The sequence below is a fragment of the Pavona decussata genome, unplaced genomic scaffold, assembly GCF_977016875.1.
Source record: "Pavona decussata unplaced genomic scaffold, jaPavDecu1.1 SCAFFOLD_155, whole genome shotgun sequence".
NCBI classification, from domain to species: Eukaryota; Metazoa; Cnidaria; class Anthozoa; order Scleractinia; family Agariciidae; genus Pavona; species Pavona decussata.
Window position 1 is genome coordinate 2,207,132 of NW_028145567.1, and position 265,369 is coordinate 2,472,500.

The following is a 265,369-nucleotide window of genomic DNA, read 5'->3' on the forward strand; positions in this document are numbered from 1 at the left end:
TTTGACGCAGCCCACTTTCCGATCTGGAACACTGGACTGGAAAAGTGTATCAGGGGTTTCAAATTAAGGGCCAGATAAAGGGCAAATGGAACGTCTTCCCACCCAAACTTGCCAGGCTGGTGTTATCATCTTGACAAACATTATCTACATGTAAGTAAACTATCCTAAACGGTGAATGGAAAGTTCGAAGCAAGGTGATGTGGGACACTTGAAAATGTATATCTGATTGGACTGATATAAAAAATATTGTCTAAATATTCTCCCATACTGAAGAAGGGTTATATACCCAAAACATCTGTGTTCTTTAAACCATTACTGACACTTTTTGATTTATGTTGATATCGATCCAATCAGTTAAATATCCTGCCCAGGGACCCCCAGCCTCTCATCAGCCTGTTCAAAATCTTAACGAATCCAAACCCCTGGTGTATGCTGCGAATACCACCTTCTGCATCACGACCAAAAATTCACATTCACACTGATATTCATTATACACTTATGTGTATACATGTTTGTTAAAATTCTTTAATAAAACCCTAATTTGTTTACTTAAAGGCCCACATTCACCCAAGATGTATTGCACACCGAGGAACAGTTTTCATATATGAACACCCCCGCCCCCCCCCCCCCCCACATTTTATTTGAGCGAGAGTCGAGTGAGAAGGCAATAAGCGATCACGAACATTCTTTCCCTCCAGCACGAGTCATACAGGAAACCCGCATGAACCACTTGAATTTGTACAGCCAATAAGATCACGTGTTTGGACAATACAGCATTTCAAAACAAAAACAAACGACCGCAATGACTCTGGGGTGAAGGTGGGCCTTTAATGGCAACAAAATAAGGTAAACTGGAATGTTACGACCAAAGAACAGAATTATTGATACACATACAGAAATCCCTTTGGGATTGAAACCCCTTCTGCACCTCAACCAAACATTTCAAGGTGTCCCCCTCCACCCCGTCCCAACTTGAACTCCTCCCCCCACCACCCCCGATCGACACAAGAACTAACTGCTTCTGATCTGCCCCAAATGAACAACATTCCCGCTGATATTCATTGTGCACTTATGTGTTAAAACCCTAATTTGTTTACTTAATCGAAACAAAAGAAGGTAAACTGAAGTATCGTGACCGAAGGACAGAATTGTTGATACAAATACAGAAATCCGAGCTGTTCGTTTCTTCCCAACTACTTTCAGCACATGCACTTTCGGTAGACTTTCGGTTTTTACCTTCGGATAATCAACTATTTGTTACTAGAAATAAATGTTCACCTGGACTCTCTTCGAGGATTTGAACAGTCTCTCCAAGCTGGAGTTCCAGTTGATACATGCCTTTTCCATGGAAGTTATAGATGACTAAATAAACGAGAACGAGACGAAGCAAAAATCGAGTAACACCAGGCTACGTGACAAGATGCATGAAGATTGCCGATTATTTCAACGAAAATCGCGAATTGTACATACCTACTCCAAGCTGTGGAGTCTTGAGTGCTTTCCAAACTGTCATTTCTAATTCTATTTGTTCATAGCCTGCTTTTTACTGAGGTAAGAAGATCAAAACAACACCATTCACTCAAAGAAGCCCGTCCCTTCCTTGTCCACATGATGGCCCTTGGAATTTCCGGGTGGTATACCGCTGACAACACAGACAGAAATGTTGGCAAGCAATGCGTGCAAACCCAGTGATGAGGATGATATTCAACACAATCACAAATAATTAATAAAGCTTTACTATAATCAATAGCGTTTATCGCATCATCGTTTACATTTAAGGAACTTTATTAAAAATTAACAATACCGGTCTTTATAAAGTTAACTCGTTTTTCGGTCAGGAATATTGCACGCGTTACCGACTAATTAATTAACAATTATTGGACGAGGTTGAATATCGTGATTTGTCAGTGGCGAGCAGATCAAGGCAAATAATTGATCTGCGAGACACTGACAAATCACGATATTTTGCGATAACCGAGTTCAATAATTGTTTTATCATTCGATCACGGAGTTTGTTTTCCATAATTATTTTCTCTAACAGTACAGGGAAGCGATCTGCAATTTTCACACAAGAGCGTAGTTTCAGTTACGCATGAGCAGAATATTATTTGCAGCACAGTGACAGCACAGTTGGACAGTATTGCGCATGAGCAGACCATTATTTGTAGGCAGTTATTTGCAAGTCACGTGGATTGCTCTCGGCCAATGATAAGGAAGATAAAATGCATCGAATGATAAACTGCATTTATTTGACCCGCTGAAATTGAACCCTCTCGAAAATTAAGGAAGCAGGATAATACCTCTCTTAGTAATACTCATGCATGCATAACAAACCTTTTTTTTATATATAAAGTTCCCAATCTCGTACGCTGTTAGGTATCTTAGTCACACCTTGCCTGACCTTGGGGTCTCAACAAAATATTTAAATTAAAGTAAAAGCCACGGTGTGCGGTGGATATGGGTTAGTGATTCGACTTCCGTCAGGGACAAGGTGAATATTTCATGCTTTCTATACACACCATTCATTATATCTCTCGTTCTTTACCACCAAACGGGTATGCAGCCCTATGCAGTGTGATTCGTCACCAGTCTCCCAGCAGCTCAGAATCGCTCAATCTGTTGTAGAATGCAGCTAAATTGGGGGGTTTTTGCCCTCGTTTTGATATAAAAAATGTGTGCAGCTTCCTCGTATATTTTTTGTAAATATTAGCGTAATTTCAGCTCTGATGCTACCAGGCTGATTAAGCGTGTCCATCTATCTACTTCTAATGAGCGTTCACTGATTTGACTGGTTGCACTTGGAGATAAATTTTCTCCACACACTCAAACGCATTGCAGCCCCTTGATTCAATATAAGGGTGCAACATCCATTCGGCAGGTAACATGGCACACTCCAAAAAAGTTTGCAAGAAATGTTGTACGTAATGTTACAGCGAGTCGCGATTTGAAGATCAGTTTGCGTGCGACGGTTGCACTGAGGCAACGATGTTGCATGGCGTGTCCGCACCTTAATTCAAGGCCCAGAACAAAGCCGAAGAGAGTCATAACCTAGTAAAATGATCAGCCCAATAACTGAACAAACGAAAAGAAATGGCTGCACTGAATCTTGAGACGCGAATGGGCTAAAGGCCCGTTTACATTACGTTAGTACGTATACAAAACGTAATATCCATCAAATTGAACTGGTCCAGCCTGATAGAGCAGCGATGTTTGTTTTCAGTGCGAGATCAGCTTTAGCCATGTTACTTCTACGATAAACCAGCTGTGCTGAGACACTCGTGAACAACGCAGAGAGTGCTACTGTACAACACCGTTTGGTATGAAGTCTATACATCAATTTCACCTACACGTTATCGGATATGTAGTACACTTTTGCTACCAAAGTACTACCTAGTATTCAGTAGAAAAAAATATATTTTCTCTACGCCATGGCCGGGACTCAAACTCCCAAATGTTTTCACTGAGCGACAACCGGATGTAAGTGACTTACACGACAATAAAAACGGCATTAATTTTACGAATCGGCCGTCACAATACTGCGTGACGGCCGCTTAATCACCCAGTTTCTCAGAAAACTATCCTCCGAAACTAATTCAAGGAATTTCCGGGAATCTCTGACAGTTCGTAGAAAGGCTCTGTCCACTCTTGTTCAGTGTCTTGTTCGCATTTCCACGACAGCCAATACATTCTTTTCTGGGTGAAGTGGAAAAACGTATTTAGATCTTAGAAGCCTTCGATCCAGCTTAGAAAGGTAAGTAATATTTGCAGGCAACAATTTATTGTCTTTGTTTCCAGTTGTAAACAGGGTTTCTGCCATTCGGCTCAAGGTTAAATTGCGTTTACTCGAAGTTTACGATAAATTATAGCCATTGAAAGCGAACGGTACTGGTAGTTCGAGACCGCCAATCGCATCAGTTCTCGAATCGAGTCAAGCTCGAGTCAGGTTTTGTTTCTTCATTTCTATTATTTTCTTTTTCCTTTTGTTTCGTTTTTGTCTTGATATCTTTGATTGTAAGTCTTGCTTTCATAACTACAACTATTCGAAATATTAAACATAAACGTGGCTTAGGGGCTGTTTACATGGAGGGAGGAAGATCCTAGCACCAGGAATATCCGAGAAGGCGGAAAAACTTTTCGTTCTCTTTACATGCAGAAATTTCGGCCGAAGTGGTAACCAAGTGGAGAAGGAAAAGAAGAATAACTGTCGGCCTTGAGCAGCTGAACGCCCGGCTGCCGCCATGTTTGTTCTCTTTGTCCTTAGTACTAAGATCTTCCGAGCGAAAGTAGTTTACATGGTGCTAGGATCTTCCTCCCTCCGTGTAAACAGCTGTCGACGCGGTCGCGAGAGTTCATTTTCGGTAGCACTGGTTTTTTAAACGAAATTAACGCCATTCCTAATTCATTCTCGCCATATATAATTTTGCTGAAAGGGTTTGTCCAGTGTTGCTAGTTCTTCTATTCCTAGGAAATTCATAAAATTTCAGCTTAAAAGTTCTTATAGCACCTTATACGTACTTTAATACAGCGTGCAGACTTTTTTGTCGACCTTATTATAGCCAGAAGTGTATTCACTCACAGCAAAGGCCCAACACAGAACAAAACTACTTCCAGGACCTTTGAAATATTTTTTTTCCTCAAAAGCCCGGAAAAGGAGAAAATTGAGGTGGCTATCTCGCCGTGTTTGAAAGGGAAAAAACATGGCCGTCAACATTTTGCGCGCGAAGGGCATAAGTTCTGTTATCTGTGTGTCCTGTGGATGCAACAAGATGGCGCTTGAGTGGCAGGTGATATACCCTTCACCACTGATCATTTTTTTCAGTCGCTTAAATGGGATCTCTGCTTCAGGTGTATGTAGATAGAGCTCTTAATCTTCTTAGAAAATTTATGAATACTGAGGGATGTCGTATATCACAGCGGTATTATAAATGCATGGCTCTAGCGAGCGATAATGAAAAATATTGCAAACAGACAGCTAATTCCTCTGTTTACTAACGGCACATCATTTTGTAAGCGAGACTGATAACAACCAGGAGGAGCATTAAAAAGAAGAAGAAAAATCGAAAAGTAAAAGTTGGATCCTGAGTCGAACTGGGCTCGTGACTTGTTCTTGATTCGGGCTCGAACTTGATCAAGGTGTTCCTTGAAAATATCACATTATTGAGAAAAGGCTTCGATGGCAGTAGAAACTGTGGTTAGAAATATGAATTTAAAAGCTGAAGTTCTCGTTTATTTTTATCGTTTGATGTTAATGTAGTGTGGAGTACAGCGATTGAAAATGCTTTTTCTTTGCTTTGTCATGTCATTAAAAATCGGTTCTGGATTAAATGTCAGCCTGTTTGACTGAGTATAAAGTTTAGCATCAAAGAAGTGCAACGGACCGCGCTCTTTCTCGTGGACCGGTCATAGGAGTAAATCGAAGTAAACGAAATTCTAAACACAGTAAACAGAATAATGAGTGCATTGCAAACTCTCGGAGGCTCCAAGCTAAAGAAAGAAGCGTAGAAACGGGTTGAGCTATGGAAAAATTGATGTCAGGAATGCTGTATTATAAAACATGGAGTTCAGCTCATCGTTTGTTTTGTCTAAACTATTCAATGCAGCTCAGTTTGTTTTCTATATGAATCAACAGCTGCAACTGAAATGGCTCGGAACAAGTTTGGTCTGTTTGATTAATCCACTTTTAAAGATTTCAACGTTATTTTGCGAAGTTGTAGTTGAATAAGAGAAAAATCTTTAAACTTTTCTGGAGGAATGGGAGGCAGTATATCCCGAGATCCTGCCGGCGGGGGAAGTTTATTACTCAAGTATAGTCTAGCATACATTTTTATCATCTTGTCACCCGGCACTCGAACACATTTTTTTAGCGACGAAATTTCTATTCTGATCGGTAACAACAGATCATTTACCAGAGCTAACAATCCTTCACAAGTCACTGAAATGATTCTTAGAAATTTGCATTGTGTGAAATTTCCGGGAAATGTTTGTGTTTTAGATGCTATATGAACCAGGGTACAAAGATCAATTCTAATATTTGCAGCATAAATTTGAGACTTAAAACGGTTTCAGGGATACCATAAGGATTAACATAGACCCTTATATTCTACTTTGAAAACCTGTCTTTTCCAATACATCTTTAATGTCGCTGAACAGCTACAAGGTCGAAAACTACCACCAAATTAAACGAAATGTCCTCACGCACGCATGAAAAGTTTGGTCTCTCTTATTGTCCCTATAAATAGCATTATGCTTTTAAACAGATTGTGTTAGTCGCCAATTGTTCTGGTGTAAAGAAAAGCAACTTTATTTCCACATTTTAAGGCATATCATCAAGCATCACATCATTTCAAAACTTAATAGACAGTAGTATAAAATGAATGTTGTTTTGCAATACATAATAATTATAGCTAGTCCGAAGGACTGAAGTCCGCACTGAAGAGGGTTAGGAACTGACTCCCGAAAGTTCCGGTTACTATATTCTGAGAAACTGGCTGAGAAGTTGGCAGGGTCAGGATCTGCCGAAAGCTCGAAAAACCGAAATAAAAATCGCGTTTTTACGTTTCTACGTGTGGCGTTCATTAAAGATTCCTTATTTACAACAGTATTGAATTCCAAGACGGTCGATTGCATCAGCCCAGTTTAGTACATGTTGTCCTGATAACTTTCATTCTTGATATGGCAGATCTCGTTTGGTTCAGAACCGCATCTGAAACTATGTCATCCATGCTATGAATACACTGAGACTTTGGAGCACAGAAGCTAGATAAAGGAATGGTTTCATTTCAGTTGTTGAGTGAAAATAGTTCTGGTGAAAACAACAGAAACTAATTGAATATTGATATTCAAGTCTTGAACCACTGAGGCTTGTACGCAACTGTCTGAGTTCTTTTGGGGGAATGTATCTGTGAGTTTTTTCAATTCTTGTCAGGAAATTTCGAGTTTAAACTGAAACTGATAAATGCGTATAGTTTTCTTCTTCTGTGAAATGTCGCCTCAGTTTTTTAATCAGGGAAAACTGATTTACACAGTTTGGACCGATTTGCCGCATAGTTTATAAATAATTGTTTTCGACTCCAAAATTTACCATCATAAATTGGAATGAGATCAGGTTGTGTTTTAAGCTTTACACAAAAATCCTAGCTGGCTCTTAAAAAAGGCTTAAAGATTATCTTGAGAAATGGAAATGCTGAGAATTCATTTACTCTTGACAGTTATTGCTGAAGATATAAATGTGTGTATTTTGAGTTAGCTTTCAGCTTAATCAGGCGATGATTTTGGTATTTCAGATGACTTAATTGCGAGAGCGAAACGAAGTCAAGGGAATTGAAGTCGCCATTGCGGTGCAAATGGGTATGTATGAAACTACAACCTTCTTTAAACTTGTTTGACTTGGGTGTGGCAGTGCTGCAGCATATATCATCTACTACAGGCGACGCGTTTAGAACTTCAGTTCGCGTGAAGGAAGGAAGGCGCACGCGAAGAACACTAGGAAAAAAATTGGCATCTCAGATGTAATATGGCACTCCTTAACAAATAATATTTACATGTGTAACAGCAAAATGCTAGTCATTTTTTTGGTTATTTATTTATTTATTTATTTATTTATTCATTTTGTCGTTTTTAGACTCATCGTATCAATCACCGTCACTTCTCCGTTTCGCGTCCTTAAGCAGTGCCATCAAACTGACCACATTCTTTGTAAAATATTTGAATGGAACACCATATTTAAACTGATGGCTTTCCTGAATTTTACTCACTGTTTGAGGCACCCCTATCCCCCAGATTTTGGCTGTTTTCCACCAAAAAACTTCCAAGAAAACACACACAAACAGCCAGTTCAAAACAAGCAGTAAGCAAACGTAAGCAACACCACAAAAAATACATCGTAATATTATGATTGCCTTCTATCACTCGCCCTATATCTAAATATAAAAGGGACGTTCACCACTCCAGACGAAGAGAACGACCATTCTATAGCTGTCGCCTTGGATAATGCAGGGAAAGCACAAGCAGTAATGTTATTCGGCGACTTGTTCCTTTTATCTCGCAGCGGAAAGAGGTGGTCGACGTTTTGGCCTGATCCAACCGACGCTTATACAGCAGCTAAAGAAAATCTTAGATGAGTATCCGGATGATGGGCAGATACTTAAGGTAAACAAACCTCAATAGCTGTTTAATTATGATTATAAACTCACCATATCACGTGAACCTGGTGGTTCCTTCGTTAGCTTTGTCTTAATCTCCAGATGAAATGAGCGAGCTGTAAGTTTCCGATAAGTCCTATATACGAGTTTATCCCAAGAAAACTTTATTGGTCATCGCGCATATTTGTTACCTGTATAATTACCGTTGCGCAATTTTCCTTGATCGTGTTATTGCAGTTTGTAACATGAGCGTCAACAACATTTTGCAAGCCTCGCGTTCGACAACCAGTATAACTATACCCATTGTCCGTAGCTTCAGACTTAAACATTTACAAGAGGCGATGAGTTTTGTGACGCTCTAAGTGTTCTAGCTACTTGTACGTGATCTTTGTTCGTGCCCCTTTGGTTCAACAGGAACTTATTCAAAATGCCGAGGATGCAGGCGCCTCTCAAGTTAAGTTTCTGCACGATGAACACAGCCATGGAACATCTAACCTTTATCACGATGGCCTTAAAGAGTTTCAGGTAGAGTTTCGTGGTTTTCAGTGCCGAGTTATGTCAGATAAGAAATTATCTTATTCTTTTTCCTCACCCTTGAAACAAAACACAGAGAAACAAAACGTTTTTCAGTTTAATCCGATCCAATCTATAGTCGTATTCATGTTTCTCATGCTTCTGTTGTTATTGCTGTTATTGTTGTTGCTACTTTTGTGGCCGTTAATGTCCTTTTGGTGCCGTAAGGGTTTTGGATCTAATTGTAACAGCAACTTCGAACACAAGGCTGTTGAGAAAAAAGAGCTCTACCGTATGGTATATCTCCATTGAGTCTAGCCATGCAAATTTCAATTTTGCTCTTTTCTTTCTTTCAATAGGGCCCGGCACTTTATGCTTACAACGACGCACAGTTTACCACAGAAGACTGGACGGGGATTCAGCTGCTTGGTGATAGCAAGAAACTTGAAAACCCCATGAAAGTCGGAAGGTTTGGTTTGGGATTCAAGTCCGTGTTTCACATAACAGGTAGGCGAAATTTAAAGAAAACAGATATTATTTAAGATCTGGGTAATTGTTGTGAGTTCCTTGAAATTACTTATTGCTTGCTCCAGAGACTTTACCCTGGAGCCGGGGTATTTTACATTTTTGTAACAGGAAATTCAAATGTTGTATTCAGGTAAAAGTAAAAGTGCCGGAGACCGGAAGGTTGCAAAAGCAGATTATGAACCTGAAAATTAGTTATCTAAAAAACTATGCATCTAAAGCGAAAAAAGGCACAAGTTTCCAGTTTAACAGTTCTAAAGTGACCATTGTTGGCCCAAGGTTTTGTATATTGCGCATGCGAAAGAGGTGCCATTTCGGTAAAGGTGGATATCTTAAAAGCTGAGGGTTGGATTTCAAGACGGAGCCTCCCTGTATGGAATTTTATTGAGAAACCCCCTTTCCTTCACTTGTTCGGGGCATTATATGACTATTGCTATTACTTAATTCATTTTTTTGGGGTCAATGATTCTCCTCAGATTTACCAAGCTTGCTGAGCGATTGTCAGATTGGGTTCATCGATCCTCATGGCGTTCACTTTCCTGACACAGGAAAACTGTGGCATCTTCAAGAAGACCGCGTAGCAATGGACAAAATGTCTGGTCAGTTCAGCCCCTACAAAGGTATATTTGACTGCACCGATGAGGTTTTCTCCCGAGGATTCTATGATGGAACTCTGTTCCGTTTTCCATTAAGAAGCACACCCTCCAAGCTATCGGAGACAGTTTACTCTGCCGACAAAGTGGAAACGTTGTTTAAAAGTTTTAAAGCCGATGCCCACTTAATGCTCCTCTTCCTGCATCATCTGGAAGACATTGAGCTCTATGTTAGAGATAAATTAGAGCCCGTACCTCGAAGAGTCTTCCAAGTGAAGATTGCAGAGAAAAGTCTTCAAACAGTTCGTGCGAAGAGGAAGGAGTTTCACCAGAAGATTGCGCCTGGTGAAGTGATGCCTGCACCTGTAGCAGTGACGTACCCTATCACCATTGAGACAGTAAACTTCGATTTCCAAGGGGCTGGTAATGCAAAGCAACATTTATTCCTTGTTACAAGCTACTTTTGTTGTGGAAAGGTCTCATCGACGTTCCAAAATCTTATTTCGGACAAAGTTCTAAGCTATCTGCCTTCAGTAGGAGTAGCTATGCCCTTGCCCACGGGTCCGAAATCGCACGCAGCTGACGTTCAAGGTCATGTGTTTTGCTCCTTGCCACTACCAGTACAAAAGACCAGCTTGACGGGATTACCAGTGCATGTAAATGGTTTCTTTGCCTTGAGTCAGAACAGACGCTACATTAAGTTGCCAAGTGCAGAGCAGGAGACTGGTGGGCGCCTGACTGACAAATCCCTGATGTGGAACATTTGCCTGCTTGAGGAAGCCATCCCCAGAGCGTATGCCACAATGATTTTGGAGGCCATTACTGAAAACTCTGTGGTTCTCCTGCCTAAGACAACCATTTACAAGTAGGTGATAAGGACCCTTATTTCAATGTAAAACTCCTGTGAAAATGTCTTACACTGCACTTACACTAATTCTCTCTTTCACCCCACCGTTATACTCACGTTATCTCTACAAAACACTTTACTGTTCCCGAGAGAAATAGTTAATTTTGGTTTCCGAGACTCTCGATGTTTCACGCTGAAATTCGAGGCAAACACAATTCAAACTGGACCCTGTGGCGTCATATTTTTGGCCATGTCACCTGGCGTTTTGAGGGAAACAGTTACATTGTTAGATGTCATGTGACCATGAACTGCCAAATGACCGCAGACTCTGTAGCGGGAAAAACTCAAGCTATGTAACGATGTGAGCTGTTGGCGCGTTTCCATGTAGTTTTAGAGAAGTGTTCTTTAGGACTATTTAATTCAGCAAGTTTATTTTGAGAAAAACGTAAACCTCAGCGTTTCGTGTCTTTTTTTTTTTTGGTTGGAATGTGGCGCGACTGCTGGAGGGAGGAGGTGAGCGGCCAAGCCAATCGGTCACCACTTTAAATTAAACAATAGCAGCAATCTTTGAGACAAGCTAAACAAAAGTCCAAAACATTTTTATCTGAACGTTCTCATTTTCTCTCCTACAGAGCGTGGCCAGATGTTAAACGAATCAGGCAACATTGGGATCGAATTGCGGAGCCTTTGCTTCAGATCCTCTTGAAGAAGGAAATCGTCTTCACTGAGGCCGGTGGTGGGAAATGGCTGACTGTCAAACAAGCCTTGTTTGACTTGCTACCCGAAAGTGAAACCAAAACTCTACTTCAGTGCGTAATGCTTGCAGCCAGGTCTCCAGTTGTCTCTGTGCCCACCCACATAACAGAAGCCATCGCCGAATATTTGAGTTTCACAGAAATAACAGCCCACCTTACAAGAGAAGTATTAAGACGCGCTCCCACTTGTTACAAGGAACTTGAACGAGGTGAAAAGATACTTCTCCTTCAGTTTTGCCTCACAGACTGCAGATTTGATGCGCTTCATGGGTTGGAGCTCTTACCCCTCTCCAATGGCACATTCACAACATTTTCGAACCAAACAGATCCTATTTATATCAGCTCGCCTGATCATCCAAAAGAGCTGCTGCCTGGTTTAAGCCACCGCTTTTTAGATGAAGCAGCGAGTGCAGACATCTTTCAGAAGCTGAAAGTCGCGGCCAAACAAGGTATAAACCTTGCTCTGCTATTTAACTAGACATTTTGTCTTTGACCTCATTTTAGGGGCTACAATGCAGGACATATTTTGTTGGGACGCTTTCAGGTCAACCTAGTCTTTTCACTCCCGTCTTCTCCTCGACCCTTTCAATGTTGTTTCTAACAATTCTGCTTACACATTTTGCCAGCATTGAGAGGAAAACGAGACAAGGTGTGTTCCAAGAACTATGTCTGAGACTGTAGATCACACCTCTTTTGTTTTTCTTTCCTTTTTGTTTAGTATCTTAGTTGCATTATTTAATTTGAAACATGATTGCGTTTATGCTAATGCAGGCCGGCTATACCTCCATGAAATAAATGTGCAAACAAAGGAAGTTTATTTAAGCAAAAGTTATGAATTGACCCAAAAACGCTGCACGATTCAATTCTGTTTTGAATGTATTGAACTTCAAATTGCTGCTGCTTTTCTCTACATCTTTAACGCAATTGTCCACCTCGTTTTCGCAGAGCAACTATTCTTGAGTTTAGTTCATGTTGTTTGATTAACCAGAATATTTTGCGGTACTAGTTTGTCACTCCGGCCTAATAATTTTTAAAAATAGATTTCCGAGGACTACTAACAAAAAAGGAAATGAAATTTATTTACCATCCAAGTTCGGCTAATGCTGAAGAAAAGATTTTGTCCTTGTTCGGGTTAGTTGCATACTTATTTAAAAAAACAATTTCACTTTAATACAGAATGGCCAGCACGTCGCAAAATCGCCTTCATTACTGTAAAAAAATTCGTACCTATTAAAATTGCTTTTATTTCAAGGTTTGGAAAGATTCACATTGTGCATAGTTGTTGTTGTTTAGCGATTACTAGATTATTTGTTGTTTTTGTCTTATAGAGTGTACTCAATTGCGAATTCTTTGTAAAGACGATGTACCAGGTCTTCTTCACAAAGCCTTGCCTTTTGAATGGAGCCATAGGGAAACAGTCCAGTGGTACCCCAATGAAAAAAACCAGAATCACCCTCCAGAAAGCTGGATTCGATTGTTGTGGAGGTACCTAAGGGAGAATTTCCAAACTGCAAAGAAACTTCACCGCTTCAGTAACTTACCCTTGATTCCACTAAGTCTGGCTCAAACACCAGTCACCTTGACGCAACTTTGCTACCCGTCAAGAGTGGTTGTGAAATGCTTGTATGACGATACCATTGATGACGGTTTGGCGAATGTGTTAAAGAAGTTAGGTCTAATTGTCCTCACTGATTGCCCGACCTTCGTAATTCACCACCCTGCTGTTATTGGCAGTTTTGTACATCCACCTTCCGCTGCAGGGGTTTTGAAGGCGTTGGAGGTTTCCTTTTCAAAGATGGCGGGTGGAATGTTTACCGAGATCATAAAGAAGAGATTTTCTACCAAAGAAAAGCGCCTTTTAAGATCATTTCTGGCCAGTGTTCGCCAAGGGGACCTCACGAAAGAAGAACGCGTAGTCTTACAATCTCTCCCACTTTTTGAGACTCTATCCAAGAAGTTTGTGTCGAGGAAAGACGGTTTGTATGCAGCGCCTTTACAACCTCTCCCGATTCCTGCCCTACAAGATCTCATTGACATCTCTCAAGACGATTCAAGAGATCTGGCAATTCTTTTGCAAGTCAGGATTCTGAAGCCCTCAGAAATGCTTTGTGAAATGATTTTTCCCGACATCCAAAAAGGGAAATACTCCGGAGAACAGATTGACAAGCTGATGCCATTTGTTTTTAAACAATTTGACGACGTTATTCGTTCAGATGCTACCTTCAAGCGTAACATACAGGAGTTACCCTTTGTCCCGACGAAAAGGCAACGAGTGACAGCATCGAAAGTATTCGACCCCAGAAATGAGACCCTGCGGAGAATATTTGCCCACGAGGATGTATTTCCCGCCGGCGAGGTGTACAACCGCCCAGCCGCTCTTGAAATGTTGGAAGAACTTGGAATGAAAAAGGAGCGTAGCATTACTGCAATAGAGCTCTTGGAAAGTGCTCGATTGGTAACGAAGCTGCCACAGCCTTCGACGGCCAAGCAAAAATCAAAAGCAATTTTACAGTACCTAAACAACAACCCTGGAAAACTACTGGAGCCTATTAAAAGACAGCAGTTGAGATTTTTGCTGAAGGATGTTTGCTGGGTGACAAGATTGCAACAGAGAACCCAACAATTCCCCCCGTCGCTTCCGTGGTGGACCTCCGCTCAAGAAGGTAAAAAAAGATTCCTTTTCAAGCCAACTGAGCTCAAGAGCTACCACTTTGCTAGTCTCATTGGAACAGTCATACCTGTTGTAGATTCAGAGTCATCAAGTAAAGTTTCCAGCTATTTTGGATGGGGCGAAAACCCAGATGTAACCACAGTCGTGAGCCATTTGCAAAATGTAATAGGTTTCTACTCTAAAGAGGAAAAACCGTACTACATCTTTGTTGTAGATAAAATCTACTCCTTTCTGGCTGGAGAACACCACGATACTGTTAAACAGGCCTTTCAAGCGGCGGAGGTTTCCGAGTGGGTGTGGAATGGAGATGGTTTTTCCTGCCCTGATCATGTGCTTTCTTCCAAGCCATCCATTGACCTCACACCTTACATACGTCCTCTGCCCTCGGAAATGAAGAATCACTCTCGGTTATTTTTCAGTTTTGGCATGAGGAATGAAAGTGATCCAAGTGTTTTACTCCAAGTCCTAAGCATGATGAAGGAGAAGTACGATTTTGCAAGTTTCGAGCAAAGTCCCTCAGAAGTGAAACACGATCTCCAGTTGTCCGTTGACATCGTGAATGAGGTGGCAAGTGCTGATTTATCCCAAGAGCTAAAGGCGAAGATTCTTCTTCCTACTCACGTCAAAGACAACTCCAATGTCCGGCTTCAACCAGTTGAGAACTGTATGTATTGCGAGCTCGATGAGTGGCTAAAAAGAGAAGAAGATAGCGATGATATGGAGTATTTCTATGTTCATCCCAACATTCCTAACAACACTGCTCAGTTACTCGGTGTTCCATCCCTAACCTATCGCATGCTTAATCCTGTTGAACTGTTTTTAGGGGAGGAGTTTGGACAAGAGGAAAGACTCACCACGCGACTAAATCGTCTATTAGAAGACTACACAGATGGGTTTGCGGTAATGAAAGAGCTCATTCAAAATGCAGACGATGCTGGTGCCACTGAAGTCAAATTCTTGTACGACCAAAGAACCAATGACGATGCATTGACATGTTTGATTGACGAGAACATGAGAGGCTGCCAGGGTCCTGCTTTGTGGGTGTACAACGACGCAACATTCAATGATCAAGACTTTGTAAACTTAACCAGGCTAAATGAAGCAACTAAAGTTCATGACACTGAAAAGATTGGACGATTTGGACTTGGCTTCAATGCAGTTTACAATCTGACTGATGTGCCCATGTTTGTCAGCAGGAATTACTTTGTGGTATTTGATCCCCACACTTCGTACCTTGGAAACGCCATCAAGAACCAAAGGAAGCCAGGGATAAGGGTTGATCTTAACAGAGACGTCAAGAGACTGTACAGGTTTAAAAATCAGTTCAAACCGTTTAATGGCATCTTCGGCTGTGATCTTCACCTGGACAAAGAAGACAACTCGTTTGATGGCACACTTTTCCGCTTTCCTTTGAGGACGAGAGAACAGGCGGCAAGGAGCGAAATCAAGAAACTGTTTTACAGTGACCAAGAAATGAGGAAGCTTCTACAAATGTTTCATGACAGAGCCAAGTCCTTACTTATTTTTACTCAGAACGTTCTGCATTTGGAATTATACAGGACGTCAGGATCGTCGCGTCAAGGTCTACCACCCGAACTAATGTTTCAGGTCACCAAGTCAATGCTAAAAGGAGGAATAATGAGGAAATTATCTGTTTCGGTCACACTTCCTGCCACTGCAATGAAACTAGACGCAGAACAACAGAATTTGCTTAAGCAGTGCAACTTCCTTCAGGCATCGTCGAAGGTTGCAAAGAAAGCAAAACGTAATACAGTTGAACCATTCGAATTTCCTGAATCTTCCTTGAGAGTCAACGTTGAATGCAGTGTCACTGAATCTGGTTTGAAATTCTTTAAACTTGGCGAACATTTCGGCAAACAGTGCGAGACTTGGCTTGTTGTTTCCTCAATGGGCAACGGTCAGGCACTACATTTTTCTAAAAACGACCCCAGTCTTCTTCCATCCGCCGGAGTAGCCATTCAGTTGGAGCCAAGGGAATCGGACAGTTTTGTACCCCTATCTATTGTTAAGAATGTTTCGGGTCTAGATCCCAATGGCACAATTTTCTGTTATCTTCCCCTCCCAATCCATAGCGGTCTACCTGTACACATAAATGGACCATTTGCTGTGACTTCTAACAGACGCCATTTACAGAAGAAACTTGAAGACGACAAGACGTGCTATGGAGTAGAGTGGAATAATGTTCTCCTCCAAGATTCGGTAGTTTCTGCCTTTTTGAAGCTTCTTGAGGATGTGAAGCAAATAAGTCCCGGTGGTTCATATGCGTACCATTCTTTGTGGCCAAGGGCTTGCAATGTATGCCAAGATTGTTGGCCATTTCTGGTGTCATTCTACGAACAAATCATCAGTGGTGGTCATCATTTGTTCTCAGACGGACATAGATGGGTGGACATCTCTCAAGTCGTCTTCCTTGATCCTAATCTCCGTATGGATCCCGAGATAGGCACCGTTTCGTTTGCAGTCCTACAGCAGTTAGCAGGCGCGAACAACGTGGTCATTGATTTGCCATCTGAGGTGTTCCAGTCAATGCTTCATTGTCGCTTGGGAGATAAAATAAAAGGCAAAATGTACAATAAGACCCGCTTTTTCCGCGATCTCTTCTTTCCAAACATTTTGAAAGTTCCCGCAAATGTGAGAGATGAACTAGTTTTATACGCCTTGACACGCAACAGCAAAGATTTTGATGAGCTAGTTAAGAGGCATGCATGCGTTCCAGCATCACCAAGTGCGAATGTGCTGAAGTGCCCAAGTCAACTAGTAAACCCTCGAAAAGAAGCTTCCTTTCTATTTTGCCGTGACGATGGAAGGTTTCCTTGTGGTAACGAAAATACGTTCCTCAACCCGCAAGTACTTACAAAACTTGAGACACTAGGGATGAAGTCCAGTGATCTTCCTTGGGAAGACATTGCGGAAAGAGCAGAGAGTGTCCACAGGCTCAATGCAGTGAACAGCAAGGCAGCAATCAAGCGTACGAAAGTGCTCTTAGATTTCGTAGAGAAAAAACTGAAGCGCGAGGGGAAAGACCCGACAGACCCCGTTCTGGCCGGCCTTCTTAAAGCACAGTTTCTTCCGGTTAAGCAAAAACCTGAGTCCTTCCCTCTTCCTTGGAAAGGCGACGAATTTCTAAGCGGAACCGCGAGGTTGCTAGTCGCACCAAAGAACGTTTATCTTAAGGAGAAGATGTACCTTGTTTGCTGCACTGAACCGGTTGTTGATCTCGACGTCCCCAAAAAGGTGCGGAAACTGTTAAAGCTAGAGGACAAAAGAGTCACTGCAGAGCACGTGTTAAAGCAACTTGAAGGGGCCGTCTCTACAGATGTTAACACACTAGATCGAAATGGCTATCAAGAAGTAGCCCGCATTTGCACAGAAGCGTATTCGTATCTACAAGACAACATGGATGGCCTCGTGCCTTCTGCAAAGCAGTTCCTGCTCGAAAGAAAGTTCATTCTGGTGGAGAAAGACAAAATGTTTGCCTCTGCAGCCCGTGTGGCTTTTGAGATAAGCCCTGATTGCTCACCATACCTCTTCAAACTTCCAGAGGATTTTTCCGATCGCTTTTCAAAGATCATGAAATTTTCTGGTGTGAGGAATCAATTCGAGGCAACAGATTATATTTCAAGTCTTGTCGTAATTAAGCAACAGTTTAATGAGAAACAGCTTGATGAGACTACCTTACAAGTGGTTGTCAATATGGCCAATCAGCTCGCCGCCACTTTGGTCAGATCTTGTGTTGATGCATGTGAGTTGCGGAACAAACTGGGCTGTGTTTACCTTCCAGATGCTAGGAAAGTAATGCGTGACGTTGAGGAACTTTGCTTCAAGGAATGTCCATGGATGCCTGATGATCCAGGAGAGCTTTTTGTCCATGAAAAAATTCCTTGGTCAACCTGTGAAGTACTGGCCGTGAAAACACGGAGGGATGAAGTCTTGCAACAGTATGACATTGGATTACCGTTTGGACAAAAAGAGAAACTAACAAATCGATTGAAGCGCATTCTAACAGGTTATCAGGGCGAGAAGGAAATCTTAAAAGAGCTTCTTCAAAACGCCGATGATGCTCAAGCAACTGAGATCTGTTTCATCAAAGATCCCAGACACCACCCTGATAAAAGAGTGTTTAAAGATAGTTGGAAACCTTTGCAAGGGCCTGCATTGTGTGTATACAACAACAAGCCATTTACGACTGCTGATATTGAAGGGATATGTAACCTTGGTGAGGGCAGCAAAGGCGAAGATCCAAACAAGACTGGCCAGTACGGCGTCGGCTTCAATGCTGTCTACCAACTAACTGATGTGCCGTCCTTCATATCAAAGAGCGATGAAATTGGGGATGTCCTCTGTATTTTCGACCCACACTGCAAGTATATTCCCCACTCGAGTGAATCAAAACCTGGCAGAATGTTCAAGGACGTTGACATGTTGAAGCAAAAGTTTCCAGATGTTTTCCCATGCTATCTCGAGGAACATTTTCCCGTACAGAATGCAACCATGTTTAGGTTTCCCTTAAAATCCGAGGAAATGGCTCGAGAATCACAGATTTGTCGGACCTCAGTCACTGTGCAGAAGTTAGATGCGATGATGGAAGATCTGAAGAAAGAGTTGTTTGAAGTCCTACTTTTTGTAAACAATGTTAAGAAAATCAGCATTACTGCTGTAGACAAAGCTGGGAGGCTGATAGAGAACTACTCCGTTCAAGTGGTGATGTCCCAAGACGATGCCAGGAAGAGGGAAGAATTTTCCTGCTATGTAAAAGAGATCGGTAAGCAAGTAAAGGAAAAGAAGATTCTTCCTATGAACATAAAGGTGCAAAAGCGAACCTACACTTTGCAGCTCCACGATAACCGTGGGATGAGCGAGAAGTGGCTTGTTGTCCAACAAATTGGCTTCGAAAAGCCAGTACCAGAAAGTGTTACTGACGGCTTTCAAGGAGATCGGTTGGGGATGCTTCCACGTGGTGGTGTTGCCTGTCTTTTGGAAAGCACATCCCAGCTTCAACGAGAAAAGAAAGCGTACTGTTTTCTACCACTTCCACTGAGAACCAACCTTCCAGTTCATATCAACGGACACTTTGCATTAAACCATGAGACCAGACGGAATCTGTGGAGAGACAGTGGTTGTCAGAGTGATTGGAACAGTGCTTTGTTGTGTGATGTCATTGCGTCTTGTTATCTCACCCTTCTGGACAAAGTACGTGAGTTCATTCAGTTGCCAGTAAGTCACGATTCGACGTGTTTTGTTTTACCTTGCAGTAAAACTACAATCCTCGGAAGAATAAGTAGTTACGAACTACTTTTTCCCAGCTATCCTTTCGATGATTCAGTTTGGAAGACCCTGGCTGATGCAGTCTACCAAGAAATGAACAGGAAGAACATGCGCTTGATTCCGTTGGTGAGAAGCTTAGAGGCAGGATGTCGTGGTCGTTCTAAGGATTTGCAGCCATCTGTAAGTGTCGAATTATCATGGTTTCCACCGACTGGTACTGGCAGAGACCAAACGTACTTCAACGACCTTGAAATCAAAGGTTATTTTGCTCCATTGCCGCCAAGACGCGATGAAAAAGAAGAGGATCGAGACAAAAGAGAAAAGTTCAGAATAAAAAAGAAAGATGCATTTGAAGAAACCCTACAGGAAACTGGATTTAATCTGGTTGCATTTTCTTTGAACACGTTTCATTCGCTAAGAGAGGCAGGAGTAGAAGTGTGCTGTGTTTCACCTTCCGCGGTTGTAGACTTCTACAAGTCTTTCAATGATAACGATCCCCTTTGTCGAATTGGAGCAGTTCCCTGTCATGTTACCAGGACGCCTTTCAAAGACCACGAAGGCGTGGTCCGTGTGCTTAAGTATTGCAAAGATGACGAGCATTTTATGGAGAATCTCTCTGGACTTCCGTTACTACTTACACAAGACAGCTGCTTACAACCTTTCAGTGAGACACAACCCAGATGTTTGAGTACATATATTGATATTTTACCACGTTCAGAGCATCTTTTTGTGCACAGTAGAGTTCACATGGACGTTTTTGGCGGTGTTGATTCTAGAAAGGTCGCTGTGTTTCGTCCTTTAGATGTTGAAACTTTTGCATCTCAGTTGCATCTGACCTTACCTCCCTGTTATCGCAGCGAAGATGAATACGTCAAGTGGTATCCTGGTGACAAGGCTGCCTCCTTGCCAAGTCTACGGTGGATTTACAGAGTTTGGGACTTTTTGCAAGATTTTGCCTGCGCAGCCACAAAGGAAACGGATGTGAAGGAAGAAAGTATATCTGCATTTATTCGTGACCTTCTCTCCCCACTTTCGAACTGGAGTCTTCTGCCATCCACTGAGAAGTCTTGTTTGCGCGACAAGCAGTCAGTCGCAACTCACTTCTTGGTACCCTTGAACAGGGCAAAAGCTGTTTTGGATTTCAAAGATTGCGGCACATCTGGCCAGAAGTTGGTAGACGCTCTCAGAAATTTGGGCTTACCTGAACTAAACACGGTTGCGTTAACAACCCAGAGCTTTGGTTCAGTATCGTACAGTAAACGGGATTCTTATGAGTTGGCACGCAATCTAGTTGCCACTGTCAGTTCTCCCCACTCCCTTCTTTTTGCGCTTAATCAGAAACTTCAGTGGGATCCCTCTTCCCTTGATAACAAGTTGAAGTTATCAGATGCGATTATCGTTCTCGATTACTTCAGCCACAACATCGAAAGTCTGACTGATGCCGACAGAGCAATTTTGAGGAAGCTTCCGTTTTATCCAAGTGCAAATGGCGCCCTCCGAAGTCTTGAAGAAAAAAAGGCCTTTGTCATACCTTGTGAAATTCCTGCGAAGGAGATCTGTGTTGTTGAAGCCAGGTTGGGCTGCTTGCTTTTGAGATTTCGCCAAGACCTATCAAACCTATTCAATTTCTTACAGCTGAAGAGCGCATCGGCTGTTGAAGTTTATATAGATTTCGTCCTGAAATGTTTTCAACATCTTAGCCTCGAAGGAAGGTTAACACATCTTCGATTTATTCGCGACTACATTTCCTTGACGGGTGGAAGTGAGAACGTGTCTGAAATAACAGAAAGAGAGAGGCTTTTTGACTATTTGAAGATGGTGGAACTCATTCCTTTCACAGACGGCACATGGAAGACAGTGTCCAGTTTCTATGACCCTGACAATGACGTTTTCGTTTCCATGTTGCCCAAAGACAGCTTTCCGCCAGAACCTTTTAACTCCTTGGAATGGCTACCGTTTCTGAGGAAGATTGGTCTTGTACAAGATGTTTCACACCACGATTTTCTGAGGTTTGCCAAGCAAGTTGAGCGTGAAGCTAAAACAGCGCGAACTGATGACACTTACAAAAAATCCGAGGTCTTGGTTTATCATCTCTTCTCTCGACCCAGTGTACTTGGTGAAGGTCTCTTACCGCTTGTCAGTGATATTGCCTTTGTGGCAGCAGATCCCGTTGACGAGCGACTTCAGGCCATCTTCCCACCGTTTGGAGGAACAAACAAAGGTGAAGGTCCATTCATTGCATTTAGTGGAGCCGTTTTCAACGATCATGACAAGATAGCTTGGACAGAAGCGCACTTGCTTCCAAGGTGGGCGAATCCAAGGTATCACAATCTTCGCTGTCGTCATCGAGACTTTGATCAGTATCTTAACAGCCTTCTTTATCAGCTAGAGGTTATAACGAAGCCACCCGTCGATCTGGTCGTCAGCCACTGCCAGAAAGTCTGTTACCACCTTGCAGGTAACGAATCAGGGGGAGAAAACGTTTCTAGCGAGAAGTTGTCAACAATAATGGAGGTCATGCGAAGCATTTACTTTTTTCTACAGGAAAATGCCATAACAGAATGTGAAGCAAAACGAAAACTTCAGAAGACACCCTGTATTATGGTTGATCAAGGAACGAAGCTGATTTTTCCAAGACAAGCCATCTTGGAATTGTACGAACATCTTGAGATCAAGCCTTTTCTCTACAGAGTACCTCCAGAATTTGGAATATTTCATGCACTGTTTGAGTTCCTAGGCTGTTCCAAAAGTGTAACACCTATTCATTACGCCATGGTCTTAGAGATGTTGCAGAAGAGTACCCAGGGTGCAACTTTGCATCCAAATGAGGTCCGCATTTGCTCCAAAGCAGTGGAAGGGTTCTTCGAGAGTTTGCAGGAGAAGGCAGCAGATGTTTCTACCCTCGCTATGATGTACCTGCCAGCAATGCCTTCAAGAAGCCTCATCAAGAATCCGCCAATCAACACCATCCCTATTTCTCTACAGGAATCAAGGAAACTTGTATTTGATGATGCTCCTACCTATGGCACTCGGATTCAGGGACTTGATCAACCCTTCGTCCTTGAACTTAGCTTGATGAACGTGAGGTGCAAAGCTGCTGAGGACAACTATGAAGACCTAATTATGAAATTGCCTGAACCTTTACAGCCCACAATGCTATCCTCAGTGGTCAAGGAGAAACTAACTGATCCAGAGAATACTGTCATAGTGACTAAAGAGGTGGTAAACGCAATGAAACAGCAGCTCTCGTCGGTTCATTTTGGTCTTGGAATTGCCCGAATCATAAGACACGCCAACTCTCGGGAGGGAGAGATCGACAAAGGAGTAACAGCGGGCATTGATAAGGGTCTCCAAACCATCGAGCTCTTTGCAGTTGAGAGGCTAAGGACGTCCCTTTTCCACAATGACGTTTTAATCTCTGGAAGTGAAGATGAAGTACCCTACTTCAAAGAGAAATTGGAGGTGTCTGATAGGAACATATGGAGGGTGTATGTCAATGCAACCACTACAAAAGATGACAAAATTTCGTTGTCAACTTTGGTGGCTAAGGTTATTGACGAAATTTATGGAGAACATCTTGGAAGGAACGCTTTTGTGATTCCTGAGATGCTGCTGTGCCCTCCTGAGAGGATTCAGTCTCTGCTGGATAGCTATCGTATTCGGAAAGACGACAGCAGCAATGTAGTGGAAATGACTATTTACCCAGAGCCTGGCACCTTGATTCCAATTGAGAACCACCATTTGCTGAACGACGCCTTTGAAGAATTTGAACCTGGAGACTACGTAGGCTTTCAGATACATGATCCAAGTCTAGACCGAATGGAGGGCACTGCGACCTACATCTACGCAATAATTATCGAACAGATAACCGATGAAGATGCTAGCCGTTTGACAAAGGTTTACAGAATCAACATTGGAAACGACAAAGAACCAGTTTTGGTGAAGGCCACAAATTTGTTTAAATTCTGCCGCCTAAAAACGATTTTTGACGTACATTCAGGATGCCATAGAAGTAAGCAAGAAGTCTTTGACGAAATCTCCACCATGTTGAAAGAGGCGTGGGGACCTACTGTATCAGAGGAAGAAAGACTGCAAATCATCAAGCGTTTGCGCCTGCGATGGCATCCAAAGAAAAATGCAGGTAATGAAGAATTCTACAGATCAGTTTATCAGCACATAGCAAATGAAGTTGCTGGACTTGGTGGCTCATATGACGAATACTTTGCTTCCTGGGAAGAACGTGCGAGAGAACATGTCTATCAACGTGAAGAATACAGACAGAGATTCTACCAACAGTATGGCTCTTGGGAAACTTCATCGAGTCAAAGATCGTGGCGGGATTTCCCTCCAAGTTTCTGCACCAGAAATCCTCAACCAGAAGAGGCCAAGCGCTGGCTTAGGCAAGCTAAGGCTGACCTCGAAGCTGGTTCAAAAGAGTATTCCTACAGCACATCTTCTTTTGAGTGGATGTGTTTTAAATTCCATCAGGTAAATTCAATTTTTCTTACCAGCTACAGAGACTATAGTCCACTTGAAGACACAAAGACAATACACGCACACATAGGCAGAATAAAAGAGTTTCACCGAACGATAAACTCCCAGCAGAAGGATCCAAAGGAAACGATGCCAACATGTGAATTTGTAGAAAATGATAAAGAAAAGTTGGTGGGGGCAAACATCTTACTGGCTCTGACAATGTTTAATAACGTTTCGACCGTTCGGCCTTCATCAGATTTAAAATTTAAAACTAAAAACTATGAACAATGGTTGTGAATCACGCAATTAGTGGCTTATATAAGCTAAACAAAAAATGGAAGCAAAACAAAACAAAATGGAAGCTGACAAATAACAATCGTATACAGGAAGTAGATGTAGCCATTTCAACGTAACTAACGCTCTATCGAGGACCCCTGAAGAGTCATAAAGGCTACCGTCATAACAAATTCCCCGCGCAGGGTCCTTAAGCAATAATAATAAATTCCCTTATCAGGAGCTCGAATAACAGATCCAAAGGGAAAATAACAGGATCCTCTACAGAGCTGATGAAAGCAAAAACAGCCACATTAACAATTGACACTAACAATGGTACTTAAAACAGTTGGCAGGTGAATTCCATTTACAAACAAGACATGTCAAACGGTCAAATATGTTTTTTTAATACGGTGTTTGTATAGGTAATCACATGATTCCGAGTGCAATTTGGAATAAATAAGCACGAGTAAAATTTTAAAATGCTAACAAAATTGCACGAGCCCGCAGGGCGAGTGCAATTTGTGGTCTTTTAAAATTTTACAAGTGCTTATTTATTCCAAATTGCACGAGAAAAATCATGTGATTACTAGTTAATAATATACATACAAAAATTTCAAATGAGCTTTTGTTTATTTCTTGTCCGTCAGCTCATGCTCCGCCTACATGTCTTTGATTGGTTTCAAAAATGACAAGCTTGATTGACATGCATGTTCATACGTACGGAAAACATGCTAAAAATACCATCACTCTAAAAAGAGCAAGTTTTCAAATCACAAAGCATAATTTTAAGTCAATGTTGAAAGAAGTCTAAGGTCAATCACCGTCCTCGGCATGTTTTCGAACTGACTGGATTTCAGGAGCCGGGGCTTTGCAGACAGTCCAGACTGGCGTGTTTTAATCTGGTTCTCAATGAATTCAACGTTTGTTTTCGTCCAAGCCGACATGGAAATCTTCAACATGATGCTCTACGCCAAAATATTGAGTCAGGAGCTACCAAACCGTTTGTACCAGGACTTGTGCTTCAAAGCGTTTTGCTTTTCCACAACTCGTTTAATTCAGTGTTTGTCAGTCTTCCAAGACTTGTTCGGCCGCTTGACTTGTTCAAGACTTCTTCGGCCGCTAACCTTGTTGTCGCAGTAGTCGAGCGTCAAGAACTTGCTTCAAACCTTTTTACTCTCGGTTTATAATTGTGGAGTATTTGTAACTTTACCTTCTTAGGTAACGTTCAATTGCAGTGCTATACTGCCATGCTCGTATAGTCTTTCCCGTCTTCTTTACGCACTGTTGCGTGGAAATCCTCGAGAATTTTGTTGACTGCCTCCGGTTCATAGTTTTCAATATTTTGGTCGTAGCCATTTTGTGCTGTCCAAGACCTCCAAACTTTTAGCCTGTTGTTTGTGCTTTGTTGAATTTCTTTGCATTTTCCTTTAAACTTCGAATTAAAATGCTGTTACTCTCTTCAAACCTGTTCGCCATTTTGTTTCGAGACAGCCGATTTTGCAAATTGGCGTAACTGTCAATCATTTTAATTTCACCTTTGTTGCACTAATTTCAACTTTCTGAACTCAATGTCACATTTCTGCACTACATTTAGGATAAATTGAGCCGCTCTCCACCAATCAGATTGCAGAAACTTTTGTATGTATATTATTAGGAACAAAATTCGCGACCATGTGGATTCAGTGTGAACAATTGTGTGGTCCAGTAGGCCTCCCTAATGAGTAACAACTGGTCTGAATGAAAAAGATTTTAAAATGCTAAAATTTGTTTAGTCTGAAATGTCAGCCGTCTCCTCCCCATAACCCGCAGGGGGCGCGGGGTTAGGGTTTGGGTTAGGGTTAGGTTAGGGGGAGGAGACGGCTGACATTTCAGACTAAAATTTGTTCAATGACAAAAAACTTATTTGAGAAATGTCATGTTCAGGAATATTGTAATGTACCGTCAATTCGCATGTTCTCCTCAGTTATTGAGTATACTTGACTTCTGCTTGCAGAATCTAACTTTAAATATGGTAGAAGTAGAACCAGTTGGAAGTTCGCCCCACTGTCTCCTCTTTAATCACACTTTGGTAGCTTTAAATTTACAGCCCTGCTTTCATGAGACAATACGTTTCTAGCCAATTCATTGCTTTTGTTCTTTTTTTATGCCAACTGAACAAAAAGTATCAAGGGAGAAAAATTAATTAGGGAGCATTGTTCTCGAAACAACCACACTTCACTATGGAACGTACTATAAGCGTCACTAGAATAAGGATACGAGTTGTTTGTTGTCTTTGCAGGCCGCTGAAAAGGCGTTAAAAGCTGCGCGTTATAACAGAGACGCAGACAGGACGAACGTCCACAATTTGGTTCAGAATTGTTACGGTTTGGATGACCCAGAATTAGTCGGGTTAGCGAGACAACTGGAGAGTCTTGTTGGTGATTCCACACGTATGCGTTATCCAGACAGAATGTCTTACCCTCAAATTCCGAATGACGTCTACTCACACGACATGGCAAAGACCGCCAGGGAGATAGCCGAGAAAATTGTAGAGCGAGTGAAAGAAAGACTGTCCTGAGGTAAGTTGTGACAGAAATAATAATGATGATGATGATGATGATGATGATGATGATGATGATGATGATGATGATGATGGCCCATTCATAACGAGAATAAACTGTTTTTCCTTCTCTCTGTTTCTCTTTTTCAGATCCTGAATGAATCAAGCTGAACTTTATTTCAATGCCTACTCAGAACGTTAAAGAAGACTAATAATTTCAGCAGGCAATTTTTTTTCTTGGGAAAGCATTGTCATCTTGATTTTAACTAACAGCAAAAATCTTTTATCTAATGGGATGCACCATTTACATCTAGAGAGTGAAAAGTTGAAAACTGGTTAAAATGTTTGATTCTGGGCGCGTTCAGTAAGATGTCCAGGAATTCAACATTTTGAACCACCTTATACATACTAAACAATGAAACGGTATTGCAGGAAATGACTATTTAAAAAATGTAGCTTTCATTAAGTGATCACTTTTTCGGAGTTTATTTACAGGTTAATCTTGTACAACATTGCCCAGTTGTGAGAGTAATAACCATACCCAGTTACTGTTGTTTGCCGAAGTTCCCTGCCCAAGCTTCGTTTTTAGCCATTGCTTTCAAAATTTTAGGCTGACTTATTAGCTTTATCATTGAGTTATTCTGAGTCATTTCAGGCCTTTTTCCAGTAGTTATAGTAACCAAATGATAATTGTTCCCTTTTTTTCGTATACAATTTTTTTAAATCTGTTGTTGTAGTAGTAGTAGTAATAGTAGTAGTAGTAGTAGTAGTAGTAGTAGCAGCAGCAGCAGCAGCAGCAGTAGCAGTAGCAGTAGCAGTAGCAGTAGTAGTAGTATTAGTCTGGCAGACTTGGTGATAAGCCAACAGAAAATCGAGTTTTTTGAACTGCCTGTATCCTACAGGTATCATTATTATCATCAGCTTGCCATCCAGGAAGTTTTTTGAACTGCCTGTATCCTACAGGTATCATTATTATCATCAGCTTGCCATCCAGGAAGGTAAAGGAATGAAAAATTCATAGAGATCTTGCCTTTTGCAAATAAGTAGTAAGTAGTCGCTATAGACATACACCTATCGGCTGTCAGTACCATGGCACGGGTATTGTGGTGTTTTATTCTATTTCTAGATTTTTGTACTTCATTTTGCCTTAGATATGAGAAGTAAAGTGTTACAACCTATGCAGCTGCGTTTACTTCAAGAACACTTCTTTAAGAATTTTGAAGGCGTGGTCAGCGCTACTTACCTTTATGAAGTGCCCTTTGATGATGATGTGATTTCACAAGTCCCCAGAAAGAAAACCGACAAATCAACTGTAAAATCCATCGGCGATCAGGACAGTCCGACTTAAGAACCAGCCCCCGGGGGGGGGGGGGGGGCACTTGACCCATGTTTGGGTGTAGGGGTGCCGCTGGGGGTTTGAAACCCTGACCCTGTTTAGGACGAAAATAACCTTAAATACCTACCCTGTGTAGGACAATGTCCTCAATTTTAAGACCCTATTTAGGACAGAGGACACATCTAGCTCTTGTGTTACACAAGTGTTTATTGGTGATAGTAATAACATTTAAAGGCCCACTGTCACTTACCGGACGTGATATTCCACGCATTGAAACGCGAATACCAATTACAACAGATAAAATAACACACTTCCTAGAAGTGATGGTGAAAAATACCAAAATTTCGCATTAACAGCGGTTAACCTTAAGTGGAAACTCAATTGACGTGAAGCATTGTCCACTAAAATAAATGCAGACTAACGTCTCTTATTTCGGATTGCCAAATACTCGACGACAGTTTTGCAATCATACCCTGTCTAGGACGGGTCCGGGACAGACTCGCTTGAAATTATATACCCTGTTCAGGACAGAGGGGCCAAAAACCATACTCTATCCAGCGGCACGTCCCCGATAGCCCATATAGGGGAGTACCCCCCCCCCCCGGGGAACCAGCACAGCTCTTAACTGCATAGTGGCACTATGCAGTAAAGAGTTGTGCTGGTTCTTAAGTTGCTCGCACGCCATGACTGCGTAAGGACTGGTTTTGCCTCCAACAACCAAAACAAAAACAATAACAAAAAAGCTAGTTCAAAATGGCAAAATCTTAACACAATCTCGTTGTAATCGATCCCAAAAACGTAGCGAACTCCCTGGGAGTTCATGCAGTATCTAGCGTGGTTGTCTTCCAGGTGGCCCATTTAATCCCTTGTTGGGAACAAATAAAACTCTGAACAAACAAATCACACCTTAACTCCGGATAAAAAAAACAAAAAAGGCTGAAAGAATTGGGAATATAAAGACGTGCCAACTTTGCGCATATAGAGGATGGCCAGCTTGACTTAGTATTTTCTAGTATTTTGAAGCAAATGTGGATATAAACGTATGGCAGGAAAATCCTTTAAATTACTATAAACAGCTTAATACATACATGGAAAGTGGCAGGTAAAGCCTGGCATACTTACCAGTTCGGGTTCCGACATTTTGAAAAAAGAGCGGAGCGTGGAGACGAGAATGATTTCATTTCGGTACAATGCATTTCCCCATACATAACGTATCTCATTGCCGATAAAACCGCTGGCTTACATGTAAGTATAACATGCATCTCGGCCCACTAACATAGACCCCTGTCCAAAAACAGACACGAGACCGAAAAGATACAGCTACTCAAGAAGCATACAAGTACATCCCACGAACGTGTGCCAAAAACATGACCAAAATTTAAATCGCAAATGTAGAGCCGGATTGTTTTTTGCTTATTAAACCTATTGTTTTGCGGCGTTGTCGTTGCCGTCGCCGTCGTCGTTGCTAAGTTCGTTATTTGTTTGGACGGTTGAATGGTGTGTCCGCGTCTTTATTCCAGCCCCAGAAAAACCGGAAAAAGTCACAATTCAGCCCACCGAACCAAACAAACGACAAGAAATACCACACTGAATCTTGGGAAGCGAATGGGCTAAAGGCCCGTTTACACACGATTTTTTTTATGCAATGGTGCCTCCTTTTGCTACTCATCCGGGAATAGTCCGAGAAACTTTGTTTACGTGAGGACGGTGGCTACTAATTCGAAGGAATTTTTGCGCGATTTATGACTATGCGCGAAAAGAAGTTTTAAGTAAGTGTTATTAAGAAGGGAATAAGAATAAGAATAGATACTTTATTCAGACATTGCAGCCATAGGCTGAATTACATCTTGACTAACAATCATAAAAGTGAATAAAATAGAATTAAAAATATATCTCAAGGTTAAAAATTAACTGAAATGTTCATAAACTGTATGCTAAGCTCCTAGCAAAACTCTTCTTACAACGAACGGTCTTACAAAGGGGGCTAACGAACTGCCTCGACTTCCTGAGCGAGTTTATGGGCTGTCCAAAATTTAAATCGCAAATGTAGAGCGATTGTTTTTGCTCATCAAACCTATTGTTTTGCTGTGTTGTCTAGAAAGAAAGGCTCCGTTCAGACTAGGTGCCCGTTCCCAGTTCTCGGGCACGGGCACTAGTCTGAACAGAGCTTTTTGTCGGTGCCCGAGCAAAAATCTGGGCATCGTGCCAGGGCACGGTCACTACCTCCAAAGGTAGTACTCGGGCACCGTTCCTGGGCACGGGCACTGGTGTGAACAAGATTTTGTCAGTTCCCATATTTTTCCTCATGCCTCCTAACGATACAGCAAACAAAATGGCGGGCGCTAAATTGACGAAGGAGAACACGATTGCTCCTTGGGCACCAAGGAGTCTGAACAACGTCCTTTTTAGTGCCCGGGCACAGAGCTCTGGCACTGGCACCATGTCTGCACAGGGCCAAAATCTAGAAAGAAAATTGGGATAAACAGGCATTTCTTAGAGATAATTAAGCTTCAATTTCGAAAACAATTCCCCGTTTTTTAAATCCAAGGCCACGCTTTGTAAATAGCCAACTTGTTTGCCTACCACCAGTTGGTATTTTTAACGAATGTTTTGCTCACTTTGTATAAAATATTCGCCGATTTATAGTGTCCCTAATAAGCGCTACAGTGCTAAATAATCCGACACTTAAATAAAGTCATTTATTTTATTAAATTGTTTAGTGAAAAATGTGCGGTAACCCCCAATTTTCTCTTTCGGTTTAAAAATTTCTTGCTAAGATTATGCTTTTCCAGCATAGTAGTCATAAACTAAACTGCGCAAAAACACATCTGTTCTCAGGGAGGCACCGTCCTTTAGTGCATTTTTTTGTCGCGCAGGGCTGCGACTAGCCTCCCAAGGAGTTGTCCTTAGGGGTTCGTCACGCGTTTCGTGACGAACCCCTAAGGACGTCTGCGTGGGAGGCTAGGCTGCGACTGTCAAGTCGCACGTGTAAACAGGTGTAAAACAGCTGCCATCTCAGTGGGATGTCGCTGTATGTTTTGTAAGAAATCCTACAAATTTGCATTAAGTTTCTCTCCGATGTCAGTGACGGCGATAAATCGCACTTCAATTGCCGCTCGCGCTAGCGTACATACGCGATGTAAGCTCGAGAAAAATTGAAAGTTGAATTAAAAAAGGCGGCAACCATCGTATACTGAGGTTTCATTCGGCAAAAGCCAAATTCCGGACGCAGTTTTCAATACAAGTCTCACAGCCTCACTCAAGGTTATAATAATAATAAATAAATAAACAATAATTAATAATAATAAATTTTAATAATAAAGCAGTGAAGGAGCCGGTGTGATGGCCGCTATATATAGACCACCAATCAATTTAATTTTACCTTAGGTCCAAAAAGTCGTGTTTTTGTTCTGTTATAAAAAGTATAATGAACGCCTGCTGCTTCGTCAACACTGGAATGAACTAAAAATACGTACTACGGGTTTTACGGGTGACCGTGAGCACGTGTCTCTTTTATTAACGTTTTGTAGCTAACCTGAAAACCATGAAATGGCAGTCATGCAGGGAAAAAGCAATTGTCAAAAGTTTTAAACTCAGCGTTTTGTCTGCGTGTTGATCAATCTCCAGGAGAAAAGCTATTTTCTCAGTGACCACAACTGAAGGTCCGTCATAGCCGGGCACAGCAAGGGAACTGGGGAACTTCACTTAGGAAGAAAGCTATCGATCAGTTTATGAAAGATTGTTTTTCTTTTTTGATAGCAATGACCTCCTTCGTGGTTCAAGATAAATCAAACACAGCTACTTAGCCTGACACTTTAATGATATCCTGTGCCGACCTGACAATTTGTCTCCAAGATGTCATGTTTTACAAACAAGCGCAAACGTTTGTTGAAAAATGACAAGTTTTTACATTTCATCACTACAAGGATTAAGTAAATAGAATTTTAAAGTAATTAAGCGTCTTTTCTAATCAAGTAATAGAGTTTTCTTTTTATATAAGACGCATGTAATAAATAACGCACCGGTGGTTTCAAAAAAGGCATTGCGGTCGCACAAAGGCCGGTGACAATGCAAGCACCAGATGACCTGTTTATCTGACCACGTTTTGGACCTAAGTGTCGAATTGGGGAAGATATATATTTGATTAGAGTGGCAGCAAATAGTTAAAGCTTCCGTATGGCTTATTGATCTAGAATTGTATGAAAAGTAAATTTGCAAAGTCCCAGCAAGATTGTTCTCAACTGGAGCACAGAGGTGAAACAGCAGCTGACATAAAGGCAACGAAAGGCAACGTGAGGCGATCATTATGTAAAACTGAACAGATTCCTTGCTATAGAACTTTCTGTGATTAATTTTCAGCTGGTAAATCTGACTCCTTTGAAAAACGTTTTATTAATTACAACTCGATCCTTCAAGCTCATATCTGCGGTGGAGGCGGACATTTATGATCATTTGCATCACATCAGCTGGAAATATATACTGGTATGTGAAAGCAGTTCGAACAATTGGCACACTATTACTTACATTCTAATGTTCCTAAATTCGCAAAAAATACAAAACAGTTTGGCTTAAACGCCGGAAAAGTGGATTAATTACGTCTGGGTGTGTGTTTTTTCCCCGACGTTTGTCGACCACACCTGTCACTTACTCTTATCATTAGTAATGGTTAGTATAATGCCAGCTGCCGTATATGAAAATGAAGCAACGAACGCCGCAACTTCCGCGTAAGATCGAAGGTAAGCTATTTACAGTAAGGTTACTGAGGAAAGATAGTGAGGGAACATTAGTACCTTTCTGAGCACCCTTTCTTTTTTGTCAAATACAATCAAACGAAGTTGGTTTCCAAATGCGTGCAAGTGTGATGTCAGGCGCGCGGTGTATTGCCTCCCGCGTCAAGCGCCGGCCATATAAGCTTTCCTTCAGGCACTGCTAATTCTCTTGAGAAAAGCGAAATAATATTTATACTTGTTACAGACGCTATGTAAAAGATACCGTGCTATGAACATGATGAGCTTTAAACGTTAAGACACTAAGTTTGACTGGCACTGATAACCAAACGCATCAATTTAATGAGATCCCGTATCGACTGATGACCGAGTGGCGTCGCAAAAAGACGCATATCAGTTACTTCTTCTTGATACTCTGTTTGTCCATTTCTTGCATGTAAAGGCAGCAATATATCAGCGATCACTTGGCAATTGCTTTGACATCAGAAGCTCAATTGAACTGCTCGCAAGCCAGAGTAATCTTAAGGTGCATGGTAGCAGTTTAACAATCAAAGCTAGTTTTTGTTTATGTTTGTTTTCAATTCTTGTTTTCAGCTGGAGGTCTAACTCGAGTTTGTTTTTGTGCCTGTAAATTCGCCTGCATTAAAATAGGAACAAGAAGCATGCGCATGAATTTGCCTCCAGGCATGTACGGTTTCTGGTGTTCATCCATATTGTGAGGAGCTGAGTAAAGATCGGGTGCCCTGCGAGCAGTAAGTTTCTCTCTCCCTTTTCGCCACAGGAAAATCAACTGCTCCTAGGTTAAATATCGGGCAGTGCGCAACAAATAGCGAGCATAACGAGAGCGTCCCTGTTCCATAATGCCCTCTAGTTCATTTCAAACTCACAACGTAAACTATCAAGGTCAGTTTTTCGAGAGCGCGAACTGAAAATCGGTCTTGCTACCATCATTCGACTATGGCCTAAAATTCACGTACTTGTTATCCCATTTTTATGGGTGGTGCGGGGTTTCAGCTGACCAAATGTTTCGGTACAAAATCAGTTCATAAACTTTTACCTAAAAATGTTATTTACTTTTTTATTTTGCGGCGAATAAGTGTCAAAGGAATTCAGTATAGAGACGGAAGGCAAAGCAAAACGAAATGATCGAACGGAGAACTGCAGGGGTTAAAGATTAGAATGGAGCGTGCGTACATACAAGAAAGAAGCGGCGTGTCATTGAGAAAGAAAAAAAACAGATATTTGACTCAGTACGTAAATAATGCGGAAATAAACAGGTCTTGACTGACTGCCAAATTCAATATGGCGGCTGCCAGTTTTGAGTAGTCGTCAGCTCGCTTCTAGGTCAGTGAAAGTATAACGGTTACACAGATTTTCACTTCTACAGATAACGTTCGAATGAGTCGGCGCCAATACATGTACTTCCAAATGAAGCTTTTTGTATTTGTTCAGACAGAATTGCATTCAGCTGCCGTGGATCCTGTAATTATATTAATCCGTAGAATGTGATTTGCTCTGTTTTGATAACACAGCGCGATTTATCAATTCAAATGGTCTGTGGGTGTCTGTGAAAATCGTATCAATTGTTTCAGTTCCATCTATATGTCAACACAAGTTATTAAGGTCGTGTTGTTTTGAGACTCTGTCTTTGAAAACGAGCAGAATATTAGACAGTGTTAGACCGGAAACAGAAAAAATTGACAATTTTTTATCGCCTCAATGCAAAATACAGTTATGCCACACCTTTTTCTATACTGCCAATCGAAAATATTGCTAATAAATTGAATAAAAGTTTTAATGGCTTTCTTAGTTTCTTCCAATAAAATAATCCGAGTAATATTCTTTACTTAGGCTTTATACTGAATCCGACGACGACGATCGAGGAAACAGGAACTTGTTTGTTGCCTGAATAAACCAGACGTTGCTCCTCATCTGCAGTGCGGCTTCACGACAACTTAATCCATTTCCTTGGACTACATGCCGTATTCCGTCAATTCTGAGCTACAAAATACTCCGTTTACAGGTGAGAAAATTTACAAATGTTAGTGTACTGTTCTTGTTCAAAGATATCATATCTTTTTTCCTCAATTGTGAGCAAAAATGTTTCCGCGCTAAAGTGATTCTGGTTTATGTAGCAGGTTGCCGAGGTTGGTGTACAAAACAAAATGCACTCGGGCCTTCGGTCTAAATGGATTTCACGGTTTTGATGAAGTCCTTTTTTCTTATTTAATTTAATTTAATTTAATTTATTGTTTGCCAGTACAGTGGATGTTTGAAGTTTATTTTGTATCGTTTCAATCCATACATTCAATCGACTCTTTCGCTCTGAGGTACAAAGGGCTGTTTGCCATGGAATAAGTCAGTCTTCCTGTAGTCCACAGATATAAATGTATTGCATTTACAGCTCCTGCAATCAATGTGAAAAGAAAATAGTCGACAGAACCGCCTCATAAATTCGGACTACATTGCGATGAAAAACTGGAATCTTCGGCAAAATGTCGCTTCAAACTTTCACATCACTAGAAATCTTATTCCTCGCTGAGTTTTTCTCGGAGGGACGAAAAAATTCCGTTTAAAGTACAGCATAACATAGCAACCATAGTATTTTCGGAAAACCAACAACAGTTTTTAAGACTCTCCATGAGTTAAACTGAATCCTGGTCAAGAAATCAAAATGTGCCAGCCAGTGAACAAATGTGCCTTTACTTAAAGAAAACTCCGACACCAACACGGGAACATAGGAATTTAAACATTAACATTTTAAAAATTATTTTGCGTAAAAGGTCTGGTTGGGTGCTACTTGTTTTGAGATAGCTGTCGTCTAGTCTCTATACAATGTAAACAAACTGAACAAAACTCGCGGTCAAGGTTATCGTGCAAGCATTCAGATTTTGTCTTCAGTTTTGACAGTACGTGATGGGATGAGTGATCATGCTACGTCATCGGTGTGGCAACCGCGGGAAAATGGGCGTGCGGCTCGCGTGATCCAATTGAACAATCTGTTTCATCTATGTTATGGTTGGTTGAAAAGACAGCATCCTTGCTCTGACTGGCTGAAGCATTTGCACGAATTGAACGAGTTTTTGAGCCTGAAGGTGATGTTACCTGAAAAGTTGTTATCGTGTAACAGCGCGCGTATTTCTTGCGGCAACACACTGCAAGTTTTTGAACTGTCTTCAACTGTCTTTGAACTGTCTTCTGCGCAATGCGTTACCGCAACAAAATGTTGCGTTAAAAGTTGTCCGGCGAAATGTTGGGTTAAAAACAGTCTTAAAAAGTCAGGTCTCGTATAACATTACCTAAATGTAAAGTTTAATGGCAAAGAAAACCAGCATTCGTTAGCTGAAAAAGACAAACCCGTTGTTCTGTTTGTAAAGTTGAAATCTTCAAAAGCATGAGTTTCTCCCACGTAAAACTAAAACTCTCCGCAGCCCCTGATCTTGCGACGTTAAGGATATGTTGCGATCACTAAATTGGCTCTCCAAGCTTTGCATATGCGGTGATTAATGAAAAAGTTAAGCGCAAAGATGGAGTTTTGGTGGTGTTAATCGCGGGCACTGACTGAAATTTGGATTTAGTCCGTAACGAAAATCTAAAGTTTTCTTCGGCGAAATGTCAACTCAAAATTTCTTAACGTAACATTGGAAAATAACTTAAGTCCTTTCGTTTCCGAGGGGGTAAATATGTTGCTAAAAATGCGAAAAAAAGGTCAGCTAGCATTTTGTAAGACCCGTGACAACAGCTAGTAAATTCGGGGATTAAACTGATTCCGTTATCCTAAACATTTCTACAAACAGTTAAGCATGCGAACAGACCATTCTGTTTTAGCTTATACAACTATGTCTATGCATAAAACGATCTGGCAGCACAGGAGACAAAATTTGAAGTATTTTTTTTTTGAATATTCTCGTCGCAGGGTGTCCGCGATTGGAACCCGCGACCCTGCGGGCAATGCTGCAAAGCTTGTCATCGACTGAACAATCGAAACAGCGGGAGCCGGTTTCTTCCGAGTCCGTGATTATAATCCTGTTGAAGCTTCAGGTTTAGTTTGTAAGTTGTTCTATTTACTGTCACGGTGTTGCAGTCAAACGTTTACCTGCTACAGGCATTATATTACGTTTTACTGAATTACCTTAGGAAAATAAACTTTAATTTCAAATAATTCATGGCAGCCGAATGGCTTGTTCCGGGAAGACCAACAAAGCTAAAAGACCCGTAAAATATTAAGGGTCTGTTGGATTTTCAAAGTCAGTTCTAAACTGAATCGAAATAAAAGACAAGTGAATATCCTGTTACTTCCATAAACTTAAATTTCTTTTAAGCAGCCTAAAACAAAACATGTAACACAGTACATATGTAAATCTATTTTTCCCTGCCTTAAATCGCCCGCAGCCCAAGTTGATGGGGACGGCGCATCTCCCGGAAATACCCACTTTCCAGTTGATTTCGCTCGCTATAAATTAATTTTTCCGCTCTTTGCATCCTTTCTCTTCTTACTCAACGATTAGCATGATCATCTGCGGTTTTATAAGGTGCGCTTTGATCTTGAATTTAACTTCAATCAGAATGCTAAAGAACCAATAGGAAGAGGCGTGGTTATTGCCAAACAATTAAAGGTAGTCAAAATATACAGACAACGAGGCATCAAAAGCTCTTACAAATGAATTTTTCTGTCACAACATCAGACCGTTTAGATCGTCCAGCTAATGGCTCCCGGCAAGTGCGGATCGTATGTATATCGCATTGAACTTTTGCTGAAAGTTGTTTTTCAGTGTTCACAAAGTTGAAGCGACAAAACAAACTTGTAAACACTACCATTTAATTTCGACGAACTGAATTTGCAAAACTGCACAATAACGCCACAGGGAAGTTCGGCTGGACAACCGTGTTCACAGATTAATTCAATGGCCACACTTTGAAGAAATATACATGCTGCAGAACCGTATTACCGATTACGAGAAGTGTGAGTCGAAGAGATCTAACGAACAACGGGAGGGAAACGAAGACATGACTACACGAACACGAACAGTTTTCCAAAGAGAAGCTCGTCGTCGTTGAAGGCAGTGGGTATGTGGCTTCCTTATTTATAACTACAACCAACCTTCTCTTTTCTGTTCATTAATCATGTTGTCTCATCGAACTACTGAGCTAAAACGGTTACCGCGAAAGCTTTTTAAAATACCTACCTGTGCAATTGATAAATGTTTTCGCCAAGAGCTAGATATTGAAGGGTGTTAAGGAGCAATGTAAATTTTAATTAATTTCAAACCGTTCCCTTGCTCACAAAAAAGAATATCCTTAATGACATGCTAAATTAGTGATAGAATATTCAGCGAGTTGAGAATAACGATGAAAAGCAGCACAGCAAAGTTGATAGAAATGAATTTTACGGAGCACAACGATTTTGAATTGTAATGTTTTTATACCGTGACGGTGAGAGCAATTAAGCAGCCAATTTGGTTTATCTTGCTTCACCGTTTTTTCGTAATTTCTCAGTTTGTTTTTGCCCGCAAGGGGATCAACATAGTGGTTTTAGAGAGTTTTCGTTAGAGCTTCTGGTGTGAAAATGAGTGGAAGTAATTCACCACGCCATCTGCCTGATACAGAGAGAGTGAATTGTAGGTTTGGTCAGTAAAGCGATTCTTCATTCACTCCTCTTTCTTAAGTATACCCAACTTAAAAACCGGGAAAAACAAAGAAATCGTGCACTTTTGAGAAGTACAGTCGACCCCCGATAACTCGAACCAATTTTCTTTTCCCTTCAGGTCATTTTCTATAAAATTATATTTTACCCTCGATAACTCAAACTCCCTTTTACTCGAACTTTTTTCAATTTCCCTTGAAGGTTCGAGTTATCGGTAGTCGAATGTATACTGACTGAAAAACTTACCCTAGAGGTTTTTTAAAAGACCCGACCCATACATGATAAAAAGTTTGAACTACGCAAAAAAGCAGAAGACACAAATGTGTGAATTCAATCTGAGCGCCGTGGGGCTTTGTATTTGTCATTATATGAATCACGTGCAATAGAACAGAGAATAGTGGATGTGAACCTCATCATGAAAGCGAGACTAAGTGCAAAGCTTTTGATAGGAAAATTAGTTTTGCTTGCATATGAATGAAAATTAATTTTAATTATAAAAACTTTGCACTTAGCCTCGCTTTCATAATGAGGATCAAAGCAACTCGAAAATGTAACACAAACTGCAAGGCTGATACTACGTGAAAGAGTTGACTTTGCGAGACACTGCGGACAACCCGACAGAAACCGACAAAACAGGGCTGCAACCGTGGACAGCTGTTTCGTTCTTATTGGAACTCGTCAGCACGGTGTAGCATTATCGTTCGCGGTCCTTTGCAGTTTTCACGTTTAACTCGAAAATGGCCTATTAGGGTAAACTGGGCGCCTAAATTAAAAGCAAGGACACTGTCATTTTCAGAGCCCTCGTTACTGTTATCCAGCGAAATACTTTTCCGTTCGATTGGAGTAATCGTCGAGGTTTACCGGAGAGGTGTAGGAACGAGATTGGACCTATACATGAGACGTTAAAGACGCATGGAAATTGTAAATCAATTTGCTTTCTTTAATTTTCTTCTGATTTCTTTTTCCTTTTCGGCGTGCTCATTGCGCTTTTCTTCAACCTTGCATGCTCGCATTCTCGTTAACATGTGCTCAATTGCTCGAAATTTCGTTAATCCTCCTTTGTAGTTTTTTTTTATACATATATAAACGATAAATCAGTCATGATTTGGTTAAAGCAAAAAGGTTGAAACATCCTTACCTCTGGCTTCAGTCTTTCTTCAACTGAGTTCAGCCTGTAACTATTGTTCTGTTTTGGAGGTGTCAGCCAGATTATTAGCTATTACTTGGCGCAAAACTCGCTGCTCGCCATCTGTCAGTTTTTTAAAGTGCTCGCTGCTCGCAAGAAAAAATTGACAACTGCTCGTGCTCGCAAAAATAAACACACTGCTCGCATGCTCGCAAAGACCATTCGATACAAAGAAATTAACCATTTCAAAAGCGATATCTTAGCTATGGCTTTTTAAGCGAAGTTAAAACGCTCAAAAATATGACTGCTGAGCTTTGTTGACTGAAACTTGAGAGGGTAGTTCTACAAACTTGAATTAAGGATCATGACGAATGGCTCACTCAGATTTACAGAAAGAAAACAAGCGTAAGAAAGCCATAGAATTCAATCGTACTCGTTTTAATTGTTGTACTATCGTGAATTCTTTGTTTCTTTGTTCTATGGTGTCGTGACTTCCTAGAACTGATAGGAAACGGTAAATAAAACAAAACGTCTTCGAGATAAGTTTTTTCACGGTTGGAATTAACACCGGGGCCGGAATTAAGCCATGTATGAAACACAACAACCAAAAATTAATACACGCACGCATACTCTGCGCGTCTTTAATTGATTTTCCCGTCATATCCTTTATTTGAAGTTTCAATATTTTATTTGGCAAACTTCTACGACTTCTATTTCCCTCCCGAACTTTGAACCGGCGCTTTAAATGAATACTGCATTATTTTGTTTCAGCAAGCACGTACTGGCTGTCCTTAAATTTAAATTCACGGCTAATTATGTGAAGTTAGACACCTGTCGAACGTAATTGACAATTTGTACACATACTCCCAGGTTTGTTATCAAAACGCTGCCCTAAAAGCCCCTCAGTTGACATGAAAAGTTGTTTTAAATAACCGCCTCTACGTAATAGCTTTCAACCACAATTCAGGGTTTTGCGTCAACATCCTCCTATGTTGGAACTCATTGTATTTATTATCCTTCAGTTTATTAAATAGCATTTTGAGGATGAACGGGTAGGTACTTAAGTTTTCGCTGAATTAAGACAACACTTTGAAAATTATTAGAACTGACCCAGCTTTTCCTCAGTTCATTGCTACCCGATTATTCCGCTAATATGGAGAGAAAACAAATGGTAGTCGTCGAAAGCTTGATCTACTGATGTCGCATTATTCAGGTTTACGCCGTGCAGAGAAAAAAAATCCTCGGACAAAGGTAAACCGAATTTTCACTACTTCCCCATTATCCGGTAATTTTTTTTATCGTCGAGATTTGCAGATCGGAAACTAGGCCGTTAAATCTTCCGTTCGGTGTGTCGTTCAAGACGTACGGATGAAGATAGTTCGTCCAGACGACGCATGATGCGTCTTGTACCCGTCTTTACACTAGAGACGCATAACCAGACTAACAACAAATGTTCGCCCAAGTTCGTCCAGAAGGATAATGTGTCCTATAGTATAAAAACGACCAACTGAATCAGTTGTCCAACCGAGAAAATATTTTTTTGTGATTTCTATCCGCTGAAAGAAATTCAAGCGAACACTGTTTTTTAAGACTGATAGCTGTCCCTTTCTAAATCAAAGTCGAGCGAGTGCAGTACCAAGGAGGAAAAGTTCTTCTTCTTCTGCTTTTTTCCTTTAGTCTCCACGAGCTTCGCCTGGGTACAAAAGTTTCATTTTTCGCGCGCATGAGCTAGGAACATGATCGACCGTTTTGAACGAAAACTGAACTCCTCCACTTTCCAAAGCGCATATATTAGATGGTTGCATTTAAAATGTAATTAATACAAATGCTGAATGACTGTTCCTTTAATTGAATAGTCGACTTTTATTAAAATTTTAATGTTTGCGCTGCAGTTGTCAAAGAGGAGGCCCGCAATTTTGTTGCCCGCTTTGGAACGAGTAATAATTCTGTCAGGTCCACATTTTTTCTCTTCACGACTTCAGCTTCACTTTTTCCAAGGTTGTGAGGGTATGCGTTTTTCTAGTAATTTATCTGGCAATTTAGTGGCAGAAAAAGTAGTGCAGGCTTTGGTAAACTTTCAAACTGAGTCGCAGCTTGTTGTTTCGTTTGTGCCATTAATTGACTTCTGGACGGCCGTCAAGTCAAACCGCAGTGTGCGTGTAATTTCCTGTTTGAATAGTAGGAAAATTGGCGAATGGCGTACGGTAAATACTGGCTAGCGACCGAAATTTTAATAAACGCTCTGGCTATTAATTTCATAGAAAAAATATCACGTAACACGAGTAGCTATGCGCGGGTAGATTAATCTGGAGTTTCTGGTCCTTAATACCACTTTGACACAGTACAATTTTTCTTTGGGTAGTATTAATAGACCTTATAATCGCCTTTGTTTATAGCCTGCCAATTTTACAGCAAGCTTTGTTTTTCTACTCCACCTAAGTAAAACGGTTGAATACACTTGTTTCTTTCATCGACAAAAACAGGTAAACAGTTGCGCTGAAAGGTGACTAAAACGTAATCTTCGAGACATCAAAAGTTGACAGTCCATTGAAAGATTTTTTACGGGGATAAGAACTGGCTCGTGATATTTCCAGCCTCGATGACGCATCTCTAATTTCAGATAGCTGGAGCGCACTGTGATGTGATACAAAATGTCCTGAATCATGAAGCTGTCACTTCGATACATGTACATGTTCTTTTTGATCGACTTACGTGAGTCTCAATAATGCTTTTCTTTACTCTGCTCCGTTTTTCATCAAATGTTGTTGATTATTACCCAGCAGGGATTAACTATTTATTATCATTAACTAGGTTATTCTTCATTCAAACAGGCAAAGTCTCGGACCCAGTTTGGATGGAGTTTTAATCATTCTAAAGTGGAGGTCACTCAGCGATGAGTCTCACGAATGGAACAGAAAACTCGACCGCAAATGGAACAGAAAACTCGACCGATGCAAGTGTCGGTTGCACCAACCTACCGCTCGATGCTTCGCTCTGGGCTGAATTAATATTCTTGTTCCTACTCGCCTTGCTCGCGATCTTCGGGAACGGGCTTGTATGTGCGGCGTTCGCAACAAACAAACGCCTGCGGATTTTGACCAACTATTACGTCGTATCTCTAGCGGTTTCCGATATTTTGGTTGGTAGTATCAACATCCCGCTCTGGATGTACATTAGGAGTTCAGAGTAAGTTAAAATTCATTGCTATATAATATTATCATGGCTCCCCGAAGCTAAAATCAATTAACCGGCGCAGCAAAACAATGTCTTGCGCCCGCTCGTAACCAATTTAAATCAAACCTCAATCCAAAATCGTTTTAAATGTCCCCTTGGGACTTAGATGATTAGCGAAGGAGGTAGAGAAACGGGTTGGAGTTTTATCTGGCGTTTTGGCCGAAAAAAGATAAATCTTCGAACTCCTTTTACAAATACGTCGCCGGATGAACGCAAATTGATTTTTATCGATGTGTGCGTGAGCAACCAACGCTAAAAACAACAACATTTCAGTCACGTCAGAGCCAAAAACGAGATTTTTCTTTCTGATGTTTTTCGCGACGATTTTTATTTTTCCTTCTCTGAAAATATTGAAATCATGACATGAATTAATTAAATCCTAATGTCATGTTTCACACCTCCATCGCACCTCATCGAACCAGGCATTGTAATTAACTCCTGTTCGCTTCGCTGAAATTCGGCCGAAGGTGGCAAATAATTACCAGTGCATTATCTAAGCACAGTTAGATTGGTCGAGTGCACTAATTAGGGCATTGTGACGAACAAATTCTGATCAAGATCAGAAGAAAACGCTAACTATGCGACACACGATCCCAAAACACGAGTAACTTTATCACCCTGCTATTTTTTGTTTACATGTCTCTATTTCCAAGCACGTTCTTAGTCCTCTCAAGCAATGAAAACACACCGTTTACAGAATTTCGTGGAGGTTTCGATATATACCTGGAATACAAACTAAAGAAAACGTGCGGTCGTTGTTAAATCTGACAGCAAAAACTTGTAAATAAGCGAATATGTAGTATAATTAAGTGTTTTTTTGTAGAGAAAGTCCACTCCCGCAATACAAACAGCGTCTGTTGTTTGTGTGTTCCCTCGCACATATTTCGTCTCCGCGCGACAGGAGATGCTTTTCTTTCACGAAATCGCCCAGTATTACCACAAGTGCAAGATAACAAAAGAAGAATTCTGGAGATTGTAGTTTAGATAAAAACAGCAGTCATTTTCAAGCTAAAGGTCTCAACATTCACTTCCGGTCCCAGAGTGCCAAAGGGTTTTCTGTTTTTTCTTCGCGATGATCATATGAGCGGCCGTGCAGCGTAAATGTGCGGATCAGCTGTGGTGACGCGATTTTATTTTTCGCTCGCCAGAACGGCTCCACGGTCGTGGCTTGGTTTCGGGGCAGCGGCTGACGCCAATACTCTCAGGGTAAGGGAAACGCCGATGAACGCAAATTGTCTTTTATCGATGTGTGCGTGAGCAACCTACGCTTAAAACAACAACATTTCAGTCACGTCAGAGCCAAAAACGAGATTTTTCTTTTTGATGTTTTTCGCGTGGTGACGCGATTTTATTTTTCGCTCGCCAGAACGACTCCTCGGTTTGGTTTCGGGGCAGCGGCTGACGCCAATACTCTCAGGGTAAGAGAAACGCCGTCCTGAAGGAAGCGAGGTGTCTGAAAATGCCAGAACCTTGGGCCTGTATATCACACAGCTCTGTTTTTTTTTTTTTATCAGCCGGGCAAAGGTCCTTTCTGTTGTTTGTCTGAAAATCGAGCGCCAAGCGTTTCCCCTCGCCCCAGGCTTCCCCGCCTGTAAAAGCAGCCGAACCTTATGTATTTGCAGGCTATCGGGCGCATATCGTGAAGATTGTCTCCGGAATAATCAAACAAGAAGCCAGCTCGCCTAACAGCTGAGTGATGTGAATCCTTGCGTTGTCCATTTTTATTCCCTGTCGCCCAGAGAGAAAGGGAAGATTTAAAAGTCATAACAAAAAACGCGATTTCAGTCTTCTTGGAATTGACTCGGGAATTTAACTAGATCAGTTCGGAAACTAACAAAAAAGACTGAAAATACTGAAAACCCATTTTGCAAAACACACTGCAAGTAAACAGAGTTCCACTGAAATCATTACTCAATGACCTTTTTTCGTAGAATTTTCTCCTACAGTTGTAGCCTGTTAACAGGCTCCCCAGTGGGGAGAAAGAGCTCTTATCCTTTCTTTCTCTATTCAAAGCAAAAGTTCACCAAATTTGATACTAATTAAGATCACATTTGCAAAGGACCCAAAACCGTTTGAGAAAAACCCTCTTTTGGCTTGATATTTAACTCAGCCTGACGCGTCATGCCCTGTGTATTTCTTCTTTTCTTTTCTGTTTTTGGAAATTTAGTAATTTTTATTTTTCATTGAGAATGTTCCAGCCGCTTACAATCTACAAAACACTACTTTACAGCAATTACAAAATACCTAAACAATAGTAAATCGTGAGCCATCTACGTAGCTAACTTGCGTTAAAAATTTAAACTGAAAACAATTGCAAATCAAGTAACACTACACTTAGTCTATAACCTCTACTGAAGGACGGTGCTTCTTTTTCCTACTGCGCACCCGTTCTGCGCATTTTGGGATCACTCTCGACCCCAGAGCCCCTCGGCTTTGACTGCGTCAAACCGGCAGCCATGCGCAATAGGGATGAGCTCTGGAGTCAAGAATGATTTTGAGATGAACCTTCTAAAACAAAATTTTTTTTGCGTGGCTTATGACTTTGCATAAAAAGCAGATCTTAGTAAGTGTTATTGGAATTCCACTAGCTCTTGCTAAGTTCTGCTATTTCCGCATAGGCACAGACCTCATAAAAGTCATCAACCTCCTTTCTATTAATAGGAACCGTCTTAAATTTATTCCACCTATCCTAATCCATCTTTTCCTGAGAAACAATGGAGAAACAAATGTTATAATGCTCTGTACCCTTCGCTTCCTTGATTACGTAAACGAGTCCTCATTGTGACGTTTATGCTTTTTATAGCTGGTGCAGGAAAAACCGGAATTTGTATGACGCTTACGTCATCTTCGACATCTTGTGTGGAACAGCCTCGATTTGGAACATGACTGCTATTAGTATCGACAGGTAAGATCACAGGGGTCCCACACAAACTGTGAGTGTGTGACCGTGGGAATACCGAAAGTCCGAGTGTTATTAACAGTGAATATTGCATGGTATGTTAGCAGTTAAGTTAACAATTAACGTAAACTAACCTGAGTAATCTTGGTGTGCCTTTGAACGAGAAATAGCGATTATCAAAAATTGTCTTATGGTTGTTCTTACAAAGCGAAATATCGCTTGTTTAGAACGGTTATTTTTAATACTGTTGGTGTGTTTCTGCATGTATAGTATAAACCCAATAGCATCCAATTCATTGTGCGCCAACTGTCACCCAAGAGGGTTCGCTCTTATTATATAACTCTTCAAAAAAAAATTGCATGGGAAATAAACCCCCAAGGAAACCTTTTAAGAACTTTCGGGTGGTAATATTACAGTGATTGGCGCTCCACTTTCTCGAAACCACCCACGTTCAAAAAATACCATTCGTTTTTTTTTTCTATACAGGTTCGCAGCAGTAGTCTACCCGACAGTTTATAAACATCGAATGAAGAACACAAAAGTGGCTGGTTGGACGGTGCTAGCCGTATGGACTTTCTCCGCCTTCGTTGCCGGACTTCGACTTGAATATCAAAAATTCAACTACGCCATGTTCGTTGTGACTCTCAGTTTTTTTATACCTCTGCTAATAATTCTCTTCTCTTATGGAAACATTTACCGCGTGGTCAGATACCGTGCAAAGTGGACTGGGTCCGTGTTGATCGAGATCAAACTGGCGCGAACTCTGTCGATTGTGATTGGTGCGTTCATCCTCTGCTGGGGGCCGTTCTTCATCCTCAACGTTGTGTCTTATTACTGCAGGGATAGCTGTGACTATACTATGGCCATACTACTGATCAAATGGATGCAGTACGCAAGCGCGTGCATTAACCCGGTCATATACACTATACGAAATCGCGAATTTCGTTTCGCATTTCATAAGCTGATTTTTCGATGTAGCTACAGAAATGGCAAGTACGTGTTTAACCCTCACACAAAGCGTACTACGTGGTGTGGCTGTTGTCAGCTCGGGGGGCCATTGGATGAAGAATATGGCGAGGGTCGGTCTCGATATCCCACGTATACTGAAGAATCAGTGGTGCAAAACTCTCACGTTCGGCATCCTTCGACGCCTTCTAAGAAACAAACAACGTCCCGGCTAGCTTTTGAGAATCTGTCTTCGTCAAAACGTTAATCCCTTTTCTTTGGCGAAGGGTTGAAATAAAACTGAAAAAAAAAATCTCTGAAATAGCTAGGCTCAATAGCAGGGGAAACGAGCCCGCGCTCCTCCCGGAAAGAAAGTCCTGGACCCCAGAGAGCGGCGGAAATCGAGCGCACAAAACACTGCAAAACAACTTCCGGTATCACTTGAAGGTACTGTTCACAAAGAGCACTTCACAATAGCTTTCATTTGAACGCTCACACCTTAAAATTCTATCGACACACTCAAAAGTTATAAGATCCACAAGAGTTTGATACCAGAAATATCCGCGATATGCTAATCTCTTCACGCGATATGAAAAACAGAGACAGACAAAAGAAAAACTGAAAGAGGTGTGCTTGATGATAACATGGTCTTCGCTACCTTCTGCGAACAAGGGTTCCTTGGTTACCTTGTGAGCCGGTGGGCGAATAAGCAACCTGCAAACATCCGATCGATTTTCTATCGTGCGTGCGCGAGTTACGTCACAATACGTCATGTGAATCATCACTTCCAGTCTTGCATTTTAGTGCGCCACTTCAACAACTCTCCTCCAAAGTTTCAAAGGAAGTTCTCGCCAAAACGTAATCTAGCTATCTGCTCGCGCGCGAAAATGTTTTGCGTAACAAAATCCCATTGGCTCCTATTTCCCGGCCAATTCCTGGGCGAGCTTGTGCAAGCCAGTTTAACCAGTTGACAGCTGGTTAGAAACCAGAATTTTTAATTGACTCGTCCAGGTTTGTGGACGGTGGCGGGTCAAATAGTTACACAGATGTGTACAGGGTTTACGTATTCACATGCCGGCACACAGGGTAACCAAGGGACCTCTGTTCGCAGGGGCAGTCTTTACTGAAGCCATACAAAAATTGAGAGAAATATGACTATGTAAAATAGCCAGAAAGAAGAAATACTTATAGCAGAATATTTACTACATAAAAAGCAATGTCAGATCCTCATTTTACCAGAAAACTGAGGAAGTTAATTAAGTCTTTGAATGAGCCCGCGAGTTTTGTTTCCTAAAAATCATAAAGGACCTCGTTCGCGGCGCTCAAAATGGCGACGTAATCAGCTTCATATTGGATGCTTACTTTTTAGTCGTCGGATAACCGTCGTTTAGTGTTCCTACTTTGTGTAAGTTGGACAGAAGGAGTCGGAGACTCTGAGAATATTTTTCCTTCCCTTGGGCTAATAATCATTCAAAGGATATTTTCAGGAGCTTATTTTCGGGGAGTAAGGCGTTTGGGGGACTCATCAGGGAAATATCGCTTAGGTTTGACAATAAAGACAGATTGTTTCAAGGAAGGTGCGTGCTAATACCGAAGTATTTTTACGCAGCTTATGACTATGCGGAGAAAGCAGATCTTAGCAAGGGCTATTGAAATCCAAAAAGAAAACTGCGGGTAACCACGCATTTTTCAGAGATAATTAAGGGACAATTGTTCTAAAAAGCAGTAAAAGACAAAGCTATATATGGCGTTTATTTCCAAATTGAAGCTTTATTATCTCTGAAAAATGCATGGTAACCCCCAATTTTCTTTTTGGATACCAAAAGCACTTGCTAAGTTCTGCTTTTTCTTCATAGTTTCAAACCGCGCGAAAATATCCCTGTATTAGTAGGCACCACCCATAGGAAACCCGAGTATTTCGAGATGCGCAGAACGTATGCGCAGTAACAAAAGTAGGCACCGTCCTTTTAAAAGATGAAAGCTTGAAACAGCTGAGTTGGACAGTCCAGGGCTTATAGTCCGAACGAAAGATTTAAGCACCTGAGATTAGGGGGACGGAGGAGGTGGAATTCTTCGGTCCTTGTTGACGACCATAAATCCCTGTACGGCTCGCTTTTTCTGCCGGTCTACTACCTCCCACAAGGGACATTGATTGTAAATAGACTTCGTGTTAAACTTTCAAACAAGCAATTCGTTATATGTATATTACAGAGCCGAATTCCGCTATTGTTTGTCTCCAAGAGACTATTGTCTAAAATCGAATGATTATATTTGTTGTCGTATAGAGAGACTATAGATATACTGCAGTACATATACAATAAAACAGATAGAAGAGCGATAGAGGGCTAGACAGCTTGATTAATGTTGCTGTAAGAAATAAGAGCATATTATTAAACGAAGTTTAAAATGTATTAAAGAAATCTGTGGTCTAAATGTGTTTGTCCAGAGTGTCTTTTTTTTTGGGGGGGGGGGGGGTGGGGAGGGAGGGAGAGGCTTGGGAAACGACTTAAATATAATTTTTTTCCTCTCTCTCTCTCTCTCTCTCTCTCTCTCTCTCTCTCTCTCTCTCTCTCTCTCTCTCTCTCTCTCTCTCTCTCTCTCTCTCTCTCTCTTCTCTCTCTGATTTAATTTTTTAATCAGTTGGAGTAATTGTCTCATGAAAAGCCGGCCCTTTTTTCCGTGAGAAAAGAGAGACCTTTCCAGCATCCATATGAGGGACTTTAAGATTTGACTACAAGTTCGAGATTGAGCACGAGTATGACTTTTCAAATCTAGTTTTCGTGGCTTAGATAATCTCTTGTCACATCAGTCTTTCTTCTGGAGTCTGCAATCTAGTGATAAACAATGGGAAGGAGCGAGAGTTCTGGGGACGTAATCGGTTTGAAATTCAAAGGACTTCGTACTCGATTTTATACTCGTATTCCGATTTGAAGGTCCCTCCTAATGCGCCATTAAAGCGAAACTGATTGGTTGGTCAACTCCAGGCCATAAAAGTGGTTTTAAAATGCTCGTTGACTCCCTTTGCAGACGTTTTTAGTGGCCATCAATTCGACCTCAAAGGTGGGACTAAGCGCCGACTCTTAAAAAATGTCTGGGTAGAAAGGACGTTTTTTATGATAAGTTTCACGGCCGTGAACTTCTATCAGTGCATCCTCGTTTCGTACAGAAGGCACATGACGCAAATAAATTTATTTAAGCAAAAGTATAATAACTTGGGTAACATTACATTATTTTCATTATCATGACTGAACAACAGAGCCGTACAACCAAACCGAAGTAATTACTCTATCCAATCACAACAGAAGTAAGCAAAAATATGAACCAATCAGAATTCGAAGTAAATACAAGTAGCCGGCATAAAGTGCGGGAAAAGGCGTGCGAGCAAGGCACGATTGGTTTCGATTTTGCTTCTCATTGGCTGAGAAAGTGACTCGAGTTTTGCTAAACAATCACAGAGCGTTAAACGTACTAGAGTAAAAACAAAGCAAATTACGCAAAATTACTCTCGACACAAGATTGAAAACTACTCTGTAATATAGCAATAATTATTTTAAAGAGACGGAAAACATATATAATTTGATACAAAGTTGAAAATAATAAATTAGCTTTTCTTTCTATTGATCATGACGGACACAGATAAAATTCACTAGAATTAATCCAACTCGTACGTTTTATAGAGTGATTTTACTTCACCCGTGAAATAGGTAGTAGGACAATACGCGCTATTATGCACTAATTCCATTGTCTTCTTTTGTTTATTCGTAGCTATTTGGTACTAGTTGTTATTCTCTGTTTCACGGGTCAAGTAAAATCACTCTAGCCTTAGTTATATAATGCCAAAAGACAGCAAGAAAGTAATTATCTTCTTTTGTTATGCGGAAAATTTCACTAGTTTCTAGAAACAAATTTGCAAGTGTCCTTTTGTAAACAGTGCAACGCATGCGCCTTGACATTGGCTATGAATCGAGTTATTTACAGCCCATGTTCGTGTACGCGCATATGTCGATTCAGATTCCCGGACTGGGAGAACTTCAGGTGGCATATCTTGCACTTGTAAGGCTTTTCCCCCGTGTGTGTCCGCAGGTGTTTAGTCAGCGTAGAGCTGTCGGCAAATCCGCGGGAACACATTTTGCAGCGGTATGGCCTCTCACCTGTATGCGTACGCATGTGAGTGGTCACTGAAGAGGACTGAGCAAACCTAGAAGTTGCAAAAGAAGAAAATGTTTTGTTTTCTTTATTAGTTTGCTTAATAAATTTCAATTGCATGGTTACATCTTGCATTTTTATGCATAGACTTCTAAGGCAGAAACACCGTGTTCAGCAAAACAACTCTATGGGTACACACTAGTAAATGAATTTTCTTTGAACAGGTCGCACTCAAACATATTTCAGCCACAGACTAGAAAGGCAAAAACGGTTAAATCTTCTATATTCCAGCGTATACCCCAGTAATTTAATTTACCTGCGATCGCAAACCAAACATTTGAATGGTTTTTCGCCCGAGTGGATTCGCAGATGAGCGGTTAGATTGGCATCTTGAGAGAATGACTTCAGACAGATGTGGCATTGGTATGGCTTCTCTCCAGAGTGAGTGCGCATGTGTGTACGCAAGGTTGATGGGCGCGCGTACACTTTGTCGCACAGACGGCATTTGTTCGACTTGTTGGTCCCTGATTCGTTGGAGCTGTTGCCGTGGGCTGGAATAGTCTCCTCCTGATTGACTATTTCTGAGTAAAAGTCTTGGGGAGATTCTGAATCACTCGCGCTAGGCAATGCACCGGCGAGAAACGCTGTGGGATCATGTGGAGAAGAAAATCCGTTGACTGGTAAATGGTTGGCCTGGTGAGAGGAAGAAAATGAGATGGAATGGATGGAAGAGCGAATAATGATTAATTGATTGATTGATTGATTGATTGATTGATTGATTGATTGGTTGGTTGGATGGTTAGATGGTTGATTGAGTGATTGATTGATTGATTGATTGATTGATTGATTGATTGATTGATTGATTGATTGATTGATTGATTGATTGATTGATTGATTGGTTGGTTGATTGGTTGGTTGGTTGGTCGGTTGGAAGTTAAATGGTTGATTGCTTGATTGCTTGGTTGATTGATTAATTAAAGGAATGAACGAAATAATGGAAAGACGGACGGATCGACGGAAAATAATAAGAATAAGGAGTACCTACACTACTGTATTTGCAGTTTGGTAATTATTCTGTCAGAGTCATTTTATTGTCCTTTTAATAATTTGTACTTAGGCGTAATTTCGAAACAAGTACTGAACCGAAGGAGAACGGCAAACTTGATCACAAATACTTGGGTTAATTTACATAAGCAGACCTTCCAAACCTGTAACTGTGCAATAGAAGGATCATTCCCAGATGGGGCCCACTGCAGCACATCCATGGGGTTTCCCATCCTGGCGCTCCTCTCAGCGGCAGCGTGTTTGAGGGACAACAGGATCCCAGCTGCGTTAAACCAAGCATCTGCGGGATCATCTGAGGAGGATGACTGCTCTTGAGATAGAGGTCTGGGAAAAGAGAGAGGAAAGGGGATCAAAGCAATTCTTCTCCTTAGATGGCTCTTAAAGACGACTTAATCGGTTTCAAAGCCGGTGGGCCCTTGGAACTAGGACCACCAGCTAAGACAAACGAATGTCTCCTGGGGTCCGTTTCTCGAAGGTCCCGAGACGGTACTAGGCCAGTTAGGTAATCGGGAATTCGAGAAACGGGCCCCTAGAACGAGAATTAGATTAATAAAGAAAGAAATGGTATTTTTTAGGAGCGGCCTTGAAATGAAAGACTGAAAGATGTAGTATTCAACATTGAACGAGCATGGGACAAAAATGTGAGGTTTTTTTCTCGTTTCACAAAGTGAACTTGGGTTTTTGTTACAACCACTTGTTGTGTTTGAACTCTGCGATTTTACACTGAATTTTAGACAGAGATTTCCCCATTCAAGTGTTTGGAAATAGGATGAAACAACCTTTTGCGTGTTTGATATAGCTTCTCAAACCATGGACTATTCTATGCGAAAATCAAGGCAAAATTTCACCAAATTTTATGATAACACTTCGAAACCTTCTTTATTCACGGTAGTGATTTCCTTTTTCTATGTTCTTAAATTGTTAATAAGTTTGAGAAGTAACATGAAAAGCATCGAGGTTTGTATCAAAACAAAATCAACCCCAGCCTCGCTTCAAAAATGCCAGGTCCCTAAGCACACAAAGAGGAGAACAGACCCTTATCACTCGTCGGCCATATTGAGTCCTGGGGGAGTAAAAAGCTTTGTTTTTGCACGGCAAGCCTCGGCCACACGCGTATTCAGTGCGAGGCTTGCCGTACAAAAACAAAGCTTTTTATTCCCCCAGGACTCAACATGGCCCCCGAGTGATAAGGGTCTATTGGAAAGGAGTCGCCAAGAAACCTGGAGTATGTGCACCTTCGTTGTACTTGATACTGGGAAAGGGGACCCAGTTAATATACAGTTTTATTTTGTCAGCCATTCTGCGGAGCATGGAAAGCACACTCTCGAGTTTCCTTCGGACATTTTATTGTGTACGCTAGGAACTCTCGTTGCACGCCAAACTGAAATTTTTGTTTTAACTTAAGGCCGAACGTGTAATTTCGAGAAGTGGTTTGTATGCAGCAATTTACTAGGTATTATTGTTCGTTAAAGGGGCAGCCTTAGCCTTCTTTAGTAATGCTTTGAGAGTGCAAAGTTCGCTTTTTCACCAATGGCAGCAAAAACTGAATATTGGCCAATTTTTCTTTTGAAACGGCTGTTTTAGCGTTTGTAAGCCATTAATAAATGTTTTTGTCCAGGGATGGCCAAGACAGAAATGCAACACACTCGAAAAATAGCCTCTGTATGTGACGTGCAAGATGTGTTCAAATTCCGCCATTTGGAAAGTTCGACGCCGGCAACGAAAGCGTCATTTGAAAATATCAATTAAATACAAATTCAGATATCAGACTTCATGTTATTTGAGCTACTTCGCGTTTATTCAATCTATAACTCATTCAACTTGTATAATGGTTGGCAACTAAATTGACCAGGGAACTAAATTGAAAGACACTGCACTCCGAGTAATGAAGGTGAATTAATAATTCACTGTCTTGAGCTCACGTTCTCTACCATAAAAGCTTAAATTGAAGTGGATCATTTCACTTCGCTGTTTTTGTAGAGGACGGCAAAGAAATATACCTAAATATATAACCCACGGGCAGAGCCAGTGTTTTTGCTCAATAAACAGAATAAACCTATTTGTTTTGTGGCGTTCTCGTCCGTCGCCTTCTCTACAAAGAGTGACGGAATAGTAAAAAGTCGGAGACTATTCTGATTATTCAAACAAGAGCCTCTGTAAAGTTTTGCCAAAATGGATGAGATTTATACTATGGAATGCAAAGTGGACACGATAGAAAAAAAAAGAAAGAAAAGAAGAAGAAAATATTCTTTCCTTTTTGTCGTCTCTTGGAGCGCTCTCTCGCTTCTATAAGAGCCTCGAGACGAACATGGTGTAACTGTCATCTTGTATTTCTTTTCCTTGTGTTTATGAAACCCAGTTTGAAATCAAAACGAAAAACGTTACCAATAAAACCAAAATGCGCTAAAGATGTTTAAGTTCGTTTGCCTGCAAGAGCCGACGCCTTTTTGCGGCTTTTGTTTCACACCACCGTTCATTAATTGTTTTTTATTTTCGATTTATTTAGCTATTGCATGAGCATTCCATGATCTTTCATCCCGTAGTTATTGAACCTTAATTCCTTCACCTTCCTAGCTCCTAAAAATGAGCTGCTTGGTCAAAGTCGGAGAAAAATGAAATAATTCGAGGAGTGGAAATTTGGAACACAACTTTGCCATGCTGTGGGGCCGGAAAGCCGATAATGAAATTAAATCAAAAGATTTTAGAGTTATCGAGGTCGCTGTTTTTTAATGTTTCTGATATGATACTGGTAAGAGTTTCTTGGTTAGCCGACGTACTTTGGTCTGCGAGAGCAGACTCCTTTTTCAGCTGTTGTTTTTAGGGTTCGGGTTGGATAATTAACCTGATTAACTCCCCTAGAAAAACTTTGAATGCATGGCGCAATACGTCACTGTCGTGTGCTCACGTTCCCCACCATGAAAGCTTAAATTTGGTCATTTCGTTTGGTTTTTTTTAGATCGGAACGGCAAAGAAATGTACTGAAATATATAACTAAGGCCACGAGCGGAGCCAGTGCACCTATTGTTTTGTGGCGTTTTCGTTGCCGTCGCCGTCTCTGATAAATTCAAGGCAACGAGCAAACACTGAGGAAATGTCATTTGCATTTCGGCAATTTCTTTCCCTTCCTGGTATTTTCGCATTTCAGCCTACTAACCGGCAGTTTATTTATCCGCCTAAGCGTCCCAAAATTGACCGCGGAGTGGTTTGAAAACCGTTTCTAGTTTATCAGTCAGCAAGCTTGTCCAAAATTTGATCGGGTAGACTACCCTTTTGCGACAGCGAAAAAAATTCTGTTTGGCATGAAAATAACTGTACTGCTGCCATGCAGGCTCTCGGGGAAAGGAAAATCATAGTCGACCGTTATTTGAAGCCATCGATATGTAGCTGAGGCCATGTAAGGTTGGACCGTGAATTCTTAACAGTCGAGCAACAAACAGAATGAATTGCGAAAATTTGCAAGCAAAAATTATAAAAAAGAAAACCTAAATACGCTCATTACAGATTAAAAATGATGAATTTTTCTCCAGAAATTTTCGATTGTGTTCCAATTTTTTTGTTCCTCCGAATATGCGTTTGATTAGTCTCTTTCTCGAGGAACATTTCTTCTTGGATCGGAGGAAGATTTGCTAAAATTGACATGGGTCGATCAGTTAATTTGCAACTGCTGTGGGTCTAGTTAAAATGTAATATAGCATTGAAACAACAGTACAACAACTTACAGTTTGTTTTTCAGTTTTTCAGCAAGACAATCTGCTCGAAAGAAAAACGGCACCCTAGCTTGATCTTGCCTTACATCGGTACCGAACGAAACAGGCAGTTATGAAACAATACTGGAGAGCAATCGATTAAAAAGTTAAATATGATCATTAGTACAATTAAAATTTAATTTCAAGGACGAGAAAAGGAAATGTTTTAAAATTTTTGAAAAGCCAGTGAGTTGGCAAAATAATGCCAGCCTTTTACTGATTTCATAAATTGGAGTTTCCTAGCTGTATTTTTCGCGAGTGCAAGCCCAAATGAAAAATGTGTTTTTGTTTTAGATTTACAATTTTGTTAGGTTATAATGGCATTGAAAAGTTATCCGGAGTATTCAGTTTTGTCTGTTGAAAATCACGTCCATAAATTCAAAATTCTCTCAAAACCTGAACATTCACAATTCAATTTTCCTATTTTAGTTTAAGATTTTTTCCTGATAAGAAAACAAAATGACCTCGACAACGGGAAGGCTGGTTCAGTGTGGAATAGAATAGAATGGAATGCAGGGGCGCTTTTCGTGAGCAAAAACAATTCCTTTTCTTACCTGGCGTTTCCATTTTCGTCTCGATTCAGTTGACTTTCTGTGCGTTGTAGTGTTTGTTGAGGACTACATTCCCCCTCGTTAATCATGGAACTTCCCCAAATCGAGACACAAGGAGCCGGACTAAAGGTCGCTCTGTGTAGAAGGCCGTTATTTGAAGCCATCGATATGTAACTGAGGCCATGTAAGGTTGTGCCATCCATGCTGTAACAGTGCCCCAACGCACGGGAAAAAGAACTGTGATTCTTATATATCAAAAAAAGAGAGAGCGTCTCGTCAAGAACAAAACCCACCTTCTGACAAGAAAAGGCTGTGACTGGGATTTAGTTCTGTCTCCGAGCAGGTTGGGCAAGAGAGTGAAATATTGAATTCAAATGCAAATACTTGACAGCGGCGGTATCTTTGATGTGCTTCTGGGAGAATAAACTAGCACGCTGATTGGCTGATTTCAAGAGACAAACTGGCCGATTGCATAGCGGACCAACTAAAGCATGCATGGACATTTACATTGAACATCAAACTGAACACTTTGAAATTTGTTTCGATTTTCCATCTATGCCCTTTCAGCTTCCACGGACAAACTGAAAGATGGGAATAAATGTGATTAGCTCAAATGTAATTAAATGTAATTAACCCACGTTGGCTGAAGAAAGAATTATTTCATATAATCATTTCATTAATATTATCAAAATGGTCCGAAAAAATTGACTTAAACCATGGATCGATAGAAAATTTTAACTTGATCGGAATGTTAAGGATGAATTTTAATAATGTGGCCTCTAATATTAACTGCCCAGAAATTATTTACCGAGGTAATCAGTCAAATTGTTAATTTTCAAAGCTTTGTTTTCAAACGCCGGAAATGCAAATGTTATTTTCTGTCTCTCTCCGTCCTTAAACGTTAAGAAGGGTGTTAGCGCTCCGCTCCAAAACGTATTTTTATTGGTCATCTTGGAAATGCCAGTTGAATAGATTTGTCGGAAGGGGACTTTCGCGGTTAAAGTTGATTGGTTCTTAAATATTATTTTCAGGCGGCTAGGTTAGATAAAAGAACAAACAAGCCGAACCTATCTTCAGCTAAAGTGCAGTACATGTGACTGGCTAAGAATGTTTAACCAATCAGATGAGATGTTGAAAATGGTTATCAGAGTCAACTACATACGTCATTTCTTTGTCGCAATGCAAATTCAACCGGTTAACTTCATTTTGAAGGATCGAGTCGTAACTAAACTTTTTCTCCTACCTTTTGCTCAGAGAGTTTTTTCATTCAGTATAAGTTCAAGAGTTTGCGATTATCTCAGTCCTCAGTGGTGACACACTTCTCAGTGCTTAGCGACATGCTTCGACGTTTACCGATTGGTCCTTGGAAGTTCTTCGGGTTCGGCTCGTCGTCGGAAAATCGTATTAATTTTTTTTTCCAGTGAATTAACGAAAGAGTCTGGATGGATCTGGAGGGAGCTGGTCTAGTTTATAATACATTCAACATACTGATCAAAAAGTTTGGGAGAATCGAGCATTTTCATGATGCATTTAATTTCGTCTTTGGTTGCTACATTACGTGACGTCCCACACCCAATTTTTAAAATTTATTTTGATGTAATATATTAAAAAAGCGGAAGTGTTTCATCTGATTTCGAAACACTGAGAAGTAGGTCGCAGCTGACCTTCAATTATTTGCTTCAGCTTCTCAAACCATTTATAATTCTTGGAGAAATTGAAAGGAAAACTTCACCAAATTTTATGTTTATTAAGATCACATTATCTTTCACGGTCGTGATTTCCTTCGTTGTCTCTCATGAATTAATGAGTTTGAGAAAATCACCACCGTGATTAGCAAAGTAAATTCCTATTCAGATTGGCTCGTGTCACCTTAAAACACGTCCAGTCAACTAAACGGAGGATTTTGGAATTTATTTACTTACTGTAAACGTAAACTGAATTTTCGATTAGGAGAGAGACTGGGACTAGATGAAAACAACAGTTGCGCAACATTTAAAGAACAAAAAGCGTTTAAACGTACCTCTGTACGATGAAAAAGATCAAGGTGGAAAGGACGATGGTTTTGACGTATTCTGGAATCCGAATATTAGAAATTCTGCATGAAATACAGTGTGGTTTATTATGTGACCACAGCGAAACAAAGTGAATCATTTGGATTGGATGCGGTGTTACGACACTCACTCAAAATCCGCTCAATTGTTCGTAAACATTTTGCGTGCCACATGAGGATTTTCTATGCTTATTTACTCGACTAAACAGGGAAGGGGACAGTGCCCAGCCTTGTATATCGTGCTTTCTTTCCTTTTTCCAAAATACGAAGGGAAAAAAATTCCCAAATCATGAAAATCACTGCCTCGTTCCCAGTCTCTCGCTCGGAACTCTCCCATAATCCCCCGATTCGCGCTCCGCCAGCTCGCATTTGCACTCGTTCTCCTTGTAAAGAAGAAAGGAGACTGTGGAGGAGGCATTGAAAATCATGTTGTTCTCTTGGTAATTTGTTTGTATTTACATATGAAAAGCAGTGCGATTTGTATGAAAACAAATTAACTCCAACCTCGTTTCCACTCAAAGGCCAAGTCACTGAGCACACAACTGTGAGGTGGGTAATTCGCTAAGGAGAAAATTCTCACAAGCAAAGCCGCTAACATGCTCACACTAGAGAATACAGTCGTCAAGTGCCATTATCACCTTTTATTTCTAGCATACAGTTCAAACTGTCCTTCAAAATTGAGCTTTAGCAAAGGGTGTCTTCTCTTTATTTGTAAGCATAATAACATGACATCGTAGTCATTGTAGATTCTTAACAATCGAGGAACAAATATCCAGTGTATATCACTATAATGCCATTCAGTTACATTGACTAACACTTAAGCAACCTGAGCTGGTAATGCAAAATGTTGTCCTGCAGCCTGTATCAAATCTTTTGGACAAGTGCTCCTATATTCAAATACTTTGAAAAACTGAAAAACGAACTTCACGATTCCGGCCCCGGTTATCAACCGGACCAAAACTGTTTACGTTACAATTGCGTACGACAGATTTGATACAACAAGCATGTTATATGCTTGGAAGAACGTTTGAACCAAGCCAGCCTTAAATAGCCTACCTAATTTTGCAAATTTCGTTCACGAACAATCGACTTTCTTAGTCTTAAATACATTTACGCAGCGCAATTAAATTAAAATTAAATTAAATTATTTTAAAGTGACCTTAAGGGGCAGCACAAATATAATACTACAAATGAAATATTTTAAAATCGCTCATGGAAAGCCTTGGTTTTTAGGGCCACTGTTACAAGTAACGAATTAATGCAGTTAAAAAAAAAATGACCCGAGTCACTAGTCAATAAAATAAAACTTGAATGATGGTGAATCCATTTAGAGCAGTCTTTCGATGACCTTGAAAGTAGAATCAAGATAAGTCTTTAAGTCCTTCCTCCTCTAACTTGAAACAAAAGCAGTTAAGAGCGGTTTTTGGCTGTGTCGATACTAAATTTGTGTTTGCTTTCTCTTCGCTTTTTCAACAGTCAAAGCCCAGATGTTTAAAACACCACGAAACTAATATAACCCACGGGTCGTGTGAACGTTTTTTCTAGTCAGACGTCAAAAACGAGTTCAGTTGTGTTTTCCCGCCTGTTTGAGTTATCGTTACTAGTACTGAACTATATTTGTTTCAAATAACCTGTTTGACTGGTTAAAACATCACACAGTGTCCCAGGACCAATCGAGAATTAGCCAATCAGATGCAATGGTTATTTGCATCTCGTGATTTTTCCCGCGCTTGGCAGCCGCTACATGCAGCTTTCGCTCTGTGACAGCTTTGGTTTCGCGACAGCCATTGGCAAACTGCTCCAAAGGAATTTCACATTGACATTCCCAGCTACATCGACTATCAACAAAGGACCTAAAGTGATTTCTGAGCAAGGCAATACGCAAAGTTGGCGTTCTAATAATGCTTTGACTCTATAAAATGGTATCTCCGTAAAACACAGCAAAATCTACACAAATCTACAATCATAGACATTTACTTCTGTGATGCCTTTGAATTTCGCGAGGGCTTTTAATTTCGCTACTTTCGCGCGCCTTTTCAATTCACTGAAATTCAATCCAACTGGAACTAAACCACAAAAAAAAAAATAACAGGCGATTTCTTTGGTTGTGGCTTTACAACACTTAATAGAAAACGCTCTGTTAACAAAACTATGATTTTTGAACTGGACGCTTTGTTTGTCCTTCAGTTTTGGCTTGCGACCGCGGAATATTTACCGGACATGCGCGCTTTTTGCGAATTCTAAACCCCACGAATGTTAGGCATCTGAGTAACAAATAAAATTCAATTTTTCTAAGCGACACCGCGGAAAGATTGTAAAAATTTCCACTACGGGAAGAACAAATGAAATCAAAGTTAAAATAGCCGTAAACATGTTTCCTTCGCAGTCTAGACTAGGCTTTCTGTAAACGCGTGGCTGAACGCAGACAACGAAAGCCGAGTACTATCAAATTCAACCTGGTTTTACAAGATCAGTTCGAGCTAAGCCGTATGCACCCTGCTAAAATTTTTTTTAAAAAGCCATGAAAACTAGTATCTACCATTAGTAGAAATAAGTGAAAATTACTTAAGTTAAAATGAAAACAAAGCATCGCAGCTAAGAACGAAGAGAAAAATGTCAAGAGTACAATTAAAAATTACTTAAACAATGTTCTACGGGCTTAAAATTGTTGGCGTGTGCTATTGTGGTAATTTTGAAACGAATAAACGCGTGACAGGTCAGCGAGTTGGAGTAGTTCACTCGGGTAATGGTGTCCCTTACAACCGTTACTTTTGTTGTCACGCAACGTAATACCTGCGGTTGTGTGACTCGCAGCTAAAAGCTACAAGGTGTGATACGTACTTGGTGAATGCACATTGTCAACAAATGGACATAAGTGCATGGAACGAATCGGTGTGTTGCAGTAAGTTTGTCTACGAGTGGCAAAATGGAGGGTACATTTACTATGCATGTATTTTAGAGGTGGTATTACATTATAAGTTAGTAGAAAATGTCTATCATGGTCAAAACTATAAAATTCCCCTTACCCCAAGAAAATGGCAAGAATCATCTGCCAGCATGGCTCTTTATAAATTTAACGAAAAAAGCAACGTGATCAATTTGCTACTGTGAATACAAGAACTTTTTATATCGCGGTCTGTTGATGAAGGCGCGGGTAAAGAAAAAGAAGGAATTGAGTTATGGACATGCGCGTGATAGCCATCTCTAGCATCACAGTATCTATTAGTCCAGTGTCTGTGCAAAATCTAATAACCATGATTGGTTAAAATTATCAGCACACAGACAAGAGATTCAGTCATTCCCCGGCTATGTTCAAACTGCGTGTTAAGAACTAGGGTTTAAAAATTGTGAGCCTAAAATGATTCAGAAAAATGAACGAGAGCGGAAAAAGATCAGATATTAAATTTTACTTTTTCTATTGTCCGCTGCTCAACCTCTTGGAAAACTTCTCCCTGAAGCTTCGCCGCTTCTTCACTTTGTTCCCAGACTTCCTCCGGACAAGACCGACCGGCTGTCGCACCAGCTCCCCGGTCACAGGGTCACCACTAGCGTCCAGGCTATCCTGAGAGTCATCAAGGAGCAACTGAAGGTCCTGTGCGGCAAACTGCTTCTTCTCAGCATGCACAAACGTCACCATTTCCTCTGCTACTTGGCCCTTGTCGTCATCTGGAGGTGCAGACTGGTTGACCGAAACGACTTTTGAGGTAATGAACACCTGTGAAAAAAAATAAATAAATAAATAAACGTTAGTTACTTCGGATTTCAAGCCAGCTGCTCTTCGGTGAAAAGGCGCACATGTTTAATAAACATGTATACTTCTAGTTCTAGTAAGGTGTCTCAACAATCTTCCAGTTGCCATTGTATAACTGAATGAATTATAGAGACACAATCAGAGCAGATAATCTTTCACAAAAACACAAAGCTCAGGATGTCAGTGCTTGCAGAAGCAAGGTATTCTACTGAAATCTTGAGACTGCCCCACTTACATGAAACGTGCACTGTTCACACATGACAAAAAGTGATTTACACCTCTATTACTTCAGATACACGAACATCAGGCCCTGGTTGTTCAAAGAGTGGATAACTTTATCCAGTGGATAAGTCACTATCCCGGCAGCCGATAAATGTATTAGTTGGAGTACATTTTATGCTCTTTGAACAACTGGGCCCTGGCCTGAAAACGGATATGATTTTTAAAGCAACAGGCTGGAAATGGTCCTACACTGTAGTTCTAGAATGATACATTTTCAGAAGACTTTCAAAGGCTGAGAGTCAAGGAAGAATTTTGTGGGGCCAGTAGGTGTGGTTCTCTCCATTTTGGGTCAGCAAATCACCTTTCTCAGGTTCTGAACCTGAGATCCCTCTCCTATCTGGAACACTTAACAAATCGACGGTAGTATTCTATGGTCTGTACTCCAACAGATCATAGAATTATGTCATGAAATGTTCAAAACTCAAGTGGTGTCATTTTATGGTCTATAAGAGTACGGACTATAGAAAACTGCAGTCGACTGTTTTTTTTTTTTTTTTTCACAATAATATGGAAAACGTACAAGTGGAATTGACTTTATTTTCCCTTAAGAAAGTGTGCTCGTTACTTCTGACGACATTTTTTATTGTCTGTACTCTTATATACAATAGCTACGAGCCAATTAGCACGTGGGAATTTTGACAGTGCATTTTAGTCTGAAAGAGAGTGAGCAAGGGGAAGAGGAATTCCCAATGAAGAATCCTCCACATGGAGAAAAATAGTAATGCATTACGTACATGTGGGTAGTGCTTTGCATGCGCTGCAGACCTGTTTGTTTACTCACTCACTCACTCACTCACTCACTCACTCACTCACTCACTCACTCACTCACTCACTCACTCACTCACTCACTCACTCAAGTGCTCACTCACTCACTCACTCACTCACTCACTCACTCACTCACTCACTCACTCACTCAAGTGCTCACTCACTCACTCACTCACTCACTCCCTTACTCAAATGATTGAAAAAAAAAATGTTTTAAGTCCTTCAAGAAATGGGCAATATCAAACAAACAAATCCACTAGTGCAGAGCTTTGTTACATAGTTGTGACTTCATAAAGTCACAATGTTTGTCTTTAACAACATTTTGTTGGAGCCTAACATTAAACAGAGTTTAAGTAAAAAAATAAATAATAATAATAATAATGATGATGATGATGATGATGATGATGATGATGATGATGATGATGATGATGATGATGATGATGATGATGATGATGATGATGATGATGATGATGATGATGATGATGATGATGATGATGATGATGATGATGATGATGATGATGATGATGATGATGATGATGATGATGATGATGATGATGATGATGATGATGATGATGATGATGATGATGATGATGATGATGATGATGATGATGATGATGATGATGATGATGATGATGATGATGATGATGATGATGATGATGATGATGATGATGATGATGATGATGATGATGATGATGATGATGATGATGATGATGATAATAATAATAATAATAATAATAATAATAGTGGGTAAAGCACTCCATACAGTGCACTACCCACAAAACCTGTCAGAGCAAGGATGACCCATCCCTCCCAAAACCATGTCCATACTCAGTTGATTACCTCATCATCTTTATTCTCCTTTTCTGGTTTCATGTCCTTTATCAGTACAGGTTCAGAATCGTACAGTTCAGGCTCACGCTTGTACTCAGTGGCTTTGACTGGTGAATTAAGCCACTTAAGCCGACTCCTGCATCGAAACAAAACAAAATTTGCTCATTCGAAACTCTGGAATTTCTCAGTAAAATTCAGGCCCCGGTTGTCAGCAGCAGATAAAATGTATTGGTTGGAGTACATTTTTCCGGTGGATAGCGATTTATCCACTGGATAGAGTTATCTGCTCTTTGAACAACTGATGACTGTAGTAAAGTCCTGGGTTCATACTAATTCAAGACTTAAAGGGACAGTATCATGGGAGATCGGTGGGAGATATCATGATTTTTGGCCAAAATTCACTAACTTTAAACTTTGAACACTGTGTTACTTAATTTCTCAATCGCTAATTTAAAGAAATATTAATTAATAGTGATTCTTAGATGAAAGGTTGAACCAAAATATAGTACAACCAGTGATTTTTAGTGCGTTACAACAGCGAAATTTGAAAACGTCTGCCAGACGTTTTCAAATTTGAACCCCTTTCTATCTTGGTCATCTGCCGGCAAAATATTCTTGGATAGTTTCTTTGCATTCTGATAGTCTTTTAATGGAATTTTGTCATTATATCTTGGCTGCTATCAACCGAATAGCGTCTTTCCGATTTTCAATGTGTTACTAAAAATAGCGTGATACTGTCCCTTTAATTAATTTTCGTGGAGGACTTGTTTTGAGGGAGGTTCAATCTTGAACCCAGAAGTCCTCAGGCTTTTTGGCCAGCAGTTGGTTGCCAGGAGAGATTCCAGTTTCCCAGAGTCTCTCCTGGCAACCAACCACTGGCCAAAGAGCCCAAGGAGTCTGGGTGGGTGATTGGGAGAAGGTGAATGTTGGAGGGAATTGTGCATTTCAAAAATAGTTGGGCTTCACAATAAAAACAGCTCGAAACTCTAAGCTAGTATCCTAAAACAGGGAACCCTTACAGTCTATTAACTTATACCTGGGATAGACTATTACTTAAAGGATTTTAGTGTCCGAGACTTGGAGGCATTTATGTATAATAATTATTCAGAATTTTAAAGTACAGTTTTCTCAATACTGTTGAAGGAAAGACTACCCAGAGCGTTTTGTACATGTATGTGTCAGTCAGACTGGTACTTATTTCTACACTTGAGCTAAGAAGAGAAAGTCTCTTGTCAGGGGAAATGTTCAACATGATGGGAGAGGTGGAACTCAAACCACCAACCTTCTGAGAGAAAGGCTGACATGCTAACCAGTAGACACACCATTACCCCTCCCCTCCCCCCTCCTCAACTGCTCAGAAAACTAGCATTGACAATCATAAAAAAAGAACATTCAATAGACCCTAGATGCAAAAAATGGTTGATATCTTAATATTCTTTTGTCTGCATTCAAATTAGCCCTACTATCCTCGTTCTTGAGTGCAGAATCAAAATAATACCTTACCTTGACGAGGTTAGTAAGGCTAATTTGAATGCAGACAAAGGAACATTAAAATGTCAGCCATTTTTGCATATAAGATCTATAAAGAAATCACAGTAACACCAGAGAAACATCATCAGGAATCCTTCCCATGAATATGTCTTAGGGCTGTGTACCTGTAGGTGTTCCCACGTCCCAAGGATACACTGCGCCGCACAGGACGTCCTTCTGCATTGCGGTAGATGAGGAGCTCTGTGCGTGCAGTAGAAGTCTTGGCTGGTGCAGTCTCACGTGACTTGGGTTCCTTCTCCTCTGATTTGAAGATCTCAGGGTTGCGGTAGTTGTAACCTGTCTTGCAGCCCTAAATGCAGTGAAGGAAATAGGAGAACTTATAGTACTCGAAATAAACACATTCAAATGAATGTACTGTAGTTGTAACCTTAGCCTATTCATCTTCCTTGGGTATAGTACAATCTCACAAATTAACCAGCTCCCAATAATTGGCATGATAGCTCAGTTGGTACATGTAGAGCACTTCATCCTCATAGCGATATTCAAGTGTTTTTATAATAAGTGTACATATAAGGAGGCATAATAGTTTGTTACTCGGAGAAAAAAACCTGTGCCTATGAGAAGCTTTTGAAGCATACACTGTAACACCTGTTCCCATAATGCAAACATTACACTGCGAACACTCATTATTTTATCTCTGGGCTAGTTTACAAAGCCTGGAATGCAAGAAGTGAGAAATGGTGCAACTTTATGAGTGGCAAGGCTGTGCCCTACAAGTGACAAGGGGAATTAAGGGAATTTTTACCTCCAACGTTCGTGATATGGGAAATTTAAGTCCTAGTGTTTTTGGATAGATAAAAATGTTGTTTCGGATACCAAAAAAGGTCAGCTAAGATTTTCGGAAAGGAAATAAGACCTAAGGTTTTCGGGAAATGGACAAAAATACCTAGTAATTTCAAAAAGACTCAAGTTCCCTTAGAATGACTGAACAGATAAATATATTATAGGGCAGCCTGAAATGAACCTACACGGCTCTAGAGGCACTCCGGATAGCCTAAAATTGCGTTTCAAAGGATTTGAGAGAAAACTGCCGTTGGGTGCCCCTGATATCAATGCTTATTCAACCTTTGAGGTCATGAGAATTGAGGACACGATGACCCAAGATGAATTTTCTTGATACACTGTATCACAGTCATAACTTCTCCCCAGTACTTTTACATGTATAAGAGAAGTAAGGGGATAAAAAAGGAGAATTTGTTCTTTGATATTAGGGGTTAAAGGGTTAAAGCAAAGACTACCAACTATGAAGAAAGGTGTATGTACATGTAACTACATTGTATTCCCTAATGACTAAAGAAACATGAGTCTTGAAAGAGCTTTACCTTGCCATCAAGCTGTCGCATCCAGGCTTCAAAGTGTATCTCAGCTAACTTCTGTTGGTTTTCATTGGCATCCAGTCCACCATGAAGAGCATTAATCATCTGCTCCTTGTCATCATCATCAATCTTTAACAATTCATCTAATCCAGCATGCATTGAAGACAGCTATAGCAAAGGGAAAGTTTAACCAAAACAAGTCAATCAACAAGCACAATACAAAACAAGTATCTTTTTACCCAAAAATTCTGTTCAAAATCAGGTGTGTGGCTTATCTGCAAGAACATCTAACAACAATTTTGTAAATTTCCACAAATCACCCCTTTTGAGACAGATGTGAAGTTCATTAAATTTAGCTTCACAATAATAAACACTGCATGAAGCCATAAGAGGACAATACATATTATGTAATTTTCTTATTTCATATTAAAAAAATTTCCTAAGTCATTAGCAAGACTGGCAAATAGTACCTGGACTCCACAAGCAGTGACAAGTAGATGAGCAAGGTAAGTGGTCTCTTCAACTGTCTCTCCAACACAAATGGCACCAAAGTTCCTTAAGATTAAAACCTGAAATATGGAGCAAATAAATGTCTTCTTTCATTACTGTACACTACATGTACTATTAAAAATGCTTATAGGAGTCACTAGGCAGCATTAAAAAAAGAGGTCTTCTGCCAGTGTAGGACAGATAGCATACAGTTCTTCAGAACCTCTCACTTTGTTGGATCTGCACATACATGTATAATTTATCCCGCAGCCCTCTTGCTTTAAAGCTGGGGTTCATTGTTTCTGCTGTTTGTTTATTGCTTCCCTATTGCTTTGTCAGTCAATCCTATGACCCATTCTAAGAGCTGCATGGTGGCCCCAAAAATCCACTATGAAGTACAGCACTGCTCAAAAAGTAAGGTACCACCCTTTCCCGAGACGCGATTCTCATTTCTCGAGACGAGAGTCACGTCTTCCTGAGACGAGACACTCATCTCACGAGAGGCTGAAAAAACTGTAAGTACAGTTGAACCTCTTTATTATGGACACCAAGGGGACAGGAATAAGTGTCCGTATTATAGAGGTGTCTGTTTTAGAGAGGTAGGCTTTATATTATAGATTTCGGTCTCTCAGGGACCACGTGAACTGTCCGTAATAGAGAGGTGTCCGTATTATAGAGGTGTCCGAAAGGAGAGGTTCGACTGTACATGTACTAAGGCTTGACTTTTTTGCAAGTTGAGTGTCAGTGTTGTTGATAGAGCAGGACACCCTTGTCACACAGCAAGCTGAATTTATGGAGTCACTATGAAGTACATGTAAGCAGCAAAACACTTCCCTGTTGATAGCAAAATTGTCAGAATGTTTTAAAGGGGCTGACAGAAGAATCAAACACATAAAACCCAGTTCATACTCTGCTTCCAGAACCAAAGCTGTTGATCAAGGAATCCTTGGTTTCTTCATCTAACTTGATTCCAGGGAAATCATGATAGGAGACTTCTCCAACCTGACATAACAAGATAACACATGTTTGAGTTATTTAATTTTTTTGGTGGAAAACAGCATTATTCCAACCAATACCTTGTCAGTCTCTCTAAAACAACTCCTGACCAATTATACTTACAGCTACTCCTTCTGGGGAGAGGGGCACAAGTCCTTGCTTTATTGCAGAAACCTGAGGCAAAGCAGAAATGTCACATATTACTTTATTTTTGGTATGTGTATATGAAGAGGGGCTCACCAAATTCTATCCAACAAATTTAACCCTGCTAAGCCCACAAACCCCAATCCCCTTGCTCTTTAAGATGTTACACTCCAAATTAAAAAAATAGGCTTCTTTTGTCACTACTGCCAATTGCTTTAATGACCTGACTGCTTTACTGTGAGTACTTTATACATGCCCACCACCACCACCCTGAAACCATACTTTTTTACATTGTTTGTTCCTTTGATTTCACTGCAGTCCATGCACCATTACTACACCCCAAGTTGGAATACTGTGGTAGTGTTTGGGACCCTCATAAAGGCGTGGAAAACAATGGTTCCCATAACTTGGAAATGGTGCAGTGACGAGCCACCAGATGGGCACTGGGGAGATACCAGCAATTAGCAAGCATGACAGAGATGCTTAAAGAGCTCAACTGGCAAACCCTAGAGCAGAGAAGAGTTGATGCATTCCTGAACATGCTGTATAAGATCACTAACAACTTTGTTGCAGTGAACCCAGGTGACAATTTGAGTTCACCAACCCGCAGGAGACATGTCCATGATTTAAGGAAGAAAATAAACTGGTTTGAGAAAATTAAATGGGTTTGGAAAAAATAAACTGGTTAGAAAAAATTCAAACCACAGTTAAAATTAAACCATAACATAGAGACAATGTGGAGCAAAGTTTCTTGTCAAAGGAAACAGCACAGCAGTGAAGCGACCAACCTAGCCTTGAACCAACCACCTTCAAATCTTTCAATAATATTGTCAAATTGGAAGTCCAAAGCCCTATCCACTACACCACCATGCCTTCGACTCATGGTAAAGGTTATGCCAGGAGGAAAATACTCACCACATTGACAGAGTCAGCCATCACAAACAAGACACACTTTGCATCCTTTCTTGCTGAGTGTATGGTTTCATGTAGGTCAAACAGAGACTTAGACACGCCCAAGTTTGAGCTGCCCTGCTCAATAACACTCCCCTTGTGATCCACTTTTAAAATTGATGCTGCCGTCACCTCGCTGAACAGTAGTCCAGTAGGAGCAACAAAATACCGCTTTTCTTCATTGTCATCTCCAGTTGTGCAGACCTGCCAGGAAATTTGGCTTGTCAGGGTTTGTGAATTGCTAGCACAGTTGAACCTGTATTAAGCAATCACCCTTGGGGAATGGCCAAGTGACAGCTTAATACAGGTTGCACAGAATACATGTCCAACAGCTTGTACACAAAAGTGTTCAGACAATCACTTACTTGGTTAAGAAATTGCAGCAATAAAAATGGTATGGCAAAGGTGAACGTGGTATAAAAACGGAGTAATAGTTTAAACATTAATGCTAAGATCCTACATGTACAGTCAGTGTGACAGGTGGCTAGAAATTCAAATTTTGTCTAGCACGCTATTTGTTACCATATTTGAGTGGTTTCTTTTACAAAGTGACCATTTAAAACAGGTCAAAACAATAGAAACAGCTCGTTGGGTCATACATTTAGCAAAGGGTGCCCGACCATTTAATAGAGGTCAAAATTACGGTAAATAGGGAATTTAATTTTCAGGACTTTCATAACTGACCACTTGACACAGGTTTGACTGTATTTAGATCTTGCTGCAGTTTCTAACACCACTATACAAGATATGCAAATTATCACTCAAAATTAAAAGACTTGGCCAACATTTGAGTCTAAGAATGTTTCTCAGGGAGCTACATGTAGGATTAAAAGCAAATGAGTGTGAATTTCTTGGGAGGAGTGACCAGTAATGGTAGATCCAGACCTTCGGGAAAGCGCGGGGTCCTGTTCTCAAATGCTCGACTTGTTTTTCTCTGCGAAACTAAATATCCCAGCACCTCGGCCCTACAGGCCTTGGTCTTTTCTAGAGCTGCCACTATACAAGACCAGAATTACAAACAGTGAAAGAACTTTGAGAAAGTCTTTCAAAATTACTTAATTTGTTTGTATGGGATTCCAGTGTGAAATAAATTCCACAGTTAACTGCTCAAACAAGAGTTACCAGTCTGTCTTGTTTTGCACGCCATGCAATTTGCATAGCATGCAACGCGAATTTGAATGAGAAATTTGAATTGAAAACTTAACTAGCTTGGCAAAGATTCAACTGGAAAATTTTCATGGAAGAATTAGTTCAGCTAGAAAGCATGTCCAGTGAATCATTTTATTTTTTAATACATTTGTCTGTAAACATTTCTGCAGACTTAAAGCTGACAGTTCAAAGTCTGTAGGAAATTAATTTGAGTTTCTTTGCATACTTTTTTCTCAAAACTGAAGTTCAAACCAGCGAAAAAAAAAAATTACTAGGACAATAAAAATTATTTGTCATGCCAAAATATGTCTGTGTGCCAAAAATTAGCTTGATTCTGCAAAAAAAGAAATAAATAAATAAAAAAAATCCACCAAAAGTGACTACTGTGGAAAGCCCATCAATATTATTTTGTAGATTGATATTTTTATCCTATCTTATTTGTGTTATATGCACACTACCCTGGAAGAACATTTTATTAAATAATTTATGAGAAAGAATTCGGTGTCTAAATAAATTATATGTAAGGGCAATGATAATAAATCAATCTACGTTTTGTGGTTGCACTATAAGACAAAGTGCAATGGGGTGGAAGAAAATATCATAAACATTATTTTGATTATGTTTTCTTTGCTATTCAGTGGGAAGGGCAAGAAGCTTCGAATAACATGGTTAACTTTATAATTAATTGTTTGGGGCTTTGCAAGCCTTTGCATAGCATAGCTGGCATTTACAAACCAGTAAGAGAAATTGGGGTGTGCATGTAGGGAGGCGAGGGGGAGGGGGTGCTTTGGGTTGGAAAAAGCGAGCCTACCCCGATCTCTATAAATGTTTCACCTTCCCTCTGCTGCCAGAGGAAAATATGCTGAAACTCAATATTCTGTTTGGCAAGTATTATATTTCCATGCCTTTATTGTCATTGCTTTTGTCACACCTTAAGTTAGATCAATATCGATTCTAACCAAAACTATTCCTTGGCAATGATAATGAATTTAAAATGAGCATATGTATAAGTAATGACCATCTTGTTTTCTAGTTGTATTGACTCTCAAGCTGTAATTTGATGTGTTTTGTAAACTTTACCTTTCTTGACTATTATTGATCAAACAGCTGTAATTTATAACAGTTTTCAAGTGCGTTTAATTTGTTGCTTTGACTATTAGTTGAAGGAAGCAAAAATTTACAAGTATTGTAGACAAAACATTATTTTAAAGCCTTTTTTGTAAAAATAATTTATGCCACTTTCTGTCTTAGCAATCCACAACTCTATATATATGAACCAATAAGGAAACATGTTTACACCAAGAAATGATACAAGATTAAGAGCTTGTCAAATTAGCAATCGATAGGCTTTGGCAAGAGAACAATATTCCAGAATGATCTCATTTTTATTCTCTGATCTATCGCACATGGAACCAATAATTCACGCCTGAAAGCAATATTAATGAATTATTTAAAAACTTGAGTGTTAAGAAGGGAAAATTACAGGAAATTTATGAAATTTAAAGAATTAACTAGAATAATTTTGCAGTAAATGCTTTGTTTTCGATATTAGGACAGCAATAATCTAGAAAAAAAAGTAGTTAAAATTAACCTGATAACCAGCACGCGCATCTTTACCGAAACTATTTATACTCTTACCGTGCAAGCTGCGCGATCATAAACTCCTTTTCCCCAGCCAAACATCTGCATTAAGCGGTAAACCGAAGCCAACTTGCACCTCATTTGCCTGTCTTTCTTGGTGTAGTGCAGCGTATCGGCTCCTCGGATATCCGAAATAACCGAAGCGGACAAGCCTGGGAAGCCGCCAACGCCATGTAACGATCCCGAAGGAATCAAAAAGTCTTGATAAGTGCGGAAGGCTTCCGGCCGCGTCGGGTGCTTACTGTGCTCCGAAATCATGTCTTCCAACTCTCCTCGCAGAACTTCATCACTGAGGGCCAATGAAACTCTCTGTCGCATCTTGAGGCCTCGAACGTCGCGCCGTATTTCTTCAGGGGCACGAACAGAACGCGCTACCGTCTTTCCTGACCGCGGTGGCGCGCTCCATCGCTTCGAAGTATCCGCTTGGGTTCGTGTCGTTCTTGGTGTTACAGTTGTAGCCATACTGCAATTCAGGTTACTGTAGCACGTTCAAAGATCGAATAAATCAGAACCTATAGGTGTAGAGTCTTGATCGACGCGGAACTGTGGACAAGATTAATTTTTTTCCGTGAGCTAGTGGTATTAGTCGACACCGTGTACACTTTGTTGGCTGAATTTAATCACTCCAAAAGGACACGCAAATCCTACTTAAGCTTGTCTACACCGATAAAGACCCTGCTGAGGTTAAATTAATATAATCGATATCCCGAACGAAAAAACAAGCACGGCTTTCTGAAGCTTACAGGCTAGCCAAAGCTTAAAAATATTATCTTACAAAATTGAATGCCTACCAACCTGTTGGGTTTGTTCCAATAACAATGCACTCTTTTGCATACGACTTGGAGCCTCCCAGTTAAATTTCCCTTGTTTATATTCACTGATCCTTGGAGTATTCTCTTCAGCCTCATTTAAAATTCGGCAATATGCGCCCACGCTCTGAATAAATATTAGCTTATCAATCCCAACTTTGCGTGCATCTGCGTACTCGAGGTCACTAAAGTCACTAAACCGTGACCTCGGGCTGGGGTTTAATTTATCCTGAATGCGTTAATGACATTTCATGCTTCTATTAATCGAATGATTCTGCAGGAAAAACGTGGAAGTGCTTCCAAACGTACTCTCGTTGCCACGGAACGGAATAAAAAAGTACATCAGCCGCCATTTTAATTTTTCCGCGGGAAAGAGTGCGCGCGCATTGCTGATCAAAAGGATCGCGGTCTCAGGGGCGGTGCGCCGTGATGCTTAAAAAAAGGAAGAAAGAAAGAAAAATAGAGAGAGAGATTTTCGCAGTCATTTAGAAATGCACCCATCAATTCAAACCTTCACTCCCCCTCCCGGGCATTTGAACTTTTGAAACTAAAACTTGGCTTGTAAAAAGTCGTTCAAATACCCTACCCCAGCAACGAATTTGCCGATCAAATATAACGCCCCCACCCAAAAAGAAATGCAATCATTTACAATTTTAACTAAGAAACAATGCACTCGTTGGGAGGGAATTTATTTGACCATTGAGGCTATATAATCTGCAAATCACTAAACTCTGGTTTTTATACATATTCTTTATTTATTTAACAAGTTGATTTGTTTATTTATTATATTTACAAAAAGACAGCTCAAATTCCCTACCACACCCTCTGGAAGGCCTTTCGCGTCAAATGCAGGGGCGGATTTAGGGGCCCCGGGGACGGGGGCAAGGGAGCCGCGGCCCCTCTTTTTCTTTTTTTCTTAAAAATATACAAGAAATTAAATATACTTTTTAAAAAAGTTTTTGTAGCCGTGTTTCCAATGGTATTATGCAATCTGCTCCGATCGTTTTAAAAAATCCTCTTATATGCTCCTAGAATCCTGTAAATCAGAATCTCAACAAATGTGAATTTGTCATTGCATGGGAGAGGGGAAGGGGGGGGGGGGGCGTTTGGGGGATCTCTTGCGCTCTCGTCACAATTTCTTCGGCCCTCTCTTTCTGTATTTTCTGGATCCACCCCTAAAATGCCCTACTCTCCGGGCACGGAAAACAATCAAATGCCGGGGATAGGTCTAGGAAGGGGGGGGGGGGGGGGATGAAGAAGGTTGGAATTGATTGGCACATAACGTAAACAGTGGTCTGCCTTAAACAGCGGTCGTTCGAGGTCTACAGATTGTGGGGAGAGAACGAAAGATGTACGAGTTATAAAAAATGTAACAAAGAAAAGAGAAAAAGGAGCAAAACCTACCGAGGAGAGAGCCGGACCTCTCTCCCTTTTCTCACTGACTACAATATTTTTTCTCTGTGTACCCTGTGTCCTTCCCTTCGCCTAATCTGAAAATGCACTCGATTAGCTGCAAATGTGTCCCTTTTGCCCACGGTTTGTATCTGAATAAGCAGAAGCTCTAACGTATGGCTTCATACTTATTGGAGCATGTAAGGCGTGGCTCATTCTTCGGTTAACTGGCCCCCACGAAGTTTAAACTATTGTTGTATAGAAAAGAACAGCAATCAATTAAAAACCCCAAATCACCAAAAATTCGCATAGCAAGGATTTTAGGGGTCTTAAATACTGTTTTGCTCATTGTTCCCGTGCAATTATAAATTGAAGTCAACTGGCTATACCAAAAAAAGTTGACAAAAATGTTGCCTTGTATTTAACAAATCGACGGTAGTTTTCTTTAGTCTATACTCTTATAGACCATAAAATGACGTCAAAAAATGTTCAATACTCAAGTGGAAGCGAGTGGTTTCACTGCCAAGTTTTAAACATTTTATGGCGTCATTTTGACAGTAATTGTAAAATTAGATATTTTGTATGCCATCTCGTTGGTTCATTTTCTACTTTCTACTTGCGCAAAGAAGCAATAATAATAGGTCACATGGCAGAAATTTTTGAGGGTTAAAATGAGTTGGGGTAACCGAATCCTGTTTCGTCAGTGGCCCTAAGTTTTGAAGTCTCTCCACAAATTCAAGTTGCAGAAAAGCTGTGAAAGTTTTGGGATTTGTAGAAATTCGGGCCAGGCTACTGATGATGTGTTTGTGAGACACAATTTTTCCTTTCTTTTCTTGTCTTATTATTTCATTTTTGCTTTGTTTTCATTTTTCTTCTTTTCACTCTTTCGGTTCTTTTATAAGAGTAAGACTATATTTGCAGCTTTGCAGCTGCTATAGTTGTTGCATGGGTTACAAGATCCGGGATCCGCCTATCGCGAATGTTCACAGATGCAGACATCTCCTACTCCGGTACTTCAGACAGAAGTTACCTCAGATGCGAAATATAGACGGCACTCGGACTGATCCTAACGGTGGAGGTAGCGAAAAATATTAAAGCAAAATGTCTAGAATAACTGAAATATATTTAAAACAAATTAGCCCGATGTTTCGGTTTGCAACGCAAACCTTCCACGGTGGCTTAACGGAAAAATTTTTTCAATACTTTAATCAGTATTGTAAATGAATAAGTTGCGGACACTACTGGTTGTTGATTTGGAGAGAAAAAGTTGTCTTTCATAACAAATTCACCTCACAGTAATAGGTGAAAATGTTTCGTTTCTGATCACCCTCTATCCCGTGAAAATGCGTCGGCCGGCTGGTTAAAATGAAAAAAGTAATTCTACGAGCCTTGATTTTATCTCTTTCGAGACTGTCATTTCGCAACGAACCGGCATCACTCGGCAAGAGGTGTTATAATAGGAGACTGAAATTTTTCCTCAGTTTGGCTTGGGGCTGGAAAACCGTCAAAACCGCGCAGGGAAAGAGCTAGAAAAGGGTGATTTCATGGGACATATATTTTTCAATATTTCGAAAGGCACAGAAACTTCCCTTACCCTAAGACAAAAGACGTTACAATCTTTTTTCTTAGTTTGTGAGTTTCTGAGATACCCTGAAGAAGGAAGGCCGTGCCTTTCGAAATATTGGAAAAATATATTTCCCGCGCGCTATTCGATCACTCCACATAGAAACTCTGTGTGTCATTACATAACCTTTCACTTTCTATGTCCTTTGTCTGCTGACTGTTCCAATCGTGGGCTCGGGTCACTCGGTGATCGATTGATAGATAAAGGAAGGCGACTTCTCTCGACTTTTCATGGGAAAACGAGATTGTTTCTCTACATACTGAGTCTTTTTTTGAACGTTGTCCTCTTATTTAAATTCTCCGGACGCCGATTCTTTATCAGTGTTACACTGCGCCTTGGAAAAATGGCTCTAAAGGAGCTTTTCGTTCACAACAGGTATGGTGGCCATGCACTATTTACTACCCCAAGGCCATGGCTTTGGCAGAAAGATATCACAGATCAGTTTCTTTGACTAGATTGTTCGGCTTGTATCATAGAAATATAGAGACGTCTAAAATTGCAACTAGTCAAAAATATGTAAACTTATGAAAATGTTTGCTATTTTAATTTACAATAGGGTACTCAGCTGTTTCCTTGAATCTTTGTCCTTTTTATCTTGTGTTTATAATCAGCTGTGTTAATTTGTCAGTAATCATTAATGAAACATTAACGTACCCTAATGACTCGATTTACCGCCGTGGAGCTAAATTACTTTTGGTAGCTCAAAGGAGGGCGCTTCTTGTGGAGGGGATGCTTATTTCCTTTTTGACAACAACATTAAATGGGAAATTCAACACTTTAACAAAACTCTGAGAAACTGTGATACTGGAAGTTGTAATGTACCGGTCAAATCAAAGCTTCAACACCGCTCCCCCCCCCCCTCCCCCCCAGCATACCCTGGGCATTTGACCTCTTTGCCTTCCCAGGTGTGAGGAATTTGATCGCCATGCATAAGGGGTGGGGAATTTGAACCCTAGCCTTGATGTCATGTGAGGTGTCTCGGTGCGTGCCCGAAGCATGATAAGTTAACTTTGACTTGTCCCTGTTTTCTTAAATTCCTCAGGAACCCTGCTGTTAGGGTAATCGTTCTATTACCCAAATATCAAAATTTAGTTATACAGTGTACAAAATGTATGTGATTTGTCTATGTTTTTCAGGCTACCGGATGGAGGTGCATTGTTTCTTCTATTGTTTTATATTCCTTGTGGACTATTACTTGTGATATTTAGATTCTTCTTTGGACTTCAGCTTCTCCTAATACTGTCATTCTTACCAAAAGAATCATTTGTTAAAAGGTATGAAATGTCTGGTTAATGCCATTATACCTATAATATTAACACGCCTGCACGCCTTATGCCTAGGATATTTTACATGATTGCATATCTTTCAGTAACCTTAATTAACTGCTCTATTTGAAGAGCTCAGAGTTTAACTGACTTATGCTGCATTTCAGATAGCCATTTGTTGTTTTCACTCAGATTCACTGGCGTTTTTGCATGTGGCCTTGAATTCCTTCAGGAAATATTGCTTCAACGTTTTATCTGCGGCTTTGTGGTTCATTTTGCGATAAAAACGTAAATCTTCCCCATAAATATAGTTTTTTATTGCGAACAAAGCAGTAGATAAAACATTGGAGTTACTGTAATGTTTCCTGAAGAAATTCAAGGCCACATGCAAAATCTCCGGGGAATCTGGGCTTACACAACAAAAAGTGATTTGAAATGTCATTTAGGTTGGTTTTGCTCTGCGCCCTTCATTTATAAATAACTTCCTTTATGCTGCAGGATTCTCCTTAGAGTGTCTTGTTATATACTTGGGGTGGCTGTCACACAGGAAGGGGTAGCAGAACATTACAAAAGGGACCAGCAAAAGGTACAGCAATGTTATATAATAGTGTTGAGAATGACATGTTATCCAATGAATGACGCAGGCATACATGGAAAAAGGAAATCAGAGTGCTCCTATCAGGAGTCGAACCTAGTTCAGATGCTTTACCACTGAGCTACAGGAGACTCGTGGTTGTAACGAGTATGGTTACATGAAGTACAAGTCTAGTTCCCGCCTTGCGTGTCACGTGACCGAGCTTGTAGAAGCCATCTTGAAGTTTTGTTGTCGCTGTTCAACCGGAATAAATAAGTTGTGTTTTGCGGACTCTGTGTCTTTCCACCTGTCGTTACATGGTGTCAGAAGTTTCCCGGATCCACACGTCACGAAAAGGAATGATTTGTGGCAGAAGCTACCGAATTTATGCCTGAAACCAGTGTTCAAAATAGCGAAAGTCCGGCTTCAAGTTTGATAACCATGGCGAATTTCCAAATACCTCCTCCTGACATACTCGAGCTAAACGATGGTTCGACAGCGTCCAATTGGCGAACTTGGGTTTCTGCTTGGAATAATTACAGGCTGGCTACAAAGCTAGATAAAGAGGAAGAAGCACGCCAAGTAGCAACACTTTTGGCCGTAATTGGAAAAGAAGCGAACAAGGTGTTTCGTACTTTCACGTGGGCCTCGCCAGACGACGCGAAGAAAATCGCTGCGGTTGTAAGCAAGTTCGAAGAGTATTGCATTCCCAGGGAAAACACTATTTACGAACGTTTTCTTTTCTTTACGCAGGATCAGCGGGAATCTGAAACTGTTGATCAATATTTGACGGAGCTTCGCCAAATTGCAGCAAATTGTGATTTCGAGTCAATCACACCCGATCAGCTTCTCCGGGATCGACTGGTGACAGGTACCAAAACTGCGAAGGTACGTGAAAATTTGCTCAAAGAGAAGAAATTGACTCTTGAGAAAGCTATAGATATCGCTCGTGCCGCCGAGGGTACAGCTGTTCAAATGAAAGTTATGTCTGCTGAGTCTGGATTGAGTGTTGTGAAAGAGAAAGAGAAAGAGCAGTCAGAAAATGTCCCATCTGTCAGCAGTGGCTGGATCAAGGACTGCAGATTCTGTGGTAGGAACCACGAAAGACGTAGCTGCCCTGCCTTTGGCCAGATTTGTGCATATTGTAAAAGAAGGAATCATTTTGTTGTCAAGTGCCCAGCAAAAAGCAAGGTGTCTTCTGTCCAAGAGCGATTTTATTTAAGTGCCGCAGGTGTTGGAAACGGAGGTCGTGAGATGGTTACCCTCACTGTATCAAAAGAGTCTAACCCCCTTTCAGGTCACGATGTAAGCTTCTTAATGGACACGGGGGCTGAATGCAATCTTTTGCCCTTGGATGTGTACAAGAAGGTGACTGGCGATCTGCACTTGAATTTCCTCAATGCACGCGGCAAGTCAATCCTGGTTTTAGCTAATGGAGATGAGCAACCCATCGAGGGTAAAGCCACAGTGTATGTCTCCCGCAAAGGAAACGCACACAAAATTGAAGTCAATGTAGTCAGGGGCCATGGGTATGAGCCCATACTGTCTAAGCAGACAATGCTGGAAATGAACTTGATAAAGATTCTAGACAGTGACCGAGATCCACGCGTCAATGTACTGAAGTCCGACACAGAGCCATTGCTGGAAGAGTATGACGATGTATTTGAAGGCCTTGGAAAGTTGGACGGACAGTACCACATTGTAACAGACGAGTCCATCAGACCTGTAGTGCATCCTCCGCGGCGTTTACCTGTTGCGATGACTGAGCGAGTTCAGCGGAAACTTGAAGAAATGGTAGCTGCTAACATAATCGAACAAGTCGACCATCCTACTGACTGGGTATCCAGTATGCTAGTGGTGACCAAGCCATCCACCGAAGCTGAGGGGGAAACCAAGTTACGCATCTGTTTGGATCCCAGGGATCTGAATCTTGCCATAAAGCGTGAACACTTCCCGATGCCGACAATTGAAGAGATTGCAACTAGGCTGAATGGGGCAAAATTGTTCAGTGTTTTTGATGCCAGTAATGGTTTCTGGCAAGTGGAACTTGACGATGAGTCTACTAGTTTAACAACGTTTAACACCCCGTTCGGGCGCTACCGTTGGAAGCGAATGCCATTCGGCATCAATAGTGCACCGGAAGTTTGGCAGCGCAAAATGCGAGAGCACATTGAGGGGCTTAAAGGAGTAGAAGTAATTGCAGATGATTTTGTGATCGTTGGATTTGGCAACACACCTGCTGAGTGGCAGACAGACCATGACCGGAATGTGCGTGCCTTCCTAGACCGTTGCCGTGAGAGAAACCTGAAGTTGAACAAGAAGAAAGCCCGACTGAGACAGCAAGAAGTTCCCTTCATCGGACACATTCTAACCCGTGAGGGACTGAAACCAGATCCACACAAGGTTGAGGCAATTGTGGGGATGCCAGACCCGACTGATGTCCAGTCCTTACGTAGGTTCCTGGGCATGGTGAACTACTTGGCAAAGTTCCTCCCACGTCTATCCGAAGAAACAGAAGTCTTGAGAAAACTCACTGAAAAGGATGCTGAGTGGTGTTGGCTGCAAAGTCATACTGATGCTGTGGCCCATGTCAAGGAATTGATTGTATCTGCACCTGTACTTGCCTACTATGACGTGAATAAGCCAGTGGTCATTCAATGCGATGCTTCCCAAAGTGGACTTGGTGCAGCTCTGCTACAGGAGGAGCGCCCAGTGGCTTACAGCTCTCGTGTGATGACTCAAACGGAACAAAACTATGCGCAGATTGAAAAAGAGCTACTCGCCATAGTTTATGCTTGTGAGAAATTTGATCAGTACATTTTTGGAAGGAGCGATGTAATTGTGCAGTCAGACCACAAGCCGTTGGAAACCATATTCAAGAAGCCAATCCACAGTTCGCCAAAACGCCTCCAACGCATGCGTCTCCGCTTACAGAACTATGACATCCAAGTGGTATACAAGAAAGGAGAGACCATGTTCTTGGCTGACACATTAAGTCGCGCTTACTTGGAAAAGGAACCAGTAAGTCAGACCCAGGACAGTGACGTCCGTTCTGTCAGAGAACGACTGTTCGCTTTTGAGTTAGAGCAGATTAAAAATGGTGAAGATCTAAGTGTCTCCCCCACTCGCCTGGAAGAGCTGCGCAAGGAGACTGCTCAGGATGAAGAATTACAGACCCTGTCTGATGTTATTCATGAGGGTTGGCCAGAGACCCTGTCAGAAGCTCACAAATATGACCGGCGTCGGAGGCAAGTAATTGAGCTGTATTGGAACAGCCGTGATGAGCTGACCATAGAAGATGGATTGGTATACAAGGGTCATCGCCTTGTGATACCATTTAAAGAGCGTTCTGGTGTTGTAAAGAGCCTACATGAATCACATATTGGAATAGAAGGAACATTGCGTCGTGCCGGCGACATTGTTTACTGGCCTGGAATCACAGCCCAGCTCAAAGATCACTTGTCAAGGTGTGGAATCTGTAACCGTTATCAGCCCGAACAATGTAAAGAGCCTTTAAAGCCTCATGATGTGCCTAATTTGCCATGGCAGAAAGTTGGTGTTGATCTTTTCGTGCTGGACGGGCAATCATTTTTGATAGCCGTTGATTACTACTCTGGCTATTTTGAAGTGCAAGATATGAGTAGCACCACCAGCAACCGTGTTATCACCATTCTAAAGGCGTGGTTTTCTAGGCATGGTATTCCTGTGACTCTCATCAGTGACAATGGCCCCCCCTTCAACAGTGAAGATTTCCAGACCTTCAGTAAGGAATGGGATTTTCACCACGTCACATCAAGCCCTTATCACGCACAAAGTAATGGTCGTGTGGAAAATGCAGTTAAGACTTGCAAGTCATTGCTGACCAAAGCCCGAGCTGATAAGCGTGATCCTCTGCTGGCGTTACTTGAGTGGCGCAACACACCAACTGAGGGTATGAATGCTTCTCCTGTTCAGCTACTATATGGTAGGCGAACACGCACCTGTCTCCCAGTAGCCAAGCAATTGCTAACTCCACAGGTGATAACTGATGTCCCCGAAAAGATCAAGATTAGAAAGCAGAAGCAGAAATACTACTATGATCGTCACTCACATGAACTGCCAAAATTGCTTGATGGTGATGCCATTAGAATGCGATTGCCACGCGAGAAGGAATGGTCACTGGGGCGCGTCATTGGAGAGGAGGGGACCCGTTCCTACTTGGTTGAAGTGAACGGAAAGCATTATCGTCGGAACCGCAAATGGCTCAGAGCAACATCCGAAGAGTTACCGGAGTCAGTGGAGACAAACCTCGACATGACCGATCCAATGGAACTGGTAGAGTCAAGTCCTGCTGAGCCGCCACAGGCAATGATACCATCATCACCAGTGGTTTCTGGGCCTCATACTGAAGGTCGTCCAGTGCGGAACCGCCGCCCCCCAGTGTGGTTAAAAGATTATGAGTGCTGAAATAAGACACTGACTCTGCCTTGTTGCCCCTTTTTTCAATTTGGCTTTATTATGTACTTTTGCGGGGGCGTTTTAATATAGAAGACTTTTTAAGGCAGATTTGAACATTATGTTTAACTTATTGCTTTTTTTATTATCATTAACGTTCTGTATGCATAAACTAAACTATTAGACTTAGGAAGGGAGATGTAACGAGTATGGTTACATGAAGTACAAGTCTAGTTCCCGCCTTGCGTGTCACGTGACCGAGCTTGTAGAAGCCATCTTGAAGTTTTGTTGTCGCTGTTCAACCGGAATAAATAAGTTGTGTTTTGCGGACTCTGTGTCTTTCCGCCTGTCGTTACAGTGGTAGCTAAGGCCATTAAACTAGGTTCATGCGACGAACATCCTGCATACTGCTAGGATTGATATTCCAATCCTAGTGGTATGCAGAACTAGTAATTGGAAGGTCTTAGGTTCGACTCCTGATGGGAGTACTCGGATTTCCTTTTTCTGAGTATGTCTGCGTCATTCATTGAATAATACGTCATTCTTATTTATTCAGCAGGCTTAAAATATTCCATCACATTTATTTCCATTATGCAGTGTTGTTCTTGATAACTACAGCTGTGTCCATGGAAAATTCTTCATTCATTTGACAGATAATTTTATTTTGTTGTTCATAAGAAATGCATCAGGCTTCAAGGGGCTTTTTCGTCACTTTTTAGTTTCACTTTGAAATAAAGTTAATATGAAAATATATATACATTGGCATCAATGGAAGCCTAAACATTAAGGCCCGTTTTGTTAGGCTTGGATACTCTTGTACACAGAAGCAATTAACCATGTCAAGTTTAGTTTTCAACTTTCTTCCAGATTTCTCTGATAAAATCAGCAAAAACAGGTTGTCTTAAATTTCTTTTGTAAATAAATACTCATTGCCCCCTAAGTAGTCTACGTAGTCTTGTAACAATGCCCAGTTCCAGGAAATGTCCATTACCCTCTCCCCAACAGAAGGTACATGTAATTCAAAGGGGAGGGGGTCTAAAAAGCCAAAGATAAATAGTCATGTAAACCATAATGGTAAGGGTACAGTTATCTATATCCTATTGTGGTTTGATAACTTGCTGTTTTGCTTGTTTATTTTCAGGTTATTATCAGTAATCATGTGACCCACCTGGATAATGTTGCCATAGAAACTATTCTTCCTAGTATTATGGTTAGTGCCATTAACATTTCTCAAAATTTTGATTTTTTTTTATGTTTTAACCCAATTTAATAGTCAGAGGTTTAAAATTATAACCACCAAAGAGTCTTTTTGTAGAAATAACAACATGATAAGTTTTTGCATCATGGGAAACTTGGAAAAAAAAAACCGAGCTCCAGATGGGATTTGAACCCATGACCCTCCGTGATCTAGAGGTTTAATACCTAGTATTAAGATAAATTTTTGTTAAATGCTTCCCTTATAACAATAAATGAAATATTTGCTAGTGCCAAATTTTGCAATAATTATTTTGCAAGCCAGATGTCCCTAAAAATAATTTTTTGGATAAAGTCAATTTCCAACTGCCTTTGTTAGTAACAAGATGCCCCTCTAATGGCATTACACGGAATGCTTAATGTAGCCCCAATTATTCCCCATTGTATGTTTCGCAGATATTTAAAAAATATCCTCCCTTGGCCATTGAAATAATTGTCTGAATGGTTTTATTCAGATATATTGCGTGATACTTATCGTTGTGTTACTAGGAATCATACCAGAAATAACTATGCAATAACGTCATGACCCCGCTGAACTGGTCTGGCCTCCTCTAGCTCTAATCCTTCGCGTTGATCATTCGATCTGCTTTTTAAAGCGGATTTTCTTTGCTGTAAACTCTCCCAATTTCCGCCGTTTCAACTGTCGAGTACTACCTAGAAGTTATTATTTCGATTTACTGCTTGAAAAAGGTTGTTTCTCTCTGAAAACGGCAGATCTGGAGTCTTAAATTCAGACATGTGGCCGCCATTGAACGAAAACAACTTTTCCAAATGATGATTTGCTTTGACGTCACACAAGTAGAGATGAGTGGGTCCCCTCCCTCGTCACTGATATACGCGCAGATAATGGAGTTTGATTGGGCCGCTTTTGTTCAAGACAATCGAAACAATAGATCCCTTCTGGGAGAGGGAAGAATTTAATCTAGTTTCAATGAATAAATCAAATGATGATTTGACATCACACAGAAGTGATGAGTGGGTCCCCTCTCTCGTGATATGTGCCTGAAAAATAGATTTTGATTGGGCCGCTTCTGTTGAAGACAATCAGAACAATATATCCTTACTAGGGGAGGACAGCGTTTAATGCATAAATTAATGTGCACATTTATGACACCGATGAAAAAAAAGATACCCGACCGAAACCTAGACACGTCATGCCCTGCGGGCATTCCGTGTAATTACAATGTATAACATTTTTCAACGCATAACAGTTTTGTTCCTATAATTAAAATAATATAAATTTTTCTTTTTTTTCTTTGTTTCCCAGCCTTTTAGCAAATGTGATTGTCCATGGCTAATTAAGTGGATCCTGGGATACAGAGAATTTTATGATGATGATAAAGACAGAGAAAATATGGATAACAAGATAAAGGAATATTTACAGGGTAAGTACAGCCATAGAAAATGGTTCATGTTTAGTAAAAATATTATTCAATTTTGGAATTCATTTTGGTTGGATATTCTCTTGATACATACATGTACATGTAGCTTGAGAAAGCATTCCTTTATTATTCACTGATTATTCAGCAGACTCCAGTTATTTTAAAGGAAACCCAAAGTTGTTTGAGAAACTGAGAGCGTAAGATAGCCAGTAATGAATTATTATTGAAGGGCTTGGCGCATAATTGAAGAATGAGAAATTTCTTGAAATGCAAACTGTGGGCAAAGTTTCCTACTAAGCACTGTTTAAAAGTTCTCACAAACTTGTACAAGTATGTTTATAAGTTTGTTTAAATACAGTCAAAACCTGTTCTATTTTCTTTGTAAAGTAATCCATGAAACATTTTATTGTCATGCCATTTCAAAGAAAGTGGCCTGGCTTTCAACCAGTCAGAGTGCTACATGTCGCTACGTGTTCTAACTTACTACTTCATGTTTAGGTTTTAGCCATCCTCTCCTGGTATTTCCTGAGGAACAAATCACCAGTGGAAGGAGAGGTCTTTTGAAGTTCAAGTACGTATCAAGCCTTTTGTACTGGGATCAGCATTTTAAGTACATCTTTAAAAATTACATGTATGTCAGAAAAATTTAAAATTCTGACTAATTATGTTTACCTAAATTGCACTGATGAACAAGTGCATTTCTTGGCAGTCAGTTGTACGGAAATACTTTTTTAGGTGAAGACTACATAACAAGAGCTAGTAATACTACCATCAGAAAAATAATGCTGGAAAATGCGCCTATTCGTCAGCATGATGCACATCCGTTTACCCAAACGATCTCACAATCCCTTTATACTCGAACTATAGTCTTTAAACAGTTTCTGTAGTGGGGAACTTAATGGTGTTTGTTATGGTTTATATTGCAGTTCCTGGGGATTTCAGTTCAGTGACACTGTATTACCTGTAAGTAATCTAGTTAAAAACTTGTCCAGTACTTTAACATTGTTTTCTTTTTGTTATTTAAACTGGTGATTAATGAGAAATGGAGATACATATAAAGACAAGTACATGTAAACACAGGGGGCCCACACAATGTGTCTGTGTAGCCGATTGTTATTATATAGTAAATGCACTGGATTTACCGTTTGCTTCACCTATAGCGATATATCGCTAACTATGTATATAAATCAATGATAAATAAACGTTGAATTACCTTATCTGTGGTATATAGTCGTCCTTTCACCTCAAAAGCGGTTTTTTGAGCGATTTTGAAGGAGTTTGAGTTCGCCGTTGACTGTTCCATATATAAGAAGGAGAAGGGAGGAATCAAAGTTTTGAAAGGGTTCCAGCGCCGGAGCGATTTTTCCCCAAAAAACGCATCGCTCCGGCGCTGGAACCCTTTCAAAACAAGTTTTCCTCCCTTGTCACTCTTCTATTACGCTCGAGTGAACGTTCAACGCCGAACCCTTCAAATGGCTAAAATCACCGTCTTCAACCTCAGGAACGACAACACACAACATTTAAGGTAAAACTACGTTTATTTTGATGTTAAATGAGAATATCTATCGCAATCTAGTACGATAATACGAGGATTTTCGATATTCCCATACATTGCCTCTATAAATTCAAAATACAAACGGTCACATAGTTTGTGTGGGCGCCCTGTGATGTAAATACTTGAAAAAATATATATATATATACTTGTTACCCTCTCCCCCCCACCCCCTCCTCTCCCCCCTCTACTGAGTAAGTAGTGAAGTGTAAATTATATTATCTAACTTCATTTTATTTCAAAAGTGGCATTTTATGAAGTAATATCAGTAAATGAGATATATTTTATTTGATAAATAAAAATGTAAAAATTTGTAATTACAAAAAAACTAGTTAGTTTGGACTTTTCAACAATGCTTGCTTTTAAGTTGACCTTATATTGGTACCCTAACTCTTGCAGGTGTTGATCTCCGTGCGACGTCCTCTAATTGTCCAGATACCTGCTGTAAGTTAACAAATAAAAGATTATGAAAACATTGTTAAAGTTCTGAAAATGTTAAGACCAATAATTATTCATTTGTTGGTGTGTTAAGAGAGTTCGCTTAATTGGGTCTCACTAAACAGTTTAATTTATTATCTAATATGGAACATTGTTTTGAGATAAAGTATAGTCCCATAGTCAAGCATGCAGGGTCCATGCTTGTACCAGGCAGTCACTCTTTTCCAAAGTGAGCTATAATTTCAGTGTACTCTTTTGAAACAATATCTGAGAAACATGTGGGGAATGGGGACAAGGGGCGGTAAAAGTGAAGAACAGCTCACCTCCACCGACTGCCGGTCGACTGTCAGCCAACTGTTAGCTGAGAGATTACTGACAGGTTAACAACAGTTGGCTGGAGGAAAAAATTTGACTTAAAAACCCTTAAACCTATGACCAAAAAGACATACACAAAATCAACAAAGTCTTTTAAAAAACTTAGCAAAAGTGTAGAAAGCGTACATTTACTTGGTTACTGTTCAACTTAGCTTTACTTTACATACTTTCGACGTGCCACTGTCTTGCACGGTCAACTTTTGGCCAACTGTCGGCCGACAGTCAGGTGAGGTGAGCTGTTCTTCACTTTTACCCAAAGGGCTTCTATACCAAAGGAGCAAAATCTTGAGAAATTACAAACCTATTGAAGAGGGGGGGGGGGGGGGTGGGTAAGGTGGATAATTCCCCTATCGATAGTCTTATGCTCAGATTCTCAGATTTTTCTCTCCCAAATGAAGTATTCACTCAGTAAAATAGGATACATACTGAACAGTCTACACATAGCTGTACTGCCTGGGTGTGTATGACATCAACCCATAGCCAAGAAAAAACATATTAATAAGCAGAACAAAATTGTTTGGAACAAGGAATTAAAAAAGGCTACAGCATTACATGTAGATACATGTGCACTCACTTGTTTACTTCTTTTTTAATAGCATGTTTTAGAAAGCGGCTGGTGGCAAGATTTGTTCTGGTCCATGTTTGTTCCATACACACATTATCACATAAGGTTAGTAGTGCTGCATGTATCTGTTTAATATCAGTTCACTAACTTTGGAGCAAAATGCAATCATACAGGCTTTGCTTAAAGAAAGGTATGCACATAAGGTTAGTAGTGGGCAGGGCTCCTATTGATAGCAGGGTGCCTTTACATGGAAGCTCCTGAAGGGACTTCCCTGAGCTTTATGACTAAATAAAGATGTCTGTCTGTCTGCACTGTAGGTGTGTGTGTAAATATAGAGCACTCAGAACATTAAACTATAGTAGAAGAAAAGATCGAGGGAGGGAAACAGTGGCATGAAAGCCAAGACCTAAGACCCTAAGACCTCTCAAGGCTGTTGCCTAGGGAAATTTACAAGGAGCCTACAAGGTCAAAAGCCGAGAAGTTGGCAACCTAACATGTGAAGTGTTAGGTGCCGGTGCAATTTTAAGGTGCCCAGAGCATTTTATTGGGTGACCAGGCTTCTATTAGGCAACAGCCTTGCCCCTTGAAAGCTAATTAAGATCCCTCAAAAACTAAGACTGCTTGGAGGCACCCAAGGGAAACAGGAGAGAAATTGGGCCAGGAATTGGAATAAAACAAAAATCATTTTGTTGTAGGCTGTATTGAAAAGTGGGATACAGAGAGAGGCACCTCACTATTACAGACACTCCAATAAATATATGGACAGCAGCTACATCCCCAGCAAAAATAAATTGCAGTTTGACTGAAATAAATTCCCGCTATTACAGACTCTCACTATTAAGGACACTAACTTGCGGTCCCAAGGGTGGTCACAATAAAGGGAGTTGACCATATATGGAGAGCAAGGTTTAATGTTACACTGTAGCTTCTAATTCTTGTACAGAGCATTCTTGATTTTACTATTAATCAAATGAGAATGATTTTTAAGTTAAACTGGTACTATTTCATTATTTTACTTCAGAGTACTTCCTCAAGTAGAATTGAAGTCAAAGGATTGTAGCGAAATTCAGAAGGTATGTGTACAGAGATTCTTCCCAGTATTGTAAGAACAGTTGAAGTGGGCATATTACAGTTACTGTAGTCAACTGCCGTTGTTAGTATTAATGGAGACCTCCAGGACCATGATAGCTTATTGACCACAAACATAAACTATTGATGGGATGTCTGAGATAGTGAATGTGTACACAAGGCAAGAATTGATTGTATCACAACATGCCTGATGGCTGTAAGTAAACTGTTGGTATCAGACGTTGTTTTTTATTTTCAAGTCTTGGGCTGAGTTGAATTTAACTCCCTAGCCCAGGAGGGGTAGGGGACTGCACATACGTGGTATTAAGGATGGCATCTACTAATACAGAAATATTTTTGCACAGTTTATTAACCAGAAAGAAAATTGGGGGTAACCACACATTTTTTAGAGATAATTAAGAAACACTAATTCTAAAGAGTGCTAAAGTACAAAGCAATGTATGGCATTTTTTTTTTATCAAATTGAAGCTTTATTATCTCTAAAAATGCATGTTTACCCCCAATTTTCTTTTAAATACCGAGAGCACTTGCTAAGTTTTGCTTTCTCTGCATAGTTTTAAACTGTTCAAAAATATCCGTGTATTAGTAGGCACCACCCATAGGAAACCCGAGTATCTCGAGATGTGCAGAACGTATGCGCAGTAACAAAAGTAGGCACCGTCCTTAATAAGTATTATTTTGTTTTATTTTGTAGCACATGGCCAGCATTCTAGGAGTGCCAGCTACAAGTTATTCATCTGATGATGTCGGTGAATTAATAAAGCAAATCAAAACACAAGCTGCAATGGCTCAATCACAGCTTCCCAAGCCAGCTCAGCTGAATGGTAGTGTAACCCCTCCAACTCAAGACCCAAGCAATGTTAGTCCCAACACAAGGCTGATGCGAATGGTACAGCAAGTCAAGGAAGTGCTGCCACAGGTCCCATCTGATGCTATATCCAGAGACTTGAGTGAGTAACTCACGCTGCAAACTTGCGTAATAAAAGCTGGGTTAAGGTTAAACTCAGCTCCCTTTTCAAAAATATTTCACAAGAAGAGCTGTGGCAAAGACAAAATTTCACCCCAGGAAAAATGATTTTGGCACCTAGGCACCTTATACTGCATCTCACATGTGGCAAAGTTGACAGTGCAAAACTTTGGGTGCTACAAATGAAAACACATAAATTTTTTGTGGTTGTTGATTTTAGGGAGAAGGGGTACTTTGGCATGTTCGGTCAAGTGTCTCCCAGATTTTTGACTGCGATTATGGATCTCATGTCATCATCTTTCTGTTTTGTTAAATCATGCATTACTGGCCACTCTGCAGATTCCCATAAGCTCTGGGCTTCTTTACTGCTCGGTATTTATTTGACTATATGTAAAACTATTTATAAATTTTACCTTTTTTTTTTCATTCAGTGTCAAAATAAAAAATATTGAATTAGCTACACCATATAATTATCAGACTTCTGTTGGAACATCAGAGTATTCTCTGGTTTCATTCTGCTTGAGTCTTAAAGTTAACTGTAGTTGTCAATTACTTGTTCTAGGTCGAACACACTGCGTTGACACAACCATCACCAATTTTCTGGAGGGAAGGGTCAGTTATCTGCCAGAGAAAGAAAGCAGCAAAGTGGAATCATCCAGTGATGTGAACGGCAGTCCTACAAGAATTTCGAATGAGGTGCGTGTAGTTCAGCATTTATTCTTTGAAGAGCTGCGAGTTTAACAATCTCACAGCATGTCGAATTTTAGTTCGTTTTTCGTTTCACTCAAAAGTGACTGAACACTGTTTCTGGCTGGTTTAATTTTCCGCTCCAAATTGTCTGTTTTTAGAACTGCTTTGTTGCTTTCTTTTCTTCCACTGGATGACATAAAACAACAACGACCCGATATTTTTACTTGCACGCATAACTGTTAACATTACGCTTTGTTACATGGTAACTTTGACTCAGTAGTCAATCCCATTGTTTCATATAATAGACTTGATCCTGTATAGTGAGAGGCAATAATATTGCATGAAGGAAGCATAGTTTTCCATGTATGAAGCGAGGGTCAGGATTTGGACCACCAAGCACTTGACCACTTTTTCTTGACCGCCGACCGGTTAGCTCATTTGGCAGAACACCGGACTACCGTGCGGGAGGTCGTGTGTTCAAACCCCGGGCAGACCAATACTCAGGGTCTTTAAATAACTAAGGAGAAAGTGCTGCCCATCTACGAATGGCTAGACTTCCTAGTCTTCTCCGTAGGAACTGTAAGTTCCCTCTCACAACACTGTCTTGTTCCTATTAATCTGTGGGATGTTAAAGAACCCACACACTGTTCGAAAAAAGTACGGGACATAGTCCCCAGTGTTGTGACCAGTCTATCTCTATCTCTGATTTCATCTGTCGTTCACATTCGTGCGTGGGTTGGGTGGGTGGGTGAGGTCAAAATATGGACTGATAGCGGCTGTCAGTGGCACCTTTAAATGCTGACATCCGATCTCACCCTACAAAACCGCCATGAGACCATGCAGTGTGTGTGGTATATAAATACATTACCATTACCATATTTGTATTGATGGGCTGCAGGTTAGTAGAAAACCAAAGTTACATGAAGCTTATCTTTTGTGATTTTCTCTTCCAGACCACACCAACAAAACCACAGACAATTTCATTCTCGCGCTCCCCAGAGGAACGGCAAAAACTTCTCAATCAACGGAAAGCGATGATGTTAGAAAATGCAAGAAGGTGAATACAAATCATTCTCATTCTTAATAATAATAATTTAATAATTTATTAATTTATATTGTGCTTCTTAACATGCAATGATGAAAAGCGCATTACAATAGTAGAATATACTAAATATGTACATAAACTAAGTTTAACAATAAAAAAAGTAATTTAAGCGCTAAAGGCTAAAAGCTAACTTAAAAAGGTATGTTTTAAGACAAAATTTAGTGTAGGCGCAGCTTCACTAAAAGATCTGTCATCAAAGGATTTTTTTCATTTTCCCTGCTGGATGTAATAGAGTAGTGCCTGAATTAGAGCGCAGTGAATAGCGTGCATCATTTGTCTAGACTGTATTGCTGACTTCTATTTGTTTATGATGAGGACCTATTGTTATCAGTCTGCCATGATAAGAAATGGTGAAGTTCAGTTATCCAGTCCAATCCATGAAATATGCCCACTAAGCGGTTACGGCGCCAGACTTGAAAATCCGGATGTCCCGGTTTCAAGTCCCACCCAGGCCGCTAGCTGGAGTTGTTTCTCGGTAGCCCTGAGTTCAACTCCTCGGCCGCGCTTGTAAATAGCCAGCTGGTCTGCCTCCTGCCAGTTATTTTTATTTCATTTTATTTCATTCAAGTCAAAGTCAAACCACATTAAAGACAAAACAAGAATGATTTAATTTGTAATAAGTGCTTCTCTAATGTACCCTAGTAGGTAGTCTTCTTCGCAGCCGCTCCGGCCGGAGTAACGCAATGCTCCCCATCCCCAGTAGCGTTGCGTGACCCCAGCCGGAGCGGCTGCGAAGGAGACTACCTGGTAGGTAACCGAAATTGGATCCTAATAAGCAATAACATCACCATTTGATTGAGAAAATTTGTGACAATTTTCTTCTTTTATTATTATTCCAGGCGCTTCTTCACTAAAGAGACATAGCACATGGCAGTGGGGTGTCTCCTGTTGGGTTGGTGTGCTGTTCATATGCACCGCACCACAAGTTGTGTTTTTGGCTTCTAATTCCACCACAAATCTGGAACGCAGAAAACACCGTGATGGTGAAAAGAAACAATGAAAAAAATATTTGTTAATATCAGATCATCCATTCAGAGAACTGTATAAGGATGCACGTTTCTCTTTTTTGGTTCATTTTTATTTAATGGTTCTGTCTAGATAAACATGTTTAGAGTGGCTTCCAGTTGCCCGTTCCTAAGTTCATAAAGGGACTTGGCCCTTTGATCTTGACGGTTAAAGGGTTTACAGCTATTTCAATTAACGTTGTCGGTTCAAAGCATGAAGCTAAAAGACAAGACCGAAAGTTTACGTGGGGTTTTTATGAATAAATTCATCAAAATCAGTCATGCCTGGAGAAAACAATAGGTTGTAATTAGCAGTACAATGACTAGCACGTGCAGGGATGATTTTGATAAAAAATAATCCCACAAAACATTGCGGTCTTGTCTTTTAGTTTGATTTTAATCCGACAACGTTAATTGAAATAGCTGTATACAGGAAGATACAGAAAGCATGGAGCACATCGTAGCACTGAGTAGCGTACAATAAACTTCATCGAATTGTCTGGCTTGGTACATGGAAAATAAAACCTCTCGCTGTTGCTTTTCATCCGTAGTTACACAACTGCTGAGTTTCAAATTAATTAGTGCCTGTCTTTAGTAGTAACACTTTTGTTGTAGGTTTTGGGTAGTATAGAGCAAGCTAATATCAGTGAAAATAAACTATTCAAAACCAAGAAATCCTGATGTGTTCTGTAACGCCATTCGAGTATTTTTTTAATGAGTATTTTATTTATTTCCTTCGCTCAGGACATAATTACATTATGTGAACGCCATTTTCCACTGTGCAGGTTGAAGTTTGCCTTTTGGGTATTTTTAGTCCTATACATGAAAGGGTTAAAAGAGTTCTTAGACAGCGAGCAGTCTCTTACTTGTCCTAAGTTCTGTAGCCATGTTTCTAGAGACTTTCCTTTCTTTTTACTGTCACTTTGTAAGCGTGATCTGAGGAAAAAGGTACGAAAAAAAAAAGTACTACTGCTCGCAGTCTGTTTTTCTAGAATAGGATAAAGGTTTTCTGAATGGCTTTAAAAAGGGCCGTTTACACGACAAGCAAAAAATAGTACGGACCCGTTAAAAAGTGGTACGGCACCAATGATTTTTGTAAAGAAATACCCGTGCTGGGTCCAAAGATGCGCAAATTTCTTTACAAAAATCATGGGTACCGTACCACTTTTCAACGGTTCCTTACCACTTTTATTTTATAATTTTTTTTTTTTACCTGTCGTGTAAACGGCCCTCTAGTTCCCACCCTAAATCCCTCCCAAGGCCAGACTGCAGCAGTAGACCTGCACCTTCCACAAGCTTTATTTTCACTGGACCCTAATAACCTGCAGCTGCAGAAAACAAAAAAAGGTAGCGCACAAAACAAACCGTGGACATGTTATAGGCCAATTCCCTAGTGTTTCTTCGATCGACCATAGTACCCTTGGCCTTTGTTTGTGGCATTTGCAAAGGGGCGAGGGGAGGAGGAGGGGATCGGAGAATCATGAGAAGGGACAAAGGAAGTATCATCTTTCCTTCTTCTTTTCCCAAAACAACCCGCTCCTTCCCTGCGCCAATCAATGTACTCTAGTATCCAATCTTATCTCGCCACATAATAGCGACAGGGCAAGAGTCTGGTGTACACGATTTTATCTCAACATCTCGTCGGTCCTGGCCTTCCTAGCTACCGAGAGAGGTGTAAGGCGGCCACATTCGAAGGCCCGACAATTTCCAAATCGGACAAAGTGGGAAATCGAGGTCATGACACTTAAAAAAAAACTCGCTTTTTAGAAGTTGCCTCGTCATCTACACTTCAGTGGTAACTGCTTGCATCGAAGAAATAACTTAATTTCTTGCCCCGGCGTAAGAAAAATAGGGATCTTGCTTTTTCACCGAGTCGCTACGATTTTCGGAGTACTAGTTTTCACGTCACACATTCACCGTGATATTATGCTGCACCACACTCTCGACTATTCAGAAGGGAAGAAGAGTTGCATTGTTCACCACTGAAGAAGAGACAGTAGCCTAGAAACGTCTGGAAAAAATATTGGTTGGTATCTAATCAAAACAGTTTAATTAAGAGAGATTAATAATCCAGTTTACGGCAAACGGCAAACGGCAAACGGCAAACGGCAAACGTGAGATTCGCGTTTATGTTTTCTTGAAATTAAGAGTACAAAGATGAGAATAGTGCAAGCTAATTGTGGCCTTTGATGCTAACTCAGAACTACTCGATTTGACAGAGAAACTGAAAACAGCAAGCGGCAAATATAGGATAAACATGGTCAAGTGTTCATATCTCACTCGTTTGCCGTTTGCGGTAAAAGTCATTCTTAACCTCTCTAATATCTTTAACCTTGTACTCGAACAATTGCGCTGCGCAGTCAAATATACTTTTGTGGCTCTTTTCGGAAGGTAGTTTTTCACTGTCACGTATTTTTGCGTGCGTACCATGGGAGCGGAATGTATCCGTGACTTTATACTCTTGAATAAAAGTGGTTTGACGGAGTTGAGCAAACAAAATAGCTGAGAGCTGTTCGACTTTTTTCTATTCAATCAAGCCGCCCACATGTTTTCTCTTCAGTTCATTTATGTTAAAATTAATTTACGTCCGCATACAACTAAAGCTAAAAAATCGTTACAGTGGAAATCCTCTAGGTCTACATTAGAAATTAACATTCCCGTTACACCAGAAGTCATTCAATGTCAAAACAGGAGTTGATTATGATAACATCTGAACTGTTTTTGATCGGACTTTAGTGAGTACAAGATTAACATTTAGTACAAGGTGGACTACAAACTTCAACGATAACGATACTTTATTTAACGTGGGATTTACGCTTAGCTAGTTTACGGGTAATCCAAGTATATACTAAAAATTAAAAACTAAAAAAATGAACAACAATTCATGGTATAAAAACTGTAAATGTTACGCACTAAGAATCGGACGAAAAAAAAATTCCAATAACAGTCAAAACTTAAGCGAACGGATTTTGTCAAACCAATTACGTTCCCAGACCCTCACCGTGTTGGGAAAGAGACCCTTGGAACGAGATTGTTGTGGCAACTTATTAGCATCAGGACACTCTGATTTACGAATCAGCCGAGCTAAACATTAATTTTACAGCATTGCTCCTTAACAAGTTAGTGAAAGCATGCGTATTAGGCCAAAACCATATGACCTGGTTCTGGGTCTCTTAACATTATCATCTCCGGCAATAGACATTTTAAAATCAGTCCAAGAATGGTACAAAAAATCCTGAAGTGCAAAATGATGCATTTTGCCACTATAATATATTTGCTATTAAACTACAAAATACTCCAGTCTTCACCTCAATCCCCTCAACGGACTGTCAAGGTTGCCAACATGTTTCTGGTGTCAACTCTCAATGTTTCCTCATGGTGTTGTATACTAACGTTCAAGAATTCAAATTCCACAAATTGCTTTTACTCAATTAATCATCTGGAGTGCATGGCTTTACATAACCCAGCGAAAATACAGTTAAACAGTCATTGCTAAACATATAGTAGTAAACAAAAGAAAATAGTCCAATGGGTTTGGCGTATAATTGTGCCTGATTGTCTGATTTCTTTTTCGCGACTTTTGTAAATCCACTCTGATCAACTTCATTAGTTATTGTTCGTTTACCAACACTAGAATTCGAAGTCTCAAATTTTGAACAATCTCGTTTATCTACTGACAAAAATGCGCACTAGTTCACTTTCATTCATACGGCCAGCCTTAATTGCTTTTCAGTTTACTACGCACTATAAAACACTTACTGTTTTGCCACCTTTTCTTGCTGATTGGTTAACGTATTGCTTATACCATATCGTTTTCAGGGCCAGCCAAGTTCATCTACCCTGTACATTAAAATTGGTAGCTAACACACGCTATCTTCAACATCAAGCATTCTTCTAACTTGTTTATTAACGTAATCAAATATAGTCCACTCTTTCTCTGTCAGTAAATATTATCTTAACTTGTTTATTAAGTTATTTACCAATATAATACGTGCACTCTTTAATATTTTAAGTATTCTGCTGGCTAGTTTACCCACCGGCTATCTTTTCCGGGGCGGGGAGGAGGGGAGGGTGAAAGAACTAAGCTTGACTAGTTTACTCAACGCTACGCGTTCTTAACGCTTGTTTACTGCAACGTTATTTACTGAAACAAGCATTCCTTGACGCTCAACATTCCCCTGACTTTTGCATTAAACGTATTTACTAACACGCGCTTTTTAGAACTAAGCATTCACCTAGCTTGTTTATCGAGTTATTTACTCTCTAACACTAAGAATAATCTCCGAGCTTGTTTATCGACTTGATCATTAACGAGTGCGCTTTTTAATGCTAAAGCATTCTCCTAGCTTGTTTATTGAGTTACTAACACTTGCATACTTAAATACTAAAGTGTTCTCTCCTAATTTGTTTATTAAAGTTATTTTCTTTAACTCTAAATAGTCTTCTAACTTGTTTATTCAGTTATTTACTAACACAAGCACTCTTAAATACTTTGTTTATTCAGTTGTTTACTAACACATACACTCTTTAATACTGAGTATTCTTCTAACTTGTTTATTCAGTTATTTACTAACACAAGCACTCTTAAATACTAAGTATTTTGTCCTAACTTGTTTATTCAGTTATTAATAACACAAGCACTCTTAAATACTGAGTAATTTGTCCTAACTTGTTTATTCAGTTATTTACTAACACATGCACTCTTTTAATACTGAGTATTCTCCTAACTTGTTTATTCAGGTATTTACTAACACACGCACTCTTTAATACTAAGTATTCTCCTGACTTGTTTATTCAGTTATTTGCTAACACACGCACTCTTTAATATCAAGTATTCTCCTAACTTGTTTATTCAGTTATTTATACTAACACACGCACTCTTTAATATTAAGTATTCTCCTAACTTGTTTATTCAGTTATTTACTAACACACGCACTCTTTATACTAAGTATTCTCCCAACTTGTTTATTCAGTACACACGCACTCTTTATACTAAGCATTCTCCCAACTTTTTTATTCAGTTATTTACTAACACACGAACTCTTTATACTAAGTATCCTGCTAACTTGTTTATTCAGGTATTTACTAACACACGCACTCTTTAATACTAAGCATTCTCCCAACTTGTTTATTCAGTTATTTACTAACACACGCACTCTTTAATACTAAGCATTCTCCCAACTTGTTTATTCAGTTATTTACTAACACATGCACTCTTTAATACTAAGCATTCTCCCAACTTGTTTATTCAGTTATTTACTAACACACGCACTCTTTAATACTAAGCATTCTCCCAACTTGTTTATTCAGTTATTTACTAACACACGCACATTTTATACTAAGTATTCTACTAACTTGTTTATTCAGTTATTTACTAACACAAGCACTCTTAAATACTAAGTATTTTGTCCTAACTTGTTTATTCAGGTATTTACTAGCACACGCACTCTTTATACTAAGTATTCTACTAACTTGTTTATTCAGTTATTTACTAACACAAGCACTCTTAAATACTAAGTATTTTGTCCTAACTTGTTTATTCAGGTATTTACTAACACGCGCACTCTTTATACTAAGTATTCTACTAACTTGTTTATTCAGTTATTTACTAACACACGCACTCTTTAATACTAAGCATTCTCCCAACTTGTTTATTCAGTTATTTACTAACACACGCACTCTTTATACTAAGTATTCTACTAACTTGTTTATTCAGTTATTTACTAACACAAGCACTCTTAAATACTAAGTATTTTGTCCTAACTTGTTTATTCAGGTATTTACTAGCACACGCACTCTTTATACTAAGTATTCTTCTAACTTGTTTATTCTGTTATTCACTAACACACGCACTCTTTATACTAAGTATTTTGTCCTAACTTGTTTATTCAGGTATTTACTAACACACGCACTCTTTATACTAAGTATTCTACTAACTTGTTTATTCAGTTATTTACTAACACATACACTCTTTAATACTGAGTATTCTCTTAACTTGTTTATTCAGTTATTTACTGACACAAGCACTCTTAAATACTAAGTATTTTGTCCTAACTTGTTTATTCAGGTATTCACTAGCACACGCACTCTTTATATTAAGTATTCTTCTAACTTGTTTATTCTGTTATTTACTAACACGCGCAGTCTTTATACTAAGTATTCTACTAACTTGTTTATTCTGTTATTTACTAACACGCGCACTCTTTATACTAAGTATTCTTCTAACTTGTTTATTCTGTTATTTACTAACACACGCACTCTTTAACATTAAGTATTCTCCTAACTTGTTTATTGAGTTATGGCTAACACACGCACTCTTTATACTAAGTATTCTTCTAACTTGTTTATTCTGTTATTTACGAACACGCGCTCTCTTTAATACTAAGTATTCTACTAACTTGTTTATTCTATTATTTACTAACACGCGCACTCTTTAATACTAAGTATTCACCTAACTTGTTTATTCAGCTATTTGCTAACACACGCACTTTTTAATACTAAGTATTCTGCCCTAACTTGTTTATTTATTTATTTACTAACACGCCAACTCTTTGATACTAAGCAAGTTCCTAACTTGTTTATTCAGTTTTATACTAACACATGCACAATCCCCTAACGTGTTTAATATGAAAGGTCTTTATTAACACACGGCACTCTGTAAGACTAAGCATCTCCCAACTTGTTTACCATTGTCAAGTTATTTTCTCAGCACGCGTACAGTTTATTCTAAGCATTCTCCAAACCGGTGTCTTGAAGTTGTAATGCTAACAAGCTCGGTAACATATGCTCTCTGCGCCGTCTTTTTTAGATTTTCCAAACTAACTTGTTTTCATTGATATTATTCATTTACCTAACTTGTTTAATAAATTTGTTCTCCAGCACACGTACTGGCGTTATCAGCAGTCATTCGTTTGTACAGTCTAATATACAAAGTTTTTGTTGTATTTCAACTTGTTGTTTTTGCTGTTGTTTACTAATCGTCTCTTCGTTTTTCTTAGCTATGTTACGGCCCTTACTATTTGGCAAAAGTCTACCGTACCGAAAGAAGATAGCTACTGGTACATACCTATAATCCTTAGCATTTGAAATTGCTAAAAACGCTAACAAAAATGCATAGAACAGTTAAGAAAAACTTCAAACCTAGCATACACAGTGTTATTAGTACACAGACGAATTTCTCAAAAAAAAATATGGCTTTCTATGAATTTATTGGCTGTGTTAGGTTCGCAAGGTTCTGTGGTATAAAATATACAGCTGCCATCTTTTCCGTACGGCGTATTAACTCAGCATTATTCCCTTTTAATTTCGTTTTCTAAGAGTTCGTTAGTGTTACTTAGGAGCTAAAAGTGCCTTATAATGGATACGAAACGAGTTAAAAGTACCTTGAGGGAATACGAAACAAGCATCCATAGGATGAAAAAACCCCACCGCGCTTGTTACGGTATTAAGTGGGGGAAAAATCCCAGCCCTATGGATCGTATTCCCTGGACCTGCTGGGCGCGGTCTGATAATTAATTAGGCTCTATAAATCGAGAGCAGAGTAGAACAGTTGGCTTTCATTGGTATCCTCACATGATGACGTCAATCATTTTATCATCATCTTCCGGAATATTTCATCACAGTGCGGGCTAGAAGTAGATCGTTGATCCAACGTTCTTTCTTGACATTCCATATGGCCAATCTAAAATTAAAGACGGATTGATTAAACTAAACTGTAGCACTGAATTTTCGCTCGTTTCTGGTCTGTTCTTTCATACAGACATCAGTGGAGATGAAAGTCCCGTACGAGTCCACGGGCACGTCGATTGGCGGTGAAATCTAGCTGCCACTACCGACCCACCCCCACCCCTTACCCTTCGAGGGAGGGAGAGGGGCATGATGGACCGGTATCGTAGGGATGAAACAGCAAACTGGAGTTTTGATCTTTCGCAAAAAATTCTTTTCCTTGCGCTTTTTAAAAGAAATCTCGATTTTTTTAAATTTCACTTTTCTGGAGAAGGTTAAATCCTTCGGATAGGAAATTTCATCGAGACACGTCATGATCAATTAAGTCTTATTGGAACTAATATAGGGACCAAACTACAATGCTATATCAGTCAACGTACCTGCATTTAATGATTATTTCCTGTTTTATCGAGAAATTAACGTCAGGATTTTGGGACTTGTCGTCGTCAAGATGTGTCGGCCTCGTTAAGTTTGTCCAAGTCTCTTTCCTTTATCGTCCTCCTAGAATGAAAAACAACCTTGACTTATTTAAAATTACTATATATATGACTAGAAACTTATGCAAGCTAATTTCCAACCAATTTTTTCACTATTCATTTTACAACATATCATGTAAATACTTTTTTCTGCTTTAGATTTCAATTCAGTTTTAGTCAACAGCATCCACTCATTCTTTGTTCCACTTGTTGGTTGTTGTTGTCGTTGCTGCTGCCGACGCTCTGTCTCGGGAGACAATGATCTGTCCCCCATGGGTTATTCTATTCTATGATGGAGCTGCAGCGTCTGTTGTGGCTGTACATGGGCACAGCCCAATCCTGGAACGGCAGACTTTGTGAGTATCAAAATCAATCAGAGCATGAAAAATTACTGGCCTTTATTATCCAATTAGACAAGTAAAATATCATAAGTAGGGATAGTCACTGCAAAAAAATATCCAGCTACATATATATTTCTACTCGTCTCTATGGAATGGGCACATTATGCAATATCAATCACGGGCTGAGTGTATTTTTCACACCCCAACAGGGTTGGATAATAAATGACTTACAAGACATTTTAACTCTTTTAGGCTAAACAGACCAAACAGAAATGCATGCTAAACAAAACTGAGCCATCATGTACCTGTAGTTAATATCAGAAATACTTTCAATAATATTGTTATTGAATAATCTAGTATGAATCCTGTTTTCTATGGCACATTCATTTCATTACTCTGTTTTTCTTCATTTTTTCGATTATACAAATGAAATCAATATGATGTAATTGTACCTTGCTCCACAGTCCATTCTTGATGCATAACCTTGTAACTCTTGTTGGTGCAGGTCTTGACTTTCACGTCAACAGGTTGGAATCTGCAAGGTGTAACAATGTATGACAGATCATTGTGCCCCTGACCTGGATGTCTTTGTGCAGCTGTCAAGGCACTCTCACACAGATCGCAATGGCTTGACTCCGGAACAAAACAATCTGGCCAGTTGTTCCCGTGCTCACCGTGGGCTCTAAAAAACTCCTGGGGCACAGGATACGGAATACACCTCTTAAGATTTATGTGCAAGGCAGACATTCTTCCTACAGAAGTGCTTGCAGAACTTGATGACTGTGCTGTTATGGCTACCTCGCTTGAACTAGTGCTTGGTGGAAAAGGAACAGGCTTGAATATTCTGGCGATGACAACTTGAGGCTGCAAAACAGGACATGCAGATGGAGGTATATTTTCTTACTCTTTAGCTGCTTGCTGTTGCCAGTTTTCCTGCTACATGTACTGTTTGAACATGACCAATGGCCATCTTGCTACCTCTGGATATGGCAATGCCCAGTAGGGTTAACTGTGCATGGAGCAATAAAAATCACATAGCAATGCTCAGACATTTGGACAATGTGCCGGAAATCTTGTGGTGGCTTTATGCTCAGCAAAAGATCCTTTGTTGAGCTGTCACAATTACACATTTCAATGTCTTCATCCGTCAAGTTCTTGGCTGAGGATGGATCACAAAGTGACCTTGTTGCCTCTGTATTAGCACACAAAAAGCTGGTGTTACTTGCTATATGAACTGCCCTTTTCTCCTTACACTTCTCGTGATGGCAAACGACATCAGTTTTTGACTTCACACCAATCGTCCTGTTGTCCCGCTAACTTACCTTAATAGAAAATATTTCAATTTCATTCCCTTCCACTATCCTGACACAGCAATCTGGTGAATCTAGGCGAGGCTTCCTCGTCTTTGGCACATATACTACATATGAGCCACCAATTTCAAAACCACATTCTTGCAATTCTTGGGTTTCCAAGCATTGGAATAAACGAAAGAACAACTGGGGCATTGTCCTCGACCTCTAGATGTCCAATTTGGAGCTTTACCCTGGAGGTAAGCAATTTAAAAAAGGAATGATTAACAGCAAAACAACAGCATAACATATAAGGGCGGTACCTACTAATACAGTTTTTTCTTTTTGCGCGGTTTATGACCTTTGCGGGAAACGGCATCGTCGGCGATTTCCGCGCTATATCACAGGATAATTGTTGAATAGTTGCAACGAAATGCAAATAAACTTATCATATACGTCAAACATATGTCAAAAAGGCATTTCATTCTCATCTAAATTTGAAATAGACTTTGAGAATTGCAATTTTTAAAATCACCGCTTTGACATCGATCATCGCATCTTCGAACATCGATCATCGCATCTTCGATAACATTGAACGAAAAAGATGGATCCAAAAAAAAGCCTTATGTTGATACTAAATATTACTACTCACCGCATTCGTCGCCATTTGTAAAGTCCACTGGCATGGTGTCACGTCAACCACTACATATTTATCGAGTGATTTCATTGGTTTATTGGAAACAAATACGTATTTATCGGACGATCCCATTGGTCTATTGTGTCGCTACAAGTCGGTACAGGAAGTGCCGTGGAAACCAATGAGGAGGCCGGTTTGGAAGAGTGCCGGATTACGGGACTTTGTCACAGTTGCACAGGTGAAGGAGGGTGTCGGCTGTTGTGGCGGTGATTTCATCTTCTGTCGTCGGCGTTCTATCCTCTGTTCCCTCTGTTCGTCCCTCTGGTCCTCACTCCTCCGCACGCCTACCTTAAAGACCGGTCTCTAGTTGCTGCTGTCTGCTGTTTTTACTTTCCAATCTTCTGGGTTGATGTCGCAGTCCTTCAAGTCGCGCTTGCACACGCCCTTGAAGCGCAGGGTTTCCGCCTGTGGGCCTGGTTCTCGGTGCCAGCTCATCTTTTAACATGTTACGCTTCTGCAGAGATGAAATTATGACGGAGTTTTAGCGACGGCAGCAAAAATGTCACTATTAAAATGAATTGGTGTATTTTTCAAACGTCGTTGCGATTATTCAAATGAAATTCGCTTTAAATGTACCGGTTCCAAGTTTAGAAAGAGAAAGAAAAAGTTCATCGTCGTGTGTTACGTCTTCTGTAAAACGTCCCCGGCAACAGAAAAACTTCACGTCACGTCCTAGTCGTGCAGTGACGGCACAAAACTTACAAAAAAGTGTAATGCACGTGCAGAGTTGTTATTTCGGTTAGTAAGCCTTTTGCATTTTTGACGTCGTCGTTGCTAAAGCTTCCTTTAAAGAAACCTTCAGCGAATTGTTCTCAAATGGCACATCTTGAAAGTAAACATCATGCTTTACAAGTATAGGATAACTACCTTTGAAGCGGGTAAGCTTGTCATCATTCCGAATATTATTGTTGAAGTCCTTCTCCATCTTCTCCGTCTTGAAACTGAAAATTTTAAGTAAGAGCTATTAACCACCGATTCTGAAAACTTTCATGTGATGGTTATAATTTCCTCTGCGTCTCTCATTTTCGCTAAAATTCTTAACTTTACCTTACCAATAGGGATGAAATAGCAGGTTCAAAGCCTTTGAAATTTAATAACAAGTAAAATATAACTATATTCCTTTCTGTCGGTTCTCTTCTACTGAAAATTGATGATGCAAAATAAATCCTATTAGGTTGTCAAACGCACCTGTTAACCGATTTTTGTTGTAAGAAGTTAATGTCTCTTCACCTGCCAGTGGGTAGCTTCCAGAGATTTCCATCATCGAGAACTCTAAGTCCATCATTGGTCGGTTAAATCCTGTTTCTCCTTCTAGTTTTCTCCTTCCTCTTCAAAGATCTTCCTGTTAAAATACAAGATATTTAAACCCATATCTGCTTTGCGCGTACTATGCGCACACAGTTTCATTTCGTGTAATGATTAGGGAGGGATCATAGCGTTCCAGTAGCTGTTTTGCAACGGGTTTTACCGGGTTTTATTCTTGCCCTCTGGCCATCCAAGTTCAAATCCACATACGACTTCATCTTATCAGTTACGTGATTTTGACCTAGTTTAGCTGAGTTTTCTGTAGCTCAGTGGTAGAGCATCCGAACAAGTAATCGGAAGGTCTTAGGTTTGACTCCTGATAGGAGCACTCGGATTTCTTTTTTCTGAGTATGCCTGTGTCACTGACTGAATAATACATCATTCTCATCACTATAAATGTCTGCGTGTTCATGGTATAGATGCATGCGTGTTGCAGCGCGTGCCGGTGGGCCTTATTTCTCACAACATACCTTTGATCGGCTTTCTTATCTAACCTAGCCAGTTTTCAGGTCACGAGTGGATTGTTGGTTAAACTGATCCCAATTCTTCCAAGTGATTTCAACCTAGAATGAACTTAAATAAAAACCGGTTAATAAATGAATATATATTTGGCGGAACTCACCTCTCGAACATTCAACTTTTTATTTAACTGTTTACCTTATTTCTTCTTACCTTTAACCCCCAAAGGTTTTTGCGACGGAATACGTTCCCAATTTTCCTCATTGGTTTTTTTTAGTTTTCGTATCAGGCGGCGCACACGGCTAGTTTAGCCTGAGTGACTTTGTTCAGGATTCTTTCCATGTTTTGTTTAGTTACCATATTGAATGATGTAGCCATATTCGGACGGCAATAAACACTCAGGTTCATAGTTCGCGCTGCACACCCGGCATCAGTTCACGTCTTGTTGTCGTGAATATAAATAGAAATTATTACGCGAACGAAGAGGCTTGTGTTGTTGCGGAGATCCCTCTGGTCATCTTCTTATGCGCCGATAGAGTGACCGACGAGCGACGGAGCCGCGAGGCGAGCGTCGAATGAGTGCGAGAAGACCTGACTGGACTACCGCGAAAACCTTTAGGAAGCCTAAGATCGCGAGTGTACACTCTCTCTCTTTCTCGCTAATCGGCTCACACAATCGCTACAAGACACACACGGACACGGACACAAACAACTATAATAACAAAAAAAAAATAGTTAATGATAATTAACAAGAGAATAAATTGAGAACTGTTGTAATGATGCAACAGAGGGCTCTAAGTAATGAACAGAATCGAGCCTTGCTGTTCCAGGCAGTAAAAGAGATTATTAAATCTCTTGCTGAATACCAATTCAAGAGAAAGATTTCAGATTGAACTAGTGAGAAATAAGGGAAAACGGCCAACGCTAGGAAGACAAAACAAGGGTGTGTGGCAAGAAGTTCAGTACTGAATAAGCTAGCAGTATATGCATTTGAAAAGGTAAGAATTTAGAATAAGCTTTGACAAGTTAACTATGTGGATGAGAAGTGAAAACATTTTGTAGTTAAAACTTTGGGAAATTACCAGACATTTGCAAAGACTTTTGCAGTGTAAAGGGTGTACGTGATAATGTAACAGAAACCGATCGCGTGCTACCCAAGCCTGGTCAATTGAGTCCACGTCGCTAGCTGTGAGAACAATAGTATCCAATGTAAGAGAGATCCCTTTGGTACTCTCGTGATGCGTTTAACGCAATTTCAATGGCATTGCATTGATCATGTCATTGTAAAGAAGCTACTACTTTCGCTTATGAATTCCCACACAGTTCAGTAAAGAGGCAGCAGATTTAGAGACATGCTAAGAAACAGAAGATAGCCACAGAAACAACAGGAAAATAATATGCGCGAAATAAAAACGAGAGACGAGAAAAATAATTCTTGCTTGATGAAGAACGAAACTGTCTGCAAGTTAAGTGTTGAGCGGACCCGAAAGATGACGTCGCTAAATGGAAGCAGTCCATGAGACGAAATTGACGAAGCTACACGGAAAAAATCCTACTCGAAGAGAAGTCGTTACTTAGCCGGTGCCGGTCAATAGATTGCTCGGTTGTCGCTGTTCGGTCAGTTGAGTGAGATGGATTTCACAAAAGAAAAACGATCGCAGAATTCGCAGACTGAAACAACGAAAATTGAAAGCAGGCAGCCAGCTGAGAAAGCGCATTGTCGAATGATAACTGAGAATGGAGATGGAATGTTCATAGAATAAAATCACCCAACGATTTCATGTAGTTCACCGACGGACTGACGTTGACGATGGTGAAAGAAAAGATATCCGTACAGTAGACTGAGAAAATCCGGTGAACGCTAAAAGTGAGCGGCGGAAAGCGTATTGGGCATTCATGCTGATACGTCAAAAGGAGAAAACGGAAAACGAATTTGCAATCGAAATATTAAGGCTGTAGGTCAAGGATTGGAGTTTAACTGTGGGCAGTAAATCATTCATTGCGACATTAAACGATGCAAAATAATGCAAGCAGAGGAAAGCCGGACACCTGAATTATTGTCGTTCAATTGAACAATTGAACGAGAACAAGGTGATACGAGAATTTATAACACTAAGTCAACGTTCAGAGAAGGTGACCCTCGGAAGAGTGAAGCAAAAGGAAACTACAGACTGTTAACGCGAAACTGGCCGAGAAAATGCGGAAAATTAAAAAAGATGAGGCGGTCGATCAAAGGAGCAGCACAGGACTAAAGCTGCGGTCGATGAATTTTAAGACTTTTAACGATTCGCACGAACAGAAGTACGACAAATGGAGAACGTAGAGAAAAGTCAACTTTGTGAGACACGAACACGCGATTGAGCAAAAAACAGCCATGTAAGGCACAAGAGAATGTTTCAACAGTGAAGTTGACAGAGCCGGACAAAACTATTATAATTAGCGCCAATAAGAAGAAGCTGATCGCGGCGCAAAACACAAGGCTTAAAGTACTTCTGATGACAAAGCACGAGTCACTCTTGATTGATCGGTTCCAGTGAAATAGTGTACGACTGGTACTCTTAGAGATAGTCAGTCTAAAATCCGAACACGCGAGTGCGCAAATGCTTGCCTCGAGGAACGTTGATGAAAGGAGGAAAGAAATGGGGCGAAGTGCAGTCAGTTAACGCGCAAATGAGCGAAAAAAGGCGAGAATGCAAGGCGATTATAGGAGCTGCTAATTTCATGTTGTCCGAGGATTGAAGCTGACGTTGATTCATGCGCCGGAATGAAGTAAGCAGAGAAAAGCCGGTTCGATGAAAAACGAATGCGCAATTATTATGATAATGTAGTTTTCGAGTTGTTGTTCTATTAAGCCGGAGAAGAATTAGTTTGCTAGGAAGCCCGAAGTTTTGCGTGAATTAGCTCGGCGTGGAAACGCGCGCGGCTTATCAGTACAAGCGAAACGAAATGGAGCAAGTATGAAGAGGCGGTGTAGGTCGGTGCAGACCGGTTAGCTTAACCAACGCAAATTCTCATTAAATATGGGACAGAGTACCCTGAATAATATGACAACTAACGAGTAAAATCTCTATAAACAAAAGAAGACCACATTTGTGAAAAGATGCCCGAGGCACTGGGAAAAACGAATTATTAAAAGATGAATAGAGTAGGAAATCGGAAAACAGATTTTAAAAATTACTTGTATAGCTGCAAGATGTGAATTCCCAGTTGAGTAAAGAGGCAGCAGATTTCAAGACTGCCCCACAATGAAGATGGCCGCGGAAACAATCGGAAAATAAAAAAGTGAGAGAAAACGAACGGAACATGGTCAGTACGATATTAAACGACGCAAAATAAGCTAAGCAGAGGAAAGCCGATGATCGCAGTATTCGGAAACTGCTTCAAGTGACGTTCAAAAACTGAAGCTACGAAATCAAACGGCATCTGCACGAATTCGAACAATGGCAAATTAGGTACGCAGAGAAAAGTCGGATTGACGAGATAAGATGGAAATAGAAAGCCGACAGTTACGGGCAAGGAAAAGGAAGCTTGTGAATTGTACGCAAGACTAGTTGAATCAAGAAAAAAATATGTACGTAGTTTCCGGGTAAAAATAAGGTGATAAATGACACATATAACAATCCACTTAGGTTGAAACGAGGAGAATTGAAGGTAGACAGTCACAGCTGAGAAAACGCACATTCGAGTGATAAAGATGAGAATGGAGATGGCCATGGAGTGTTCATAGAACTAAATCACCCCACAACTATTTCATGGAGTTCACGGACTGACTTTGACGATGGTGAAAGAAAAAAATTCGGTCGGTGGAATAAGAAAAGCCGGCTTGACGAGAGATGAAAGCAAAAGTGAGCGAAATCGTAAAGGGCGTTCATGCTGATAGGGAAAAAGGAAGGAGGATCATTTGTTATTAATGCGGTTTCATGTAGTTCTGGAACAAAGCTGACTAAAGACGGAGGAAGTTGGATGAACTGCCAGCTGCAGTCGATCCATCGATTGCTTATTGCTGTTAGCCGGTTAGCGCTCATTTGAGCCTGAGCAATAAGGGTGAAAACGAACTGACAGTCGAAATATTAAAGCTGTAGGTCGAGGATTGGTGTTTAACTGCAAGCAGTACATCAGCCAGCACGACAATAAACGGCGCAAAATGACGTACGCAGACGAAAGCCGGTTGTCGTTCAATTGAACACCGAATTGAGCGAAAAAAGGTACAGTAATACCGGAGAATTTATAAAACGTTATCGAGTTCAAAGAAGATGACTCTCGGAAGAGTGAAAGAAACGGTAACGGCAACAGACTGAACGCGAAACTGGGCGAGAAAGGGTGGGAAATTAAAAAGATAAGGCGATTGAAGGAGCCGTAGAACGCAAGATACCATGTTATTTACGATTCGCGGAAACAGGAGGTACTGACAACAAACGGACAACGCCGGTAGAAAGTTGACTTTGCGAGACACGAACATGCAATTGAGCGAAAAACAGCGAGAGAAGGAATACATATAAGGCATAGGAGAAAAAACCATTATCCCAAATAATAAGAAGCTGACAGAGGAGCTGAGAAACCTTGCTCAAAGACACCTGAAGATGAAGCGTAGATCACTCTTGATCGATAGGTTCCAGTCGATTAGTGTACGAGCGATATTTCGGTATTTTTTGTCTGAGAGATTGTCTGTCGATCAAACTGAATACGTAAATACGCAAATGTTTTTTCACATGGAACGTCGACGGACGAAGGAATCGAAAGGAAGGAAATAAAGCTAAGTACGATGAGTTAACACGAAAAAAGGCAAGAATGTAAGGCGATCGTCATGATAAGAGCTGCTAAACGATTTCACGTTGTTCGAGGTATGAAGTTGCTGTTCTATAAAGCCGAAGAGGAATTAGTTTGCACGATAGCCCGAAGTTTTGCATGAATCAGTTCGGCGTGGAAACGCGCGAGGTTTATCAGTAGAAGCGAAACGAAACGGAGCAATTATGAATAGGTGTTGAAGGCTGGGAAGACTGGTTAAGTTAACCAGCACAAATTATCGAAATATTAATAATAGTGACACCGTTATCTACAAAACAAATTAGTTTTTCACATGGGCTTAATCTTTAAATTCAAAAGCTATATTAAAACATCAGAAGTTTCCCCTCCATGTTTTAATATTAAAGCCGCAATGCTATAGAGAGAGACTTCATCTTTCTCCACTGATCTGGCACACAAAGTTTGGAGTTGATCGCGAGCAGAACAACATGGTTAGCGCGACATTAAACGACGCAAAATGTGGTAAGCAGAAGAAAGCCGAACAATTGAACTGTTGTCGTTCAATTGAACAATTGAGCGAAAACAAGGTGATACGAGAATTTATAAAAACTAAGTAAACGTTGTTATGTAGATCAGAGAAGATTACGCTTGGAAGAGTGAAGGACTGAGTAACATGAACCGACAGACCGTTAACACGAAACTAGGCTAGAAAAGGCAGCAAATTAATAGTATGTGGCGATCGAAGGAACTGCAGAGGATTTAAGGTGCCGGCGGTGAATGCTAACGATTCGCGCGGAGCAAGTACGAAATATGGAGATTGTGGAGAAAAATCGACTTTGCAAGACACGAACACGCGATTGAGGAAAAAAGAGCGACAGAAGGCAGATTGCATATAAGGCACAGGAGAAAGTTGGCACAGTGAAGTTGACAGAGCCAATAATAAGAAGCTCATAGAGAAGTAAAAGGCCGAAAAACAATGCTGAAAGTACTTTGATCTGAAGACAAAGCGCGAGTCACTCTTGATCGATCGGTTCCAGTGAAATAGTGTACGACTTGTACTGATGGTTAGTCGAAAAGCTGGATACGTGCGCAAGCAAATGATTACCACGTGGAGCTTCGATCGACGGACGGAGGAAAGAAATGGGGCGAAGCGCAGTGAATAAGTTCGGCGAGGAAACACGCACTGCTTATAAAAGCAAATTAAAACAAATGGAGAAACTATGGACAGGCGGTGTAGGTTGTGTAGACTGTTTAGCTTAACCAGCGCAAATTCTCAAGAATTGTGGGAGAGATTACCCTGAATAATATAACAACATAAGATTAAAAACTCTTCAAGACAAACGAAGACAACATTTAATTAAAGATGCTCCCCGAGGCACCTGGAAAAACGAATGGAGAAGTCAATCGGAAAAAAGGGATGAGATTTTAGTGCAGATTGCTCACGTCTCAGAAATCAGAATTCAATCAGATACATAATTAACAGCAGACATTAAAAAAGAACTTAGAACGAGAGCACAATAAAGGTAGAACTAGAGTATGGAGTCAAAAAACTGCCGGAGACGGCCGGTCGGAGCAAAGAATGAAAATGGTGGGTGGCACTCTGCTATGGCGATCGCTCACCGCAACATTGATAAGCTTCACATAAGGGCAATGTATCAATACGGGACAGTAGAAAGCAAGGAAAGAATTTTCAGACATACGTGGGTAGAATTATTGAGAGTTAAGAAAACTTCCGCAGGAAGAATCCTTAGATATTACAGGGGAATAAAAGATATCAATATGTGGCAAGATCCTAGCAAAACTGATTGGAAGTGATCGAAAAATATCAGAAGCACTATGTTTTTCAGATTACGACTGGCCGAGAAAAAGTTTCTCAGGAAGAAAACACCAAATGTATAGAAAGAATCTTTAGAAGTAGCGAAAGAGCGCACCAAAATCCAACTCAACAGTAAAACTGACAAGCCTTCAGTTTAACACCACTCAATCAAGCAAACCCACCGAAAACTTAAGAGAGAAAAAAGTTTAGAGCGAGGTTATTTGCAATGAAAATCTCTTTTCTCATCAATTATCTTGATTTATTTAATTCTTGTTCTTGTTCTTCTTTTTTTTCTTGTTCTTCTTCTTCTTATTGTTCTTGTTCTTGTTCTTCTTCTTGTTCTTCTTCTTCTTGTTCTCCTTGTTCTTGTCCTCCTTGTCCTTGTTGTTGTTGTTGTTCTTCTTCTTGTTCTTGTGCTTCTTGTTCTAGTTCTTGTTTTTGTTCTTCTTCTTGTTCTTCTTCTTTTTGTTCTCCTTGTTCTTCTTGTTCTTCTTGTTCTTCTTCTTCTTGTTCTTAGCTTCTTCTTGTTCTTCTTGTTCTTGTTCTTTTTGTTCTTCTTCTTGTTCTTCTTCTTGTTCTCCTTGTTCTTCTTGTTCTTCCTCTTGTTCTTCCTCTTGTTCTTCTTCTTGTTCTTGTTCTTCTTGTTCTTGTTCTTCTTCTTGTTGCTGTTCTTCTTCTTGTTCTTGTTCTTCTTCTTGTTCTCCTTGTTCTTCTTGTTCTTCCTCTTGTTCTTCCTCTTGTTCTTCTTCTTGTTCTTGTTCTTCTTGTTGTTGTTCTTCTTCTTGTTGCTGTTCTTCTTCTTGTTCTTGTTCTTCTTCTTGCTCTCCTTGTTCTTCTTCTTGTTCTTCTTGTTGTTGTTCTTCTTCTTGTTCTTCTTCTTCTTCTTGTTCTTGTTCTTCTTCTTCTTCCTGTTCTTGTTCTTGTTCTTCTTGTTCTTGTTCTTCTTCTTGTTTTTCTTGTTCTTGTTCTTGTTCTTCTTTTTCTTCTTGTTCTCCTTGTTCTTGTTCTTCTTCTTGTTCTTTTTCTTCTTGTTCTTGTTCTTCTTCTTGTTCTTGTTCTTCTTGTTCTTGTTCTCCTTTTTCTTGTTCTCCTTGTTCTTGCTCGTCTTGTTCTTGTTCTTCTTGTTTTTCTTGTTCTCCTTGTTCTTGTTCTTCTTGTTCTTGTTTTTCTTGTTCTTGTTCTTCTTGTTCTTCTTGTTCTTTTTCTTGTTCTACTTCTTCTTGTTCTTCTTGTTCTTGTTCTTCTTGTTCTTCTTGTTCTTGTTCTTCTTCTTGTTCTTCTTGTTCTTGTTCTTCTTGTTCTTGTTCTTGTTCTTGTTTTTCTTGTTCTTGTTTTTCTTCTTCTTGTTCTTCTTCTTGTTCTTCATTTTGTTCTTCTTGTTCTTGTTCTTGTTCTTCTTCTTCTTCTTCTTCTTCTTCTTCTTGTTTTTGTTCTTCTAATTTTTCTTGTTGTTGTTGTTGTTCTTCTTCTTGTTCTTCTTGTTCTTGTTCTTCAAAAACATCAAAGTCAACAACATCGAGAACAGCACATCAAAAATTAAAAAAAAGTCATGGCATACGCGAACATATTTTCACGGATAAAATACACTATTATATAATATAGACGAAAGAAGGGTCCATTCAGAGCTCATTAATTTACCCCCCCCCCCTCCCCCCTTAATTTACCCTGCTCCAGTAAAAGATAAGAAAAAGCGTACGATACCAAGACCATAAAAAATCTTCGACGAGCTTTCTTTTTTCTGGTGAAGACGACCACTTGACCTTACGTGAAGTGTTTCACTTGTTCTTCTTTAGAAAGATAAACTAGAATGAGTAAAATATACAAAATTGAATAAATAGCAAACGTTTATATTGAAATTAATCAAAGGGCATCTAATTGATATACTTTAAGGAGTTTCACGTTGTTAAAACTTTTAGTTAAAGAAAGTCAAAAAGAGATACTGATCAAGAAGTATTTTCTCAGTGTCACCATTGAAGCACAAACTAAATCGGACAAAAAAGGGTCGAACAAATCATTTAGCAGTCAATCTGTAGAAATACCAGTCGAAAAGTGCTATGAAAAAGAACAGCTAATTAAATATTAAAAAAATCATCGCAACTGAAAATCGGAGAGATCAGACACATTGAACGGACTCAGTAACACCCCGACGCTCCATTCACCTATAGACCTGCACCTTTCGAAACTCTTTTCACTGTACCCTTATAAACTGCAATTGCATTGTTTTTTTAGGGTTACGATCATTGTTCTGTTTTTCGTCCTTTTGTTCTTTCGACCAACCGTGTAAGACTTTGCAAATGGTGCAGGTCGTCCCCCATTCCGCCATATTTAGGTACCCCTCCTTAAGTAACTTTGTACCATTTAAAGATGAGTAAAAGCATACCACCATACCAAGTCCATAAAAGGTCGTTGTCTTCTCTATTCAGTGCTGCAATACAATCATCATGTTCTAAGGAAGTCTTCTTGCGGCGAAGATCACCCTAGCCGGCGATTATTCCAAGGAGAAGTCTTGCAATCAGCTAAGAAAGAGAAACTTAGATGAGTATCATAGAAATGAAGAAATAGCTGTAGCTGTTCATGAGAACGAAATTAATTGAGTCATACTATTGAGATATTAGATTATTGGTAAAATACTAGTTGTTTTGTAACTGATTTCAGCCAGACATTTGGAAGTACTATTTTAGCAAACCATTACATTCTTTGAAGTATTCGGAAAGCCTAAGGTTCCCCGCGAATTTTAACTGAAGGCGTGAAGGTCGTGTATATAACCCACTAAGTAAACCTACAATTCAAACGTAAAAATGTGTTTTTAATATTAGGGTTGTAGTCATTCAGTTTCCGTTGCGCAAAGTTCTCTCTTTTCAGGCACATAAAATGATGTGGAACACCTTTTGTCATGTGTTAAACATGCACATGTGAACTACACCAACCACAATAAGCTGAAACCGTTCATAGTTTTATGAGCTATGTAGGCGCGAACTAGCAGATTTAAATTAAGGCAATCATTTACCTTTAGTAACAATACAGCTGTTTGGTCCAAACGTCAGAGCCACAATCTTCTCCATTCGTCAGAACTTTTCTCCAGGTTTTTGGTACTGATAATGTTGCTGGCTGGTTTCCATCTTGACTTGAGTCCACTTCAGTTCTTTTCCTTTCTGCCTTTGGAACGTTGAGTCTTCACATTGATTCTTGAGATTTTGCATCCTCTTCATCTTGTCCTTTGCTTTCTTCTTAGATGTTCTTCCTCTTCTTTCATATTCCATGCATGTCCTCTTCAGCTTGCCATCATGATCGAGCTCTAACTAAATTGTCTAACTTCACAAATTCGCGCGACCAGCCCCTGGAATACAAGTCTTTCCAAGAACTCCCGCACCGCTGAATTTTATGTAAACGCAAAAGCAGTTTACGTTATGTCTAAATTTCTACGGAAATACGCGCGACCAGCCCATGGAATGTCTAACATTTCATGAACTCCCGCGTCTTCTTAGCTAACTTGATAAATAATGCCATAAGACGCTAAGAAACAAGTTTATGCTACCCACCAAATTACAACCGATAATCGCGACCCTCTCTTATTACAAAAGTTAATAGTTTATATGAAGTCTACATTGAAGTGTCTGTAATGAAATACCAATAAAAGGTTATGCGTGGCGTAAAAGTTACATACATTTCTTAACAACCAAAACGCCATCAAGGCAAGATTATGACTAACCACATGCTTATGACAATCACTATTACAAAAGTGAAAATAGTGAGCTTATTAAGGCTGGAAGAAAGTAATAATGAGAATAACGAATTAATGTTATACCCAATCAAAAGAGAAAGTAGTAGTATGGGCAATCCACAGAAAAAGCAAAACGTCTGCTGTCGTATTTTTTCTATTTACTGAACAAAGGACCATAAAAGATCGAATCGGCGAGAAAAAAAGATCGAACGGAAAAACAAAAAACATTCTAAAAAAGCCGACAAGACCAGCAGAATCGCAATAGTATGCTTGAAGGCGCTTGAATGTCGAATTCAGGATTCGATCTCAAGCTTGTTACAGGAGTGTCTTCTCCTGTGATAATCCAAAAAGCGAGAGTAAAGTTAAACAACTTAACTCAGGCTATGGATTATCTTAGAAAAAGAAAGTTGAACAAGAAAGTAAATTTCGACTTGAACGCCGACGAAAAAAAGAAAAAGACACAACTAAGTTCACTCAGCTGTCGGGTTCTGTGCAATTAAACTAAACTGGTTTTATCCTAAAATAATTTGGCTTTTGCACAGTTCCCATTTCGTTATAATTGTCATTTTCTCATGAGAGGGAAGGCACATCTAAAAAAAGCACCCTTCCAACTGAGGTCACCTTCGTGATAAACCAAAGTTCAAAAGTGCCTCATGAAACGCACCTTCACCCCGAAAAATACTATTAACATGAAGAAAAGCTATCGAATAGTAAATAAACCCATCTACATCCCACTAAGTACTCAAGCCAGCTGGTAACAAGATACCAACTGGCCTGGTGTACTCAAAAAAGCGTTCAAGCACACACAAGTTTATTGTCCGGTCCATCGAGTCTGCTTCACCCAAGAATTGGACTCGAAGGATTGGACTTAAGAAAAATCTGAATGGAACTTTACCCTGATTGGTTCGCCCCAGTGGCAGAAAAAATTCTGCTACTGGGCTGAAGCCATTAGCGCGCGCGACATGCAAAAAGCGCAAAAAGGCGGCAACGAAACCGGACATCGAAGCGAAAAACGAAAACGAAATCGCAAAACGACGGTCGAGAAAGCCAATTAGCAGCCAATCGTTTGAGAAAACCAATAGTGGAAAAAGCGAAAAAAACCGAAAAAAGCCAATTAGACGCCAATCCGTCGAAAAGCCAAAGGTGATGAATCCAAACAGCAAATGATGAAACCGGAGCAACCGATCAAAATTTAAAAAGTCGTCGAAAAAAATCGGAGATCGAACATATTTACAAATAAAATATAATTAAGGCTAAATTATATAGAAGAAGGGTCCATTCAGAGCTCATTAATCTACCCCCCTTAATTAACCCTGCCCCAGTAAAAGATAAGAAAAAGCTTACGATACCAAGACCATAAAAGGTCTTCGACTAAGTTTCTTTGTTCTTTATCTCTTTTGTTCTGCTCCATTCCGTTGGATGTCCGGCCTCTCCTGGCAAAGGTGTTCTCATGTGAAGTCTTGCAAATGATATATCTAAAAAAGAATTTTGATGAGCTTCATAGAATAAGAAAAAAAATTTGGCTCGTAATTATAGTGCAATGTGACTAAGAAATCTTCACGCTTACGCTGGTAAAATTCTAAATCTAAAGCAATAGTGTGCACTGAAAACTTCCCAACAGAATGCGCACAGGGAAAGTTGTTAGTAAAACAAAGATAGAAAAAGAAACTTGAATCAAGAAGCGCCTTTTCTATGTTCAAGATTTCAACAAAAGTATACAGCTATTTCAATTAACGTTGTCGGGTTAAAATCAAGCTAAAAGACAAGACCGCAATGTTTTGTGGGATAATTTTTTATGAATAATTTCTTCAAAATCATCCTTGCACGTTCAGGTCATTGTACTGCTAATTACAACCTATTGTTTTCTTCCAGGCATGACTGATTTTGATGAATTTATTCATAAAAATCCCACGTTAACTTTCGGTCTTGTCTTTTAGCCTCATGCTTTGAACCGACAACGTTACAGTCATTTCAACTAACGTTGTCGGTTCAAAGCATGAAGCTAAAAGACAAGACCGAAAGTTTACGTGGGATTTTTATGAATAAATTCATCAAAATCAGTCATGCCTGGAGAAAACAAAAGGTTGTAATTAGCAGTACAATGACCTGCACGTGCAGGTATAATTTTGATGAAATTATTCATAAAAAATAATCCCACAAAACATTGCGGTCTTGTCTTTTAGCTTTATTTTGATCCGACAACGTTAATTGAAATAGCTGTATACATCTAATATAAAGTATTAAAACTGAAATCAATTAATAAGTTTCAATTGCAAAATGATAACCAACTGTCACCTTTCTTAAATCGTTCAGTATTTGTTTGCCTCTTTACTGTTGTGTAAATTACCGCATTAGAATTAAAAATAACAATCTTTGAAACCGATTTAAGATAAACGTTTCAACCATTTCCTTTGTTTTTACTGGTTAAAATTCGCATGTCCAATATACACTAAAAATTCGCGCCTTGGGATCACTTGGCCCGTTGTGTACAAAATGTATCGGAAACAAGAGAAACTGGCCGAATGCCTTACTGTTTCTCAATAATCAAGTCAAGAGCTCAGTATTTTTCCCTGATCTGTTCGTCTTGACACATTAAAGCCCAGAATCTTCATGACATTATTCCTTTTAGCGGGTATTTACATGTGGTTAAGCACCCAGATCTGTCCATGTTTCCATGAATTTGACCTGAACGCAAGCGCTGTGATGTAAAGACCTTTTTTGCGCAACCACATCCTGTATTCTAAAATTGTCCTTTAATTAAGGAAGTAAGCCCGGTGTAAAAACGATCTTTGCATTTTTTATCACTGAAGTCAGTTTTCGTTGCGCAAATCATTCACTCCTTGTGAATGAATGTTAAAGGGCAGTTTGTTATGAACAAGCTGAACAAACGCAACCTACGTACAACAACCACAAAATGTTTCAACTGTTCATAGGTTTAGGTTTTAGCTAGATAGTTAAGTTAAAGATTTATAAATTTAAAAAACAAAACGATTTATACACTTACCTTGAGCTACAATGTAGCTGTCTGGTTCAAAAGTCAGAGTTGTAAACTTTTCCAATCGTCATGATTATTTTCCAGGTTTTGGCACCCGATTGTAATGTTCTTGACTGCTCTTTCCGCATCATGACATATTTTGAGCTTAATAAATATCAAACGTTGTTCAGGATTTCTTTCCGGCAAAGGACAATCTTTGAGGAAAATATAAACAACAAAATAAACAAACAATATTTCGGCAAGAGCAAATTAACTTAAGCAAGGCTCGTACCGTCGCAAATGTTACCCTGTAGACAATCTTTCTCTCACCTTGTTTTAGCCAAAACTCTTTCTGCAGTCTTTTCCCTTCTTCTGTAGTCCCATGGAAGGATTTTACCAGACATTTGACATGAAAGAACCAATAATTTTGGAAATTTTGCAGCATAATTGTATCTTAGAACTGCTTTACTAGTTGAGAAGAGTGAACTAATTTCAAAATCACGATGCGAGCTGCGAAAAAACAGCGTGAAAGTAGCGCCAAGTTTTGAAGCGTGAGCCCTTTGCGTTTTGTGATTGGTTCTCCACCTCTTAGGCGTTTTCCCATTGGCCAGTTTGTGACAGCTAAATAAGAAACTATTGTTTGCCACTAGCACGTGCATTGGCGCTTTAGGTAATTTTGTGGCGGCGAGCCTTAAAGTCGAAAAAAATATCGAAATTTAAATTTTTAACTAGTAGGATCGTAAAGGGGTGTCACAAATCGAAGAATTTGATTATCAAAAGATGAGAAAACGAAACTCGCTGCTTTGTTTTGTTCTATTATGACAATCCGATACTGAATTTAAACAAATAATTGGTTTTATTAAAAACTGGATCATTGTATAATGCAATTCAAGGGCCAGTGTGATTGGCTTAGCGGCCATGGTATATGAGGCATAATATACCATGCCCATGAAATCGCGGCCATTAAATTGTCTTTTGGTTGTTCTTGCAAACAGAAATCAGCAAGGTCAAGCAACATTTCCTGGTTGTTTTTAATAAAACAATTATCCACTCGCGCTTGTTGGATAACGGCCAATGAAAAAATTCATTATTAAATTTATTGATGTTGTCAAAAAAAAAAAGGAAAAAAAGAAGAAACCGGAAGAAAGCCGTACACGGTGCTTGTTGGGGGAAAACGGATTCTTTTTTGGGGGGAAAGCACGATTAGGTAATTGTTACATTGGTTAACAATGATAATGGGTGAATTATTAAATTCAGACTGTAACAAAAAGAGTACATGAACCAGGGTAAACTGGGTGAGGCAAGAGTTAAATAGATAGAGCAAAGCGCCATTTCCATCGGTGTGAAATGGTATCTTCTTTGGGGAAAATCAAGTTCCCTTCCTTACGATCTACATAAATTTGACTACGCGTCTTTTTTCTTCCGGTTTTATCTTTCGTCCAAACTAATCGCGGCTGCGTTTTTGACCACCGAAAATGGGTCTATTTGAAAACGCTCTTCCATAGAAGGTCATAGAGTGATCTTTGACTGGTTGCGCAAGCAGTAGGAGTACAAGCCCAGAAACGAAATGAAAACTGAAATGCAATTTTTGCTTTCTTTTCCTTGGATTGTAGCTTTGTTACTTGCAACTTACGGCTCTGACACTCGCTGCTAAAAAATTGTGCTATTGTCGACTCATGTATTCTAACACGGTCGTATGTTTGCGCCGTGCATGAACGAGTATGTAGGGCTGAAAGGAGATCTTAGCAAGGACAACTGGAATCCAAAAGAAAACTGGAAGCAACCACGCATTTTTAAGCGATAATTAAACGACAATTTTTAAAAGCTTCAAAAACACAAAACAAGATACAAATTCCTCGACCATCCCGAGATGCACAGAACGTATGCGCAGAATCAAAAGAAAGAGCGTCGGCGTAGGAGGCTAGTTTGAGATCACATATAATTTGTTTCCTGTGGAAGCTAAGGTCCTGGTAATCTTTGGTGACAATCTTGTACTTTGAAACCGGTACTTTAATTACTGATGAGGTGGTTGCTATCTTTTAAATGGGGATCAGGATACGTGCCAAGCAACGCAATTGGGATCCGAGAACAAAACAGGAGGAAAGGGAGGGGGAGGGAATGCCAAAGAGCATCAGATTGAGACAAATATTGAGAATAATTTCAAAACAAACTTCTTTAATCAGTTTGTAAACTAGTTTATTGATGTTTTTTTGGAGTTTATGGCGTCTTTAAACAATTCTTCCACAAACAGCGTGAATTCATCTTTGTCCTCAACATCTGGAAAACACTGGAGGCAAAGGTGTGTTCTGGAACTTCCAAACCATGAATGTGTCTCAAGAGAATTTGCTAAACAGTCTTGCCCATGATTTTCTTCCACTTCTGCACCTTGGCTCGGACTGACAGTCAAGTGTTTAAACGACAGCTTTGAAGACATTTCAGTACGTATATCACTTGTTGAAGTTACACCTCGAAATGTCTTTTCAGCTCTTGACTCTGCGTTACTAACAACACAACAGTCAACAGCAGACACTTTTCCCTTTATTTTTTTGCTGCTTTCAGGTTGGCTTTTGATGTTGTGGAGGCTTTCCAAAAACAACTTCTTTTCCTTGTTTAATTGACCTGCTAAAGACTGAAGCTCTTTCTTTCCTTTCCCATTTCCTGGCAGTCAAAAGAAACGGTACAAAGTTATCGTGTCAAAGTATCAGTCTGTATACAGGTACATGTAATAACGTAACCTGAGTGTCAGGCCTTCCTAAGGGGAGGGGGAAGGGGACAGAAAAACCCTCATGCACCCCCCCCCCCCCCCCCCACTTCGAAAAGCTTGATACTCAGGCTAGTAATAACGAGTTTCTTGTACGGGTACTTTGTTTTTGGACAAAGCCAGAAGTTTTGGAGGCACTCCTTTTGGTACAAGCTTAAAAGATATCTTTTCAATCAAGCCATAAAATTAAAGGAAACAGAAATAACCAAAACCTATACTTATAATATTGTAAGACCAGGTATAGGTCCATTGCACTACAATTTTCTGTGTTTACACTTGACGAATTTCTGGTGAGATTTCTAGAAACATATGTCCCACCCCCGTTGGTAGAATTAGCAGAAGCCAATTTGATAATATATCTACCATTTGTTATAAGGGGGAAATCTGTGTACTTACAAGATATGCATCAGAGTGCATGGGATCTGCTGGGAGTGTTCATCCACAGTAATAGCCCATATATGGAGGGCAAGCACATGGATATTATACAACATTATTTTATTTAATGGATGTTTCCTGAACTAACCTTTTGCTTCTGTAATGACCTTGGTAGTGTATTTTCTAAGAACTTGATCAGCCTGATAAATAATACTTGTTATGCAAGCTAGCCTCGACCTTTCCTGTCAGGAAAAAAACATTGTGAGGTTCCTTCACACCTATGGGAGATCATTGGAAATTCTAAGGCACGGGGAGTGGGGTCACAAAAAACACAGTTTTTAAAGGAAAGCATGGGGCTAAATATTGGAATTTTGAGAGGGATGGGGTGGGAGGGGCACACCAAAAAAGATTTGTTGGGAATGGTATCGATATTTAATGGAAAAACAGTTTATAGAAACCTTTCCCTGGAACAAATTGGGATAATATTGTAATTTATATTTTTTGTAAGCACCATCATTCCACAAAGCATCCCCTTTTATATGATTGTACGTATTATTTCTAATAAGTGCTCCCCTGTTGTATGAGTGTTTCTTAATAAGCACAGTCACTCTATCAACTGTGGAAGCCTCTATGCATTTCTGGGAGTGTCCCTATGATTATGTATAATACACCAGAGACACTGAAACTATTGAAGACAGAGACTATTCTGAAATTATAATGATTGTTACTGTAAGTTTTAGTTTTTGCTGTCGTTCCCTAATGAGAACCCTGTATTATGTTGTGGTTCAAAATCTTTTTGGTTTAAAAATTTCCAAACCAGTTTGATTTTTATTTCATTTCGTCTCAGATTATGGTAATGAATACTGCACAAAGGAAAATAAAAATTACACTGGTTTGAACAATTTCAACCACCCCCCCCCCCCCCCCAAAAAAAAAAAGAAAAAAAAAATTAAACCACAACATATGTATCCAATAACTGCTCTCTCTCGACAATTATTGAGAAAGCATCCTTGGGGGTAAATAAAATCTTTGTGTTCACTACTGAAGGCACAAAAGATTAAACTTAAGAGCCACTTACCTTCTCTTCAAAGTTTTCCTCAACTGTTTGTTTCACAGGGTGCTTCAGTGCTTCTGAGACAAGTTGCATCACACTTTCGCTATTAATATAATTGCATTTCATTATTGCATCAGTCGCAAAATATTGCATGAACTACACACTGGTAACATGGTAATACAACTAGGTGGAATTTAAACTGATTACACAAACTGCTTGTTAAATTCTTTAGTTAACGTAAATTTATTTTGTTGATACAAGACCCTTTCAGTGATGTTAGCAACAATAGCAGTAGGCCTGGGCCTTTTGTCCATAAAAATAAACGTTTTAACCCCAGTTCACATAACTTACAGTATCTGGTCATTTTATATATTCACTTTCATTAAACTCATTTGGTTGCCACATTAGTGGTTGGGATTTCTTGATAGCTCAGTTAATAAGAGTATTGCACTGGTATCACTAAGTCTTGAGCAAGAATCATGTTCAAGTCTGAATATTTTCTTCAGCCATTCTCTGCAACTGCTTCAACCTCGTTTACAAGGGTCTCTCCTGACCCTGGGAATGAGGTTGCAACTGCTTAATATGTTTCTATCTTTGAAACACAATGTAAATGTAAATGTAAATTCATGCAAATTATATGCCAAACATAAGGAAGAGTGTTTCATCTAATTTCCAAACACCAAGAAGTGGGTAATGAAAAAACGAGGTGCAGCCTGATTTTTTTTTTCACCAAATTGTGAGGTCTCTTGGAATAGGACAAAACACTCTTTTGTGTGCTTGATATAGCTTCTCAAACCATTAATAATTCTTGGAGAAAATCAAAACAAGTGTTCACCAAATTTTATGATAATTAAGAAGACCACATTTCCAAACCTCCTTCAAGGTAGTGATTTCTTTTGTTTACTCCTCAGGAATTATGAGTTTGAGAATTGCAGTTCACAAATACAATAATTGTTTCACCAATATTACAGTGCAGTGACCTCAACCAGGGCCACTCAACATTGATCAGCCAATCACAGGTCACATTTACAACAAAGGAGTCTGGCTTTGGTAGTTTGTTAACCAATCAAAAACAAGAACATTTCAAAGTGTCAGTTTTTTCAGTGGCCCTGGATGAGTTCGTTGCACTGTAAACATTTGTTTAGTTTACATGTTGTACAGTGTATGTTCAAAGTGATGAGATTAAGAACAAACAAACTAGCTTGAACATGCATCAGTAAATTAAAATTAATACAAGCTTTTACAAATATGAAACTGGGTGACAATCACTTTGAAAGTCCTTGAAAACCCACGGCTTTAATTCCCATTATTGATGTAAACATACATTATTTTAATACTTATTTCCTCTTCAGCTTTCACAGCTAGGTAATACTGCTCCCATGGAAACCTCTCAGGCTCTGGTGGCTCCATTTTATTGAACATGGTCTCTAGGGTGGATGATGATACAGGAAGGTTTCTTAAGCTGTTCCTCTTTAAGGCAATTTCAAGGGGACACTCCATGTACACTTCAGCAAATCCAGCACCATCTTTCTTGAAACAAAAGGGTTAAAATTTTCATAAATTTCTCAAAGTAATAGGAATTTTAAGGTTGCTTAAGGGTTAGAAATACATTGAATTAAAAAAAACTGTTTAGGTCAAAGTCAAATTTATATTTAATAATTTTAACATACAGTAACACTGGTGGAGGCAATGAGGCACAGTGAAGTAGTGGGGGAGGGGGTGGGGCACTCCCCTATATAAGCTATACAGGTATGAACAGCATCAAAGTGTATGGTTTTCGAGCCATTTTGGTCTGAAATAGGGTGTAGATTCTAACCACTTTGGTCTGAAAGTCTGAAAACTGGCATGGATTTCACAAAAATGTGTATGAATTCTAGAAACCAGGCCTGAAAATGGAAATGAATTTTAGAGCTAGGTCTGAAAAAGTGTACCGAAATTAGGGTCAGGGTTTGATTTGAAGGCCTAACTGAGCCACACATCCCCACCAAAAATTATGTGGAGTATTTCTCTGGGTTGGACTTTTGATCAGAACAATTAAACTAAGTTACTTTTCTCATTAATGGAAATTCAAACCAATTATTTTTTACTTACATTTTCTTGCAAGCTGGACATACTCATACCGCATACTGTGGTAGTACATGTTGTCATCCACTAAAACCACATGGGTACTACTGCTCCATCTGTAAGAAGAAATGAATAGCCAGTGACACACTCTTGGAATTGAGTGATGCATTAACTAGGAAGGAAGTTGCCCACATTAACAACTGCCTGTTAATTTCTTTATTTCATGTGAAATTAAAATCTGTCATTCTTTAAGAACCATCCTGTAGTCTTTCCTTTGCATGGGGTACAGGTGTATAGCCTCACCCCCCATTCTACAACATTTACCTGCCATCAGTTGAAGTGAAACAGGAACAGTTTCTTTCCTCTCTGGCCATGATATTTTGAAAGGTTTTCAAGAAATCACGAAAAGAAGGCAATCCTTCCATTTCTAGTCCATCATCATCTACGCCTGCATCAAAACTACTTTTTGTGTGCAGGTCTTTACTTTCTATAATTTTCAAAATTCCGTCCACTGCTTCAATTATTCGCCTTCTATACTGTTTCCACAAAGAATAATTCGTAGAGTCCATAACACCATAAAATGAACATGTATCATCTTTTTTAACACTGTTTTCGTCAGCAATCCTTTCAGCGTAATTCTTATCATGAAGTTGAGATGTATCAATACTTTCATTCAAATCCAAATCCACAGGAATAAAATCATCATAGCACACATATATCACGTGAATAACATCCCCTCTTGTTTTCTGTGCATGTCTTTGTATGTTCCTAGCTAGTGTAGACTTTCCAGACGCCGGAATTCCACAAAGCAAAACAACAGCTGTTTGACAACCTTCGTCCGCCATGTTGAATTTACAAGGACGTTAAGGAACTGGGGCGAGACTTCCCATCATTCTCTTCAGGTGGGATTCAGATCGTTCTCACGTGACTTGTGATTTTTCCGTCAAAATAATTCAAGATGGCGATCGATGGTGGAGCAAAACCTGTGGCCGTCTGGCCTGTGATTGTCGTGACGGCAGTATGGGTGATTGTAGGTGGAGTTGTTCCTTTTTGTATCAGAGGACAGAATAAGAGGTAATGGGAGTCGATTAAATCTCGACTTACTGAACAAAATTTCTTCCCTGTATAAGGACTGTAGTTTGTCACCATGATCAAGTTCCCAAAGTGCAGAGCTTAAAAAAAGTTCAAGTTTACTGACTGAATCATTCATCGAGGAGATGTATGATTACTTATGATTCAGACCTAAGAGATGGTACTGTCAAAAACTTGCTGTGCGTACACCAGTGAAATACTGAAATTTATGTAGATGGGATTTGATATCTCAAAGACTACTTTTCCTTCACAAAATCATGATCATTGCATTGTCAAGCAGATGTAGTGTGATGTAAGGTTTTCAATCAATGCTAAACAAATTACTTTGTAAGAGAAGACTGCATTAAACAGAATTTAGGGCCACCTTTGAAGAATAACTAAAATTTATTTTCAAGTGGGTTGGTGACTCGTTACTCTGTGGGAGACACTGGGGCAAGTATGTGGCTAAACTACAGACTTTTGGGCCACATAAATACATGCAGAGATTCCACACAGCACATTTACATAGACCCAAGACTTAAAATGCTCCTTGCTCTCTGATTCACTGTCAAATGAGCAAAGTAGGTCGTGAAATTCACCAAGTACACATACCTTCAAAAGTGGCCCTCTTTTCTGTAATTCTATAGTTTCTCCATTAAAAAAAATTATATTTGGTTCTTGAAATGTAGGACTTGGCTGGTACACCATGCAGCCACTGAATACATGTATGTCCTTTGTCATTCTCAATGTTTCTAAGCTGTTAAGATATGAATTCACCCAAGGTAGTAAATAAAGTGAAAGTGGCAATTTTTTTTCTGTTGAAAATTGGAGTGTTCTGGGTGAAAATCATCACAGTACTGAAAATTGGATGAATCAAGATAAAGTCAGTATTTTAATTTGATTAACAGTATGGTAACTTTCAATTTCTATTTATGATTTCAGTCTCATACAGACCATGCTGGTATTGACTGCAGTATGCTGTTGGTTATTGTATCCTTTTCAAAGAAGAAAGCTGTAGGCTGTTATAGCAGAGCTATAGCAGAGAGCCCAGGTGGAAATCTTATCAAGATCTTACAAGATTCTTATTAAGTTTCTTAATAAGATCTTAGTAATTCTCTTATCAAGATTCTTGTAAGATACTTGTAAGATTCTTGTAAGATTCTTACAAGAATCTTGTAAGATACTTGTAAGATTCTTGTAAGTTTCTTAAAAGAACTTGTAAGATATTGCAAATTCTTATAAGATTCTGACAAAATCTTACTGAAATGGTAAAGGTTCTTACAAGATCTTGTTGAAATCTTACAGAAAACTTAAAAGATCTTGTAAGAATCTTGTAAGAAACTGAAAGAAATCTTATAAGATTCTTACAATATCTTGTAAGAGTCTTACACAATCTTTTAAGATTCTTACAAGATCTTGTAAGAGTCTTACACAATCTTTTAAGATTCTTACAAGATCTTGTACGATTCTTACAAGATCTTGTAAGAGTCTTACGCAATCTTTTAAGATTCTTACAAGATCTTGTAAGAGTCTTACACCATCTTTCAAGATTCTTACAAGATCTTGTAAGAGTCTTACACAGTCAATTAAGATTCTTACAAGATCTTGTAAGACTCTTACACAATCTTTTTAGATTCGTACAAGATCTTGTAAGAATCTTGCAGAAATCTTATATATTCTTACAAGACCTTGCAATAATCTTACTGACAGAAATCTTTTGTTGTTCCTGAATTTTCTAAGCTCTTTCAAGATTCCTACAAGTTATCGCAAGAGTCTTGTAGCATTCTAGCAAGGGTTTCCACTACATCAACATCAAAATCAACAACAAGAGCTGCATACTCAGATGTTTTGGAACCAAAAAATGAAGTTTATTTGACTCAACAAGCTTTTAGTACTAGTTCCTACTTCAACAATTTTACATTTTAGCAACTCACATGCACTAGCTATGTTCTTGTACAATTTCCTAAATTGAGTGACTACATAATCACAAAGTAGGAGTTTAAGTAAGAATTTAAGATAAATAATCAGTCTGCATGTTAAAAGCAAGAAAACATGAAAGCTTGAAATTATCCTGTATGGCCCCAGTGGAGAAATCAAGAAAATTAAAAAAAAAAGATATAATTTTTTGATGCTATTTTCCTTGCTAAAAAAGCCACCAATAAGAACGATAATTGTTGATTAACTACGGTTTTAATTAAGTGTATGCCCCCATTGGTCAAGCCACATCTACTATTTGCCTCTGAGTAAATGCCAACAGCAACCCACTATTGGCGTCAAAATGTTGAAACACTGTTTGTTAGAAGCATCTCCCTCCCTCCCCCTCCTAAGCAAAGTAAAATAGAAGCAATGACAACGTGCACACCAATTAGCTCAATCAACATTGGCCCAGAGGAAAGGGGAGCAGCGTTTCAACAACTCACAGATGATCACTCAGTTCAACTGGCTCTAAACATGCACTTTGACAGTTTGTGGTGGCTCAGAAAAATACCACAGGTGTTTTTACTTCGCAAGTGTTGCTTGCCAGCTCTAACTTATGAAATCAATAAAATATTGAAAAATTAATGTTCTCCCACATTTCATTTAGCTGCACATCCAGGGCTAGAGGGACCTGTACAGGAAAATAAGACAGTTGTGTTAACTTATGTCCTGACCTACACAGTGTTATCTCATTCTACAAATAATTGACTGGTTACTTTAGTCAGCATTCTCACAATGTTTTGTAGCAGCACATGCAGACAACTCAGCACTGGCTGCCTTGTTCATAGGAAACCCAAGTCTAAATTTACATGTAACTGATGTAAAAAGAAAATTCTAAGCTCAAGTACAAAAAGATGATTATGATGATTTCATTGTTAACTGTATGGGACTGTCTGGGCGGTGCAACTTACATTGTAGTTGCACCTGCAGTGAAATAGGTCACTCTTTAAGAAAAAATGATTGCATTGATCGAAAGGATTGTTACTTTGCTTACTGTTTTCAACTATGATATCAAGTGCTGATCAAATACTGCCATTATGTAAGTTACACAATTTTATTTAGTATTATAATGTGTTCCTGAGTAGAAGTAGCAGAAGTCACATCATTCACAACAAAATTAAATCAGTTAAAATAGACTCCAACGGTCATAAATATATAAGTGAGTTTATTGAGCAGGATTTGGTGACTTGACCATGAAGCTGCAGTCTTGAGTCCCAACCTTGACAACAAAATGGAGTTGAAAATCTACAGTAAAACCGAAAAATTGTGCACTTTAAGTCAGTTCTTCTGAGTGATCACAATGACCACTAGGCTGCCATTAACTTTTTAGACAATGTTGCAGTGAGTTTCTCACCCGTAACAAATTATCTTGTTAGTTCCTGATCTGAGTAAATGAGTCATACACTCCACGAAGATCATAAACTGATCTTCACGCCAAATCAAGATCGATCACTCAAGTCTTTTACTTTAGCTTATACCAAGACCGTCATGATTTTAACCCGGCTACAAATTACTCTGTAAAAATGTTTGCAAAGGCTTCATATTAAAACTAAATAGGGAATGACCACCTCAACAATCTTCAAGAAGCATAAATGCATGCACGTTGTCTGTAATTCGCGTGGACGATCACACATTTTCATACAGTCTTTCACAAAATGATTGGCGTTGAAACTTACCTCTTTCTAAAAAGTGGTTGTCCACAGTTTGCTGCATGAAGCCATCATTTTTTTTTAGCTTAAACAGAGGTAAAATCCAGAGGAAATGTGTGCTTTATACTTGAATCCCGCCTAAAATGACAGGTCTGAAAAACGACTGCGCATGCGCTTGGTTTGGCGCTCTCTCGCGCTCAGTTCGATCGTTCGATCAAGGAAAGTTCACCGCTATGACGGCTTTACCCTTGCGGGCGATTCCAAGGCGATTATTACTTTTAAACAAGATGGAACTGGACGCAGTTTGAGAATGGTTGCGGTGAAGGGAAAGTCTCTGACATACTGAAGTTATTTCGAGGGAATGTTGGTTATCAGAGGAAGTTTAAGGTGGCTAATTCCGACAAAGGTCGCGTCTCCGTTGAGGGTCGTTGAGATGAATCAAGAATGGCAGCGCCCGGTGAGTCGGATTGTCTGATTTCAAGACGTTAGTTTAGTTTGAATAAGATTAACAATTAAAATTTCAGTGACATTAACGAAAGTAATTCTTTGTAAGCACAGTTTAATGACAATTTGGCTCCCAAACAAGGCTGCAAACAAGGGATGAAACTGACAAGTCTACATCGTACGTGAACATGTGCTTTTGAAATCATTGTCACTTGATATCACTCGGATTTTATCATGTTTGATTACACATTCCAACATAAAGTAAAGTAATGTTATAACTGTGAAAAACTAAACGTGTTGTCCACGTTTGCGTGAAATGTTTAGTCCATTTTGCTGACAAATTTTGTTTGCCTTGGTTTTTTTAAGCTGTATTTTTTACCCACTTTGTGTACAGATGTACTTCCACTCTCTAGTGGAACTTCACATTGGTGACTGTTCCAAGAGTGTATTGAAAGTTATTTATTTTTTTAAACCAAGAGAGTAGTTCAAAAGAATGCTGCCACTCTGCAAAGGCAACATGAGCCCCACTGTTCCCATGTAGGTGGCTGTCTAAAAGAAAAATCCCCTGTGCAGTTGGAATAAACACAACTGTGTTAGATCTTAAAATGAAAACTGATGTTGTGTGCCCTTGTGCCAGAACTTGTCGCCAGTAGAAAGGCAAGGAAGCTGTTGGATTTGTCTCTGGAACAATGCTCACAGGCAGTTCAGGTCCAACAGTGGTATGTCCAATGGCATTTTTCAGTGCTGTGGATGCTTGAAGCGCTTCTAACACACCAAATGTTTGAGGGGTATTTGTCACTGAGTCATACATACTATTCCCTGCTAAAATTCCCTGAACAACTATCTGATAGACCCATGTTTGGCTGAGTGGACTCTCCATCACAGGAATGTCAACATTGGGTGAAAAAAACATTTTGCCAAACAAAAGGGCAATAAATGTACAAGCATTACTTCCTGTTCTTCCAAGAATTGTTGACTGAGAGATAGCATATGGGAAGGACCAGTAAGTGATGTTAACATCGTGTTGCGGTGGGATGATAATGGGTGTGAGAACACGAGGAGAGCTGTTAGAGTGAGGTACATGTACAGTAGTTGGAGCTGAAGAGTGATGATGTGTTGAATGGTTGGGTTGGGATGGAAGAGGGATTGTTGCATAACTATTTAAGGTGCTGTCAATCTTCGTAGCCCATTCTGTTGAAGAATAGAATGATTGAGCCTCGGTTACAGTCATGCTTGCAGGTGTACTAATACATTCTTCTTCATGAATGTCTTCATTATTTTCAAATGTATCAGTATCCTTAGAAGTTAGAAGTCCAGTGTTGAATGTGTTAGCCAATTTTTGCACTTTTTTCTTTAGAGGAACTAAACAGATTGGGCAACAGTCATGTGAAGACAAGCACGATTGATGGAAACAGTGAAAGCAAGCCAGTCTTTTCACTGTGCTTGTGTCTCTCCTTGTGCAAGTTGGAAAATCACAGTAAACATTTGGGTCAGGTTCCAGGCCAGGTTCCACATCATCCAAGTTGTAACTCAATGGAAAACACTTCGTGTCAACTATGGTGTCAAAAGTTGGCAGATAATACTGTGGTTTCCCTTTTGGCTTTCCATTTTTTGTAAGTGTACGTTCTACCTGCCAAGAGCAAAACAAACAAAATCAATAGACAATGAATAGACATGACTGCACTTCCAGGTGTGTATAGTTGTATATTTTTTTTTTATTTCAATGTAGTGGTTTGTTTTTTTGTTTACATTTAAGCAGTTTTAAATTGAGCATCAAAAGTCAATTGCATTTCTATGGTTTTGCATTGGTTTGCTCTTTGATTGGCTGGTCCCACCACTTTCTCAACCAGGGAGAAGCAAAACCAAACAAATCATGAGTTGCAACCCTTCCTTGCCTTGTACTGGTTACTTGTTATTACTTTGAATTCTAATTGGCTCATTGTGCTTTGTGCCTCTATCATGATTAGCTGGTGTAATATCTTTGGGTTGATTTTAAGACACTCAATAATATTGAAAAGTGCTCTATTATATTTTTCAATAAGTGGATTGATGTTACTATTTACCTTTTCACTTAATAGGGTTTCGAATTTACAAGTTTAACAAAAGCTGATCATAGAAGTATTTTCAGATGTTAGTTCCTGTATTTATTTCTGAGTGTTCATTTGTCTAGTTTAGTTATATACAGAAAACTTGTAATTTTTTTTCATGGGCACCTTGAAAACATTGCAACACACTGTATTTCCATGTTTGGGCATAGTCTAGATTATGAAATTGTAACAATTTATCATATATTTTTGTCTTAGGATTGTTACCTGGTGTGATTTCTGACAGTTCCTTGAAACACTCCGAAACAGATCAAGTAAGAATTCTGCTGTTTTTCCTGCGATGAGCCACAAGTTTGGTTCAGGATGACCTTGGTGGTATTGAGGAACAAAGGACTGTACAAAATCATTTAAAAATCCTGACGATGCTATAGATTTTGCTGTGTCTTCAATGCTCTTTGCATCATCAAACTTTTGAGTGTTTCTTCGCAGCACAGAGTGCCAGACTTCAACCTTTTTTTCAGTGATTATTTTGAGAATGCTTGCCTTCTTTGACCAGTATTCAGGAAGATGTTTGCATTGGTATGCACAGTCACTCAAAAAGGACAGGGTTGATTTATCATAGTGTTTCCTTCTCCAGCAAATGAAAATTATTGCTATTTGTGCCATAACTTTCTCGTACAACTTTAAGTCACCACTTCTGAAAATGTTATACTGATAGAAAACCAGGGGCAAAACATGTTCAAGCAAGTGCAAGATGGTCACATATTCATGTTGCTTGCACTTTCCAAATTTTTCCAGTACCTTTTGTCTGATCAGTTGCCAACCAACTAAGGCAGCAGTCACACATAGGGATGTCCGAAATGGTTTTGGTTTTGATGCCAAAGTACCTCCAAACACCCATGAAAACAATTTATCAAAAAAAAATTTAAAATTCAAAACAACATCTTCATAAGCATTAAGACAGACGTGGAATGGCCCTTGCTCTGGTATAATGCTAACGTTGGGATTCCATCCACTTGCTATCAGCTTTTTGGGATAATACCATCCTGGCCAATCAGCGGGCAGTGGTATAACAAATTTCTTGCTATATAACTGAAGTTCAGGGCACTTGTTCAGTACACGCTCAAGGGCCATTTTGTAATCTTCCATGCTCTTTAAATCTTGTTGAAACTCGTCGATTAACATGCATGTCTCCAGTGTCTCAAGGTCTTGTCTCGTTGGGTCTGAGTACACTCTAAACAACAAAACAGTACATCAGTAAATAATAATACACTAAATACAGGTTTTTTAGTCTGGGAACTGTAGTTAGCAGCCCTGAGTGACTGTAAAAATTGTTCACTAACTTGTATAAGAGGACTAAACATTTATGTATTCACTCATTACAAAATGTTACTTTTTATTCTTTTTATTGTGGTTATTGTTGACTATTTTTGTCTTGTTTCATAGTTATAATAATAACAGTGAAAATAAGTGTTTTTTAATATTGTTTTCTTTTAATTTTACAAGACTATTTTCTGTGAAGGTTCATGACGGTACATGTAACAAATTATACTTGCATGTACCTTAGTTCTTGCAGTGCTGCCTGTAATCTTCCTGGATCAATGTTTTGCATGTAAGTTGGAAGTTGGTCCCAAAACTGTTTAGTCATATCCCTTAATGAATTTGCCAATGTTTGCAGGACAGATGTAACATTAATTCCTCCAACACAGGTCCTCTGTTCTCCATTCACACTTATTGCAACTTGGCTGTGTAAGGGCAATGCTTGCCGTGGTACTGCATGAACTGATGGATGAACATCTGCTAAGCAGGATGCCATGTGGATGACATTTGTCCGTACTAACTGTGCTGGTGTATGAAGTGAATGGATGTTGTGGAAGTCGTCTAGCATTAAAACTATAAAACATTGAAGCTGTTGAGAAAGACATTATTCATTATCGCACATGAGTTTATCACACCTGAAAATAAAGGAAAGTTAATTTTTAAAAACCAAGAGTAGAATTGAAACACAACATAAGTAAACCATGAGTAAACAACATTTTTGTCACATTTCTGTTATTAGGAGATAAAAAAATTTAGCGGTAAGACCTTCCTTCTTTATTTAAAGGTTTTTCTTCTTAGACAACTGGTACACAACTTTTAGTTATAAGGGTTATGCTGATTTACACTTGACAGACTGACCTCATTTGCTCTCTGAAATTGTTGTGATACAAAACTTGTGTGTTGTTGACTCAGCGTAGCTTTTAACTGCTGTACTGTTCTGGGGGTTGTGCTGAATCCCAACACCTGGCCAGCAGACAATCCTCGCAACGACATGCCACAGCTGGCTGCATGTAGTCCACTGTCCTTCTGTAGGGCAGAAGTTTTCTGTGACCTGTCACATAGTTAAAACAAATTGGTTTACATTGTTATTATGCTGGTCATAAATGACTGGGTGCAAAGCAATTTCACAAATCACTTTATTCAAAGTACACACCTAAAATATGCAAAGATGTGTAGTAGAGCCACCGCTCTCTGCTCTTGCAGCTGTCTCCTTTTCTCAGTTAGGATTTTACCTCCTGTAATACAGGTAAGAATGTCCTGGAACAGTTCGGGGCTGTTTTTATCCGTGAATTTTTGCATGTCATGTGGATCATAGATCTTGATGTCAGGGGTGGTGATTTGGTGCCTGTACAGAGCCTTTTGAAATTCTTCCAACTTCTTGTCAATCGTTGATTCTGAAATGAAGTAATTAAATTTTCAAATACAAAATGCCATAGAGGTAATGTAAAGTAAAGGTTAAAATGTTCAATTTAATAGCAGCTAGACCTTTCATTTCCATGAGCTGTTGTTTCATCATATTCAGTTGTGTTTCCAGGGCGTGACATTTTTCGGCCTCCTGTTTGTAAAGTGTGTAAAACTCTGTCTCCTTTTCTGTTAAACTGGTCATCGTATTCGTTTTCTACAATAAATGCAACAAAAACATGTTGGTATTTAGAACATGGGTACTTGTTAATGACCTGATAAAATAATACACACTGCTAAGGGAAGTGTGAAAATAGATTTAAGCTTACCTTCTTTCGTTTTTTTATGGCCATACCACTATTTCCTTCGGTTTTTTTGTAGAACTTTCCTTTACACGCATGGCACCACTTGCTCCCTGGTCGATATTTTTCGTTTTGCTTCCCGTCATTATCGATAACTCCGTAAAGGCTTACAGGAATTTCTACCAGTTTCTTGGAGTGTTGCCCTTGAAAAGGTGAAGAGCAGCGACTGTCCTGCCTCTCGATCACTCGGCGATGCCTAAGGCAAACTAATGTGTCCTCCGGCACGTTGGCAGCTCTCGCCAAACCTGGCGGTAGGGGCTTACTATCCCCGTAACAAGCCTCCTTAGTATTCCTTGTTTTACCAGCGAACCAACATCCAAAAACAGACGGCAAAGTGGCCAGAAAAAGCCAACACAGTGCAGTAAACATTGGCGATAATTTTCCCTAATTAGCCGGGATCGCAACTTTACTAAAAATTTCACGCGAAAGGCCGTTTGCGGCACGAAAACAATTTTTTCTCAATTTCTACACCCACTAGATTGTTAGGAAAATATTTTTTCTTTTGAAAACTTGAGTTAACTTTTTTATCTTTTGAACAGTGACCTTATTTTTTCAATTTAAATGCCGTCTGTTTACTTCCCGCGAAATGGGAGTCATTTTGAATGGGCGCGCGTCTGAGCCTGCGTTTTTTGCCGCAGGTCGATGTACATGCGCAGTCGTTTTTCAGACCTGTTGCCTAAAATCCAATCTCGTTCCCAGAGGCTGCGTTCCTTTTGGTCAGCACCAAGGAAGCAAGACCTCTGGGCTAATCAATGTCAAAATCCAACAAATCGAAATCTGATTGGATATTACATTTTACCGGAAGTGTCTTTGAATCGGAGGTTTCAAAACAAGAAATGAAATAGACTGCCGGCCGGTTAAGGATATCGGAGCATAAACCGCCATAGAATCGAAATGGAACTAAATTTAATACGCTTTTTTTGCAGTGAGTAAACACGAAAAAGATAACAAGTCGAATCCCATGACTTAACGGAAAAGGCGCGAAAACCTTTGCGATATGTTGCAGCGTTTGACAAAGCTGAATGACAGTATGACACTTGCAACGGTCGAGGTTAACGGTAGACCTGACAATTTTCGGAAAAACTTCTCTAATTATCGACTCTGAAATGTGGTTCATAGTCGATGCTGGCCGTATAAAATCGTTCTTGACATTGTCTAAAGTGGATAAGAGTTTAAGAGCCTTTCTCGTGCTGTTGAAGGAACTAAAAGAAGCAAACTTGTAATCCATTCGCGCCGCGGAGTCTGCGAGTTGATTTGACTGGAGCAGAATTTATTGAAGATTACTTTGTTGAACAGGAACAGAAATTCTGTCAGCAGTCCAGCAGAAACATAATTGAACTTGAACAAGGAAAACCAACGGCCTTTGTCACCACTGCGTTAAAAGCGGAGTATCCAAGAATGCGTGGCCCAAAAAGTGGTTCAGAAAGCGGACGGACAGAAAGACAAAAATATTAACGCTTGGAATAGCGATCGTTGTCACTCTTTACACAACAGTTCATTTGTGAGCAACAGTTCATTTGTAAGTTTGCAGCTTATAGGACTGATAAACCACATCGAATGCAGGTAAAATATTTTTTTTCAGGGTGAGTTTCTTAAGCTTAAGCTGAATGTGTGAAACGAAAAAAAAATTGCCGATCTTTCTGATAAGCTTAGATTTTCAAGTTGCTGGTTCGGTTGAACGTTTACAGAGTTAATTGTGTCTTGTTATTAAATGTACTTCTGCCATTTTATTGTATTTATTCTGGGATCGTGGTATCGTGGTATCTGATCTTGTGAAACCTATCGTTTGTAAATTTCACGACGGAAAAAATTAATCTTACGTTTGTAAACATCAGTGTTGGTATCTGTCGTCGACGGCAATCAGGTTAGGAACGATATCTTGCTGAAGTTTCTCGAATGTCGTTTGAAAATCTTTACCCTGTGTTAGTTAACTGGGTTGAAGCTTATATAACCTCCGACCAGGCTCTATTTTCGTTTCGCTATTAACTTTACCGTGGTGTCATGAAAAAACTTGGCTATCTCATACTGCGTCGACTGCGTATCAGTTCACTCCCATTTTAGAGTTTTAAAAACTACATTTACAGGCGAAAACAAGATTAACTTAATTCCAAATGAGTATAGTACAACAAATGGTTTCTAACCGATATAGCCTATATATGTGTTTTTGCCCCTGCCTATGGAAAATGTTTGGTTTTCTAAAACGACCTGAAATTGATTTTGTCGACAAACCCAGATTTTACGCAGCCTTTGTTTTGGTTGTTTTGTTTTCAAGGAAGTGTCACATAAATGACAATCACTTGCAAACGGGAGGGATGGAGGTTGTCACCTTTTTCACTCGTTTTCTTGGCCTTCGATGCCCTTTACCAGAGGCTGTCTTCCTCTCGGTCAGCAGTATCCCCCTTTAAACCGGAAGCAGGATCCTTGCTTCCGGTTTCTGATTAGCCCAGAGCTCGTGGACGTGTGGCCACCGCTGGCCTAAAACGCGCGCGGGCTCTGGGGACGAGATTGCCTAAAATCTAACATGAAACGGTCTTTCTCCGAGCCTGCAGTGGCATATCTGCTGACCAAAATGGTGTCCAGTCTTCCCAGTCCGAATGAAATCCAAGATGGCTGCCGGTGTTGTTGTGACACCACGTTTAACTTTTTCCACGTTCTCTTGCTCATTTTAAAAGCTAGCATTGTGCATCAAAGTCGTACGAATTATGATTCAAAGCATTGTTGTTCTTTTTGGCATTACATGGAGTTGAGATTCATCAAAGAAGGTTTGTAAGTAATAGTGTTTTCACAAATGAGTTTCAGCGTAGGACCGTGGATTTAAGCTTAGTTATTTTGTATCTAAATACAATCTGTAAACTGCAACTGTAAGTCTTAACAGTCATATCTTTAAAGCCTTTGTTTAGAAACACACATGTCTACATAGCATTTATCAACTTAGGACACTGAAGAAGACAGTATTAAGATGTACAATGATTTCACAACAAACAACTAAATTTTATTGTTAAATTATGACAATACACTAGTAAAGAGCATATCACAGTCAGTGTGAGAGTCTTGCTGGCATGTTTATTTATTATTAGATACTGTTAAGATTCTTGTAAGATATTATGAGAGCTTAATAAAGAATTGAACTAATATCTTATTAAGAAGTTTTTGTTTTTGTTTTACAAGATCTTCATAAGAACTGTTTTTAAAGATCTTATTCTTAATTTATGCTAAGATCTTACCAAGATAATTGTAAGGTAGTAAGATCTTAATCAGAATGGCTGTAAGATCATGGTACAAATTTGGATTAAGATCTTATTAAGAAAACATCAAGAAATAGGTAAGATCTTATCAAAATCTGTTTAAGATCTTATTTTTAATTTATAGTAAGATCTTAACAAGATTCTTGTAAGTTAATTCTTAAGATCTTAACAAGAATGCTGATAAGATCTTGTCACCAATTTTTACAAGATCTTAATAAGAAAATATTAAGAAATGGATAAGATCTTATTAAAAACTTTTTAAGATCTTATTGATTGTTAGGTTGAGGATATTATTAAGATTCTTATAAATATCTTACAAGAATTTAGTAAGATCTTGTAAGATCTTAAAATGCTGAAGATTGTACAGTTTGTATTAAGATTTTATTAAGAAGTGTTGTAAGATCTTATTAAGATCTGAAATCTTAACAAATCTTAACAAAATCTTATTAAGATCTTAGTGTTATTTTCATTCTTATAAGATTCTTACAAGATCTTGTAAGATCTTGCAAGATCTTAATAAGATTTCCACCTGGGAGGGGCAGGGATAGGACAGTGGCAAGAGCACTCAAGCCTCCCACTAATGTGGCCTAGGTTTGATTCCTTGCATTGAAGCCAAATGTGGGTTGAGTTTGTTGTTGCTTGAATCTTGTCCCTGCTAGGACGGTTGTTCTCCAATTTTTCTCCCTCCACTGAAACTAACACTTCCAATAATTATTTCCAATTTGACTCCGAATGCACAGACACCTTTAATTTGAATCAAGTTTCTCATAGGGAGAGCTCTTTGGCTCTCCATGGGTAGACAAATTACATTAGATTACATTTACAGCTCTTTTTACAGTCATTTAGGTAAAATGTTTCGACAACTCGTCATCTCAATACACATAGTGAAGAGCCTGACTGCATGCATTATGCTGTATTTTTGTCTGTGTGTCATGAGAGCATCCTGTTTAAAATGTTGCGACTCAGATTTTCTATCTTCTTGCTTTCAATGTTTACCTTTGTTTCTTCCCAGACATTTGTCCCAGCTATAAAGAAAAAAAATTAAGGTGGATACCTTTTGCAAACTTTTCCAGTAAACTGAGATCCAGTTTAGAATAACAAGATCATAGCACTGACTGGGTACATTGTGAGATGTGTGAGCGAATAAGTTGTGACAATGGGTGAGCTCAACTGATAAAGGTCAAGCACAAAGGTCAAGTACACCTCTCCTCTTGAAGCAAGACTTGACCAAGCATGACTTGGCCAGAATGTCAGTGTTGCTTAAAATGGAAAGCTGGGATGGCGCAGTTGTGAGAGCACTCACCTCCCACCAATGTGGCCCGGGTTCGATTACCAGATTCCGCGTCAGAAATGGGTTGAGTTTTAATTGTTGGTTCTTGTCCTTACTCGGAGAGGTTTTTCTCCTGGTACTCTGGTTTTCTCCTCTCCTCCAATTGGGGACCAAATCCAACATTTCCGAATTCCAGTTCAATCTGGATTATTGTCAAGCACTTTATCACGAGCCCATGGCTTGATAGAAAGCGCAAGCACTCCCCGTGTTATTGACATTAACTAAATTACTTTTACTTCTTTTATGTAAAGTGCGCATTTGGACAAACACCACATTTTTGATCCTCCCATAGGCAGACAGCTCTCCTCAGTAGATGCTTGAAAGTGGGTGTCCCAAGGATTTCATCTTATGGGAGGCCTGACTAAATGACGGTTTGCAATTTGCTACAAGATGGTAGAATTTTGGATTAAGCTACAGTTTTTCCCAAGAATATTTTTTCAAGAGTAGATAATTAGCCCTTAGTCAGAGTAAGGGGCTGATACTAGAAACGTTAGCTCTTGGATCTCTTTACGGTGGCCAAATTACTCTGTTGATATTAAAGCAAATATTCGTTTTTACTCTCCCACTGACACATTACCATTATTTCTTTGGAAGCTAAAATAAATCCTCTTACAGTTTTTCCCTGCTTAGTTAAATTTAGTAGCTGTGTTATCAATAATGTATGTTAGTATCACATTTTTCCTTAACATACCTCTCAGCTGGGTCTGTGCTTATTTCTGTCAACTCAATCCTCTCATTGGACCAGAAATACAAGTAGAAGCATTAAAGGCAGCTATTAGAGAATGGGGAGGCCGGGATGTATAGATTGATTATAGTTACCGCACTAAATAAAAAAAGGGTAAGTAACTTTTTCTTACATTTCTAGAACAGACACAAACCTTAGAATGCTCACCAAGCCATTGTTTTTGTTTTTTGTGGGGGAGGGGGGGGGGAGGTCTTTTTGTAATGTGTAGAACTTGGAGTGGATTTCCAGGGTGCATTCCATGTACATGTACGTCCCACACAGAAAGATACGCCAAGATTCTCAAACTGCTTCTTCCATCCTGGGAGACATGACACAATGTTCAAGGTGACCCAGAGGCATGAGCTCAAAACATCAGTTTTTGAATCTCTAAATACAATGACCATTTACGTATATTTTCTTGCTCCACAGTAGTCAAGCATTCCACTCACACTACTGGGCAGGGGACTGTTCTTCCTTCCACCCCCACCTCCCTAGGGGAACAGCAAACTTGCTCCAGTTCATATAATACTTTAATTTTTCATTTATTGTCCAACAAACCTTTCATGAAGAATTTGTTTCTCTTGCAGAAAAATTGCTGACAAGTTCGTTCCTTTCTCTCTTCGCTGGCTTTTTGCAGATGGGATGTAAATGAGTGTTCTGACAGTTTAATAATCAGGAAATTAAATTAATTTTCATCACAGAGGGCAGGAAATGGCATTGATACATTGCTTAGGAGGAGAATGAAAACAGTGAATCAAATTCTTGCACATCTGGATTGAGTTGCATAATGCTGGGTGTGATCACTAATATCTGGTGTTTAAACGTTTTTGGTTTTTTTTTGGACCAGCCTGAATGTCTGATGTTAGCAGTTTTATGCCTGGTGTTAAAAATGCCAAACATTCCTTATTTTAGACGTAGAAAAAAATTATTGTGAGGTCAATGTTAAAAAATCGTATTCATCTGTTATCATTTTCCATGACATTCTCAGTTTGGCGCTGCCATCAGATCACTAATGTACAAAAGTAGTTAAGCAGCTCTTTTGGGTGATTCCATGATAATCATAGTAACTGAACAGAAATAAAGGGTTACAAATGAGTACCAGGATTCAATGAAAACAATTACTTGACGTAAACAGCTAATTTAGTTTTACTGCAAAATGGATGATAGCCATAAAGGCCCTCTGAAGGTCTCAGCTGTAGATTACTCATACTAGCCACACTCTATATGTAACCAGGAGCTTTTGCCTTCAATTTGTAGACAAGAACATTGTACAAGTAAATGTGTGTGAGACTGGTAAATAAATTCAAGAAACTTAATCGTGAGTGGAATCACCTGTACTCTGTGGTATAAGGTAAAGGTGAAGTCGCACTACGAGCTTAAGTGGCCCACATGGCCAGAGCTTAGTCCGGTTTCTAGCAACTAGGAGTATTGCTACTCCTCCCTGGAAGGGATGCTAGTCCATCGCAGAGTTACCCCCAGCAGTATGTCGCCGGTACCCATTTATACACCTGGGTGAAGAGAGACAATGTGGAGCAAAGTTTCTTGTCTAAGGAAACAACACAGCAATGGAGAGACCAACCTGGTCTTGAACCCCGATGCTCTGACTGTCCGATCGAAAGTCTGACGCGCTAACCACTACACCACCATGCCTCCACACTCTGTGGTATGGTTAACGTCAATTTAGTGGCATAAATGTATCCATTGGCTAACTGAATTTAAATTTCTTCTTCCACAACTACTTTATTAAGTTTCTGGCAAATGGCAGGTATGACCTCGTGACCAAGTTTATCCTACACCTATCATCGCTTGCTGTTTTTCGTTTCACAGTAAAATTGAGTGGGTTTGCATTAGCATTAAAGGGCAAGATTAGTTTGCACTATTCTCTTCTGTATGCAGCTTTACTCAATTTTTTCCAGACAACATTAATGTGAATCTTGCGTTTGCCATTTGACATTAACATGATTTTTATTAAATCTCTCTAATTTCTTAGCTGTACATTTGGAACGATATATGTACCACCAAAGTAGTGTAATTTGAAATAAATCACTTGAGAAAACATTAAAAGGTAGACCCCACCATAACATATTTAAGATTTCATCCTCAGAATTGTTTGCTTCAAGGTTTGACCATGGCAGTGGTAGTAAAAGGATTTCCAACCCTTTCCTTTCTTTTGGCAAGTTTTCCACACAATCCCATATTTCTTAAATTTGACATATGCTTCTACTCTATTCACAAATTATAGGACTATCGTGAAAATCTTGCACAGATTTTATCTGCCAGATAGCAAACTATCCAGTGGATAAAATTATCCGCTCTTTGAACAACTACTGCCTGCTAAATAAAGTTATCCACTAAGAAAAAAGAAAGAGTCAAGTCGTAGTCTGTGCCAGTGTGTCTGCAAATCTTGTTGCACACAAAATAAATAAACATACCTTTCAATACAGCTTTAATGTGGCTTTATTACCTTACCAAAATAAAACTTGTCTTAAGGACGGTGCCTACTAATACCAAAGTATTTTTGTGCGGTTTATGACTATGCGAGAAAAGTAGATCTTAGCAAGGCCTATTGGAATCCAAAAAGAAAATTGGGGGTAACCACGCATTTTTCAGAGATAATTAAGCAATAATATCTCTAAAAAACGCCAAAATATAAAGCAATGTATGGGATTTTTTCTTAAATTGAAGCTTAATTATCTCTGAAAAATGCATGGTTACCCCCAATTTTCTTTTGAGATACCAAAAGCATTTGGTAAGTTCTGCTTTATCCGTATAGTTTAAACCGTGCAAAAATATTCCTGTATTAGTAGGCACCACCCATAGGAAACCCGAGTATCTCGCGATGCGCAGAACGTATGCGCAGTAACAATAGTAGGCACCGTCCTTAAAACGTTCAAGTTAAAGTGACATAACACTGTACAAAAGTTAATATTAGTGTAATGTGTTGTGGTTTCAATTTTATCCTTGGTTTAAATTTTATTTCCCATTATTTCAAACTCATTATCATACATAAATTTACCATACCCAAGAACAAAGGAAGATAAAATTAAAACCACAGATGGAAATTTGAACCACTACTTAAATTTTATTATACTGACTGGTTAGTCAAATTTTTGAATGTCTCAGAAGTTTTAAATTAAATGGAAATAATTATGTAACCTCCAGTACAGTAGTATTAAAGCATAAGCAATTCATTATTTATTGTACTCCCTATCAATTGTGTAGGGTTGGGGTTTTAACCTTAGTTTCTTTAAAATAATAATGTAACTTTCAAAATAATACAAACTAAGCAACAGAAATGTATTCAACGTAGTCTGACAGTCATGAGTTTGTAGGAAGTCACTCTGTTCTCTATGAATGATAACATAACTGCTATTGGCTTTGTCCCTTACATACCTGCAGCTCAATGGGTGAATGAAAATAATAGTATATTTTCATAATGACTATGTGGTACTTATTAAGCAGATGACGTCATGGACAATAATGGACAACCCAGAAAAATTAACTTGCTCTTACAACTCGTATGCTGTCAATTTCTCAACCATACAATGAATTAACTATTATATTAAATTATTGCTTTAGTCAGCCTGGTTACAGCAGATTTTATGACAACAGCAACTTACAATTATAATAACGCTGTTTATTATTTTAATGTGCGATATACATCAAGCATACTCAAAGGAGTGTGAGCCAGGGTATTTTTTAGCCTGCAAGCAAGCTCTCCTGGTTTTTATGTTTATTACCCCACAGGCAACCCAAGTTCACGTCACTAGAGAGCGTGTAATAATTAATTACTAGTGGGCATGATGGCCTTTGAGTGCAAGCAGCCATTGAGAATTTAAACGCATTATAAGACTTTGCATGGGAAATAAAATACTGTCAATTATGAAGTTTAAAAAACGCTAAATTTAACTGTCATTTCCGTTTTATGAAGGGAATGACAGTGATTTCAAAGAATGCCTGAAACGGTAAAATAAGCTACAAGACACACAAGAATACACCAGAGTTGAGTCAGTTTTATTCATTTTATTGAAAGAAAGTTAAATTTAGCGTTTTCTTAACTTCATAATGGACAATATTTTATTTCCCAGACAAAGTCTTACAATGCGTTTAAATTCTCAACGGCTGCCTGTAACCCAATACCGCTTGCACTCACAGGTCAACATCCCACAAGTAATTATTACACGCTCTCTAGTGTCGTGAGCTTGGCAGTTTTATTCATTTTATTGAACGAAAGTTAAATTTAGCGTTTTTTAAACTTCGTAATCGACAGTATTTTATTTCCCATACAAAGTCTTATAATGCGTTTAAATTCTAAATGGCTGCTTGCACTCAAAGGTCATCATGCCCACTAGTAATTAATTAGTACACACTCTCTAGTGACGCGAACTTGGGCTGCCTGTGATTACCTCCATAACAAATTATTCAGCAATTTGAGGTTGAGTTTAATGGATACACTATCACAATGTAGGCATTGGGTTCGGCACAAGTAAGCACAATGTTTGAATCAAGAATGCACCAAGTCATGTAGTACAACTTCAGCAGAGCCTGTTGTGCTTAATTACTTGGCACAACAGTTGATTCAGAGGTGGTGCTAATGCTGAACTAAATTCATGCCATTGAGGGTGGATTAAATTTGGGAGGGTGGTAGTGTGATATTTGAATCAGGTCTTACATACATCAATAACAATAACAAATGTGAACAATTCATGTTCATCTCATTTGCCTTCTGTAGCCTGATAACACAAATATATAGTACACAACACCAAAAATAAAGCCACCAATATGAGCGGCATGGCCTATGCCATTTGTCTGATATGCAAGAAGAGAGTCAATAATTCCTTTACCATCTTGTGCACTAACAAGCAAAGGCACTAAATCATTCAGTAGAATTCCTGCTACAAGCCCCAAATGACACACTTCATAGATAACTTGTTGCATCACACGATGTTGCCATTCATGATCAGCTGTTCCCATCCTTTGTCTTCTTCTCAGTTCTGTGTATTTGTCGTATAATGAAACCACATTAGCACAAGTCTCAACAGCAATGATAGAACACACTGCCGCACTGGCACCCATGCAAGGTGCCTTACCATACACTGATGTGAAGATTTTATCCAATACAGAAGTCTGCAGGACTTCTGCTTTGCCTCCAAGAAAATCTCCAAGAATTCCCCAAGACCTGGGCGATGGTAAAATATTGTCCCACTTTGTTTGATGGAAAATGTAGAAACAAAGTTGTGAGAGATTTCCAGCCACTCCTCCCCCAAGGAATACTGCTAACAAGTGCTTACGACCAAATCGTTTGTGGATACGGAATCCATCTGGTATAAGTATAGTCAAGTTGCTCAGTAAATGCTGTTCATCTGTGAAGAAAATATTGATTTAATTCAAAAGAACCTTACTAAGTGACCACTTTATGGAAATCACCAGAATTCTTAACCTGCGAGAAAGGTCTCCTATCTGGGGTCTAAAAAGCAAGGGCACAAGGGAAAGAGGATTTCTCTTATGGTTCCCTTTGCTAGCCACTCATGCCGCATAGTCTTGAGTGAGACCCCAGGTGTTGGGGAGCTTTAAATTGCAGGCTACAGGACTCTTGACTACCTTGTATTTGTTCAAGATACCATATATCATGATTAGCTCTTACTATTACCTGAGTGGTGGTTGTTAAGAGGGGGAGTGGGGGGGGGGGGGCAGTTTTTGGACATGGTACTTACTAATTAGGCACATTTTGGGGTGAAAATCAGCTCCTCCAAGACTCACCATGTTAATGTGGTGGGGAGGTTTGTGCACATGTCTCAGTGACTCAGAGAACATGGCTATTTAGTACTACACAGGATGGAAGCATGAGTGGGTGGTGGCCATGGCAAGAGTGTCTCCTGGTTGATGGGCAAGAAAGGTAGAAAGGCCGGGTAACTTTATCTGGTGGATAAGGCGCTTTTCAGGGTCTAAAAAATACTTCACGTTAAATGTTGTCCAAGGTTTTCATACACTCCCAAACTAAGCTGTGGTTAGAGTGTTCATATTCGCTTGTACAAGAGGAAATACTGAAACTCTTTGCACAGATTGAAACTGTCGGATAGTGACTTATCCACTGGATAAAGTTATCCGGCCTTTGAACAACTGGGGCCTGGTATACAGTGTAAACTGTCAGACATCAATATCTCCCCATCCCCACCCCTTTCCACTAGGGCTCAGCACTTTTTTAAAATAGTCGAATATACTGGTCAAAGTCAACAGGCATTTACAGTCTTCAAACATTAAATTTTGATTGCCAATTGGCATGTCAAAGCATGTCTGTAGATTATGTAATATTTAACAATTATCTTGTGAAATTGCACAGAATATCACCTGATACTTCGCCGACAAGGCTGTGGGCTGAGTTGGCTATAAAAACCAGGGGATATTCCACAATATTGAGCAGGATAATAATTGTTTTATTATTCAACACATTGATAACAAAGCACAGTTTGTTTCCAGAAAAGCTAGAGATGATGTTTCCATACATTTCCCAGTATTTTTTTTCCCGCCAACTATTTTAGGTAGCAGTTCACGGCTGGTTTGCCATACAGGCAAATGTACGGAAAGTTCAAAACACGACTGGACGCTTTCTGGCACAGCTACATCACTCCAATTTTTTTCTTAAAATCCTTTTCCTAGTGCCAAAAGTTTCCAATTCATGAATTTTTCAAAAGCGATGTTTATGAAAATTATTTGATATCGGATTTCCATATACCAACACTGTTATATCAAGACGTGTTTGCCTTCTCGTCAAAATGGCGTCGTAAACCGTGATACGGCCTATACAATGTCAAACTTACCGACGTGGTGAAAAAGATTAGTTACGAGCGTGTAATGTCGTCCTTGAGAGAGATTTTCAGGCGAGAAAGCGAAGTGCTTGTTCAACGTAACAGCTGACATGTTGAACGGGAAGCCAAGAGACTGTAACATAGCAAAGGGTGACTTTGGCGATGCTCGAGACACAAGACATGGTAACTGTAAGCCGATAAGACCCGCTAGAGTTATTGAGCAATCCTTAATTTCCCCAAAAGTTGGTCTGTTCATTTTTGCTGACCTTTGTTCGACAGAAGGGATAGTTTTCACAGAAGTTCAAGGCGTTTTACGTCTCCAACACGCGGTAGACTGGAACCGAAAGATGAGCCCAAGAGAGAGGGGATGGTCGGGTTTGACCAGGCTGAGACGGTAACTTCCGTACCTCCGTCAGGTTGCGGGTGAATTTAAATCAAAAGCTTCCTGGGTTAATACTAGAAATACGTGACTCGCAAAACCTCGCGAAGCTGGGGCTGGGTGGAAAGCCCTCTTTCGTGTTGTAGCATCAAATGAGGAGATTAAAAGGTTTCTGAACATAGCAACTATTTTGATGAGCATGGTCTTTTCGTAGTTCCACGGGCTAGTTTGCGGTTAAAAATCTATTTCTGACGCGATGGAATGCACAACGGGCGTGAAGCGCTGTCGTGTTCGATGAATTTATTTCCCACGGAAAATTATTTTACCGCGGCCACAAAACGTGTAATTTCTTCAATGCAATCTTTCACAAAAAAAGATTTCTGGAAGAAAGGGAAAAGATTCTGGAGAGATAGTTCTGCATCAGTGAATATTGATGAACATTGCAGTTGAAATTTGATCATGCACGCATATTTTTTCCGATGTATGCAAATTTTTTTTGGCAGTGAAACCACTCGCCTGCGGCTCGTGGTTCCACTTGAGTTTGGAACATTTTCTGACGTCATTTTATGGTCTATAAGAGTATAGACCATAGAAAACTGCCGTCGATTTGTTAAATATAAATATATTTTTCGCTCGAATTCGCGCGGCTTAGCTCCACTCGGGCCGGCTCGGCCCGACAAATTTATTAACCTCGCTACGCTCGGGCCTTCGGCCCTCTCTTCGCGAGGAATTAAACGGCATTTTGACGAGCTCTTTCACTCTTAGTACTCATAATTAAAAAAACAAAAAACAAAAAACAAAAACAAAAACAACAACAACAACAACAAAAAAAACCTCGCTTCGTTGGTTTAGTGATAAACTGAAGTCTTAATGGAAGAATCCACCCCCCGCCCCCCTACCAACAAAAAAATGTTGGCCAAACAACCTCTAACTTGGGGTTCCGAAAATTTTTAGTAATACTGTTAAACCAACAGAATGTTATACAACAATGTTAGAGCTTTTAGCCGAGTTTTAAGAAAAGCACACAGAATCTGATTCCGTCTGGGTTGACACCATACTTCATGGAAATAATAAACAATAAATAAAAAAATAAAGAAATAAAATAAAGAAATGGAATTTAGTGGCACATCCACAAAGTGGCTCTTCGTCCATTGTTTCCAGGTCGAATTGGAATTTGACAATTTTTGTACCGTATTTATTCGATAAACTAAATTTTTCGTATTTATATTGTAAGCGCTTTTGAATATCATATAAAAAGCGCTATATAAATTTATATATAAACAATTTAAAAATTCATCGACCACCGTATCTAAAACCAATTTTGGAACAGAACTGACGCTCCTCTTACTTCGCGATCGGATAGCGCTAGTACAGAAATGTGTTTTTTTTTTTAATCGGGCGGGGGCGCTTATTCGAGGGTGGACGCTTATAAACTTTTTGGGCTTTCAGGGTGGGCGGTTATTGGAGGTGGGCGCTTAATCGAATAAATACGGTATTTGTAGAGGGAGGAAAACCGGAGTACCCGGAGAAAAACCCTCGGAGCAGGGACGAGAACCAACAACAAACTCAACCCGCATATGGCGTCAGCACCGGGAATAGAACCCGGGCCGCATTGGTGGGAGGCGAGTGCTCTCACTGCTGCACCATCCCTACTCCCCCAGCATAAGATTCAAAGAAAAAACATCATTTCATATTGGAATAATAAATAATTTATTATATTTCTAAAGCTGGTATACTTTTATAGTTTGTGAAGCGTTCACACTTAAAAGTTTAAATCTTTATATTAAACTACTGAGTTCGCGAACTTCTTAGTTTTATTCCTATACTTGGACGCTTTAATCTTATTTTCAAACAAATAAAATTTAATACATTTTTTTTTCTTTTTGGATTAAACTATCTTTCCACACGTTTGCAAGGTATGGTATACTGTAGATAAGTTGTGACGTGTCGGTTGATCACTGGTTAATAATATGCATAGCTGAACTCCTTCACAATGAAAATGTGATTGGTTCCTGGGTGTCTAGCCTAAAAGTAGAGCAAAACTAGCCTAAGCGAATATGGCATTACAAAACGCTCTCGTACTTAAAATGGTCTTTGTACACCGCGATTTTGGTGATAAATGAACTGCGGCAACACAGTAACGTACTGACTCATATGAACTCACTAACAGTATCGCACTGTCACATTAAGGCATCTAGCACATATGACAGCGCATATAATGTGACAGCGCGATGCTGTTAGTGAGTTCATATGAGTCAGTACGTGACCGTGTAGCCGCGCGATGCGGTTACAGTCGATGCCCACAATTTGACCCTTGCTCACCAGAGTCTCCTGTAGCTCAGTGGGTAGAGCATCCGACTAGATCACGGAGGGTCGAGCTTTATTAAATTACTGAGCTCGTTCGGTCAGTATTGGGAAAATATTGGTCCCTTTCTGACTTTGCAAGTTTAATCCTTTAAACCTCAATAGTGTTCAGAAACTAATTTCTCCTTACAACATCAATACATGATCAAACATACACGTAATGAGAATAAAGAAAATGATCACCAGAGACAAAATGTTTTTTTCTTTATAGAAAATTATCCAACTTGCACCATTTGAATCAAATGTAAGGAACTGAAAGAATAATAGTTAACGATCTCGCCCGCATAAACTGATAAAAAAAAATCAAACAAAAAAAAAAAAAAAATACATACATTTTCCGAATTAACGAACCTCGCGCTGGTTCACTAGCTACCATCCATAAATTTTAACGTATAATGTCTCTTTATTTTACGAAACCAATTTTCTGACTAGCGCATTGTCTTCTAAGGGCAAAAGGTCTGTTTTATCGTACTCTCAAACGACCAGTTTCAACTTTGCCCAGGGTAACTGCTATCCTTCACTTCTAGCGTACGATTTAAGTTTGCCTCTCTCTCTCCAACGGATACACAAATTGTTTCCGAAGTTTCATCTATTACACTATTCTTTTATTCCAGTAAACTGCACCCGTGGCTCCACTCTTTCTTCGCTAAAAGGGGACGTATTATTCTTTTTTATTCTCCCCAAACCTGCCCATCTTCTCTACTCCCCAGGGTCATGCCAACGTGAAAATCACTTGAGTGATGGAGTGTACACTGTTTAAAGATTGTTCTTATTACTATAATTTTGACTCCACTTAAAAAAGTGACCAACGCTCACCGACATTTCCAGATGAAATGAATGCTCAGCAAGAGTTATTGCAACAAATGCATCGGCATTTCCGATAATAAGCCCGGCTGCATTGGCTATCTCAGAAACGTTTTGCAGAAAACGGCCTGATTATACCCATTACGAGTCGAGGTAACATAGATTTAGCAGTAGCTAGCTGTAAGCGATTATCAAAAGTTACTCTTATCAGTGCCGAATTCCGCAGAATTCCTACCCATTATTTTGCTGTTCGTTTTTCGGAGATTTTCTAAAAATATTCCACAACAGTTTCTGTCCGCCTGCTCTCCCAAGAAAAATTTTAATCTCGCACCCAGATCTCCCACGGTTAGCCTCCAAACCTGCAATGAGATCTGGGTAGCAGATTTGAAAAATCTTCATTCGTCTGGTGAGCTTGAGCCACTCCCTGAAGGTATGGTGGGCAGCCTCTGCTGACTTCCTGTATTCAGAATTCTCATTGCCGCCTTTCTCCTTTCCATGTCGAGGCGTTTGTATTGTGGCTTGAACGTACAAATGAGGAGAACTGCCATGGCAACGGCTGCTGACGTCATGAAGTACATGGCTGGTTGAAAATCTGGAACTTTGCCGTTGTCCTCCGACTGATGACATTTAGCGTCAGGGAAAGGTTTGGAAACTTCTAACACTTGGCAAATTAATATGAAAACAATTCCAGTGGCTTGACTAAGAAAGAGAGGGATAAAGAAAGAAAAAAAATAATAATTTGCCACCACCAACCTGCAAGTGACTAAATTTAAATATAATGTTTCACAAGGTCAACAAAGTCGACACAGTCCTACTTTCATTTAACACTCCTTCAAAAACTTCAAGTAATTTATAAATGCGAGTTTGACGGCAATTGTTTCTATATTCGACCATCAGATAAATTACCTTGTCTTTGACGTTTAAAGTATTAAAGGATATTGTTAATTACTGTTGAGATGAGGGTAATCTTTAACGAGGAAGCCAACACCACGAAAGTGGTTTACAGACGTCATACAAACGTCATATGCGAGTTTACTGGCCCCTAAAGGTTGTTGAGAAAGTTGTCCAGAAAGAAGAGAGACTATTAGTTCTGTTTGCCACCAACAGTTAGAGAACACGCTCGCCAACTACTGCTGTCATGTTCAAACATGGCAGCTTGGGCTTGCGAACATGAGTTTGCAAACTTTTTCTTGTCCTCTGAATTTGCGCCTATAACTTGTCTTTCAATATTTGCATTATGACCATAACTATCGGAACTACTTCGAGCAGTTTTCAATCGAGTGTCAAAAGCCCTGGCCGAAAGTAATTTTCGCGTCTGTTTTGATTTTGCCGTAGAGCAGTTTCAACTGAAAGTCAAAAGTCATTTGCGTTTGCTTGGGCTTTGCTTTACATTGCTCTGTGATTGGTTAGCAAAACTCGCGCCACATTATCAATTAACCAATAAGAAAAAAAACCAAAAACACACGTGACTTCTTTGCAAACATTTTCCCGCGCTTGGTATCGATTACAAGTAGGTCCTTCCAGTAGACTGGTTCATAGCACTGTTTAGACGCGTTCTGATTCGTTACAGAGATTAATCTGGGTAAGTCTTTCTGAGAAAGGATTACACGTAGGAGAAACATTTTACGATGTCACATACAATATCAACAACATACCCAGCCATCCATTGAAGCCCTGCACTTGTTGCTTCAGCCACAGGGTAGGTACACTCCACTCCAACTTCCAAACAAACAGGCATGAGAGCAAATGCAAAAAAGCCAAACAGACCAAAGCTAATGACAACAAGAACAGGCTGGCCTGGCATATGAGTTACCTAGTAAGGAAAGAAACAAGGTAATTGTTACACGTATAAGTTCATCTGCATGCCATGCAGTGAAGGTTTTGAGTAGACACCGTTTGCTGTTTACCGTTTGCAAGGAAAACTGACTGCGGTCACTGTTAAATATTATCAATGCTTTTTCAGAATAGCAAACAGCACACTAACCGAAAGAAGTGGTGCTTCTCATTTACAATGCTATGCGATCCTTGATGGTTGACTGGAAATGGGACAAATATATCCTTTAATTTGTGAATTTGTAATATAATTGTTGAGGTGAAGTAATGGTAGTGGAATATAAGACATACATTAATTTTTTTAAAGTGAATTAAAGAATGAGTACTAAGTGAATTACAAACTGAAGCGGAATTAACTAAAGATAATTTTCCAATGTAGACCTCGAGTGGAACTAAAGGTTTCTACTCACTATTGCAAGCAAGCAGCAGGATATTGCTGCAAATCCATATGAGACCTTTGCTGTTTCTTCAAACTTCTTGGTCTTGTCAATATACACACCTGCCAATCCCCCTCCCACCAGACCGGCAGCTATCAAGACTGCACCAGCTATACCAGCCATTTTCTAAAAGAACACAAAAGATAAAAAGGCTTGGTGCAAGAAGGGTGTATTTTTGCCCTTGAAATGACAGAATTCAAAGAAGAAGTGACAAAGAAATACATTTGACATTTAATAAAAAATTGCAAAAAACATTTCTAAACATCATTTTATAATTGGCTAAATCAGCTCAGTCTATTTTCATTTTGTTTGGTGAACAACCTGTCATAAGCAATAAAATTATTTCCACTGAATGTTTTTGGCGCAGTGGTGCTGGTGTTCATGGATAGTTGAAGAACTGCATATAGGGCTCAACCAACCTTTCAAGCAACACCCTCAAACTCATCTATTGGAGATCAAATCTAGACAAAGAACTATATTTTCTAACTTGTAGTATGTATGCCAAAATAGACTGGATTAAATTTGGAGCTATTTAGTTTTCAAGAACAAAACTGCATAATTTAATATAAACACCTCCTAATTACATGGGTTACTGCTCAGGGGAAGTTAATTCTGGAAATGTTAGATGAGATCCATACTTACATCACTGTAGCCTCGAGGACAGATGATCTGTTCCAGAAGTGTTGTAAGGCATGTAAAAAGACCTATCCCACTACCAAACGCAACCATCAACACCAGATAAGCCTTGTTCTGTAACACCTGGAATGGGTAGAACACAAGGAGATAATAAATTATTGGTGAGCCAACAGACATATCAGATTACAGTTACTGTAATTCTTACTAGGTAGCAGAAACATCATGCTATCCAAAATGCAGCCCATTTTAGAACAATCTGCTGATCCAGCTACGTACAAGCACTCAGGGCATTCTCAGATACCCAGGGGGAGATAGTGGGGGTGAAACAGGTGGGAAAAAATTCAATGACTCCCTGGGTCTCCGAGGATAGCACTTAAGGAGGCCACAGCTGAAGTTCTTATTGCATCCTCGTTGGTTCCGTCATGTTCTTACAGGAAAAAACTGGAAGATGGGACAGCCATTTTGAGCCACTTGATGTCAAACCACTTACAGATATTACAACGGAGCTAGAATGCACATGCACCTGACCAAAATGACTGTAAGTCAAGGTGCCTACAAGGAAAGTGTGCGTGACTGAAGTCGGATTTTGACTTAATTACAGATGTCAGAGCAAAGGCGTTATTTTTTTTTCTCAGTTTCATTTTTGTGAGGACCCTTGACAAATTGGTCCATTACCAAGATCAAACATGAGCCACTACCCATTATGTATCTTGGTGCTTTATAAATATGGACTGAGCCTGAACCAGGGCGGTGGTCAAAGTATTGGCTGGAGCAGTTAATGAGCCCTTCTAACAGAGCAATTTTTAATGGGACCCAGATTACTAAATAGATGTGAAATACAAGGTACAGGTAGTTACAGCATCACTGGCTTCATCTCATGACTTTAATTAGCCCAATCTGGCAAGGTTAACGACAATTCCCAAATTAATCAAACTAGGTATAAGATCCTATCAAGCAACTGAACTGATAGTCTCACCTTTTTGAGACCCACAAAAAAAGGCTCTGATTTTGCCTCTGCTGATGCTGTGGGAGGGGTGGGTGGGGTGCTGCTGCACACTCCAAATGTTGCCATGACAACACCAAGAAAAGCAGGAATTGAGAACCATTCCAGCTATGAAGAAAAACAAGCACTGATCACCAAACCTTTCTGAACTTGCACATTAAATCAGTGATCTCATTATTTTGCAAATTGGTGACAGAGGTATTAAAATTTTGCAACTAGGAGTACTAGCCTTATTTGCTACTCCCCCCAGAATGGGTTGCCAGTCCATCACAGGGGTACTCCCAGCAGTATATCGCCAATACCCATTTATACACCTGTACAGAGGGCGAAGAGACAGAGACGATGAAGAACAAAGTATCCCGTCTAAGGAAACAACACAGCAAAGAAGAGCCCAACCTACAACTAGTGACAAATTATATGTTGTTACGTGTACTTTTGCCTTGATTATGTTTTCCCTTCCTTTCCCACCATCCAATATTGCTTTAATTAGAAACTTCTGCAAAGATGTCACATTCCTTGTGCTATCCAATGCTGTTTAGAAACTTAAACACTCTCCAAAAATGTTGTGTTCCTTACTGCTATTCAACACTGCACTGGGGGAAAGGGGGCAGGAGGTCGTGTAGCCTCATTAACCACCGAGTCCCTTCGATCTTCCAACTAAAAGTTATAATTGAAAGTCTGATGTACTAACCACAGTGACTATAACCTCGGCATGCTTGAAATTAACCCACAAAAATGTATTTATTTACAATTCAGCAGTAAGTGATGACAACTTACCATCAAAGGAATTTCGGATTGATTAGTGACAATAACTGGTGCCAGTACATTAGCTATCATAACGCCCACTGGATTGCCTAACAAGAAGAAGTAAATAAAAAGGTTTAATTATTATTAATAATTATTATTTTTTAACCTTAGCACGTAATTACAAAAATGCTGAATGTTTGATATATTAATTTTATTTCTACATGATTGAGTACTGAATACTGAATACTTAATACTTGTAACGCACATTTTAACATGACGTGATGATCAAATGCGCCCACCATGGGAGTATACACACAAAGACCAGAACACAACACCGGGAACTATTCTTTATGAACAGTGAGTGGGTTCTTTAACGTCCCACAGAGTTATATACAAACAAGGGTTGTGAGACGGGGCCTACATGTTGGGGTTTTAACTTGTTTTCAGTATGAAGTTTTACAACCTAGTTTCATTAATTTTTATTTTCCCTTCATTCTACTGGTTATTTATTAATATTGACTAGTTTGAAAGTAAATAACAAATTAAATTTAAGCCATAACAGTGGCATTACACATTTACCATCACACATAATGTCAAATAAATTAACACAAATATATGTAAAATTTGATTAACAAACCCTCAGATAAAAATGTAAATTATTATCAAACAACACCAAATTTTGTCTATTTTATGATTGGACAAAATTTAATCAATTGCCAAATTAAAGTGTTTTAGGCAAGACTGCCATTAATTAGTGACTTTTTTTGCCTTGAATTCAAAATTGTTCCAGATAAGCCCAAATATCTTTGCCACAGAGACTGATCATCATGTACATGTATTAATTAAAAGAAACTTGGTTGCGTGTTTAGTTTTTGAGTAAAATGCCGAATAAACAAGAATTAGCTTATTAGCAACCTTCACAAAAGAAGAACTACAGTTACTGTAATGCTTGACTGATTTTTTTTGTGTGTATACGAGACTGAACCAACTCAAGCAAAGCATACTGTACATCTGGCCCTTTGACAACTAACTAATAAAAGACATTTGCCAGATTCCTCAGAATAAGGTGGGAAATTCAAGTCACATATTTTTGCCCAAAATAGGGTAAAGGTCTTTGCTGCTTTTTAAAACTCACTTAATGAAGCAATCATGTTTGCTGTAGCTCTTTCATCCGCTCCAAACCACACTGCAGCCAGCTTGGTGGGTGAACCAAGAAGAAATGGCTGTGCTAAGGCTGCAAAAGTTTGACCAGTCATCACCACAATAAATTTGATGTCTTTGTTGACAAAATCAAGTCCACTAAGTATTCTAATGACTGCGCCAATAGCATTCAGCCAGGCACCTAAGAGAATCTAAAAAGAATAACAAAATCAGTTACCAACAAATGGCCCGTTAATGTCTTACTTTACCTATTGCTCAATCCCATCTAGTATATATGGCATAACTGTTTACATGTGACAAGAGAAATAACACAAGAGAGCATTGTGTTACATCTAAAATGGACAGTCAAGTCTTCTGACTTAAATTCTTTTTTTTCTTTGGTGCTCACCCTATTTCTTGCATGACCAGAAACCGGAAAATAGCTTTTCGTTCACCAGAAATGCCTGCTACGCAGGTTGAACTTCTCTGTGTCTACAGATGAATTAGTTACACCTTAAGTGATCAGGGAATGCTTGTAATATTGTTTTTATTAAATGCTTACTTAATAATTGTGCACCAGAATATTTAGAGTTATCTGTTCTGTGTTTGGAACAACAGAAAGAACTTCAGAGGCATTGATAAGCACAAATTGTCTTAAATGAGCACTACTAAGTTTGGACTCAAGTCTGTCAGGTACATATTGGATAGTGCAAACCTGGAATCAACTTCCAGACATAACAAGGATGCTTACATGTACGTCTCTGCAGGCCTTTCATAATGTCAAGTACATATTATTAATTATATATTAATTAAAAATTATTATTAATAATTATGTACTTGACTGAGGAATTTCATTTTTGTTTAAGTGGCTACTTAAGTTTACAAATAACATTATTGTTCTTTTAGAAGTTATAAATAATACCTACTCCTGTTCTTAGTCCAAGAACATCAAGGATCCAGATTATCACCAAACCAAACAATAAATAGCAAATGAGGTAAACAATGGAAAGCCAGTTTATGGTGTCAACCGACTCGTCATAATACAGAGCAGTGTAATCAGCAACCGGAGCAAAGGACAGCCATAACTAGAAGAAGAAAACAATACAACTGAAACGGATTACCACTGACAGTGTTGACCAGGCCATGCCATTGCAAAAGAATAAAAAGTTTATTTATTTATTTTTTAACATTTTAACAATTTTCTGTTTAGATTAATGGTAAGTCTGTTTCTTGAAAATGGCCAAGAACTTCTGAAGAAATATTATTTTCAATTCAAGGATATGAAACTGAAAAGGAGAATAGAGGGTATGGGATAGAATCCTAAAGAAAGGGGATGGGGGAGGGGTGGGTGGAAAATCTGTCAGAGGCAGGGCAAGGGGAAGGTGGCTGAGCAGTGTAAAAATTGGAAAATTTGATAAATATCGCTGAACACATTTTGTGCCACAAAAGCACAAAGAGGTGGAGCCAACAAAAAAGGAAAGAACTGTGAAAAATGGGTATCAGAACGTTTAGGTGAATTACAGAAACATCTATCCCCTCATCATGAATCTTGAGGCTATAACTAGTAATAATCATAGATAAGTAAAACTTGTGCGTTCGATCTCATGGTATCCAGACTGAAACGAGTCAACCTGTGGGACTTCACTTGGCCAGCGGCATTCAAAGCTCTCCCATGAAATTGGATTTGAGGTGAGTGGTCAACCAGTCCAAGATGGCACCCAAACCCTGAAATCGCACAGCATCGAGAGAGAAGCGACATGAAAAGTATGCATTCTCCTAACGTTGAACGCAGTACTTTTTTTAAGACAATATTGCATTCGACAGTTACATCTATTAACATGTTAACTCCCAAGCTCTGTTTCCGATGTCTGTTTGTGAGAAAGTGCCACTGATTGATACCAAGGATATATTTTTACAAGCAGCAGCCAAATCAGGAAAAAAAAATGAAGATCATGTCGTCCTCAAATGCGGCACTGGTTTGGGGGTTGGGGAATTCAGAAAACCTCTACCCAAACTGTTAGGGGTGGGGAAGCAGGAATTATGGTAAATTTGGCACTTTGTAAGATGGTAACACCAGCATTTTCTAACAAGCCTGTAAAGGGCTGTGTAGAAATCTTGCCCAGTATTCTTATATGATAAATTCAAATGTAAATAAAAGAATGGAAAACAGATTTCGTTACTGTAAGTACGGCCACATACTTTCTCGTGACCACGTAGGAACAGTGTTGACATTATTTTGATATCAGCTATGAGCACATGCTCTGATCACATCAACTCCGTTAACAACTCACCATTGCATTGGAGACATTCAGCACAAAAAGCACCAGAAGAACGTACCACCTTCTTCCGTATAACCTGTATTTACTATAAATTTCTTTGGACTTTGAAAGGCCAAGGATGGCTTCCTCTTGGGACAAACTTCTCGAGTACACCTCCGGACGATTAGGTCGAAGAAGGGGCGAAGTTTCATCCTTGACGTTTTGTGAAGATTCCATGCTTCGCCAACAGAATAATCTCTAACCTAAGCCATGAAGAACGACCGCTTGTAACAGCTGTTAAGTGGCTGAAACTAAAAGGAAGTTTTTGTTCCACAAAATTCATCATATGACTGACCTCTTATTCACCAGGCGTTCCACAGTCGGTCACTGGAGACTAAGTACTAGACGTAACTCATTCCCAGTGTATTCGCGGTTCTCGTAATCCAACATGGCGGCTGCAACGACCGCCAAATCTGCGGAGGACTCAGAGGATTTTAAGAGACACTGGGGAGAAATTAAACAATCTTTGCCCAAAACACCCGCTCTACATATTGAGATAACAGAGCCTAAAGCAGCGGAGTATGAAATACCAAGGCTACACCAACCTTCCTCAGAGCACTTTCCACCCAAAGACGAGTAAGCTTGAGTTTAATGATCAATATTAATTAATATTGATTAATATTACTATTAAGCTTTATTGCGCAGACTGGCTTTAGAATAGAGATAAAACTATAAGCATTCTTAACCGGTCAAATGCGGTGTCCTCTTGGCTTTTCCAAAGAGATCTCGTCTCAACATTGATAAGCTTGTAAGCTTACTCGCTTGTAGACAGGCTGTACTTTATTTTACAGTAGGTTATCACCGAAGATCGTTGTAGTTACTGTTTACTTAAAATTCGGAGTACAACCTCTGCCCCCCATCGCCTCACTGCACATACTGTATTCTAAAGTACTGGGGAATTCTGTTCCATATTTGGGGCCTAAAATTCTATAAAGAAGCTCACCACTTTCAACTATGCCTCCAATCTCCCAGCCACCTTAGTATGTAATATCTGAGTCAAATGCGTGAGATTTTCGTCTTGTCATGACTGGGATTTCCGAAAATGTGCCCGCCACTTCCGAAGATTTCCAACTGTTTTCCAAAGACTTCTGAACATTGCCGAAAATGTTCGAAGATGTTCCAACCACCTTTGAACACTTCCAATTTGAACGGATTGTAGACGTTTGAAAGCTTTTGCAAAAATTTTAGTGTGTTTTTTAGTCGATGTCCTTAGTTCGCAGGCATGAGAGTACTCACACATAATGTGTGAGAGTTGGCGGGTATATAATGGGGATTTCTGTTCTCATGTCTGTGGTTCATAATAATAATAATTATTTTCCATCCTCTTCAGGTTACCTGCAAAGTTCATGGCCTCTGTAAAGCCTCCACTTGACAAGCACTCACAGAACTTAACATTGCATTGTATTGAGCTTCAACATCACAAACGGCGCATGCGTCTTATGTTGATGGCAGCACAACATCAGTACGGAGAAGGAGGGGTATGTAAAACTATTCACCTTTCTATGCATTTTTACTCTACTGAGTTACATCTCCTGAAGCTCTAGAGACAAAGCACCTCAGATTTAAAAACACATCTGCACTATTATGTGTAAGAGAACCTTGACCTGGCTAAGCGGCCAAGGTCATTTCATTGTTAAAACCTGAGCTGTCAATATTGCAATTTTCACCTTTATTTAAGGGTGATGTCTCATTCTGCTACTGCGCATACATTCTGTGTATCTCAGGATGGTTTTGAAATTCAAACTTTTTTGCTTGGTTTAATAGTATAGACTACGTGGAAAAAGAAGAACTTAGCAAGAGGTAATTGAAATCCAAAAAGAAAATTGGGGGCAATTCCATACCTCGTTTTGTATTTTAAAGCATTTTTAATTAGAATTATTGCTGCTTAAAATTAAGAATACATTGTACGTGTTGTAATGCAATTCGTCTGATTCCCTCTTTCCTAATATCTTGTTGTAATTATGCACTTTCTGTAACTAACACATCAGTGTGATTGAAGAAATAAAATAAATTTAAAAAAATTTAAGGATACAAAGGCTTCCTCATTTCCCCCTCCTTGCTAGGCCAATTATCAATAATTATTAAATCTCCCTATAAGTCCCGTAAAAAGGTCTACCAATGCCCAGGGTCCCTCAAAGGATAGCTGAAAATAGGTGCGTTTACTATTAAATAATTATCTGCACAGGGTGGGGGAAGTAGGCTTTGGTAAATGTGATGGTCAAGCAACAGGAACAAGAGAGCAGGGTCCGAAATTGCGCTTTCCTGGTCGCCAAAATTATGCGACTAAAAATTTTGCACTGGCGACCAGAATTTCACAACTAGTCGCCAGCGGGCGATTAACTATTTCATGCCACGATAATTATACAAACAATAACTTTGATTATCAGCCAAATCGATAAAAATAAAATTCAAAGCCGCCCGCCAATTGGTCACTTACTTTTTACCTTTCCACTGCTTTTGAAGTATAAAACCGATTTTCCTGTTATTATAAATCTATCACAGCGCTTCACAGCTCGAGCAGTGCAAAGCTTCGCCGCCATGTTTTTTGAATGAAAAATGCTGCACGGTTGTGGCCTGGTGCGAACAACATGGCGATCCGTCGATCGTCTTGACAGAATGCGAAAGGAAAGATCGTTTACGGTTCATAGAGCAAAGAACCAACCGGCAGTTTTTTTTCAATCGGGTATATTCTTCTCCAAAAGGTAGAGACAAGAGAAGGTATAAAGTTGACTTAAAACATTTAGCAGTCTTATGAAACTGCGTATATAGCCGGCATTCGATTCATTTGTCGTGGTTTTTCAGTGGTAGGTGCATAAATCGCCATTGCAGCCCCAAACGCAAACGCATTCTCTTCGTTCTGATTCTTAAAAGAAAAATTGGCGACCAGAATTTTCCGTCTGGCAACCAAAAATTTTGGTTTGTGTTTAGCTGCAAAGGAAAAATTTTATTGACACTTTTTTTTCTACTTTTTGGTGACCACATTTTTCCATATGGCGACTGAAAAAAAATATCAGTCGCCACTTGGCGCCTGCTTAAAAAAGTTAATTTCGGACCCTGGAGAGATGTACCTAGTACATTATCCTTGATAAACCAACAATCTCAGTGATAAGATACGCATAGCTACTATGATCAAGAAAATTTTTTTTAAAATCCTTAGTTTTTGAATGATATTTTTAATTACATTTTTTTGTCAGAAATCAGAGGGTGTTGAAGCATCTTCTCTTCCTGCCCACCCACCCAGACCCAAGAGATTCTGTTCCAGTCAAGGAGTTGTTACTCCACCTGCCCAATCTACCATTCTGTCACGAGCCCAGGAAACTATCAGGTATTGAAACCAAAGATTAAAGAATTCCAGGCCTGTTATCTGTATAACCTCACTATTACATCTTCATGTAGAAGAAGATTATTTTTGTTATCCACAGATCATAAAGCTTATATTAATAATGGCTGTATTTTTTGTTACCCAGCTACATCTCATGACACCTACCCACTACCTTTGGCCTAAAATTCCTACAGAAAACATTGCTGAAATGTTTTATCCGCTGCCTTGCGCTTTGTTTTGTGATAAAAATGGAAATCTTGCCCATAATCGTAGGCTTTTATTGCAAACAAAGTGCAAAACAGTGCTGATAAAAGATTGGAGCAACATTTCGTGAAGCCACAGGAATTTAAGATCACATGCAAAAACTCCGACCAGTGAATCTGAGTTGAAACAACAAGAAGAGATCTGAAATATGACCTAGGTCTGTTATCCACTGAGCCCTTCATTTACATGTAGCTTCGCTCTCTTGGAATAGTGTTCTAATGCTAGAAAACATGCAGTAAAATTTAAAATTACGTGGAGGAAAGGAGCATACATGCACAAGGATCAAGCCAACAATTGAAGGGCCAAGAGCATAACCGACCTGTGTCGAATTGTGAACTGCAAAATTTGTTTTAAAAACATTGTCCAGTATTTTTTTTTTCGCCAATTTGTGTTTCGTATTCGAGAAATAACGTAATTTATGCAAAAAACTGCGTTTTTGCTTGCGTACACAAAGAAATCGACAATGCTTTGTTTCAGGGTGTTAATTATTTGTTTCGTGAGAGTGGTTTGCAAATTACATCATATCTTCTTGGTTCAAGTTTTGGCTCTTGTTCTCTCACTTTAGCATCAAAAATAGCCACATTTTTCTATGAAGTTTTTAATTTTGCTCAAGAAAACATAACAAACCATTTTATATGTGCCTCAAAGTTGTATTCATTCAAAAGAACGAGACACAGGCAGTAAACATGCAAAGACAGTGGCTATCTGAGTTACATGGCATGCACTTGTTGTGTGAACAAATTAAACCCCCTGGTGTAAATTGCATTTATCTTTTAACAAAATTATTGCAGCTTGTGATTAGATGTAAGACATTCTTCAAATGGAAACTAACATGATTCTTTTTCAACCTCCATTTTAGCTCTCCCAAATCACGTTCCATGCTAACATGTGCTGAGCTAGACAGTGCTTCCAACAGACATCTGCTGATGAGGGCTGTTGCCACCTTGTGTGCAATGGCAGGATTTGATAGTTAGTTTTATATTAATTATTTATTTTCCTCTGAAATTCTGAGTGAAATCTGTACTAATCTTAAAATTCTCTGCTGGAAAATAAAAAAAATGTTATTTATCCGGGGAAAAGATGCTGTTTACAGATAAAGGCCCATTTAAAAGGTTTCAAGATTTTCTTCAATATGCGTTCAACACTTTGTTGAACGAAATATCATGGGCATTTGAACAGGTCATTCAACATTGTTAAAAGTTTGTTGAAAGCATGTTGAATCAAATTTTAAACTCATTACCAATAGATGAGCTTGGGAGTTGATGCCTTTGAAGTTGGTGGAGCCGGGCAATGCTCTAGCATGAGGAGGAGGTATCCATGGCAACCATGCGAGCGGCCCCCCACCAGGCACCGTCACACTGAGCAATTCAGTGGAATACTTACCGACCCAATACTTACCTAGCCCACACCAAGAGGGAGGTAGGGATGGGAAAAACCAAAGCACAAACTGGCACACAAAGCAATTAAAACAACACTTTGCGAAGAACTGCAAGCAAGCAACTGCGTATATAAGTCACAAGGTGCCCCTGCTAGAGACATCGGGCCACCCCTAATATAGTTGGGGAAACAGCTGACCAGCATTGCTTTGAGGTTAACTTAGCTTAAATTACATTTAGCCACATTTAAATTGCTTTTAATTAAATTTTCATTCAACATTGATTTAACATTTCATGTTGAATGGCATTGAAGCTGTTTTAACGCTCCGTTAAACATTTGTCCGACATTTTCCCAACATCTGTTCGACTTTTGTTGAATGAATGTTGGTCAAATGTTGTAACTGCTTAAAGGGGCCTTCACATGTGAAATAAAATAAATGAAAGACTATCTCAGTTGTTTAATACGCAACTTAATAGGTTCATGTAGTTATGAAAAGAAAGTCTGGAAATTTTAGGCTCGAACATTTTTCTCCTTTTTTTTTCTCCAGTGGCAAGTGAGTCAGCCCTGGAGATACTTACAGACATCCTTGATGACTTCAACACCAAGTTCTGTCATCTTTTGAGAATGGGAGTGGATAATCAAGCATTAAATGGAAGGACTGGTTTTCCTGTAAGTGTGTTATGCAGTCAATTTTGGCAACCTCAATCTCTTGACTAATTGACAGTATCATCTAGTAGCAGGGAGAACCAGCACAGTGGTAAAAACACTTGCCTCTCACCCATCTGGCCTGGGTTTGATTCCTAGGCTTGTTATCTATCATATGTGGGTTGTTTTGGTTGTTGGTTCTTATCCTTGCTCCAAGAGGTTTTTTCTTTGTGTACTCTGGTTTTCCACTCTCCTAAAAAGGAACATTTCCAAATTCCAGTTTGAATCTGAAATTTTATCTGAGGGCTATGGGTTTATTAGTCAGTAGCCTGTAAGTTCCAAAATACTTGTAAAACAAAGTTCATTGTTAAAATTTGTATTTAATTATGTTAAAAAAAACTATTGGCCATGTGTGGGGTAGTGGGCATAGCTGGAATTGACTAAGGGCGCGTCTTTTTATCCACAATTCTGGAATAAGAATGGTTGGTACGGAATGCTAGGAATAATTCGGATTGTCTGCATAAAAAAAACCCCGTCGGTCCTGGCCGAGTAAACATTGCGTAACAAATATGGCGGCCGATGAAGAGGCTGCCATTGCAGTCGTTATCGCAGCAATTTTCCTTGTACTTTTGGTACACTTTTTGAACATTTTGTCCAAAAGTGTAACCTGATTTTTTCCCTTGTAGAGACGTATTTGAATCCGCAGCGCTCATCTCGCCGTCTGCCATCTTGGATTTCATTCGCAACATTCTGTTCATTCTGCCCCTGGGAGCAGAATGGATGGAATGGCATTCTGTCCATTCCGGAATAAGAATGCGGAATAGAAAAACGCGCGCATTTTACATTCTGTCCATTCACATTCCAGAATTGTAAATAAAAAAACGCGCCCTAAGGTAATGTTTTGCACCTGTCAAGTTGTCTTGCAAATGGCTACAAATACATTGTTAGAGTAGTGTATTTTGTCATAGTGGGACAAAGGGCATGAAATGTTGCCTTGGCAAGCCAAACACCACCTTAATGCAACAACAAAGCATGGATTGAAGTCATCTAGTATGCAGTATGTTATATTTTTCTTTTTAAGAGTGATATTATAAACATTATTAAACTGCCATGATCATGTTTGTGTCTTTGTGTGCTTTATGTAGGATGCAATGGAGTATGCTCTGCATGAGATTGGGCTTGGTGGCTGTGCAGCGATTCATAAGTACTGGGTCCAAGGTGTTCAAGACTATGCAGTCAGGCTGGATCAAGAGGATATGGATATGATCATAGAATACAAGTCTTTCATTGTGAGTATCCAGTTACTATAATTTGATATAACCAAGATTGCTCTCTTGACTATGTGGAGGCAAGCTAGACAAGAGCTTTAAGTTGTTATATTTAACTACACCGCACATAAGAGAAGAAGGTCACTGGTTCTTGTTCAGTTTGCTGCTGTTGCAGTTTTGTCCTAACAGACACCTTGCTCCATATTGCATCTCTGCGAGCCAGCCATAATTTCGTATAGTAAACCATTTTTACTGCCTTTGCTGAATTAAGATATGGGAGGCAGGATTTTGCAAAGAAAGAGGGTCGTAAGACTGAGAGAGGAAAGGTAGGACGCGTCGCTGAAGGGGAGGTGGGTAGGCAAAAAACATTCTGAAATCCCAGAACGGCGTAACTTGGCGAGAAGGACCAAAGAGCAGGAATAGAATACTTAAATAGGCAGATGAAGTCCCACGAGACACGGGTGGCATTGACTCTAAAACCCCAAGGTATTACAAACATGCCAGTGTTGCGCACAGTGAGAATATGTTACAGTCCTGTGTACTATGCAGTTGCCGCAAATTATTTAAATGGACAGTAAGTTATTGGCAACTTTTGACATTTTTGACTACTTTCATTCAATTTTTTCTTACAACTGTCAAAATTCCTGCGTGCTGATTGGCTTGTAGCTATTGTCTAATAATTACAGACCGTAAAAATGACATTAGGTGTAAAGCTCACACTTTCTCCATGTTATTGTAAAAAACAAATCGACGGCAATTTTCTAACGTAGGGTGTATAGACCATAAAATGGCACCATAAAATGTCCAAAACTTGGGAACCACTCGCCTGCAGCTTGTGGTTCCATTTGAAAACATGCTATGTTGTCATTGTAGGGTCTTCTAGAGTATATGTAGGCCATAAAAACTGCCATCAATTTGTTAAAGCCTACACTCAGAGGCATCTCCTATGGAAATAGAAGATGTCTCCACGTGCACAAGCTACCACTCAAGTGACCAAGTACTGTCCAAGAACTAGATAAATATACTTCAGACAGTTCATATGCAACCCTTTGATTATCCCATGCATATTTTTACTCCTGTAGTCATTACTAACTCATGTTAAAGAAACTACAAAACTTTAAACAGAGAAAAAAGGCACTAGTTATGTTTTAATTTTCATTGAGTGTTGTTTTCCCTGCAGGATCCAAAAGCGAGAGCCTCATCAGCAGGTTCTGAAGAAGCAGGAAACACCCAAGGAAGCATGTAAGTAAACAACTTGAAGAAAATAAATAATTATTATTTTATATCATTTATGAACTGTGCAAATAAATGTGCACTGTATGAATGGTCGAGTCGAGTTCATGATATCTCCATACTATTCTGACACATTACATAAAAAACATAGTGAAGTGGTACTAGACAGTGTACCCCTTCACAAGTATATTCCAAACTCACAATATGACCAGCTCCCAGTTGGGTAATGATAGCTCAGTTGGTAGAGCACTGCACCAGCATCGCAAAGGTCATTGATTCTAATCCTGTTCAATCCTGGATTATTTTAAGGCTTTCTTTTTGTAACTGTTTAAGTTGCATACTAACTGCAAGTATCTTTCTTCTATCATTTTTAGCATGCATGTAATAAGAACTTTCCACTTAAACCTTTGAGTGTATTCTTAAACTGGTATCTCTTTCCATCCTGGAACCACTTCATCCACACCCCCATTCAGAAACCTTCTGAAAAGTTCTTGTTTGCCTTCTGTTAGAATCAAAGAAGAGCTGGACATAAAAGGAAATGGAGGCTTGTATAAAATGTCTGTTGGGGTGAGTCAGTGTTATGTTCTGTAGATTGGTTTTCGATGAAATATGTAAAGTAGTAGGCCATCCCCGAGTTGCCTTGAACCTCATTATGAAATCGAGGCTGTGTGCACAGTTTTCATTATGAACTAATTTTCACATGAAAACCTTTGCATTTAGCCTCTCTTTCGGAATGAGGTTCAAAGCAACAAGAAAATGGCATATTAACCTTTATTAAAAACTGGATCATTGTATAATGCAATTTGAGCGATTTGACTGGCTTAGCGGCCATGGTATATGAGCCATTATACCATGCCTGAGAAACAGGGACCATTAAATTGTCTTCTAATTGTTCTTGCAAAGCGAAATAAGCAAAATCTAGCAATATTTCTTGATTTTTTTTAATAAAATATAATTATTCCACTCGCGCTTGTTGGATATGAGATGATTATAGCCAACTCGGTGCTACGCGCCTTGTTAGCTATCTATCATCTCATATCCAACGCGCGCTCGTGGAATAATTATTAAATAACAGTACAAAAACCTTCTAGAAGAGTGTGACCACAACCAGTAAAAAGGCACTAGCTGGAAGGGCAGGGTGCAGGGATGGCATAGTGGTGAGAGCACTGGCCTCCCACTAACTTGGCCCGGGTTCAACTCCCGGCATTGACGCCATATGTGAGCTGAGTTTGCTGCTGATTCTTGTCCCTTCTCCGAGGGTTTTTTTTTTTTCGTTTACCCCCCCCCCTTCCCCCCCCCCCCCAAACAAAAACCAACACTTTCAAATTCCAATTTGACCCTGAATGCACGGACACCTTTGAATTCAGAGTTTCTCAGTGGAGAGCTCTTTGGTGCTCCGAGGGTAAACAAAACTACGTTTACGTTTCATTTTTTTAGCTGCAGTCATAAAGCATGCTTTTGAATGAATTCATTGTGGCGTACACTTTTGTTTTTATAAGAACGTTGAGGGTGAGATTAACTAAAATTTAAGAACATTACCCAGGCTGAGAGTCAGTTAAGAACATTTTATTTTTGGCCAAATATTTTTAAAGTAAACAACTTGACGCCACATTGTGGCTCATATTGCTCTTTAATAGGTGTCTTGGTCACGTCCGCATAGATTTATTGAAATACTGTAACAGGTAACTTAAAGGGACAGTATCATGGGAGATCGGTGGGAGATATCATGATTTTTGGCCAAAATTCACTAACTTTAAACTTTGAACACTGTGTTACTTAATTTCTCAATCGCTAATTTAAAGAAATATTCATAGTGATTCTAAGACGAAAGGTTGAACCAAAATATAGTACAACCCGCGATTTTTAGTGCGTTACAACAGCGAAATTTGAAAACGTCTGCCAGACGTTTTCAAATTTGAACCCCTCTCTATCTTGGTCATCTGCCGCGAAAATATCTGTGGATACTTTCTTTGCATTCTGATAGTCTTTTAATGGAATTTTGTCATTATATCTTGGCTGCTATCAACCGAATAGCGTCTTTCCCATTTTCAATGTGTCACTAAGAATAGCGTGGTACTGTCCCTTTAAGAACATCTTAAGAACTTTTCAGGCTCAAATTACCAAAAAAAATAGGAACGTTCAGAATTAGAAGTTCTTAAAAAAAAAGAGTGTATTGCTTGAGGTTTCACAAGGTCCAAACAAGTTAATTTCAAAGAAATTTTATTGATATGATCTTTTCTTAACCCTGGATTTAGTTAACCCTTTATCCTCTAATATCAAAAACCAAATTCTCCTGTCTTACTCCCATACTTTTCTTATAAAAGTACTGGGGAGAAGTTTTTAAAATATCAAGAAAATTCACCTTGGGTTATCATATCCTTAATTCTCATGACCTCAAGGGTTGAATAAGCAGTGATATTAAAAGGAGAAATTTGATGCTGATCACTGTTTAAACATTTTCGCAATTCATTTTGCAGACGGACACATCAGATCAAGGTTCAGAGTTTGCCCATTTAAGGTATGGCAAGGAGAACCACGATGATAGTCTGCATATGTAGCTTTAGCTGTACATGCCTTGAAGAGTTCTAATTGAGATCTAAACTAACTTCCTCTTGAAGTTGAAAGAAATAACAAGTAATAAATCAAATACGAGAAGGCGTGTTTCATCAGATATCCAAACACTGAGAAGTAGGTTGAAAAAACGAGGTGCAGCCGAGTTTTTTTTAAACGGCTTCGAGGTGTTTGGATATCTGATGAAACACACTTTCAAGTGTTTGATATTGGTTCACAAATGATCAATAATTCTTGGAGAAATTCAAGCCTAAAGTTAGCAAAATTTTATGATAATTAGGAACATATATCCAAACCACGGTCACAGTAGCGATTTTCTTTGTTTTCTCTTTCAAGATAAATTGTTGTTAATGAGTTTGAGAAGGATGCATATAAACCAGTTGCCCGACACTTTAATCTGCCCAACCAGATATAACCCGGCTCTTACAAACACATGGCAATCTGTGGCATTTCTCTTCATCACTTTAACACAGAAACCCGCAAAACTTTAAAACAAAAATTCATCTTCCAAGTCTGCACTCTTAATTCCCACGGAATCAACGAACGCTTTTCTTTCGACCAATTTATTCTTCTTTTCCACATCCGACCAATAGCGTAGCTTCACTGCTCACTACAGTAGTATATGAACACATATTCGCGCCGCCAGCGTTCGTGAAAATCGCACGTGTAACTATCCTTGTACTTGCAAGAGATGCGCAGTTTCTTGCCAGAAGTCTCCAACTTGTGTGAATTTCTCGCCACTCTTTTCTGTTTCTTTTCTTTCTTTTTTTCTTTTTGGACCGAGTCCCGTCACTTTCAGGCGTTTGGGCCGTTTACGGGAAACGAGAAAAAACCTCAATCTTAATCTCTATTGTAGTTTTGCAAATGGGAACTCGTATTGAGTCTTGTGGTTGTATTGCGTTTGTCATTCCATTCCATGGTATATTGGTTATTTTTATTGCAGTCCCTATGGAATTGTTTCAAATGGAACTAACACAGGTAAGCATCTCGTGTCTTGTGAAACCTATGAATAATTAGTATCAGCCACATTTCTTCCTACAACTTAAAACTTAACTGACTTCGTTGACTTGAAGATTTCAGCTTTACTGTAGTATATAACATCTTAGTTCTGAATCTGTTCTTAATTTTTCCCTCAAACCCAAGGGTTACGCTTAAGAGGGAACGTGATCTGCGCTTATTTTATTACAATCGGTTCGGAGAATGTCATCAATATCAAGGACGATTGTATTGAAAAAGTAAATTTTCGTCGAAATAGTTAGAGTGATTGACAAATAGAAAACGCTTACCGAGCTAAGTGGTCTTATGTGCCGATCAATTCGAACTTTAACCCCTCCCCCCCCTCCATCCCAGGTACTTGACCACGCACCGTGCTTGGGTAGCGGGGCATTTGTAATGGGTTTGTCTTTTGGTCTAGCGGAATTAATGCAGGATTTTTAGGAGTTTTCACTCCCTGTAGGTAGGAATTTGAACAAACCAATCTTCAAAACTTGAAGGTTGGGGGGGGGGGGGGGGTGAATTTTACATGCATACATAAAAGCTAAAAGTGCCTATCACCCCTACCCAATTCCTTTCATTCTCAAAAGTAGACGTAGAAAGTAAGCCAAAACAAGCAAGTTAATGAGATTTGAACTTATTCTCGATTTTTAAAACGCTATCGAAATCACAATTTCCGAAGTTAAAACCGCACGATTAGAGGACTGGCACTAGTGAGTTGTGACGTCAACGCATTATCTCGATAACAAGCACACAACAAAACAGTAGTAAGTCGGAGTGAATTCTACGCGAGCTGTTTGGAGTTTCTGGCAGAATTTTTAGCTCAAAAGCTGAACACTGACGCCGAATCCGAGCAAAACTACAACTCAGATGATTCAGAATTTAACTACAACCCCGGCTACGTCATTGACGCGCCGATCAAGCACGTAAAACAGGAGTGAAAGGCGTACACAACTCCTACTCGCATGTTTAGCGCTTCTATTTCAGTCTTTTGATCAATTTAGCCTCTTGTATGTTTACAGCGGGTTGGCATGACGATTTGAAGGATTTATATGATAATCATAGAACAAAAGCGTGTGCTTAACTGTGGCATGTTTTGTATTTTAATCTCAAAGGACATTTTGGGTTTACAGTTCTGTGTTTAGCGCCTGCTTATTTCACCTCTTGTTGTTTCTGTTTGGCTGCTGTCGTTCTTATGCCATTTCATTTTACTAGTATTTAGATCTAGTTTGGCTCGTTTCAGTTCTAGTTAGGATTGAACCGTGTGATAATCTTTATTCTCCGAAAGCTACCGCTATTGTTGTTATCTTTGTTAGGATTTGAACTGTGTAATTATATCAGTTTATCTTACAGTTTTTGTATTGCGGGGCCCGGCCATTTGTTTTTGTGGCAAGATTTTGTGTCTCTGATAGTTGCTATTTGTTTTTTGATCCTTTCTCTAGCACTGTAGATTTCTAGAGAGCTATGCAATGCGTGAAATTGAGGGATTAAGTTTGTTTAGTTAGGGCTTCGTTTTTGCATCGCCTCGCTTCGCTCCGCTCTGAAGTTTGTGTTGAGGGAGCTTGCTATTTCAGCTTATTTCTAAATATTTGAAATCTTTCGGTTTTAAAGAATATTTTACTGGGGCCGAGGGAAGTGTAAGTAAGCAAGACTTTTCCTATGAACTAGAGGCTTGCCTTTTGTAAACGAAACCACCACATTAAAAAGTTTACTTCTAGGTAACATGCGGACCGCTGAGGAAACATATTTCGTGGCGTAAATATAAGCTTGTTCAGTTGATATTTTTATCATTTTTAAATTGTTTATTAGCTGAAATTGGTCTGGTAGTAAGAGAAGTAAAACCGCACAACGTTTGGAAAGCCGTTGCGTGTGTTATTTTTCAAAATTTCTCGATTTCCAGGTAAGAAAAGCCGACCTTTTGAGCAGTATTTCGAACATGTCAATCGACCGAGATGTTCGATTGACTCTTTACCTCGTTCTTCACAGACAAATTCAAGACTGACGTTTTTTTTAAAAAGAATGATCTGTTGTTCTTGGAAAGGCGACTCCCAATTTTATACACGTGGAATTGAGAAAGCAAAAGAACTAGCTTTATCATGTCACTGTGGCCCTTCATCCGCTCGCCAACAGACAGCAGTCTCAGAAGTAAAAGACTCCAATCGCCTCTTCGCATTCTTGTGAGTCTAGACCAATTATAAATTAAAATAAGTTTACTATTTCATTAGGTTTGTTTTGGCTGCACCTATAAGCTTAAATAAAAAAAAATAGAAACATTTCTTACCGCTCGTTTGCGGCGATGTTTGGCAATGGTTTAAATCAGTACACCTGGACTTGTGGTCACCTCTTTAGCATGGGCAGTTGGTGTCACATTTATACCGATATCATCTCGTTTCAGCCTTGAGAGGATTGGCTTGTTACTCACTTCATCAATAAATCAGGATCGACGCATGAAGTTGTCGTTCGTGAAGTGCTTGGAGCACATTAACGATTTTCCGGGTTAGCCCGCTTTTGTTTCATGAAATCGATCTATTTCTTTCTGCACTCCTTGCTTCATCATTATCGAACAGTATAGCGTGCAGAACTATACCCTTCTACATATCTGAGAAGGCAGCATATTCACCTACCACATACCTTCCTGGCACATTTCAATTCAGGACAGAGAATGTAGTGACAAATGAGCAAATGCTCTGTGGCTGAGATACCGGGTCGACGTCACAAGCTTGTTAGTTCCCAGTCTCTCAATTGCTCCTTTTTGTATTCAATATGGCGGAAAACGGCCTATTTTGGGCGATTTTGTCGTCTGATAAAAACAAAACGAAACATGGAATACGATTTATTTCTTCCCAAAGCGTCTTAGACATGCATAAATTTTCAAAATTCATTAAAACTGTGTAAACATTTTATTGTATATCTAGGGAAACAATGTTGACATACTTAAGACGAAAGGCACGTATCCTGGAAACACTCATTTAAAACTTGCTTTGTGGCGGATCCGTACTAGGAGAAAACATATTCCAATCGGTACAGGATCAATAGTTAACCAGCAATGAATGCAAAAGACTATAAACCGTCCCCTTGCAACTTTGTACAATTCCCGGATTATGTGGCATACACTGTATTTCACCAGAAGTAAAATGCTTCTCATTGACATTGCGGAACTTCTTAACACTGCAAAACAAAGCATCTTCCGAAACAAAAATAAATTCAAGTAAGAGCTTTTCTTATTGGTTGCATCTTTAATTGTTTAGGGCGCGATAGACATACAATGTTTTGTATTGTCGCGGACAATGCGATGCTTAGTCTGACACGAATTTCCTTCAAGTACTCTTCCAAAGTATTAACGCAAAGCTCGCCAGTGCATTTCCGAGGGAGACGAAGTTCTAAGTTAGTATGATGTGTATGTTATTGGCAACGGCTCTTTGTAGTCTAGTGGGGCTGTGCCTCAACTTGCGAATGTTGTTGAGTTCCTTCAGAGGCAAACCAAGACTCTCTCAGTTTCTTCAAGCACGCGACTCATTCGTCGTATCGCAGTTTGTCGCCCAAGTAACTTTGCTCGTAGTGAACTCCGTAGAAGCTTGGAGTGAGCTTGATGTTGTGACGATTCGACACAATGGATCTTGCTTTGCGTTTTACAACGTTGTCTCAACTTTCGCGATATTTTTCTCGGGTGGGAACTTGCTGGCGATGGTAGCGTTCTATTCTAGTTACACCAGAAGTTATCAATATCAAGAGTTACTCGCCAAATACTTGCCACTGGCAGCCCCTGCCTTGGGTTTTCTCGGCTCAGGAATTATTTGGTGGTTCAGTTGCTTTTCCCAGGAGTTTGCATCGGAAGTGATCGTCACTGCGTTCATCTTGGCCGCCACAATCGCTGTTCTTTTTATAGCCTGGAGAACGCGGCGCTACCACAAAACACCCGAATCTACAAAAACAGTTCTGTTCGAAACTGTGTTACTTGTACTGGTATTTTTGATGTGTGTCGGAGTGATGACAATTCGGATTTCTCGACTGCCTCTGTGTATGGCGGGAGATCAAGCCAGAGTACATGAAAAACTTTCTTATCTGCTTATCATGAACTATAGCGTTGGAATAGCTATACCTTTAACAGTGACCGACATGAACGACATGATCTACACCGACAAGATAAAAGTTGAGATTGTTTAGTCCGCGTTATCATGAAAAATAGTTGACCTGCCCTCATGTAAATCGTTCATAGAAGTTAAGCCTTGAAGCCCGATATCAACGTACAAACTCTCCTCACCAGAATGCATATATCTCTTATACACTCTGGCTTTTTTTATAAGAACGTCTAATTTTGGAGCTGAGGCTGAACGTTCTTATATTTTTTTTTGCGATTTGAGGCTGAAAACGTTCTTAAGATGTTCTTAAGAACCTGTATATAACGGCCCTGTATTAAGCGGCCAGTTTTCAAAGTCCCGATTGTTTGCTCATTCAAACGCTGTATTTGTTACCTGTATTAGGCTGCCACCTCTATTAAGCGGCCGCGGCCACCCTGTAGCAGTCCTATGTTTGTCTTTCTTTGTTATTTTTACCTCCTTGAATGGAAACTAAGCCATATGAGTAGTATCTCTCGGATGACTAGACCAATTTTATTCATGTATTCAAATAGATTCAAGACCCCATGTAGGTATAGGAGAGAAGGGTGTAATGAGATGCAAGCGATCTAGGTATAGGAGTGGTGTAATGAGATGCCAACGGTCTGGGTATAGTAGGGGTTTAATGAGATGCAAGGGAATGTATGATTTGAAGTTTATTATTGTAAATTAATTGGAGTAAAGTATACTGTGTTCTGGCTGTACGATTCCGCCCAACCATCCGGGTAGTACATCAAATATATAGGGAAAGAACAATGGGTGTGCTAAGAACCAATGAGAGATCACTGACGGAAACTATTGAACGGGTCAAACTGGTTTTGAGACCGGTTGGATTTGAGGATTCAAAATGGTAGTCATATTGTTGAAAAGGAAACCGGTCAATCTAGTTTTAAGCCAACGGTTTGTAGTCTGTTAGCTGTAACACCCCAAAAATGGACACCAGACAATATTTTATTTCAACTCAAATAATTTCATTGAATAAACATGATAATTTGTGTCTTTTCCCGTGTTTTGAAAACAGCTGACTGGAAAACTGCGTAAACTGTAAGTCATACAGCAGAGAGGTAGCCTTACCACAAATTGTGTCCCTTTTTTGCACTTAATCAGAGCAAACATAAATCAATTACCGCAGCTTACATTATTTTTAATTTAGTTACTCAACAAATTAATTAAAGTGAACATAAACAATTTCAGGACCTTGTTTTCGTTTAACCGATTTCGCTTCCGCGCTACCCTAGTTTCTCTAAACTAATTTTCCGGATAAGAAAATGTTGACAACAGAAGGAAAGCGAAAACGAAATCGTGCGTTTACTTTACAAGACCTACTTACTATTTACTTTCAAATAACAGTCATGTTGTCCGCTTTGTTACAACGGACTATTTACATTCAACTTAAAGTTGCAGTGTTTTCTTTCAACCGATTTCGTTGCCGCGTTACCCTCGTTTCTCTAAACTAATTTTCCGAAAGAGAAAATGTTGACAACAGAAGGAAAGCGAAAGCTAATTCGTGCGTTTACTTTACACGATTTACTTTACAAAATTGTCCGCTTTCTTACAACGGACTATTTACCTTCAACTGAAAGTTGCGTTGTTTGTTTTCTTTCAACCGATTTCGTTGCCGCGTTACCCTCGTTTCTCTAAACTAATTTTTCGGAAAAGAAAATGTTGACAGCAGAAGGAAAGCGAAAGCCAATCCGTGAGTTTACTATACACGATGTACTTTACAAAATTATCCGCATGTTACAACGGACCATTTAAATTCAGCTTAAAGTTATGCTGTGCGCTTGGCAACAATACTCGAGTCCTAAACAGTTCTAAAGAACGCAAATAGCAAAAAAAAAAATCGTTTTTGTTAAACCAGCTTTAAGTTACTATCGTTTCCCTGAACTAAAATTTTCAGAAAAAGAAATATTGGCAGCAGAAGGAAAGCGAAAACATATTTGTGAGTTTACTATACATGATTTAATAACGTTACAAAATTAGTTGCATGTTACAACGGACTACTTATATTCAAATAAGAGTCATGTTGTTCGCTTCGCAACAATAGGCGAGTCCCAAACAATTGTTTAGGCAAGAACAAAAAAAAACGTAATTGGTTTTTGTTAACCTGCTTTATAAGCATGAAGTTAAAGTTATATTTACAAAATTAAGTTTATCACTGCACGCTTAGAAACACACTAAAATGCCTTCCTCAGAGGAACGTGTCAAAACAAAAATATGCACTGTGACTCGAATAGAACGGTATTTATATTTAGAGAAAGTAACATTTCAATTCACGCAAAATTGTTCGCATGTTACAACGGACTACTTATATTCAAATAAGAGTCATGTTGTTCGCTTCGCAACAATAGGCGAGTCCCAAACAATTGTTTAGGCAAGAACAAAAAAAAACGTAATTGGTTTTTGTTAACCTGCTTTATAAGCATGAAGTTAAAGTTATATTTACAAAATTAAGTTTATCACTGCACGCTTAGAAACACACTAAAATGCCTTCCTCAGAGGAACGTGTCAAAACAAAAATATGCACTGTGACTCGAATAGAACGGTATTTATATTTAGAGAAAGTAACATTTCAATTCACGCAAAATTGTTCGCATGTTACAACGGACTACTTATATTCAAATAAAAGTCATGTTGTTCGCTTGCAACAATAGGCGTGAGAAATGAACAGCGTTGTATGCACACAAAGCTTTGAGAAATGAACAACAAGTTTAGTTTTGTTCGTAAAAGCTCTAATAAAACCTTAAGTAAAACGATGCAATTGACAGCGCAAATTTCTTTGAGCAACAAGAAGAAACGATTTCCCTTCGTTCGAATAACGAACTCCCACGCGTAGAACTAGCCGGGAGAACTAGTAAACTACAGTGTAAACTTAAGACAGCGTCCACTCGCAAACATCATTGAGAACATAACAATTAACTTCTTCAGCACGCGCAAAACTAGCAAAATTTTGCCTGACTTTATCACTAAACGCTAAGAAACAGGCTTAAAAAAAATATAGGGCTGTATTTAATTCATCTTAACAAAGTCCTTCGGAATGAATGGTTCACAAATCGAAATCATGCGCTCTGAATATTTTTTCCTTTGACAATATTCACCCGTGAACATAAAAATCCGTGTAAACGATTTCACATTTCGATAAAACTGTAATAACGCAAGTCGAAGGCGACACGAATAGTCAATAAAATCATGAAACTGGAGTTCTCTCTTGTTTATTCGTTTCATCACTTTGTTATTCTAACACAAGAAATTTTCACTTCAACGAAGCGCAATCTATTCGATGACATAAAACCAGGCGAAGACAAAAAGAAAAAACAAGCTCCATTGGTTTGCGTCTGAGTAGGTATGAAAACATCAGTTGGGCGGAAAAGGAAATTTAAAAATTCGAAAGAGTGCATTGTTCACGAAACGGGTTATGGTTGATGCCAAAGAGCAATTCAAACAAAATCAAACTTGTCAAACTGCAACTAGACACGCATCGTGTAACTTTGTACGTTAGCGTAATAAACTCAAGCATAGTAGGTGAATAAAACACCTTCAAATATAGTGTGACATAATAAAGTGGTGAATTAACAGTTCAGCGTCCTTTGGAGGCATTTCAATTCTCGTACTTTATCCACGTTATGCGTTGGATTATACACAGCTAAACACACACGGTGTAGATTTTCTTTTTTCAGCGCAGTAATCTCTTCCATCGCGTGTGAAACACGCTCAAATAAACGGTGCGACAAACATTCATTAAGAAAGCCGTGAATTAGCTAAGGCATCGAGGTGTTTCAATTCTCGCATTTTAATCTATCATAAACAAGCATCGTGTAAATTTTATGTCAATGCAGTAATCTCTTCCAATCGCGTGCGAAACACGCTCGCATGAAGTGCGACAAACATACCTTACTTAAGAAGGCGGTAATTAACTGGAGCATCCTTTGGATGTCTTTCAATGCTCGTACTTTAAATTATACCATCAATACGCATCGCGTAAATTTACGTTAGCGCGCATCACATTACTGCTCAGTGTCGTAACGAAATGAGAAGTGTACAATAAGTTATTTTACGCAGAAAAACTCGTTCATTCAAATGCAAGTGTAACTACATTGTGCAAAGTGCGTGATATTTTGTTTTGTAAACATAAGAACCGCTTTCTTCGTATTTGCAATAAACAACGTCCAACTTTTGAAAATTCAGTGAATGACACGAGCATGCTCAGAAGAAAGGAGATCCGAGTGCTCCTATGAGGAGTCGAACCTAAGACCTTCCGATTACTAGTTCGAACTTTTCAAATGAAACTGCATTTCTTACCTGAAAATGGTAAAGTTTTTACATGCAAAGTGAAAGGTCAAGTGAACAAACAATCGAGTCTACACTTCCAGCATTCGCGCTTCACTGAGATACGACATATTTGTATGAATCACCCGTTGCAAGCGATAAAAGCAACTCAATACTCATGGCCAACTAAAGTGAGTAAATTGTTTAACTCACATACTACTCTGAGTAAAAGGTACACACTCTAACCACATAATGCTCATTTTGTAAACTTGCAAGTGATGGAAGCAACTCAATATTCATTGCCAAATAAAGTGAGTACACCGTTTTACTCACATACTACTCTGAGTAAAAGGTACACACTGTAACCTCATGATGCTCATTTTGTAAACTTGCAAGTGATAGAAGCAACTCAACACCCATTGCTAAAGAAAGTGAGTAAACCGTCTAACTCACATACTACTCTGAGTAAAAGTCACACACTTGGACCGGCACATGATGCTCATTTCTTAAAAGTGCTCCGAGCATTCAAAGTTACTCATTATAACAAAATACTGCTCATTGACGCTAAAGAGTAACACTGGGTTTAGAGCAAGATGCAGTGCTTAACACGAGTCAGCTAAAGGGTGATGTCCAAAATTGGTGCGGAACCCAACTATGACACTACTCAAGATTACAAGCGATTAAAAACAATTTATTGAATTCAAAAAGAAAAACGTACAGTTTCTTACATAGTTAAAAGAGTCTCGTTGCAAATTTAGAGATTGTTGTATGTTTTAATTAGGATAGTAGGATAGGATAGGATAGGCTAGCTTGAAGATTGATATTAAAATTATTATTATTATTATTATTATTATTATTATTATTATTATTATTATTATTATTATTATTATTATTATTATTATTATTACTAGTTTGACGGCGTCATCTAGGTATCAACTCGTTTGACGGCGTCTATGTAGACGAATGTTCCTTCCTTGTTTGGTCACAAAACTATCTCATTGGTCAGAATAGATCAGACCATCGTTTTCTGGTTGGATGAAACCAATCAAACAACCAAGGGGAAAGTGTATAAGAGGAGTTTGTTTGACGGTCGAAACAATTCTTCCGTCAAGATGAGCTGTGAATGGATCAACGTAGATGCTTCTTCAATGCGCATGCCGTTTCCAAAAGAAAAGAAGTTGAAGTTAAAGTTGAAAAGGAAAAATCAAGTCACTGACAACACCTTGGACCCAACCGAGAGAAAACCCACTCGTCCCTCCAAAGTATCCACAGGAAGTAGAAAAAGGCAAAAGACCAATGAAGAAGAAGTAGAACTTGGTGGTACCATACAAAGTATTTTTCGCACCGAGGAGGACCAATTCAGAAAGACGTTAGAGGCAGAGTATTTCGGATATCGACCAAATGAAGCTGAGGATCCCAGAATGGTAAAACATCAGAGTCTTCTCCTTGATTCCAAAAAGGAAAAAGCAGATGTTATCGAAGAAGTAATTGAAGAGGGTACTTCTGTGAGCGAAAAAGAAAATGCCGTGAACAATTTGTTGAAAGAATTGGATTGCTTTGAATTGAAAAGACAGGACAAGGTCGAGAAGAAAACCACTCAGACAAATCCTGAAATGCATCCATTGGATCCGGATCACTTGCTGTGTTGTCCTATTCACGAAGTGTTTGTGGAAAGAAAGGTCTCACAAAAGGGTTGGGAGTACATAAAGTGTCCCCACGCCACCTGCCCACTGTTTGCTTTTGCTTTAGACATGTTGCCTTATATGAGTGCTGTGAAAAGTCAACTCCATGAGGAACTGAAACAAAAGTGGAACAATTTGGTTTGTTGCTGTTCCCGTTCTATGACGCTCAGTGTTAGCAAATCAGAGAAGAACCCTGGTCGTTTGTACTTAAGGTGCAACAATAACCAGTGCGAATTTTTCCAATGGGCTGATGTACCCCTAACCCAGAAAAACCGAGACTGGATAGAGGGGAACACTGAACCCCATCCTGGTGCCTACAGGTTTCCTCAGAAATGCCGTGATACCGAAGCTTATCCTTTGAGAAGTTACATTAACCCAGATCCATTTCCAAGACCCGTGAGAGGGTATGTCGGAAAAAAACTCCTCTGGGATGAAGCAGAAGAGGCTGTTCGAAATATCGTGGTAATAGATTGCAACAACAGGATTGTGGATCCACCGGAGCTAAGTGGTTACCTCTATCAACCTGAATGCAAAGAACAATACGTTCAAAAAGTCTATGACATTAGACGAAACGGTGGCTTGAAGATGTAAGACCGTTATCACATCCTTTTTTTTTTTAAAAGAAAATGTTATAAAAATATGTTTCTTGTCTCAATAAAGTCAGTTGTCACTATCATTTGCATTTTCCCTTGGTCATAAAAGGTTCTGATTGGTCAGATGTTTTCTTCTAAAACTGTGTTTGACTCGTATGGACGGGTTGAAACCGGTTGTGTCATGACATTCATTCGTTCTCTGGTTTGGTCAGAACGGACATTCTTTCCAATTTGAACAGCGAATATAGGCTATACCAGAGGCGGATTTGATCACTTCGAGATTTTGATGACAGAGTCCACATTTTGAGTAACACATCTTGAAAGTCACTTGAAAAGTGATGTGTGTCACGAGCCGGTCACAGCCATTTTATACAGTTTTTAAAAACCGCATCTTTCAAATAAAAACCCAAGTTTACCACTGGTCAAATTACCCAATGATGGTCTTATGTATGCTCAAGTTACTTGTCAGTTATGGGTTGTAATAGAGCGGATCATTTTGGTGTTGTGCAGATCCCATTTACGTTTAGGCTGGTGTTTTGTTTTTTTTGGAGACAGCAACACAAGACATGTTTAACCGGCTTACACGAGTCGAACCTTTTAAATGTATATAAGGGTCGCCAGTTTGCGTATTCTTTACAGTACATGTTGTTCTGTCGCCAGCCTCTCAGCCACTTTATTTTACCGAAGCGACGATGGAACCAAAGAATGAGATCCAACCACCTCACGTAACGTTTCACCCAATAGACGAATTGGAAAATGGGGAAAATAAACGTGGAGCTGTATTGGTTGGCCATGTCTTTCAGCTCGCTTTCGCTGCTGTATGTGATGAACTCATTCAGCAAGAAAAATGGGAACAATGTCATGGTTGTGCTATCAATCATCCAAGTCAGCGACAACATTCGTGTTTAATGATAGACAACGAGGAAGCGTGGTTCCGTTACTTCGATCAAGTGGTGGACAAAGTTGATCTTTCACGTATTAGGAGGATTGCAGAAAATGCTTGTGGTGCTCTCGGATTCAAACTCAGCGACAAATGGGAAACCTACGTCAGCGACTTGCCTAAACATCCCAGAACTGCCATTTATCTCACAACCTTAGAACTCAAGAGTGCCGGTGACGTCGTGCATTTAGAGGGATTGAAAACTTGCATTCTAAACGCTATTTATTATCGTGTAAATGGACAATACTACCACTATTTCAGGGATCCGCAAAGATCAGTTTATTCCGACCAAGAACTATCGGAAGTGGAACCGACAAGGGATTACTGCGCTCAGGCAAGAGAGGACCATTGCAGGGATATTGATTTTCTCGCCAATGAAATTCACAATCAACTTCGCTTTTGAGCAATAAGGGTAATTACTAAACAGTTACAAGCAATTAGAAAATTGATAGTAAAAGCTTCCGAATGGACCATGTACCGACATAGGTACATTAAATGTAAATTTAGATAACAACAATGATGCTAATCATCATCCTCATCACTCCTTTTGGAATGCGTTTGTAATAAAATATCATGTTTATTCAATAACATTAATTGTATGATACAACGTTATATCTTCTACGGTGTGTTGCAAAAAATTAAATTTTCTTTCGATCAAGAAATCGTTTGTGATTACTTGTTCTGTTGCGCCCTATTACCCCTATAACAAGTAACATGAGCATATATACGCTCAGAGCATGCGTTGCATGACTAACAGTTGACCACTCAGAGCATGCATAATACCACAATCGCGTAATATCCGTGTAGGCTGAGTACCACTTGAGCGTTCAGAGTATGGCAAGGATCAATGATGGACTATTACCAGTTACTCAAAGAGATGCAAGCACGCATGTTGCCAGTAACTCTCTTTGAGTGACTCAATTTTATTGATGAGTAAAAAAATTATTGGTTTACTCATTTCAAGGCAGGAAAGCGTCTAGAGCGAGCACGCATGTCACCAGTAGCTCTTTTTGAGTGACTCAATAAATGAGTCAAAAATTCATTAGCTTGCTCATTTCAAAGCAGGAAAGCGTCTAGTAAGCATCGCAGAACTAAGCTATGGCACATCCTTGTCAGTTCTGTCAGAGAACGTTTAGTCGAACATTTAATAGAGACCGTCACGAGAAGCAGAGTTGTCACAAGCGTCTAATGCAAAACCAAGAGGAGATGAGCAGTCAAAATACTATTAGTGACGATCATTCTTCAGATACTTTTGTTAAAGCAAACGCAGATGAAGGAGAACATGTAGGGAATCTAAGTGACGACAATGAAGAACGAGAATATGAATATGATGATGATGATGACGATGCTGATGATATTGATGATAAAGATGAAAGTGATGAAGAAGATGATGACGAAAACGATACAGACGATGACAAAGAAGATGAAAACACGGATAGTGACAATGAGGATGCTGGTGGTGATCCCTGGGATAAGTTGCGTGGGGAAGCTATTCGTGATCTGAATTCAGTTTGGGAGGAACAGGTCGAAGAGTACATGGTGCAGGGTTTTCGAAAACAAGATGCCGAGGCTCAAGCATCCAATCTGCTTCTTCCTGCTTATAGAAAGAGGCTTCGAACCTTATATCTACATTATCTGAAGTGGTACTGTGATCTTAAAACTGATCCAGTTCATAACAAGGTAATGAAAACGCTGCGTAGTTTTATGGAAGAGGATGAAATTGATTATACAGAGGCGGCAGAGGCAGCAATCACAAAACGGAAATACCTACTGAACAGACTATTTGAATACGAGGATTTGCATAAAGAAAGTTCAGACGGCGAAGAGTCGTTCAGTTACACAGGACAAAAGAGAAAATATCACGAACGTTGCTAGTAGAGTGACAAATGAATTCCTAGGCCGGTCGATGTCTCAATGCAAAACCAAACTAAAATAGTTAGACAGAAAGACGAGGAAAGATCCAACCTGTCCGCAAGCTGTTAGGTTACAGAAATAATCAGGGCAAATGTTCATTCATAGGTTACAGCAATAATCAGGACAATTATACACCACTCATAAATAGTACATCACGAATAAGACGTAGGAAATATGATGTCTAAAAAACGATTTATCTATCTCTATCCTTTCATTGCAACCACATGATTATTGTATTGTAGTGTTGTTTCTTCTTTAGACTCTTTTCACTATGTAAGAAACTGTGCGTTTTTCTTTTTGAATTCAATAAATTGTTTTTAATCGCTTGTAATCTTGAGTAGTGTCATAGTTGGGTTCCGCACCAATTTTGGACATCACCCTTTAGCTGACTCGTGTTAAGCACTGCATCTTGCTCTAAACCCAGTGTTACTCTTTAGCGTCAATGAGCAGTATTTTGTTATAATGAGTAACTTTGAATGCTCGGAGCACTTTTAAGAAATGAGCATCATGTGCCGGTCCAAGTGTGTGACTTTTACTCAGAGTAGTATGTGAGTAAGACGGTTTACTCACTTTCTTTAGCAATGGGTGTTGAGTTGCTTCTATCACTTGTAAGTTTACAAAATGAGCATCATGAGGTTACAGTGTGTACCTTTTACTCAGAGTAGTATGTGAGTAAAACGGTGTACTCACTTTATTTGGCAATGAATATTGAGTTGCTTCCATCACTTGCAAGTTTACAAAATGAGCATTATGTGGTTAGAGTGTGTACCTTTTACTCAGAGTAGTATGTGAGTTAAACAATTTACTCACTTTAGTTGGCCATGAGTATTGAGTTGCTTTTATCGCTTGCAACGGGTGATTCATACAAATATGTCGTATCTCAGTGAAGCGCGAATGCTGGAAGTGTAGACTCGATTGTTTGTTCACTTGACCTTTCACTTTGCATGTAAAAACTTTACCATTTTCAGGTAAGAAATGCAGTTTCATTTGAAAAGTTCGAACTAGTAATCGGAAGGTCTTAGGTTCGACTCCTCATAGGAGCACTCGGATTTCCTTTCTTCTGAGCATGCTCGTGTCATTCACTGAATTTTCAAAAGTTGGACGTTGTTTATTGCAAATACGAAGAAAGCGGTCCTTATGTTTACAAAACAAAATATCACGCACTTTGCACAATGTAGTTACACTTGCATTTGAATGAACGAGTTTTTCTGCGTAAAATAACTTATTGTACACTTCTCATTTCGTTACGACACTGAGCAGTAATGTGATGCGCGCTAACGTAAATTTACGCGATGCGTATTGATGGTATAATTTAAAGTACGAGCATTGAAAGACATCCAAAGGATGCTCCAGTTAATTACCGCCTTCTTAAGTAAGGTATGTTTGTCGCACTTCATGCGAGCGTGTTTCGCACGCGATTGGAAGAGATTACTGCATTGACATAAAATTTACACGATGCTTGTTTATGATAGATTAAAATGCGAGAATTGAAACACCTCGATGCCTTAGCTAATTCACGGCTTTCTTAATGAATGTTTGTCGCACCGTTTATTTGAGCGTGTTTCACACGCGATGGAAGAGATTACTGCGCTGAAAAAAAAAATCTACACCGTGTGTGTTTAGCTGTGTATAATCCAACGCATAACGTGGATAAAGTACGAGAATTGAAATGCCTCCAAAGGACGCTGAACTGTTAATTCACCACTTTATTATGTCACACTATATTTGAAGGTGTTTTATTCACCTACTATGCTTGAGTTTATTACGCTAACGTACAAAGTTACACGATGCGTGTCTAGTTGCAGTTTGACAAGTTTGATTTTGTTTGAATTGCTCTTTGGCATCAACCATAACCCGTTTCGTGAACAATGCACTCTTTCGAATTTTTAAATTTCCTTTTCCGCCCAACTGATGTTTTCATACCTACTCAGACGCAAACCAATGGAGCTTGTTTTTTCTTTTTGTCTTCGCCTGGTTTTATGTCATCGAATAGATTGCGCTTCGTTGAAGTGAAAATTTCTTGTGTTAGAATAACAAAGTGATGAAACGAATAAACAAGAGAGAACTCCAGTTTCATGATTTTATTGACTATTCGTGTCGCCTTCGACTTGCGTTATTACAGTTTTATCGAAATGTGAAATCGTTTACACGGATTTTTATGTTCACGGGTGAATATTGTCAAAGGAAAAAATATTCAGAGCGCATGATTTCGATTTGTGAACCATTCATTCCGAAGGACTTTGTTAAGATGAATTAAATACAGCCCTATATTTTTTTTAAGCCTGTTTCTTAGCGTTTAGTGATAAAGTCAGGCAAAATTTTGCTAGTTTTGCGCGTGCTGAAGAAGTTAATTGTTATGTTCTCAATGATGTTTGCGAGTGGACGCTGTCTTAAGTTTACACTGTAGTTTACTAGTTCTCCCGGCTAGTTCTACGCGTGGGAGTTCGTTATTCGAACGAAGGGAAATCGTTTCTTCTTGTTGCTCAAAGAAATTTGCGCTGTCAATTGCATCGTTTTACTTAAGGTTTTATTAGAGCTTTTACGAACAAAACTAAACTTGTTGTTCATTTCTCAAAGCTTTGTGTGCATACAACGCTGTTCATTTCTCACGCCTATTGTTGCAAGCGAACAACATGACTTTTATTTGAATATAAGTAGTCCGTTGTAACATGCGAACAATTTTGCGTGAATTGAAATGTTACTTTCTCTAAATATAAATACCGTTCTATTCGAGTCACAGTGCATATTTTTGTTTTGACACGTTCCTCTGAGGAAGGCATTTTAGTGTGTTTCTAAGCGTGCAGTGATAAACTTAATTTTGTAAATATAACTTTAACTTCATGCTTATAAAGCAGGTTAACAAAAACCAATTACGTTTTTTTTTGTTCTTGCCTAAACAATTGTTTGGGACTCGCCTATTGTTGCGAAGCGAACAACATGACTCTTATTTGAATATAAGTAGTCCGTTGTAACATGCAACTAATTTTGTAACGTTATTAAATCATGTATAGTAAACTCACAAATATGTTTTCGCTTTCCTTCTGCTGCCAATATTTCTTTTTCTGAAAATTTTAGTTCAGGGAAACGATAGTAACTTAAAGCTGGTTTAACAAAAACGATTTTTTTTTTTGCTATTTGCGTTCTTTAGAACTGTTTAGGACTCGAGTATTGTTGCCAAGCGCACAGCATAACTTTAAGCTGAATTTAAATGGTCCGTTGTAACATGCGGATAATTTTGTAAAGTACATCGTGTATAGTAAACTCACGGATTGGCTTTCGCTTTCCTTCTGCTGTCAACATTTTCTTTTCCGAAAAATTAGTTTAGAGAAACGAGGGTAACGCGGCAACGAAATCGGTTGAAAGAAAACAAACAACGCAACTTTCAGTTGAAGGTAAATAGTCCGTTGTAAGAAAGCGGACAATTTTGTAAAGTAAATCGTGTAAAGTAAACGCACGAATTAGCTTTCGCTTTCCTTCTGTTGTCAACATTTTCTCTTTCGGAAAATTAGTTTAGAGAAACGAGGGTAACGCGGCAACGAAATCGGTTGAAAGAAAACACTGCAACTTTAAGTTGAATGTAAATAGTCCGTTGTAACAAAGCGGACAACATGACTGTTATTTGAAAGTAAATAGTAAGTAGGTCTTGTAAAGTAAACGCACGATTTCGTTTTCGCTTTCCTTCTGTTGTCAACATTTTCTTATCCGGAAAATTAGTTTAGAGAAACTAGGGTAGCGCGGAAGCGAAATCGGTTAAACGAAAACAAGGTCCTGAAATTGTTTATGTTCACTTTAATTAATTTGTTGAGTAACTAAATTAAAAATAATGTAAGCTGCGGTAATTGATTTATGTTTGCTCTGATTAAGTGCAAAAAAGGGACACAATTTGTGGTAAGGCTACCTCTCTGCTGTATGACTTACAGTTTACGCAGTTTTCCAGTCAGCTGTTTTCAAAACACGGGAAAAGACACAAATTATCATGTTTATTCAATGAAATTATTTGAGTTGAAATAAAATATTGTCTGGTGTCCATTTTTGGGGTGTTACAGCTAACAGACTACAAACCGTTGGCTTAAAACTAGATTGACCGGTTTCCTTTTCAACAATATGACTACCATTTTGAATCCTCAAATCCAACCGGTCTCAAAACCAGTTTGACCCGTTCAATAGTTTCCGTCAGTGATCTCTCATTGGTTCTTAGCACACCCATTGTTCTTTCCCTATATATTTGATGTACTACCCGGATGGTTGGGCGGAATCGTACAGCCAGAACACAGTATACTTTACTCCAATTAATTTACAATAATAAACTTCAAATCATACATTCCCTTGCATCTCATTAAACCCCTACTATACCCAGACCGTTGGCATCTCATTACACCCCTTCTATACCTAGATCGCTTGCATCTCATTACACCCTTCTCTCCTATACCTACATGGGGTCTTGAATCTATTTGAATACATGAATAAAATTGGTCTAGTCATCCGAGAGATACTACTCATATGTTATTTTATGCGGTACCGTATTTACTCGAATAAGCGCCGCCCCCGAATAAGCGCCGGACTGGTTAATAAGCGCCGCAGCTCCGGTGCGGCGCTTATTCGAGTATTTCCATAATATGATAAAAATACACTGTAATCGCTGCAATGCGGTTCTAAGCCAGCAATGGGAATTTATTTTCATCAATAGTGATGTTTTTCAGTTCGAAGTGAGTATATCTTGATGCTCTTTCAATCAGTTCTCTCTTCAAAATGTTCGCGTTCTTCAGTTCTTGCGTGAAGGCTCTAAACTTAGCCTGCCCCTTCCCCCTTCCCCTTAGGAAGGCCTGATACTCAGGCTACTCTAAACTTTGCCGGTACGACAAGCCCAACCTCCCTCTTTCTCTTCCCTGTAACTGTTGCAGTATGGAGATTGTCAGCGTTTGCTGTACTCATGCGGTAAATTAATTTCTACAATCAAAATGTTTTGTCTTTGTGGTATGAGCCTTTTAAATAGGCGCCGCCCTCGAATAAGCGCCGCACAGGAGACACGAAATACGGTATTTTACTGTGTTTGAAATGCGATCCAGCCTGTAAGCTGATACTCGGCCGTTTAATATCGTTAACGCTTTCAGACGTCCGCGATGTGCTGAAGTACAGTACCATATCACGGACGCTAAAAAAGTTTGTTTTTAATATGCTTCACTCTTTAGCAAGAAATTCCTCTTTAATTAGCTTGCTCTTCAGCCATGTGACATTGAACATTGAGCCTATAACAACTATGAAATGATGGAATGAGATATTTTGTTGTGAACTGTAAGTCATAGAAATAGAGCACTGTATACCGTAGAAGAGTAGAGGACAATTTATTTCATAGTACTTTTACACAATGTTACGCGTATTATACCGTTAAGTTACAAATTGGCACTAAACTTTGTTTAAAGTATTGATTGCTTGAAAGAGTGTTGATTGTCCTATTGTTTCCTTGCGTGAAGTGTTTTGTATGATACGCCATTAAAATTGACGTTAGACAACGCCCAGTGAGTATTTTTAATGATCCTGTATTAAGCGACCAGCTCCTCAAGTCCCGAGGGTGGCCGTTATATACAGGTTCGACTGTACACTACATGTATTCCAGTAAACTCAATGCGGACGTGACCAGGAAACATATCAAAGTGATTATGACAAACCGAGATGTGCGTCACCATTTAATGTTATACAAAACATGCCCTTACGTATTTTGGTTAATTTATATTTGTTACCCTGATTTATATACCGATCAGCAAAATAAAAACGTTCTTAATCGACTCTCAGCCTGAGGAATGTTCTTAATACCTTCTTAAATTTTTGGTTAATCTCAGCCTCGACGTTCTTACAAAAAAGGTTCTTATAAAAAAAAAAAAAAAAAAAACAGAGTGTAGTGGTTTTGAGGAGAATTTGTTATAACGTCTCACGCTATTTTACCATTGTTGAAACTTGATACCGTACTTCATTCTCATGACCCTATAAGGCCCGTTTTAACGGTTTCAACATTTGCCCAACATTCGGTCAACAAAAGTTGAACGGATGTTGGGCGAATGTTGGATTAACGGAGCTGACTGTTCAAACGGTTTCAACGCCATTTAACATTTTCAAGAACAAAGAAAATGTTGAATCTATGTTGAATAAAAGTTCAAACTAATTTAAATTTGATTCAACACACTTTCAGTGAACAAGTTTTCAGCATTTTTTTACGCTTTCAGCAATGTTGAAGGACCTGTTCAAACTTCCCCGACATTTGGTTCAACAACTGTGTTGAACGCATGTTGAACCAAATGTTGAAACCGTTTAAACGGGCCTGAATGTTTAATCATGTATTCACTTTGTATCGATATTGGTGATCCGTACAAAGCGTGCGCACGTGCACTACGTCATTTTGATTGGCTCTTCGTTTCCTAGCTAAGGTTTAACTAGCCTGCGTAGCAAGCGTTTCCGTGCTGTTTCGGAGCAAAGAAAGACCGAGGAACGAGATTCTCGGTTTTGGCCGCGCGAGAAATGAAACGAGAGCCAAAAAATGAAAGAGGGCTTACTCGCGCCATTTTTCGCCCGGTCCTTGCTCGGAAACAGCACGGAAACGCTTGTTACGCAGGCTAAGGTTTAACCCATGCACCCTGTTGGGTTTGGCTAAAGTTACCTTCTATGTTTTTCTATGTTTATCCAGGCGTAATTTTTTTACCTGTAGTTAGAGTAAACAGAGAAGCGGTCACATTCAATATAGTTAACATTATATAAACAATAATTAATAGCCTTTGATTAATGACCCAAGCGCCATTCTTTTGTTTTGTATCATCGGCGAAGCGTAAATTAGAGAACAAACAGAAGCGAACACATTACCAAAATATTAAACTAACTATAGAGTAGATGTGACTATAACCAATGCGAGAGGAGAAATTAGGGGTCATATACCTGCTAACTCTCATGCATTATGCGTGAATCTCACGCCTGGGGACTAGAGACATCGATCTCACGCATCAAGGACAATTTCTCACGCATGACTCACAAATCCGGACGAGTTGTTCTAAAAAAACTTCATTTCATTTCAGATTTGTTTTGTATTATTTCTTTGCTCCTTATGACAATCGCAAAAGCTTTCAAATGTCTACAATCCGTTTGAATCGTAAGTGTTCAAAGGTCGTCGGAATATCGTCGGACATTTTCGGCAACGTTCGGAAGTATTCGGAAAATCATCGGAAATCTTCGGAAGTTGGTCGGACGTTTTCGGAAATCCTGGTCATGACGAGACAAAAATCTCACGCGTTTGACTCAGAAAAAGTTGGCAGGTATAGGGTCATGGGGAATATCCCGTGTTTTGGTCGAACATTTGTACAATTTTAAGTACCCCGCTCAAACACTGATGAATTGTTTGTAGATCATCAATAGCGAAAACCGCCATGTAGCAGTATGAATTCAACATGTAATATATGATGTATAACACGTCAATCGATCTGAAAGCGTTTTAACGGTTATTGGTCGAGCTGTTGACTTGGCGAGAATTGTTGTATCTCTGTATCCATGACTCGTATTTAAGTTTTGCATGTAGTAAAAGCACTTGATCACGCATGAAATCCTTCAACGAAAGCTGACTAGAATTCAGCGCTATTATTAGAAAAAGCACAATATTTATTTGCGCATTGACTCTAGAAAACTGACTGTAGACAATACAGGACCACTTTCTGTTCAGTTTAACTCCATAGCCGGCTCAAACTGGGAGCCATTAAACACGCGCGTGGTCTCCTTAAAGGAAAATGCCGTGCATTCCTCGTCTTTGGATGATTAGTAGGAGCGAGTGTGGTGAGATCGCAAGGCTTGCGCGCAAGAATCTACGCTTTATAGGTGCTTTGCGAGTTCACACTTTTAGCGATTTATGTCTTCTCCCGTAGATTTTAAGGGAAAAACTAGTGTTTTGCAGTTCAAAGCGTTCCTTAATTCTCCAATGATTATGTTGCTCTTGGCAGGAGAAGGAAACAGTGACCCCACATCACCCAACTGGGGAATGACGTACATCAAGGTAAGAATTGGTGAACGCTGGCAGAAACGGACAGTTTCCATTACAGCTGGATAAACTACTGCTTACTAAATTCAGACGTTTCAACCAACGGCCGTCGAAATTTGTTGCGCCAGACATAAAGGCGAGCGACCAACGAAATGGCTGGTTGAACGCCCAAAAGTTTTTTTTGACTTATGCCAACATGCCAACGGCCCTCACAAAACTAATTCGTGGGTTAAAATTTGGAAGGGTATGGGTGGGCCGACTCGTCTCCAGTCGTCTCTCTTGTCTTTGAGAAGAGGCACGCGCGAGGGGAGTGCACTCGAGAGGGATAGAAGCGCGGGTGTTACTGAGCCCTCGCGCGAAACGACGAGAGAGACGACAGGGGACGAGTCAGATGAGTGGGTTCATTAGCATGAACTACAGTTGACTCCCGATAACTCGAACCTTCAAGGGAAATTGAAAAAGGTTCGAGTTATCGCGGGTAAAATTATATAGAACATGACCTGAAAGGAAAGGAAAATTGGTTCGAGTTAGCGCGAGGTTCGAGTTATGATCGGGAGTCGACTTTACACAAACACTGTTACACAAGTGATAGAATTATACCTCCCTCCAGCGTTCCCTGCTGACTTTTATATAATCTAGGTGCTCGACACTGTAGGTTGGCCTTTTCTTAAAGCAGCCTTGGCTGAATGATTTGGACCAAGTTGGATCCCTACTTTTGTAGTCTTGTTGTTGGTTTAACAATGGCTGGTTCTATCTGCCTTTACCTCATTTCATTTTCCCTTTCTTTCTTCAGACTATAGTCCATATTTGGTAAATTCCTTGGCCGTCGTTAATTAGTAGTGTCCTTTCTTGTGACAGACTGAAGGTGAAGATGACGAGTCTTATGACGACCCCATAAATGTCGTACCCAAAACACCACAGTCCTCGTGACCATGGAGACATGGAATGAACTAGTGCGCATGCCTCTCCTCTGCCTCTATCATGGAACGCAGGAATTTCCAAAACGTGGGGCGCAAGGGTGTAACAGGAGCTTTGGGGAAGTACTCTCCGTGGCTGATCTGGAAGTGTCCTGTATTATCAAATGGACCAGGGCTCCTAGAATTCAAGAGAAGATGTTTTAATGGTGTTTGATGACTTGTTCGGTTACAGGCAAAAGTCAAAAGCTTTTAGCAAAAGACAGTTGTTGTGTACTGGCTTCAATTTCGCTTGCGTAGTCTCACCAAAGCGAGGAAGTCAATTGTAGAATATTTATGTTCGCACTTTTACGAACTATTCACTTCATCTCGGAAAGGTTTTGTTCTAACAACGGGTGAAAACACCTATACGCCTAGCGATTACAAAAAGCGAGGTTTTGTTTTTTGTAGTTGTTTTGTTTTTGTTCTTTTAATCCGTGGGTTTTCCAGACAAAATATCTCGTATTTAGGTATTGGAACGGACCTGGCTTTACCTCATTGGTTGATTTGCGATGGTTTGAGAAAAGAGTACAAGACGGAGTATGGCATGCTCGGGTGTACGTTTATCTTTTTACTTGCAAGGCTTTTCCATTACATTCATAGATAAGCAAAAATCATCAATAGTAGCCTGCAAGTACTGTACAACCACCTGTCATTGCTCCCGTCTAGGGAGGGGTAGGGGCTTCGCTCGTGGAGCATTCGCGTGAAAGGAACTTTTCGAAGGTTAATCGCAGACGCCCTTTTGCACGCGCTTGTAGCGGACAGGGAAACGAGTGGAGGCTGTATTTGCACAGTTTAGGAATACAAAATTATAAGTTATTAACTTATATAATTATTTATTAAAAACTGGATCATTGTATAATGCAATTCCAGGGATTTGATTGGCTTAGCGGCCATGATATATATGGTAAATCTTGAATAGTGCAGGGACCACTTGTACAAACAGCAGCAAAGTGTAGCCGGATCTTTGTGTCGATCAGGATCAGCAATGTTGAATAAAACGTAAAATTAAATGCAAGGCTGTCCGATCAGCCTTGCATTTAATTTTACATGATATATATGGCCATGCCCGGTAAATAGCGACCATTAAATTGTCTTTTGGTTGTTCTTGCAAAGCAGAATCAGCAAGATCTAGCATCATTTCTTGATTGTTTTTAATAAAACAATTATTCCACTCACGCTTGTTGGATATGAGATGTTTGTAGCCTACTCGGCGATACGCACATATCAGGAGCCATAATCATGGTTACGGTTCCTGCTCATATCCAACGCACGCTCGTTTACGGCTGATCTACCCTGTCTCTTGTAATACCCAAATTGACGTCAAGAAGTCCACAGTCTGAAGCCTTGGCTGGAAAGACTTCCCAGTTCCCTGTACATGTAGAAATACAGAACTTTAAAATAAATTATCCTTCGTAAGTGCGAAAATAGTCTTTTGGCTTTGAAAGAGAAGGCGAACAGGTTGCATTTTAATATGCGCGCACGTGAAAGTCACTTTCCGATAAGAAAAGACTAATACTGGGGAATGGGATGAGGGACTTGGGGAGGAAGTGGATATCGCCCTCGAACTCCAATCATTCAACTCCACAAACCAACGGAACAGCTCACTCCACTCGCCGAATTGTTTACACTTTATAAATTCCGAAGCCTGCCAGTAGCCCTGGTAGTCTCAAAGCAAAGCTTCGAGGTTAGGCTGCCTTTCGCCTCTCTCTTCCCTGACTCCATTCTCAGTCCACACATTGACCTACATTCGTCGGCTTTTCTTCTTCCTTTTTACTTTCTTTTCCTTTCCAAATTTCCACAAAGTCCGGACACTTCCCGCGATCCCGCTTCCCGTCCCTTATCTCTCGGTCCAGTCATTATGGTCTAGAAGTGCGCGTGTGCTCCAAGAGTCTGGGAACGAGCGTGAAACCACGAGGCTGCAAACAAATATTCAACATGGTGGGTGAAATTTGGATTGTGTTGTGCTTTTATTTTTCGATCTAGCTCATTTTCATTCTGTTTTCTGAGCCTTTGTTCCCTTCGCTAGGTTCTGTACGTGTTGTATGAGCATGCCTCGGGCTATGCTGTCTTCAAGGTCATCGCACAAGAAGAAATTGGTGTCTTGTTGCCAGAAGTTCAGGAATCAGTGGCCGATCTCTCTCGATTCGGAAAGTTGGTCAAGCTGGCGGCATTTTCGCCCTTCAAATCGGGAACTAATGCTCTAGATAACATCAACTGCATATCGGAAGGTTTGTACCTTGATCACAGTTATGTGGATTTGATAGAAAAGTCATAATCGAAGGCCAAACGTAAATTAGTCTCTGGCGTTATTCACGTGTATTTTAATATTGTTGTGATACTGTTCGCCATCTTATTGTACGCACATTTTTGTTGATAAGCTGCACTCTGAATTATTACTTTGAGTATACTCTCGTTTTCTTGTTGCCATTTGAACTAAACTTAAGGTGAAACGGCGTGTGAGTTGCCAAAGATCTGATTCTGTGGGGATTAGGTTTTGTATAGTGGTTTGTAACTCTTCATTATATTAGCATATGGTCATTCGGTAAGGTTTCCGCACAGCCCCTTGCATTAACTATGTACACATTTTCTGACTCTTACTCTGTTTATGATCGCTGTTTGCTGAGGGATAGTTAGAGAGTAAGTGCATGCAGAGTAATGTGCATGGGTTTTGCAGAAGTCTTTCCTATTACTCAACTGGCTGGCCTTCAGTGAGTGTGTAGCCTGGTTTGAATGTATGAGGCAAGGAAAAATATTAGTGTAAGCAGAAGATTTCACTTGCACGATAAGCATAAGCAAGGAGGTCTAAAAAGCAGGCGCAAAGCCTTTAAATTACTAATACGTAGTTCAGACACAATGCCTTTCGTGTGCAATGTTTTATGTGCGTATTAACCGGGTTTCACTGCAATTGTGTATTTTTAGGCATTATCCATGATGACCTCAAGACGTTCTTGGAGGCTAACATACCAACAGGGAAGAAGAAAAGTAAGGTTCTGTTAGGTGTGGCAGATCCTAAACTCGGTGCAGCCGTTCAGGAAGCTGTGAACATCCAATGTGAGTCCGGGGGATTGGTGCTTGAGGTACTCAGGGGGATCAGATTCCATTTTGAGAAGTTGATCAAGGGTTTGACTGGCCCAATGGCTGCCAAAGCTCAGCTGGGTCTGGGGCACAGTTATTCCAGAGCCAAAGTCAAGTTTAATGTCCATCGTGTGGACAACATGATCATTCAGTCCATCAGCTTGTTGGATCAACTGGATAAGGACATCAACACTTTCTCAATGAGAATCAGGTATACCCAAGTCGTATTTCTCTTCTAAATCTTTTGCCTCAAAGTCAGCGAAAAGTTGGGAATTTTTTTACAATAATATCAATAATGGCAACCCAACTTCAGCTGGCTAATAAACTACAGGTAACTACGGCCAACTCTCACCTTGCGGACACCTTGCTATTATGGACACCCTGATAATACGGACAGCAGCTAAATCCCCGGCAAAAATAAATTACAGAGGATTGACTGAAATAAATTCCCGCCATTATGGACTCTCGCTATTAAGGACACTTACTTGCGGTCCCGAGGGCGTCCGCAATAAAGGAAGTTGAGTGTTATGAAAACAAAAAAATCGTTAATTTTTTCAGCCATTCTATTCACAGCTCCTTAAGTTACATACATAACTGGAATGGTTTGTCATCCTCATTCACAGTTATTTTACATTCATTTATTCATCCTCTATGGGGTGGTACATTGTGATCTCACAAGTTGACCAGCTCCCCGTTTGCTTGATAGCTCAGTACTTAGGGAGAGCACTGCATTGCCATTACAGAGGTTATGTGTCCAAATCCAGATCAAGATTTAAATTGCTGCTGTTGCTTGGAACTCAAAGAAAAATAAAATTTGATCATGGTTTGAAAAGGTGATTTAGTATATAATTATGGGAAAAACAAAGCATGCCTTTTATGCAAAATTTTAATTTGAAACAATCCACTCCAAGGTCAGAATTAAAACCGTTGTGATCCTCCTTAATCTGAGTATATCCCTTATCTTTGATCTTCAAAAACCCCTTAATGCCTAACATCAAAGAACAAATTCTCCTTGTCTCCATACGTTTCTTATAAAAGTGCTGTAGAGAAGTTATTAAAATATCAAGAAAATGCCCCTGGGTGACCATATCCTTAATTCTGATGACCTCAGAATTATTGAATAAGCATTGATATTACAAGGAGAAATTTGATGCTGATCACTTTTAGGGCTTAAAGGGTTAAAAGCCTGAGGATAAAATTGAGTATTGTTTTGATTGTTTTATTGCAGAGAGTGGTATTCCTATCATTTTCCAGAACTTGTGAAGATAGTGTCTGACAACTACATGTATGCGAGAGTAGCCCAGTTCGTAAAATCAAGGAAGGATCTGACAGAGGACAAGCTCGAAGGGTTGGAGGAGATTGTAATGGACTCAGCCAAAGCCAAGGCAATTTATGACGCTTCCAAATCATCAATGGGTGAGTGAACTAGTGTTCTTACTCAATGAATTTGTGTCTTTTAGATCTACAGTACTGGTAATCTCTAGTTAGATCCTTCTTAACCAGATGTGGCAATAGGCTTACAGTCATGATTGAGAATATTAGAAATTACTTAAAGTTTTGATTTATTGTTGCTGATGGCAAAATAGTATGATCGAGGTTTTACTACATGAGCAAGCTTAACAACATTACCACCTTTCTCTATTTTTACACGAGAGGATTTTAACATAATGCTTTCTGTAAATCGTAGCAGTTTGCAGAAGGCATACAGTGTATTGTAGTTGAGTGGTCCAAGCACCAGACAAGTGGGATGGGGATTTTTTTCTTTCTTGTTCTATGCCTGCAAAAAACTGAAAAAGGTCACCCAGGCATTAAATTATAAATGGTTTAGTATTAGCCATAATTTTGCTACTGATTATTAGTGATTGTTGTGTTTGAATGCTGCAGTAGAGGGACAACCAATGTTTTGTTTGGTTATAATGTCTGTTCAGAGGCTAAGGGCTTCAGAGAAGGCAGCTTCACAGTCATAAACTAAAGGAAGTCACACATTCTTGTTGTCCATTATTCCTTTTTAAAAACTAAGAAGCTTGCTATCTTCACCGTAGCTGCCAGCCGTTATGTTTAGCTGGCGACCGGCTTCTAATGACAGCCCTGAATAATAAAATATTTGTAATAATATCTTTGCTTTAATACATTTTATAGGGATGGATATATCACCAATTGACTTGATAAACATCCAGACCTTTGCATCACGGGTGATCGGCCTCGCAGAATACAGAAAGAGTCTTCATACATACTTGGTTTCCAAAATGAATCAGGTGGCTCCTAACTTGTCTGCACTCATTGGAGAACAGGTGGGCGATCATGATCGTATAACAATGAGAAACAACCACATAGCTTCTTAGAGAAAATTGTGGGCCTAGCTTCACATCTGCCTCCTCTTATTGTCTTATTCTAGACACTTTCAACAGGTCTCATTCTTGAATCATGCAGAATGAAAGTCACATGTATATGAACCAAGTAAACTTAACCTTCACAAATGACGCCTCCTGTGAACAGTCCCGGCAATGTTCAAACACTGCAGGGCTGTCACTAAGTTGCAGTCCATCTACATCAGTATTTTTGAAATTTGAACAGAGTTTGGAAATTTACAAGTCAGTTTTGAACATCGTCAGCCAGATTACAGAGTTCCTGTAGAATTTTCCCTAGTGTCAGTATAAAGCTATGAATTTTTCTTTACATTGCAGCATTAAGTATTTAAAAAAAATAACAATTGTTTCCCAAGTATTTTGAATTTTTTTTTTCAGTTAATGCATCTTTTTTAGAAAGATTTCTGGAGAAATATTCAAGATCCCATTCAAATGCCGGACATATAAAAAGAGGAATTTGAATGTTCATTTCATTCTCAGAAATACTGGTTATGCATGACATAGCCATGGCAGTGTTTTACATCAAGTATTTTGAATTTTTTTTTTCAGTTGATGCATCTTTTTTAGAAAGATTTCTGGAGAAATATTCAAGATCCCATTCAAATGCCGGACATATAAAAAGAGGAATTTGAATGTTCATTTCATTCTCAGAAATACTGGTTATGCATGACATAGCCATGGCAGTGTTTTACATCATACAGTAAATTGAAAATGCTTTGTTCGTTTCAGGTTGGTGCTCGATTGATTTCTCACGCTGGAAGCCTGACAAATCTTGCAAAGTACCCTGCTTCAACAGTCCAGATTCTAGGAGCTGAGAAAGCTCTGTTCAGGTATACTCCCACTCTTATCTGTCAACTCTTTAAGCCCCAATAGTGCTCAGCAATTAAATTCTCCTTACAGTATCACTGCTACTTTAGTCACAGGTCATGAGAACAAAGCAATTGATCACCAAAGATGAAATATCTTGCATGGTTCTAAACAAATTTTTCCAGTTGCCGTTGAACTTTCTCTAAGCAAGCAAAATTTCAAGCCTAAATGTACTTACAAGACGTTAGACTACAGACTCTTAGAGTGCTTTGACATCGCCAGAACCGGTAGACCGGCCAGTCTGTAAATCAAATGCATCAGTTTGAAGGGATGGTGCTGCGAAATCTTGAAAAATAATCACCCCGAAAATGGTACGCGCTATATTGAAGAAATTCGAAAGACATTCTGACAAGATTTTAAGGCAACACAGCCAAGAAATTGACCTGGTCTCAGATCTGACTCAATGGCCATTGTTATCAAATGCAAAATAACGCAAATGTCCCCAGGCTTAGTAAAGGTGGTCACTTACGAGAGATTTTGAAGTCATTGTTGTCTACGGACTGACTGGTTGTCTTAGGTGATTCCTGAAGGGAAGGGAGGGAATCTGGGGTGCTTACCATTTACGCAAACCACCCGGATGGAAATTTTCGGCATAAATACAAAATGATTTAGGTTGTCTTAACAGAAGATGGATAATATGCAAAATGTATGGACATCAGCTGTAAATCCCAAAAGGAGAAATAAAAATGCATCAGTTTGAGCAGAAGCCCATAATTTCAGAAGTACTCCAAATGGAATGATGCGTACCATTTGATTTTCCAGCTGGAATTTCCAGGTTTTCCATATAAATGGTAAGCACCCCTGGTCACTTACGAAAGATTCTATAAAATACAGTTTTCACTGAGAACAGATAAGGGAAAACGTCATTCACGAGAATCCAATAGTAGTGTGTGTTACATTTCTTCGCAGAGCTCTGAAGAAGAAAGGAAACACTCCCAAGTACGGTCTCATTTTCCATTCGTCATTTATTGGCCGAGCTGGTACCAAGAACAAGGGCCGCATATCCAGATACTTGGCAAACAAATGCTCCATCGCGTCAAGAATCGACTGTTTTTCAGGTAATGTTAAGTCTGGTGAAGTCCACCGGATATACCCAGACTATCTTCATTTTTTACTCAAGTACTCAGTTGCAGTACCTTAAGAAACTTGTGCGTTTTAATCAGGGTAAGCTCTACTATTTACAGAAACCGGCTTTCTGCGCGCCGAGCAGCGTGAAATAAGCGAGCGAGTTACTGGAGGGTTTGAGAGTACATACATGTTATTTGCGATTGCATGGTGTCGTGTTGAATTTTTATGACGATTGGCTTACATACTTAACGGAAAACCCGTCGTTACCCAACGGCGTAGCCTGCGTAGCTGGCGGTATTGTAGGCGCGCACTTAGAAGCGAGCTACGAAGCCGCGAGGAGACTTTCTTTCGCGCGCGCCTACAGTACCGCCAGCTACGCAGGCTACCAACGGCGATTCTTTGGCCCGGTTCACACGCCGTACTTTACACGAGTCCAATCGAATTCAACGACCCCGGCTTAATTGATTCGGACTTCGAACTCAATTCAGCTGAAGTTAATTCACCGATGCATACTATGACTGAAGAAAATTGCGGATTTTGGTCAACGTATGCTTTTGATTCCGCTCATGTGAAGTTAGGGGTCTGAATCAAAGCCGGTACACAGCCGTTATTTCCGGCTGAGCAGATCCGAATTAGACCGGCCGTTCTGAATTGATTTAGACGTCATACTTCACATGAACTTAATTCATTGAATTCGATTCGTCTCGTGTGAAGTACAGCGTCTGAACCGGGCCTTTCTCTAAAAGGACGAATTTTTGGTGGTTAGTGGAACTTTGGTAGGATCCTTTATTTTGTGAAGCAATTCTTCTTAGTCCCTAAGCGGCATTTTCCTTTCTGGATAAGTGTTCAAAAGTACATTTAAGACAGTTGATAACAAGAATCTGGCTTCAATAACATCATAGCCATGTACTTCAAGAGAGTTCTATAACGAGGGATATACGTCATGGACAAAAATGTTTTGTAATTATCTTTCTACAGAAACGCAATCGAGTGTGTTCGGTCAGAAACTCCACGATCAAGTTGAAGATCGACTGAAGTTCTACGAGACGGGCGATGCTCCACGGAAAAACATCGATGTGATGAAAGAAGCCATCGCCGAGTTCGAGGAGAAGAGCCAGGAAATGGACGGAGACGCGAGTGAAAAGAAGAAAAAGAAGAAGAAAAAGAAGGACAAGAAAGAAAAGGCACAAGCTGTTGTAGAAGAGGAGGAACAAGCGACACTGAATGAATCGACGCACGTGGAAAATGGCCACGATGAGGGGGCCAGCAAGAAGAAGAAAAAGAAAAAGGAGAAAGGAGAGAAAAGGAAGGCGGAGGAAGACGTAGAGGAGGAAACTGCACCAGCCACAATTGAAGAGTCAGAAGAACCGGTGAAGAAAAAGAAAAAAAAGAAGAAGCGAACTGATGATGAATGATTCGTTAATTTTGTGCAAGCGCGCATGTGATGATGGGAATTACGTATCATGCCGAGACATTGAGTTTATCGAGTAGGAAAGTTTTTGAAATGAAATGATGTATTTTTGCAGCTTTTCAAACTGTCCAGTAAGGTGGAATTGATACAATAATTTTATTTCTTGCACTGTAAATGAAAGGGCAATTTTCACTTCAACGTAGTTTTATTGCAGTACTCTGTAAAAGCAACCGGAGTTTTGCTGGTTACCAAAAAGAAACGCGAGTGGAATGAAGGAATGTACAGTTCTCAAGTCTTTCGACTTTCACACCAGGCTGTAAAGAAACGATTAAACGAGAACGCAAGATGTTCCACCTGCCTTTTAATCCAAACCGACTAGTGTACCTTTCTGTCTAGCTGCGTTTACTTTGTTAGAGATCAAGGCGATGCTGGTTGATTCGCGTGTTCTGATAACCACGAAATAAACCACCGTCATGGTCTGTATATAGCAACAATTTTAAGGCTGCTGTCGCAATCGTTTTACCAACCAATACATTTTCGTATTAATTTACAATTCGTGTCTTTTTCGTTGCCCATCGTATTGCGGTGTCAACAATGGTCCGTTTAAGGAGAGACGAAACTCCACGTTTTACCGAGAACTTTGTCAAGCCTCTTCCTGGCAGTCAAAGACCCTGTTCACAGGAAGTAACTCGTGCACCCTACCTATTCAAATTCCGATCCAGTGTCATGTTATGAGGTAAAATTCCTGCAATTAAATCTGACGAGGAAATTGATTTATTTTCATACTAGTCTCCTTATACGTTCTTTGTCAGAGGATCGTCAAGTGAAAAGAAGCGTTGCGTACCTTTGTCGAATCATCGTACACGAGAGAAGCGTATAGTGTTGGATCGGGAGGGGGAAGATCCCCCTTTTCAAATCTGAACTTGTGCAATTTGTCTTCGATAATCAAATGTGTTTAAATTTAAAGTGAAAACATCGTAGACCTCGTTTGCCCGGAAAGTTCGTCGAGTATGTTAAATTTGCTAAATCAGACTAATAGTATTTATCGTAGTGTTGCCATTGACATCGACGAAATTTCCACAGTATGTCACCAAATACAGGAGAACAGTGTCTCTAATAAATTAAATTCTTGTATGCAAAATAAATGTAGTGGTGCTTGGAGAAATCAATTATTTGCAACCGCCAGAGGTGTTTTGACTTACGCTATGTGACTACCGTGTGAAAGGTAACATTTGGCCCCCTCCAGTTAAAAATTCCTGGATCCACCCATGGGGTACGTTTCTCAAACGGGCCCGAAAAGTAAATTTCTTGAGCCTTTTCTATAGATTGCCGTTTGTTTTTCGTACAAAGTAACTCGATGTGCTTCTTAATCTTGGAAAACTTAATAATGTCTTTGCTTCCGAAATTATCAAAAATGTAATTTTAAGCAATGAATTTTGAGCATGTAAAACACTTTTTCGGGTCGGAAATCGTTTCGAGGGTTTGCGAAACACGCTGGCGCGGTGTCTGAACTAGGAATAACTTTTCTTATCACGTACCAGGAGCCATAGTCGGAATTATGGTCCCTGTTTGTACCCAGTGGACCATAAGCAACCAGAGAGAGCCATCTTCCCGTTCACGTGTGTGTGTTTTTTTTAATCCTTTCGGGAGGATTCACAATGGGAGAGGGACTGGACTACTGCTAGTCTGCGTCACCAGGGGTCCTGGGTCTTGGGCTCCTCCACCTCCAGGAGGGTAGCCTGCGTAGCCGGCTGCCGGAATTGTCCGCGCGCGAATGGAAAGTTTTATCCTCTTGCGGCTTTGCTGCTCGGTCGCCCACTTTGGCCATCGCCTATCATCCCGCCAGCTACACAGGCTATCCGTGAGGAGGAGGAAAGATGGCCTCTGACATAAAAGAGACAGGGGTGGGGCTGCTCACTGTATCAGTAGCATCAATTCTTACGGCCATCCCTGTTTCCATAAGACGGTTAGTTCTCGGCCCGAACAAAAAGCTCGGCAGCAAAAAGTTGCTTGAGACCATTTCCAACCTCATTAATGCAGCCAAGGGATGTCCAAATGAGGTAGAGATTTATTGACAGTGTCCTCTTACAGTGTTTCGTTTACATGCTACAATTAGCACGTGTAACTTCTTAAAAAAATCTTACACAACAATCTTGGAGGAATGCGTAGTAGTTTTAAGGAAGTGGTCAAAACTACTACGCTCGAACAGGATCCACCAAACCACCGAAAGATGATGGTCTCTGTCTGCACCCTCTTTCCTCAACCTCAAAAGATGGTGTCTTTATTGCATAGCCACACCTTTATCCAGCAGTAAAAAATGACAATGAAATTCAAACCTCACTTTTCTTGTTCATGTAGCAATGCTGACTCATGTTAGCTGAATACCCGGGGCTGAATAATTCTGTGTCAACTCAAGTTCTAAAGCCAATAAAATTTTGTTGGCAATGTTCATGACTGAGATGGGTAGCGTCTTCGATAGAACCCCCCTACCCCAGAGAAGGTCGGTCCTCTTCGAACAAACTTGTTCTGACCAGTTCCGTTATCAGTGAATACGTCCCAAAATCGAAGATGACCGTTTGCGTTCTCTTATATGAAGTACAGTGCTAAATGGTAAGTGATCAGGGAGCGTGGGGACGAGTGTTGCCCGTACAATCACGAGATTTCTGAGATTTCTTTTCTTTTCATATTTCTTCTGTGCATTTTCGGCTTTTTATGTTGCGCAGTTTAATTCGTCTTTCCTCTGCACCGTTATCCAGAAAGTCCATTGTAACACGGTTTAAGCACAGCATGCGTCTAGTTCAGTTCGTTGAAGGGGGAAGGCAGAGAGTTGGGGTCGAGACCAAAGATGGTGGAGATGTGGTCGATATCAGTGCCGGCGAATCTTCCATCCCAAGTGACATGAGGTCATTCCTGGAAGGTGGAGAGGAGATGATGAAAAAAGCTCAGAGGTATGAATATCCCGGGTTTAATTCTCAGAGATCTTTTATATTTGTGCCACATTTCCATTTGTTTTTGCATGCCCTCCACCCCCCTCCCCTCCCCCATCACCTCTTAAGCCCCTCTCCCTTCCCCCACACTTTCTCCACTCTTACTATATTGGGTGCCAGTATAAGTCTAGGCAAATACATATTAAACTAAATATAAATAAATTAATAAATAAAGGACTTTATTTTTCAGTCACATGATGTCCAGTCTGTCTGCCAAATAGGGTATTTTTACAAGAACTGTCTCAGTTCCCACACGCTGAATTTCTCGTAGCTACTATTTATAAGAATCCGGGGCTAGATTCTAGAATATCCGGCCACTAAAATCTAGAACTCAAAAACCTGCTACCGCAGTTATGCAGTCATCTAATAACTAATTTGCATCCACCACGGGACTGCGGACTGCGGTAGCACTCCAGTTTAATATTAAGATCATCCACTTCAGGACTGTGGGCCGCAGTAGCACTACAGTTAAATACATTCCTCATTCTTTAATCCATTCACTACGGGACTGCGGACCGCGGTGGCACTCCAGTTTAACACATTCCTTGTTCTTTAATCCATCCACTACTGGTCCGCGGACCGCAGTAGCACTCCAGTTTAATAGATTACTTTGATCAATTACTTATTCATCTGTTGAGCACGGTAGCACGGACCACTGGTTTCAGAGTAATGCACCTTGCAAGTGGACAGGTATTCTGAAATTGCTCGGAATACGGACAATAAAGATGGAGTCAGATGTAACGCATATACTTTCTCAATGGAAAATAAAGTCAATTCTGCTTATAATTTTCCATGTTATTTAAAAAACAAATCAATGGCAGTTTTTCATGGTCTATACGATTTCTTAAAGACTATAAAATTATGCCATAAAATGTTCAAAACTTGGCAGTTTATAAGAGAATAGACCATGGGAAACTGCGGTCGATTTGTCAATTGCATTAACGCTTCTCCGTAACCTTGAAACCCGGCAATATTGATGTTCAAAGTGGAGACTGAGTATCCTCAGGTTGAGATAGATTAATCTGAGCTGATTCTATTCACATTTTTGAATCTCATGGTGGGGTTTCTTAATAAACTTCTAAACAAGGAGTCAAATTGCCTCGCACCTGTCTTACCTCCCCTTCCCTTCTCCACTGAGAGGCTAACATGTAGACTCTGTAGGTGATACATGTGTGTTTATTCCAGGGTTGTTGATGGTGGTCAGCATGTTCTGAAGAGAGCAGATATTCAGCTTAAGGCTCCAATACACAATCCAAATAAACTGATTTGCATCGGAATGAACTATGTTGATCATTGCGAAGAACAAAACTGTCCAATACCAACAGAACCCATCCTCTTCAGCAAGTTTAATAACACAATAACTGATCCAGGAGCACCAATCATTTATCCAGATGAAACTGAGGTTTGTTTTTTTGGTGGGATTGTTTAAGACTCCGAGAAGTCTCTTTCTTCTCCTAAGTTCTGTCATGCTTGCGTGATTTTTAGCGAGCGGCAATAATTTGCATAACATTGCCATCGCTTCAAATGCACGTGTGATCTGAGGGAAAAAATAGGACTGCTCACAGTCTAGGATTGTTTTTGAGAGAAACTACCACTACGAAAAAAAAAATTCAAAGTCCCATTATGGCTAATATGAGGCTGACATATTTACATAGCATGGCTGAGGGGTTGCAGCGCATGCGGCTTAAGGCCAGGTATTGGTGCTTATAATAGGTACCATTAATGTTATATCTTGTTTTCTGAGACTTTGTGGAGGTGGGCCCATGGGTTGGGGTGAAAAGGCAGGAACCTGGATTGAAAATGTTTCAGAATTAAAACAAATTCTGTCCAACTAGACCTTATTGTTTTGACAAAAGGGTTCAAGAAGGAATCCTTGATCCACCACTGCTCTCAGAATTAGTGTATTCTCAGAGGCAGGTGGTGGTAAAGAAAGATATTTAAGAGAACTGCCTTAGAAAAGAAAATTAAAACTGTTTCTTTCCATTTTTTCAATATAACAAATTGAATTTAACATTAGCAGATAGAAAAACTTTATTAATAGAGGGTGGCCCAGTCAGCAGCAAGCTGGGCTGGTATCCATAGGGGCCACACATGACCTTAAAGAACTAGTACAGCTTACAATAAGGAAGAATAAAATCCTGAAAACATGAAAATGAAATCTATAGCATTAAGCGTACAGTTAAATCAATGCCTTGTCAGCAGGGGTTAAAGACAAAACTTAATCATTATTTAAGAAACATCTTTCGTGATCAATCAATCACTACAGCTTTGGAGTTTTTTTGTTAATTTTATGTCCATATTTATTTTCTTGCAGGAACTAGACTTTGAAGTAGAACTTGCATTTGTGATTGGGAAAACTGGTAAAAAGATCAAGGTGAATTAACTTTCTCCAAGCACATCTGTATGAAACTTTCTAACTGTTAGTCATCCATACACTGCTAATCATTCCTACCTCCTATCAAGCCTAGAGATGCTCTTTAATTAAGGTAAAGCTTGCTCTAGGTGCCCACTACACTTCCAACCGTGCGCCAAATGTTGTGATGGAAAGCTCAAGTGGTGTTCACTTGTGATATAAGTTTAAGTGCAAGGATAGACATTTAACTTACATAATGTCTTTTCTGGTAAAATTCAGTCCATGATTTCTTCCTAAAAGTATCTGGTTTAACCCAGGAATCATAAGCATTCGTGCAAGTGCAAGCAAAAATTTGATTCGAATTTTAACCATTATGCTTATGCATTGATCCTGATTTGGCATCGATGTTAAAATTTAATGCTGTTATGCTTGCACCTGTGTGCGTGTCATTAGTGAAAACCAGCTCTAAGCTGCAAACATTTAGTGGATGTTTCTGACTCAACCCTCTTTTTCTTCTTAATTCTAAGATCAAAATGTATTGTAATTTCTAGGAAAATGAAGCCATGGATTATGTGGCTGGTTACACTGTGGTACATGATGTTAGTGCTCGTGACTGGCAGTTAAAGAAGAACAGTGGACAGTGGCTGATTGGGAAGACATTTGACTCGTTCTGTCCTATTGGACCAGCTATAGTCACCAAGGATTCCTTATCAGGTAATTGATATGGTTTGCAGGCATTTTCAGGAGTGAGGTGTGGGGAGTGTCAGTGCCAGAATCTTGGTTAACCATAGGCCCCATGTTGGATTTGTAAATTCTTAGGTAGCTGGGGAAAGAGAGGTATTTTTTCTCCTCCCCTCCCTCCCCCTCTTTTTATCAGCCTAATACCCACCCCCTCGGTTGTACTTTATACTCTCCCCAATTTTCCTCTACCTTTAAAATCCAAGATGATGGCTACGGCCCTCACCCAACTTAACATGCCTCATTGCAGGCTAGTAATCAACACCGGCAAAGTTGTGTCATTTGCATTGATATTGTAAGGAGTCATTTGATGGTGGTCCTATTGGGGCCTGAAGAAGCCCTTAACTGTATGACATCAACACCCCTATATGTGATACTTTGTTGTTCTTTCAAGCGAACATGAGCAAGGGAAGAACTCTACAACAAGTTTCAGTCACGAGGCTATGGAACAGCATATAGCCCAAAACTTAGCAAAACATCACCAGAAAGTTTTTTGTCTTAGCCTGTGCTCAATGTGTTAGCATTACAATGATAAACAAGGAACTATTTCATGCGTACTGTCACAGATAACACTATAATTTTTATGTGGTATGTGGTCCTGGTATTAGCAAAACCTATACAGGGGTAAAATTATAAATGAAGTAAGATGTGGGCCACAGTTAGATCTTAACCATTTGCCGTATTGCATCTGTATCATCTAGATCCTCACAAACTGGGAATCCGTTGCCGCGTTAATGGAATGGTCATGCAAAACTCAAACACTAAAAATTTGGTGTTCAAGACAGAGGCCCTTGTATCTTTTATATCAAGGTAAAGTCAGAGCAATCATCAAAGGAATGACAAGTTATAATTATGTTTCCTGTTCAGGACTTAGAGAATTATAACCACTCCATGTATAACTTGTAGGTTGTTTTTCCAGTGTTAAGTTGCTTTAATATTGTTGTCATATGAAAGTGACAGTAATAATGGTGATGACAAGATATATAAGAGGAAGAACAAATTAGTTATGTTACTCTTTTGGCGATCAGTGTTCATGATTAAAATAATTTTAATCATGAACACTGGTAAAAAGGGGCTTAAAACTGATCTAAGAAACTTAAGAAGTTTCCTAAATTTTCGAACCATCCCCCGAAGAAGAGCCAGAGATACGATTCGAAAATTTGGTAAACCTTTTTTTTTAGATCAGTTTTGCTTTTACAAATTAGTTAGTACAGTAATTTTTTAACATTTTACGTAAAAAAAAAAAAAGAAAAGGAAATTTAATTGCTTATCCAAAACATTCTTTCAAAAGATTTTTGTACCTTAGTTTTGAAGTAGACGTTTCTTTACCATTAAACATTAAACATTTTTAATTAGCAAGATAAAAACCTCTGTTAACCTTCAATTGGGGATTAGCGTTAGTCAGCTTTCGAACAACCGGGCCGAAGGTTTCATAGTCTCCTTCGCAGCCGTTATTAGGGTCGTCACGCAACGCTCCTCCCCTAATAACGGCTGCGAAGGAGACTAAAGGTTTCACTGAGTTGACTTAAAATTTATATAGAGATATTATGTCACTTTGTTGGAAAACTTCCCATTATAATTGATATTTAGCACATACATTGTAGTTACTTTGTACTAGACGTATGAATACATCAGTGCTGTTTTCATACTTGTTTTGTTGCATTGTTGTCCTGTAGGTTTATTACTCTCACTCCCGGTGATGTAGTCATAACAGGGACTCCCCCCGGGGTTGGATGTTTTAGAAAGCCTCCTGTTTACCTCAAGGTGAGTGTGGCCTGGTGACTAAATACAAACATTGCAGGCTGTGGCCTTTAAGGGGTCTACCTGCCTTGAGACATTTATCTTGATCCCGCAAGGGGAGACGGAAGCACAAATTTCGACTAGTCTTCTGCTTCCTGTTTTGTACAGGTATTTCAGAGATCATAAGTTCGAATCCTGTTCAAGCCAGAATTTTTTTAAGGCTTTCTTTTTGCAACTGCTTAAGTTGCGTTAAAATAACTGTGGGGGACTTTCTTCTATTTAATTTTTCGCCCGCAGTTTAAACATATGTATTCGTCGTTTGGTGAAACAAGCTATTGACACCTGTGAATGAAAATGTTCCGTACTTTGCGAGTTTCAACGTACGCATTTTAAAAAGAAATTTGAAAATCTAAATTATACTTATTCAATTAATTGTTTTCAACTCGTTGAAATTGAGTAGCACGCCTTCCGAACACCACCCCTTCCCTCAAAATACCAAATATTCACGTCCACAGTACAAAAATGTCTGGTAACACCCGACCCACACTTTTCAAGTTTGATCTGTTTGTCAGCGCGTTTCAGTGTCATGTGAACTCTGAAGTGAACAATCCAACCAATGATTTGTTTTGTTTTACACAACTGCCAAACATAAGTGCAGTGCTTACCAATAGACCCCTGAATTAGACTCCCTTGTTCACGAACAAAATGGATCTGAATGAGAATCCACCCGTCACAACCACAGATGTGATTTTTGAACCTCTGTATCTAAACTTCTTCTTACCTCCGAAATTTCCACTTCGAAGTACTGACACCTCTTTTGCGATTAAATTAGTCCTTTCGAAAATAGGACAAATAGCGCACGAAGTTGATATTTGTGTAGGGAAAAAACGGTACATTGTCGAATAATTTCCGTAATATTTGAAATGTGTATAAGGCTAAAAATTGGCCCAAGAGTTTTCTAGGTTAGAACAAGTTCGAGGGATGAGATGGGCAAGAAGGCGTGTTAAGCCCTGCTCAAACGGCGCATGATAGTCGATGATAGTTGATGATAGTCAAAACTATCATCCACTATTATCAATTATCATTCGCGTGGTCAAACGGGAAAACTTTCATGAAGTATTTGAACACGCTCAAAGTGAATGATAGTTGACGGTAGTCAATTATAGTGCATGATAGTAAGTCGTCAAACGAGTGAGCGAGTTTAAGCTGTGTTGTACAGACCAACAATGGATGGGAAGAAAAACTGCGAATACGCAAAACGCTTTCTCGACCACAGCTTCATTTTAACAGAAAAATCTTGGGCTCAGTTTGTTCCGATTTCAAATTTTACTCAAATTATTTGACATTGAATTCCGCTTTTTTTCCCCATAACACTGTACTTGCGCCTTGCCCTGTTTTCATGGCGTCTTTTACTGTGAAAATATCCATTTGATGGGAGCAAAAAAAAAAAAAAAAGTGACACTTTGTTGAGTTTTTAACTTCAAATCATTTCGCTTGATATTGAGACATACAGTAAGGACTCAGTACATTCAATGCACTTCAACGTTAATGTGTGGTTTCATTCACTTTCTTTTCAGAGAGGGGACGTGGTGGAATGTGAAATTGATGAAATAGGATGCATTTCAAACACAGTCCAATAACAGACTATAAAATCTAGGGTATGCTAGCAGGATTTTCAGAAGGAATACTCCCTGTACACTAAATTCAATATGCCAAAATGGACCAGCTGTAACTGAAGAAATTGGTTGATATAGGTGTGTTACAATAATGAAAAAGATCAAATCATTACACATTTTTATAATTCTTGCAGTTTTCCTGTTTATCGTAATAGGGATTCGTCATCTTCTGTGACTGAAAAACCATGTACAACCTATAGATTTATTTCTGTGGTAGAGCTATAAAAATAGAATTTATTTTGACTCACCTTTGATAGTTTTGTTTTTGGTTTTGGTTTTATTCTCTTTTTTTTTTTTTTGTCTTCAAAGTGCACATTTTTCAGTTTTCAGTTTAAGGTTAAATGCCAAATACCTTTAGATAAGTAGTTTTAATCTCTTACTATTGAAATAAAGTTAGATTGCCTAAATACGTAAGCTATACGGGCTATGTTGGAGGTAGGCAAGAAATGCACGCAACAAATAAATTGACAAAAGTTAACTTCTGTTTCAAAAAATGACAAAACGGCGTTGAAGTTCGGCGAGTAGACTCATAAATATGTATAAATCATGCCTCTAAGGACATGATCGGAAAGAAAAGGGTTGACGGAAATGGCCCTGAATTTGACGAAAATCAGTGTCGAGCTTGACAAAGATTTTCCCAAAATTTCCTGAGTAAATGCAAATAAGCTGGTTTGAAGGACTCAAGATTTGGCCAAATGGCGAAAATGGCAGATTTGAAGAGGTTTCGCCCAAGACTTCGACGAAATGGACAAGTTAATGCGAATGATTATTCGTTGTTTTGACCGGCCCCTCCAGCCATGACGAAAGGAAGTTGTTTTGACCCTTTTGTTGTATGGCTGATAAAGGGCAGGTAAGTTAGCTCACAAGAACCGAGGCAAAATGACGGATTTGAAGAAAATACCGCATTTGTCAATAATGGCCGTTGGACGAAAACAGCAAATTTGGCGAAATTTTACCAAATTATAGTTAATATAAATTATGGGTGTCGTGGATTTGACGAATATGGCGATTAGCCAAAGTCGTCAAATCAGCCATCATGCCACGAATAGTTTGAGTAGATTTTCAAGTATGAAGATTTGACAGAAATTTCGAATTAGGCGAAAATGGCGAATTTGACAAAATTTTGAAAATGGTTTTGACGTTATTCTAATAGGGTTTCAGGCCGTTCTGTTAAATTCGCCGAATTGAAGCCGTAGTTTCCTGCTTTTCCGTGTCACGCTCGCTCACAGTGTGTTTTTGCTTAGTATATATGTGGAAAACATCGAACGGAAACTGCGCCTAACATCACTGCTGCCGAACCAATACATCCAAAAACACAGGCGGCTTTGACACACGAACAGTCGTCGTTGTAGCACTGAGATTCTTCGCCACATCCACACAATTTCGACATAAAACATATGCACACCTTAAAGTGTGCGCAAACGGTGAACACCGTAAAGGCTATGGCCGGAATACCAACTGGGCCTGGTGTCACTCACAATAGATGGCGAGGTGTACAGCGAAAACAATATGATGCTTTGAATGTCATCCTTGAAAAAAAGTTCCAAAGCCGAGACCCATAATTCGAGTGCGACAAAATGGCGGTTGCATTTCTTATCATATCCACAACCACTAAAAATGGAATATTTACCATCGAAATATCGTAGTGAAATGCGTAGTGGTCGGTAGTTTGCATCGTGAATGCAATAGCAGTGGTAGTAGATGTAATATCCGCACGCCACCGCTATGAAAAAGCTGAACACAGACCGGTAGCACATTGAACTAATACAAAGGAGGTGCGTGACAACACTGAGTTTGTGGTAATTCAATTATTCCAACCTAAGCAAACGTCTTAGCTATGATAGACAATCAAAACGATGTACCAGAAAATCTTCGCCCAGCAGCATAACAAGTACATGGCTAAAATGTACAAGCACCTAAGAAAAATCCAGGGTCTTGATCTTTCTTTCTTTATTTTTTGGAACGTGAATCAGTTGCAGCCATTTTCTTTTCCCATCATTTGTGCTAAACGTCTAAATCCTATTCTAAGCTAAAATATTTAGAAAATTGCTGAATTAGTATACTTCAGATTGCACGCAAAAAATCAAGGGCCTTAAGACTTGTAACGAAACATGTTCTACAATGTTCTATAAGTCAGTGTGAATTAATATTAATTCCCTAGTAGTCACCTGAATACAGTTTGCTCATAACAGCAGTCCACAGTTAATTACACCGGTACAAAACTACACTGACAGCCGAAGTAGTGATCATTTTCAAGCACAGTTGATCAATTGTCACTAATTAACTGCAACTCTATACAGGTAAACAGGACGGCGATCCTATCCGCACTAAATTCAATCCATGATCTTCAGTTTATGTGAAACAAAAAAGGTCTCCTTGAAAAAGGCCGCTTTCTTTGCTGATGTTGAAGTTCCCAGGGTCTGAAGGAGGTCAACCGCCTAGGGCTATCACTAGAGACAAGACGGAAAGGACCATCGGCGGCACTGATAATAGCAATCCAATAATACAAGCGATAGTCTTGCCGCCCCCGCAGTCGTACGCGTTAAACCAACCTTCTTCGCCTTCACCAAATCCAAATAATTTCGTAAAGAAACATGCAATCAGCTTCACGTGCGCACCAATGCTGCAGGCTATGAAATGCCAACTGGGTCTTGCCAAACTGGAATCCAGCGAGTTGTACAACGAGAACACGATCCCACTTTGAATGCCATCCTTGAAAAGCAATTCCAACATCGAGAACAATAATTCAAGCCAGACAAAATGGCGATTACACTTCTTATCGCACTGACGTTCACGTCCACGGATGGTGCACGCATCTTCTTTGTACGGAACTGATTCGTAGTCCGCGAATAAAATGCAGTAAAGGTGATACCAGATGTAATATACATACACCGCAACCAAGGGAATGATCATCACCGAACCGAAAGCACAGGTGAAGCAAAAGAGGAACTCGACTGCACACATTTGCTTGTTGTCGTATAGTAAATGGTAACTATACCAATCCATGTCAGCGTCGTATCCGTAGTAGAAAAGCAAACTGGCGTAATAGCCAATCTTTAAGAAACAGCAGAACATATACATCGCCAAAATGGTCACAGCGTACTGAATCAGAAGCCGGAAGTAACATGAAAACGAGGCTTGAAAGTTCAGCATTTGGTACTGACCCAAATGCGACTGTTTGACAGAATTTGAACAGGTCTTCCAACAGTGAAAGCGGTTTTTAAAGCAAATTGAAACTAATTTTAGTAAAAAATACCTTCCAAATACTAGAATTACAGTCAGGAATACATAACACATGTTGAACTCTGACTTGAAACACCGTTAAAACACAACGTTTATTAAAAAGTATATTAAAGATGTTTCGGCCGAAATTTTCGGCCTTCGTTGGTTTAAAAAAGAAGATAAACAAGCAAACGCCTGTCTAACGGTTCGCAGTTTGAAAACAGCGAATTTGGCTAAACTGGCTGTTTGACAAAAACAATGGCGGATTTGACAAAATTTAGCCAAAAAGTCGAGTTAATATAACTTATGTTTGACCTAGAAGGGCTTGATAAAAACGGCGGATTTCACGAATATGACGAAAATGGCAGCTTGACAAAGTTTTCTCAGATTTGCCAAAAATTCGTCAAATCAGCTACCTAGCCTGAAGAATAGTAAGTAGATTTTCCACTTTGGCGATTTGAAAACAATTTTGAATTTGGCGAAAATGGCCGCTAATCTTCGAAATTGGTTTTGACTTTATTTTAGTAACAGTGCAGGTTGAGGCCATTTTGTGAAATCCGCCAAATTAAAGACGTACTTTCCTGCTTTTCCAAACGTCAGTACTTTATTGAATCAAACACATAAGAGAGTTGAAATGTGTAAAGCGCGTTCACCATATTTGGAAAACATGGAGCGGAAATTGCGTCACAATAATAAAGTGATTTGATTGGTTTATAAATCTGTTGTTCCTTTTCCAAATATGGTATATGTTGGATTAAACATTCACACGTTTTTGGCAAAGAAAAGGAAAAGATATGGGAGTTACACCTTTCAACCCTTGTGGGTTTTCTGATTAAATAGGATATGTAGTCTTGTAAAAGATACATGCTTTAGTTTTACGCAGTGGCGAGAGCACCTTTAAGCGAAACTCTCTGCAAACACATTTATGCGTTTCATGAATTTTTCTGCTTCAGTTATGTTTTACAATAAAGTTAGCTTTTGATGTGCAGGTCAGAGACCTACTGTATAGATCTTTGTTTAAATGGCCAAGCTGCAAGGCAGACACGTTTACTGACACACTCTAGGCCTTTAATTATACATATGCTTTGCTGTTTACCGATAATAAGTGACCTGCTAGCCTCGTACACAGCGTCCTTTGGCTTGTCACGTCATCACTCCTCCATCGTGGGGAGGAGTGCCTGAAGTGACAAGCCGAAGAACAGCTCAATCTCGTTCCAGGGCCCCAGGCGGAAATTTGAACAAGCCGAATTGTCAAAAGTTCAAATCTGTTTAGTCTGAAACGTCAGCCATCTTAGGGGGAGGAGATGACTGTCATTTCAGACTAAAATCTGATTGAAGTTTCACATTACGTCCAGAACCCAAACACCCGGGTGCTCCTCAGTTGTAGGTGATCTTTTTGATTTATATTAGCTATGGCAATTACTGATCTTTACTTTATCGCGGTAAAAAGGACATTTCCCCCAGCGAAAGTTTACCTTGTCACGGTGCACCTACTTTGCCCTACCTTGCATCCAACACCATCGATATCATCAGACTCATGAATAATTAAATAGTTCTGAGAATCAGTTCAATTTCCCGGAAATGCAGAGAAGATCTTAAATTTGCTCCACAAGTAGTGCTTTTTTATTACTATCTTTTACGCTTACATGTATCACACTATGCTAAATATTATACCAACAATTCACCGCAAACGCGGATTGCACTCTAATGTCGACTCACAATCAGTAGCATGAACTGAGTAACTTTTACATACAGTAATTGAACATTTAAGATTTGCCCCGACAATTATCCAGCTTCGCTGATTGTAGCTCTACCGTAAACATAGTTTTCTTATAGTTTTGCCAAACGCCAGTCTATATTTTGATACAAAAGCAGATATCACTATGTCAGCTATAGTCAGCATTAGCGAGAAATTCATTTGGCTTGGCACAGTCTGCAAATAAAAAAAAACGATCAACAAGTATTTAGATCATCTTAGACAAGTCATTTTCGTAAAAAGTCTCGCAATAAAGGCGTTTGTAGGAAGACAAACGCTTATACATTTATATTTCACAAGAGACAAAACAGTTAATCCTAGTAAAAACACTGCTGAGACAATGAATCCTATGACACACACGAAGTGAGCGAAGGCACAGTCGTCGTTGCAGCAAGATTTTTTGCCTGAACCACATCCACACAATTTCGACATAAAACATATGCACAGCTTTAAGTGTGCGCAAACGCTGCAGACTGAGAAGGCTATGAAATACCAACTGGGTCTGGTGACAATAGCTTGCGAGGTATACAGCCGCCAAAACAGTATGCCACTTTGAATGTCATCCTTGCCAAGAAGTTCCAAAGCCGAGAACCATAATTCGAGCGTGACAAAACCATGGTCGCATTCCTCATCAGAAAGTAATTTGTAGCCTCGACAGCAACGGCAAAGGCACTCCCAGTGATACTTGATGTAATATGCGTACACCACCATCATGCACAAGCTGATCAACGAACCGAAAGCACAGCTGAAGCAGAAGAGGATCATGTCGATTCCTGAGAATGGCTTATCTGCGTATAGCTCGAAGTAATTACACCAGTCGAACCCAATGTCGCAACCATGATAGGCTATCAAAACGATGTAGTAGACAATCTTCGCCAAGCAACATAAAATCCCCGTCATTTCCATTGCGGCCAAGCTGTAACTGTCGCACTATGCACCCGGAAATAACAAACGCAAAGCCAGACGGCTCGAGTGACAAATTAATCTAGGGGTAATTGGGGTTCGTGCCACAGGCTCCGAGCCAAAAGGGTCCAAAACCAAACTTTGCGCCGGGTAGATTCATAAGCCCTCGTAAGTTAAGATTTACCCCACGGATTGTTTCTTAACAATAGATTATTGTTGAGAGACAATACTCACGAAACCTTCCGAAGTTAAGACGTATCCTAAATCCGGCCCCTTGCTTGCGGGACCATTTGAAATTTTCCAAAAATTTCTTCCGAAATGAAGATTAAAAGGCTTGGTGAGCGCTGCTTTTAATTAAACGAACCACACAATGAAGATTTAATTTGACAAAGGCAGATGATTGTAAGCGTTGGAATAGTAGCAAGGCAGTGATTTGAATCTAGTGTTTTGCAAGGAGGGGCCAAAGTCTGAGAGAGGTATATCCCCGACTTTCCTAGAGGATCCTGCCTTCGGCGCTTGCAACTAAGTCCGTTGAGCTGTGTTAGTAATTCCAATTACATTGCACCCACACATGTTTTTTCAAATACTAGCTACACCCCTAAAACTGGTGGCAAGAGGTCCATTGCTATCGATACTTGCGAGACGCGTACTACTGCATGAGGAAAAATTTTTTTTTTTTTTTGCTTTTTTTTTAACAAATTTTAAAAGCGCGGGGATTATAAAAAGCATTCGTATGACAAATGTCGTTTTCCCCTGTATTTCATTCTGACTGCAAGAAATGCAATTCTATCTGGTGGTTACTTATTGCCTCACTATATCTCTGTATCTATCTATTTGGTAGCCTGCGAGCAAGCTCTTTTGGGGGTGGGGGGCGGGAGGGGGAAAGAGGATCCACCCCCAAGAGAGCTTGCTCGCAGGCTATCTATTTGAGGGAATTGGCGATGCTGGATGTTATCACTGTTAAAAGATTGTAGGCTTTACGCATCACACAGTCAAATATGGCCCGAGTATAAGCTGGAAACAGCTTCTTGTTGTAATAGGGATTCGTCATCTTCTGCGACTAAAACAACCATGTACAACCTATAGATATATTTCTGTGGTAGAGCAATAAAAACATAATTTATTTTGACTCACCTTTGATAGTTTTGTTTTTGGTTTTGGTTTTATTCAGATTTTTTTTTGTCTTCAAAGTGCACTTTTTTCAGTTTTCAGTTTGGGTTTTTGGTTTTTTTTTTCAGATTTTTTTTTCTTTTGGTCTTCAAATTGCACGTTTTTGGTTTTCAGTTAAGGTTAAATGCCAAATACCTTTAGATAAGTAATTTTAATCTTTTACCATTAAAATAAAGTTAGATTTCCTAAATACGTAAGTTATATGAACTATGTTGGAGGTAGGCAAGGAAATGCACGCAACAATTAAATTGACAAAAGTTAACTTCTGTTTCCAAAAAATGACAAAACGGCGTTGTAGTTCGGCGATTAGACTCATAAATATGTATAAATTATGCCTGTAAGGACCTGATCGGAAAGAAAAGGAATTTTAATACCAAAACAGCACAATTGGCGACAGTGACCTCGACAAAGGTTGTGACATAATTTGGAGAGTTTACAAATGCAAATGTGTTGGCTAAAGGGACGGGTTTGACGGAAATGGCCCTGAATTTGACGAAAATCAGTGTCGAGCTTGACAAAATTTGACCAAAGATTTTGCCAAAATTTCACGAGTAAATGCAAATAAGTTAGTTTGAAGGACTCGAGAGAAAATGACGGATTTGGCCAATATGGCAAAAATGACAGATTTGAAGAGGTTTCGCCCAAGACTTCGACGAAATGGACAAGTTAAGGCGAATGACTATCCGTTGTTTTGACCAGGATTCTCCAGCCATCTGAGCCATAATGAAAGGAAGTTGTTTTGACCCTTTCGTTTTATGGCTGGTAAAAGTGCAAGTAAGTTGGCTCACAGAACCGAGGCAAAATAACGGATTTGAAGAAAACACCGAATTAAGTGTTAATGGGAGTGGGCGTCTGACGAAAACAGCGAATTTGGCGAAATTTTACCAAATTAGTTAATATAAATTATGGGTGGCCTAGAGCGGCTCAACAAAAACGGTGGTTTTGATGAGTATGGCGATTTGCCAAAGTCGTCAAATCAGCCACGAATTGAATGGTTTGAATAGATTTTCAACTATGAAGATTTGACAGAAATTTCGAATAAGGCGAAAATGGCGAATTTGACAAAAGTTTGAAAATGGTTTTGACGAACGGTTATTATAATAGGGTTTCAGGCCGTTCTGTTCGTTAAATTCGCCGAATTAAAGCCGTAGTTTCCTGGTTTTCCGTGTAACGCGCGCTCACAGTCATCCTCCGAGACCCATGGGCAGTTAGTCGGGTAGCAGGGATTTTCGTGGCGAAAGTTTACTGTAAGAACGGGACGAACCGTTCTTGCAAAAACGGCTTTCGCCACGAAAATCCCTGCTACCCGACTAACTGCCCCTAGGTCTCCGAGGATGCCTCACAGTGTGCTCAAATATCATTTTTGCTAAGTACAGTCAACTCTTGTTATAGCGGACACCCTCAGGACATCGTTTAGTGTCCGTAATAGCGAGAGTCCATAATATCGGGGTTTGGGGATCAACAGAGGTAGCGGCCTGGGGCTTGAGCCGAGTTCCAGTCATTCTGTCTTTTATTGACACGTTAATAACGTTTATTCATTTATTCATTCGTTACACACACTACTGACGGTAAATGACATTTTCCTCGGCAAACACATTGTAAATTATACTTGCGGTTTTCTCTAACCGAAGTAAGTGCGGTTACAGGCAATTTCCTTTACCAGTGTAAACCTTTTATCTTGATTGGTTCGTTTATGCGCCGATCAAATCGAACCTTCAAGAAAATAGACATGACAAGGTGTCCCCTACCCTAAATTCTTACTGAAACACAAGTAATTCTGTCAAACATGAAGTCATAAGAAAATGAAAAAAGGTCTTTCTTATATCAAGCACCCAAATTTAGGGTTAGTTGCATTTGGACATAAGTGGAGACAGCAAGCCGGTGTAATGCACTTCACCGTGCTATTAAGGTAATTTTCCCCAGAGAAAGTTAAGCTTGCCACGGTACACCTACTTTGTATCCAAGGGTATCGAGTTCATGAATAATTAATTATTTCTTAGAACCGGTGCTATTTCACGGAAACGCAGAGAATTGTTAAATTTGTTCCACAAGTTGTGCTCTTTTACCGTGTTTTACGACCTTTTACTTTTACATTTATCTCACAATATAATAATATATATACACCAACAATTCACTGCAAATGCCAACTGCACTCTGATGGCTGACAGTTAAGCATGAAACTAACTTTTACAGCATAGTAATTCAGCATTTAAGATTGGTCTCGACAAACATCCAGCTTCGCTGATTGTGGCTTTACCGTGGCCATAGTTTTCCAATAGTTTTCCGAAGCGCCAGTCAATTGGGGGCTTCACACTAGAGCTTGTAAGTATAATCTAAGTGCACTTGAAACCTACTTGAGTGTGAAGGGGTAAAACCTACCAACTTGAACTTTACTTAGTGACCATGGAAACGTTCGTAGTTCAAAGAAGCCGAAGTACGCCGCCAAGTACAGCCAACACCACACTTGAGAACGTACTTGACCAATAGGAAAAGGGAAACCAACTGAAAGCCACGTGCTGCGGTGTCAGGACAGAAAAACATTTTGTCGTGAACTAAAATTAATCCAAAAAAAAAATCAAAATGGATGGCTGGGGATACGCCTCGCAGTTTTAGGACTCCATGGAACAGTCTTTTTTGTAAGTAAACATAAAAAAGGAGGAAAAGCCGATACAAATAGTTAAACTTACGATATTATTTGAATTTCATCTTTACAGACAGCCTGAACCATCGATTTTCAGTTCAGAAGATGTCGCCTGTTCTTTTGTTTTGTCGCCACTAGCAAGTACTCGTAAACAATGAAGTACCTAGTAAGCATTTCCTGTAATTTTAAAACTCTCTGAGTTAAAATTAAAGACAAAATAAAGACTAAACAACATAAAACGTTTTTCTATTGCAAAGGCTCCATGATTTTCCGGCGAGCAATCGCATTTCTGATTTTACCGCGAACGATGATTGACAGCTTGTGCTTCAAGTGTATACTTTGTCACCAGGTGGGAAGCCAAGTTTTCTAAAGTGCGACTTGAGATTTTCAAGTGCACTTGAATCAAGTGCTTACTTGAAACTAACTTAGCTTGTAGTGTGAAGCCAACAAACAGTTTGTTACAAATTAAAGCTGAGATCACTAAGTTTATCAGCGAGAAATTGGCTCGGCTTAGTTTGCAGATTAACTGAAAAAAAATTACCAAGTCGAGTTAATATAGGTCATCTCAGGCAAGTCATTTTCGTAAAAACCCTCACACCCCCGCCGACGTTTTACGCAATAAAAGCGTTTGTAGGGAGTCCAACGCTTAAAATTACTAGTTAAGAGGCGCAACAGTTAAGAAGAAACACACTGCTGAGCCAATACATCCAAAAACACAGGCGGCTTTTTTTTTGACACACGAAGAGTCGTCGTTGCAGCACTGAGATTCTTCGCCTACACCACATCCACACAATTTCGACATAAAACATATGCACAGCTTAAAGTGTGCGAAAACGGTGAACATCGTAAAGGCTGTGAAATACCAACTGGGTCTGGTGACAATAGATTGCAAGGCGTACAGCAAATACAATATGATACTTTGAATGTCATCCTTGAAAAGAAGTTCGAAAGCCGAGACCCATAATTCGATTGTGAAAAAATAGCGATTGCATCTCTTAACACATTCACGATCACCAAAACTCGAACTTTCACAATCGCAAGAGCTTACTGATCGGTTGTTTGCATGGCAAAAGCAACAGCAGTGAAAGCAGATGTAATATACGTACACCACAGCCATCAGGAAGCTGAACACAGAACCGGTAAGACAACTAATCCAAAAGGGGTTCTCGTACTTGACAATGGTGGTATTTGTTGAAATCAAAACACCAGAAACTGTCTTGTCTTTGTATAGTTTATCGTAATTATACCAATCCAAGCAAACGTCGCAACCATGATAGGCAATCAAAACGATGTACCAGTAAATCTTCACCCGTCGGCAAAACGTGTACATGGCTAAAGTGTACGAGCATCGAGCGAGATGTTTACAAATTACACTAGCAGCCGGAAGTACATGGAAGGGAGGCTCCAATAGTGTCTACTAATTAAGTTTTGGGAAAAAAGTAAAAATAATAATAATAATAATAATAATAATAATAATAATAATAATAATAATAATAATAATAATAATAATGCAAAAAGGCAAACAATCAAACAAACAACTGAAAAAGAATGTTAATGTACTCGATCATCATAAGATAGTCTATCAGCGGGGTTCCCGGATTAATGAAACATCAGAAGTTATTTTAAATGATACGTTCTTATAGAGAAAGCATGTTTTAACATTGATTTAAAAAAACATGCTATTTGTTCCAGTCGAAGTTCGACTAGAACAAAAACAGAAGTAAAAACCGGGGTTTATTCCTTTATTTTTTGAAGTAGAAATCTTTGTAACTGGTTTTTGTTGCTGTTATTTTATTTTTGTTTTTATTTATTTATTTACTTTCAGCCATTATTACTTAAGACTGAATCCTGACCTTTGGTAATTCAGCAGATTTTAAGTACGTACGACATGTTTTTTTTTTTTTTTTTAATTTTAACGAGATGAAGCCACGTGCTCGCAGACTCAATCCCATTATTAGGGAGTTTAAGAAGCTACTACGGCAATTGTTATAGCCTCCGAACGCAGACGTATTTCCGGCTGTGACAACTGTGACTACAGCGACGGCAATGAGAGCGTCACAAAAGCAAGTTCCGACATATCTCCGAGGAGACCTCTCAGTATAAGCCCGGGGGTTTCTTGAGGTCTCCTCGCCACTTCTTACTTCTTTTACTACTATTATTTACTCTAAACTTATGTACTTGTAATCCTAGTCCATTATTCATTGTAACTTTCTATGTTCGTATGTCGTGGTGAATAAATAAATAAATAAATAAATAAATAAATAAATAGTATTTTTAAAATGAGAAAAACAAAGGCCCTAAATGACATTTTCCGCGGCAGTGGATTATACTTGCGGTTTCCCTGACCGAAGTAAGTGCGGTTACACGCAATTTCATTTACCAGTCTAGACCTTTTTAAAGTTTCCCTTTTTTATCTTGATTGGTTCGTTTATGTGCCGATCAAATCGAACTTCCAACATTCCTCCCTCACCTTCCCCCCCCCCCCCCCCCCACAAACCTCCCCCTGGAGGTATGTCCAGAATTGTATGCTAATAAGGTGCATGAACTGCATTATAGACATGACAAGGTGTCACCTACCCTAAATTCTTACCGAAGCACAAGTAATTCTGTCAAATATGAAGTCATAAGAAAATGAGAAAAGGTCATTTCTTATATCAAGTACCCAAATTCAGGGTTAGGTGCATTTGGACATAAGTGGAGACAGCAAAGCCAGTGTAATGCACTTTACCTTGCTATTAAGGTCATTTTCCCCAGTGAAAGTTTAGGTTGTCACGGTACACCTACTTTCAGTATCCAAGGGTATCGAGTTCATGAATAACTTATTATTTCTTAGAATCAGTGCCCTTTTACAGAAACGCAGAGAATTGTTAAATTTGCTCCACAAGAGTGCTCTTTAACCGTGTTTTACGACTTTCTACGTTTATGTGTGTCTGACAATATAATAATATATATACCAACAATTCACCGCAAACGCGAACTTCACTCTGTTGATTGACAGTTTATCATGAAAAAAACTTTTACATCACGGCAATTTAGCATTTAAGATTGGTCTCGACAAACATCCAGTTTCGCATTACGTGCGGTACTCAAACACCCAGACGCTGATTGTGATCTTTTTTATGTAGCTATGGCAATTTACCTTGTTTGAAAGCATCAGAGTCATGACTCATAATTCATTTATTTCTAAGAATCAGTGCCATTTCCCGGAAACGCAGAGAAGTCTTAAATTGGCTCCACAAGTAGTGCTCTGTTACCACGTTTTTCGTTTAATAATAATAACAATAATAATGATAATTATTAAAGAAAAATAGATGTGGGTTTACAGTAATTTACAACGGTCGTTAATGTGTATCACCATAAGCTAAATAATATTTTACTAACAATTAACGAACTGCACTCTGATGACTGACCGTTTTAGCATGAAAGTAACTTTTAAATCACAGCGATTCAGAAGATTGGCCTTGACAAACATCCAGCTTCGCTGATTGTGGCTTTGCCATGGTCGGCATAGTTTTCTAATAGTTTTCCCAAGCGCCAGTCCATAGTTTGATACAAAAGCTGAGATCACTGTGTTAGCTATAGTTTATCAGCGAGAAATTGGCTTGGTTCAGTTTGCAAATTAAAAAAAAAAAACAAACGAAAAACAACTACTTAGGCAAGTGATTTTCGTAAAAAGCCTTACAGCCCTGGCGATGTTTCGCGCAATAAAGGCGTTTGTAGGAAGTCAAACGCTTATATATTTCACAAGAGGCACAACAGTTAAGACTAAAAACACTGCTGAGACAATGAATCCAATGACACACATGAAGTGAGCGAAGGCTTTGACACACGAACAGTCGTCGTTGCAGCAAGATTTTTCGCCGGAACCACATCCACACAATTTCGACATAAAACATATGCACAGCTTACAGTGCGCGCAAACGCTGCAGACTGAAAAGGCTATGAAATACCAACTGGGCCTGGTGACAATAGATTGCGAGGTATACAGCCAAAACAGTATGCCACTTTGAATGGCATCCTTGCCAAAAAGTTCCAAAGTCGAGACACATAATTCGAGTGTGACAAAACGACGGTCGCATTTCTTATCACATCTACGATCACCAAAAATCGAGAATTTACCACTGGAATTGCTTACTGATCGGTAGTTTGCATGGCGAATGCAATAGCAGTGGTAGTAAATGTAGTATACGTACACCACAGCCATGAAGAAGGTGAACACAGAACCGGCAACACAGCTACCAAAAAAGTACTTGACAACGGTGGTATTTGCTGTTATCGAAACACCAGAAACTGTCTTGTCTTCGTATAGTTCATGGTAATTATACCAATCCAAGCCAACGTCGCAACCATGATAGACAATTAAAACGATGTACCAGAAGATCTTCGCCCAGCAGCGTAACATGTACATGGCTAATATGTACGAGCATCATCCAGCGACTGCACTGGAATAGAAGCCGGAAGTACATGAAAGGGAGGCTCTAATAGAGTGTCTGCTAACTTTTGCGCAAATAGTAAAAAAAAAATAATAATAATGCCAAAAAAACAAACAAACAAACAAACAAAAAAACGAAACAAAACAACAGCAACAACAACAACGAACGTTAATATACTCGACCAACCATTAGGGGCGTTCCCGTGTATCAAACATCAAAAGTTATTGGACGTTAAACGGATACGGTCTTATGGAGAAAGCATGATTTAACATGATTTAAAAAAAAAGAAAGAAAGAAAGAAACACGCTATGTTAACGCAAACCTCGACTAGAACAAATACGAAAGAAACAACTGGGGTTTGTTTCTCTATTTTATTTTATTTATTTATTTATTTATTCTTGGTTTTCACATGACGTCACCAAATTCTAGAATTCAAAACTGGGGGGCCTACAAAATCTTTACCTTCATTCAAGGAAAGAGTACCTAAAAATATGCCTGTTCACAATTTCTTAGCTCGATGTCGTGCTTCCTTTTGAAAATAGAACAGTTTCAATTTCCGAGTTTCCACCGTGGGTGACATCAGGAGGACGGCCGTGACAGAGCTTTTCCGTATCTTAAAAATGACTCTTCGGGTGATTTTTAGCATTCTAAAAAATTCAAGTTTGAGGAGTAATATTAATCTAAACATTCGAAAATTCACAAGGGCAAACAAACCTCTTTTCTGGCAAAAGTGAACTCCAGATGTTTTTTCCTATTTCCGGCCGCCATGTTTGTGCCCCTCAAAGGGACACAAACATGGCGTCTCCATACTAAGCTCTATAAATTTATGTGGAACATTTTATCAAATAACTCGAGTACGGAATTCCGCACAGACCTTACACTTGGACAGATGCCTTATTTATTTATCCTCTATACAATGTCAATTTCTTGACTTCATTCATGGAATGGTTTCGATTTTTTTTTCAATGGCGTGACAGTGAAAACCGAGAATTAAGTAGAATTCTTTGTGACCGGATTTTGTTGTGTTGTTTTTTTTTTTGTTTGTTTAGTTTTTGTTTATTTGTTTATTTTTTATTTTCAGGCGTTATTACTAAAGTCTGAATCCTGATCTTTGGTTATTCACCAAATTTTAAGTACATACGGCATGTTCTTCTTGATTTTTAACGAGATGACGTCACGTGCATGCTCGCAGATTCAATCCCATTATTAGGGAGTTTAAGAAGCTACTACGGCGATTATCATAGCCTGCGAACGCAGACGTATTTCCGGCTATGAGGATAGGAAGGGAAAGGTACAACCAAGGGGGTCTTACGGATTATTGCCCGTGCATTTTGGCGCATAGTCGAAGGCCTGGTTACCTCATTATTGCCAGGCTCCGAGGCACTGTTTCTTTTTTCTAACATTTTCTAACATTTCTTCTTTAAAAATTATCGTTTTGGTAAATGACTGTGTATGAATGTTTATTTAATAAGTGGAGAAAGAAAAATGTCATTTTAGTCCGACATAATTAGGAACATAATGCCTGCAGACGAGCATAATTTTGATCTAGTACCTTGGACTCATGGGTGACGCCGAAAAGCATAATACTTGATTTTACGAGTATAACCCGTTAAACCCTAGTCCAACACAAGGTTAACAGGGTCCATTGAAAATAGATTATTTGAAAGATACAGTTCTACTGCCTCTCTCCCGCTGCTCAGTCTTTTGTATAATTTCGTCTCTTTTCTCGTGCTCTCTTGCAGTTTCTCCTGTTGTTCGGTACAGATATTTAGCCTTTTACTCGTGTTCTCAGTTGCTCTCTTTCGCGTTGAGCTTTGCTTATTCGTCGCGTACTTTCTCGTTTTCTTTCTCTCTCTATTTCTCTTCTTTTCACTTTTGTCGGCATGTTCAATGAATACATAAATTAACAAAGTTAATGTTAATGACGTTCCTTGTTCTCCTCCTTTCACCCTTCGCTTCTCTGGATTGTTGAAATCTGAGGGAAGTTTGTAACTTACATGATTTAACTTTTCAACTCATATTTTCAGACTCACTTTAATTTACAGCTGCATTAGTGGTGTAACTTAGTAATCAGTGAATCTAGTGTAAGTAATGACTATATAACATTCAGTTTGTAACGTTGTATTGTAAACAATAAGGGCCAGTGATTTAAACAGAGTCTAACTTAGCCGGCGGCTTAAGACAACTAGTAGGCCTCCAAATCTGTTTAAGTAGATAAATAATTTTCTAGTCTGGGATGCAAGCCTTCTTGTTACCGACGGTAGTAGACAATGTTTAGATATGATTGTTTGCAAAATTGAAAATGGCTTAGAACGTGGTTTTGTTAAAAACTGTCTAAACTGTGTTTTACTGAATAACTGACCCTGTAAGTGTATTTCCAGAAACCGGCTAATAAAATTTGAAATAAGAAACACCTCTTTACGTTTCGTCGTCATTTCTTTGATCCTTGCATTTCACATTGGGAATATCTCAAGCAACCTCGTTGCCAGGCAAATGTCTCAAGAGGCGACATCACTGGCTCGCGAGGGAGGCTTCTGTTTGAATATTCGCTGGTTGGGACAGTCACCACTTCTCTTCACAAAATGGGATGTGAGTCCTGTAAAATTTCAAAAAGAGCATACTGCACGTAAGTTGACTACTTCCGTGAAACTTGCTGAATTACTTAAAATTACGAAAAAAAAAACCAGTTTCAAAGACTTGTACTCCAAAAATTAGAGAAATAAAGATACCGACATTTTCTTCCGAATCTGGTCTAGTAGAAGTTGGCGTTAATGCAGCGTAATTTTTTTTAGAAAATAAACAACAATTGCTCCGGATATTTGATGTCATCAAACGCCTATTTCCATGTTTGATCAACAGGAGAATCCGGCTGACAGAATAGGATTGGTCGAGTTTCTCTTTATTAGCATTTTTAGTTTGTTTGTCTTTGTTTTTGTTTTGTGCTTTTTTTTTTTTTAGTTTCGGTTTGCATTATTATTTTACTGTTTGTTACACTCTATTGGAGCCTCGTTTCCCTGTACTTCCGTCTTCTTCGCTTAGTTCAGTTTGCAACTTGAATACCGTGGCTCGATGGACAGTACTCGTACATTTTAGCCATGTACATGTTATGCTGCTGGGTGAAGATCATTTGGTACATTGTCTTGATTTTCTATCATTTTTGCGACGTTTGCTTGGATTGGCTTAACTGCCATAAACTATTCGAAGACAAGGCATTTTCTGGTGTTTCGATTTCAACAAATCAGCTCACTTTTGAGATCTCCTTTGTTATTAGTTGTGCTACCGGTACAGTGTTCAGCATCATAATGGCTGTGGCGTACGTATATTACATCTCTTATCACTGGGATTGCATTCACCATGCAAACTACCGATCAGTAAGCTATTCCGATGGTGAATATTCGATTTTTGGTGATCGTGGATGTGATAAGAAATGCAACCGCCATTTTGTCACACTCGAATTATGGGTGTCGGCTTTGGAACTACTTTTCAAGGATGACATTCAAAGTATCATATTGTTTTCACTGTACACCTCGCAATCTTTTGGGTACGACACCAGGCCCAGTTGGTATTCCATAGCCTTTTCAGTCTGCAGCGTTTGCGCACACTTTAAGCTGTGCATATGTTTTATGTCGAAATTGTGTGGATGTGGTTCAGGCGAAGAATCTTTCTGCAACGACGACTGTTCATGTGCCAAAGCCTTCGCGTGTATCATTGGATTTATTGGCTCAGCGCTGTGTTTAGGCTTTACTGTCGTGTCCCTTGTGGAAGCTGTGAGCGTTCGACTCCGATTCCCACAAACGCCTTCCTTGTCAACGTCGGTAGGGTTGTAACTGACGCTGTTTATTTCTTGCTGATAAACTATAGCTGACACAGTGATTTCACCTTTTGTATCAAACTATTGACTGGCGCTATGGAAAACTATTGGAAAAGGACTGTTTCGTGGAAGTGTAATTCCAATGGCCACGGTACGTAGAGCTACAATTCGCCCCATGTAACGGAATCCGGAATCCGGAATCCAGAGAAATTTTCATGTTGGAATCCGGAATCCAGGACATTTTTTATGTTGGAATCCGGAATCCAGTGAGCTGGAATCCGGAATCCACTAAAGGTTTGGAATCCGGAATCTACTTGTGTCGGAATCCACTTGTGTCGAATTGTTTTGGTAGATTCTTCTATTCAGTTTCTACCCAGTCACTTTTTAGTGGTCCACCTCTGACTCTTCTACACTTGCGACACTCGGGAGAACACTCCATAACGCCTGGCACTTTTTTTGTATCTGAATCATCCAACAAAAGTTGACGTCACATCCGGTCAAATTGGCGCCCAGCAGCCTCTCTCGGCGAAGTCGAATGATGGCGTCCGGGTCAGGCATGATTTCTTCGGATTTTTGAGCCATCAGTATCAGGAATTGTGAACTGTGGATATGAAAGATGTTGTAGAGATATTGCTTCGACTTCATGAGCAAGGGTTTTCCAAAGGAGTGATTTTTTCCTATTGTTTTGACGGAAAATACGATACAGCTAAGCGTCGTGTCATGGCGAAAATTTCACACTCTCAAAACGAGTGGCGTTCAGACTTTTGGCTCTTGTGGCTTCTGATCGTTCGAAAGCTGAAATTTTAATAGCCTATCCCGTGTGCAACATAATGGAGGAGACATCGTCAGTCATAGTTTGCAGTGTTAACATCGGGAACCTAATTATCACTCGACGTGAAGTATTGGAAGCCTGTATCATTGAAGTGTTCCAATTGTCTTCGTTGTAAGGGACTCGTAATCTTCGAGGTGAGTAAATGTAGTTATCTTCATTTCCAGTTTTTTTCTGCCGACGTGAGTACCTTTACATGTGGGCTTTAGAGTAATAAGTCGGTTTTGTGCTTCGTAGTTCTTTAATAAAGACGCAAGTGACGTTTAGTTCATATCATGTTGTCCTGCAAGTGCGGGCTTGAGGAGGGGCTTGAGTCAGAAAATGTATCTGCCTGGCCTGGTTCATATTGCTACTGCTAGTGTGAGACAGTTGTTAAAGTTATTGATGTCAAGCCATCTTAAACAATAAATTAAATAGCATTATTGCGAATGACATTATTTCTCAAGTATTGAAAGAAACAACCCCTTCACCCTTTACTTCATCTGCACTCTCACCACTTGGGTGCTCATGGGTTGAGGCTTTTTATACATTTGTACTATAATTATGCACATGTGACATCAAACTATGGTAAGAACAAACGGTAGGCCACAAGCCACAGATAAGTGGCATGACCGATGATCTTACCTTGTTTTGATGTCCTCTTTGGGTTATCAAAGGACACGTGGAAGGCCAAATGGACTTTAAAAACTCTTTATGGCTGACAATGTCATTTGTACATCATATAATTATTTACCAGTTATTTCAGTTATGTTAGTTGATGCCAAATATTTAAGGGTGGGGAATTGTCTTTTTCTCTGTGTCCAAGGTTTGGGAAGAGAACATTGGTTGTGTTTTCACTAGGACAATTTTAGCTAGATAAAGCCGGAAAAATCCGGAAATACGGTGAAAACAGTTCGTCTTTTGTTTAGCGAGTTAAAAATGCAGGCTGTTTTGACGAGAGAAAACAAGAGATTAGCTCGCCTTTAAGACCGGAAAATGTGGGGAATTGTCTTTTTCTCTGTGTCCAAGGTTTGGGAAGAGAACATTGGTTGTGTTTTCACTAGGACAATTTTAGCGAGATGAAGCCGGAAAAATCCGGAAATACGGTGAAAACAGTTCGTCTTTTGTTTAGCGAGTTAAAAATGCAAGCTGTTTTGACGAGAGAAAACAAGAGATTAGCTCGCCTTTAAGACCGGAAAATCACGCAGAGTTATACTACCTCACGAGATGGTATAACTTGCCCTGGTAAATACTGCAGCCAATCACATTGCACGTAGTGACAGCCGCCTGTCAAGTAATTTGGCAATATTATTTACTAGACGCTAGTTTCGTGTTTCAGTTCGACTCGCGGTTCACTTTGCCAAACAGAAAAACGACAGATGACTTCAACAATACCTCAAAACCAAAACTGTGGTCTTGCCGGATAAGCCCACCTGGCCTTGCACTTACGGCGATGAATGTTGTCTTGCCGTTGGATAACATTTCGTCGCATCCTCCTCATCTGTAGAGACGTTAACCGTATCCTCTGGGAGAAACTCCTCCTTTTTGGCATAAGTATAGTGAGAATCAACATAATTCGCCTGCTGCCACTTTTGAAAGTTGCGCGCTTTTGTAAGTTGAATATTTAATATAGCGGCTCAAATTCCGGGTTAAATTGCACAATGAAAACAGATACCATGTTTAACTAGTTAATGTCAGTCTGTAAACAACCACCAAGAAAGAATGTTCGGCTAGTAAATTGGCCTAGTGAAAACACAACCATTAAGTAAAAAAATATTGCAAATTCCTGGAGGTTATCTAGCAGCAGAAATTGACCCCTTCTAATAATATGGTCTCCTTTGAACCAATGAAATTTTTTTTAAGCGAAACATGTTTGCCAGGTTTTTTAATTAACCCTATCGGTAAGAATTTTTGTAGTTTTAGCTTTTTTGCTTTTATCATTTTTTTATTTTTTATCAATTTGAAGTTTTTAACCCCATCGATGATATCTTTGTAGTTTCAGCTTCTAGTTTGAATTGCTGTTTTTATCATTTTGTAATTTTGTCTTATATATTGTATTTTTTTAACCTTTTGTATATATTTTAATCTTTATAGGACCTTTCTGAAAACCACGTTTGGTGAACGGAAGCTTCCTAATAAAAGATTAGTATTATAATTATTGATTCAAAGTTTATTTTGACAAGGAATTTTGAGTTCTGTTCAATTTAATGAAAAATCAAAATTTCAATAACCACACAATCAGTTCAAAAACCACACATCAGTTCAGTGACAGTAGACCTCAATACAGTAAAAACCCATGTATAAGAACCTAGTGATTTAAGAACCTACAGGCTGAAATTGGGCATTTTAATACCCAAATATATAAGAACCTATTTAGCCTGGCAAAGAAAAATAGGTTCTTATACAAAAAAAACACTCTTATTGTAAGGCCAAAATACTGGATTTTGTTAGAAATTGTGAAATTTCTAAGAAATATACCATGAAAATTATTTGTTTAATACAGTATGTAGTACAATGAAGAAACTTCAAAATTGAAAATCTTTTAAATACAGAGTATAGAATATGTAGTACTGTATAAAATTATACTGGTGTAGTCTTGGGACTTGAATCTGTAAAATGCCCTGACTTTCTGTATCACAAATCATACAAATAAGAACCTACTAAGAACCTAATCAGCCTGACTTTGGAAAAACTACCCCAAAATATAAGAACCCATTCAGCCTGAACCCAAAAATTCTAGGTTTTTATACGTGGGTTTTTACTGTATTGTAAGAATAACTATAGGTGAAAGGTTTTTTTATTCCAATGGGGCAGATAAGAGGAAAGGGGAGGGGAGAGGGTTTTGCGGGAGCGTGGTCCATACAATTCAATAAAAAAACAAAAATTCAATAACCACACAATTAATTCCACACCCCACATTCGTTCAGTGACAGTAGACAATTGTAAGGTGAAATATTTTTTTATTTCAATGGGACAGGTAAGAGGAGAGGGTTTTACAAGTGAAAACAAGTGAAACTAATAAGTATTTATGTATTACAAATAATGGTAACAGGCTTACACTGTACATGCATTTAAAAATCTATTGCCTGCTTATCCATAACCCATTGTTTGTCTTTGTAATCATATTTGGCAACAGCTGCCCAATAATGTAGCTTTTTCTTGTACATAGTTCTACTTCCTTCTTGTCAATAATACAGATTAGTGGCCCGTTGGTAAATTTGTAAAAATCTAGAAGTCCTATGGTTCATTGAAAATCAAAAAGTCAAATAACCATAGCAACAGTTCAAAAAACACACATCAGTTCAGTGACAGTAGACCTTAAATGTAAGAAAAACTATAGGTGATGTGTTTTCAACTTTCTCTCCCTCATGCTTTTCAAGGATGCAAATGAGAGGCCTGCTTCTAAATTTCATATTAGTTCAATTCAAACAAGGCTTAAAATTCAATCACCACACCAAAACAACAAATCTCCCACCCCTCCCCCAAAAAAGGGGATTATATAAATGTATATTATTTATTTATTAACCACCTGGGTGATAGCAGACCTCAAACTTAAGAAAATTTTTTTGGTGTGGGTGTTTTTAGTTCAATGGGTCTTGCAGGTAGGGAAAGGGAAGGACATGGACAAATATGTTTGCATTATATTAATAGGGTTTAAATGTTATATTACCATGGTTTAGAATTTTCCTCACCTAGATGAAATTTTTACGGATGTTTTAATGTTTTTAATTTTTCGTTTTAATTATTTTATTTTTAGAGATTTAAACAAACACTGCAAAGGAAAGAGACTGGCAAATCCCCCTGAGACGGCAAGAAAGGAAACAGACAGCAAAAGGAAGAATGGGACTAATGCTAACTGCATGCAATCGCAGTTTCTTCCGGTCTTGGATTCTTTTTATTAATTTTTTTTGTTGCAAATTTCTTTAAAGGGTTATTTTATTTCAACAACGTAACAAGCACGAACAGTACATTTTATACTACAATATTATAATTACTAAAAACAGGCTGAATGTTACAGTATTTTAACACACCCAATTTTTTTTTTTTTTTTTTTTTTGGTGTTTGTGTGGGGGTGTGTGTGTGTGGGGGTGTGTGAGGGGAGGGGGACAGGGAGAGCGAGGTACGAAGGATAAGAATGGGGTGTGTTAAAATAGTGTAACTTCCGGTCTTGTTGCTTTCTTCCTTTCGCTGTCTGTTTCCTTTCTTGCCATGTCTGGGGGGAATTGCCGGTCTCTTTCCTTTTGAGTTTTTGTTTAAATCTCTAAAAATAAAAGAATTGAAATGAAAAATTAAAAACATTAAATCCCTAAAAATTTCATCTAGGTAAGGAAAATTATCAACCATGATAATATAATGTATAAACCTATTAATATAATGAAAACATATTTGTCCACTTCCCTTCCCTTTCCCCCTGCAAGACCCATTGACAGAAATAAAAACACCCACACCAGTAAATTTTCTTAATTTGGAGGTCTGCTATCACTCAGGTCCCAGTTGTTCAAAGGGCGGATAATTTTATCCACTGGATAGTTTGCTATCCAGAAGATAAAATGTGCGCAAGATTTTTATGATAGTCCTATAATTTGTGAATATAGTAGAAGCATATGTCAAATTTAAGAATGGGATTGTGTGGAAAACTTGCCAAAAGCATTGATTGGAGTACATGAACTCTGCTGGATAGTGACTTATCCACTGGATAAAGTTATCCACTCTTTGAACAACTGGGGCCAGGTGGTTTATAAATATATACACATTTATATAATTCCCCTTTCTGAATTTTTAAGCCTTCTTTGAATTGAACCAATATGAAATTTACAAGCAGGCCTCTCATTTGCATCCTTGACAACCACGAAGGAGAGAAAGTTGAAAACACATCACCTATAGTTTTTCTTACATTTAAGGTCTACTGTCACTGAACTGATGTGTGTTTTTTGAACTGTTGCTATGGTTATTTGACTTTTTGATTTTCAATGAACCATAGGACTTCTAGATTTTCACAAATTTACCAAATGGCCACTAATCTGCATCATTGACAAGAAGGAAGTAGAACTATGTACAAGAAAAAGCTACATTATTGGGCAGTTGTTGCCAAATATAATTACAAAGACAAACAATGGGTGATGCTTGTTAGTTTCACTTGTACTTTTTGCGTACTTTCAAATATGGACCAAGCTACCGTAAAACCCTCTCCTCCTACCTGTCCCATTGAAATAAAAAACATTTCACCTTTTGTCTACTGTCACTGAACGAATGTGGGTTTTTAAATTGATTGTGTGGTTATTGAATTTTTGTTTTTTCATTGAATTGTATGGACCACGCTCCCGTAAAACCCTCTCCTCTCCCCTTTCCTCTTATCTGCCCCATTGGAATAAAAAAAACCATTCACCTATAGTTATTCATATAATATTGAGGTCTACTGTCACTAAACTGATGTGTGGTTTTTGAACTGATTGTGTGGTTATTGAACTTTTGATTTTTCATTGAATTGAACAGAACTCAAAATTCCTTGTCAAATGAACTTTGAATTTCATTGGTTCAAAGGAGACAATATTATTAGAACTTAATCAATTTCTGCTACTAGATAACCCCCAGGAATTTGCACTATTTTTTTACTTTATGTTCTCTTCCCCAACCTTGGACACAGAGAAAAAGACAATTCCCCACCCTTAAATATTTGGCACCAACTAACATAACTGAAATAACTGGTAAATAATTATATGATGTACAAATGACATTGTCAGCCATAAGGAGTTTTCAAAGTCCATTTGGCCTTCCACGTGTCCTTTGATAACCCAAAGAGGACATCAAAACAAGGTAAGATCATCGGTCATGCCACTTGTCTGTGGCTTGTGGCATACTGTTTGTTCTTACCATAGTTTGATGTCACATGTGCATAATTATAGTACAAATGTATAAAAAGCCTTAACCCATGAGCACCCAAGTGGTGAGAGTGCAGATGAAGTAAAGAGTGAAGGGGTTGTTTCTTTCAATACTTGAGAAATAATGTCATTCGCAATAATGCTATTTAATTTATTGTTTAAGATGGCTTGACATCAATAACTTTAACAACTGTCTCACACTAGCAGTAGCAATATGAACCAGGCCAGGCAGATACATTTTCTGACTCAAGCCCCTCCTCAAGCCCGCACTTGCAGGACAACATGATATGAACTAAACGTCACTTGCGTCTTTATTAAAGAACTACGAAGCACAAAACCGACTTATTACTCTAAAGCCCACATGTAAAGGTACTCACGTCGGCAGAAAAAAACTGGAAATGAAGATAACTACATTTACTCACCTCGAAGATTACGAGTCCCTTACAACGAAGACAATTGGAACACTTCAATGATACAGGCTTCCAATACTTCACGTCGAGTGATAATTAGGTTCCCGATGTTAACACTGCAAACTATGACTGACGATGTCTCCTCCATTATGTTGCACACGGGATAGGCTATTAAAATTTCAGCTTTCGAACGATCAGAAGCCACAAGAGCCAAAAGTCTGAACGCCACTCGTTTTGAGAGTGAGAAATTTTCGCCATGATACGACGCTTAGCTGTATCGTATTTTCCGTCAAAACAATAGGAAAAAATCACTCCTTTGGAAAACCCTTGCTCATGAAGTCGAAGCAATATCTTTACAACATCTTTCATATCCACAGTTCACAGTTCCTGATACTGATGGCTCAAAAATCCGAAGAAATCATGCCTGACCCGGACGCCATCATTCGACTTCGCCGAGACAGGCTGCTCGGCGCCAATTTGACCGGATGTGACGCCAACTTTTGTTGGATGATTCTGATACGAAAATTTGATGAGTCTTCTGCCCCGCCCCTGCTCGAAACACGTGTTCGAACTTGTCCACTCAGGACACACCCGTCCCCGGGCGCGGGGGTGATATTTTTCTCATGACGTCAGCTTCAAAGCACATGCTACAAAAAAGATGCTCGAAGATTCGCTCGTTGACGCTTTCGAGTGCTTGCATCGGAAGTTTTTTGAAGTGTATCTAGTCGAATCAAGTGGTTTTTAACTTCACTTCGGTTATGGGAAAGCACAAATCAAAGGAAGACAGGTAAGTTTACAGAAGTTTAGCTTTAAAATCTTTCGAGATATTGTTTATATGATTGATTGAGGCTGTAATAAGAAAGACGTATCGGATAAGTGAAGACAAAAAGAATCCGAAAAGAAAATCAGTCCTCAAATCGAAATTAAAGTGACTTCTCGATCGATTTCGAGTCTGATTCTTGAGAGTATTTATTACAACAGAGCAAAAAGTAGATGAAGTCGAAATTAGAAGCAAAATGAAACTTCAGAAGCTTGAATGGCTTGTTGATACTTGAATTTCTCGACATTTCTGCAGAAGAAACTTTGTTGACTTTAAGAAAAACTCGAGGGAACAGTTTTCTGTAGTTTTGGGGCTCCATTTTTCATTTTGATCCGTTGATATACGACTTTAAATCAGAAAAGTGAATCGTTGAAAAGGCAGATTAATTAAAAACTATTTCATTTTTATGGGCTTTTCGTTTTATTGTTTTTCTCGATGTTTTCTTTCTTAAGAGTCCAAAAACACAAAGTGCTAAGCGATCAAAGGTCTTTGACATACTCAGAAAAACAATGGTCGGTAAAACTCAAGGAAAACTGATGGTTAAAGAACAAGTATGTACGGTGCTTTGTTTGAATTACTAGTAGAATAAAACACCATTTTGATTATTTACAAGTACACGTTTCGACGCAAAGAAATAATTGAACGTAAACTGTTAATTCTAGCTCAGAGTTTAGTTGAGCAGTTAGCTATGATAGCTAACTTTCGATAACTTAATAATCACGAATAATCTAAATTTAATAATTCGACACAACATTGTCTACAATCACCCTTTTAATAGTCTTAGATGGGTCAAATGATTGCATTTTACTCTCTTATCAAATGCTGGAAAACATACTGCGTTTCCAAGTATTTGGCAGTAACACATTTCGACACATTTTGAACATGATATATAATGAAGGTGAGGAGAGCGAAGGGAAGGGGAGGGGGGCGGGTGGTGTATCATAAAGTGACAACCAGAATGAACGAATTAGCTAATGAACTTTGTAAATACATCGGGGGGAGTGTAGCCGAGGGTAAAAACGGACAGTGCAGTTCACTTGGCTTGAAAAAAGTGAAGACCATTTAACATACACTTTAGGTGGACTGTCGCTTTCAAACCCCCCAAAGTGCATCCTGGGTAGAGTCAACAATTACACCTGTGACCAGACAAGAAATGACTGTTTCTTAACTCTGGCTCCAGAGGAGAATAACAGACTCTGTCGTCTTGCAAATTGTGATGAATTCGAGAATGATGTAAGCGATCATGATAACAGCCAAGATAGTCTGGTTGAACAGCAAGAGGAGAACAGCACCCGTCCTGTTTTGACTAGGGACATAAGCGGAAGCGAAAGCATACGATACATTTTAAGTCATTGAAAACAGGCCCGAAATACACACATAAGCATGATGCTTTGAAGAGCCACCTTTTAATAAATGCATGTGACAGCTTACGCGGAAGAGACCAAGAAGGATTGTTATATTATTACATGTAATAGTCCTTTCTGGTTATGCTTTGCATATGTGGTTTTCCCTAGCATAAGAGGAACATAATCATAATAGGAAACATAACAAAAAAGGAAATTTTGGATTTTTATAAGCTTTTATACTTATGCTTATATGCCCGCTTTGACAATGACATAGCGATGTTATGCATATACTTATGCATATTTCGCTAGTGGAACGAACCAGGCTTTAATATAATAAGCAACCATTCGCAATGAAAGATTCAAAAGCAAAACCCTTTCAAAAAGCGCCGCTCATCATGATCTTTACTGTAACGCTCAAGTGGACGATGAGTAGAACTTTTTAAATTTAGTTAGCGCACTTCCTAAGAATCAAATGACAAAAGCTTTCTCATTCTTGTGACGTGCATTAATTTCTAAGGGAAATCATTTTCCTAATAAACTAAGGGAAGGAAGGTTTAGATTTATAGCTTGTGCATCACTTAAACTTTCCATTGATGCCACTCATTTATGCAGAAAGTTACGTAATATATTGTAACTAAGTTTCAACATTAGCCGTCAATATTTGTTGTTTGGTATTTGTTGATCATGTAAATGGTATAGGAAATGCCAGTAAATACTACATGTGACGTTATTCGATATTTTTTTGATCATGTAAATGGTATATAGGAATTGCCAGAATACTACATGTGACGTTGTTCAATATTTGTTGATCATGTAAATTGTATATAGGAATTGCCAGAATGACGTTTTTGAAATGTTTTGTTCTATGAGAGGGTATCGGTGTTTTTCCCAACGAAATCATGACTTATTGTTCCACTACAATATGGGATAAAGGTATGTGTTTTGTTTAAATTATTACACTAGAGCTGAAAATACGAGTAGAACCAAGGACGCCGTAATCTGGATTCCAAATTATTGGAATCCGGAATCCAGAGGCTTGGAATCCGGAATCCAGTTAATCCAGAGGGGTGGGATCCGGAATCCAGAGGGATGGAATCCGGAATCCAATTCCGTTACATGGGGCGATACAATCAGCGAAGCGTGGAGTTTCTCGAGGCCAATATTAAATGTTGAACTGCTTTATGTAAAAGTTACTTTCATGCTATTAAAATGTCAGGCTAGTCTTCAGAGTTCAGTTCGTGAATTGTTTGTATAATATTCAGCATATCGTGATACATGTAAATGTAAAAGATGGTTAAAGAGCACTACATCTGCATGTGGAGCAAATTTAAGACTTCACGTTTCCGTGAAATGGCACTCCGATTCTTAGAAATAATTAATTATTCATATGTCCGTCTCTGATTTCGATTACCTTGGATACAAAGTAGGTGTACCGTGACAAAATAAACTTTAACTGAAGTTTATACTGCAGTAAAGTGCGGTTACACTTGCAGTGAAAAATTGCCATAGATACATTAAGCCATTGTAATACTTCTTGAGTAAAGGAAGTCGTAAAGTGGCACTCTAAGGCGTGATCTATTTGGAGTTTGAATATTTCAAAAATCTAAATAATTCCTTCCTAGTCATAACAACCCTGTTGAATGAATTTGGAGTGGAATTCTCTTAATCTGTTTCCTCTACACTTATTCTTTTAGGAGTCGAACCTAAGACCTTCCGATTACCATTTCGGATGCTCTACCACTGGGCTACAGGAGACTCGAGGAAGCTAAAAGCCATTAAACTAGGTTCATGGGACAAATATCCTACATACTGCTAGGATTAGAATGTCTTTAAATGTCTTTTTCCAATTTGTTTTGTCTTCCCGCCGTCTTGGACCTGTTTAGTTTATCGTTATACTTCCTATCTCTGAATTAGCCACTAAAATTTTGTGTATTAAGCTTTCAGCAAAATAATACTCACATTTTCATTAGACGGAAGGATCTGAGATCCTCATTATTAACCATTTCATGGCGAAACTTCTTGGTTTTTGCCTTTCTCGGGAAGTGACTTGGAACAGTAGTGAAAATCTGGTAGTCCAATTGTAAATAGTTAAAAAAATAAGAAAATAAAGATTGTTGTTGATTTTGTTGGTAGTAATGAAGGAAGGTGTATTTTGCAGCGAATATTTGAAATGAAAAACAAAAAAATGTTACTTGCCCATTTTCATCTAAAAGATATTCGACCGTTATAATGCCCTCAGTGAACCATTCCTTCTAAAGAACATTTTTGCCTTTGATCATGACGAATTTCCATGTTATTGAACAATTTGTATCTCCTTCTTGATATCCATAAAGAGTCTTTTACTAGTAATTACAAACACCTGCTTGATCTGGGTGAATCAAGGGATGTAACATTGGTCCAATTCGTTTTGCTATGGCTTTAGAAGCAATTTTGTAGTCAACATTCAAAGAGTTTTTGGCCTCTTTTTCTGGAGTCTTACTAAAGTCGAATCTGCTTTTAGTATCACGTATACACTCTTTTTTTTATAAGAACCTTTTTTTATAAGAACGTTGAGGCTGAGATTAACTAAAATTTAAGAACGTACTAAGAACATTTCCCAGGCTGAGAGTCAGTTAATTTTTATTCGGACCAAATGTTTTTACAATGAACAGTTTAAATACGGATAAAACAATACAGGTAAAATCGAGTCTGCATTGTCCAATTAACCCAAATAATAGGTGTCTGGGTAAGTAAGAAGTTAGTAAGATCCTTTATTTAAACACGATGATGCTGTGGAAAATCCCCTATTAAAAACTGTGACAGTCCTTTAAGGTCAAGCATGATGTTTAAAGTGTATATGACAAATTTTGTTTAATTTGCTTTATCAAATCTTCATGTTGTTCTCCTATGAAAATCGGAAAAAAAAACAATTGCCCATTAATTTAAGGCGTATTAAAACGTGGAATTTCACTTCTAGTGTACAACACCACGCAAGATGGGAGACTGGGAATAGTATAGCTGTGACGTCAAAACGAGGTCGCCACTTCCGCGCTTTCTCTATCCCTCAGTTGTTTTGTTGTGAGCATTCAACATTCCCAGACATAATCTCGTCCACACAGTTTTCTTCCTCCGCGCACAATTCCGTACATACAGAAAATGTATGCTGCTTATTACAGTCCTCATACAATGCACCAGCGTCCTTGTACGTCAGCATATTTTTCAGTGTACGTTTATACATATACGGACTCGCTATGCAACCTTATCACGTTTTATTTCACCGAGTGTGTCATAGCTTCTTTAGCAGCAAAGCGATTTTCCGCCAGTAGTTTTATTTATAGAATGATATTTCCAGGAAGAAGCTTAATTGTTGAATTAAAAGTGTTTTAAGTTTCGATCAAAGTGCTCGGTCAATCGACCATCCTGCTACCCTCCGATTACACCAGAATGAAAATAAGAGAAATTTATGGGGGAAGACGGCTGCCCACCGACTGAGCATCTAATTAGTGATTTTAAACGCTACCCATTGTTTGTATTATACGTTTCGATAGTCATGTTCAGCGCGTGTATCGAGTTTAACTAATTAAGGTGGTGTACTTATCACTGTGTTACATCAGTTATACTTTATGTAATTCTTTACCGAATACTTTGTAGTGTAAGGTTATGATGGTTTTTTTTTTTAAATATTTATATGTTTTGCACAATTGAAAATTTTAGCATTGAAAATTGCGCATCAGAAGTTCAATAAATTATTGTCGTTATTATTATTATTATTATTATTATTATTATTAACGTTACCCTCGCGAGAGTATTTATGACCCCTTTGACGAGTTTTCAAGAAACAAAGCAGTTGTTTTACAATTGTCACTTAAGGCTGGTTTCCATATGATCGCAGACGATCGCAGACCTTATTGCGATCTGCGATCTCCGATCCGCGATCATATGGAAACCAGCCTTTATTTGAATGCAAACTTTTTTTAGACATGCATGCAATGATCATCTTTTTTCCTTCTTTATTCTTTTTTTTTCGCTTTGGGATTCATTTGTTAAAAATGCGTGAAAATAACGTTCATGCCAAACTATTGACGTGTAGCCGGCGATTGGTTTGATTTTTTAATCCATATTCATGACATACAGTAGAATTTGTCACAAATCACACAGGCCGTGACTGTGTGAAGATGTCTAGTACTTGTGAAGAAAATATCATGCTTTTGAGGGAACTCTGAGAGAACTGTGAACATGCTGGAAAGGCTAACGACAGCGAAAACAGCCTTTAAGAAAACTCCAATCAAGGTAAGCATTGTTTCGCAAAATTTATAACCTATAAAATTTGTCCAGAAGGCTGAAAGAATACAAATAATTTTTCCTTGAAGTAAAACGTGGTTGCAGCGTCGCTTCAATTTGAGCTTAGCTTGTTGTTTGTGTTCTCTGTTTTCGTTTGTGTAAAAAGGACGTTGACCTAAGCTTGCAGGAACTTTCTCGCCTTAAAATTGAAACATTATTTGTCAATATGTACGAGTTTTCCGTTTTATGTGTTTTAAAATTGAGCATTTGCACTGATCTGCCGTATCATTCATTTTCAGAAGGACTACCGTAAACTATGCGGGAAGGAATGACGAACAATTCAAGAGAACTAACAGGAATGGACGAACAGGGCAGAAGAAACTCGGCAAAGATAAGAAGTTTGATATTTTCTAGTTAAAGGAAAAATGGTGGCTGAAAACGTTTATTAGCTTGTGTTATTATCAAATATATTCAATTTACAGAAACTGAACTGATTTCGTATTCACCGAATGTAGCAAATTGACACGAGGCAGGATTTGAAATTATTTTGTATTGAATTTTGGCCGGTTACAAGTGAATTGAGTTGAAGAATTTTAAAGTGATCTCGCTGATAATTGCCTGACTCTACTCTTCAAATCTTCATGAAACACTTGCATTGGATTTTACAATGAATTCACATACAGAATTACTAACATTATTTGGTCAGTTTTTCTTGTCTAAATCTCAGCTTGGCATAGGACTTGAGGTATTTTTCTGCCAAATAAAATATTTTTTCTGGGTCCAAAAAGGTGTGGGGGGGGGGGGGGGGGAAGACGGGGACGGGGTCCATGTTTTTTCCTTACCCCTTGACATGGGATAAAAATAAAAGAACTTGTGTTAACTAAGGTTAATTCAGCCACCATGTGAACGTTGGGCGATCTTCTGATTCATTCGATGGATAATTTAGCGATTTAGTTGGTGGGTTTATTTCGCGTTAAAACGTTCGTGTTAAATCTTATGCCAAAGTGTCTGAACGAATTTTTTTCCAGTGTTGACGAAAATTGGTTGTTTGCTGGATCCTCTAACCTTCAGAGGAAATACGAGTTTGGTTTTTTGATCGCTCAACGCGTAGGTATAAATTAGTTATTGTTGGATCAGTCGATGTCGTCGATGTTTTGTTTTATATGTTTTGGTGGCAACTGACAGTTTATCAAGAACATTTTTTTTTGTAGCATGCAACTTCGGCACACGATGTTAAATACTTGTTTCTATGAATTAAGAACAACTCTTTATTTAGCTACTGATTGAACGAAAAACACTTTATAAAACAAGCTAGAGAACAATAAGATGCATTTTTGGGCATTTGCTTCTTCTCCAATTTTCAAATTTAAACGAGATAAAGCAATAAAATTGATATCATATGTCATCTAATTGTCTGTTATTTACTAAAACAACAACAACAAGGACACGCTTTAGTGAAGTCCAGCTGATTTAAATGCAAACCACTTTTGAAATTGCCAAATTATTTCATTTTCACACTTATGAAACAAAAAGAAAATTGTGTTTAAATTTTTTTGTTTCTTTCTTTCAAAATCTGGAGTTGTCGCATCAATATTTGTGTTTATTTTTTCCCGAAGTGTACCTTTATCCAGAAAGAAAAGATTGAAAACATTCGTGTTCAACAGTGGGAAGTTTTAATTGAGTTATTTCAGATTTATCCAAAGGCTGGCATTATTTATTACTGGGAATAAATATTTGCGGATATGATAAACTGTCAGTGCCCTCTTACTGAGAAAAATCGACACGTTCACTGTATCGACTGATAAACTTTTGGTACACGAGAGAACAAAGGCACTTTCAAGTTTTTAGTTACCAAAGTTCTTGTTTATCGAGTTCAAGGAACATTATTCTTATGGTCGTAGATATTACAAAGATAATTCTTCGGTTGTCGAATTTTGGCTTATCTTGTCCGGAATGGTAATTCTTAAGGGAATGTTTCGCATGTTGTCGAGAGTGTCTTTGTTCTCTTGTTGTTTTACAGTTGATAGTTATTATAAAACACTTGTGTCTGGTGTAACGGAAAGTTGGTTTTAACGTTGACTAAAAAGGGTTGTTATACAGACCACAATAATAACACAACAAAAAATTCTGATTATCGAGACAAAACAACAGTGGATGATGATCGATTATTGCAAAACCTCAAGTTAAATTTTTAATTTATTCATTTGATGACTTAATTCATCTGCACCAAACCACAACATTTTGATTGTTTTTCGATTTTAAATAAAACAAAATGATGGGACAATATGACCATTTTTTCAGTAAAATAGAAGATTTTGGAATCAGTTAATAATGATCAAAAAGACTTTGTTACGCAAATTTCATTGTCATTATTGTGTTTTTACATTATATTGAAGATTTCGAAACGATTTTACAGCATGCAGTTGAATTCTTTGTCCTGATTATTGTCGCGATAATAAATTGTAGGAACATATTTTCAATCGATTGTTCGTTATCCATTTCAAGATTTCCGTTTGAAACCAAACCAATAACCATTTTGGTGGCATTTTTGTTTTACAAATAATTAATTTTCCGATTATTCACTGATAATTGTGGGTCTAAATTGTACGACAAACTGATTCTCCCTGGACACATGCTTCTTCAACTTATAAATTGTTCCATGACCAAATACACTCGATTCAAACGGAACCATATGTAGAATTTCGTTTTTTAAATTTGTTTATAAATATTATACACAGGCACTAAAACACACGAGCAAGGCGTATTTGATCGCGTAATTTCTTCAAAACCCAAATATTGTCTTCGCGTTTTCGTTTGTTTCACAAATTGTGCACGTCTTAATTGCTTTCGACGAAATTCTTTTACCTTGGTTTTATTTTGTGTTTATTGTGGTCTGCCTAACATTTATTTGATTCATGTTTGTTTGTTTTTTTTTATGCAAATTTACGATATTTTAAAAGAAACTTGTTGACACTTGGAACAATAATTTTCTTCCATGAACCAGACACTGGACTTTTTTGATAAGCTCCTAATTCTTGACGTTATGTTGGAGGAAAAGACCTTTTCTCTGTAAGCTTGTTCTCGATGTAGCACAGTAAACTGATTTATCAATGCATGATCGTGAAGAGCTAAATACTTCATTATGGCTTTTATTTGACACTAGAAAGAACATAGAGCCAGAAAAATTTTCTGTTTTATGGCCTTAAGTTTAACACTTGCTCCAAAATTCCAAACAAACGTTATCTTTAATGGCGGCAAAATGGTTAGGCCACGAATTTTCCACTGTGCTACAAAGAAAATTGTCTTACAGAAAACAAGATCTTGTTATTAAAGCAACATGGCAAGTTAAGCTAAGAATTGATTGGACTTAAAAGAAAAATATTGCGATAAGGGAACTTTAGGTTCATTTTTCCAGAACATTTTTGTATCGTACACAATTTCCGTACAAAAGTTAGTTTTAGTTTTCAAAGCTTGCCATATTGTTTTTAATATCCTCCTTGTATACACCATCTCGTGGGGAAAATTTGAAGAGTAACCCGGTTTTGGATTTTTTTTCTTTCTCGATTTCGGTCTAAAATGTTTCTGCACGAGATAGTGTATGTTTTTTGACGGGTAAAAATTTATAGGGGTTATCCTCGAACTTTATTGGGAACAAAAAATGTTCAAGGGGTCCCCTGTTAAATTTTTGTCAGAATTGTTGCCAGGGAAAACGCTGTGCAAATTTTCTCAAATTTTCCCGCCAAAAGACTTAGTATATACAGAAAGACAGTATTTTGTCACACCTTTTAATTAATTAAATGATTTTCACTTAATTAATTAACTGAAATAATAGAACTTGTAACAATAATTAATATATTTTTAAGAGAGAGAAAATAAAGACAGTGCAAGTGAGAAATGACTGTTGAACTTTTATTGCTGTTGTCTTCTAATCAATGATTATTACATTACAATAAAAACAACTATTAAAAATTTAAAAAAAAAACGGCGCATGCGTATTTTGGGGCACCGTATTTTTTCTAAGTTTTTTGGCGGGAAAATTTAAGATTTAAAACAAATGTTAACAAGTTGGCATTAAAAAAAAAAAAAAACTGGCGCATGCGTATTTGAGGCGCCGTATTTTTTCCAAGTCTTTTGGCGGAAAAATTGGATTGATTTAAACAGATCTAGAGCTCACCATGAGAGAATTGAAAGGAAAATTTACATTAAGTATTCCATTACAAATATGTGCACAAGTTGTGTGTAACAAACTTAATACATACTTTGCCAAAGAGTGAATAGATTCAGATTTCATAACAATTGCCGAACCATTTTAATCTTAAATGATATTGAACTGATATTACTTGAAACAAAATTGAAAATTGCTACTAACATCAGGGCAACACAAAAATAAATTTCTAAGCAATAAACTGAACTGCAAATTTAATATATTACACTTTTGATTTTTCTGTTTAAACGTAACCTATTTGTAAAAAATTCACTCAGCAAAGCTTGCTTGCTTACTGATTGATGAAAACAGCGCGAAATACTTTGTACGCTTTAGAAATATTTCCAAATCTCAAACGGTCAAAACCATGCATGTTAAACGACAGTTTGAATTACCAAGGATTTTCAACATTTTCAGAGTTCAAGAGAAGCATACGATATTCGAAAACAAACATTACACCGTGTAAATTCGTCTTTCGTTATTGATACAGTGCAACACAAGTATAACTAACAAATTCCAAACTTGACAAAATGGGTCGTTGAGATGATCCTAAAAATATATTAATTAGTCAATCAAAACTGCCGATAAATTTGGGCTGGTGATTGCATAACAATTTTAGTCAAATATTGTTATCATCACTAAAATGTGGCAAAAAAATTAGAATAAAAATACTAATTTTCTGATAATAAATATGCTGATAAATTGTCTTCAGAAAACGTTCATTCAAAATTAACAAATCGCCCATAAAATTCGAAATTCTTACCAAGAAACTGGTAACAAATGGCCTAAAATTTCCACTGATAATTAGTGTTAGAACGCTTAAACATGGACCCCCACTATAAAAGGGATAGCTCCTACCACCTTCTTTGTCACACAGTCACCGCTTCAACGTCACATTAGGGATGGCGGGCATAGTGTGCAAGTAGAAAGTAAACATTGTGGAATCGGTATTTCAAGAAATAAAGCCAAACGTGTCTTCACAAAATAACCTAAGCTACAAAAGAAAAATTTGGACAAAATATATTACAATTGAGCAGCAAAAACAAATTAGCAATTCTCTAGCTTTATTCGGGAGGCAAATACGCATACGAATTTCAAATTTGTTCTGTTAATATTCTATTGTGTCTTGCCTCATGGACTCTGCGATGTTTACAGCGCAGTGTCAACAATGAAATGACTGGCGGCTTGGCCATGCAGGCCAAGGTTCCTTTTATAGTGCGGGTCCGTGTTTAAAACGCTCAAATTCTTGCCTAAAAACAGGTCGAAGCACCAATAGTTTCCTTGATGAATCGGGATCTCAGCCTTATAAAATCTATTGGCGTTTGAAAAGTGACAAACAAAAGAAAAGTGTGCAGTATTATTGGAAACTTTTGAGAAAGGTGAAGTTAGGTGTAAACTCAAAACAAATAAAAAATCGACCTAACACTTTCCCTTAGAAAAAGCGTTTCAGCCTAAAAAAAGTTCCTGAAAATTGCATAAACGAATCGAAATTTATTCTGGAAACAAATAAACGGCCTAACTTTTGACAGCAAAATCATTAGTGTCTGAAGGTTTAAATCGTTACTCAAACAGTCAAAATTTGAACTGAAAACAGGCAATTGGGCTAACGTTTTTGCAAGAAAAATCAATAGCGCCCGAAGCTACAATCTTAACTGAAAATAAATAAGCAAAAGTTGAATTGAATACAGAAAAGTATGTCCGGAATTTCGAAAGCTTAAAATCCTGATTAAAAATTGACTGAAGCAATCCAAATTATATTTAATAGCAGTCAAATGGCCTAACGTTTTTTTTTTTTTTCAGAGAAAGCAGTGCTGTATGAAGCTTTTCATCTTTACTGAAAGTTTACTGAAACACAATTTAAATTGAACTGACAAACGGTCTGTCTCAAGCCTCAAATTCGTCCTGAAAACGGAACGATGACGACGTTAATTTTCATAGAAAGTGTCTGAAGTTTTAAATCTGTATCCTTGGTTAAAAATTGGCTGAAGCAATCAAACTTTGAATAGAAAACAGGAAATGGCAAAGTGGTAATTTTTAAAGAGAAAAAGTACCTAGAACGTTGGCTGAAACTGATAAACAGTACAAGATTCAGGTTTTGCTGAAAAAAAAAATGTCTCAACAAGTGAATTCTTGCCAAAAACGGACAATTAGTATCGAAATTTTTCACAGAAAAAAAATTATCCTAGCTTTAAAATATTTATTTAAAACTGGCCAACGAATGGCCTGATGTTGGAAGTCACTTTTCATTAACAACCTTTCAAAATATAGAAATGAACTAAACTGAAAGTGAAAAACAAAAAGCCAGACCGTCCACTGAGAATTGAATGTCTCTACCTTTGTAAAAATTCCTCCCGAATACTGATAGACAGCAAAATATTTTGGTTGAAAAATGCCTTAAATTCAAACTTTTTAATGCGAACTTGTAAACAAATGGTCTAATATTTGCTTAGAGGAAGTTGAAATGTAAATTTTTCAGCGTATAATATACATTTTTAACTTGATAATGGTGTCATGAAGTCACCGAAACATCGTTTTTTAGCGTTAATGTTTGTTTGTATTTGGACTAGTAAACCGAAGGTCGACAAATGCTGCTTCTTTTTTTTGCTGAGAAATCATATCGCTCCCATTAACCAGTTCTGAATTACTACAGACAAAAGGCTAACACTGACAAATCCGATCTCCCTGACAATAGAAAAATAGGATGTTATTGCTGGAAATTATGTCAATATTTTTTCTTAACAATCAACAGTGGCAACTAAACGAAAGTGGTCTGTACATTTTTTTTTCTGACAGATCGAGCAAACCTCAAAGCTAACAGTTTCATTGACAAATCGGGATCTCAGCCTTATAAAATCTGTTGGCGTTTGAACGGTGACAAACAAAGATAATTGAAATGATTACTGGCAACTTTTGACAAAGGTGAAAACTCAAAACAAACAAAAAATTGACCAAACACTTCAGTTCCCCGTAGAAAAAGCGTTTCAGCTTCAAAAATGTTTCTGAAAATTGCGTAATATATAATATAGCTAGGCATTTTGTCCCCGTGTTAGAAGCACAAGCCTAGAAAGTCCACGATATCCATGTTTTCTTGGTAGCCATGGTTTTATTAATACTAGGGAAGATTTTTATGGCTACCCGCATTCTAATAAGTTGGAATTGGAATATTGGTGGAGTGTAATTTCACACGTTTAACTGATTTCAGTAGTTGTAGTTTCTGTGTAGGTTCATCGCAAAAAATTCTAGTGTAAGTCGTTTTAAAAGCACTCAGCGGCAGTCGAACGGAACAAGGTTATGGGTCGGAAAATTTGTGTGTGTGGTTGCGGTGGAGGACTTCTCAGTTGGTAGCAAGGCTGAGTCATTTGTCGCCAGCGCGAATGTTTTTTTAGATCAGTAGAGAAATTTACCGTTTTTTGCCGTGAACTGCTCAGTAGCGTCGAGTATTGGCTAGGCTCTTACGGATTATGCCTTTGTTTGTCGCAAACAAGTGCGTTCAGTTTAATTTGTTTTTGTTTTCTTCATTCAACATTTGCTCGTCGCTTGTCTGCTCATCTCTATAAGAAAGTTAATGTCACCAACTACAGAATCGTGCCGCAATGGTTCTAAGTAGTTTCGTACCTTTATACTCTGTTGATAGGCGTTTGATCGCACAATACATAACACATTCAGATTCGGCTTAGCTACTTCCATTTTCTAACCACTATAAATTATCAGAAAGCACTGACTTTTATTTTCTTTACACCAGGAAACTTGTTATTCATGTGTTGCACGGTATCTCGAAATGTATATCTTAATTCGTTTGTTTCAGAAAAATTGAAGAAAATCTATAAAGCCAAGTACGTGGGCGTTCACTTCCAAGTTATCCCAAATTTGGCGCCAATTAAGTATTTCAGAGACTCGCTGTCGACTACAAGTAAGCAGTCCAGAACCTTAATTACGCTCACTTCGCGATTGCCGTTGAAAGAAATACCGCCTAGGACCATGGCTGGAAGGTACCAGATTTGCCCGCATAGAGGACGCATGCGTGTATAAGTCGTACTCCGAAACTTTACAATCCAGTTACTCCCCCCTCCCCTCTAAAAAGATGTACCATTGCTTGACACGTAATGCTAGCCAAAAAACGGGTTTATTTTCGAAAAAAAGCGGCCTATATGCGGGTAAATACGGTAACCTTTAAGCAGCGCTTTGTCATGAATGATGCTAGTATCTACCTCTACTTCTTGTTTAATTAGTCATCTCTCAGTTGCTTGCTTGCTTGATTCCAGTACTGATCTGAATGTCCCTTGTATCCTGAAAAGAATGACGCAACGATATGATTAATGTAATATGATTAATGCAGGGGAGGCAGAGCCTATCCTCTAAGGTAGCGGAGGACCTATGTAAGAATGTAACATAGGGTGGACCCGAAGAGGGGTACCCTTCTAGGAAGACAATAGGTCAGAAGGTACAATTGGAAGGGCCTTTTTAATAAGACTTACCTCATGAACTTGTGTAGCCAGAATTTCCCATGCAGAGAAAGATCTAGAAGATTCTGTTGTTAATATCTCTTCAAGCAAAGCTGAGAGGACACATAAACGGAGGCACTGCAAAGGAAACATAAAAATTACTTTCAAAAAAAGCAAAATCTGGTGTAAAATTAGGCTCGATTGCCAGGCGCTGTTCGGGCAGGAAAACCGCACCCGAGGGAACGGCAGAAATCGAACCTAGTGTTAAATGTAAGTAAGTGAAACGAGGTTTTTGATTTAATAGCAATAACGGGGGCTAACTTAATTTCAGGCCTTGAGAAGAGGAAGGGGGGGGGGGGGGGGGGAGGTTGGTGCCTTATCAGAGTGACGAGCTTATCTCAAATAATTAATTTTGAACAAAACTTAAATTAGCCTTCACAAACGCTTACCATACAACTGAAACATGGCACTAATGGATTGTGTATCTCGAATTCAATGCCCATTTTCAGCTCCGAGCTGATGACCAAGTTTTCCCATAGTTAACATAGTTAACGTGCTGGAGCAATTGACCAACAGAACCCTGTTAACTGGTTAAGATATTCACAGTGTAGTGCCAACATTAAAACAAAGGATTGTGCACGGTCGCGGCCCTTCCAACATAAACTGCAGCACGATTGTTTTCATGGCAAGGTTTCATAACCAGTCTCTCAATTAACTATGGTTTTCCTATTGACGGTATTTTGTTTTGCGTTTTTTTTTAATTTATTATGGGAAGGGGCGGATTGATAGACAAAAAATACCTTCCAGGGTGGGGGTGGGGGGTCTTATTAGAGACGGGAGCATAATAGAAAGAGGGTCTCATTATAGGTTTAATTTACGCTAACTGAATCTGACCGGCTAAATAAAAAAAACCCCGAGTATTCAAGGGAAACTAGATCATGGATACGAGATATTTTTAAACTTTTACAAAACATTCCATATAAACCAAAGGTTTTAGCCAGATGCCAGAATAAAATTGCCGCCCATCGCGTCAGTGTGTACACTGTATACTGAATAATACAGAACATCAATTTAACAGGCATTTGATTAGAAGGTTCGCTGTTAACTAATCGAACAGAAATTATACAATAGGAATAGATACGACTCTTGTTTGGCCATCATAAAATAGGAACACAACTAAATGATGAATACGCAATAGAAAAACGACAGAAGAATCTCCATAGCATGCACCACACCCCCACTCCCCATCATTCGAATTTCTTGCTCATCTAATTCCCGATAAACCGAATTTTCGTTTTATGTCACAACTCTTTGTCACCACTGACGGCTCAAGCTATAGATATTCAACTGTATAACTACATTAGATGAAATCTATATTACCTTAAAACTATAGAAGCCGTTTGTACTGTACAGACTTGCCGTCATTTCACCGCGTGCTAGCCAGACTTTCGCTTCAAAGCCATTGTTTTGACCTGGAAGGGGAACCAGTTCGTAGCTTTCCTCTTTGCCGACACTCTCACTCCCACTTTCAATACTAGTCTAATACTGTTGCCGCCGAATGTCTGCGTTTGCAGCTGAATAAATGAAATTTGAAGCCATATACAACTCCTTCGATGTCTTCGTATTCCTCGCGGTTAAAGTGTTAACTAAAATGAATTTTAAATGAGTTTATCTGCAATTCAAATTAGAAGTTTCTTTTTGTCGAAAAAGTGACAGACTATTCCCGGCCGCATTTGAATTTTCATACCGTTTTCACATGTTCACACACTAATGCGTTCAGGTCAATTAAAGGGGAAGTATCACGAAAATTTGATGTCATTTCAAAACCCAAAAATGTTTGTCCGCCAACAGAAACAACCTTTACTGTTGGACGAACTTCTGTCAGTCCCCCCTCGTTTTCGTCCCCTCGCGCGTTTCTCTAGGAGCCTGAAACAGGCTAGAGACAGAGTAGGTCGGAATGGATTGACCCCCCCCCCCCGGAGGGGACTCTCGTATGAAAGGGGCGGGGATGCTCGTCGTCTCGCTTAGGGGTGTAAATTTCGGATTTTGGTCTCACTTAGGGTGTTCTGGGTAAAACGCCATTATACTTAGCCGTGAAGGTCTTATTTAGAGTTGCACGAGAAGACATATAAAAATATATGTTTGTCTGTTCTCTTTTTGGGGTAAAAAAGCTTGGGCCACGTCCAGATTGGTTTCCTTTCCGACGAGCATTCCCGCCCCTTTCATATGAGAGTACCCCCGGGATTGAAACTTAAAAAATGTTAGGCTAATGGTTTTCAGGTTTTCGTATTTTTGTTCCAAAATACGCTCGAACAGAGTACGAGTTATTCCTGTCAAGAAATGAGTTGATTTCTCTCCTCTCGTTGGTCTAGAATTGTTTTGTAGTAAAGTGAAGGTCTTATTTCATCAGTTTAAACAAAAGAGGTCAAAACCCCCATGATACTTCCCCTTAAAGGACGGTGGCTTCCAATAGCAATTAATTTTTGCGACGGTTATGACTATGTGGAGAAAGCAAGTCTTAGTAGGGGCTATTGGAATCCCAAATGAAAATGGGGGGAAGCTTAATTATCTCGGAAAAATACCCGGTTACACTTACTTTTCTTTTCGGATTCCAATAACCCTTGTCAAGATCTTCTTTTTACGCGCGTGACTCATGAATTGCGCCAAAATATCGCTGTTTTAGCAGGCACCACCAATAAGAAACCTGACTTTCCCATGCCATTTCGAGCTGCGCAGTAGCAAAAAGTAGGCACCGTGCTTAAAAGTATCTTTTTTCTCCTTTCTCACACTAACTTCACGATGCCTTTTCAAACGCGCCCTTAATGTGAGAGACAGGCAAAACACATAAACCAAATTGTGTTAATGATGTTTGAGACTCTGAATTCAGCTAGTGTGAAAGTTTGTTATCCCTTTATTAACTCCAGGTGATTTCCGCGTGATAAAAGTTGTAGTGAAAATGTTCTCAAACTTTCTGTGATCGTTCACTACTATGTAGTATTTCGAGAAATGTAATAGAAAAGATAGGTCACCGTGTCCGCGAAAGAGCTGCGATCCACTCAATTAACCCCATAATCGCTTGCAATATTCTCTTTTAAAAAAGACTGAAGTTTATTTGATCAGTTATTTCCATGTTGGGTAGTACCAGACGTTACAAGAGATAAAACAAGCTGGAACAGAAATCAAAAAAGCGTTATACATAGAACATATGAAGCGTAATCGGCAATGAAAGATAAATGCAAAATATGAAGCAGTATCGATCAAGAACATTTATTGCGTGCTAAATAAATCGTACTGTGTATCAATAGTCGCGCGCGTAACACCGGAAGTGGAAATGCAGCGTAAAATCGCGCAAACCGGAAATAAAAGCTGCAGGAGACATTTGTTTTTATCTCGAAATTTTGCCCTGTGACCTATCTTGATTTTTTGCATGCATGCATTATATAGTATGCCACTTCAATTAGAAAGGTTTGGGAGAAAGTTATCCAGTAGAGTTTTCTGTAGTTGGAAAAATGCATTTTTTGAAATAACGCAAGATCTAATGGATAACGTTTTGTCATATTGTCAGAGGAGTTAATGAATGTAGGGTGTTTCGCGTAGAGTGTAGAACTGATTCTGCCCCGTCCACACTGTTCCAAACATCTTTGAATGGAAATCCGTATTTGAGGAGGGTGCCTACTTTTGTTACTGCGCATACGTTCTGTGCATCTGGGGATACTCGGGTTTCCTATGGGTGGTGGCTACTAATACAGGGATATTTTTGCGCGATTTAAAACTATGCGGAGAAAGTAGAACTCAGCAAGTGCTCTTGGTATCCAGAAAGAAATTTGGGGTAACCATACATTTTTCCGAGATAATAAAGCTTCAATTAAAAAAAAGCCATATATTGCTTTGTATTTTACGGCTTTTTAAAACAATTGTGGCTTTATTATCTCTAAAAAACACGTGGTTACCCCCAAGTTTCTTTTTGGATTCCAATAGCCCTTGCAAAGATCTGCTTTTCCTGCATAATCACAAAAATACTTCACAAAACTGCACAAAAATACTTCGGTATTTGTAGGCATCGTCCTTAAAATGAAGTTCTAAAAATTTCCTTTCTTTCAACAACTATTGTTTTAAGCCTACATTAGTGTTCCTTTATTGGGTCTTATTATTTTCACTTTAAGACGGAAAAGTTAACAAATAAAACACTTGGCATTTCCATTGTCATTTTGTTTTATTTTCCTTAAAGCACCCGAAGTTTTGCATTTGTATTTCACTACCTAACGAACATTACTTTAACAACAAGCTTGCCTGCTATATTTCTGTTTTATACCAATCAACAAATTTTTAATTAATGTAAATTGGTTACAAATTATTATTATTATTAATTATTACTAAACTCTGTCACTTGTGTAGTTTCTGTAAACTGCACATTTGTTATTTCTTTGTTGTAACCGCCCAAGTCGACATTTATTTCTATAAATCAAAATAAAATAAACGAATTGGCCACTTCAATTTGTTATCTATTCCCCGAATTTAGTTTCATACCATTTCATTGTAAACTGGCCATCTCTAATTAGCGCTGCGTTGTTAAAAAGCTAGCAATATTAAACCCTGAAAAAAAAAAATCCATGACGCATACGGTGTATCAAAAAAGTACCATCCTCCCTCTCCAGTTGAACAACCACGAAGTTACAAAAAGCTTAACACTGTTTTAATGGCCGGTTTAATCTTAATCAATCTGTTCAACAATGGTCTTTCAAGAAGTGCGCTGCCATGGCCACCACTGGAGATCCAGTTGGAGCTTGCGGGAAGTCACCACTTGATCCAGCAATGTCAAAATGCGAGTAGCAAACAGGACGGTCAGAGTCAATACCATGCTAAGATAAGGAAAATAAACTGGACATCAATATTGGTGGTATAATTGATCCCACAATTTCAAAATTAATGAAGTAGCAAACAGAGCGGTCTGAGCCTATAGATCTCATTCCAAAATGGCTACCATTTTAATATTCTTTTGATTGCATTCAAATAAGCCCGTCTTACCCCGTCCTTAAGTTCAAAAATCAAAAGAATATTTTACCTTGAACGAGGGAAGGGCTAATTTGAATGCAAACAAAAGAATAGTAAAATGAGAACCATTTTGGAATAAGGCTTATAAATGGTCCATCTTTGGTCCCTCCTCTCTCTGTCACGTGCCGCGCCGTGAATTGCGTGACAGACAGCAGCGGGGCCAGGCCCACTCTAAGTCAACACAGTGCTATGAGTAAGAAAATAAGTAACGCTCTAAGTTCTACCTTGATAGTCACTACTAGTCTTGTATGGAAATTTATATTGAGTGAAGTTTGACTGTGCGAAATAAGGAAGGCAGTGATAGTCATTATTATTGGAAATATTAATTTTAACGAAGTTTGACTGTGTGAAAATAAGGAAGACAGAGCCAGGGTGGAGAACTTTAGGCTGCAAAATCCCTTTACATTGAAAATGTCTCACTGTGTTCGTGCTTCACAGCTTTCCATTCTACCACAAATGACTGAAAACCACAGGCGATTCAGTGCAATTACATGTAAACAGTCTACTAACACGCTAAAGCCAGTTACACGCTAGGCAATATTATACACTTGACCATAACTTGTTTATCAATGTTTAGGAATTTCTTTGATATCATTTTAGTAGTATCAGTGATAAAGAGAGGAAGCAAATTATGATCCATTAAACTACTATTAAAGTACTGGAAACCATTTAAAGGGGATATAAAAAAGGGATATATCTAAGTATATACTTTAAAATAATGCAATTATAGTGAGTACCAGAGCATTGCGGACAGTTACCAAGAACGTTCTTTCACTATTAAGGTTTTCATGTCTTTTTTTTTTGGGGGGGGGGGGGGGGAGGGGGACTATTAGTAACTCACTGAAATAAATTTAATCAGTACTATGAATTTTTATACCAGCTCTTTGAAAAGTAATAATAATAATAATAATAATAATAATAATTTATTTCCATAACGCTTATTCCTAAAAAGTCCACAAATGCTTCGCATCAAAATTGCCTTAAAATTAAAAATTAAAATATAACTAAAATAAATAAAATCTTAACATCAATTCCCAGTGTATAAAACCTTTTTTTCCAATTAATCTCAACAATAAGCCTTTCTAAAAAGGAGAGTCTTCAGGCCCTTCTGTACTCAATTTTTACCTTTTTAAAAACATTTTGATGGTAATAACTGCCCTAACTGGCATTAAACCGTCTGTACATAATAAATTATTTACTAACAGTAAGACATTTTTGTTTACATAATAACCTTGTCTAATCCTGACGCTCTGATAAGGAAGGCAGCAGGAAACTGGTGTCCTCTTGGGGTGCGACTGGATGGTACATTGTTACACTGCAGTACATCTGCATACTCTGACTTAGCTTTTGCAAACTCATAGTCCTAAGAAGAGTAGCAACCGGGAATAAACACTTTAAAGGGAACCTCCACTCTCACAACAAATTGACGGGTAAGCGTTGGAAATAGTGCCTAAATTCTAAATTTTCATCGAAAACGTTGAAATGACATTCAAGTGTGTTAAAAATTAGATATGATTATCGACAACTTTCGCTTTTTAATTTCCTGGGGGCAGCCATTTTGAGTTTTATGATGTGTAATGGTTGACGCTATTGTTATTCAGCAGAAGTTCTTTTGTGTGAAACAATTAAGCAACCTTATTACGTCATGAAATCCAAGATGGTGGCGTGCGGGAAATTTAAAAGCGAAAATAGCCTATAATCAAATCATGTTTTTTCCAACACTGAAATATTATTTGCATGTTTTCCAATGAAATTTCACAGAAAATTGCATTTTCAATAATGTAACGTTAACATGTTTCGAGAGTGGAGGTTTCCTTTAAGCCCTAACAGTGATCAGTATCAAATTTCTCCTTGTACTATCAATGCTTATAATAAAGTAAGAAAGTAACTAGATAAATTATTTTATGAGGGAGACATGTGGCAGTAGTGAAACTGATAAACTAATGGCCCTCAAAATAATCAGTTTGAAAAACTCATTAATAGTTTGACCATAAGCCCATTGACCTATTGAATGGTCAATAATACATCATGTGCAGTGACTTTCATATCAATAAACCTCCCCTTATTAGCATGCGGTGTTGTCAATAATAAAAACCCTATATACAGCCACAAATATAATTTTAAACTAATTTACAATCAGTGAATGATAAAAATATCTACAAACACTACATATAAGCTTATATACGATCCTTGAAATAAAAACTAATTAATAATGAATGATTGCATAAGAAATCGATTTATCCTTAAATTGAAAATTAAGGATATGATCACCCACTGTGAATTTTCTTGATATTTGACAAGGTAGGAGAATTTTTTCTTTGATATTAGGGGTTAAAGAGCTTGAGGTAAGTTCCTAGTCAACTAAGTTGAGTTCTCCAAACAAACTTACCTCTCTGCGAATTGTCGATACCTCAAAAGGATCACCCATGTCATGCCCAGCTAACATGTAAACAAATACAAACAACTTTAATAAACAAACCACGTCACTACAGGCTGGAATAATTATCACATGTATAAACAAATTCTTACATATTTATTTGAAATGAAAATGAAAGACTCAAATCACTTTTGAATGACAAAGAGTTATTATAACATGCAACTTGTTATTAACTAATTCAAAAAGGTAACATACTGTACATGCACCAACCTTCTTGTATCTTCTGAGCAAACTTAGTATGAGCTGCGGGTCCATTGTCTAACACAATCTATAAGTAAATAAAAATATATTTGAGTTAATGACATACCGTATCAACCAATCCGTTTGGCACAAAATTAGCTAAGTTTGACTTTTCATATCATTTTTGTATGTCACATTATTGTAGTTGTAAACAGCGGTCAGTGCAAACTCACTTCTTGTTCTGTTTTAGAATAATGTGCTGAAATTTAGGGCAGCTTAGAATAAGTTATGTCCACATAAGGCTTCTGCCACAGTGCAAATTAATTACAGTTACAATCTACGTCACGCGTGACCAGTGTTTTTGAAATTTGAATGGCGGAGTTTTGAAATTTACATGACAGTTTTGAACATTGCCATCCAGATTTCAGTTGAGAGTTCCTGTAGAAACATTAGCCTATGTTATTGACGGTATAAAGCTATAATTAAAAATTTAAGAGCGGCGGTCAGAAAATATCAAGCATTTGGTGGCAGAACTCGAGAAATCAATTTCGCTCATTTTCTGGCTACAAAAAGCCTTTAAGTAGAGAACAAATTTGCCGCCTTCAGTTTTCTCTAGGAGCGCTTAACGTTCTAGAAAACTGAGATAAACAAATTTGACCCGCGAGGATCCCGAAAGTACCCGCACGGCAGTGTGAAATTAATATTCTGAACTGACTCTTCATCTGGAAGGAAAGAAGATCCATGGTATTTTTATACTCGGTATTGACAGCGGAAGCACCGCACGTTTATAGCAAAGTTTGAACTAGACTTAACCATTATTAATAAAAGCAAACAGAGCTTAGGAAAATGTCCCTTTTCTAAACAGGAAAAATCCCGCAAAAACGGATAAATTTTAAAGATAGTTTTCGCTATGTGGTATAACGCCGATTTTTCTTAAACTTTGCCTTTTAAGTAATGTAACGTTGTTCTTGATAATGTATTAAAATCAGCCTGGGTTTTGAATTAAGCACTTTACACGACCGTTTTGAAGTCACCATAATTCGTTTAAAATTCCGACAACGGCTAAATAAACAACCGTTGTTGCGTTACCGTGACAATAAACAGACTAATTTTACATATACCAAAAAAGCATAATGAAAACAAATTTCTTTTAATCTTTAATTACAATAAGGTAAAGTCCGGTCTGGGAACCGATTTTTCTCGTTTGCGTTGTGAGATTTTTGCTTATAAAACCATATCTAGTAAGGAGCAGTAAGCGTCTCGATGTCCATTTCTTGTGTCAGATTGCCAATGAAACCGCATCAAAGGGAAATCTGTGGGGTTGAAGTTCTCCCCTATGACTATGGTAAAATGCTCGCTGAAATAAAAATTGGAGACCGGTCAAACTTTCCTATTCTGTTTTTAATTCGCTAAATAGTTAGGGTTGCGTTTTACAAATTCCGAAATCACCAATAATCAGTGAATATTAATAATATCACGCATTGGTGTTTACCAAAGTAAATTGAATTAGTAAATTAAAGTAAATGTAAGATAAATTCAATTAAGGAAACTGGAAAATTTGTCACTTTAAATTTGGTCTGATATTCTTGTGCTGTCATGGAAGCATGGAGGTGGTCTTTTAGCTCCTTGGTCGGAGGTCCTTGCTCTTACGACCCCAGAGACAGGAGCAGATCAACTGAAGTAAACTAGTGCAAAAGGAACATCGCCGGTCACAAGGCTTCCTTGTCAATAGCCGATGTAGAAACCGAAATTGAACTTATTCTGACAAGAATGTTTATCTCCTTCACCATGAATGTTCATCTCCTTCACCTTTCGGAATTGACGATTTGTCTTCGACACCGTTCATTTCTGGGCATTGGCTGGCGTCGAGGTCAGTTCAAATAAGTGTCAAACTTCTCCGCCGGTATCAAGCCATGACAGCCAGGCGCAAAAAGCCGCAAAACTAGAACGAGGACTTGAAAAAAATTCGTGTTATTTGCTATGGAAGAAACTAGGACTGTTTATTCCAGTTGGTTCAGGTATGCGTTTACATAATTTCCATTACCTTTTATGTATAATAAACTGTAAAAACGTATGATGTAACACTTTACTTTTTTGCACATTCGGTCTTTTCCAGCACAAAATATTAGTATTCAGATGTATTTTCAGTTCATCAGATGCGGAGAAAGCCGTTAATTAGACTAAACGTGAAGTTTTCAGTGTTATTTATTTATTATTTTTATTTTCTGTGCTTGGAACCCTAAAACCCTTGGAGTCCTAGTGCTACTGACTGTGGTGGACAACTTTTTGTTCACTACCTCGTAAAAAGGTCCTTCTCTTGAGGAAAGTAAGACATCATAGTTACAGCTTTTCAGGCTTGTGTAACGCCCATGCTAAAGACTTATTATCCCTATTAAAGGAAAGTATTGAAAACTTTTCAATTGAAGGAAAAGAAGCCTGGTCCCAGCTCTTAAAAGTGTGAAGTTTGTGTCTTCGCCACGCCCTAATGCTAGGATTTTTAGGTCTGCATGCACCTTCCTTTAATCTTTAGAACAAGGGAAGCAGCTTATGACGGTCTAAGTGAAATGAAGAGGCTGAAATTAAAAAGAAATAAGGTTATGTATTTAATTAAGCCACCCCCACCCCCCTTTCCCCTCTATCTTAGGAAGAAGTAAAATTTCGCTCTACACTTAAATCAGTGAGTGTATCTTTTTAAGTCTGTTCCTCCGGTGTATCTTTCGCATTGACGGTTTTTGTTGCTGGTCGCTACGAAAAAGAAAATTCAATAAAGAACTACGGGTACTAGTCATTTGCGCAAAAGTTGTCACAAAGAGTTCGTTATTCCAGATAAGCAGCTGGTGTATAAAGCCATACTGTTAAACGCGTCCGTAACAAGGGGAGGGGCAGGGGGGGACTCGAGCCCCGACCCCCCCCCCCCCAGAATTTTAAGAAGCGTAAAAAACAATGTGTCAAAAAATAAATGATTAAAAAACAGTAATAATGTACAACAATCAATCTTGAATTCTGACGCTGCAAGTGCCTTTTCACAACCCTTAATAAATTGTTTATTACCTGACAGTTTCCTCCGCTAACATTTGGCTTTTATACAACAGCAGCAAAGGCAGTCCTTCCTTGTGAATCGGAAATAAGAACCAAAATCCTCATGACCGATTTGTGTCTTTTAGTAGGGAGTTAAAGATAACATGACGGTGATGGTAGCGAATTCGAAAACACAAAGAGAATTCGCGTTCTTTTAAACTTCATCGCAATAATTCCAGCTCCCACCTTTTTTTTTTAATTTTAGACAAATCTTCCTGCGGACATATTCTTACTGCCTGATTCCAAGTTCACTGGAAAAAGAGAAAGGGAAATTTGTCGTCGTCTTTTTACGTCATTCTTTAAACGTGAACAAGTTTGGCAATTTCACGTGGTAGTCTGTACAGTGACGGCAAAGGGTCGAAAAGAAGTTTAATGTACCAAAAAGTGTGATGCAAGTGCAAAGTTATTGTTTTGCTTACTATATCTGCCCCTTTTTTGATGTTTCCAATTTGCTTTCCCCATCCCAGTTGTTTTAGCCTGACTACGGGCCTGTTAAAGCAATTCTTCCCGCCCCCCACCCCTTCCCTACTGCCTACTGCCATATCTCAGTGACCATCTAACTAATTTGCATATTTGCTGTCACGCAACATTGTTAGACATGTCTGAATCTTTTCGATTTCTTCTCTTCCCGTCGATAATGGTTAAAAGGAAGCGAGGGGAAAACAGAAATCTTTCTGATAAAGCAAGATAGGAGCATTATTGAAGGCCCTGAAGCTGTAATTAGCAGTTTGCCCGTAGCGTCGGTTTGTTTTCACTGGCAGTCATTTGGTCGCCAAACGATGTCGTGGTCGAAATTAGCCAACTTTAACGACCTTTTGTGAAAATCTCAATGGAGAACCCAGCCTGATGTTTAGGTATGAAGTACATCAAGGCAATTGTTACTGAAAGCCAAAGTGTGAGAATATTTCGAGTTATACCACATACTGAAATGTGTGCTTGACCTTTGACACTACATTACAGAGTAAACCAGCTGTAAAAATATGCCGCTGGTTTTAAATTGTTTAAATTTGCCAGATATCATAACAAACACAAATTCATCGGTTATCATATCAGAAAGAGATTGTCTTTCGATATAAGAAATCCCGATTTTCGTACGCTTCTTCTAAAACAAACGGGGAGACGATGAAAAGTGGCGATTTTCCGGTTTTAAATTCAATCATTTTTCAGTTCACAAGGCTTCGATCGATCTTCCTGATTTTCTCAAAACGCAAATGTTTCTGGCCAATTTAAGCCACACCATGATTCTTACTTTAGTAAAACCTTATTATGGACAAAAGATGAAAGAAATGGACTGTGCTAAGTTTCGCCAGAAAATTCAGATTTTGCTCGATTTTTCCTGACCGCCGCTCTTAAAAGCTTTAAGTTTTCAAAAATTACAATTTTATTGTTTCCCAAGTATTTTGAATTTTTTTGTTCAGTTAATGCATCTTTTTTGGAAAGATTTCTCAAGATTCCATTCAAATGCAGGACATTACAAAAAAGAATTCGAATGTTCATTTTACTTTCATTCTTGGAAAACTGGTCACACGTGACCTAGACTGACTGTAAATAATGATGACTACCAATTATTTTATCAGTTAAGCCAATTTTACCAGTAATTATAGTGTCTAACATGAAAATGTTTCAGGACATGACTTACCGAATATCCAGGACCCACAGCAATGATAGCATGGCCAGTAAGGGTTGCTATAGTTACAATGTGGCTGGGTACCTTCTCATCAAGGGCCTGAAATTCCACAAAAAGCCCCATTTTGATGAAATATTTTCCGTTCTAACTTGCAATGAGACAGACATAAACTAGCCTAGCCATTGTTAGTTAATAGGAAACTTTTAGCAACAATGATGAAGACGACAGTGAAAACATGGCTATTAAAACGAATTTGCATTTTTATTTTATAAATCCCACTTGAAAATTATGTACTAGGTGATATTTTCTGGAGTTGAATTCTTGGAGACTGCACCCAAGTTTAGAAAGATCCAGAAAGAAAAAATTGTTGTGCTGTGTTCACTCCATAAAACGTCCCATCAGGAAATTTCACGTCCTAGTCGTGCAATGAAGGCTAAGAAATGTACCAAAAAGTGTAATGCATGTGCAGAGTCATATTTTGGTCATTAAGCCTATTGCTTTTTTGACGTTCTTGTATGATGCTGTCGCTGTTGTCGTTGCTAAAGCTCCCTAATGCCTCAACTCCCAATAGACCAGCATCCAATTTCTCCTTACATTATCAATAGTCCACCAAACACCAGACCACGAGAATAAAGGAAATGATCAAGGACAAAATGTCTTAGTGTTTAAAAATTAGTCCAACTAGCAATGTGAGAAATATTTTGGGAAATGGTGTGGAGAATATGCATGTTACATAGTAATGGGGCTTCAACGAGTTCATCACCTTCAATTTCATGTAATGTAGTGAGTCAGCCATGGCCATACGCCCTTCAGCATCAGTGTTGCCAACTCGCACTCTTGTCCCAGCAGCTGAAGTGATGATCTCGTCAGCAACATAACCCTCTGTGAGAACAAAACAATGGTACTGTCAGTAAAATAAAAATTTATTGTTGTGTTTGATGTAGGAAGGAATGCAGTCCTAATACGGATTGGAGTTGAGATTGTATGGGACAACGTTAATTGCTGGAATGAATGGATGGATCATGGGACGTGTATCTGCCATCCCCAGCAGATTTTTTTGTGGGGCTGGATGACATCACAAACGAGAGAGAGCTGTGGATCAAGATCATCGAATGCATTCCCTAATCTTTGATTATTAGTTTAATAATTATTTTCAACATTATTGCATGCAATTGAACACTAGCTGTAGTTACCTGCGCCAACACTGTTGCGTACCATGGCCATTGTACCAAGAACTTTGATCCCTTTTGGCTTCAGTTTTGCCAGAGTCTAGACAGTTAACAATAAACATGTTTGAACACTGTTTGTCTAAGTATCACTTACTATAGCAAGTGGAGAGGTGGAAATTTGAATTATTACAAAAGGTATTATTAGTCAGTTATTGCTAGCTTAACATTGAGTCTGTGGTGTGCATAGTTTTGAACACTGGTAATCCATTTAGACAAATACTAGATCACTCATTTACTACAAGGAAATAACATCACAGACCACTGGAAGTGAAAACTTCATGTTTGTGAAGGAAATTTTAACATTATTTAATATGCAAAGCTAATTGACCTGTCATATATTGCCATATTGTTCACAGCTTTTCAATCAATCAATCAAATTCAATCAATCAATCAATCAATCAATCAATCAATCAATCAATCAATCAATCAATCAATCAATCAATCAATCAGTCAGTCAGTCAGTCAGTCAGTCAGTCAGTCAATCAAGTGCAGCTTATCTGCCTGAATTCATGGTACATGTACATTCGTGCTTTATAATTTTTTACCAGTCGTGTGACATTATGTAAGGCCAAAATTTATTTATTTAAAAAACCTAATTTAGAAATTGAGAATAATGTTAATAATAATAATAATATTAATAATAATAATAATAATAATAATAATAATAATAATAATAATTAATAATAATAATAATTAATAATAATAATAATTTCTATAGCGCAAATTCAACTTAAGTTTTCAAATGCGCTTTACAAAATAGTATAGAGAACCATCATAATTTAAGAAAAATTAAGAAAATACCTGAAAGAATCCTCCCACAGCTGCTGCACCACATTTGTCCCTTTCAATTGAACAAAAATAGAATGAACAAAAGATTCTCCAGTCAAACCAGAAGAACTATTAGTAGGAAGAAGAGTCGCTG

General features: G+C 39.0%; 20 protein-coding genes and 5 long non-coding RNA genes across 33 annotated transcripts in view; 8 read left to right on the plus strand and 17 right to left on the minus strand.

Moving 5' to 3' along the window:
• Positions 1–1,631, minus strand: part of LOC146465821 (dedicator of cytokinesis protein 1-like) — a 73,510-nt gene extending 71,879 nt beyond the window's left edge. The window contains exons 1-2 of the mRNA XM_085127926.1: positions 1,471–1,631; positions 1,279–1,362 (exon numbers count right to left, since the gene is read on the minus strand). Coding sequence (XP_084984052.1) covers positions 1,279–1,362; positions 1,471–1,513 — 127 coding nt within the window. The 5' untranslated portion in view covers positions 1,514–1,631. The remainder of the gene's footprint in view (positions 1–1,278; positions 1,363–1,470) is intronic.
• Positions 1,632–3,522: 1,891 nt separating this feature from the next.
• On the plus strand, positions 3,523–27,800 carry LOC146465823 (sacsin-like). Of its 2 annotated transcripts, XR_014868218.1 has the most exons (11): positions 3,523–3,751; positions 7,284–7,347; positions 8,048–8,148; positions 8,556–8,666; positions 9,014–9,161; positions 9,656–10,637; positions 11,252–11,823; positions 12,703–23,819; positions 26,362–26,641; positions 26,773–27,524; positions 27,586–27,800. XR_014868218.1 is itself a non-coding variant. In XM_085128273.1 (10 exons), the coding sequence occupies exons 2-9, from the start codon at positions 7,344–7,346 to the stop codon at positions 26,638–26,640; spliced, it is 13,314 nt and encodes a 4,437-aa protein (XP_084984399.1). In that variant the 5' UTR covers positions 3,523–3,751; positions 7,284–7,343; the 3' UTR covers position 26,641; positions 26,773–27,800. The 2 variants fall into 2 exon arrangements, 1 of the variants encoding a protein (XP_084984399.1); XM_085128273.1 differs by having other exon boundaries at positions 26,773–27,800.
• A 6,768-nt stretch (positions 27,801–34,568) lies between these two features.
• On the plus strand, positions 34,569–47,104 carry LOC146465824 (histamine H2 receptor-like). 4 transcript variants are annotated; one of them, XM_085128274.1, is made up of 4 exons: positions 34,569–34,708; positions 42,287–42,641; positions 45,493–45,594; positions 46,075–47,104. In XM_085128274.1, the coding sequence occupies exons 2-4, from the start codon at positions 42,349–42,351 to the stop codon at positions 46,799–46,801; spliced, it is 1,122 nt and encodes a 373-aa protein (XP_084984400.1). In that variant the 5' UTR covers positions 34,569–34,708; positions 42,287–42,348; the 3' UTR covers positions 46,802–47,104. The 4 variants fall into 4 exon arrangements, with proteins under 4 accessions (XP_084984400.1, XP_084984403.1, XP_084984402.1 ...); XM_085128277.1 differs by lacking the exon at positions 34,569–34,708 and adding an exon at positions 37,356–37,752; XM_085128276.1 differs by lacking the exon at positions 34,569–34,708 and adding an exon at positions 39,226–39,250.
• A 3,249-nt stretch (positions 47,105–50,353) lies between these two features.
• On the minus strand, positions 50,354–56,254 carry LOC146465825 (uncharacterized). Its single transcript, XM_085128266.1, has 4 exons — positions 56,045–56,254; positions 51,888–52,068; positions 50,996–51,372; positions 50,354–50,731 (listed from the first exon to the last, which is right to left on the minus strand). Exons 1-4 carry the CDS (start codon positions 56,242–56,244, stop codon positions 50,506–50,508), a joined length of 984 nt encoding a protein of 327 aa, XP_084984392.1. The 5' UTR covers positions 56,245–56,254; the 3' UTR covers positions 50,354–50,505.
• Positions 56,255–58,717: 2,463 nt separating this feature from the next.
• On the minus strand, positions 58,718–73,123 carry LOC146465826 (alpha-adducin-like). Of its 2 annotated transcripts, none has more exons than XM_085128001.1 (10): positions 72,753–73,123; positions 71,955–72,435; positions 69,132–69,371; positions 68,196–68,246; positions 67,986–68,078; positions 67,058–67,156; positions 66,594–66,755; positions 65,376–65,560; positions 63,730–63,856; positions 58,718–61,806 (listed from the first exon to the last, which is right to left on the minus strand). In XM_085128001.1, the coding sequence occupies exons 1-10, from the start codon at positions 72,863–72,865 to the stop codon at positions 61,507–61,509; spliced, it is 1,851 nt and encodes a 616-aa protein (XP_084984127.1). In that variant the 5' UTR covers positions 72,866–73,123; the 3' UTR covers positions 58,718–61,506. The 2 variants fall into 2 exon arrangements, with proteins under 2 accessions (XP_084984127.1, XP_084984128.1); XM_085128002.1 differs by having other exon boundaries at positions 71,955–72,500.
• Positions 73,124–75,958: 2,835 nt separating this feature from the next.
• On the plus strand, positions 75,959–93,151 carry LOC146465827 (lipid droplet-regulating VLDL assembly factor AUP1-like). The gene is made up of 15 exons (XM_085128144.1): positions 75,959–76,157; positions 76,919–77,056; positions 77,546–77,633; positions 83,197–83,265; positions 84,577–84,694; positions 85,190–85,262; positions 85,618–85,654; positions 86,643–86,687; positions 87,653–87,726; positions 88,643–88,694; positions 89,405–89,660; positions 90,240–90,373; positions 91,321–91,424; positions 92,312–92,652; positions 92,900–93,151. The coding sequence occupies exons 1-14, from the start codon at positions 76,126–76,128 to the stop codon at positions 92,334–92,336; spliced, it is 1,245 nt and encodes a 414-aa protein (XP_084984270.1). The 5' UTR covers positions 75,959–76,125; the 3' UTR covers positions 92,337–92,652; positions 92,900–93,151.
• Positions 93,152–99,526: 6,375 nt separating this feature from the next.
• LOC146465828 (uncharacterized) lies at positions 99,527–101,014 on the minus strand. The gene is made up of 3 exons (XR_014868161.1): positions 100,822–101,014; positions 100,582–100,702; positions 99,527–100,157 (listed from the first exon to the last, which is right to left on the minus strand). It is a non-coding gene; the product is annotated as an uncharacterized LOC146465828 (long non-coding RNA).
• Positions 101,015–103,882: 2,868 nt separating this feature from the next.
• Positions 103,883–104,891, minus strand: LOC146465829 (uncharacterized). The gene is made up of 3 exons (XR_014868175.1): positions 104,780–104,891; positions 104,193–104,346; positions 103,883–103,945 (listed from the first exon to the last, which is right to left on the minus strand). It is a non-coding gene; the product is annotated as an uncharacterized LOC146465829 (long non-coding RNA).
• An 8,774-nt stretch (positions 104,892–113,665) lies between these two features.
• LOC146465830 (uncharacterized) lies at positions 113,666–114,806 on the minus strand. The gene is made up of 3 exons (XR_014868162.1): positions 114,751–114,806; positions 114,335–114,699; positions 113,666–113,843 (listed from the first exon to the last, which is right to left on the minus strand). It is a non-coding gene; the product is annotated as an uncharacterized LOC146465830 (long non-coding RNA).
• Positions 114,807–120,193: 5,387 nt separating this feature from the next.
• LOC146465831 (L-seryl-tRNA(Sec) kinase-like) lies at positions 120,194–125,154 on the minus strand. The gene is made up of 6 exons (XM_085128359.1): positions 124,601–125,154; positions 124,304–124,392; positions 123,537–123,738; positions 122,237–122,315; positions 121,307–121,400; positions 120,194–120,680 (listed from the first exon to the last, which is right to left on the minus strand). The coding sequence occupies exons 1-6, from the start codon at positions 125,119–125,121 to the stop codon at positions 120,214–120,216; spliced, it is 1,452 nt and encodes a 483-aa protein (XP_084984485.1). The 5' UTR covers positions 125,122–125,154; the 3' UTR covers positions 120,194–120,213.
• A 36-nt stretch (positions 125,155–125,190) lies between these two features.
• Positions 125,191–141,162, plus strand: LOC146465832 (V-type proton ATPase subunit e-like). Of its 3 annotated transcripts, none has more exons than XM_085128362.1 (4): positions 125,191–125,350; positions 126,290–126,337; positions 139,819–139,958; positions 140,432–141,162. In XM_085128362.1, the coding sequence occupies exons 1-3, from the start codon at positions 125,235–125,237 to the stop codon at positions 139,922–139,924; spliced, it is 270 nt and encodes an 89-aa protein (XP_084984488.1). In that variant the 5' UTR covers positions 125,191–125,234; the 3' UTR covers positions 139,925–139,958; positions 140,432–141,162. The 3 variants fall into 3 exon arrangements, with proteins under 3 accessions (XP_084984488.1, XP_084984489.1, XP_084984490.1); XM_085128363.1 differs by having other exon boundaries at positions 139,819–139,955; positions 140,430–141,162; XM_085128364.1 differs by having other exon boundaries at positions 139,819–139,934; positions 140,414–141,162.
• Positions 127,194–146,969, minus strand: LOC146465833 (uncharacterized). 2 transcript variants are annotated; one of them, XR_014868231.1, is made up of 5 exons: positions 146,663–146,969; positions 142,338–145,207; positions 137,067–137,636; positions 129,001–129,111; positions 127,194–127,955 (listed from the first exon to the last, which is right to left on the minus strand). XR_014868231.1 is itself a non-coding variant. In XM_085128360.1 (2 exons), exons 1-2 carry the CDS (start codon positions 146,904–146,906, stop codon positions 144,555–144,557), a joined length of 897 nt encoding a protein of 298 aa, XP_084984486.1. In that variant the 5' UTR covers positions 146,907–146,969; the 3' UTR covers positions 141,791–144,554. The 2 variants fall into 2 exon arrangements, 1 of the variants encoding a protein (XP_084984486.1); XM_085128360.1 differs by lacking the exons at positions 127,194–127,955; positions 129,001–129,111; positions 137,067–137,636 and having other exon boundaries at positions 141,791–145,207.
• On the minus strand, positions 129,440–131,059 carry LOC146465834 (uncharacterized; the record flags this gene model as incomplete). The annotated part of the gene is made up of 1 exon (XM_085128361.1): positions 129,440–131,059. A coding segment is annotated over one exon (1,233 nt), but the record flags the coding sequence as incomplete, so codon positions are not given.
• LOC146465835 (uncharacterized) lies at positions 131,676–134,509 on the minus strand. The gene is made up of 5 exons (XM_085127963.1): positions 134,268–134,509; positions 133,936–134,176; positions 133,641–133,833; positions 133,025–133,371; positions 131,676–132,696 (listed from the first exon to the last, which is right to left on the minus strand). The coding sequence occupies exons 1-5, from the start codon at positions 134,386–134,388 to the stop codon at positions 131,676–131,678; spliced, it is 1,923 nt and encodes a 640-aa protein (XP_084984089.1). The 5' UTR covers positions 134,389–134,509.
• Positions 146,970–149,569: 2,600 nt separating the features above from the next.
• LOC146465836 (solute carrier family 49 member A3-like) lies at positions 149,570–158,616 on the minus strand. The gene is made up of 9 exons (XM_085127961.1): positions 158,285–158,616; positions 156,920–157,078; positions 155,989–156,205; positions 154,884–154,960; positions 154,080–154,214; positions 153,110–153,226; positions 152,441–152,593; positions 151,853–152,010; positions 149,570–150,896 (listed from the first exon to the last, which is right to left on the minus strand). Exons 1-9 carry the CDS (start codon positions 158,486–158,488, stop codon positions 150,593–150,595), a joined length of 1,524 nt encoding a protein of 507 aa, XP_084984087.1. The 5' UTR covers positions 158,489–158,616; the 3' UTR covers positions 149,570–150,592.
• Positions 158,617–158,658: 42 nt separating this feature from the next.
• On the plus strand, positions 158,659–194,228 carry LOC146465837 (STAGA complex 65 subunit gamma-like). Its single transcript, XM_085127962.1, has 12 exons — positions 158,659–158,887; positions 159,642–159,789; positions 161,506–161,636; positions 162,757–162,866; positions 163,822–163,943; positions 165,065–165,208; positions 166,368–166,429; positions 166,930–166,987; positions 168,898–168,938; positions 169,935–169,969; positions 191,465–191,517; positions 192,361–194,228. The coding sequence occupies exons 1-12, from the start codon at positions 158,700–158,702 to the stop codon at positions 192,430–192,432; spliced, it is 1,164 nt and encodes a 387-aa protein (XP_084984088.1). The 5' UTR covers positions 158,659–158,699; the 3' UTR covers positions 192,433–194,228.
• Positions 187,458–188,648, minus strand: LOC146465838 (uncharacterized). Its single transcript, XR_014868217.1, has 2 exons — positions 188,352–188,648; positions 187,458–188,281 (listed from the first exon to the last, which is right to left on the minus strand). It is a non-coding gene; the product is annotated as an uncharacterized LOC146465838 (long non-coding RNA).
• Positions 194,229–194,341: 113 nt separating the features above from the next.
• Positions 194,342–201,616, plus strand: LOC146465839 (nucleolar protein 56-like). The gene is made up of 8 exons (XM_085127960.1): positions 194,342–194,396; positions 194,485–194,686; positions 195,378–195,744; positions 196,762–196,949; positions 197,673–197,824; positions 198,629–198,729; positions 199,676–199,824; positions 200,813–201,616. The coding sequence occupies exons 1-8, from the start codon at positions 194,394–194,396 to the stop codon at positions 201,247–201,249; spliced, it is 1,599 nt and encodes a 532-aa protein (XP_084984086.1). The 5' UTR covers positions 194,342–194,393; the 3' UTR covers positions 201,250–201,616.
• A 2,249-nt stretch (positions 201,617–203,865) lies between these two features.
• LOC146465840 (oxaloacetate tautomerase fahd2, mitochondrial-like) lies at positions 203,866–210,848 on the plus strand. Its single transcript, XM_085128019.1, has 7 exons — positions 203,866–204,193; positions 205,418–205,634; positions 206,547–206,606; positions 207,137–207,299; positions 208,025–208,133; positions 209,000–209,087; positions 210,641–210,848. The coding sequence occupies exons 1-7, from the start codon at positions 203,958–203,960 to the stop codon at positions 210,701–210,703; spliced, it is 936 nt and encodes a 311-aa protein (XP_084984145.1). The 5' UTR covers positions 203,866–203,957; the 3' UTR covers positions 210,704–210,848.
• Positions 210,849–211,979: 1,131 nt separating this feature from the next.
• On the minus strand, positions 211,980–213,974 carry LOC146465841 (uncharacterized). Its single transcript, XM_085127976.1, has 2 exons — positions 213,175–213,974; positions 211,980–212,212 (listed from the first exon to the last, which is right to left on the minus strand). Exons 1-2 carry the CDS (start codon positions 213,890–213,892, stop codon positions 211,980–211,982), a joined length of 951 nt encoding a protein of 316 aa, XP_084984102.1. The 5' UTR covers positions 213,893–213,974.
• Positions 213,975–215,380: 1,406 nt separating this feature from the next.
• On the minus strand, positions 215,381–216,687 carry LOC146465842 (uncharacterized). The gene has a single exon (XM_085128077.1). The coding sequence runs from the start codon at positions 216,621–216,623 to the stop codon at positions 215,931–215,933; it is 693 nt and encodes a 230-aa protein (XP_084984203.1). The 5' UTR covers positions 216,624–216,687; the 3' UTR covers positions 215,381–215,930.
• A 2,836-nt stretch (positions 216,688–219,523) lies between these two features.
• LOC146465843 (uncharacterized) lies at positions 219,524–224,862 on the minus strand. The gene is made up of 2 exons (XM_085128069.1): positions 223,343–224,862; positions 219,524–219,869 (listed from the first exon to the last, which is right to left on the minus strand). The coding sequence occupies exon 1, from the start codon at positions 224,837–224,839 to the stop codon at positions 224,156–224,158; it is 684 nt and encodes a 227-aa protein (XP_084984195.1). The 5' UTR covers positions 224,840–224,862; the 3' UTR covers positions 219,524–219,869; positions 223,343–224,155.
• A 3,049-nt stretch (positions 224,863–227,911) lies between these two features.
• LOC146465844 (uncharacterized) lies at positions 227,912–228,841 on the plus strand. The gene has a single exon (XM_085128152.1). The coding sequence runs from the start codon at positions 227,960–227,962 to the stop codon at positions 228,689–228,691; it is 732 nt and encodes a 243-aa protein (XP_084984278.1). The 5' UTR covers positions 227,912–227,959; the 3' UTR covers positions 228,692–228,841.
• A 4,713-nt stretch (positions 228,842–233,554) lies between these two features.
• Positions 233,555–236,233, minus strand: LOC146465845 (uncharacterized). The gene is made up of 2 exons (XR_014868170.1): positions 235,785–236,233; positions 233,555–233,744 (listed from the first exon to the last, which is right to left on the minus strand). It is a non-coding gene; the product is annotated as an uncharacterized LOC146465845 (long non-coding RNA).
• An 18,805-nt stretch (positions 236,234–255,038) lies between these two features.
• The window catches only part of LOC146465846 (putative aminopeptidase W07G4.4), a 20,575-nt gene continuing 10,244 nt past the window's right edge, over positions 255,039–265,369 (minus strand). Inside the window, exons 12-19 of the mRNA XM_085127987.1 lie at positions 265,249–265,288; positions 264,412–264,487; positions 263,982–264,100; positions 263,231–263,317; positions 258,544–258,601; positions 258,286–258,335; positions 257,128–257,259; positions 255,039–255,703 (exon numbers count right to left, since the gene is read on the minus strand). Of these exons, the coding sequence (XP_084984113.1) occupies positions 255,569–255,703; positions 257,128–257,259; positions 258,286–258,335; positions 258,544–258,601; positions 263,231–263,317; positions 263,982–264,100; positions 264,412–264,487; positions 265,249–265,288 (697 nt within the window). The 3' untranslated portion in view covers positions 255,039–255,568. The remainder of the gene's footprint in view (positions 255,704–257,127; positions 257,260–258,285; positions 258,336–258,543; positions 258,602–263,230; positions 263,318–263,981; positions 264,101–264,411; positions 264,488–265,248; positions 265,289–265,369) is intronic.

Excerpts from the sequence above, each read along its gene's own strand:
- LOC146465823 (XM_085128273.1), top strand. Across the intron at positions 8,149-8,555 it reads ATGATGGGCAGATACTTAAG|GAACTTATTCAAAATGCCGA; the intron begins GTAAACAAACCT and ends TTGGTTCAACAG. Across the intron at positions 9,162-9,655 it reads GTCCGTGTTTCACATAACAG|ATTTACCAAGCTTGCTGAGC; the intron begins GTAGGCGAAATT and ends GATTCTCCTCAG.
- LOC146465824 (XM_085128274.1), top strand. The coding sequence starts at position 42,349 with ATGAGTCTCACGAATGGAACAGAAAACTCGACCGCAAATGGAACAGAA. Across the intron at positions 42,642-45,492 it reads ATGTACATTAGGAGTTCAGA|CTGGTGCAGGAAAAACCGGA; the intron begins GTAAGTTAAAAT and ends TGCTTTTTATAG. Across the intron at positions 45,595-46,074 it reads ACTGCTATTAGTATCGACAG|GTTCGCAGCAGTAGTCTACC; the intron begins GTAAGATCACAG and ends TTTTCTATACAG.
- LOC146465825 (XM_085128266.1), bottom strand. The coding sequence starts at position 56,244 with ATGGATGGCACAACCTTACATGGCCTCAGTTACATATCGATGGCTTCA. Across the intron at positions 51,373-51,887 it reads CTTCTATTGCACAGTTACAG|GCCAACCATTTACCAGTCAA; the intron begins GTTTGGAAGGTC and ends TCCTCTCACCAG. Across the intron at positions 50,732-50,995 it reads TGTTTGGTTTGCGATCGCAG|GTTTGCTCAGTCCTCTTCAG; the intron begins GTAAATTAAATT and ends TGCAACTTCTAG.
- LOC146465826 (XM_085128001.1), bottom strand. The coding sequence starts at position 72,865 with ATGAGGCTGAAGAGAATACTCCAAGGATCAGTGAATATAAACAAGGGA. Across the intron at positions 67,157-67,985 it reads GCTTTGGTTCTGGAAGCAGA|GTTTTAATCTTAAGGAACTT; the intron begins GTATGAACTGGG and ends TCCATATTTCAG. Across the intron at positions 66,756-67,057 it reads TCACTGCTTGTGGAGTCCAG|CTGTCTTCAATGCATGCTGG; the intron begins GTACTATTTGCC and ends CCTTTGCTATAG.
- LOC146465827 (XM_085128144.1), top strand. The coding sequence starts at position 76,126 with ATGGCTCTAAAGGAGCTTTTCGTTCACAACAG. Across the intron at positions 77,634-83,196 it reads ACAAAAGGGACCAGCAAAAG|GTTATTATCAGTAATCATGT; the intron begins GTACAGCAATGT and ends GTTTATTTTCAG. Across the intron at positions 85,263-85,617 it reads AGAGGTCTTTTGAAGTTCAA|TTCCTGGGGATTTCAGTTCA; the intron begins GTACGTATCAAG and ends TTTATATTGCAG.
- LOC146465831 (XM_085128359.1), bottom strand. The coding sequence starts at position 125,121 with ATGGCGGACGAAGGTTGTCAAACAGCTGTTGTTTTGCTTTGTGGAATT. Across the intron at positions 121,401-122,236 it reads AGGAAAACTTTGAAGAGAAG|GAAAGGTCGAGGCTAGCTTG; the intron begins GTAAGTGGCTCT and ends TTTTCCTGACAG. Across the intron at positions 120,681-121,306 it reads GGTCATTACAGAAGCAAAAG|GAAATGGGAAAGGAAAGAAA; the intron begins GTTAGTTCAGGA and ends TTTGACTGCCAG.
- LOC146465832 (XM_085128362.1), top strand. The coding sequence starts at position 125,235 with ATGGCGATCGATGGTGGAGCAAAACCTGTGGCCGTCTGGCCTGTGATT. Across the intron at positions 125,351-126,289 it reads ATCAGAGGACAGAATAAGAG|TCTCATACAGACCATGCTGG; the intron begins GTAATGGGAGTC and ends TTATGATTTCAG. Across the intron at positions 126,338-139,818 it reads GCAGTATGCTGTTGGTTATT|CTGGGTCTGTGCTTATTTCT; the intron begins GTATCCTTTTCA and ends CATACCTCTCAG.
- LOC146465835 (XM_085127963.1), bottom strand. The coding sequence starts at position 134,388 with ATGACCAGTTTAACAGAAAAGGAGACAGAGTTTTACACACTTTACAAA. Across the intron at positions 133,834-133,935 it reads CACATCTTTGCATATTTTAG|GTCACAGAAAACTTCTGCCC; the intron begins GTGTGTACTTTG and ends ACTATGTGACAG. Across the intron at positions 132,697-133,024 it reads GCAGCACTGCAAGAACTAAG|AGTGTACTCAGACCCAACGA; the intron begins GTACATGCAAGT and ends TTTGTTGTTTAG.
- LOC146465833 (XM_085128360.1), bottom strand. The coding sequence starts at position 146,906 with ATGAACAGACCAACTTTTGGGGAAATTAAGGATTGCTCAATAACTCTA. Across the intron at positions 145,208-146,662 it reads TAATCTTTTTCACCACGTCG|ATGAACAGCATTTACTGAGC; the intron begins GTAAGTTTGACA and ends TTTTCTTCACAG.
- LOC146465836 (XM_085127961.1), bottom strand. The coding sequence starts at position 158,488 with ATGGAATCTTCACAAAACGTCAAGGATGAAACTTCGCCCCTTCTTCGA. Across the intron at positions 157,079-158,284 it reads TGAATGTCTCCAATGCAATG|TTATGGCTGTCCTTTGCTCC; the intron begins GTGAGTTGTTAA and ends TTCTTCTTCTAG. Across the intron at positions 156,206-156,919 it reads TTCTTGGACTAAGAACAGGA|ATTCTCTTAGGTGCCTGGCT; the intron begins GTAGGTATTATT and ends TATTCTTTTTAG.
- LOC146465837 (XM_085127962.1), top strand. The coding sequence starts at position 158,700 with ATGGCGGCTGCAACGACCGCCAAATCTGCGGAGGACTCAGAGGATTTT. Across the intron at positions 158,888-159,641 it reads CACTTTCCACCCAAAGACGA|GTTACCTGCAAAGTTCATGG; the intron begins GTAAGCTTGAGT and ends CATCCTCTTCAG. Across the intron at positions 163,944-165,064 it reads ATGGAAGGACTGGTTTTCCT|GATGCAATGGAGTATGCTCT; the intron begins GTAAGTGTGTTA and ends TGCTTTATGTAG.
- LOC146465839 (XM_085127960.1), top strand. Across the intron at positions 198,730-199,675 it reads GCTGAGAAAGCTCTGTTCAG|AGCTCTGAAGAAGAAAGGAA; the intron begins GTATACTCCCAC and ends ATTTCTTCGCAG. Across the intron at positions 199,825-200,812 it reads AAGAATCGACTGTTTTTCAG|AAACGCAATCGAGTGTGTTC; the intron begins GTAATGTTAAGT and ends ATCTTTCTACAG.
- LOC146465840 (XM_085128019.1), top strand. The coding sequence starts at position 203,958 with ATGTTGCGCAGTTTAATTCGTCTTTCCTCTGCACCGTTATCCAGAAAG. Across the intron at positions 207,300-208,024 it reads CACCAAGGATTCCTTATCAG|ATCCTCACAAACTGGGAATC; the intron begins GTAATTGATATG and ends TGTATCATCTAG. Across the intron at positions 208,134-208,999 it reads CTTGTATCTTTTATATCAAG|GTTTATTACTCTCACTCCCG; the intron begins GTAAAGTCAGAG and ends GTTGTCCTGTAG.
- LOC146465841 (XM_085127976.1), bottom strand. The coding sequence starts at position 213,892 with ATGCTGAACTTTCAAGCCTCGTTTTCATGTTACTTCCGGCTTCTGATT. Across the intron at positions 212,213-213,174 it reads TCTAGTGATAGCCCTAGGCG|TGACACCAGGCCCAGTTGGT; the intron begins GTTGACCTCCTT and ends ATCTATTGTGAG.
- LOC146465842 (XM_085128077.1), bottom strand. The coding sequence starts at position 216,623 with ATGGAAATGACGGGGATTTTATGTTGCTTGGCGAAGATTGTCTACTAC.
- LOC146465843 (XM_085128069.1), bottom strand. The coding sequence starts at position 224,839 with ATGTACATGTTACGCTGCTGGGCGAAGATCTTCTGGTACATCGTTTTA.
- LOC146465844 (XM_085128152.1), top strand. The coding sequence starts at position 227,960 with ATGTACATGTTATGCTGCTGGGTGAAGATCATTTGGTACATTGTCTTG.